This window comes from Prinia subflava, chromosome 1 (assembly GCF_021018805.1).
Source record: "Prinia subflava isolate CZ2003 ecotype Zambia chromosome 1, Cam_Psub_1.2, whole genome shotgun sequence".
Taxonomy (NCBI): Eukaryota; Metazoa; Chordata; class Aves; order Passeriformes; family Cisticolidae; genus Prinia; species Prinia subflava.
The window spans coordinates 91,627,818-91,916,175 of NC_086247.1; the positions used below are offsets into that span (position 1 = coordinate 91,627,818).

The 288,358-nt window shown below is 40.8% G+C and overlaps 3 long non-coding RNA genes across 13 annotated transcripts; 1 reads left to right on the plus strand and 2 right to left on the minus strand.

The window, feature by feature from the left end:
- Positions 1-5,829: 5,829 nt before the first annotated feature.
- On the plus strand, positions 5,830-31,651 carry LOC134553585 (uncharacterized). Its single transcript, XR_010081106.1, has 3 exons — positions 5,830-15,795; positions 19,851-19,918; positions 27,897-31,651. It is a non-coding gene; the product is annotated as an uncharacterized LOC134553585 (long non-coding RNA).
- Positions 31,652-31,775: 124 nt separating this feature from the next.
- LOC134553590 (uncharacterized) lies at positions 31,776-94,499 on the minus strand. 5 transcript variants are annotated; one of them, XR_010081112.1, is made up of 8 exons: positions 93,785-94,499; positions 67,389-67,577; positions 66,467-66,528; positions 66,074-66,165; positions 47,659-47,752; positions 46,419-46,526; positions 46,171-46,273; positions 31,776-38,685 (listed from the first exon to the last, which is right to left on the minus strand). It is a non-coding gene; the product is annotated as an uncharacterized LOC134553590 (long non-coding RNA). The 5 variants fall into 5 exon arrangements; XR_010081113.1 differs by lacking the exon at positions 66,467-66,528; XR_010081110.1 differs by having other exon boundaries at positions 66,074-66,528.
- Positions 94,500-107,599: 13,100 nt separating this feature from the next.
- On the minus strand, positions 107,600-224,757 carry LOC134553602 (uncharacterized). Of its 7 annotated transcripts, none has more exons than XR_010081119.1 (7): positions 224,521-224,757; positions 223,428-223,487; positions 216,290-216,403; positions 138,606-138,811; positions 128,643-128,821; positions 111,719-111,778; positions 107,600-108,393 (listed from the first exon to the last, which is right to left on the minus strand). It is a non-coding gene; the product is annotated as an uncharacterized LOC134553602 (long non-coding RNA). The 7 variants fall into 7 exon arrangements; XR_010081118.1 differs by lacking the exon at positions 224,521-224,757 and adding an exon at positions 224,389-224,431; XR_010081117.1 differs by lacking the exon at positions 216,290-216,403.
- Positions 224,758-288,358: the final 63,601 nt, after the last annotated feature.

Genomic DNA, 288,358 nt, shown 5'->3' on the forward strand with positions numbered 1-288,358 from the left:
AACAAAACCTTAGCCATGAATGTGAGCTTCTCTTTCTTGAGGGAAAAACCCCACCACTTTTTTAGTCTCATAAATCATTTGCATGATTTATGATTACAACATACATACATTTACTGTGTATGTATTATGCTCCAGTGGAAAAGACAGGTCCCACATCAAGACTGAAGGTGAACCTCACTTCTGATTTCATCCTCATGATCTATCAGTCAGCAGCAATTGTCAGGTATGAGAACGAGGCACAGTTTCAAATTTGAAAAATCCACAGGAGCTCTCAGGATGGCTATGCTTTGAGCCTTATAGTTGTGACTGCTCCCTCACATTTTTTTGAACCTTGTGGATGGTTCCTTATTGGTCCTTCCTGAAAGATGCGGGTACTATTTTTTGGTGGCATGCTGTCACAATTTCTGTGACAAGAAATGAATAAATCTGGTTATCTTCCCTTCTCTCCAGGTGAGATCTCTGCTGTTCTTTTTCCTTTGGAAACCTGTTTCTCATCCAGAGAAAAGAGAAGAGAGAGAGTGGGTGAATAGACACAGGGAAGTGCAGAGGCTTCAACAGACATATTTTTTTCTTTTCTCAGCAAGGTATCATCTGTTCCTCAAAGTACTTTTATTTTCTCTTCAGCTTGCTTGGAAACATGGTCCAGACAAGGATCAGATGGTTTCTGTCAGCTCCAGGATGGATTATTGAGTTGTGTCACGTCTGAAGCTGAATGAACATAACATGCAAGTTTTGGCTGTTATAGAAGTTGGCTGTGCACTTGTTAAAGAGTTCAAGCCTGTGCTCACATCTCTCCCTTACTGATTTCCAGAGAGCTTCCAGAAGAACAAAAAGTTCAAGCCTTTGCTACATAGGACACACCACTTTGTTTCAGGAGCTCTCGTTCTCCGGGTCAGCAGATTTCAAAGCCCAAGGTGATATGTGAGAGGCCTGGGAGTCCTTCACTCCTTGCCATTGGGCCCCAGTTGTGTAGCAGGACACCTTCCAGAAAGATTAAGGGGATCATGAGTCTGCCTGGCTGCATGAAGCACTGAAAAAACAGCTTTGAGGAACAGCTTTCTTTTATGCTTGCAGATCAGGAAGTCCTTTTATTCCCATGAATTCTTCAACCCCAAACACAATTTTGACTTTCAAAATGCCAGAGTGCTAGATACCACAAAGACTACTGCTGTTGTGATTTTATGCTGATGGGGGTCTGTTGTTGATGGACAGCAAATGTAAGACTCATCTTAATGTTGAACAGTGATCCAAAGCCTCCTTATGTAATCTTCTTGTGCTTAATTTTGGTCTCCTGTGGAAACAGGCATTGTAGAGGCTCAGAAAAAGGATAGGGAATTGACATGCTTAAGGATGGGAAACCCTTTTACTCCTTGCTTCAAAGCTTAAAGGAAAAACACAGAGAATAAAAGAGAGTCTTCAGAATCTATCTTCTGGCCTAAGGCAATGGAACAACCATATAATAGGCTCCTTTTCTTTTTTCTCAGGCACCCTGGTAACATAAATTACTTCTGTTCTGTCACAAGATCACATTAGGGATGTGTCCTGTAGGATACCACACTCTCAAGGCATGACTCCGAGTGGCAATGGAAAACCACCTAGTGCTTCACAGAGTTATTAATTCAGCTTGTGTCACACCCAGAAATAGCCAGATATAGAATGTGTCCTGACAATTTACAGCCATGAGGAGCTTTGGCAAAAATGCTGCTTTACAACTGAGCTCTCTGTCACAAGAATTTCTCTAAAAGTACCCATCGAAAATGAACAGACTTGCTTTTTTTTCGTATTACTACCAGGAGGATGCCTACGAATCTGACTGGCTGAGTGCTTCTTTATCTTGTGAGTCAGTAGTAGCTGCTGAGGGCTGAAACACATAGCTAACAGAGTCAAACTACTGCGGTTTACTCAGTATTTTACCAGGTGTAACAGAACGTTGCATGACCTGTTTCAATAGTGGTGTGAGCACACCCTTGATTGAGACACACACATAGGAACTGCTTTAGAACCGTCCTTGATGGGACTGTATTGTCATGCTGACAATTTGGGCCACCAGCTCCTCTTCCTGTCATGAACATCATTTGGGATGTCTGCTTCTCCTCCGCTCACTTTTCCTTCACAGATGCATAACGCCCTTGAAACATGCAGTATGTGGACGTTTGTGTGGGAGGGGGTGGGGAAGCATTTGGGATGAGTGGGACACCTTCATGGAGTACTGTATGTTAAATAACAGACTGAGAGAGGGAGTGATGAGTCTCTCAAGGAAGCATAAACACTATGTACTCATTAGAAGACTCATTATAAATAAAGTACAGGGAAGGTGCTCTGAGACAAAGCTTTTTCGTTGGTATTTATTAGGACAAAGAGCTCCTTTAACAGGGCAACTGAAAAGCATTCTGCTGCAGTCATTAATAGGCATTACCACTTTTACTGACTTCTTGGGAACAGTTTTGCCCTTCTCACTTCATCTGCATTAAAGGGACAGGCTCTTTATTCCAGATTTATTCTGAAAAGTACAAACCAGGCCAAGACTATGGGGAAGGAGTGAGAACCCCAAGAACTTTTACATGTCAGCCCAGTGGCAAAGTTTGGCTGATGGAGTGAAACATAGCAGGCTGCTGATAGATTTGGATAGGCTCTTCTGCCTGGATTTCCTCTATTTTGGGAGCTCCAACTGGGTACCTCAACCCACCAGAGGAAAAATATAGCAAAAAGGGGAGTAGGAGAGAAAGAGAGGATCTCACTCTTTCAAGTTTCACTATGTATTTTATCACTTCTGCCAGACTGGAACAGAGTTGTCTGCTTTAACTAAGCACTGTGCTTCTAGGTTTCAAACCTCAAGGATGGTTGTAATTTGGCACCTGAAAATGGTAGCCATTTTCTCTGTCAGGTTAAGATACCCTTCTTGAAGCTGTAGAACCTATCAGCCTGCTGGAATACAGCTGTGGTGAGTGTGATGGTTTGCTGTTTATACCTTTTAGGATTTTTTTTTCTTCTCCACAGTGGAATTTTAAGGTCTGAAACACTTTTTTTCTGAGATTTCCTTCTTGCTTGTTGTTGGATTTTACCAAGCTGTGCTTGATAAATGTGCATGGAAGACTGAGCACTGCAAAGAATTTGCAATTTTTGCATTATGTGATCTTGAGCCAACACATGTGATGAGCATGTGGAAAGGGAGATATTAAAAACAATTGTAAAGAGAAGGAAACTTTGTTATTTTCCTTTAAAAAACATACACACATGACTTTGAATTGGCTGGTTCTCCTATCTGCATAGGCACATGCACGTAGCAGTCCTGCTTTTCAGAAAGAAATGAAACAGTTGACACTTTTTTTTGCTGAAGGCCAGTGCCTGCAATTGCAAATGTTGCATCCCATAGAGGGTGTTGCCCCTGCAGGACTGCACAGTCACCCCAGCAAGGTGCAGTTGAGAACTAGACCAAAGCCAAATTGGATATATTGCTTCTGTGCCAGAGATACTTGCTTCAAGCTATCCCCAAACTTGGAAGGAGTGGATACATGACAGCCTCTGTCCAGAGAGGTCTGTGTCACTGCCTGAACACTGGCAGACAAGCACTGCACAGAATGTGAACCTCTGTGCACCACAGCTTTTTGGTCCTTGCTATTCCCCGACTTCTTTTTCTCCCAAGGCAAAGAACATCAGCTACCAATCAATCCCTTGAGAAGACTTTCTCTGCAGTTCACCCTCTTGATCCTCTGTGTTTCTATTTCCTCTTTGCTTACTTTCTCCTTCTCTCCTCTACCTCTGCTTGTGCAGTTCAACACTGCAAAGCCCTCACAGCCCCAGACGTATGACAGTGCTGGGTGAGATCAACAGTCCATCTTGCTCAGCACCTTGCTTCTGACAAGGGCCAGAACTGAAGAGTTTAAAAATATGAAAAAATGTGGACAGAAATAACATCTTTGCCTTTTCATGTAACGTTACGTTTACTCTGTTAATTTTCTCTACAGAGAAACTTACTTAGAATGATGAAAGTAATCTAGATGAATTGTCTGGTCCATTATTTCTCATTCTTATTGCTCACACACAAAATAAGTATGTCTTTCTAGGTTGTTTGTACTATATATTTACTTAGGCAAAGTATTAACCACTCTGCTTCCCAAATAACTATCCTCAGCTGTCTGTAGTGGAGGTTAATGAGAGAACTGTCAAAATCAGTATTGAGTTGTGAGTTTTGCCTTTGTGAGAAACCTGCAGCCTTTTGGTCAAAGGTTTTTCTTTAAAATTCATGAACTTAAAGAGTGCATAACATTCTTATAGCTTAGTTCATTTGAAATCAGGCTTATATCAGTTTAGATTAGACAGACAAGAATCAATGCAAGGTGTCATCAATAGCCAATGTTAAACTGAACTGAGAATGAACACATTGTGCTTTACACTAGTTTAATCCCTGGTTTAAAAATTTATTTAGATCGAGCTCTTGTGATCACCATGCAAAGAAAGGACTTTGCTTTACTCCTGTGGGGTTTAGCTGAAACAACAGGACCAACAATGATCATTTCTTAGCTTTCTCCTTCTGCGTGGATTTCAAGATCTTTCTGTTTTACGGGGTGGAGCCCCCAGGATGTTTTAAGAAGAGCACACGCAGGTGGTACAACACAGCCCCGTGTAGCAGCACTTGCTTCAAGCAAAGTAGCTCAGGGGCTGTATAACATGTGATGCCTCCTGCAAGGGTATGTCCAACCTAAGGAAGCCAGGTTATACCTGACTTAAAAGGCACAGCTGGGTAGGACTGTGGACTGTGTGGCATCCTGGAGGCACATGGCATGAGGAAATGTGGATGAGCATTTAACCCCATTCTTGCTCAACTCCCATTTTCTTCTGCTGACTGCTAGGGTCTGGGTAGGAGCTGCAGGATATTTGCTGCCATTCCCTGTAGCACAGGCTGAACTCAAGGCCTCCTGGAGCAAGTGGAAAATCTCCTGTTTTGTCAGAACTTCTTCCCTAATTGAGACAGATTTCTAGAGGAGATCTCAATCTCTTCTGGATGCTATAGAGGGGGCTCAGTGTTTGGTTATTTTACAAAATGTCTTTGAATTGTAATTTGAAGAGCAAATCTAAAAAGCAAAATGCAAGAAAGATTTTCCTCTCTCCTCAAAAGGTCTTCAAAAACTTTCAGCCATGGAAGAACTGGGGAAGAATTGATCTGTGTCTAATGCCCCAATTGCCTACAACACTGTTAAAATCAACACCATCCTCTCCCTGAACAAACCAAGCAGAAAAAATCCCCACAAAATCCAAACAACCTTCCTTATAGCAGGCCTGTGTTGGGAATTTAACTCCCTCGGAAATGAATCTGGACAACTTCCCAGATAATGTATCTAACCCTCTAATTCCTATCTCAAGGATGAAGTTGATCGTAGAAGAACTGTGGAGGACTGGTGAGTTATACTCAGTGTTTATCAGGGTAGCACCTGGAGGTGATCTGATCTTCCTGCCTCCTCAAAAAAATAAATCTGTCTTCCCTTGGCTAGCTCACAAATCTGCACTCAAACCCTTCTGTGCCAAACATGTGCAGGTGTACAGTATGTGTGTTACTACTGAGCCATCTGCAGCCTCCCCTGCACGGCAGTTGTTGTACTTTGGAGTTCCTTTCCCAACCAAATGGAAGTCCGCAGAACAGTTTCAATAGCACAAATTAAGAAGCTAATACTTTCTCACAGTGAGATCAGCTTTGCCTGAGCTCACATTGCAGTAACAGATTTTTCTCTCATCCTGCTTGTCTCACTAAAGAAAATATATGACAGGCAAAGGAAGTGATGGTGTAGGATCCACCTTTATCACCCACACAGGGTGTACTTGCTGTACAGGCGCTCCCAGTGCAGGGAGACAAATGCTAAGATTAATTTTTACCTGATGGTGTTTGGTCAGCTGGTCAAAATATCATTACCTAACAGCACTGAGGATGTGTGTGTCCCCAGACCTGGCCTCCTCAGCAGAACCACACCTGATCTCAACATCACACTGACCATCCACCATCAGATGCATGAGGTGTTACTGCTCAGCTCTCCAAAATGCACTGGCTTCTCCCCTATCCTTTAGCCCCCTCAGACCATGACATGCACGGCATTACTGTGAGCAAACAATGCAGCCCCTGTGTTTGTAAAGGAAGGAAGGCTCCAATGTGTCCATGAAACCTGAGACATCATTCTTTCCAGTTCTTGTTCCAGTTGGTGCAACAGAAAACATCAGCGTGCCCTCCTGTTTTCCGCAACCTCAAGGAGCTGCCAGCCAACATGCTGAGCTGGTGAAATTGATGACTGAGTAGATGAACAAAAGTGCACTTTGGGGACCTCCCCATAGCCTGTCATTCACTAATGTTGTCCTCCCCTTGACTTCTCCGGGCTTCCTGGGGAGCCAGCTGTTCCCCACACGTAGGCCGGCAGCTATGTGGTGTTTGTGAGTGCAGGCACAGCTGTGAGTGGTGAACCAGAAACAGGTGAAGAACTTGTCCTAGTGCCAGCAGGAGGTACTATGGATGACATGTAATCTGGAGGCTTTCTGAAGCATCTAGGCACTTCTGCCTTAAGTGGCTTTGGGCCCCCAAAGCTACGCCCAGCAGACCATTCATAATGCATACTTAAAAAAAAACCCCAGAAACAGTGGGGATAAAATTCTAGCCCCACTGAGCCTCACTATTTCAGAAATGTCTTCCCAAGAAAAGGCAAATAGAAACTTTCCTCTGTTACTGGTCCTTTTGTGCCATCACTGTTTAAGACAACCTCACTGCAGAAGCCAAATTTTCCTGTGCACACAGCTGTCCATGCCCAAAAAGAGAGGTGGAAATAATCACTGTAAGAACACATTAGTATCTGACTGCTTCAGAAGAAGTGTTAGCTGAACATAGTGCATTTCTGCTCCTCATAATTTCAAGAGCTTTTTTAAAATTTGCATATTTTCCATGCCCCTGTGTGGTTCTGTATTTTAGAAGGGGAGACAGAAGAATTGATTAGATCATATAACTTGATGACATGACAAAGAAGAAGTTTGGGATGTGGAACATGGTATCAGTGGGAGAAACATGTCAGCTCACATTTTTCTGAAGTACAAAAGTTTACAATTTTAAAGTGAACTGCACAGGAAAGGTGCTTTTCCAAAGAGTCTAAAGCTTACACCCACAAAATTACTGAGATCTTCCTCTGTGTGTGTTGCATAAATAATCTGGAGAGCATAATATTTAATGTAAGGAGTCGAGCTATTTACATAAGTTTGAGTTGCATTGGAGCATGTACTGCACTGGTAGAAATACTGCCTGTGTTCGCTGAAGCAATAGAGGGATTTTCAGCCAATGCCTCTGCTGAGTGTGGAGGAATTAGGCTTTTGCTTCTCCCAGTGCCTACAAAGTACTAAGTGTCTGCATCTCTTATAAAGTCACCAATGTCTCCAATTCTAAGAAAGCCCTTAAAGTCTCTTCGGTTCTAGTTTGTATTCTCTTTAGTTTTTTGTTTTCCTCCCACACTTCCCCTCCCAAGCTTCCTTTTGCATGTTAGTGCCAAAATAGAACAAGAAAAGGGAGAAAAGTGGCTCCAAACTGGCATTTAATTATTTCAGATTTTTTTTTTGTAAATGCGTTTTATAAGTTTTGGTGTGTGTTCCTTCTACTAAAAAGATTTACTAATCCTTCTGGAATGAAAATGATTCAAAAAATGTTGGTTCAAAGTTATTCTGAGGAGTAATTAGCAGCCTTGGCCAGCTCTTAGAAATATCTGTTTAGGCCAAATTATTCTGCATAAAACTTTCTAATGACTTACTGTTTCTGCAGTTCTGACCTTGGATAGATACTCTGTTCACCAGTGGTCTCTACAATCAAACAGCCATTAATCTAGTGCAAACATCAATATTTTGTACAATATTATCTGCCCTCAAAGAAGTTTTATGATTCTGTGATTTACAAAGGCCTAAACTTAGTTAAAATCACCACAAGGTTGTTTATGGCTCAATTACAGAGTTATTTCCCTGCAACAATCAGGTGTTATTCCCACAGAACTTCTTGGTTGTCCTTGGCCCTGCCTCAAAAGAGAACACACCCTCCATGAGGCAGAGATGCAAGAGTAAACATTTGGCAGCGGTACGTTCCTTTTCGACCTGCTCTGTCTGTGCGCAGTCAAGGATTTTATTTTATCAAAGGTATTGTATTCCTTCCAATGAACCTGAACACTCTGCTGTCTCACTGACATCAATCTGACAGTTTCCTTGTGAATGATATCAGTGTCATTCCCACCTAGAGGAACTGTCCGTAAAAGTGATCAGTGGCATCAGTTTCCAAACAGACTGAGGACAAAGGCTTGTCTCACTTATAAGGCATTTTCCAACATGACAGTTGCCAAAGTGCCTATTTTCCACTGTCTATTGTGCGCTTTGTTTTCATTTTTTAAGTGAACTCCAGTCAAAGCATTGATATGCATGCATACTGTATAGAAAACTGCCTATGAAAAGGATCTTTTGCTTTGAGCCTCCCTGGGTTTCACAGAAGCTGATCTCAGTTGCATGTACAGAGGAAACCAGGCTGGGATCAAAAAATTTCATCCTTACCCCAGAAATTTCCACTTTTTAAATGCTGAGGATCAAGATGGACATTCTTCTTATTTTTGTCGTTTTTTTTTTCTTTCCCAGGAGTGCACTGTAGTATTCTGCAAAAGACAGGAATTCAGAGCTTAGCTACATTTGGGAAGCCAAAGCATTACTTTAATGGAAGAAGTGATCAAATTAGCTGAAGAAACCTAACTATGACAGATGCCATCTCGACTGAGCAGTTTACAATTTACTACCACAGAAGGAGCGCAGAGGAAGGTGAATGCTGACAAAAGAGCATTCTTTTCCAAGCTAACTGCTTTTGAGATGAATGTCAGCTCCTTACTTTATAATGAGACATATCTATAAATCCTTTATGCGAGAGGTTAATAGGAGCTGGCAGTCTCTTGACTCGTGCGGCTCATTCAGTGCTACGAGGGAAGAACCATGGTCGGCATGTCGACAGAAATGAGCCTAAGTGCCGGGAGTCAAAACTGGTATCCCCCACAGTGATTAGATGGCACATTTGATATATGCTAGAGCAGGACAACTGACAGATAGCTGTGTGGAGGTGGCGAGCCCTTATATATAGTAACTACTTCAGCTCCTTAGTACTGAGCTATCCCAATAGCTGCATATGTTTTTTAAGAAGCCCTAAAAACCTACAGCCACTGTAATGAATTCAGGGGGTAGTTTAATGGAAATCTCAAGAAGGAATGTAATTAGATGAAGTCAATTAGGCTGCTTGGGGATTTCTAGCTGCTGTTGTTGCTATCTGGGAACCCTAATAGGACGATTAGGATTAACTGAAATCAGCCTGATTGATTAGGGCATATAAACCTACATATGCCAAATTCCAGGGGGACGGTGTGCTTGAGCTTGAATCCATCTGGAGCTATGAGTCAGGAGCATGAGTTTACTTTGCTGGCCTTGGAGAAAGCGACAGATCAAGACTGCATACACACAACAAGCAAAGCCAGACACAAAAAGGCTGCCAGGGAAAGGACTGATTTTATCTGTTATGGCGGTGTATGTGAAGGCCATCCAGTCTATCCTGAGGAATTGAGACTAACATTAAGCAAATCTTTTCCTTTTAAAAAAAATGTATGTATAACAAAATAAATCTATGTATCTTTTGAACAGCTTTTTAGGCTCAAGTCCTTACTCAGTATGGCTGTGAAATTCCCAGGTAGTCAGAATTACGTTATTACTGCAGTTCTGTTAATTTCAGAACTAAATTTGCCAACGTCCATTCAAAAGTGCAAGAAAAAACTGTCAGTGAGTAAATCCTCATGCTTCTGTGTCATGGGTCGAGCACACAAATGCTTATTTGCATACATTTAAAATCCAATCTATGCTGTGCAGGGAAACCCCACCTGCAACCTTCTTAGAGGACAGCTGAGTTATCTTGGTTGTATTTGTTGTAAAAAAAGATCATTATGGCCACTAAAGAGTTTCAGGAATAAAGGCTCGGGGACAGAGGGGAGTTGAGGGGGAAGAGGAGAGAAGAGGAGAGGGGACAGGCCAGATCTCCGTTATTCAAAAAAGCTGCTCTAAAGCAAGACAAAACAGTGCAGGCAGGAGCCTAAGGGATCTGATCCCAGTCATTACCACTCATGCGAGGGAGAGGATATGTCAAGGGTAGGGAACGTCTTGGGGGACCTGCAATATGGTAACTCACTTTCAGCTAAGTGGAGAACAACAGCTTTAGCTGTACAGTTTAATAACAGGCTAGGCCACTTTGTGCACCGGCAGGGCTGTTAATGCACAGTAGTCTGCCTTTCATTGTTAGGAGAGGAACCCCGCAGCTCCCATTTGACAGCCAGGAGTAAAATTATTTTGCCGCTAACATTTCTCTTTGGCATGAGGCAGTGGGGTTGCGCATTGCACTCATCCTGCCTGCAGCTCCCTGCACCTGCAGCTCCCTCCTCACAACACAGGAAGGTTCCCATGGGCTTGGAAGCAAGGGATTTTTGCTTTCCTCCTGTGGCTCTCATGCTATTCAGCTCTATTTGGGTGGCATACCCGCCTGTGTACCATGGCTGCCAGCTGTGGAGTGCTGTGCAGCATCCTGGAGTGCCTCCAATGGTATTTTGAACAATTAGTAACCAGCCCGGCATGATCATATCCTAATGAATTACTGAACTGCTTTCTTCTGGTTGAATACTGGGCTAAATGCTGAAAGAAAGTGGACACCTGCAGATTGTATTGGCCAAGACCTGTCAGTGAGAATTTGCCTGAGTTAGGACCACAGGACTTGCCTCAAACCTTCCCAAATACGTCCCATATTGACCTTAATATTGTTAATTTCTCATACTGTTGCAGGAAGCATGCTTCACACAAGCATCCCACAGCAATTCAAAGAAACAGAGGCCTCTATCATAACACCAAATGCCACAATCGCTGAATGGCACTCTCCTTAGTTACCTGTTGACCCATGAAAACATTTCTCTTCTATTAACGTGCCTTTATTAGGAAATGACAAGGAGAAGAGGATTTTTCCCAGTACCCCCACCTTGCCCATATTATTAATAATCCAGTTCACATGTTCACAAATCCAATGTAAATCTTCCAAGAGAAAAGTCATTAGAAAAAATAGATTACTCATAGAAAAATGTCTAAATTTATCCAATATTTTTTGTATCTCTTGCTCTATTTTTTTCCACCTCTTTATCAATACCTTAATTTGAATGGTTATAAAAATGCTACTGGACACTCTTGAATTAATTTTATTCAAAGTTCTTGCTTCACTGAAAACATTTTACATTTTCAGTAAAAACCTTAACATAAAATTTGGTGAAAATTATGAAATCTCCTTTGAATTCTTCTCAGTAGAACTATTTTGCTATCACCGCCAACAAGTGAGAATTTTTTTTCCCTTTTCATAAATGTTTCATATAGGGGTCTGACTTGGCAATAAGAGCGATCATACAGGTAATTCTTTTTGTGAAACAGATCACCTCTGACAGAAGATACTAGTGTGTTTTGTCTCCTACAGCAAACCAGCTATAACTGACTGGGACATCTGCTAACAGAGATCTTATTTGTGCTCCCTTTTTGGTGTGCTATAATACCTTTCATAATCCCTTTTTTTTTTTTTTTTTTAATTGTACCTGGTTTTCTGGAAGATTTCCTCTGTACCAAAAATGGTTTGACTCTTCATTTTTCGTTCTAGTTTAGAAAACTAAAATCACCATATTTCATGTAGTTAATGTAATTTTTCTTCATAATGAATCCCAGTATATGAAAATCCTGGATTAGGAAGAAAGACTGCAGCCAGCACTTGCTTCTGTCGCTAGACCATTTCACAGCTTCTTTCATATGCTGTAAGTTTTCACAAGATTCGATAGAAAGTCTGTGAGACTTGGGGGGAAAAACACAGGATTGTTTTTAACATGGTGGCATTTGACCAAACAGGAAAGAGGAGGAGGGGGAATGTGAAAGTCAAAAGTGTAATAGAGGCTGGAGATTCTTGAACAGATGTAGCAGGTGTAAACATGTTTCCTTATTTTGGTTCCTGGATTTAACATCCTCCTACAAGACTTCAGTGTGCTCAGAAAAAAGGTTATATGTGCAGATGGTACACTGTTAAAATGCCCAGAAGGTTCAAACTCATCTATGCTTGTGAAGACAGGGAGAATTTCCCATCATCTGACTCACAGGTGTTTAGAGCACTTCGAGTCAGAGGCAGGTTCGGCAGTGCCGAAGCACGGCAGCGCTTTGCTTAAGCAAATGCCTTTGGTTGTGTGCTGGAAATGTGCAGGCTCTTTTTCTTGTGATGTCCAAGTGGCTAAGAACATTAGGAGAGCTCTCTGGAGCAAGGAGGTGGGGAGAGACTTTTTGGCATGTGGTCCACACAGTCATTACAAATTGAGGCTCTGGGCTGTTGTTGTCCCTGGGCTGCTGCTCTCTCTTCCTGACACATTGCGCTGCCTTGGGTCACTGCCTCGCTGCTTGCCTGCCCATTGTAGTTTTGATCATACATTCCCTTTTGGCACAGGATGATTATTTTCTGCATTCTGCTAGGTCCTCTTCCCGTTTGTCCCTATTAGTCTGTGGCCAGCGCAGGAGTGAAAAGAAGCAGGTGTCTTAAACGCTTGGCTGACACGCTAGAATGGGGACGCACCGGGGACAGCTCTGGCTGTGTGAGCAGCGCTCACAGCACGCTCTGACCGGCCGTGCTCAGCACTGACAAGCAGCGAGGAAGCCTCTGAAAGTCTTGCTTGTTATTAATAACAAACATACCTGTCAGGTTGTGTGGAGGGAACGACGATGATACCACCACAGGGTGGGCAAAGAATGGAGGCACTGCCTCTCCAGGTTCGCCCTCAACCCAGCACTGCCCCGCAGACCCTGTTCAGGCCACCCCACCTGTCTCCATCACCGTGTCCAGCTGAGGCCACTCCACCTTCATGTCAGCTGTCCCCATGCCCGTGATGGCTGGCTCCTCGTCTCCAGCCGTAAATTGGTTGTGTCAGCTGAACAGCTGGCCTTGCGCACGACGGACAGCCTGCACCAGCATTCCTCCAAATGTGCTGCAGGGTCAAAAAGAGCCTGCCAGCACCTCCCTGAGGAGCAGCTGGCTCAGTCTGAATCTAGGTGAGATGCAAGCTGTGCTGATGGCAAGAGGAGAAATAGTTGCCCAGTACTTCCTCCTCCAGGACCCCTTTAATTTCACCACGATCTTAAGTAAATATCAAACCCATCTGCCAGACGCATACACTAGAAAGGGGTTGAACAGCAAGGTGGCAAACTTGTGGGTGATAGAATATTATTTTTGGTAGCAAAAACATGGCACATGACAAAAACATCATCTCATGATACTGAGTAATTGGATGATAAAACAGAGGAAAGGCAACATAGATATGAGTAGTGTAATGCCAGTGGGCAAAGCAGACTCTACATACAGAGCTGAGGGTGCTGGACTCACTGTTAGCTCTCAGAAAAGAAATGCTTGAAGAGCTGTGAGATATAGACATATTTATGAAAATGCCAGATCCATTCTCAGCAGCATTCAAAAAAAGTAAATAAAATTTTAGAATTTAGTATGGAAGAAACAAAGCTAAAAACACTGCTGCATCCTGATATAAATACATCTGATGTGCCTATATCCTGAAAATGGTGTTGTTCAAGCCTACTAGCTCCAAAATGGTAACACTAGGGCCAGAGGAAGGTCCAGGCTGTGACATGGCTTCTGTACTGGGATTTCAAAATAGATTAAGAATACGTATCTGAAAAATCAAAATGCGAGGGAGGACATGAGAGAAATCTGTAAAACCATGAATGGCACTGAGAAGGCAAATAGGGAATGATTGTAATTGACTCTCATACCACAAGAACTAGAAGCATCAGATGAAATTATTAGGTGGCCTGTTCAAAACAAACAAAATAAGGGCTCTTCTTTAAACCCTGCTTTGTTGAAGTGTGCCACTAATTGTCACAGGATGCTGCAATGTCAAAAATTGATATGAGTTCAAAAAGCAATTACACAAATTCATGGAAGCAAAAATCCATCAAGGGCTATTAAATTTAAAGATACCACATCTGTCTCAGGGAAGTCCCTGAGCCACAGCTTGCTGGAGTTTGGGACAGCATGCCAGGGAACTATCATTGTGTGCTTACCCCTCTCTTATGCTGTTCCCCAGGCATCAGCTGTTGTTTATGTTTGAGACAGGCTATTGGGCTGGATGGACTTGTCTCAACCAGCATGGCTGTTCTTATGTTTGGATGCCAGGAAATTAATTTTTCCACATCCAGTCTGTTGGAAATGATGCCCTTTCTTTCATACAAGGACTTGGGTAGGGTGATTTGGGAATTTGTTAAATCTAGATTATTTTAATCACCTGTAATGGGGCTTGAAGACTGAGGCAACACAGACATTGCTCTGAGCAGGACTGGTAGCCTATCTCCAAAGCATGAGAAAAAGCAGGGTGTACAGGTTTCACTGCTCTTAGACTCCCCTACATGTTAATTCCAGACCTAGTGCCCACTCTTCAAAGCCTGAGTAGCCAGGGCTTCACTAAGAACAAGAAATTCATCAATCAGAAATCTCTGATATGTTTGGTGGTCCACTTCTGTGGGACTAGAACAAACTGCAGAGGCTTCTGACGCAGCCTAAACCCTCACCATCAGCCTGTGCCAGACAATGGAAGTTTTCCTCCTTATTTATAATGTAGATACATTCTAAGATGAAACCTAGACTTTTTCTAGCTTTTCACCACCCCCCACCTCTTCCCTACGGTCAGCCACTCCAAGGTGCCGTCTAACACACCAAGTAGGGACTGCAGATCCTTCTTTTCCGCGGCGGCACAGTCTCCTTTGCAGGGTGCTGGCCGAGGTGGGCCTGCAGCGGCGGTGGCGGCGCTGCCAGTGCACGGTACACACGCACCAGGAGATCGGCCTTTCCCCTTTCCCGTCCATTATCCTCGGCAGCAGCGTGGCCGCAGAGCCCCGCTCCTGCAATCCTGCACTTCTCAGGCGCGCAGAGCTCACGCAGATCCGATTTTGCCTGCAGGAGTAGGGTATTGATCAGCCTTCGGGGGGAAAAGTCGTGTTGGGAGGCGACGGGCCCCATCTGGCTGGCAGCTACCGCTGTTCCAGAGCCTGCTGACTCTTCCGAGGGCATGTCCATGCAACGATTACTGGTAAATCCCATTAAAAAACATTAATACGAATAATAAAAGCAACAACAACAATAATAAAGGAGTTGTTGTTTTTTTTTTTTTGTCATTATTACTACTCCTCCAGCTGCCGAAACAGGAAGGGCCGCGGCCCGGCCGGGCCATCCCCAGCGCTACCGCCCCGCGCCGCCTCCAGGGGGAGCCCGGCGGCCGCGCCTCCGCCGCCTGACGGGCCTGGGGTGGCGGGGGCCGCGCCGAGGAGGGCGGACAGGATCCCTCCCTTCCTTTAAAACAAAAACAACCCTCCCTCCCAGTCAAAAATAAATTAAAAAAAAAGGTCTTTCCTTTCCTTAAGGCCCGAGGAGAAAGCTCCGCTTCAGCTTCCTTGCCCCCAGCACCCACCCTCGCCCCAGGCACCCCTCACTGCCCGGAACGTGCCTCTTGCACCCAACGCGCCTTCGTTCCCAGCGATTTCAAGTACGCGCCAGAGCGGTTCTCGCTCGGGGTGTTTTTGCGGGAATCTCGACGTATTGAGGAGGTGTTTGTTGACAGGGGGAGGAGGAGTGAGGCTGGGGAATGGGCGGAACGCTTCTCCAGCTCTCTGAGGTGGTGTGGGTTATCCTCCCCCGCACCTCATCACCGAAAAGAGGTAACAGGCTCAGACATTGGATGTATTGTTTTTCTTTTTATTTTTCTTTTTTAAATTTTTTTTTCTCCAATCAGTTTTTGTCACATTGTTGTTGGTAAATATCGTAGGGAGAATAAGTTGTTAAGTATTAGTAGCTGGGAGTGCTGAGAATGGGCTGAGGAAGGACATGCTCCTGTTCAAAGGAGTTGAAAGGGGCGCCATGCAAGATGATCAGAGGGCTGGAGCACTTCTCCTTCGAGGAGAGGCTGAGACAGCTGGGGCTGTTCAGCCTGGGAAAGGGAAGGCTGCAGGGAGACTTTAACAGCGTCTTCCTTTATAATACCTTTACAGCGCCTTTAGTACCTGAAGGGGGCCTGCAAGAAAGCTGGATAGGGACTTTTGACAACAGCATGTAGAGATAGAACAAGAGGAAATAGGAATGGCTTTAAACTGAAGGATGGTGGGCTTAGATAGGCTGTTAGGAAGAAAATGTATCTGTGAGGGTGGTGAGGCACAGGAACAGGTTGCCCAGAGAAGCTCTGGATGCCCCATCCCTTATGGATCCCCATTGTTCAAGGCCAAGTTGGGTTGGGCTCTGAGCAACCTGGGCTAGTGAAAGGTGTCCCTGCCTAATGCAGAGGGGTTGGAACGACCCAACCGAAGCCATTCTATGATTCTATGAAATAAGAAGTAAAACTACATAATGAGTATTATGAGATGATGAGGTTTGCTCAGTGTCTGATATAGGGCATTGGGGCCTGTTTTACCACTGAGGAAGCTGGGGTGGTAACATGACTTCAGTGTTCTTAGTGGTCTTTCCAACCTTTACAATTCTATAATTCTGTGATTTGCTCAAGGTCATGAAGGGAGCCCTGTCAGGTCTTTGCCTGGAGCTAGCAGTTGTCTGATCCCTTTCCTCTGTCTTTGAGGGCTGAGCTTTTCTCATAAATGTGTTGCCTCTGTGGGTAGAACCTGGGTGGACAAAAGACCATCCTGCCAGCAGCTCAGAGGTTATATAGCCAGGACAACCCCAGCACAGAAATGAAAAGTGACTTAAAAGAGAGAGTGTATTTTATTCTTACATGACTGCACAGCAGTGCTTGGCTCTGGGGAGAATGGAATAAGTGGGGCTTCTTAAAAAATAAGGTAATCTGTCAATTTATGTTTTCAAAGAAGTCAACTCTTAGTGCCAAGTCTTGTGTTTGGCACATTCAAGGACAAGGAGGTATTCTGGAAGTGGGGATGGGAGGTGCAGTTGCAGGACAGCTACAAATAAAGGCTCTAGTGCACTGTAGCACAAGTGTTTCAGTGCTCCTGCTTGACTCTGGTGCCTCTGTTTGTAGTCTGTTTTGGGAAAGAGTTTTTTTTCCCATGGATGAAAGACATCCCAAAGAGTCTCAAAAAGGCAAGCATGCATACAGAGCAGCTCTGGAGTGGTATTATGAAAACTAGAGGCAAAGAGTTCCCTCCTCCAGCTATTTCACTTCCCTGCAAGAAACTTTAGCATACAGATGTGACAGCTGTGATGACATTTTGATCTGCCTGTGCTGATTCAGCCTGTCCCTGCGTCTCACTGTTGCTGTCTTGATCTGGAGTGATTCCTCCCTTATCAAGTAGCACATCTCGCTGGCTGGAGGGCTGTTTCCTGGGAGATGCTCAGGCCCTGGCCCGGTGTGCAGCAAGCCGTGTATGCCATCCAGGAAGCTATGCCCCTGCAAGGAGGCATCTTCCACTAAACATGGGAGTGCCTCAAACACATGCAACTACTGATGAAATGGCAAACCAAAACAAGTTGTCTGGGACTGCCACTGGTGGTTTCTTGATTCAGCAGGCTGGATTATGTAACCTGAAGAGCAATATTCAGCTGAGGAGGGGCTGTATCTTCTACCTGAAAGATGATATTTTCTTAAAGGTGCTGACCTGATTAAGCATATACCCTTGCCTTAACCTTGGGGAAAAGCAGTCCCTCCTGCAATTCTGCATTCTTTCTGGCATGCCTTTCTCATCTGTCACACAGCTCCACGTACAGTGACAAGGAAGAGACATGAACATTCCTTACCTTTGGCAAAAGGAGCCAAGGATGATTGCGTTACTGTTCTTTCATAACAAACTCCAATCATTGGCAGACAACTTCCAATCAAGGTTTTCTTTCCATCCTCAGCCTCACTGCTGGTTTGAGTAGTGTATCATTAGGATGATTGGATAACAGATTCATGCACGGTGCTGGAATTAAACTTGACCTGTCTAATCACATTGCAGATAGCAATTGGAGGTTGAGGGGGTTTTCAGCCATCAACCACAGATCTTACCAAAAAATGTGTTGGCATTGGGGAAACGGTTGAACGGTTGTAGGTGATGAGAGAAGAAAATATTAGCAGAAAAGGTGGGCAAAATACCAAGATGCACAAGTGAGTTATTTTGTACCCTGCTGGTGTGCTTACTTAGGAAAACACTGGGGGGGAAAAAAACCTCTGGTGTATTTGGCAGCTGGGAATCTGAAGACGAGTGCTTTGTATCGGACTTCTGCAATTGGTTTTGCATAACTTTGCAAAAGATTAACTGGCCCCGGCTGCCCTTGTCAGTGTTTGTCAGCAGTCACAACACAGCCAAAACAGAATTCCCCCTTCTAAACACAGAATAAGATACAAATGTCTCTTCTCACACCCCTCTTGAGTAGTAAGTATACAAGGTCAAATGACCAAGAAAAAGCATCAAAGTGCAATGATTTAGTAAAGCATCAGAATAAATAAAATAAATAACTTGTACACTGCGTAGAAGTGTAGTAGAAACCAAAACAAGAAACAACTTCTCAGCTTCTTCTAAAACTTACCCAAATTGTCTGGCATGGAGTGTGATAGAACTGAGCTATATTGGTGCTTTGGAAAGTCTTTGTCCAGTTATTTAGGTGTAAAAAAGTGAAAAAACAAGTGAGAGTTCAGCATATTGTGGTGTTTCTAAGGTGATACTTTTAATGTAAGTCATTTAAAAAAGGGAAGGTAGAATGAAATAGATAGGAGACTGCTAAATCTGTCCCAGCTTTATGATGGATGGTATCCCCCAAATACCTGTGAGCTAGCATAAGTACTTAATGCATAATAAAAGCAGAGTTTGACCTGGCACGTAATTCAAAAAGGAAGTATTTAGAATGTAAGCTATTATTTGTGGTACCACCAAGAAAACTTCAAACATAAAATTGTTTGGTAACAAGACCAGCAACATGCTACTGAAAGTCTTTGGTTTTTTTGAAGCTGGGGGAAGTTCAGATTTTTTATTTCACTGGAAATAGTTAAGGTGTTTTTTGCCTTTTTAAAAAGTTTATTTAGGAAAAACCAGAAATTATAGCCATTTTGAAAGTCTAATTCAGAGATGAGAAGGATTTTTTAAATTTCACTATTTTTATTTACATTTTTTAAAAGTGTTCTTTTAAAAATTATTAAGAGTAATTAGTAACAGATAAATTAGTGACAGATGAAGATAATGATATCCATTTAGTATAGCTGTCTTCTTTCTTAGTACAGAGTGCTTCCTGTTTCTGTTGTAATGCTCAGGCTGTCAATATTATTTCATTAAAAAACAAACAGGATATTTATGCAGTTGTTTTTATACCAGAGAGCAGGAGTGCTTAGTGATATGCCAGTAAAATTAAACCATTTTTCAACTGCCCTATTACCACATAAGTAATAATATTGCACACAGCACCAAATACTTATGAATATGTGAAGACATAGTGTGAAAAGATCTCTATAAAAATTAGCCATTACTATAACATTCATATTCATATAACTAGCTTTCAAAATAACATTCAGATTTTTAAAATGTGTCTAGTATTTGCAAGTAGAAATAGGAAATTTTGTGATAAATTAACTATTTCTCCCCTCCCTGTCCTGAACTATATTGCCAGCAATCTTTGATTAAAAGAGATCCCAGTTCATGTCATGCCTGGTTTTGAAAAGGATTGGGTGCTCTCTCTGACTTTTCAGACATCCCCCCTAAGCAGCCCCCAGGTGAAAAGTGGCTGAAAGGGTGCTGTGTCTCATCTGTTGTCAGCAAACAGGCTTCCATTTCCATACTTGCAGGTGCACCTATGGAGAAGGTTGAGGAAAAGACATATGCCTAGCACAGATTTCAGACTTCTGGACATCAGGTAAGTCTCTGCGAGCCCTAGGAAGGAATCAGTGGATTGCTCTGAATTGATTACCTCTTCTGTATGCCCAAGTTCAAACACTGTCATGCAGAAACAGAAAATCAGACCCTGCCTGTGCTTACCATTTTTACTTGATATTTTTGATCTGGACCCTTATTCAGTGCTCTCAATCACTTTCTGTCTTTGGTGATTTGATAGGAAAAACAAAAAGTATTTTAAAGTTTAAAACAATGGCTTTCATAAAGGCAGTGTGTCCAGTCTTTAAATTATACCCTTTTTGGGTTTTGTTTCTTTTTTTTCTTTTTTCTTTAATTGTGATTGAAGAAAATCTTTATTTGTTAATTGTGACTAAAGCAAAGCATATCTTTGCGTGGCCAGTTTACACCCACAGGCTGACATTAGGCTTGCTTGTCTGGTTACTTTTCACTGGCCTCCCTTAGAAGTAATCTATAGAGCAGGAATCTGCCAACCAAAAGTAGTAAAAAAAGCCTCACTGTAATGACACATTACTGGAGACAGAAGATACGCAGGGGTTCACATCTTAGATGAAGAAAAACTACGCTGCTGGCAAGCTACATTTAGCAAAGACTTATTTCATCTGCCAATGATTATTTAGAGTATACACTCACTTTCCATATAGGTACGAACAGATCCAGGCTAAGCAGAGCTTCATTTGCCAGGGCCTTTGAGTAGTGCCACGATGCAAGTGTTAAAGAGTAGCAACAAGGCTCTAATGACAATGGTTTCCCATTTTCTGGGTGCAGATATTCAGACATTCTATTCCCAGTGAACACACTGGGCACCAGACAGAATAAATGATGAGCCTAGATTTGTTAGGTGTGTAATGAAAGAGGGTAACACACTGAAGAGAATGAATTTCAAGTGCGACCAATGAAAACAATCTCCTTATGAAAGTATTTTAAATAGATTTGATGCTAGCAAGATGAGAAATCACAGAAATTAAAAGCTAGCCATTGCAGAATGAAACCTGCTGCAGACAGAGGAATTGTAATTTTATAGGCAACACTGAATTCAGTTCCAGGAAAAATGTACATGAAACATAGCTGTCTTGACAACCCCATTCAACGAACTACTCAAGATGGAAGCTGTGTGAACAAAAAGCCTTCTGAAACCATAAAAGCAGTACTCAGGAGCTAAGGTGAAAAAGCTCTAAAATTATGGGAAGGTGTCACAACCTGTCAATTTATTAGCAGATGCTTCTAAATCAGTATTAGGAACAAAATATCAAACCCTTCAAAAGTGGCATAGTGGAACTGTTCTGAAAGAGGAGAGAAAACATGTGCCACAGGACTAGGGTTTTCCAGTACTTTTGCTAAATGGCCTTTGGAGGATTGTAGACAACAAAGCAGGACACAAGCAGCTGATACCAGTTTTTCAAAACAGTAATAATTTTAAGCATATGGAACTGGAAAAAGACTTCACTTTTAGTCAGAAATAATAGCCGAGCAAAAGAACTAGGGCCTGATTTTGCTCTACCTCACTTTTTGTTTAGAAAATGTGAAATGCTATCATTAAGTCAGAATTTTCTTTTCCCACAGGGATGTGTTAATATTTTACTCCCAAAGACAGGCATTGCTATAGCTAGTGACTACAGACAGTCTGTTCAGTCTAACCTAATGTTCAGGGGTCACAGCCTTTGACTGAGGAGGCTTTTGGTCTGTGGGGTTAAACAAGAGGTGGCTTTAACTAAATGTGGAGAGTACTGCTTTCATCAAAAAGCTGCTTATGATCAGCAGGAGCAAAACTGAGAATATGCCACTGAATAAAAGCCTGGAACTACATCACTCCTGACAAAGCTGAGGGTAGGTTCACTTTTGTGGGATGATGGCAAGTCCCAGATCAGTGTGCTGATAATAACTGCTGCAAACATCAGTTTAGCAGCAAAAGATGTTCCTGATAGAAAGGGAGGAGGATGTAAGGATGAAGGAAGGAATAAATCACCTATCTGACCTATTTAAACATGGTGGAGCTTTAAACTAATCCTGACAGCTTGTTTGTTGGTGGCACAAAGGAGGTCCTGAGTTAATGCATGAATTTTGTCAGTCAAGTGCTACCAGTCAGGTTAGGATAGGGGGAAACTGCCTGCCAAGGTACCTGGCAGCCTTAAGCCAGGTGCCAAAAACAGAGCAAAATAGTTACGGAGTAAGGATGGAGGCAGGGTGCAGGACACAGGCAGGAGGGTGCAGGAGCTGTTTGGAACCTCACTGTGGGGTTGCTGCACTAGCCCAGAGCCACGAGCTCATCGTTTGTACTGGGAAGGACACGGATGCCCATGTAGGATGCACAGCAGGATGCTGGGTAGGAAAGAACAGAATGAGACTGAACCTTCCTCCCTCATGGCCAGTGGTCTGAGGTAGAGCAAGGGGGTGGGAATGTCAATTACCTCAAATGCTCTGCCCTCCTCCAAAAATGCGTAGCTAAGCAGGCCAGTGAGTCCTGTGGGGCTGGAGGTGGCTTGTTGCTCCTGTTGACACTGATCTACTTTACTGAGGTGTCTCAGTCTGTGCTGAAGCCCATGTGTTTTTCCCTCTCCAGCAAGTGCCCTGAACCCTTCACTGAAGAGTTAGTCTCATGCTCTCTGACTCTGTGAAAGCATTGTGAGCAAAGTGTGACACATCCAAAAGGAGAGATTGAGGCAAATGGCCTCATAATGTAATCTCCTTACATTTAGGGCATGCTTCTGAGTTTGTGGCTCAGTGCTGTAAGTCCAGTTCCAGTGCTCCCTCAATGCCATAAACTGTATCTCAGCTAGACTTGTATTGCAGGTGCTGAAACTGGGTTCACACTGGCTCCAAAATTGTTGATGGGTTATCTTCAACAACCAGCTTTATGCTGACTGAGACTGAGCGTTGTCTTGTAGCCGTCAAAAGGTCAGTGTAAGGATACAGGCAGCATAAAGACCAATCATGTGGCAGGTTCAAGAGAAATAAGCTTGAGTGCTCCCCTCTGGCCTGGGTCAGACTGGGACACGTACCAATTTGTACAAATCTAAGATTGATCCACAGGTTCAGGGCTGAGTGACAAGTTCTCAAATCCTTGTTCTGAGAGTATGACGGAATAACTATTGTAGAGTGGATTGTTAAAGATACTTGCTTGAGAGGGGAGATATTTTCCTTAGTCTCTGACCTAATGACTATCACTTTATTGAAAATGTAAGAAATTAATAACCTCTAAACCTGAGAATACTAATGCCTCTTTTAGCAGTCTCTTTGTGACAATCTTTCTAGAAGTTTTCAGATTGTTTCCTTCAAAGTTTTAAAGTGAGAATTAATTACTTCTCCTCCCTGCCCTCCAAATCCATTTTCCTACTGTTCAGAATACCTGTGTTCAGACAACATGACTATTGCAAACTCCATTTTCTGCTGAGAGCTCAGCAGAATCACTCACTTTAGTTTACATACAATATACCCATAACAGGATGCTTCATGCAAAGAGATATTTACTCTTGACAGTGCTCAGAGAAAAGTCATCCCCTTTCTCAAAGGCTAAACCAAATATATACCGTTCACTGTCTATTAATTAAGAAATAATGGTCTTAGCAAAGAGCATTTCCTAGGGATTAAGAACTGGGTGCATGAGTGGATAGCCTGAGATTTTTAATTAAAGGTGCAAGCTCCCTCTGTTCTGGTATATGAAATTCCATTTAAATGAGGTTCTATTGAATTCAGAGGTTTTTCATAGCATGAAGTTCACCAGTGCTGACAGGACTATGCCCACCCCAGTTTAATGGTGGAAACACAGTCTAGAAAGACAACTTTTTACTGTTTCATCAGTGCCAAAGTATTATATTACTGCTGTGAATGTGGCCAAAGACATAATTTGTGGTGCTGGGGCCCTCAGAAAATTATAGCTGGTTAATCTGTGGTAGTGAAGGAGTTGTATCCAAAGTTATAGGTGTATGAGGTCATACCAGAGGATCTTTCTCATTCAGAGTCTACACTAAACCCCACTACAGACCATCACCTACATAAATATAAAGGTAGGAAGTTGGTAGGACATGGGTTTATGGAAGAAATGATAAAAAGAAAGTATATGAAAATTAGAGATGTGTCATGCCTGAGAACAACTAGAAGCAGTTTCCTTATGTGTCAAATGGGCCATGTTAATAGCCCTAGCATAAACATGAGAAATTAAAACCGGTGGTGTCTGTTCCTTAAAAGCAAAAGAAAATGCAACTATTATGAGTTTTTTCTGTTCAAAATCAAAGACCTTTCCCTGTCTGAGTGGAGATTATGCTATATGCAACCTTTGTTCTAACCAAAGAGCCGCAAGGGACAGCAGCAGAGCTACTGGCAGAGGCACGGTCTGAGTATCTCAGTCAGGCCTGGACAGGAGACCTGTTGGTCACAGCAAAGATGGGTCTAACCCAGAGCAGGAATGCTGAAATAAGCTCTGTTGGCCATAAAAATGTTCCAACAGCTCAATCCCACACCTGTCTTTTGTTGCTGAGCTGGGGCATTATTTCTGTCTTTAGTTTGTCTGAAAATATCATGCATTATCTCCCTCTAGTACTCATTAGCAAAAGAAAAGCAGGATCAGGCCCTAAATTTATGGAAATTAGATGCTGTCAAATCTGTTTAACTCCTGTAGGACTTTTTCACAACTTTATTATAGTTGCATCAGAGGCTGTTTTGTTAGGAAATAGTAACATGTTTTCTGCTCCCCCACCTTATAGCACTACTGTAGAGAAACTGTTCTGACAGGGAGCAAAAATACACTGTGTTGGAAATAAATTTGGTGTTATGCTGAAAGTCAGCCATGAAACCTCGCGGAAGATGGTGGGTGAGAAAGCTTCCTTTCCCTAGGAAAAGCGCTGCCTTCTTTTTGGGACATCCTCATTGAGACTCCAGGAGCTGCCCCATAGCATTCCGCACCCTACATACCGCGGCACACATGCCTACAGTGCTGAACTGTGGGGGCTGAGGCACTTCTCCAGGATCCAACTGCAAAGGCTGGGGACAAGGTGGCATATGATGAAATGGAGCAACTCAGAAAGTGACAGCAGAAACATCAGAAAAGCAGACATAGCAAGTAGCAAGGACACGCCAGAGCAAGCAAGGAAAACCCTTGTAGCCTGACCTTGAGAGAAACCTAAGAGAGAGATAACTTGAGCTGTGGCTCAAAAGAAGCTTGAAAGTGTGAAAAGAGAAAACACTGACTATTGTTTTGACTCCCTCTGTGTCCAGAGTAACGGGACATTGTGTACAGTCTTTCTAAACAAACAGGTGCACGTTTAAAAGCTCAATTCACTCCCTCATCCATTTGTTCTCCAAACAGAAACAACCTGTAGGGACCTGAATATTGGTCAACTACCTGGGTCAAAGAGGGTAACAAGAAGTATTTTAATAAAGGGAACTTTCTCCTCAGAACTGGTTTTGCCTTTTGTTGTCTCTAGTAAAAGATTTTAGTCCTTGTCTGTAGTGATATTGTCATTAGCATTGTCATAGCAACTGATAAACAAGGAGAAAGCGATGTGCAACAACTTTTTTTTTTTTAAAGGCAGTCCAAATGTCTTACTAACAAGTAATTTGGTGACAGAATTTAGCAAAGAGGCTGCACAGTAAATGGGTTTATCTTTAAACATAATGCTCTTTTCCATTTTAACTGAGCATAAAATCGTATCTTTAAAGGATTGGCAAAAAGCGGGGCTTTATGCCTCTTGAATAGTTCCATGTGACATATGGTCTTTCCAAGCAATAGTTTTATCGGCTGTGCACAGTAGCAGCAGATTTGAGCTAATGTTCCTGTGAAAACAAGTAAGGGTTTATCCAAAAACTGAAGAAGGGGAGGAGAAAGGCACCTTTGCCCTGCTGTACAGAAAAAACAAATCATGTCTTACGTCAAACTTACGACATCCCTCTATAAATATAGCAGCTACTGGTAGTGACTAACTTCAGCACATGCACTGGGTGGGTTGAAGAGGACTCTGTGACCTGTTTGATTCCCTGCCCACCAGTAATATTCCCAGGAGTGTTTCAGCCCTGTGCCTCCCTGAAGCCTCGGATGGAGCAGAGCGGTTCTGGGGAACAGATGGGGCATCCCTCCCCAGAGGGGCTTAGCTCCAACTTTTCCTGTGTAGCCACATCTCCATTTCCTGTGATAGATGCTTATAATCAGCATCAGGCACTGGCAAACAGCAAGGCTTGCTTGTTGTTAGATGCATCTCATGCGGTGCTGAAGAGCACCCTGTCTCTATGCTCCCCAACATCTGCTTCACTCTGGGATTATGGCTGGGGATTCACTTAGCAGCTGGGCAGCAGTGCAGGGCAGGATGAGCCTCATATACAAGTACACAAGCCCTGCATTTGTTTTAGCACATAACTCTAAATATTGGCCTAAAATTATTTTTTTGAGCTTGCTGCTGCCTCAGTTGAGGGCCACTGCACTAGAAATAGGAGGAAAATGGAGCTTCTGAAAGTGGCTTTCCTTGTCTGCGGTTCTCTTGGGACCATGGCACCATGCAGAGTTGCTAACCCTGGAATAGGAATACTAGACCTTCTATATGGCATGCTTACAAAGGACACTGTGGTACACACACTGCAGACAAACTACTCTGCAACAAAGAAAGGCTTTGTGCTGACTCAACAGAACTAGGTAACAAATGCAGCTTTAAAAATGACTCTTTCTCAATAAAGGGTAATCAGCTCTTCCCTTTTCTCATTGTGTGAGATACTCTATAGACTTTATTCATTAGAGAGTTCTCTGCAAAGTTGAAGTAAGAAATGGGAAAAATAAGGATGGCAATAGAATTGTAAATTCAGCTTGTATGTCAAGGAAATTACAATAAACTGATACACTTTCTGTAAAAAACACTGATGGTGCCATTCCTAGAATAAAAGCAACAAGCATTCAGTATGCTAATACCTTCAAGGTATAGACAAAGATGGAGCTGTCACGGAATCACAGAATGGCTGAGGTGGGAAAGGACCTCTGGAGATCATCTACTCCAACTTCCCTTCTCAAAGCAGTGTAGACTAGAACTCAAGTCCTCTGGGCTGTGTCCGCTGAGGCTTTCAATATCTCCAAGGTGGGAAACTCCACATCCTCTCTAGGCAACTTATTCAACTGTTCAATTACCTTCACAGTAAAAATGTGACTGGCCTCCAGCTGGACACACCAGCCACATCACAGGCCTTTGAGCCCAGTTCTGCCAGTTCTACAGACCACCTGTAAACTGATAGTCCACTGTCCATTTACTTACTATTAGTTCACCAGTTTGTTGAATGTTATGCAAGTGATGTTACAGGATACAATGCTGAGGGTCCTGCCAAAGTTGAAAGAAATCACATCCTTTGTTCTCCCCTAATATGCCAAGCCTGTCACCTCATCATTAAAGTTTATCAGTTTGGCCAAGCATGTGATAACTGCAGTGTAGACCTTGCTGGCTTGATAGGAGAGAGCTGAATAACATCTAAGGAATAATTTATTTAATGATGTCTGACTTCCTGATCACAAAATGTCTCTGAGAAGGCTGTGCAGTTTCCCCTTGGCCCTTTGTGTGTCTCCCCAGTGTATTACACATCCTGAGACTGGAGTCACTTTTGGTTTGCATGTCATTCGCCTGGTTTATTATAATCTTGACCTAATGCTCAAAACTTAGCTAGTCTGACTGGCCATTTATTCATGTAACATGCTTTGGTTCCCTCATTAATTCTTAGAATGAGGTTTCAAGTACATCTTGAAAGTCAAACTTGGCTTTCAGCAAGTATTGATATGCTGTGAAAAATTGTATTTCATGTGCGTCACTACTTTTTACAGGAAAATTTGGGGAAACTTAGACATAGACTGAAGACATTAAATTAAAGTGAGAGTTAATGTTGCCCCCAAAAATGCTGGCATTTTAATGGAGGACAATTAAGAAAAATAGTTGTTTTGCTGTTCTTAGAGTCAAATTTGTCAAGATACCATGTAAATCCTGGGGACACTCTGATAGCCTTTTATGTTTATTCCGTTATAGGGTTCTCAGCTTCTGGGTTCCTGGTAGAAGAAGACCCCTGGAAACAGAAAATTACTAGTGGACCCCAGCCTCATGAGCTGCCTTGCCTTGTGCCACTGTAGTGGGCCTTGCTGGAATGGGCAGAAAAGCTGGACTTAAGGACAGGATTTAAGCTACTGGTGTTCTTGCTTTTACAACCTTTTCTGGAACAGACTATCAAATTCTTTAGGCTGAATTAGACAGGGAGGAGTAGAAACATCTTCTGCACCTCCTTTGATTCTTGATATCTTCGCAGCAGCTGTCAGCTTTAGTTTGTTCATCGATCATTCAGTTGAGCAAGAGCAAGAAGATGAAGGACCATTCACCCCTTGATGCTGTTAACAAGCCTGTCAGGCTTTGACAACTTAAATGAGAGACATTTCATAAAATTATGAGTGAAATTTTAAATGTCTCATTGAGGCATACCACAAAATCCTTTGCTGTCAAATGAGCACTTGCAGTAAGTTGAGTTTTTTCCCTGACTCAGCACTCTGATCACGTCAGACCCATAAGGTTTTTGGAAACATCTCCTTTTTATAGCGGGCATGCTCAGAAACATTAACACAGGCATTAACACTCAATTTACCTGCTAACATTACTGTTGCACATCAGTGCTGTCATTTATGTGCATGCAGCAGAAGGGCAGGATAGTTTAATGAAGACTCTTTAAAATAGACTAAGCTTCTCTGTTTCCCTATCAAGTACCACTGCCTGATTTAAACTGACAGTATTTCACAACCAATTCAATGTGCTTTTTCTCTCCTGCTGTTGCCTGAAAGGTCCACATGGTTTTAAGGTGATGCTTTAGTCCCACAGCAAGAAATATGTGTGATTTTACTGCATCTATGTCCTGACTGCACACATATTGCAAAGAGTATCTATTTGGCCCTTGGCCCAGACAAAAGCCCTGTGCAGTGACTGGGGCCAGCACAGCACTTAAGAATAGCTGTAGTCCAGATTTGTGTCACAATAGCTGCACAAGCCCTAAAATTCCATTCTTGAGGAATCTTCCATTCTTGAGGAAGCCCATCACCCAAAGCACAGGGCCAGAAGTTTGTCTGTCTGCCTTCCACTGGGACACACATCTGGGCAGCCTCTATGACAGCTTCCCAAATTTTACTCTTCAAGGTACAGCAAAGCGGGGTCGTTTCAGCTAAGGAGTGCATAAGCAGCCTTTGCTCAGTTGGCTGCAAACCCCATTTGAACAGAAAATTTTGTTTCACAAAGTCCAATGTGTGTGGTGCTAGAAGAATCTGTTATTTTACATGAATAACAGTTATTGTAAGCTTGCTTCAAACAGAATAAGTATCTGTTTTTGAGCCAGTAGCCAAAACCAGAAGCAACCACGCAATTTATAGCTAACTAGGTAATCCATCAGCACATAGGCTCCAGCTTGGAAAAATATTTTGAGTACTAGCTTAACTTGAAATGCATGGATATATACATTGATTTCAGTAGGGCAAACACGTATGCCTAGACTTATGTGTGACTGGAGCTATATAAGATTGAATGCATCACTGAAAGAGTGTAATTAGAAAAAAACCTAAATTTTAGCTAAATGAATTTGTTCAGAGATAAATATAAGACCAAATCCACCCTGGCTCTGTTTCTTTTTTGGTGTAGTATAACATAAGTGAGATCCTATTACTCTGCAATATTCATGGCATACCTTCACAAATAGGTGATAACACATTCCCAGCATACTATAAAATTTAAAACTGATCTTTTCCACTGCTGGGATGTTCGGATTTTTTTAGCCAGTTTTACTAACCAGAATCTTCTAGAAACAATAACACTGATCCTGTGTGTTCAGACTATATAAGGAAGAGGAACTTACACAATTGCCGAATTTCTTTGTTTTTCTCTGCTGGTCTTCATTGCCTGTAGTTTTTTCCATGCTCAGGAGTGAATATACTTTCTGTCAGAATTTCAGCATATTTTCCTGTCATACATTCTCCTGCTTTGAGCTCTTTTGTTCTAATACTCTTGACATTTAAGCTGGGCACTTTAAAGGTTCTTTCTCTTTACTTTATTCTATGATTTATTGATTACTTCTAGCTTCTGTTTCCCTAAGCCTATTTCCTTTCAAGTTTTCTCACCCTTCTGACTTGTTATTTCATCCCTTGATACAAATAATGCTTCACAGTCCCAGTTTTAAAGCCACAACCGTGGCACAATTTTTTTCTCCCTTTGGCTTGGCATAGCAGCATTTTTTTACACACGGAGGCCCAAAGACATTGTAAATGATTACAGGGGTCATTGTTACTGATTAGTGTGTCATGGCCACACATTTACAAAGGGCCTGCTGAGCTGCACTGTCCTTTGCAAGTGGTTCCTGAAGAAGTCATAGGCACTACTCACAGATCAAGGGACTGCTCCGTGTGGGAAAGGGACACTCTGCAACAGGACAAAGGTCGGCATTGTATGGGGAGAAGCCCCCTTCCCAAAGGCTGGGCAGTGCTGGCTGTGTGAGTCTGACTGAAAACCAGAACAGAGGAGATGCTGGATGAGGAGGCTTGCCAGCAGTTAAGGATTATTGTGCCTGCATATTGTGGTGCACATTCTGTGCTAATTGCTACCTGGTGGGAGGTACGCAGTTGGTGACAGAGTGTGGCTGTGTGCGTGCTCCCATCCGCATTTCTGCAAGGCACAGTTTTGTTCTGGTGTTGCTCCTATAAAAGGAGGCTTCCATTCACCAGAAAGACCAATTCTAGCCTAAGAAACACAGCAGGAGCTGTATTAGGTGTGGGTCTCAGTGTGAGTCCTGGACTGAAGTTACCTAATTTGGCTGCATCCCCAATTCCCTGCCATGACGTTGGTATAATATTTGTGTCCATCTTGGCATCTTCCAGTGACTCAAGCTTTACAAATAGTTTTGGAATCATCAGATGGGAGAGCCTAGAATGAAGCAAGGCCTTACTACCTATGCAAGGCTTTGAACAGCCTTCCTTCTCTGTCTCCTGCTCTGTTAGGGCAAAGGACTGGAAAGGACCCTTGTCGTTCTCACGTCTGTGTTCCCATCTTGTCCTGAGTGATGCACTGAGCCCTTTAATTTCCCCTCAGTGCCCAAAGCAGTGCAATGATTTGCTGCTGTACATATGCAACAGGAAAGCACAGTAATTCACCTGGATCCAACCAGGAATTTGTATATTAGGCATTAGAAGTAGATTGCCCAAGGTGACAGTCGGATTCTGTGCAGTGGAGTGCTATGTTTGGAGGGGCACTTTTGCTCACTTCCAACTCAGATGCAAGGGGGTTGTGAAGCAGACTGTAACCAACACTCGCATATAAAGCATACTCTAGTAAATTAGCTAGTGATTTTTCTGTCAGCCAGGATTCTGTGCAAATGAAGAGATATCAAAGATGCAGAAATTGATTGAACTCAGCTGAACATGTACCTCCTGCTTGGCTTCTAAAGTAAATAACGACCTTTTACAAGAAAAAAAGAAGTGCATTGTTTTTTACATTTTACTGTTTCAATAGAGATGAAAAATGGAATTGCCAATAAAATTTTATGAGAAAGGAAATTCTTGTTAGAAATTTTATCTCAGAGTATTGATTTTGCTACTGTGAAGAAAATTTCCCTCTAAAAGTTAATAAACAAAACCAAACAAAGATATACTTTTAATTGCTTTAATTGAAAATCATCTAACATATGCTGTATTGGTAAGATATTGTAAAATATCTTGTAAAAATCATATTTTTAATAAAGTATGTAACTTGCTGGTTTTCCTACATTTAAATGTCAGTTAGAAAATTTTAAATGGTGAATAGTGGGTCTTAGGTAAGTCTGTGAACACAACTCCTTATTAATCTGTGAATATAGATGACTGGATCCTTGGTCTCTGGTTTGTCTGTCAAAATGCACATGCCAGCAGGATGTTACTCTGGTTCATTTTACATGCAGCACACAAACAATGTATGTTGTCCTAGAGGTTTAAACTGTGTTTTATTTTATATTAAAACATTCAGCCCAAATGATACAGCCAAGACTGAGAGATTAATAAATTGTAATAACAGTGATTTTATTAACACTGCAAAATTGAAAGTTATGCTTCTGGTAAGAAAATGGATTTTGCCAAAACCAACTATTAGAATGAAATACTTATGTTGTGGTTTTGTACTTTTGTATGTATTCATCCACATAAGCACATGTGAAAAGAACAGGGCATATGCCTTTATTAATATTCAGCTCTTTATTAAAGTGATCAGCTCATTATTAAAGTCATCAGCAGGATTGCAGAGTCCGATCGGAGTTTTCCACGCTGCTGCAGCCATCTGAAGGAGCAGGTGCTGTCCCAGTGGATGCTGAGTCCTTGTTCCCATAGACACAGCTGGCAATTCTCTCTGGTCAACCATCAGAAGGCAGAGCAGTGGCAGTCAGCTCTTTGCCCTCAGGGAAAAGTTTCAAGAGTTTCCTATTTTCTGCCTAAGTCAATTCAGCTAGCCAGTTCCCATTGTATCTAAGCTCAGGTTGTGGTGATTCTTCAAACCAGGCCAGGGGGTGCATCTACTTCTTGCTCGGCTAGGGCACTATCTAATTCTCCTCTGACACATCTAGCTTCTTGTCTTGGGGTGCAGTTTCTCCAAAAAAACTCTCCCAGGATTCACAGGGGCAGTTTTATTTGCATATAAAAATGCATATGCATTGGTCTTGGTCGAAGCAGAGGTATCCCGAAGCAGAGGTATCCCTCTGAGGTAGTTACAGCAAACAGTGGCTGGGCCATCAAGGCCGGAGCCGCTCCTTTTCACATTTTAATGAGGTAGAAGAATGCTGCCTTTCCCTTTGGGGCAGCTTCCCTCTGTCTTCAAACTTGCTAGGGTGTGGGGGTTACAACCAGGAGAAACCCCCATTCTTCCAAAAGGCTGGGTGAAGGCACAAATTGGGAGGAGGGGGGCTGCACTCCCAGAGCTCTTTTAACATGCCAATGTGTTCTCCACGCTTTCCCCAGGTGGACTGGGCGACCGTCCTCCACGGGGCCAGGACAGGGGCAGCCCAGCCCCTCCCGTCCAGGAAGCTTGTTCATAACACATGTATATTATACACATGCACTTTCCTTTAGGCAACCATGCAGTGACATTTGCCAAGGAATAAGAAGTTGAATAAGCAACTAAGACAAAGCTGAAGGTTTTTTCTTTTTCAGCAGCAGAAATAATGTTAATCAACTATGGGGCTAGAAATTTTTGGAGGGCCTTCAGCAATTTCCCATTAATTTTCTCATTTAAGAATCTCCACAAAAAACAACAACAAAAAATAGTAAAGATATTTCAAGATAACATACTTTTCTTGTAAAGGAGGAATTTTAGCTTTTTTTGTAGAAACTGTTGGTGTGTTTCTTCTGGATTGCCTGGAGAATTGACTCAAAGCAACCAGAGGTATGTTCCCCTTCCTTAGGGCTTTAATATGATCCATGGGACCCCCAGTGCTCTGTCAGCTCCAGAGGCACAGGACAAGTGAGGGATTCTGGGTTGGAATGTGTGTGTCAGAGTGATGCCCTTACATGGGTTTTGACGAGGTTATCCTCAGATGAAGGAGTAAGGCAAGCTCAGGAGCTGACAAGCACAAATAAATCTCCAAGTGAATGACCTGGTAGTTTGTGTGTCTCCTGATTTCCTATTTAGTTTTGTTTTGGGAGTGGCTACTGTCTTATGCTGTTGTGGCTATGTTTTCTAATCTCACAGATGTCTGCCAGCTGCTGGATACTCAGAAGAAGACAGTCACTTGGTCTCTTTCCCGTAAGCCATGTCCCCGAGTAAGTTCTCACACACAGAAAAGAAATTCAGGGCAACAAAGAGATATCAGTGAAAAGGTTCTTTTAGAGTAAAAATTTGGTGGAGATTAAAATAGGGCAAAAGTTCAAACGAGAATGAGCCACTGCCAAGCAAGCAAGAATCTTGGCAAAAAACAAGGAAAAGAAACATTGGTTTAAAAGGCAAGTAACCATGGCGAGGCAACAGCTCAATGCTAGAATCTGGTTAAGAACTAATATCACACAGAGCTGTGATTGTTTATTCAAGGCTAGCCCATGGGAGAACAGTTGTCTCCAATGAGCGTTCTCACAGCTTGGATCCAAAATTATAACTGCATTTTTTCAAAGCATCCAGCACTTCAACACTACCCATTTACTGTTAGACAAAAGAAAAAGCAAGTACGAAGTTTTTTTCTTCGTGTCCCTTGTGTGTTTAAGGCAGAGCTTTACATATGGAAAGGCATTTCATGTCAGCTGTTGAACCAGTAACATGCTATTCTGCAGCAGTTGCCAATGGAAACTGTTGATACATTTTCAGTACCTCTCCCAAGTTTCAGAAGAAACTGGAAGCAGTGTATGATTTAGAGATGTTTTGTTTGTGTGGGCTTTTGGAGAGTGAGAGAAGAGGTCTTACATCCCTGAGCTGCATTACTGCAGTTGTGACACAAAACAGCTAATGGAGTGTGGGAGCTAACAGCTGTGGAATTAAGTTTAGGCGTGAAATAAAAATAATGGCAGCTTTGATACAAGTAATAATTTACTAAAGATGTTTTGTGGCTATCAGCAAACTCACAACATATGCACACATCCATACACCTGCTTAAGTTGTGCACCTGTTGTCCTACAAATAAATCAAAAGGGAAAAATGGGAGCTTCCAATGTTCTGCTATAAATAAAAGATGATTAATACCATTATAGTGACAAACAGGTATTGGCAGCACACAGAAAGAATGGAAGATTGTCATCTAATTTGTGCTTTTGTTTCAACATCTAGATGAGCTTGGAATACATATACAGTGCTAGAGGGCACAGCTGCAGCCCAGCAGATGAGAAAGAGAGAGCAGGTCAAATTCATCTCTCACTGTAAGTCAAAAGTAGCTCAACCAAAGCACGAATTATCATGGAAATGAGCACCATGTGATTTTCCTACAATCTGGAGGATTTTGTCACTTACACAAATTTATTGCTCAGAGCTTCTCAGCCTGAGCTACGACTCAGTGGTCTGTGCTGGGTCTGCAGCTCTCGACACTTCTGGGAACCTGACTTTGCACCTGTTCTTTGGACACCTGTAGGTCTGCATGGAAGGTCTCTTTTTGGAATTAGTATGCACATCCTTGAAAAGATCTTCAGGCTAAGACCTAAATCCCCACATTGGCACTTTGTGGAATCGTTTACGTGTCTGCAGAGGGTGGCTTTGAATATTGCTGGAGTCTTTGGTTTCTTCAAGTCAACAGGGCACATAGAAATTGCTGTGTAGACAACTTCAAAGCTCCCGTTTACCCACAGACTAATTAAAATTTAGGCAATAGAAGTACAATTTCTTTGAAGTTTTCCACTTCAGAGCTGGCTACACTGGCTGTCAAGGTAATTAAAAATATTTTTTCTTGAAGTAGAGGGTTGGATTTTAGAGGATAGAGTTAAATTCTTCCCCTTGCCTCTGTCCTGTCCTCCTCTACCTCCCCACCCCATGCCCTTGGATGCATGGCATTCCCCTCCACCAAGGCAGCTAACTGCTTGTGGAATTGCCTCTCCTGGATTCAGACTCTCAGGTAGGCTGAGAATGGCAGTTGGGCAAATCACTCTATATGAGAGCCATTCCTTGATTTATGAGGCAAGACAATACAATTTATTTTGGTGTGTTGATGGCGTCTGAATCATGTTTTGCCCATTCTTGAGTAAATGTAGCCTATATTAGGGGCAGAGAGACAGGGAACTCTGTGTGTGATATGGCTGCATTTTCCCTGTGCCTTCACAGTATCGAGGAGCATCTCCCAAGGCTCACAGCTGCCATTGTATCAAGCCAAACTGCTACAGCACATTAGAGAGAAATGCAGTCTTCTATTCATTTTTTTTCTTCACCTGTCATCTAACGAGAAATCATGCAAAGCAGGAGCCCCTCCTCAGGCTTTCTGTATGGAAAAATCATAATCTTGTCCTTCTGTGGTGTTCTGCATCCCACCTGCACTATGCTAACCTCCTAATGTCAGACTCTGTATCCCTGGCACATCAATGGAGCTGCACAGGAAAAGCAGAATTTGGCACCTTGGTTTTATCTGTTTAAGAGCTCAGAGGTCTGCAGGAGCACAGAGGCTTTACATTTATTTTTATTATTATGTATACTTTACTGGGAGTAGAACAGGAATGCCCACATTTGATGCCAGGTTCTTGTGCAGGGTAAAATCTGCTTTTAGATTATTTCTGCACATTTCTGATCTGTGATGAAAATCTCTGAAGCATCATTCATATTCACAGCTTGATCCAAGGGATGCTGGATCCCTCTCTGCACAGATAAATCCCTGCTATAAACAGGCCCTTGCACAGAAATCAAGAGGCAACCCAAAGCATATGTGAAAGTGAACTTGGCCCACTTTTAGTGCATAACTTAAGTCTGCTAAACAGGAATATATGTTCCACTTTTGTGTTATTGTTTTTTCCTTGGTTGACAGTGAGAGCCTTTGGATTCTGCAGTATGGAGTGAGGACACATTGTCATTCTTCCTTGATGATTTTTTCCTTCTTCACCGTTGTCAGGAATTCACAATCCACATGACTCATGTTATGTGAGCAAATATTGCCTTAGTTTGAATTAATTTATTTTTGTTGCAATCACCTTTGAATGTTACTATAGTAATATCTCTGGTTTTTCCCGTCAAGGAACTGTCACAGACAATTTCATAAACCTTCTATGGAGCTACAGGGCAAGAAAACAATGCATGTATTTTACTATTACTGTGCTTGCCTGTAAATAATAAGGATATTTTAAATGCACATAATTGCATCGTAAATAAAGAATACAAAGATACCAGAATAAAACAGGTTTAAAATGAGAAAATATTGATATTAAAGTTCATATGATCTCCCTTGCTCAGCCTTTGCCCAAAACTCTATCTCATCCCATTCATGCCTTTTTCTCTGGGCATTAACAGTTCTAGATATTGTAACTGAAAAAGAAAATTCCCTAGCTTTGTTCTCCTTCGGCAGTAGCACACTATCCTTCATCCACTGTAAGGAAGGGCTAGGTTGTATTGCTGGCTGGAACATGCCAAGTCGCCTGGTAGCAAGACCATTTCATTTGGTCTCTAGGCATGAGAGGATGAAGCATCCTCACTGGAAGGTTCTGAAAGTAGGACTCTTCAGATACTTCAATTGCTAAGCTTCAAGAAGTCTTCTTCAGACACAGACATATGGTGATTTTTATTTTATATATGTATATATATGTATACAATTCGCCACATTTGAGAAAAATGTCCACTAAAATGGCAAACAAGCATATGCACAGTAACATCCTGAAAGCAGATACTCAGTTTCAAGCAGCACAGTGTTAGGGCATCTGAATGAAGGCTGTATGTTTTTTGTTTTTCCAGACAAATAACTTTCCTTGATTTCAATCTCAACTTCATAGAAAACCCAAAAACTTAAAATATTTTGATTGAGTTTCTCCCAAAGCTTTAGCTTTGCATGGACAACAGGGAAAGAAAAATACTCAGTTTAATGATTTAACCATTAAATGTTTAAACAACTTAACCTGGCAATGTTCTGAGAACATAAGAGCAGAGTCTTGCAATGGGAAGATCTTCAGGGAAGAAACTGGAACTTGTGTGTTCCCTAAAGCAGAGGGAAACCTGTGTGTCCAGTGAGGTTTATGTACATCTGTCTCCTGTCACTCACAACATTCCATACTGAACAGTTTGCCTGGCACTCCCATGTGTGTGGCTTGGTGCATCATCTTACGTTGCTTACCCAAGTGTGGCTTTTCCTGAAATTTAAGAGTTGGTTCAAAGCACCTGAGAAGGGGTTGATTTGTGAGCTCTTCTTCCTAGATTGACATGCAGTCAGGAGATGTAGACCCAAAGAGACAATTCAACATTCCTGGAGTGTCTGGCAGGAATTCCTCTTTCTTCTCATCTCTGCCTTCCTTGAACTTCCTGCTGCCAGTTCTCCTCATTGTAAGAGTGGAAGTGCCAATCCTCAAGATGTCAGAGGGTGTAGGAGAAGCTGCTGTCTGCTGCTGTATGAGCAGAACCAGCCAAGTGTCCGAGTTTGTATTTAAGCAATAGGATCAGACCAAAAAAAAAAAAAAGTGAGCACAGGTTTTCAGTGAGCCTGAGATGAACTGGAGAACCATCCACACTCCTGGAAGAGTGGAGCCTAAGCAGAGCCTCAGTAGGCATAATGAAGTCCAGCCCTGCCCTGGGAAAGCGATCTCTTTTTCCAGTGAGCATTTGTCCATTGAAAGAATTTATTGTCTCTTTAAAAGAGGTTGAAAACACAGACCGACTAGGAGAGGACACATGTATTCCCCATGTTGAGGGAGGTTACCATGGCGGAGTCCCACTACTGGAGTCACAATTTTCTGCTGCTGTACCATATGCTTCCCATAGAGACCTGTTATTTAAGTTTCCTTATATATCTCCCAGAAAAGGGTGCTGTTAGGTAACAAAAATCTGTCAATTTCTTTATGGCTAGATCAGTGGTAGACCAAAGACAAGGATTATTGCATGGATGGTTTTTTCAGGGTCGTGAACCAGCCCACACACACTTCTTGTGGTTACCATTTTATCAGTCACTGTAAGCAGGCAACAGGCTCTCACTTCAGCTGCAAAGAATGAAACATTTTAGATGATGAAATGGTGTTGGGAACTTGACATAGCTGTGGGATAAGATCTTTTTAAAAGTATGTGCCTGTACCTTATGCAAACAAACAAATGTCCATAGTTGGCTTGTGGCAAAAGGTGAAGGAAGGGCTGGTATGGAAACACTGCAGGACAACTTCCAGGGGAGTATACAAGTACTAACTGGAGTCTGTAAAGTAGAGGGAGGATAAAACATTGATGGTGTGTGATGGGACATTGCACAAAAGGAGAAGAAATAAGAGGAGGCAATAGTGAAGAAGAGAAGCTGGAAGAACAGAGAACCATTGGAGAAGGGAGAATGGCAGGCAGCAGAAGCATGGAGTTTAGTAAAAAATATAGAGACTCACAAGTACAGGAGAGAAATGTTTTAACACTGCAGGAGGATAAATTTGGAGGCAAGTTCTGTTTATTTCCTTGGCCAAAAGTAAGCCCTCATGCTTTATAGAACAAGCAAAGCTCTCTCTGGTAGCATCTCTTATGTCAGCTCACTGAACTTTTGGCATGCTGCTGGCATGTTGTCCTCCCTGTGGTGCAGGAGGGTGATTGGAAGCATTTTGCCAAAGTCACTTTCAATGAGACAAAATTCCAGCACCTAGGGCCAAGAGCCCAATCTGAAGAACTTTGTACACTTGAACAGTTTAACCTCTACTTCCTTTTTAAACAAAAACGTGTTTGCAAAGAGGAATCCACTGTTCAGTATTTCACTCAGCAGCTCTGAACTGAGACCATATTCAAACTATCTGCAGGGATGTATTTGCAGAGGTTTCATCACTAGCAAACTGTACTTGGTAGGCTCACAATGTAAAATACAGACTTATTATTTCCCATCTATTTTGCCTTTTAGCATTTGTCCATCATGCACTGACACTTCAAGCTGGCTTGCTATGATTAGCTGAATGTGGCAGAGAGATTTCTCACATCATCAGTCAGAGCTCGTGCTCACAGTCCTGGGCTGCAGCTGAAAGTCAAATCCACTGAAAATCCAAGTGAAACCCTTGAACTGTTATAACAACCTGATGGCCACTGGAAAATTCTTTCCCTTTTTCTTTCTTTTTCTATTAGAAAGTTTTCGGTGAATAAGGTCTAGTACCAAGAATGAGGTGTGGGGGTGAGGAAGCAGCTGTAGCAGGGGGAAGAGCAGAAGAGGCAAGTTATTTCATATACACATATACAAATGTGCTGTGCATATGTCATGGCTCACCAGGACATGAATCTGCAGTGGAAATTAGAGAGCTAAGGGAAAAGCAAGAGTAAGTTTTTCATTTGGAGTCACACTGGCTTTTCTTATAAAGTCTTTTTGGTCTTGGCTTCCCACACTGATGGGCCTGGTCAAGGCATTTTAAATTAAGTAATGGTTCCACCAGAAGCTGTTTTGCAATGAGAGGGCTGGCTGGATTATGTGGGCAGTGGTCACTCAGTCAGGCCACCAGCTGAAATGTGCTCAGCCTTCTCCAGCAGCAGTTCTGATCAGATGTTGCTTGCTGTGGGGACTGTGAGATGAGAGATCTTGGCTCAGTTTTTCTGGGCCACGGATCCTTATCACAGAAAGGAAGGAAGGAAGGACAAGCTCTCATTTAAGAATTTCCATGGAAATTTTTGCAGAGACCATGAAAGCATAGACATGAAGGAAAAAATCATTCAAAGTGGACAATGTTCCATTCAGAAGGTGGCAAGCCCACCACAAACCTGTCACAGATAGGAGAGAACTTCCTGTGCAGGATCATTGGGCACCATCTGGTGAACAGGTAGAAAATGCCTGACTTTAATTTTGTATTACTGCTGACTGCCATGGGAGTTCTTTTGAGCTGTAGGAAATCATGATAACAAAGCACAGTGATCATGTCACTTTAATTTGTGCAACCAGCAAGGATGTAGAATTATGAGGAATATATGTAGAAAATCCCCACCCTTCTCCCTCAGGGAAAGTTACACTCAGAGACCTATAGCAAAATGAGATTTCCAGAATGATACCAGCTCACCTTTATAAGAAAAACATAATATTTAGGTGGCTGGTTCCTCCCTCCTCTTCCCCCATCACTAAATACTTTGTATTTAGCATAAAGCTACTTTAATCAAGGAGTAGTCTTGGTTCCACAGGTGAATATTCCCATTCAGTTGATAGATCCAGAATCAAGCCCTGAATTTCCTTGTCCAGATAATTTAGGGATTTATAATTTAGTAGTTTCTACTGAATTAAGAATTGGTGATGTTTTTTCCACTGCAGTAAATGGAAGGTGCTGCTGCCAAAATACCTGCTACTTTGTGAGCATGGAAAACCTGATGGTTCCTTAAGGTGTACTAAGGAGCTACAGACCCTTGAAAGGAAGTTACAAGGAACCACATTAACACATAAGGCACGTTCCATGTGAAAAACAAGGGAAGTGTTATGAGATGGATAAGAAACATATTCTTATCCATCTTATTCTGTTGGACTGCGATGCCTCAATAGGAAATCAAGGTCACTGCAGGCACTCTCATACATCAGATAGGGCTGCCTCTACCCTTATTTTGAGACACAAGTGCCAAACAAAGGCCATATGACTGTCTGTGGCTGCTTGTTTGAGGGCAGAGGGCTGCATGTTAAGTTGTCACGTTAGTGCTTTTCACCATACAGGCCACTGTATACCTAGGTACTCTGTGCCTCAGTTCCCTGTTACAACAGGGAATCAGAGGCTTTATTTATTCACCTTTTATAACATCTCTGAGATCACAGAATCACAGAAAGATGGAGACTGGCAAGGACCTCTGGAGATGATCTTGCTCCGAGAGGGCCACAACTCCGATGCTCAGATGCTGGGTGCTATACAGTAAGATAAATTGGCTCTAGATAATCACTATTTTCAAATAGGAAATAATTTCAGGTTTGAGGCTCATTGTTCTTGAAATGCAGATGAACACATGCCATTCCCTCCCCCTCCCGCCTCCTCTCAGACCCAAAACTGGTATTGAAACTGGCAACTGTCTTTACATATTTTTTCATTCTTCATTCATGAACAACATAGCCAACAGTGAGAGAGAAAAGATATAAAGACAGTAAATATCACATTTCATCAGATGAACTCTCTCTACCTTCATATTTTAAAGTACTCTGGACCAGTTTCATTCGAAGGGGTTAACCCTCCATCCCAGAGACCAAAAGGTTACTCACTCCCCACCCACTCTATTCCCATTTGCTGAGGAGAGGCACTGCAGATGTTAGGGGTGCAGGGTGCCCAGGAGCTCTGTCCCATCCCAAGTGGTGCCCACCTGCCATGGCAGCCAGCTCTCCTGCGCCATGCTCAGCTCCATCTAACAGGGGAGGAAGCTGGCATTGCAGCAGCTTGGGCAGAAGGGCTCATGCTTCACATGGTACCATCCAGAACAACCAAATTCCACAAACCCTGCTTTCCATGGAAGCTCAGTGAGGTGAGGAACCACATCACCTCCTGAAGAAATCTACTCCAGGCCCTGACAGACTCTCTCAACCTATGGGCTGCAAGGTGGAGGCCAGGCTGGTGGAACCATTGTGGCTGGTGGTAGGAGGGCCTAGGCTACGTTGGCTTGTGCACAGGGTCACAGAGCATTTCAGATCACCCACATCCTAAACCATTCAAGGCTGGTTCTCTCCCTTTCACACAGTAACTAGATTGATAGATTGAGATTTAATTAAAAATGATCAGCTACTGCAAGGACAGGCTTTTTTCTTCTTTTTTTTTTTTTTTTTTTTCTTTTTTTTTCTTTCCCCAGGCACTTGGTTTGCATGTTTACTGTGCTAAAAACAGTTACGAGCAATCTGGATAGCCCTCTGTTAGCTGTGATGAAAACATTCTCCAGTATCTGACAGTGCCTGCCACTGAAGAGGCCCAAGAAATACTCCAGCTCAATGGGGAATGATCCTAGCTTTCTACAAACAGCACACTGAAGACCTGATGCTGCCTTTCACCTGGGGCCAGTGCTGTGGCATCATCCCTGGTGGGGATTTGGGTTTGTTCATGGTTCTGACAGCCAGGACACAGGTACTGATGCTTGTGGGCTGCAGTGGGATACACCTTGTGCTCATCTTCCGTCCACCACGCCACATTGCTCACAGAACTGTGGTGGATATGAACGTGGGTGGAAAGGAGCTTGCTGGCAGGGTCTGATGCTCTTGGGGGTGACTGACACATTCAGCAGGGAAAATAACAAAACTTTACAATCTCTGCCCTCTGGTGAGCTCGGGCACCAAAAACCAATATCTTTTATAGCCAAAATCTTTACAGAAATATTAGCCTGACAGAAGATGGGGTAGGAACAGTAGCAGATCAGAATTCTCAAGACAGAAGTACTTTCTGCCTTGGAAATGCCTGACCACTGCATCCCCTCATGGGACGTGGCTGAGGACCACTGCCCATTCAGCAGCAATGTAGTGCTGTGACCATGGCCAGATCCCCTTCGTCTTACTTCAGTCTACTTCGTGGCATCATTTTCCCTTCAGTTGTACAAGCCCTTTCCCTGGCTGCAAGGCTGTTTCCTGCTCCTGCATGCCACTGTCCATTCCCATGGTCATCCTGCAGTTTGCCACTCTCCCTTTTGTACCAGTGTGGGGCCATCCCTATGCTGGGGTATAACATTCTTAACATTCCTGTTAAGAAATCCTCAGTAGGGAGTTGCACTGAGCTCAATGGTCAGGTGGGGCCAGTCCTGCAAGCAGGGCTGGCAAAAAAAGAAAGAAGGTTCATCTCTCCTTTTTAGTGGCAAGGAATCTATTCATTACCAATTCAGTGCTCCCAAAAGTCCTTCTGGTTTGCTTACAGACCTTTACTGATAATACAAAAAATTGTCCTTCTTTTTCACCTCACACACAAACACAAACATTTGGTTAATCTCATGGTTAGGATTATTATTTTTGTTGGTGCTAGTGAGCTGTAGCGAGTCAGAGCATTCCCAAAGCAAAGCTGTTTTGTTACCAATTTTGAAAATGCCTCTGTCCATCATTATCAAATATCCTAAATACCCATGTTCAGCAGCATTCTGCTGGTACTTAGATTATGAGTCACTGGGTAATTTAGCCCTGCAAGTGAGATTGTAAACTGTTCTCCCCCTGCCTTTTCCAAGAGGAGATGCCAGTGGGGGACCTTCATTATTATTCACTGTAACATACATCTGTTAGCCCCCTCAGCCACTGCATGAAAATATATAAGGAGAGGGGGAAGAGCAGAGGGAGAGCTTCAAAATGTTTGTAGCTAAGGCAGGAGGCAGGGATGCACCCTGAGCTGCGTCTGTCAGTCTGACAAGGACAGCGAACGTTTGCCGTCTCTCACAAAGCCATTCTTTGTGGCTTTTACAAGCATTGAGGCATTAGAGGTAAGAAAGGCACTGGCTGTAGCTGAGGAATAACAGCAGAGCTCAGGTTGGTAATGCTGCTCAACAGCCCAGTGTTAGGGCTGGATCTTGGGTGTGGATGTAAGTGACCCACTTAAGGTTTTTTGTTGCTGTTGTTCAAAAAACCTCACCGTCTACCTTCTGTCCCATTGAGACTCAGCTACGACAGAGTCATACTTCATATTCATCTATAGGAACATCTGGCCCATGTCTAACATTTAATTTCCACACCATTAGAGTCAAACAATACGTGTACATCAGTAGATAATGTAATGCATTATCACGCAAGGCAGAGAGCAGCAATTTATTAGCCTAATTTAAAATAGCCTTCAGCAAAAAATAGTGCATCTTAATTCATGGATCTGAAAGGAATGACATATTTTCCTGTAAAATGCAAAGGTATGAACAGAGACATGCTTTTCCACAGTGGCGCATATATTATTTCTTTTTCTTGTAAATCTTTTAAAAGATGAATTATCAGTTCTCTGTCCAAAAAGAAGAAAAAAAGAAAAAAAAAAGAGGGAAAAAAAGGAGAAAAAAGGAAAAGTTCAAAACCAAGGTACAACCATAATAATACAAAAGAAAAGATCTTACCAAGGGGACAAAAGAGAAAAAGGTGCCCCAGAATACAAGCAAAAGTGACCTTTCTTTTACAGTGAAGTTGTGATCTGAATGCGAAGATCACTCAGATTTTCCAAGCTCATATTTCAACAAATCTGAGCACCTCAAGTGCACATCAAGCATTTCCTCCTCTTTTCTTATCTATTTCTTTAATCTGTCTTTTCCAATAAGAGACAATCTCTGGATAGGACCAAAAATATCAAAACAAATTAGAAACCTTTGCCGACCTAGCAAAATGAGTCACTTTTCACAAGCCTTTGATTAAAGACCGTAACTTCCTTCTAGGGGGAAATTAACTTCCCAAATGGCAGAGCAACAGCAGGCTTACGTGGCACCCAAAGTTCACTTCAGTTCTCTGAAGCGGGATAAATTTTCTCACTTTTGGTTAATGAATACATCACAGACTCTGACAATACTGCTCAGCTCCAATCTCTAATGTACCCAAGGTTTACAGCTGTCTGAAGATGAGATTTGTATTTGGCAGCTTTTCGGGCTATCTTTTTTTTTGTTTGACATCAAAATGTCATTGAAAAACTACATAGCCTTGGAGAAAAGTCTGACCCAATAAATCCTGCATTGTTTTTCCCACTGTGGAACAACTGTGCTAGGAGAACTTGGGGGTTGCTGTGCCCCACCTGGGATACAGCCTGGAGGTGGGAGAGTACCCACTCCCTCAACACCACTTTAAAGAAAGCAGATTATGAGGACATGTGTAAGGTGTTTTAAGAGCTTCTTGGAAGGCTTAGACACAATAACCCATAGTTCTGGATCTGATCAGCTTAAGCCCTGCCAAAACTGAAACTGTGCAACAATCAAAGCAGAACTTTTAGATGACTGGGAAACATTTAGGATAAAATAAAATGTTTATCTCAAATATCTGCATCAGTGCCACCTTTGTTTGGCAGCACCTGAATGGGGATTACCAAAATCTCAGACGTGGATTTTCCTCTAGACAACATATAAATGAAAATCCCAAACAAAAGAAGCCTTAAGGTTAGTTATTATTTTGAATTAAAGACAATGATCTCCTTTTCATCCCAATGAAGTGCTCCTTTCAGTGGGCTTGCGCGGAATAGCAGAGGGATGATTGGTCATGGGGAATTGCAAACATAAAAACACAGAGAAGAAAGAAATGGCAGCAACCCCAGGTTCTTGTGGGAGCTCTTCTGGTCAGGCCAGGGCAGGACCTGCTTGCAGACCATCTACAATGTTTCAACTCTACTGGGGCCGAGGGACTGGGCTGGGAGGGAGAGGATGAGGGTGTATGAGCACACTTCATGTGACAAGGGCACTGAGACTGGAGATACAGCCCCATAAAGAAAATCCCACAGCAAAACTGTGACAAGGCATACTTATCAGCAGTGGCAAGGGGAATTCTGGAGCTGAAGCTAAAAAACTGGTATGTTTGACCAAATTAAACAAGTATTCAAGCAGAGAGACAGTTTCCCTGCTTGGAGAAGGACTGGTATTCATGTGTGTAGAAAAATACTCTGCTACTGACTTAAAACATGAACGGAGGCAAGAACAGGGAGGATCCAAATTCCAGCAGGTGACTGAACTCAGTAGTCAAATAGATCACTGATCTTCTGAAAAGAACTATAAAAGAAGGTCTCAGAGATTTAGAAAAAGTCACACCTGACACATGTCCACTTGATACATGTCAACAGAAAGAGAAAACCAGTAAATCTCATACCAAACAAAATTTCTCTCATCCAAAGGGCTGGTGTAGTGGAAGGCTTCATCTGGATGCTTCACTGACTGACTGCAATACAGCACCATGGCTTGGGGTGGGGGGCCTGCCGTGTATGGAAGAAGTGAATGATGACACATTAGCAAAAGATTTTGGCTTTTTCATCTCCGCTGGAAAGGAAGGGGAGAGTCCTCTGTCTACCATACTCCATGATGTATAAAGTGACCTGGAATGAAACTGCTGTATCTTACCTGACCTTCTGTTTACCATCCCCTTATTAAAAGGCACGGGAACATACTCTCCTGGCACAGTTCCTACCCTTGTTAGGATGCAGCTTATGCCGAGGTACCTGCGTCTCTCTAGGAAGGAAATAAGACAAAGAAAAGGTGCTTGCATTAATGCTGCCTCAGGGCACCAGCAAGTTACGGGTTGGTGGGTTTTACAAGACTACTTACTATGCTATTCAATTAAAAAAAAAGAGCCGTTACCATAGCAACACCCACATCTAATGGCTCTTATGCTACCTCTGAGATACAAAGCACCTTCTTACAGAGATACATTGACCAATACAGCATGTCGTGGGAAGTTTTATGCTTCAAGCAATGGTTTAAAGGGGAGAATGTGCGTTCCAATAACCAGACATATTTATATCCCCAGGTTGTAATATTAATTTATAACAAATTGTTTTTCTTCCTTGATATCTCTTTTCTTCTCATTACCATTTCTTTTCTAATAGCACTTGCATTTTTTTCTTTTCCTCACCTGCTCGTATGGATGATATTTGATTAAGTACAGGATGAGATTTGCATATGGGAGCTCTGCGATGTGTCCCACAGTTAGGTGGATCATATCTGACTGTAGATCTCATATCTAGAAAATGCTACAACTTTATCATAGCTGAGCAGTCACGGTGGCCAAAGGAAAGCCAGGGGCGAGTAGGTGTTTGTGGAATGCGTTCTGGCACTGTTGGTGGTAAAAGATTGGTTTGCTGTCCTGAAAAGGGATGGAGGGCAGCCATTTTTATTTCCTTTGCCCAGCAAGATAAAGTGGGAAGGTGAGGTGGTGGTTCATCTTCCCCAGAGGTGTAGAAGGGGGTGCAGAAGTCTCTTTCTTGTCCTTTGTCTCAGGATGATTGAATGGGAGAGAAGTTACACAACCCCTCAAACATGGCGAGAGCAAAGTTAACATCCTCCCAGACATGCTGGAGCTGGAGAGCCACAGTCAGAAACGTGAGGACGAGAGAAGGCACAGCTGGGCCTCAGGATGTCCTCTGCACTCCTTGGCTCTCTCTACAGACATTTTATTTCTCTGCAACAAGTGACAGAGGCAGAACAAGATGCAGCAAGTTTCTGCATCACCCGTCCCCAACTGCTGCTTTAAATATACCCCTACCACGTGGCACATTGCTGGGTCACTTGGGCAGGCAGGACTGGCTTCCCTGGAGACCTTGGAGGGACACAGGACAAATGCAGGAGTCCCAGAGCTGCTTACCTTTCCCTGGGCAAAGCCCAGCTTGGACACTCTGGGTCTCACAGCTTGTATGCCACTTGAGCTCCCGCTGTGCCTCTGAAATGTGGGGTCACTGCTGACAATTAGTTTCCAGAAACAAAAAAGAGAAAATGAATCTTCAATAACCTCTGATTTTGAGTCCCCTAATTATATAGCCAGCTCAGTAGGAGAGGAACAACATGTTTGTCCTTCCTACACCAAATATTCCCTGTAAATCTAAACAAAAAAAAAAAAAAAATCCAGAAAAAAACCCCACTAATGATTTAAAGAAAAAGAGATACCAATTAGTCACAGTAATTATTATTTAGATATAAATTATCTTCAGAAACACAGGACACCGGTATTTTGTTACTGCAGCATCACTGAAAAATGTCTTTCATTCAAATTGCAAGATTGAACATAATTTCCATGTTATTTTTCTGTGAACACAGGGCTCCATGTATTATTTGTGATGTTCCTAATTTTTAATTACCCCAAATTAAAACAATGGAATGATATATGATGAATGAAACCAAGCATATGTTAAAAATGTCTAAACAGTTTTACCTGGCAAAATGAACAGAAATATAAATTGCTTGTAGTGCATATTTAAAAATTCAATAGCAAGCTAAAATTATCATTTGCATTAATGTATTCTGAAATATGAATTATTAAGTGATTCACATTGGTGCAACAAAAGCCAGTTTGGAGAACCTAGCTTTAGCCTGCAGCATTCCTCAGCAGCCTTATCTTCCCAGTCCCCACTAAATAGTGCTAAATATATAAAGGAGATTCTTCTAATTGGAAAAATTTATAGAGAACACCTGTATGAAAAAAAGAAAGCCCTTTACATTTCCAAGCAGCCTTAAAAAAACCTCTCAAACAAAAGAATTTCAAGTATTCAGTGCTATTCAAGTCTCCTATCTCTTTTTCTCTTTCCTTCTTTTAACCCTCTTTGTGCTTTGCACTCCTGTAATTTTTTTCTTTGCTTCTATCCCAGCCATCACGTAGTTTTTTAATTTTATTTTTCTTCTTCTTTTCTTTTTCCTTTTTCTCTTCTTTTGTCCCTCCATTCTTTGCATACAGTTTCATTTTTTGGAGGTCAAGGAAATGACCTGCCAGAGGGAAGCATGGCAGGCACCTCTGCCTGTGATGCTGTGGAGGAGCTGGGGACAGCTGTGGCAGCATCCCGGAGGAGCACTGGGTGGTGGGACAAGGAGGCTTCCCCACCTGTGGGGCAGGAGGGCTGCCTTTCTTCTCTAGACAGCGTCAGGGGGGCACAAAGGATTGTGCAGGATGAGCAGCCAGACTGGAACATTTCTGGTGCTTCAAGCAGTGAAATCTAGGTTCACTGGGTAATACTTCCTCCTCTGCATTGTATAAAAAGGGAGAAACCTGTCAGTGAGGTCTTCTGGGGGCTTGGGCCTCATAATTCAGGATGCCTTTATAGGACATTTTTTCCCCCTGCCTTTTTATTTTTGCCTGAGGAAATGAGATCCTGATCCATACCAAAAAAACAAGTGCTAGTTAAAGAAGGACAGCACAATGATGGAAAAGCAGCCCCAGGGCACTCTCAGACTCCTGTCCTTCTTCTGTTGCACTGAAGGTCAAGCAACAAGTTTGTGAAAGAGACAAAGTTTTCAGCCTGTGTTCCCAGCACTCTTCTTTCACTGTACAAACTCGATTACCCAGATCAATTCCTGAGCTCCAACTGACTTCAGTGAGAGGACAGTTGCAAAATGTCTTTGTCTACACATGACTGAGATGCTGCTGCTTCTCAAAACACTTTATCAGTCGTGAATGCCAGTTCTGTGATGTGTGTTGTACAGCCCAAGTTTAGAGACTTCCTTCTGCACTGAGACACAAAGCTCAGCGCTTTGGAAATTGAATTTCTCTTCATGCCGTGTGATTACAGATATGTTCTGACTCACTATTTCTATTTCTCTTATGTCTTAGTAAAGAGGAAAAAATGGTCGGAAAAAATTAACTCTGTAACATTATTTCTATAAAAATTCGTTTCATATGCAAAGTGTTACTCTGCTCTGGGAAAAGTGACACCGAAGGACTCATGTGTAATTATGTCTATGTGTTGTGCATATACAAACACACACACACACACAGAGCGCCTGATGAGCTGTGCTAATAAAGAAACAAAAAGAGGATGTGACATTTACCCAATACAATAAACATAGGTCAAAAAATAAATTGCCACGGGATCATTAGGAGCAGTTTTGCATGAATAGCTTTACACAGCCAGCAGTCTTGTTGCTCTAGCATCTTGTCATCACACAAGCATCTGTAGGAAGCCTTGCTCCCCATAATATTTTAGTTCTGGTCTCCACTCATTAGGAATGGGTATAAACCTTGAATTTGTAAACCTGCTTTTGTAAAATTTGTTAACCTGGCTGGATATTTCTATTATATCATTAGGTTTCAGGTCCTTGAACAAAAGTATTCTATGTTCTTTGCCCCTGAGATTTCCTGGAGCAGAGAAGTGATTAATTACATGCATGCAGGCAGAAGAAATAATCTGTCTTTCATTAGATTTGAATTTTTCAGTTTTCTACATCTTTGAATTTCCCCGTGTTCTAGGACCAGAGTCCATCATGCTCATTGGGATAGAAGCAGGGAGGGCAGGACCTGTAGAACAAGCTATTGCTCATACAAAGCTCCCATATTCCTGCCTGAGAGATCCCAGTCCAAAGTGCATCTCTGGAGCTTGCCCAGTGAGTCCATGCTCTGTGCATGCCCTGTGTTGGTTAACCCAGGAAGGCTGAGCATCGTTCAGATTTTGTGGAGATGATTGTATGTGGAGACATGCACCACATGAACTTCCAGGTGGCCAGGACATGCTGGCAGGTGAACTGCAAGAGGAGTTCTACTCTGGCCCATAGTTACTTCAGACATCCTGAAGTCTCACACTTTGCTGCTTTTCATGGGATGTGGTCCCTAGTCTGAAACAAACATGGCTAAAGGGACTGGGCTCCACCTACTCCTGAAGATGCATTTCCAGGTAAACCCCAGGCTCCTGCAGGGATGCTTCCAGCCCCTGGTGGTCTAGAGAAGCTAGATCCCTCCCAGTTCTCCACATGGGATGGAACCGAGGCCAACAGTTCCCCCAAGTCATCCCATGCCTCATTGTTACCCAGATCAAACTGCGTCTGGGGAGGGGGTACCTCTCCAGCCTGCTTCACATTCTTTTTTGGCGAGATTTCTGATCTCTTACCGGCCCAGTGAGCGTGGGGTGGGAAGAGTTCTTTTGGGGCATCTCATAGCTGGGTTCCAGGAACTCTCCCCTTGTGTCTATCTGCTGAACCCCATGAACTGGGGCAGCAATTACTGCTCAGGCCCCTTCTTGGAAACAGCTTGCTCCCACCTGCCGAGCTTAGCCGGGCAGTGGTGAGTCAGGGGCCATGCTTGCCCATTTCTCCACATTGCTTCACGTTCAGTTAAAAGCAAAGCTGTCAGTAATTAACAAAACATGAGATATTTGAGAAACCAGATTTGCCAAGCTGCTATTTTAGCAAATCATAACGGTGTCACTGCCAAAATCATCACTTCTCTTTTCCCCTCTGCACCCGCCTCCTCCAGAATCAGTTGTGCACTGTGAAATTGAAAAACTCTGTGTGAAGGAAGAAAGTGAGGTTCAAAGAGAGCTGGGGTTTTTCAGTTTGTTACACTACCAATGCAAAACATGCCATAAACAAAATTAATGGCACTGTCTAAAAAATTCTCACTTCTCTGGATTTTTCTTGCTGTCTGAGTAATAATAAGTGAGCTGGTCCTAATCAAACAAAACAATCACCTACCATAGAGCTTTGTGGAAAAAAAAAATAGCATTCTCTTTCTTTAAACAGAGGGAAATTCAGGCTGGCAGAGTTGTCATAATACATACAATGTGGTTTGTAGGCCAGGAGAGAAGTATGCAGCTCCAAGGGCCCAGTCCAGTACTTTGGCTGCTGAACTGCAGTGGTGTCCCCTCCTCTTGCAGGATGGGCTACCAACATCAGAAGTTTTAACAGGTCCCATTCTGCACCACACTTAGTGTTTTAAGATGGGCATGACATACCTCACAGACTTTAACTGGAACAGAAAGCTCTCACTCTCTCACTAGAATTGCTTAGTATTAACCAAAACCTAATGTATGGCACAATCTACAAACCTTTATTGTTTAAAAGTGTATTTTTTGTAAAGAATCTCAGTATTCGCTATCCTTTAGGCTTTGTTCTGGGTTCAACCATGCTAGCAAACTACCTTGACATTTCTAAGAAATCAGGCACCAATCGGGTACCAGACAGAATGAGATTCCCTAGGATTTTTGTTACAGGAACAAAGCTGTATGAGGTCAGGCATTAAATAGGGTGGAAAAAGCCATATTAAAAGCCTGAGACAAGATGTGCATGAGTCATCAGAAATTTTCTGTCTGACTTCTGTGGACCCTGGATGAGGCTGTGAAAGAACATGATTTCACATGTCAGTCTTCAAATTTCAGGATGTCAAAGTTAGGATATTTACACTGTCCTAGGCATTTGGATTTGGTAGCACTCTTTTTCATATAACCCAGTCTTACAGGAGACAACTCCTTTTAGAAACCATACAATAAATATTAAATAATTTAATACTGGAATGCTAATGTTAAATTCACTGATGTAATTGATTAGCACATCTTTGTTGACTCATGGTGACATTTTCTGAAGTGCTTAAACAGCTGAAGAATACAAACTAATTAAAATGAATTTACGTCTCTTTGAAAAAAAGGAGGCATTTTCAAAGGTGTCCAATTAGGATACCTTTTTTCCACTAGAAATGAAACTTGAGTGCCAACTTTCTAAAACTAGTGTTGAAAATCTCACCTTTAATTCTTTCTCTGAACCATATTTTAGTATTTTTCCATCCCAATACATTTATGCAAGCACTGTCACTCCATCTTGCTCTTCTAACAGGTATTTTCACCAAAGACAGCAATACTGAAATACTCATGTAACCAAGATAACTCCTCCAGTACTGCAGCATCACACTTCTCAACATGTGAGACAATGTCTATCCAGGGATTTGATGGAATTTCCTGGAGTGCTTTAGCGCCTATCTAGTTTCCCACTCTCTTCTTGCTGGTTGCCTCCAATCACAGGCAGTCCCTTAAAGCTAAAATAGTCTGCCACCGGCTGTGCGTGCATATGTAGACATGAAGTTGCCTTATTATCCCTAAGAGTGACCCATCCTGGCTGAGAACTTTGCTGAGGGTTTCTATTCTGTTGTGCTCCTTCATGGGAGCTGCACTCACTCCGTGTACCTGATGTACTGTTAATATGGGCATTAGCTTTTACGATTACCCTGACCTCTTCTTAGAGGCATTTGCATAATTATTTCATGCTAGGTAGAACAGCTTCATGTCTCGAGGAAGTTGCGTTGCACCGTTTCCAACAGTGCACATGGGAGCACTAGGTTCTGGCATTCCTTCAAAACTGGGCCTCTCATATCTGAAGATATTGGGTACACAGTCTCTTCTCCCCTTCCTTTTTCCCAGCACTAGCCCTCAGGTGGAATTTAGGTGTGCTCTGGGAGCCCCTGTTTGGTTGGGCTTTAATACCAGCTATTAAACATAGGGAAAATACAGAGCTTGGGAAACCCACCAAACATCTGATGTGAGGTGGGTTTCTGATGAACAGCTCAACCTGGTTTAAAGGGTTTTGTAGGTCAGCACAGGCAGAAGGGAGGCCAGTGCAGGGCTGTAGCCACCTCCGCAATCAGGAGAAAATCAGGCATTGTAAGAAGAAAGTCCATGGTGTTCCAACACCAAAGTAAGACTGCTCAGGGAATGCTGTTTAGGCTGCTGCTGATCCACTCCAAGACACTGCCTCTTCTAGCCCAGCCCGAGGCATGAATGTTGGGTACCATGCCCGCAGCACCTATAATCTCCAGGATTATAGGTCAACCCAGTGAAGGCAAACTGTGCCTGTTTATTCTTAACACTTTTGATAGTAATTTTTTTTTTTTTTTTTTTTTTTTTTTTTTTTTTTTTTTTTTTTTGTAATTTGATCATTCTGGCCAGGCAGGGAGTGACAATCATACTGGCAGCATATCTGAACTCAAGGGGAGAGGGAGGCATGTGCCTATAAAGAAGATAACTGATGAAAATAGTCTGTGTTTGATAATCTCTTAGTTCATATCAGCTGCAGCCAAAAGAGCTGGTTTGCATCTGATTATAACCTTTGTCTTCTAGAGAGCTCTGAGTCCCTTGGTGGATCTTAGCAGTTTCAAGAAATTATCTGCTATCTGCATATCCTACATTGCTTAGGTATACAAGCAAGATATTCCTTACAGCTCCTCCCTCAGACACTCTGGAGACATGAGACAGATGATTCCAGTCTGGATCCATTCCACTACAATTATCCACTGTTTTTTTGTAACATATTTTTTATTTAAATAAATCAAGAGGTTCCATTTAGCACATTGCGTTTGTCTTGGCATACACTTCACACATGCAGAAACTCTATATTAAGGCTTTCATACAGCCGTTAGCAAAAGAATCAGCCAAATGCATCCCTGGTGTGCAACTGTACTGACTTCAGTGAAGTTTCACCAGGGTATCCCTGTTCTGTTGATTTGTCCCCCTCATTCTCATTCCAAAAGACAAAACAGAGGAAAAACTATGTTTGTATTTAGTTAATGCAACATATTCCCCATATGAGATGCATGTAATCCCCTGCACTTCATTGTCTTCTAGATTGCTTGCTGCTTTATAGGACTGGTTTTCACATTTATCTATCATTTTAGTTTTATGACAGCTGCCATAACAACACAGAGGTTGCAAGAACAAGCAGTAGGAAGTCAGGAAACAGTAAAGTCACCATTTGCTCATGAACATAAGCTAGCAACCTTAAAGTGAGCCCGTTGGCACCAGCAAACACAAGAACCGCAGGAGGCACGTTTGAGTGCCAGTCACCAAGGATCAGTTCTTGGGCTTATTTCAGTCTAAGGGTTCAAGGAGCAACATCAAAAAGTAAGAAGATCCTGGTCTGAGAGGTGAGCAGGACATCACATGGCTTGCAGTGCAGTGATTGCACTGCCTGTGAGCAATCGAGGCTCCAAGCTTGCTTCAACTGGTGTCAAGGTAAGCAGAACTCTGCCTACTGTGAGAGTCAGTTCAGGAAAGGCAAAGCAGAGTGACACTTGTCAAGGAGGTGAGACTTGGGTTGAGCTACTCTAAAAATTAATTTTTGTCACTTTGCTATCAAGCACTTTTATCAATGACATGGATGGAAACATAACTGCCTTACAGACTGTCATAGAATCACAGAATCATTACACTTGGAGAAGAGCTCTATGATGATCAAACGCTACAGGCCTGAGGACAGAGTGGCTGGAAAGCTGCCCAGTGGAAAAGGACCTAGTGGTGCTGGTCAGCAGTGGCTGAACAAGAGCCAGCAGTGCCCAGGTGGCCAAAAGCCAGTGGAATCCTGGCCTGTGTCAGCAGTAGTGTGGCCAGCAGGTCCAGGGCAGTGACTGTCCCCTGTGCTCAGCACTGGTGAGGCCACACCTCCAATCCTGTGTTCAAGTTTGGGTCCCACACCACAGGAAAGCCACTGAGGAGCTGGAGGGTGTCCAGAGAAGGGGAATGGAGCTGGAGCAGGGTCTGAAGCACAAGTCTGATGAGGAGCAGCTGAGGGATCTGGGAGTGTTAGCCTGGAGAAAAGGGGGCTCAGAAGGGAAGTTATCATTCTCTAAAACCACCTGAAAGGAGGGTGTAGCCAGGTGGGAGTCGGTCTCTTCTCACAGGTAAAAAGTGACTGGATGAAATGGCCTTAAGTTGTGCCAGGGGAGGTTCAGTTTAGGTATTAGGAATTTTTTTTTCTGGAAAAAGTTGTCAAATATTGGAACAGGCTGCCCAGGAAGTGGTTGTAGTCACCATCCCTGAAAGTGTAAAAAAAGCAAGCATATAGGGCATTTGAGGACATGGTTTGATGGTGAACGTGGTGTTGATGCTGGTTTAACAGTTGATGATCTTACAGGTCTTTTCTACCATAATGATTCTATGACTCTATGACAGGAAACACTTTTTCCTGCCATTCATTCTTCATGTATCTTCATGTATCTTCCCTGTGTTTTGTAGTGGCATGATGTCTGCAATACTCTGTTTCTGGGTGTTGAAGCACTGATGAGCATTCAGAAAGTATCCATTCAGGATAATCATGGGCTTGGGGCACATAGCTAGGGTACAGACTGAAGGGCACAGTGTGGTTAGCATGTCAAGAAGAAGGCGAAAGACTTATTTAATCACCATTCAAACAGGGTGCAGAAACCTGATAATATGTGGTCTTTTCAATTTAGCAGATATGTAACAACATTCTGTGGCTGGAAGTTGAAACCAGTCAAAATCAGAATAAAACTGACATGCATATTTTTAACATTCAGGATAATGAAAGTGGAATTATTTCCCAAGGGCTACAATAGAGTATACATCACTAGAAAACTTTTCAATCAAAAGAGAATGAGGCTGGATTTTTGTTTCTAAACAGATATGCTCTAATTCAAGGAGGAATTAATTGAGGCCAGTACTGCAGTCTGCACAATAAAACAGATCACATTAAATGTAACCCTTGATGTTTTGAGCATCTTTTACTGGCATAGAGGACCAAAAGCAGGACTGTCCATATACAAAAATAGTCTTATTTATTGCTAACACACACAGCAATGGGCCAGTGCTAACATTATTAGGCTAAGCATTCATATGCTCAGTATCCATGGGGCAGTCACCTTGCGAGTCTCTGCTGGCCAAGGTGCTGTCAATCAAGCAGAGAAGTGTCAACCTTTGTTTCTGCTTAGAACATGCAGATGCTCAGTCCTGTTGATGCACTGCCTGTGTCTTCTCTGCCTCTTCTCATAAGGTTTTTAGATCTTGACAAGTCAGTGATGGTTTTCTGCTTTTTGTCCCCGTGGTGAATCTCTGATGATTTTATTTCTCTGCTTTCAACGAGTACTGTTACTGACCTAATAAACTCACCTCTGTGGTCCCTCTTTGTTTCTGCCTTCTTGCCTATCAAAATCTCTCACCTCCATCTAAAATGGGAGTGACAGCAACAGCTCGTCTCTGTTACAACTGAACCCCGAGTCTCATAAATGGTTCCAGTGGTACTGTTTGTTTTCACAATCAAACACACAAGGGCCCATATCTGCTCCAAGGATTCCCCTCATGGTTTGCATCCCATGTGGGCATATCTCTTAGTGAAAAGTATCTGCTCAGCCTTCTTATGCATGAGGGCTGCAAACACATCCAAAGACACAGAAGCAATGGTTCCCACCTTCCTTACGCCCCACGTAATGTGAGCCATGGCTATGGAAAGCTGGAAAATCAGTAATTAAAAAAGAAATTCTGCTTTTGCATAAATACTGAGGGTTATGTGTGAGGGCACGTGATTAGGATCTCATAGAGATATGTGAAACTATTGGATAAATAGTATTAGGTACAGCTGTGCTCTTGTATTTCACATTTCATATCTCTCTTGATAACTGTACGCAGAAAACCCAAAGTCATGGCTATGGTTGGGGATGATGTATGTGCCAAAGTTCAAAGAGCTACACCAACTCTCTAAGGTGTTAAAACTGCCTAAGAAACAACAGAAAGAGTGCAGTTTCTCCCCTGCCCCATTTTCTAAATTCAAATCTTAATTACAAAACAAAACTCAGCAACTTCACCTTGGGTCCTTCAAGGAATATGTAATAATTTGGACAAAATGCTGACAGAATTATGAACATTCTGTAAATACCCTGTAGAAGTAAAGTATTTTAATTATAGGAATCTCCAGAATGGAAAGCAAAGGATTCTCTTACAGTGTTAACAAGTGGTACCACAATCAGTCCTTAGTATCCTGCTTCATAAGCTTCTGTAGCGTGCCACTGTCCTGTGAGCTGCACAAAACCTGTGCATGCATCCCTCTCAGCATTGCTGTGCAAGTAGAGGGGAAAAAACTTCCTTCATCTTTAGTGCAAAGACTTCCTTGGAGGACAGGCAAGTAATGTTTGTTCTGGCTGTAGTATCTCTTTTAAAGGTTGCATATTGCTGTGCCTGGAAACTCTACTTAATGTCTGTGTGTGTGTGTGTGTGTGTGTGTGTGCATGACACTGTGACAGATGGATTATAGGGACTGATTACACTGAACATTTTTATGTACTTGTAGCCTGAGCAAAAATATTTCATTTTTATATCCATGGATACTTTGAGAAGTAAAATAACAGCACCTCCCTGCCCCCCAACAACCCCCCAAACCCACAACATCCTGGCCCCAACCAACAATAGCAAAACACGAGCAGAGATGCAAAATAATATAAGAGGACAATGACATGATTTATACAAGAACGTACCTCACCTCAAAATGACACTCAAGTGAGTTGCACCACTAAGACCTCTCCAAAACCTCCCCATGTGAACTTCTGCAGGAAGATGTGACATGCTTTCAATCTGTCTCAGAAGGGAGACCCCACCTGATGAATCTGGCTAAAGGTAAAACTCACAAACTGAATGCCACTTGACATCTCTGTGCTTATGAGATGAATACCTCTTTTCTCTCCAGCTTGTGGGAAAGAAATGCAACTCATCTCTTCTTACCCATTTCCTCACCCAAGGAGAATCAGCATAAGCAAGGTTCTCAGAAATTTTTACACATTGTTTTTCTTCCTTTTTCAAAGAGTCAGGAAGATTTCAGGGTAACTGTTCTCCAAGCACTGGGCCACTTGTGCTTCTAACAGAAAAAAACAAAACAAAACAAAACAAAAAACCACAAAAACAACAACAAAAAAAAACCAACCAAAAAACAAACAAAAAACCCAACAAAACAAAAAAAAACCAAACCAAACAAAACCAAAACGAGCAGGTCCCTGCAAAAAATTCTTTGCTTTTGTTTTAAATTGAAGCACTTCCATTCTCAGAGACTGTTTCAATCTGGATGTTGAGGCAATGTTTTTGTTGTTTCTTATTTAAAAGTGCTCATCCATACTCAGTCACAGCAGAGACTGAGCACAGCATTACTTAGGTGTCTGCCTGGGGTGTATATGTGTGTATGGATGTGTCCTATTTTTGAGCTATTTTAACTTATGCTTCATATTCTAGTGCTTTCTGATAAGTAGAGTTTATGTCAGAATAATTGGCCTGAGGATTTTTCTTTCCAGTCCAGTACATTTCTGAGGTACAGCTACATGGGAGATAATGGAAATGCTTCTGGAGTATCTGTCTGACAAGGGAAATAGCAAGAGTAAGGAGTGAACACAAAACAGGGACCTTGTCAAAGAGTGTGCAAGTGAATCAGTCCAATCACTCACTGTGGGTGACGTATCTGAACAAATTGAAGCTGACACAATGGTCAATTTGACTGAGGAAAGTATAATTTTGGATTAGGGTGAACACCTTTAATCTGTCAATTGTGGCAGTCTTAAACCTGTAATTGAAAGAGCACAGCACTGCTTTACTCCAGATGTCAATCAAACCCATTCATCCTCCTCTGATCACTGATCAGTTTGCAGTCTCTTCTGCATTTACTGATTAGGCTCCTAAATATGTCCTCTTTTAGGCAAGATTCTTTGCTCCACCTAAAGAAAATATCAATCTAATGAGAGCAGCCCTTCAGAATAACGCTTTGATTCACCTGATTTTCGAGCAGATGGTATTCAGAGCACAGGAAACAACAAAACAGAGCATCGCCATGTGTTTAATTTCAGCTCTTGCTCCCTGAATTGCCGTTAGAGCTATAAAACACTATCTCACTTTTAGTGTGCTAGTGTGCCTTGCCATTCCTGAACTGAAGTCATGCCTCTCTAGTATGATTCAGAACAGGGTGATTTCCTCCCTGGGAGCACCACTCCCAGAAGATGGTTGAGTTTCCAGCCCACTTTACCTGTCCCATCTGTCCCAGGCTGGGACAGGTAAATGAATTATTTCCATAGGCATCTTACCCTCAAACCTATCTGTGAAGTTACAGACCAAGGATACTGACTCATGAGAAGTAAGGATATATTAACAGCTTCTGGAGAAGAATTACTCCATCCCTGCCCACTTACATGCAGATGGTTCTATGATTTATCAAGAGAAATGGTCCATATGCTGCTCACAGTCTCCTGAGACTTTTAGCCTAACATCACCTCTTCCAATATTTAGATTAAAGCAACATGAAATGGAGAATAAAATTAGCCTGACCTTGCAGTAAGCAAGGAGGTATCAGAATGACTTGCTTCATGAAATGCTCTACACTTCTTTGCAGCCTCTCAGGGAAATTCAAGATCAGAATCAGGAAATTTTCTGAGTTGTAAGAGGCCCACAAGGAACATCAAGTCGGGAGTTTCCTTATCTTAGCTCATGCTGCAGGTGAGCCATACCCCACACTAATATCCTTCTCTGAATACTCAACCTGACATCTGTCAATTCTCCACAGCAGTTTGAATTCTAGCCTCTTTAATTTTATGTTCATCACAGGTACCATTGTTTCAAATGTTTGCCACTGTCGCAGCTCTAGAGGCAAAAGGAGATAGGAACCTCTTGTCATTATTAACAGCAATATTGCCTTTGTGAGGCAGGCCACAGGAAAGTACTGAAGAGAGAGGCAGATTCCCATTCCTTGGCAGGAGAAAATGCAGCAAAATATTAATGTAGCTAAGCAAACTCAATTCTTCAGCATGTGAGGTTGAAATAAACAGGCAAAGAAGCATCCCACCCTCCAGAGCTTCTCAAGAGTAAATCATCCAAACTATTAGTTATCCACGCTCTACTCTGTCGTTATTCTCTGCCTGTCAGCTCCTTGTAAGGGCTGCCTGTTCCACCCCTCTTGTGTTATTATGGTTGCCATGCCCTCCTCTCACCAGCTCCTATCAGTTATAATGACACAGTGAGGGGAAAAAACCCACACTCAGGCTTCCAAATTATCAGGAATTAGGGAACAACAATAAAATTACTTAACAAAACAAAACAAAAAAACCAAAAGCAAAACAAAAAAACCCAAACAACCCAACAACCCCCCCCCCCAAAAAAACCAACCAACCACCAAACAAAGAAACCCAGAATAAAATAACCAAAATGAGAGAGTGAGAGAATTTTGCAATCTGTAGATGATTTCTGCTGCTGGGATTGCATACGTCATTAAGATTTATAGGTCAGTCCAGAGCTTAAAGAGCAGATGTTTTCTCATTATTTATCTTCCTGGCGAAGGCAGAAGATTCCTTTTTAAGGAAATCTGCGTAACACATGCAATGGAAATAGATCAGGTCCTACGATCGGCCTTTTTAACCAGCTCGTAAAGGGTGAGCTGAAACACCCATCAAAGAGAAGTTTCATTTTACCCTTCACAACAGAAAGAAATGTGCTCACTAGTGTCTGATACTGAAAATGCCAAATAACAGAACTGAATTTTACCTCTTATCTGGCTGTCCTCTGACTATAGCTATGAACATTCAAAGAGTATCTTGTGTGAACAGTCAACTGGCTAGCAGGCTTCAGCTTCTGCACTTCATCCCAAGACCTGGATTTTTGAGCTTTAATCAAAAGATTACTTTGGCCAATGTACCATTCTGAATAATGTTGCTGCTGTACATTCTCTGTGAAGCACAGCCTGTTAGTGCTGTGCTGCAGTCCTCCAAACTGATCAGAGTGATGTCACTTTGATAGGCATCTGTCCTCAGCAGAGCCCTTCTGGATTTTTTACTTAAGTAGCCACAGAAATGAAGCGGCTTTCAAGGACCCACTTTTCTAATCTTTGCACCCCTTTGCAGGCCAATCACTGGGCACTTTGGAGGCAATTTGCACAGGTCATCTTCTGCGGTGAAGGTGGAAAGGAAAAATCAAAATACAAAATATTCAAAGAAAATATTCCAAGAACTTGAATTCTGAATTTTCTGCTTACATCCCTTCCATCAGAAATACCTGATTCAGAGCTACAGAATATCCTTTCTATCTTGCAACATTCTTCCAAAATATATGAGTTACACATTTATAACCCCCATAATTTTTTGCATATACACTTTAGTCTTTTTTGTCAGTGTAATTGGTCTGAATGGGAATCTCATATATTACCAACGCTGCTGGGACTGTGTCTGACCTGTGAAGTGTTTCTAACTCTAGGATCACAGAATGGCTTGTATGTGAAGATCCTCTTTCTGACTGCTCTTCCCTTGAAGAGATGCCTCTGCAGTTCTCCTGCTCCAGGCCTTAAAAGCACTGCTGAGACAGCTCATGCCTGAAGAACCACCCAAGGCCACACACCTCCAGGGTGATAGATTCACTTTAGAATCAAAAGTAATTAAGAGAAAAAGGAACATAGGCTTACACAGCGGTCTCACTATCAAATAACACCAGCAAGAAAGCTCTTCAAGAAAATCGTGAAAAGCCTTCATAATCCTCTGCAGAACCAATGCCGTCTTCTTGGGACTCTATGGGATCTCCTTTGCTCTGCAGATGTTAAGGCGTGGAATGAAAGATACCTTGTCCCTTTTCCTGAGGTCCCAATTTGTTATAGAAACCACCTTACTTCTCAGCATCTTCAGGCAATTAAAGCTCAAACCCGATTGCTGATGAACTGGAACAACCAGTTCCCTGGAGTCTGCCTGCCCTCTTTAGCAAATCTTTTGCTCTGAGAAATACCACCACTGAACCCCACAGGAGCTGTGATGGTGAGCTGCTGTGCGAGATTTAACTCTAAGTAGGGATCTGGCCAAGGCCAATTTTATGAGGTTCAACAAGGAGAATGCCACGTCCTGCACTTTGGCAATAACAACCCATCAGGTTAGAAGTAGACAGGACCAAAGAGGAGTGAAAAAAAACCCCAAATCATCTTTCATGGTATGAGAGAGCCATCCAGAAAATAAGCTACTTACAACATAGGTCTGAGGTCCACTAAGGAGAAAGCTCCAGGGTCAGCATTAGAAACAGGCACACCTGTTTGTTTCCTACTGCATTTAGCATTGATGAGGCCTCACCTTCAGCCCTGTGTGCAGTTCTGAGCCCACAGTTTAAGTTAGATGTGAAGGTCCTTGAACGTGCCCAGAGGAGGGAACCAAAGCTGGAGAAGGGGCTGAAAGGAATAAACTGTGAGGAGTGGCTGAGGATTTTGTGCTTATCTAGTTTTGAGAGGAGGACTTTGAGGGGCAACCTCATTGCTCCCTACAGCTTCCTGAGGAGGAGGTGTAGACGGAGGTGCTGAGCTCCTCCCTGAGATCTAGGGACAAGACATGTGGGAATGTTATGAAGTTGCATCAGGGCAGGTTTGGACTTGACATTATGAAGCAGTTATTTACCAAGAGGATGGTCAAACCCTGGAACAGCCTTCCTAGAGAGATGGTTGATGACCTGATCCTGTCAGTGTTTAAGAGGCATTTGGACAATGCCCCTAATAAAATATTTTGACTTTTGGTCAAAAGCCCTGAAGTGGTCAGGCAGCTGGAATCAGTGATCATTATATGTCCCTTCCAATACTACTCTTCCATTTCACTCTGTGTACAACACAGCTTAAACAAAGATGAAGGGCCAGGCCTGAGCTGTGATGGGGCTCTTGGGTCCATGGGAAGAGGTGTGAGTGGAGGCCACAAGTTAGGCTAGTCATTGGGCTAGCAATAAGGACCATTAGTGCCCTCAGGGCTCTGGCATCCATCGTAGAGCATTGATCTGTCTACCCTTAGGTGACGCAGTGAGGTAGCTCAACCAGCCTGACCTCTCAGTATCACCCATTGCAGACATTTGGATTAGCTTTTACAATATAGTGGGAATGTGCTGAGATTAGCTGGGTGGTGTGACTGTCCCACTGCAGATCTCACTACCTGTCTCTCTCTGGGGAAGTGTGATAATGGTTCTGTACATGCAACTCTCATGCTCTGCTGGATTTTCCTCTAGGTAGACTGCACTCTCTCTTTAGTCCCACAAATTCCAAAGTTTTCCTCAGTCATTCTCAGAGCAAATTACCCTCTGATTCTTGTCTTTAACCTTTTTCCTATATATTTGCATAGCGGCTCAATGAGCCATCTGTAGTGCCAGTCTATCCCTGCTCTGTTCTAGTATGTCATGAGGAGGTAAAGAAGATACATTAAAAAGCTGTACTCAGTGCTGTGTGCCAGCTGCTAGTGTCCCTTGGAAAATATTTGCGCTGTTTGTTACTGACATGAAAGTTCTCTTGGTAATTGGTGTGCTGCTTATAGTTCTTCAGGATTCCTTCCCTCTTTGTCTACCCCAGAGAAATGTGCTGTACAGGCCAATATGAGCATTCAGCTGAGCTGATCCAGTCCAGTACTTTTCTGTATTAGGCAAAAATGTTGTTTCCATTACCAATCTTTAACTCTTTAGGAAAAAAAAATCCCTGCAACTGTAACTGTTTCTCATAAAGTCCACATTGCATAAACAGTTGCCCCAGGTCCTGGGAACAACAGCCCGTTCCATGTCCACAAAAGCAATAGCTCACAGTGGTCAGGCCAGGGCAGAACAAGGACGTGCTCTCTGTAAGGGACAGATGGTATCTATTTAGCTAAACACTCTTCCACTAAGGCTGTTTTAACGCCCAGATAATTTTTATCAGCTTCTTATCACATTTGGGAACCCAGCATGCTTCTGATAGAGGCTGTGTAAGTGCTTCCCAGAGAGTGCTGTAGTTTCAGGGTTCAAGGCAGCATATCTGCATGAAGAGGAGGTGTGTGGATGTGGAGGGGTGGAATTAAAACAACCCCATGCCATGTTTGCTGATTTTGAAACGTTCTTGGATGAATTTCCAGGTAGAATATAGATGCAAGAACGTGGGAGGCCTCTTTCATCCATACTCAGTTTTGCTATACATTCAGGGCCAGACTGTGAGCCTTTAACTCATCTGTGTCTGTGTGCTGTTTTGTAGGCTGACATGAAGGAGGTTTGCCAGTGCTCTGAGCAACTCAGAGATGCCTCACTGGCATCTGTAGCATGGTATTAAGCCCAAGCTATCCTGGCTCACATCTGACTGCAAAATTCAGTGTAGACATGCAACTTAGCCTGGCACCCACTCCTAGGAATGCTTCCCCTCTCAGATACTTCTGTTGTGAGGACAAGGTGTTACTCATCCTCACTCTGCATATCACAGGGTGCCTTGCTGTTAGACTGTCAGGCAGAGCTCTCATCTGAAGGCCCCCGAGCAGTGAGGCGGTGCAGCCCTGTGTCAGCCCTCTTGAGCTGTGACAGTGCCACCTGCGACACGAGGAGCGCGACATCTGCACAGCGTAGTGCACGCCGGAGCACCTTGATGCGAGGAACACTTGGGTGTTCAGAGAGAGAGCAGAGAGGAAGGTATGGGACACTTATGAAAGGCAAAGAAAAGTCTGTCTCTCTCTCTCTCCTTTTCTTTCTTCACCAGGGAACTGGCTCACACAGTACTACAATAACAAGAACTGGCAGGCTGCCCAGCATCGCTGTACTTTGGTTGTAAGTGAACTATGAGGCTCAAGCAATCTTCTGGGAAAAGTTCACACCAAATGTATTGTATGTTATGTTTTCCCCTCATTGTATTTTTTTCCAAAACAGTCTATTATATTCCTTCCCTGTTGCACTGTGGATTTCTTTAACATCCCCAGGAGCTGCCCTTTTTAAAACCAAACATTTGGGTAATCAAACAGATCTGTTTTTTGAAGTAACAGAGATAAACTAGTAATCCTCCTCTCAGAGCCAGCCTTCAGAATAAAACCAGAGCACAATTCATTGAATGGTGAGGATTTCTGTTGTTGGAAATTCATTTGCTTGTGGGTTTTTTCTCAGTTAAAGCCAAAAAGTTAAATAAGAGAAAGAAGTGTGCCATTAAAACACTATCATTACCTATATGATGTACATCTTCCATGGAGTGGAAGCCAAAGCAGAGGTGGCTTTACAATAGTGCAGTAAAAGGAAAAATATTCAAAAAACATGTTCTCTGTTTCACTTGAAGCTTTCAAAAAAAAAGTCTGATGTGGTTTTAGATTATAGTCCGACACACCTTAGAGATGATGGCTGTAACTTCCACTGTGAGATGCCTTCATTTATTTTTTCCTGCTTCTCAATATGGTTTTTTGCATAAAAAGACACATTTTTAAGTTCACAGAAACTGGGAACACTCTGAACACAATTTATCTGACAAATCAAACCACAGACAGTCAGTTGGAAACTGGTTAACAAAAGGATGACTAGCCCAAGTACATAGTCTGCACTGCCCTACAAATACAGATCCTGTGAATTTATAATTTACTGTTGTTTCTACTAATTAATTTTACTGTATTATTGCCTAGAGGCCTTTGCATTGCATTATGTGAGGTGTTGCACCTATGCATAGGAAGTTTCTTCCTCAGAAGATTTAGGAGGTTAGCTTAGGGTCGTTTTCCAGATGTGTTGGCACGGTACACAAAATAAATTCACAGCAAACATGAAACAGTTAATTCAGCTTAAATTAGCAGTGGTATCAAGTACCTGTAATTTCAGGAGGCCTTGGTAGGAGTTTGGGTGTTCAGCACTTTTGAAAGCCAGACTGAAGTTCCTTGCCATGCTTCTGACAAAACATCCTTAGAAATTAAAGACAGAAAAGAATTATTAGGTTATCAGTACAAATTCATCCCAGAAGAAAACCCACTGAATTCAATGAAATACCACTGGGGATGGATTTACCAAAGCAAGATTGATCCCCATAGTATATTTAGAAGTGCTTTGTCCTATACCGTTTTAATTAGCTCAACATTAGTCAAGGTACAGTACCATTGTTTTAATCGGCTACCCTATCAGAGAACTGTCTCTAGCTATCCTTGTCCACATTTTCCCTCTCACCCCCATCCCTTGCTACCTCCTTCTCACCCCTCATTATTTTACCTCTAATTTGGCTAATGAATTTCTCAGATGGAGCTTTCTTTCATGTTTGAGAAGCACCTTGTCTGTATTGAGGCGAAAGAAAAAAAAAAATCAAACCATAGCAAAGGAAAAAATAAAAGGACCAGAAAGAAAGATCAAATTCTTCTACTAAGAAAATCAAAGGTGTCTATGAAGCTTTAAGCTGTTCTTTGTCACTCCACCAATCCATATATAGCTAGGTCAGTTTTTCACCCCATATTCTGCATTAAGGTGAGCATGAGTAATTTAAGTCTTGACTTTCCAGTTTCAACACTGATTTGTCAGAGCAAGTGGTTCTTTTTTCAAACCTCTGCTTTACCACAGTTACAACAGCCATAATCATTCACATGTACATGTAAAGAATTTCTCAAGTTGCTTCACGGAAATCAGGAAAGCCTTTTAAGTTCTCTCGTGGAAAAGTACATGTAATACAAGGCAAAGTACTGTTGCCATCAGTAGTACTGTCTCTAGTTTTTTTCACTCATTCTAATGCAAGCATTAATCTTTTCTCTGAGTTTACCAATTTTTTGTTTTTACCTTCTCTAATTAAAGTTCTAACAAGATTATAGGAAATTTTTCGTCTCTGTATGCTTTCAGTCATATAATTACAACTAAAACCACTGTGTCAAGAATAACTGCAGAAACTGTGGGTTCAGTGCTGCCTTCTGCCAAAGAAAAAAATATGTCCACAGTTAAGGAAACAACCTCCAAAACCACATTGGATAAGTTACTAAATCCCATCTACGTAAACACGTGTGTGTTCATTTCTGAGTCACTGTATCATTTGACCATGCAAGAAACAAGACAGTTTGCTTGAAGAATGTCAGGAAGACCAGAATATAATTTTTAAAAATGCCATGTTTTCAGTTTCCTTAATGCTTTTCTAAAACAGGCACACACTCACTTCAAAATTAACCACAGAGCTTAATTAAGCTTCTTCTGATTGTGCTGGGAGGGGTCCATGTTGTCTTCCTGTGGTCATTTCATCAGCCAGGGCTTTTCATGTAAGAATGTGCTGCATCCATGTCACAGCATGGGGTCTCATCACAGACACCTGCTCTCAGCCTGTGAACACAGATTTTAATCCCCTTCCCTGCAAAAATGGTGACAGAAGGACATGTTATTTAATTACTCATGCATGCTCTCCAAGACAGGGTCCACAGCTCCACTTGTTTCATATGGCTTGTGCTATTTTTGGGGGGTGATCAAATAGGATGGTTGTTAAAAAAGGAGAAAGCTTCACAATAGACTTCTCTTTGCTGCTTGATGAGAACAATAAATGAAAAGATTGGCAGGATAAGAACAGAGTGGGAACTGTAGAAAATCTAGGTATGGTAAATATAGCCATAAAATGATATGTGACTTCTTCTGCTCTCACTGTGAAGATATGTAAGCTAAGATGTACTGTGTTAACTTCACTCTCCTCCACTACAAGATCATGGATCCAGCAAAAATTAACTGTGATATCCAGGTCTAACAGACTGAAGACTATGAAACCAACTGAAATTTACTAAAGTCTTTATCTAAGAAAGATCTGCAATGGTGGTTGTATTTCCCTCAGGTGCTAGAAGAGGAAAAAAACAGGAGGAAGATTAAAGAAGTATAAATTTTTAGTTGTTCTTAAACAATGCATTTGCTAAATCACTCCAGTCAAAATCATTCAGCAATCCCTACAAAATCCTATCGTGGACCAAAGCAAAGCACAGCTAAATGAAACGTTATATATTGAATCCGGCAAGCAATCACAGTGCTTGCATTCTCATTGCCCTCAGCAGCACCTGCATTCTTTGATCACAGTCCTTTTATGTGCTGTACTGTATACAAAAGACTGAGCCAGCAATTAGCCATTCTAGCGCTGGGTCCTGAAATCTCTGCAAATGCTTCAGCTCTTTAATGAATTCCTAAATAGAAGGAAGTTGCAAACAAAGTTCAGCTTGTGTATTTTATGCCAGGTTCCCACAGCACTGCAGGTTTTTAGAGCTTAATTAATGACACTTGCATCCTGTATGCCTTCCAGAGTTTTAGTGGAACTTTTACTGGTCACTTCAAACTTTGACATCTTTTGGACAATTGTCCTCAGACTATTGGGCAACCTCCCCAGTCTTTGGAAGGAAAAAACAAGACATTGCTGCCAATCATGACTCATCCGTGTTAACGGGTTGAACAAAAACTGGAGAGACAAAACGTGCATCATTTCAAATAAACTACTCATCAGAAATCCCATGCATTGTATAGGAATCGAAACGGATGATGAAAATTAAAACCACAGCCTAATATACCAGCATTTGGGAACTCTGCCAATGACCCTAATTAAAATTTTGAACTAATCTCTTCAGGGAATCCAAGAAATTCTTTCAGAAAGTAGAACATTCTTCTATGCATATCCAACTACTTATCCTGTAAGAGGGAATATAAAGGAGATTGTATACGATCAGACAGAGGTCAGTCGAGTGGAAAGGACAGTGTGAAGGCTACAGGAAATGAACCATCTATGAATGAAAATATTGGAATTCCCTCTTGAACTCTGACTCACATAATGTAAGATTTTGCTGGTCCTCACCAAAGGATCATTACATCAATGGAAAGTCTTCACTAATTTTAGTGTGATTTTAATCAGTTCCCAAAACAGGAGAATATAAACATAGCTGTTTATAACATCAAGGTATGCCAACATGTCCGTTCTCTTCTTTTCTACCATCGTTAGAGAGCTTGGTGAGAGTGGTTTGGGATAAAGGAGAGGCTGGGCTGGAGAGGGTCTAAGACAGCCCCTGACATTGGCTAACAGACAATAAACAACAGATCCAGTACTGTTAGAGATGCAATTAGACATGAAAGCATGGAAAGGGTTGGTAATTGGCTAGTAAGTGGAGAAGGAAAGGATGTTTATAAGTATTTCTTAGAAGGGAAAGCCCAAATCTTCTTTATTGTTAATAATTTAAAAAAAAAAAAAAAAAAAAAAAAAAAAAAAAAAAGCCAGAGTAAGATTTTAAGAAGAAAAATATGATTATAGGCAAGTGTGAAGAAGAGAGGAAAGAGAGGAAGAAGGTAACTAGAGGAAGTGTACAAGGCTAGCTTAGAATCTCACACATGGAAAAAGAGACAGGAGAGGTAGGAGTTACAAGAAAAAAAGTTACAAGCAGGGAAGCTGCATCATACTAAGTAAGTTTTGTCTTTGGAGAAACCACCAGGGTCCTATAAAGAAAAATATGTGAAGGCAGTAGGAGAAAACTACCATAGATTAATCTAGGCTGGCTCGGCAATGAGTAAATCTGTTTAGGTATGCAACTGAGCCTCATAAATCAAGCAATCCTATCCTGAGTTCAAATTATTCAAATCTATGGCTTTTGTTTGGCCAAGGTGGAACTACAGGGCTTAATTATTGTCTTACACTTCCCCTAGCCCCTGATACTCAGGCACACTGGCTGACTTTGGGGAAATAGAGGCACACGCCTCCTTTTGCATGGCTGTAAATGGCTATGTGCAGAGCAAGGCTGTGAGCACTCAGTTCTCTTGGCAAATTCTCCCAGTTGAATCCAAACACAACTTTAGTCCAATACCCCTGTCATTTGCAGAGCTTTGCCTCTTCTCTCTGGCTTAGAAACAAACAAAACTTCCTCTCTGCTACATTTTTCCAAAGGATCTTTCTGTGACTAAGCCATTTACATGTCTATATTACACGTAATCCTCTGATGCCAGATGAGATAAGAGAGATAATCCTCATAAAAGATTTGTGGCATTATAGATAACAGCTTTCTTTCGTATGTTGTATGCATTGCCTTGAAGAGGCCTTGAGTGATGCTGTAGGATCTCTGTATTGAGATTACAAGGTACTTGAGTTCAGCACTGCCTTATATAGGTTTAGAAATACCAACAACCCAACTAAGTGGCCAGCTGTTCAGATCCTGCTGTTCTCTTAACCCATGCAAAGGTAAAGTGCAATTGTGGCCAGTGGGATCCTTGCCAGGATAACAAGATTGAAACAATTTTCCTTGTATTTATTCAACTGCCACTTCAGTGGTAAAGTAGTAATGGTAAAGTAAATAATAATAAAGTGATTGTTTAGCAGACAGAACAAATCATTCCAGGAATAAGTCATCTGTGCTTCAATTACCGTTTGTCCAGGCCAGAAAGGTATTTATTTACTCTCTTCTTCTTCTTCTTCTTCTTCTTCTTCTTCTTATTATTATTATTATTATTATTATTAATATCCAAACTCCAGTTGACACAACCAGCCAGAATCTTGAAATTGGATTTTACTTATAATTTAAGGGTCTACCTAGGGTTTAAAGACTTTTGTGGATCTACCTGAAGGTGCCTTCACTGGGAATCTCTCAGAAAAAAAGCTAAGTAACAGCTCAACTGCTGCTCTGGAACTCAGTTTCTCCATCAGAATGAGTATGGCATAGTTCTTCCAGGAGGCAATAATCACTAGGAAGGTCTTTAGTTGTGTTTCCTGCTGTGCAATATGCTCTTCGGATGAAGGAACTGAATAATTTTGGGAAACACAGAGGAGCTATGTTCAGCAGCTTCACAAAATGACTGTTCTGATACAAGGCCAACTCTGGTTTCTAAGACTGGAAAACAATATAGCAAATCTCTGTGATACTGGATGGTGTGAACTATTCACACAATGGTGTATCCTGCTTAGCACATGTGAGATATCTTTAGGAGGAACATGGCTGATGATATATTTACATGACATTAACACAAATGTCATTTACAGAGCTCATTTGCCTAATTAATAGTGTATTTATGTTTCTTGAACACTGCAGTGATCATTTTTTAATTTCCTCTCCGGTGAGAGCATTTAGTAGAGTGGAGGAATTTATGTTTGCTCTCCAATGATGGTACATTAATCCCTGTGGCAAAAAAATCTACTTTTTCTGGTCTCACCTACACTGACATTTTGCCTGCTCCTGAATGGATCAGCAGCATTCCACTAACAATAACCATTTTCAGTGTGGAACAGTGATCTACATCTTAAAAGAAGTCTTCACACCTCTTGATTTCTACTCCTCAGAAAGAGAAAGTAAAGTATGTAGCATAATTCTGCTGCATACAACCAGGCAAACATCTGATGGAAATACACCTTTAGCACCTTGTGTCTGCGTGATTTAGGATGTCACAGATCTCAGCTGTTTGCTGCCTTTCTGACTCCCCTGGCTGTGTTGAAATCACCACAGTGACAGCCAAGATGAAGTAGCTGACTGTGTGAGCATTCCTTGTCCTTTCCAATGCACAACAAAGCTACTTAGCTTAAATCACCACTGACGGGAACTAACTTCTTAAACAGGTTTGAACTTGATCCTTGTTGAGCACATCTGACTGTGCCCCAGATTGCCTAGTTCAGCTCCACGCCAGCACATGTACCCTATTATCAGCAGCAGCAGCTCTACATCAGTCAGCAGCTGGCAGACGGGCCCTTGGGGACTTTTCTAGCTGAGGCTAGTGCAGCCCTATGGCTGCTTCAATGTATTCTGTGTGCACAAAAGGGGACATATCTCTGTGCAAATGTTGTTATTGCACAATGGGTGTCATTGATAGCAGGAGAGAGACAATGCTTGGGAGCTGGACATGTTGTTCAAACATCATTCCAGTCTTTTTGTATACTCTGATTAAGGCCCTTTACTTAGAACTGCCATCATGCTGTTGCTGGCTGCTTTGGGTGCACAGAGAATATCTGAAATCCCTTTTCACCCTCTTTTAAAGAATTGACTGAACTGCATTTCAGTGTCTGTATTTCTACAGTTTGTGACTTTCTTTTAATGTAGATTCTGGCTTATCTATGTAAGATACACAAACAGGTACATTCACAGTACCCATCTTTACAAACGCTACAAATATTTTCACTCTTAGCCAATTCCTTTTCTCCACTGCATTTCCAGGTCATAACCCCACTGTTGTCCTCATTACTTAGCCCTTGACACCCTAGCAGTATTTCTTCAGCAGTGGCAGACAGGGCTCTTAGGCAACCAGGAAATCTAAAACAAAGAAAAACTGTTACAAGGAGAATATGGGCCAGACAGAGGAGCAAGTGGAACTAACGGAATAAAGGCCCAAGGGAAAGAAATTATGTTGAGGCTGGGAATAAGGATTTCGGAGGATTTGCTCCCAGGATAGGCAGCAACAGCAACTGCTAATTCTGCCAGGGACAGTGTCAGTCAGATCAGCCAGGAATTCATCTGTTTTCTAAGTACAGCACTAGTACAGGGTAAAGTTATTAACATCCCATGTTCAAAACGATACAAAACTAAGAGCAGAGACAGAACATATGACTAACTAAAGGGATTAATTTTCTAAACCTAGATGTCTCTTTTCAATTCCTAAATCTCTCCCAGGGGACCTGTGATGCATCTACTGTCCCTGTGCCAATGTCTCAAATAGACCATTACGTGTAGCCTACTGAGTACTAACCACTGTGCCCTTTTGAGGCTTAAGAAAATGAGAAAATGAATGGGTACCAACTTCAACTAACTTGAAATAGAACAACTCTGGTGGCCAGGTGGTACCTGCAGTTCCCTGATGATCTAACCCAGAGTAGTGGGCCTGGCTCAACCACTTGGCCACTTCTAAAAGCTTACAGAAAGCCTTGCTTCCTGCCACATGTGCTGAAGGCAAACTGTGTAGCTGAGCACTGTCATTTCCCACAGCACAGCTGCAGAACTCAGAAGAAACAGCGTAATCAAGCTCCAGGCATCCCCCATCACTGCACCTGTGAGAAGTGGTGCCTTTCCACAACAGAGCCTTTTCCCCCTGCCCATCCTGCCTGCTTTTACCCTCTCTTCGTCAGTCACTGCCATTCCTCCCTAAAGCTCCCACGTGGCTGTGACAGGAATGTCTAAGCAGATGAGATAGAAGCACCTACAGCAAGTAAATAAATGAATAAAGCACTAAAAAGACCAAGCTGGAAGACAAGGGGGACATGAGCTGTTCAGGGGCTGGAAGGCCAGCCCATAGAGTCACTCAGTCTAGACTCCAGATGTGAACGCAGAGCCTCAGTGAGTGCAGTACGGGACTGCGTAAATATCTCAGCCAGATGTCTCACGGCCCAAGCTACAAATCCTCACAAACGGTGACAGAGTTGGCTGTTGCTGTTTGTACAGCTCTGCTTCCAAGAGAATCAGTGGTCATTCAGTCAGCAGCAGTTCATTTGTGCTGCCAGATGGGAGGGAAAACCAGGCTCAGAGTTGCAGTTAGTCTCATAGCAAACTCAGCAGTCGGTGGATGGGTCATGGAGCCCTCTGTGGGTACTGAGGTTGGCTCAAAATAGCAGTCTGGGAAAAGAGATGAAAAGATGATAGTAAGCATAAAAGCACATGATACTTAATTCCCAAATAGGCTAAAGTAATAGGCTGCAATGTCAGGCATTTGAATTAAAATTTAGGTCTTTCAGACCCCTCCCATTTGGTCAGCCAAGTTTACAGATGCTTAACATTACGCGATGGAATTACCGTACGTTTCAGTCTTGGAGACGTGGTACACTGGCGCTAAGGAGCTTGATGCTTGTATCTGCATTTTCAAACTAAGCATTCCTCTGCCTCACATTCATGTCTCCTAGGTGGGTGCCTCACAGAAACACCTGAAGGAACTCTCACCACCTTCCTGTCTATTTGTGGTTGGATCTGTCCCTGAGCAGGCTGGAGATTAGTTTCAGCTGCCTCTTCTGTCTGACTTAGACCAGCCAATTGAGCCTGTCTCTCCCAAGAAGTTCTACCACTAGTTTATACTGTATTTCAAACTAAAGCTTTCCCAGCCTCTTGGGTTTCTCTCACACTCCATTAAAAAATTAGGTATTTATTGCAGCAGGGTATAAGACCTGGGGATCTGCAGTAAAAGTCCTTTTATAATCCACCCTGTCACTGACCCAATTTAAGTTATATCAATTTATGACCTAGATTCTCTTCAGCAAGTCACCAAAATTGGAACTGGCTGAATAATTTATGAGAAGATCTGTAAGCAAGAGTCCTGAGTTGGGACACTGATTCACAGGGATAATATTATTTATGATTTCTTGTTCAGGCATAAACATGTTTTAGGATGGCAAATAATTGTCACAAGGTTTGGAAGAGGATGGTTTTCATCCTCCTTTTTTAGAGTACCAATAGAAAAGTGAATCATACAGTATAAAATATGAGCTTTTGAATCAGCTCAGAAAAACTTGACAAAGAGACGTGTGCCAGTCAAACAAATCAAACATCCCAGAAAAACTTGACAAAGAGACGTGTGCTACCATATCAGTGTCCTGTTTCTCTAAATCCAGTTACAGCCCAAAGTTGCAACTCCTAGAGAAATATTTAAAAAGGCCATTGTCCCTGCCTTCAGACCTAGGCTCACAGAGATAACTTGGAGTCGAAAAAGTTTAGGATAAATTGCAATTCTTCAGACTCACTGCAGTCTAAGAATGCACACATGAGCCGTAGCTGGTGCAGGGTGAACTCTTTTATCATCCATGGAAAATGCTTGGGACTGTGGGCCCAAACTCACAGGCAATTTTTTCTCATTCCCAAGGTCCTAGTGGAGGTCATGCCAAAAGATGTTCTGAACAATACCAGGAACCCATAGTGGTACATTTCTCATACAGATTGCAAGGGCTTACTCTGTTTTATACCTCTGTCACTTCTGAATCCTCAGACTATTGCTGGGACTCACTTAGTTCTAATAAAAATGTTTCCTGAGCTGCCATATTCAGCCCAGGGTCTAAACCAGATTTATCTGCACTGACATGTGTATGCTTATGAGGTTTAATTAATTTCCCTCCCTATCCTGAACAACTTAACCCCAAAAAACATAGTATAGAGAGACCTGTGCTGGACATGGACTTCCTTTTCCTTGTTACTCTGCACTTTCTAAAGAGAAAAGGCATTGAGTATAATAACCTTAAATAACAGCTAACTCCATGATCTAAAACAAGTACACTGAACAATTTATTCAAGCACATCATGCTGTTCTTCCACCTCCTTGGTAATGAATGCACAGCATCACCATGGCTGAAAGTTAAAGGGGATATTTCTTCTGGCAGTGCCCTCTGGGTCTGTTAGGCTGGCTTATCCAGCAATTGTGTTGGCAGTTTGGAGTTTTTCCCAGGATCTTCTATGGCCAGGGATGCTACAGGCCACTTTATTAAATGTCAATGCCCATTGAAAATTAATTTTTTTGTTGGGGGGAGGGGGGTGGTTATCAACCCTAGAATGTTTTCCTTCTTCTTCACATCAAAAAACTCATCTATTTAAAAGTCTTTTTAGAGAGGGTCCCTTCTTTTGGAATGAAAGAGTTGTACTTGGAATCCTACTGCGCAGCACTGACTCTTCCATATTGGGAGATAGAAAATTTTCCCCATCTTGCCCTTTAATCTGTAGTTGCAACCCCTCTTCCAACACAGGCTCAGAACATACCTCTGACTCATAAATGCCAATTCCAGCATATTAATAGCAAGTAGACAAAAGCATGAGATAAGTGAAACCTTTCCTGCCACAGCGCAGAGGGAGGTAGAACTCGTATAGACCAGTAAAACAGTAGGTGTTGAAATATAGTGTTGGAGGAGGATGCAAAAATTCCATAATCCTTATCTCTGTCCCTGAAACAATCAGTCTTTTCAACAACAGACCACAGCAAGTTCCTATCTGTGGAAAATCAGATTCATTTTGCCATTCATGCAAGTGCAGTTGCCATCTGAGAGCCTCAAATCTGCATTCCTCAATGCCTGTGGCCATATCAAATTTTTGGGAGGCCATGAAGAACCATTATCAGGAAAATGGTGCTTCATTTACTCTTTGACTCTCAAAGAATGTTTTGTCTTCCTCTCTGTTTTGTGAAGTGCTGTCAACACTTACAGTGAAGTTTATTGTAAATACACAATAATAACAACTGTGCACATTCATCTCCGATTCAATTCCTATGTAAATTTATGTTAATGTGTATGCAGATTAGGTCTGCCCCCCTTGGTCCTGGAAAGTTGTCAGAATGACACATGGGTTCTGAAGAGGTTGTGTACTACTGATCTGCAGTTTTTGTACAGTATTCAATAACTGGCAAGCCAGCAACAAGAGACTCTGTATACTTGTCTTCACTTTTGCTGGATAAATCAATGGAGTCTTCTAGAGTCTGACTAACCTAACAAGGACTTTTCTAGAGTCTAGCTAGAATTAAAAAGAAGTCTCTAAAATCCACCTCTAAAACCGTGACCTGCTATTTTTATTTCTATTTCTCAACAGAACAAATACACATTGGATCTTTTGAAAAATTGGGTAGTACAAGGGAACCTAGTAAGTTTCAAGATTTGATTTGCCATTTATCTATCACAAAAGCATTTTTTTCTCTCTAATATTTAGTAACAACTAAACCAATGCCTGAATTTTATGCGTACTCCTCACTTTTTGTTGACTAAACCAGTACACTTTCAAGAGAGCTTCAATAGGTCATTTATTTTATTCTTTCCTTCTCAACCTCCCCTTACTCTGTTTTAGCATGAAAAAACACCGATCTTCCACCTGTTTGTGCAGCCAGAGCCATTCTGAATACTCAGGTCAGACCAACGGTGAGGCAGCTGCAGTGCTGCTGTTGGCTGTTCTCTGCTTTCCTGACATGTGTGTTTTGCTATGACTCTTTCTAGTCCTTTGCAGTAAATGGAAACTAATCTTTAGCTCATCCCGTGACTGTGTCCCTACAAGGCTCCCAGGCACTTCTTAAATAATCACAACAGGACTTAAATTTGGATTACAAGAGATACATGTGCTCTTTGCACAGTGATGAATTTCTGGTAATCTAAAAGGGGTGGGGGAAATTGCCATCAGAAACAGCAGGCGCCACAATTTTTGGCTAGGAAGACGTACCAGACAACAAAAATCCAATTGCCAGAAAGTATTTATACTCCTGCAGTTCACAGCTGAGCACTTGGTCCTGACCTTTGATGGACAATACAAATTTGTTCTTTGCTTGGAAACTCGGTTGTGTTTGGAGGGTAAGATTGTGCCCAGAGCTGATAAAGGGGGGAGCTGAGTCATCAGTTCAGAATGAGGCAGCAGTCTCATGACCAAAATCACCTCAAATCCCAAAAATACTTCATGGACTGAGGTGGCCAGTGATTTCTGGGGAAAAAAGCCCGAACAAACCAAGAAATAACAAAAAACCAAATTAGAACAGAACTGTACCTCATAGGCTGATGCTAAACTTCAGCCACCATTTATTTCTGGCCTTTCAGCTGATTTAAAGACTGATGCTGAGGAAATATCTTTCTTCTTCAAGTTCTTCTCCCTTGAATGTGGTTCAGAGTGTTATTTCACTCTACTTTTTTAATCTCATTTTATTGAAGGCAATGTTAGCCCCAAGAGCAAAACAAGCAAAATAAAAACAATTAGAGCCTGGAAGGAATCTGTATTTTTCTTTGAAATAAAGCCCCATGTCAGACAGCTTTCCACATACCTCGTTCATCGTGGGTTACATTATGACATCCCATCAGGCCCATTCAAACCAGGTTGCAAAGGTATTGCGGCTGGGATCCAGCACTGCTTTCCCTGCCCATGGTAGCTGTTGGTGGTGATTTCATCTTAATCATTTTCTCTCTTTCCACCTCTCATGCAGCTGCCTTCCTGTCTTGATAGGACCAAAGTGCAGCTCATGGAATCTATATGATAATCACAAAAATAGCTATATCTGTTGAAAAATGGATTTAATTCCCCCTCTAAACCTTTGTGTATTGCCAACTGGGGGTGTGAAACCAGCTGGCAAGAGATGCGTTCATTTCGATTTCATGACTTTCATATACTGCAGCTTCCCGACTTTAAATGGTTCCACCCCTCTCTAATGAGAGTACCAAGGCCTTGATTAACAGCCCTCAGTTTAAACAAAGTTTTGGAGTTTCTTTCCATGGTAACTTCTCCAAGGATGTCTGACAGCCTGATCAATCCAGGGCAGCTGAATGCCTCTTCTTTCACAGCATGAGCATTTGTCAGAGGCACTAGGAGTCAGGCTTGGTGAGGATTTGTATCCCTGAGCAGTCTGCAAGTAACTTGCACAACAGCGTGGGAAGCAAGCTTAAAAGTAGTGCTGGTAAAACTGTGAAAAACTAATTCCATCAATGTTTTCAAAATGTAAAGGCTTGGAATGGACGATGTTTTACTTTTTTTAACTCTTTTATCCCTATTCTTATAAAACACATTTTTATTTACTGAAAAGCTTGTCTTCAGTACATTGTTTGTAATTTTTTTTTTTTTTTGATTAAACAGGATTTTAGAGAGATGACTAGGCAGTGTGAGAGAAAAACTTGATATGTTTTTTACAGTTGATCACAGAGAAAGGAAAGGCAATTTCTTGGGAAAGATTCCTTTAAGACAGATAGAATCATCCAGATCAGAGCCCTGAATCTGGACTTAAAGGGCATAACTGAGCCCTCTTGGATTTTGTTTAACATTTAGGTTAAGTTTTGTTTTGGCTATGCTTGACATTCAGAAAGTTACACTTACTTTCAGCCAAAGCATGAAAGGAAATACTGGAGTCTTGGGGGATGGAGAGAAAATGGAGAGGGGGTAAATCAACCCTAAGTAAAAAGCTCCCATGAAGTTGGTAGCATAACCTGACAAGCAAAGTAAGAAAAAGAGAGTGAAAAATCTCAGTCACAGAAGTCAAAAGCTGCAGCTCTCTTACAGGGAAGGAATACATTGCATCTCATTTCTGCTGTGTCTACTGATACCATCTACTGAAAATCTATCACCAGTTGAAAGAGAGTTACATTCCTTGTCAATGCATTCCACCACATTGGTGTCTTGACTTTTAAGAGTTCGTTAGATGCACAGTCAAGGAATTTTCTTTGAAACAGAAAGACAATACAAGCTCCTTTATTTTGGCCTCATAGAACCATTAATATCTCCATTTCTTTATATATTAATTTCCCTCCATTTATTGTTTCAGCTATCAGCAACACAAAAAATTTACCTTAAAGCAAATTGTGGCATATCTTTATCTCTATATTCACCCCATCTATGTATATATGACCCCCACACAAATATGCATATACATAAACATAAAATAGGACAGTGAATAGCAGAATTTACTGAAAGGCAAGAAAAAACCTAGCATACTCAGAAACAGGAGAAATTTGACACTGAATTAGAAATAATACAGCTTAGGTATAAGAGTTATTTTACACTTTGTTCTTCTGTCATTATTCTGTTTCTATGATCAAGTCCTTTTATTCTTGCATACCTGTCTTTCAGGAAGATAGCCCCTCTGGAACATCCCATTTTACTGGGATACTCACAGAGAAATCTGACTAGTTTGTTTAGAGGGAAATGACAAAACTGGAGTCAAGGGACTGAAAAGAGAATGCTGAGAATACAGCACAGTCAGTGGAGAGTGGTAATAGCTATGGGGCTGTAGCCTTTGTCTTTGAGCAGGAGCTGAAAAGCACAAATAGTTTAAGTTAACAGTGCCAGACTGGCAGCTCAGTGAAGTCATTGTATGTGTCCCCACCAGCTACAAAGAGCTTTGGTCCAACACTAGGATTTGTTCCTGCGCTATACTTTCTTCCCATGCAATATCTGCCTCCATAAATAATTGTTTCTAGTAGCAATATGGATATGAACTTCACTCAAGGGGGACACAGGACTGGGAGAGCAGAGCATGCTTGAAATGTGATTTAACAGGAGTCTATCAGGCTTGGTGTCATCTCTTCTGTCCTTAAGACTTAGAAAAACTAGGTTTCCGAGCATCTTAGAAAACTGTTCTGTCTTTATTAGAATTTAGAAATATCTACATGTTGTAAAAATACAGTCTAATTTTCACCCAGGGAGTTCCAAGCACAGTGAATGAAAAATTAAGGAAGTCATCTGCAAGTGATTGCTGTACCTCATAAGCAGAGCACAGAATCGTTAATCTCATTAAAGGTGATAAAAGGAGGACTCCTCATATGGAGAACTCGTGAAATCACTGCTCGTGAAATATTATTTAGTCCTTATCCTCAGCCAAGAATGATGGGAAGCAAAGCTGCTCTGCTCTACCTCTTCACTGAATTCAGAGCTTTCAGCCATTAATACAACACACAGCCAGAGTCAGCACTGCACCAATGGACTTTGCTGCTGGCAGGAATGGCATGAAAGCCATGTCTGGGTCAATACAGTGTTGTAGGACACTGCTGGTGCACTGTTAGTGGGAATACTATAATCTCAAGTTCCAGACCCAAGGCTGTACATACTTAGCACTTCATGATGTACAAGAGACAACTGTTATATAAACCAGTAAAGATGTACACATCCTAACCCAGACAACAAGGAAGACGTGCAAGTCACATGTGTAATTCAGATTTAAACACTACCCAATGTGGCAGGCATCCCAGTGTCCTAACTTATAAAAGGTGCATTTTCAGACCTTTCATCAGGAAACAAAAAAGAAAAAAGGGAAAATAAATCCTGCCTCAACATCTTGCAAGGAGGCAGTCACCTCTCCAGGGTTTCTTCCTCAGTTAGGCAGGGTTCCTTGCTTTGGTTGGATAACAAATGCACATTCATAACTCCACATATGCTCAGATGTCAGTAACACTACACCATTTATGCCACAGCCAAAAGACATTCTTACTTTCCCTGACAAGTGAGGGGACAGCTCAAGCTGGTGTAATTCACCTTTTGTCCATCAATAGCCAATTCTAGTAGAACAAAGGGGGCAACGTGTAAGTGGTATAAGTGGGAAAGGAGGGAAGTAAGTTTACATTTGTCACTTCTGTAACACTTCAGAGAATCTGAATAAAATAGTGTTTTGTTCATATGTTGGTGCAACTGTCTCCCCAAAAATCAGTGTTTCTTGCATTGAAAATAGGCTTGTTTTTATTGCCCTGTCCAAAGTAGAACACCATTAAAGTGATACCACATAGGATCCTCTTCAGAAACATTACTGTGTGCCAGAGGATCTCTGAGCCTAAACATTTCCTTTCAGACACTTTATTCCCAGAGGAGCCTGGCTTTCTGCAAGAGCCCTTTGTAGTCCCGCTGGATGTCATTACATAATTAAGCCTGTGAGCCAGGAGGTAGTCTTGAGCATGGCAATTTTACAATGTAAGATCAAAATGTTCTTCTTTCTTTCAAAAGACCTGGTGCCATTTGTTGTAGTGCCTTTATGCAAGTGATCAAATATAGTATTGATTATTCATTATTACCTTGAAAGAGGTCAGGAAGCTTCTGGAATTCAGAAGATTTCTGGGGATCTGAAGTGATATAAGGCCTCAGGGCTTGATGACTCTTCCTGACCTGAAGCTTTGAAATATCACCTGCTGTCTGGATTGTTCCTACTTGCTGCCTGGAATTTTAAAGTCTCTCTCTCTCCCTTTTTTCCCCCTCAATGTCTTACAGGCACTGCCAGATCAAGAGAAGCAAAGAATGCAAAAAAAAGTGAAAGTGAGAAGACCAGGATTTGGAAGCCCAGCTGGCATACATCTGCCTTGCTAAGCTTGAATTGAAAATGAGTATCATTATTCTTGTTCTACTGCATCTTACTGTCTTTGGTTATTGCATCACACAGAAGAAGCAATGGGCATATCCTGTGGCCAGCTCCATTGCCTTAAACATGGGTTAACCAACTGTCCAGTATCCCAACACAGGGAGTTTTTAAGCCTTTCTCTGCCAATTTGGTCTTCAGGCACATTCAAATGGAACAGTGTTTAGAGGAGACTGGGAGTGTCATTATGTGGAGACCCTGACAAAATTTAAAGCACTATCTTCATCAGTGAAGAAAAAAAAAATCAACATCATATTAATCTAAACACTATATTAAAAGTTTCCATTTTCAACAACATTGCCTTTATGTTGTAGAATAAACCTCCAAGAGTGCTTTTTGGCAGATGGTTAAATATTTAAGTAGTTGGCCCCAGATTTTTAAAAATTGAGATAATTAGAATACTTGAAGCAGTTAATATTTATTAGTCATGAAGAATTTGACAGATTAGATGTTTTCCTACCCACACATTCTCTGGCAGAAAAAAACCACCAACCAATAAACCAAACCAAACCTCCTTATCTTTCATTCTATGGGTAACAAACTTTGATATGAAGCCGAAATAGAAGGCATGGACTTCCCAGATTACTCAGTATGAGACACTGAGAGTAGTTGCTGTCACTTAATTCAAGAAAAGACTAGAAAAAAAATTATGGGAACAACAAGATCTCTGTGGAAATTCACAGAGTTCACCCTGGAAAGTGCCCAGGATTAAAACCTGAAGACTGAATTGTCTGCACCACTTCAACTTTCACTATAAATTGCAGTGTCCCTAGCAAGATTACAGGGCTACTCTGGTCACTGGGGATCATGAGACCACCCATTTCCCATTAACTTTTTTCCTTCTGTTGGCCTTCCTTGCAGGACAGGAGATGCATGGAACAAAGGCAGGCCAGTTCTGGGGCACTCCAGAACTGCATCACAGAAGACACCAAGACACAGTGGAGTCTTGGCCTCCTGTCCTTAAAATGGGAGACAGGAGGCCAAGAACTGATGGATTACTGAGGCTGCTCTAGGGGCCAGTTTCACCAAGCATGTCCTCTTTTATCTGTCCAGAAATCTGTCTGAAAATAAGGATTGCTGGCTGTCCCATGGACTGTCAATACCTGTAAATGTTCAAACAGTGTCTGGGCATAGCCAAAGCCTGCTTTTGCATGGAATATGTTACTGATGTATAGTAGAGCAACCACATGAACCTCCTAGTCAGCAGTTCATGCAGAACATGAAGGCACCACCAGTGTTAGACTATGTAGCTGGCTGGCTGGGAAGAGACCCACCTCCATTATATTTTACCTCTCCTTTTTTTTAATAGCACCACTGAATGGTCACTCTGTGCCTCTGTGTGAAGTCCCTTGGCTCCTTTACACTCACAGGCAATAAAGCACCTCAGTAATGACATTTGCATGTATCCACATGCAGTGTTAAAAGGAGTGAATGCATAGGATTAACTGTGGCAAGCAGGGGGATGTGTGGAAGGAATCTTCATCCCTGTCTACACAGCAAGGTCAAGGACAGACAGGAGTAGATTATACACCTGCTCTTACCTGGTTCAGACCAGTAGGGCAGGACTGACTGCCCTGCAGGCTGATCATAGCCCTGATCTGGAGTCACTGCCCTCAAGGAAATCAAGAGACATATAGACATTTGGATACCACCTGTGCTGGTGGCAGTTTGCTCTCTTAAGGGGATGGTAGCTGGAGTAGAGCGATCTCTCAGCTACACCCTTCCTTTCCTGTGCTCAGAAGAGATGAACTGCTAAAATCACTGAGGAGATTTTTCCTTACCCTAAAAAAATCTTTAAGGACCATCCCTGTCCTAGACAAAATGATAGGGTATTTTTCTCAACTTTTTAATTTTTATTAAAATGATTTGAGATATTTTTCCAGTGTCATCTTGTCTGACAATAGCAGTTCATGCTTTAATTATCTCATTGGCATAGTGAGACTGTAGGAAAACTGGTAGAATTATGAGCTACAACGAAAGAAAAATGCGGTTTAGATGTGCAAACACTCCGAAGTTTCCAGCTTTCATAGGCTTTCTTTGATTGCTAAAAAAGCATGTTGGAGAAAATATGTTAAAGTTTCAGTATCCTTCCTCTTCAAGGGGAATCCACAATTCTTAACCCTTAAGAGCACCATCAAGACTCATTGCAAACCAGAAGACAAGAATAGAACCCAGCAATAAAAAAAAAAGTCACAAACTTTTAAAAAACAAATATCCCAGGATCACATTACTCCCCATAAAGAAAAAAAACCGGAAATAAACCCACATTGTTTCCTCTTGCAGTACCCAGAAGAAAAATCTACACCTTAAAAAGGTTTGACCTCAATATAGGCCATAATGTAGAAATGTGAGGATCTTGGAAAGTTGTGCTTTTCCTGGACTGAGGCCCAGATTTTGTAATATATCTTGCCTGATACTATTTTTCTTGCTTCTTCCAAAGCACAAAAGGTTCTTTTGAAGAGATGTGTTTTCTAGACACTTTGATACACCAGAATCGGGGTCTGTTTAAATACTTCAAATTTGACATATATACACATGTAGTTATAACGTTATGTAAAAGTGAGCCAACATTGCCTTCTCTGGACCCAGTCCCTCCTATCAATATGTTGTAAGACACGAGGCAGAGCGGTGTCTACCCTAACGTGCAGAGTATGCACTAGGCCAGACAAATAACAGTAAAACACTCAACTTCCTGTGCCTTTTTACCTTCTTCACCACAGTTTTAATGAACAGCACCTGAAAGAATTTATGCCCATGTTGAAATTGGAATTCCAGGACACAGTGGTGGCACATCGCATCTGCTTGGAAAAGGAACCTTTTCTTCCCCTCAGCCTCACTTTACACAAGGAAATCTTAGTTTGATCCAGTGACCATTAATGGTAGTATTCCGTCAGAGGCTGTTTTCCTTCCTTGTGCACAAGGTGCTTTTTCACTTTGACCTGCCACTCAGGTCACAATACTTTCCAGGCTGTGTTGAAACTGTGGCTACAAGACATTAACCCTACCCTAAGATGCTTGTGGCCTCTCTCGTGCATCCTTCGTTTTTTGCTATCTAGAGAGTATGTATGCAAATGCTTTCCTGTGTGTCATCTCAGTTGACTGAGGGCACCAGAGCAACTGAAAGACAAAGTCTGATCAATATTTTTCTTCCAGATACACCTCAAAATCCAGCTAGAAGGGGGCCAGCCATACAATAATTCACAAATTCTAGCCCCACTAAAATTAATTCCTACCATATCTTATCAAACAATCAGCCGTGAGAGAAAGTTTTCCCTACTGGAACATGCATAAGTCACTCCAACTTTTGTGGCTGTGAACTGAAAGCAGCTCTTTCTCCACCTTCCAATGTTTGCTCAGGTGCAGTTTGGTTTCCACGAGGACTGATTGAGGAGAACCTGCCCCGACCAGCGAACTGACAGGAGCCACCAACCAACTCGCGCTGACTGCAAACAAAGTCCTCATCCCAGAAGAGTCTGTTACATAAAAGTGCACAACATAAAAACATCTTTGTGTTTGTGACTTACTGTAAGTCCTTAGGAGGTTTGCCTTTAAGGATGACTACATTTTTAATCAATCAGCAAGGCATGCAGTATGTAAAGTTCATGCTAGCTTGAGCGGCAGCACACTGTGTTTTTCCCCTGGTGAGCAACCCCCTCTCAGCCCCTGAGCTTTAGCTGGTGAGGTTATGCCGCCTTGCCTATTAGGACTGCTCTCAGCCACATGCCTGACTGCACTCTCAAGTCTCAGGGCCAAGAGTAAACTTTGAAGGAACCCTGCCAATTAAATGTAAGCAGAAAACAGAGTCTTTATTTTTCAGCAAAGCTAATGTGGTCAGAAATGCTCTCATGCTGCTGCTACTGATAATTATTATTTTGCATTCAGTAATGGTGGCTTTTTACTCAATCTGAATATTAAATTCTGTCATGAAAATGAAGGTATCCAAAAAATGAGAATTGATCAGATTGTCATTGGTAAATAGACAAAATACATTTTACTACTGGTGAAAAGTGAGCCCTTCTGTGACAAATGTTTTACAGTCTTGTTAGGGAATCTTACAGGGAAAAAAAAAGCTTAGATGGTATGCATTATCTACAACAGGCAAAGACAAAACACTGCAGAAAGGTTAGCTCAGATGAATTCCAGTAAACCCTTAATATCATTTCATAGTCCAAATAGACTACAGCAGGTTGTAGAAAACATATTTGAGGAATGACTACAGAATTTAATAGAATATACTTGGATTAGTTTTTGTACTTTCTCAATGTAAATATAATTGTTTCAGTCCTCAGTTTAGATACAATAATGTTCCAATTTCAATGCTTAACTGTTCTGCTGGATTGTGACCCCGCCTACAATGAATCTAACATCACAGACAGACTCCAAAGAGGTCTTAACTTAAAAATGACATTTTCAATCCCTTTATCTTCTTTTTCTTTTCAATGTTAGAAACAAGTGGTGTACATAGAACTGGAAAACTCCTTTCCAGTGCTTGAAGGGCCTTGATTGTAATCTTGCTACCCTGTGAGACAGCTAAAAGCTGTGGCAAGGGAGATGGTCATCAGATTGTCAGAGCTTGCCCAAAGCTTCTGGGCACCAGGAAAAGCAAGAAGGATATAAAAAAAATCAGAATGTCCCAGACAGATGCTTGGTTGCCCACTGCACTGCATCAATGGATTTCTTGGAAACAGACCTTGTGGGAGTATATTGGATTCATTTCTCTTGGGCCTCCTAACACCCTCATGAAGGTCTCAGGTAGGTGCCAAACAAAAGGGAGAAAAAGAATTCTGCTTTTAAAAGCCCTTCAAAAAAGATCAGATGAACTTCAGCTTAAAAGAGATGTAAGAATATGACCATTCCAAAGGGATGCTTGTAATTTCTACCAAGATTTCCATAATTCAATACCTTACAATTATGCATTTCAAAGTCATCTGAAAGTACCAATAAAGACTGATTGATTACTTTATTTGTCTACATTGCTATGAGACAATATCATTCAATGCTGCCAAAGCGAGTTCCATGCCAGCCCTTGGTCTAAAATTAGAGTAAGGACAAGGAAGTGTTCTTTCCTCTATAATGATCACCTAAATCCAAATGAACCAACAGGGGCTGAGAGATCATAAAGCAGTTGGTACCAAGGGGTGTTTGCTGATGAAAAACTACAGGCCCCTTGGAACTTTCTTGACAACCTATACAAATTTCAGCACCCAGTCAGCAAAGTGGTAAAATATTCACTAGGGATAGGGCTTGAAATTTACCCAGAGAAGGTAACTAGGCAGGGGAGACAGACTGTGCAGCAGCATGAAGGACTCAGAGTGGTTTTGGTTTCTCAAAAAACATCATCAGTCATAACAGAAGTAGAAGGTATTCTGCATTGACTTCTGCTCCATGCAGTTGTTCCTCTGAGAATAACAGAGATCTTACAGTCTCTGTCCCTGCAGCTCTTCCCTGCCTGGGCAGGGCCGAAAATCTCAGCCTTGTGCCTGGGCAGTGCCATTTCACAGATACTGAGGAGAGGGTCAAGGAAATGACTTTTGGCTCTTACTTCTAAAGGCAGGTTTGGCACACCCACCTGGCTGCTCTTCAAGCACTTGGTTAAAGCTGGGAATCTGTTGCTCTCTGGAAGACCATGCCTTCCATATAACCCTGACCCAGCATAGATATAAGGTACTGAACTCTCAATCGGCACCACGGCTGCTCCATCCAGGAGCAGCCTTGTGAGGAGAGTTTACTCAAAGGAATGTCCTCATCTAACTCCAGAAGTGCTCAGCCTGCTTTCACCTTAAGACACAAGATGGGTTTGTATGTGTGTACCTCAAGTTATTTCTGTGCAGCACTTCATGTGTGCATTGGCCCACAACTGTGAGTGTGTATGCATGGAGATAGATAAACAGATAATCTGGAATGCTTTCAAAGCAAGGGAAACACTTTTCTTTCTTTCTTTCTTTCTTTCTTTCTTTCTTTCTTTCTTTCTTTCTTTCTTTCTTTCTTTCTTTCTTTCTTTCTTTCTTTCTTTCTTTCTTTCTTTCTTTCTTTCTTTCTTTCTTTCTTTCTTTCTTTTCTTTCTTTCTTTCTTTCTTTCTTTCTTTCTTTCTTTCTTTCTTTCTTTCTTTCTTTCTTTCTTTCTTTCTTTCTTTCTTTCTTTTCTTTCTTTCTTTCTTTCTTTCTTTCTTCTTCTTTCTTTCTTTCTTTCTTTCTTTCTTTCTTTCTTTCTTTCTTTCTTTCTTTCTTTCTTTCTTTCTTTCTTTCTTTCTTTCTTTCTTTCTTTCTTTCTTTCTTTCTTTCTTTCTTTCTTTCTTTCTTTCTTTCTTTCTTTCTTTCTTTCTTTCTTTCTTTCTTTCTTTCTTTCTTTCTTTCTTTCTTTCTTTCTTTCTTTCTTTCTTCTTCTTTCCTTCTTTCTTTCTTTCCTTCTTTCTTTCTTTCCTTCTTTCTTTCTCGTCGTTTTGCAACAACTTGGCCTTGGGATCTTCCAGGGAGCTGTGTATGTATGAGTGACACACTTGCCTGTTTTCACAGCTCCTGCCTTACATCAATTTAAGCATCTTTCCTACACCTGGAGAGTTCAACAAACATCAGCTCACAGGTGTCACCCTCCATTGGCTGAAGGCTGGCTCCAGTGAGTCTAGCCAATATCTGCTTTGGCTATTAACAGCCTTGGAGAGGCCAAGCTCAGTGTGTGTGGGGAAGCAGGGGGAGGAAAAGGTGGAAGGAAAAGGAAGGGGGGCTACATGTATGTGCATGTGCATTTGCTGCTGCTTTAACTTTCCATCCATTTAAGAGTTTAAATACTAGTCAAGCACTTAAAAAAACATTAGGACACATTCCAGCTTTCTCTGCCAGTCAGAGGGAAAAAATGTTCAAAACCCTGCATCTCAGCACCCCAAGGGCTTTATGATTTGTTAGGTTTAGTAGTTCAGAGGATTAAAAAGACAGAAATATTAGTAGAAAAAGAAGAGGAAAAAGTCAATGTATTCACTGAAGCAAATCTAATGGGTTGCTGGGCCAGAGAAGAAAAGGTTCTACTACCTGAGTGAATCTTATTTATATTTCTTGCTCCACAATAAAAAATAATTTTCCAGACATTCCCCCCCTTTTTTTGCTATGCTAGTCACATTTTCTAAATCCTTTATCAACGACTGCTCTGCATATGAATGGGCTGTAATTGAACTGTCACATTCATGAAGGTCAGTAACCTTTCATTAGGAAGAATGTGTCTTTCTTGATAAATTGGAAAGTCCCTGAGGATTTGAAAGCTTTTTTTTTATTTCATTCTTTCAAATATACCTTAAAAATCTAACATAGATATTTCTCTCTTTTCATAGTACTCTGACAAACCCCTCGTTTTTCTCTTTGTCATAGGCAGTTCCATGCAAAATATTCAATCAAAAGCTTTCACTGTGACCTTCTTAAAAATGAAATGGGAAGCATAAGCCCCCCACCCTCAACCCCTCACTTTGAATTGCAGATACTGCTTAAAAATCCCCAAAAGTCAAAACCTTGAGATTGGAAGCTTTGCCACGTCCTTGCTTCTTCAGATTGATTTGAGTTTTTATTGTAATGTGACTTAAGTCACGCTCTGTTGGTGCCAGTGTATCAGCCCATCTTCTTGGTGTGTCCATTCATGTGCAGAGATGGACAGACAAATGCACCAAGCAGTGACAGGCTGTACGAGAAAAACAAACTGGGGGAGAGAATGGTGCTTAAAAAAACATACTTGGTACTGCAGAGAGTTTCCAATCCCCACCACAGGTTAGCTGCATGCAACTCCTTCTTCCTTCTTCCCTATCTAAGGAAAATAAACTTTTCAGAAGGTTGGTTTTGCACCTTGATCTGCACCCTGACACAGCAGGGTACTTAAAAGGAACTGGTTGGCTGCCAAGTTCATAACTGCTGCCAGAAGTTCAATTCCTCCTCCAAATTCTGATCAGAAAGCGTGCAGCAGGATGCATGGAAATGTGTCGAGCTTCCCACCCTTACCAGTGCAAAGGTGCCTTCAGAAGTGTTAAAGCACTACCAAGGCTGCTGGGGCAGGAGCCATCTGTTCCTGTGCCACGTTCTAGCTAGCTAAGCTGAGTGCCCATCTTCAGCCAGTTCAGTGGCTGAGGACTGACTCTCAGGGGTTCAGAAAAAAGGCAGCGTGGTGAAATGCCAGCCGTGATCAAGAGAGAAACACCACAACACGAAGAAGGTGAGACTTGATAAATGGAAGCAAGCATCTGGCCTTCTGTGTTAGCTATTCAAATGCTTCAAAAAGTAACATGAATTACAGGTTTTTGAGAGCAAGCAGAAGACTGTCCTTTTATTGTCAGCACCCATAAAATTGTGGTGATTTAAGGTTCACCCCATAAGATGGAATATAGAGGAAAGAGGAACAAGGCATAATTGCTAAGCAGTTGAAATACTTTGAAGGTACAGGCCACACTGGAAGCCTTTTAGCTGGAAGGAAAAAGAAGCAAATATTTCTTTTGATTTTTTTCAGGAATGATTGAAGAATGAATACTTTAATTAGGCTTAACTCACTTTTCTCAAGACTTCTCTCAACTAGTGAATTCTATTGAGTTCATAAGCTGGGCAGCTTTGAATGGGAATCATTTACTGCAGTACCACAGAATGGATCTTACACCAGTAACAGAAGTCATAGAAAAGAGACTCTCCCAAAGCAAAAAAAATATAGATTCTGCCTGATGTCCATATTAGCATTGTCCTTCAGCAGCAAGAGTATGTTTGAATTCGCATGGAGAGGGTCTTTATTTAAAAGCTAGATGTCCTCTCATGCTCCAGTTCTGCAATTGTTCTCTAGACACAGAGCTCATGATGAAGGGTAGCCAGGGGTACCCAGAAGTATAAATCAGCCTATACAATTCATCATCTGAATTCTCTCTGCCACTGGTGATGTAAGGTACTTGTGAAAACACTGTGAAGAAAAAGACCAGACTTCATCAGTGGCCAAAGGTATGTGGCAAACACCACGCTAGGACTAAAACAACAGGAAGGCCTTCTCAGACCATCCCTTTCAGTGCCACCACATTCAGGCTGCTCAGTGGTAGTCTAATATAGGAACCCCCACTACAGTGGCATCTAAGGTCAATAGGCAAAGAGTGATTCAGACTTCTAGTCAGCAGAAGCCACGATGCATCAAGCAGGCAGGACTGACTTCTCTACATGCCTGACTTCGGTACCAAGATGACTTTTCTTTCTGCTGACTGCACAGGAAGCCAAGGTCTAGCAATTTGGCAAGGTGTGCAGAATTGCTCACCAGTCTCTTGACCTGGCACACTGTCCTTGCTCCTGTTTCATACTGGGCAACAGGAATACAGCTCCCACTTTCTAGCTCCCAGCACCATTGCTGCTGTGTGGAATATACAAACACATTCTTGTGTGGTGCTTTTTATGTGTACATCAGGAGATGGCTTTGTTGGGACCCCCATTTTAGAGGCAAGATGCTGACTGCCTTACTAGAGAGAGTAAGCAGAGAAGAATAAAAAGGTTATATTTTAATGTAAAGCACACTGAGTGTTAAGTCACTTAGTGTAGTCCAAATTATGGACCAGTTTTCCCAAACGCTGATTTGGAGACCACTGATGATTTAATCTCCTGCAGTGTATCAGGGTGTGCCAGTGATCTGGAGAATGTTTTCATGCAAGTACCTAATCATCCAGACACTTTCAGCTGCCAAAAAACCGGAATTAACTGACAGTCAAATCAATTCAAGTGGAAGACCACAATCTTGGAAAAGAACTTACATCAAAATAAATATTTTTGCAGATATTTTCTAGCATGCCTGGCCTAAAATGCCCCATAGGCAATAATTCCTAAGGTGTATTGTTATTTTTGTTCTCAGATAAAATGTTAATAGCCAAGTGGATATGAAGTTACTACTTACAAATCTCTGGAGAACTGGTGTTTTGATTCATACACTTTGGTCCTCTGTCCAGAGTATACTAATTTATTTTCTCACTTGAAATTGGAGGTAGCTTCCTACATCACAGTATTTGGATTCATACACAGCTAAACCTTTCTGTGTATCAGGGAATTCAGATTCCAAGATTTCAGTAGATAACTGCGTATGGAAAAAGAGCAGTATATCATCTCATTGTATACATGCAGACCAAAACAATGAGACTTCTCAAGCACTCCACACTGTGTATAAAATAAAAGTCATTAAGGAATTTGTTTATAAGTGTGTTAAGCATTTTCTAGGCAGGCGGTGAATAAATCCACTTTACCACTTCATGGCTTTACAAAGAAGCCCATCCATTAACATGGGAACCCTCTTGTTTGCATTTCTTAACAGCTGACATTTGTACCTTTCCAAGGAAAGTGAAGGGCATCTCATTGCCTCATTGTTTAAATCAGTGTGAAAATAATGGGGATGATAGGGAATTGGAGCTAATTTCCTTTGTCTCCTATTCAGCAGATAATGGTGGTATGTGTGGGATGCTAAAGGCCAGGCAGAGGAGGTGACCTGAAGATGACTTTATTCTTATGAGGTTTATCAAAGGCTCCTGTCAGTCAAATGCCTGCTGAGAGATTGGGGACTGGCCATCTGGTCCAAAGTTAATCAAAGAGGAAAAAAGGAAAGTGAGGAGGTGAAAAATCTCCCTGTCAGCTTTGTGGAAGGTGGAGGGAGAGGCAGACAGAAGAGGGAACTCTTGTGCTCCAACAGCCCAGCACCCAGACTTAAAGGGTGCAGAGAAGACACGTAGCAGAGTGGGGTGCAGGAGCAGCAGGGAAAGGGAAAGATACCATTGCTTTGAAATTTCCCTGGGATGATCCCACACCAGCTTTAAGAGGGAAGCCTGAAGGTCACTGCTGCTGTTAGCCATGCAGAGCAGAGGCAGAATTATTTCACTTGTCCTCAGAAAAAAAGGGGGAGTGACTGACTCACAGTAGGAAACCAGTGTAATATAAAGCACAGGGTTTTCTGTCACAGAGCCAGACTTCCTTCCTCTGAGTTTTGCCTGTTGCAGGCAGGAGCAAGAGGTACAGCCATGCCACCTTCACGTCCTGCAGATTCAACCATACCCCACTCCTCACCTTCTACCCCCTCCACCCACTAGGCTCAAAACCAGGTATCCTGCAAGCACTACCCACATCATTGGCATAGTTTGTCCATAATGGCTTTTCTGTCAATACTGACACACATGCATTTTTGCACTGTGCATAAGCTAAGAGGTATAGAGCTGGGATTTACCAACAAACAACTTGGTTTATGCTGGGCATCACACAATGCTTGTACTTGAAAGTGAAGGCACCAATCAGATAACTAAAATACTGTTTAAATGTGTGTGTGTGTTATGCAAAAATACATTTCTTCACCAAAGATGCATTCTGAAGTAAAACACCAGAGTATGACAGCCTGATTTCCATAACTAGCCCTGTTCAGCTGCTCAAATCAGCTAAATAGAGACATATTTTTAAAACTACAAACGTCCAGATTGTGAATCCCTCCTCCATGCTGGCAAGTAGTCATGCTAATGAGTAGTCTCCTTGACTCCAGGGGAAAAACTCTTGCCAGCAAAGGTTTCACAATCTCAGCCCTAAACATTTCTGAAATGATTAATCAATGTGAACTAACTTAAAACAAAACAGAAAAAAAAAAAAAAAAAAAAAAAGAGGAAATAAGGGAAGGGTTTTTTTAAGGGCTGCAGATTAAGGCTGAGCATTAAATGTGTTCATGGAATTAGCAGAGCAAGGGATGAATGTGCTTCCTGTAGTGTACACACACACACACTAACACACACACACACAGAGGGTCCTCCCCCAGGACAGAAACAACCTCAACCAAAGAGAATGAGAACAAAAGAGTTTGGCTGCTTCATATACCTGGGGGTGGGACTTGCTTGTCCATTAAGTTTCCATTTTGCGTCTTCCTCAGGTCGAGGTCCAGTCAGGCTCCCATGGAGAGGAACATATGGAAAACAGTGGCAACAAGTTCTGCTCTGCCTGCAGCTTTGCTGAGCTGAATCTCCTCCAATGCCCTGTTTGGGAGCATCACTTTGCATGGCCAAGTGCTACAAAATAGAGCTGAGAATAGTGAGAGTAGACTCAGACAGGACTTAAAAACTAAATCTTTACAAAGCACCTAACCAAAGGAGCCTCTGCTGAACAGAGGATTTCAATCAAGGATATACAGCTCTGTCTGTACATACACAGTATAAACACAACTATACACTCACTGCTTGCTGCCCTCCTATTTTTATTGAATTTTTAAAATAGTAAGCAACCTGCTGCACACTAGGCAGCCCAAAACAGGCACAGCCAAAAATGAACAAGGGTGGATAGATATCGGGACATCTAGAATTTTCTTGCTACTAATATCTGATGTGACCCTTTTGCACGGCAGTAACAGTCAGCGAACAATCTCGTAGGTATCAAACATGCACTCTGCTCTTACATACCCCAGCCTGCACTTACTCTGTAGTGAACTGCTTTACCTGAGCTGTGATGACTTCAGAAGGAAGGGAGTTGATAGCACTAAGGGTTCTTTTTCATTTTTGTTTTTATCTGCACAGCTCTAGGTCTCAGAGAGATATGACTAAGAAAATTATCTTTCCCAGCTCCTGGAAACAAGATGTAGCCATTTGGATCCCAAGGTAAAAACAAGCATCAGCATGTCTGAAATTCTCTACCGGCTACAATTAAAACTCACAAGCAACTACGACACTGCTTCTGTCTTTATGACATGAAACATGCAGATATTTAGAAATGGGCTGACAGAAAATTCAGCAAGGAAATTTCACCAGAAACCTTCTATCCCCTGGAAAAATTAGGTAATTTGATCAGGCAGCAAGCCATTATCATAATATTTATTATTCCCCTTGCCCAGTTGCCGTTGGATCTCCCAGAAGAAAAAAGCTTTAGGCTTACCTGTGTCTGGCATGGATCCCTAGTCTAACACATTGGTTGAATACACAGGCATGAACATGCTGTCATCAGCATGTCCTCCTCCTTCTTGTGGGCTTGAAATAATTCAATATGCCAAATTAGACAGTGCCCTAAATCAATCAGTAACTCTGTTTCCATCAGTGGCGGAGACTATTTCCAAAAGCAGGTAGGAGATTTAGCTACCTAACCCTAAACTGATGGAAGATAAGGGACCACATCCCCTTGAAGACACTGAGAACATCGAACTGTGCTCTTTCCCCCTCACTTTTCACAACTCCCATATTTCTAGTTAGAAATCACATAATTGCAAATTTCACAATGTTAAGTAATTTCTGAAGGACTTTTTCAACTTCTCTGTTATACTTCATGGTCAACAGCATGCATGCTGAATATATGCTTTAATGATAGCCACAGCAATTATTCACCCAGAAACAGTTTTCTTTCAAACACTTCAGAATAGTAAGGAGTTGGAGGAGGGAAGTTATCAGCACTAATACAATTTATTAGACAAACCCTATGTGGATGCCATGGCAGGTCTGCTATCAAGGCAAAAACCTTCAGGCTTTTTACATCCCATAATCCAAATGAAAGCCTGCTTTTGCAGATACCCTGCAGTTCATGAATCACTGGCTGTAGCATACAAAATCCCCTATTTAAGTAATTACTGTACAATAGACAAATCTGCACAGTGGCTGATGTTATAGAAAATATTCCAAGGCAGTCTCAAAACCACAACATATTAAAAAAAAACCTCAACTGGAAACAAGTGTCTTTCAGTAAGCATATATTGTGAAATAGAGGATGCTGTGATCTAATAATATTAGGCCTGTCCTGGGGACTGGAAAAGGTCTAGCAATAGAAGAACCCAAGCCAGTTATGGACACTGAATGGCTCCTGGCTCTAGACACTCTCTTCTATTTGTTTTAACTCAGACTCCAATACACCCTCAAGTGCCTGATTTTTACATAATTGGATGGTTCTACTGTTGCCAACTGAATTTTCAATCACCAAAGAATACAGAATCATCTCAAATCCATGCATTGCCTGAATAATGGGCCGGGCTTCCTGGCTACCATTTATTCAGCAGTAGGAACAAAAATCCAGTTTTTAGGAAGATACCAAACCTAAATCCTGGTCTTGGCCATGCATTGCCTTGGTAATGGAGCTGGCTTCCACATCTTCATCAGAATGAACTAAAAACCATGGTATATTAGAAAGACAACAAAATTTCACCCCAGTCTTATCTCTGTATTTGGTTCTGATTTATCCCCACACCTCGAAAGTTCAGCTTCCTCATCAGCAACAAGGAAGATAGGTTTTCTTTCACAAGGAGCCCTTATTTGCCTAATTTTGGTTTCATCTGTGGATGAATTACTTCACTAAAGCTTGTACCCTTCAGCTACTCTGTAAATCAGACTTGGAGTGACAAGCAGATGGCATTTTGCCAAGTCACTTCCAGAGCCGACCAGCAATGTTCAGTCATACCCACATAATCAGAAAACAAACAAAAAAGGATAAAGAAGGGCAGAACTGTGTTACAATTTACAGTGCATGATGAATATGTTCAATTTGGATTAATTATAAAACACATTCTATTCACCTACTTACAATTTAAGATCTGGCAAATGGCACAGCAGAAAAACAATCTGAACTGGAAAATACTACTTTAATTGCAAGACTACTGACTTTCCTCTTCCTTTCAAAGGAAGTACACAGTCCTTCTTCAGTGAAAGCCATGGCTTTGAAAATGTTGATCCTAATCAGACTTAGCATTTTCAGAAATCTCCTGTACCTCCCACAATGTCCAAGGTTTATTACATACTTTATTTTCTTGTTCTTGGTGCAAGAAATCTGCAGGACAGTTGGAATTTGGTTTGCAAAAATAAAAATTACAGTGGTCCACGAAACAGAAGGTCAATCAATGTTTTGGAAGTGCTTTATGAACTGGAAATCTCTCTCCAAAGTATTTCACTACAGCCCAATAAAACATTATATGGTGGCAGAATTTTATCCTTTTAAAGTTGGCAATGCTTTCTTCACCAAAAAGTAAGTTTTGTTCAGGTTTAATTTGCTTTCTGTGCTCCTCTCAAAATCAATATAATCACTCCAGTGCACTTTGACCAGTTCCTGAGATAATGTAAATTAAGTGACCCACAGCAACCAAGGCACAAACACCAACTACACAGCAAAAACGTGGAGGGACAGCAATTACCAGCAAAAAAGCAAAATCTGGCAAAGGCTGTCTGTGTTAGGTTAGTGTGGAGCTCCCAGGCAGGCTGTTAAATCAGGCATAAGTTTTTGTTTGAAGGAAGGCAGAGCTCTGATGCAGAAGGCTTTTCTGGATTAGGTCTGCCTTTTTGCTACAAGCATCAATCACAAAGAATGCAAGCGGTTTAAGACAGTGAAGAGTTTGGCAGAAATTTGGACTGCTCTCTATGTGGGATGTTGTGGTTCCTCCAGCTGCAATTCCCTAGGATGCATTTCACCTAGCCAACACCTGACAGGAAATATTTAGGAGGTTATAAGTCTTCTTTAGAAGAAAATTACAGCAGAAAGAAGTCCAATATAACAACGAAAACATGAAAAAAACCCCTTTCTCACAGTTTGTGTTCTGGATGCCTGGCTGAAATCCTGGCTCTATAAAAAGTCTTTCATTGTGCACTTCCAGGATGCCAGGTTTGTCAACGCCTAGCTAGCTTTCATATATATTTGACCTACTACGTTGCCTAACATCATAGTCAAAGAATACTAGATTCAATCTCATCATAGAATACTAGATTCTAGCACAATCAAAGTGTGAGAAGAAACACGGTACACACTGAGATGGTTTACACAGCCCAGTGCACCTCAGGAGGCAGCCATTTTATGTACAAAGGTGTCCCCATCCTTGTCATTTATTGGCTTTATTTGAGAGAGGCAGGGAGGGAGAACTTTGAGAGCATTTTTTGACACAGTTGATGCTGATCTTATTTTTCTGCAAAGAGTTTTAGCAGCTCAATAGATTACCAAGATTTGAGATTCAAGGATCACATTGCTACAGCATGACAACTGTTTTGTTTGCTGTAACAGAGACACAGTTGTACCACGACTGTTCCACAGTATCTAATCAACCCTTTTCATACACATATAGGTTACTTGGAGGCTTTAATTTAAAGAACAGAACGAAATATCCAGCCTTATGAAAAGGGTAGTTGTGGTTGTCATACAGATGTTTTGCTGAAAAACCTGAACTCCCAAAGAAAATCAGAAATGTGGGAACGAATGGGTACAGCCTATTCACTCCTACCATTCCATGTCAGTTTAACAAACCCATTGCTGTCAAAATTGAAGCAGTATCAACAGATAAGACAGTCAGTGTCATCTTCCCATCTTCTTATCATCTAAGCCCAAGAAACAGAAACTAAAGTTTTAAAAGCTGGCATTTTTTTTCCCCAAGGCATGTCCAATGCCTAATATGAGCCCATTTCCTGTGTTCCTGGTCAAACTATCCATGTGAATGAGCACTGGAGTGAGTGTCCATCCTGGCAGGGTAGATGAACTCATAGAACCACGACTGAGATTAGAATATAGCTTCCAGAAAAAAACTGACATTAATCTATATATTTTTTTCTTGTACTTCCTGTTAGTCCTCACCCTTCCAAAGTACAGAGAATGAAAAGATCATCAGAAGAAAGTAACATAAAATAAAAGGAAAAAAGTCACCATGGTTCTGTAATTATTTGGAATATTCTATGTAGCCACCAAAGTCAAGCAGGGATCTTTGATCTATTGTGCTGTATTATGTGACTTGAAGAAAATGAGATGGGAAGGTAAATATACAAAGTAGGATTTAGCAAGATGCTGAGTGAAGAGGGACAAAACCCCTTTTTATGGTTGTCAGGAAAAAGGAGGGTGACATTCTTATGGAGTTAGAAGGAGGTCAATAAATCATCATCCTTATCTTGCAAACAGAGCCTGTGACTTCAAAAATTAGCTCATTTATTCTGCACAATTAAATTTATTGAAGTGTGACAGAAAAAGTTTAGCAGTCGCTGATGCAGAAAGGCAGCAACAACGGAGGCAGGCAACTGACTGAATGACACAATTAGTTGATTTTCATTTTATTTATCAATATAATTATTGAATTGTATTCATCTTATTTCACAGATTTTTACCATTATTAGAGCCCAGGCCCCAAGGGAAAGAATTAGTTCAAATTTTCAGTCTAACTTAATGTGATTATCAAGCTGGTAATAAAAGAAAAGTTCTATAAAGTGCTACACAATCTTGTATTCAATGTCACCCCACCATCCAGCTCTGGAATCCAGAAACCTTTCACATAAAAGCGGTAAATTGAATGTGAATTGTGAATGTCCTACCTTCCCCAGATGGCAACCGAACCTGTGTTTGCAGGATCCCATCTTGAGGTGACCTTAAAGGAGCCAAGATTCTATCTGAGTTTTAAACGCAAGTATATTTTTCTTTCTCAAAAAAACCAAACCAAACCAACCCCAAAAATCCACAAACCCCCCCCCCAAAAAAAAAACCCAAAAAACCCCAACCAAACAAACAAAAAACAAAACAAAACAAAAACAAAACAAAAACCCCCAAACCAACAAACAAACAAAACACAAAACAAAACAAAAAACCAGAAAAAAACCCCAAAACCCAACCAAAAAAACCCCACCACACACACACACACACATACAAAATCCCCAAACAAAACAAAACAAAACCCATAAAAACCTCAAACCCCGCTCCCCACAAGCCAAAAAACCCACCAAACCTCCAAACAAACAAAATCTCCAACTAAACCAAAACCAACCCATCAATGAAAAAATCCCCAAAACTAGAAAAAAAACCATTGCATCATCTTTGGCCCCACCCCTATGACAAGGTTCAGTAAACATATTTGTAAATGCTGTGAAAACAGTGCAGGAATGTTGGTGAAAGTCTGCCATGGCAGAGGAACAGTGCACGAGTATGGTTCATATGCAAAATTACCACACTGGCCATTTTGAGACACACTGAAAAAATATAATTCCAAAACTTCTGACAAGTTTTTTTAAACAAAATACAATAAAAACTATTTATAAATTAGAGAGGTTAACAAAAATAATTTTCGTCTTGTCCAGCCCAGTTTAAAAGCAACTCGACTACTCTAAGTTGCTCTGGCTCACTTCTTGGCATACCTTCCTGTCAATCACCATGTCTGCTTTGGTTTTAAACTTGTAAGAGACAGAATAAGAAAGGCTGGACCTGACTCATGCACATATTCCACCATTGCTTTCTACATACATAAAGAATCAGGCATATGTTCAGCAGTAAGCCATATAATAATTCATATCCTTTCTCACAGGTTCAGGAAATTAGACCACATGCTATTGCAAGTCTCTAACTTTTCCAATGTTTTGAAAGATTATTTCCATTGCAACTAGCTTATTCAGTTTTACCCTCCACTTACCATTCCATAAAAATTAATTTTATTTGCTCTCAGAAAAAGACGTACGGGTCATTTTTTTCTAAATGTTGGTCAAAGTGTCATGGAGCATTGCCTAAAGCATTAAAAAATGGAAAAGGTCCAACATAATTCTATGGCATAATTAATAAGAATGAATATTATTACTTATGATCACTGAGTGATTTTGGGTGTTAGGAGACTTCCAGAATTCCCACTGACTGTGTCATGTCTGTGTAGGTTCAGACTACATTTTGGGAATTTAGTGTACTGACTTCTTCAGAACTGAGCAGGAAGAGAAGTTTGTGTCTGTAAAACATATAAATTATTAGTGCTAATAAACTGGATCTCACTGGGACTATTTGACTAAAATTTGATGTTCGTTATCTAAAGAAAAAGGGATCAAATGAAAGAAAACCGTATGTTTTCCTTTGTAGCTTTCTTTGGGGCAAAGCCTGGAAAGTTGCCTTTCCATTTATGAAGAATTACATGCCCCACTGGGACCTGGAGTTGATGGGAACCATTCCACAGCAGTACCATGCAGTGAGCTGCCCACCTCCAGAGAGGCAGGAACAGCAGATGAGCCTTCTCTTTAGCACTAGAAAAGATAAAACAAAGGGGCAGGTGGGTACAAATAGGGGTCAAAGGACAGAAAATAATTTAAATTGTTTAATTGACTGAAGATATTTCCACTGTGGTCAAGACAAGCAGAATCTTTACTGCTTTTGTTTATACTTGGCTTAAATAGAAGAGAAGAGAATACCCTCAAGCATCATCTTCCTGCCATCTCTGCAGAATTCAGCAAGGCTCTCATCAGCTGGGAGGAGCAGCATATGAGCACAGGAAGCAGGCTTCCAGTGTTCAGTAGGGAGTATTCAGCAGTTCAATAACTACTATGTCAGACTTCTATGGTACTTTTCATTCCAATAACCTCAAATCATCTTGCAATGAAAGACCTTTCTTGTGTTGTGAGATCCCAATTCAGCAGGTAAACGTGCCTTATCCAGAGCCCCTCCAAAGAAAGAATTTTGAACAAAAAATGACTGTATTTTACTGGAATATACGTGAGAAATCCTAATTTCTCACAGAAGTATCAAGGCTGAAAGAGACCTTGAATGTTGTTTAGTCCAGCTGTCAACCCAGCAGCACCATAGTTACCTCCAAACCCAATCCCCACCTGCCACAAGTCCCTCCAACACTTCCAGGGGTGTGCCTTCACCACCTCCCTGGGCAACTTTATTCAAGGCTTAGCCACTCTTTCAATGATTTTTTAATTTCTAATTTCTAGTTGGAGCCCCCCTGGTGCAACTTAGGGCTACCTCCTCTTGTTCTTTCACTTGACACGTGGCAGAAGTGATGATCCCCACCTCACTACAACCTCCTTTCAGGCAGTGGTAGAGAGCAATGAAGTACCCCTGAACCTCCTTTTCTCCAGACTCCCTCAAACAGTCCTCAAAAGACAGGTTTTCTAGACCCTTCACCAACTTCTTTGCCCTACTTTGTACATGCTCCAGACCCTCAATGTCCTTTTTGAAATGAGGTGCCCAGAACTGAACACAGATTTTGGTTCATGGCCTCACCAGTGCTGAGTACAGGGGACAGTCACTGCCCTGGTCCTGCTGGCCAAACTATTGCTGACACAGGCCAGGATGCCACTCATTGGCCTTTTGGCAACCCAGGTACACCCTGGTTCATGTTCAGTGGCTGTCAACCAGCTTCCCCATGTCCCTTTCTGCTCTCTCAGAGTGACAGCTCTCAAGCCACTATGCCCAAATCTTGTAGTGCTGACTTGGATTCTTGTGAGTCAGGTGCAGGAACTGTCACTTTGCCTTATTGAAGGTCACACAGCTGGCCCCAGGCCATTGATCCAGTCCATTGAGACCTCTCTATACAGCCTTCCTGCCCTACAGCAAACCAACAGTCCCACCTAACTCAATGTTGTCTGCGAACTAACCGGGGGTGCTTGGGGAACTTGTCCAAATCATCAATAAAGATGTTAAACAGGACCAGCCCCAATGTTGACTCCTGTGGAACACCACTGGCAATCTGCTGCCAAATGGATTTAGTTCCATTCAGCACCACTCTCTGGGTCAGACCATCCAGCCAGTCTTTCACAAATTGGACTGACTATTGGTCGAACACAATCACCATTAAATGGATGACATAAATCCATTTTCCCCTGCCCACTGCATCCTTGTAGGGATACCTTCTATCCTGGTTTCATTCAACTCAGTCTTTGGACCAGAGCAGTCCATGCATAACCAGTCCTGGTCCTCATGAAGATGCTTCTTCCCATCCCAAAGACACTTAATTATGAATCTACTTCTTGCTTTTATTCATTATGTCCCAGCCTGTTCACTGGAAGCCTCTTTTACTGAGCGGTTGCTCCTTCCTGCCTGCCATACCCTACCTCTTCTATCTCATCATCTCTATCTCATCTCCTATGTCAAGTCGTCTCCTCCTTGACACTTCGTGGATAAAAAGGGTAGAAGGAACCATCCTCATCTTACAAGGGCTGCAGTTGAGTCAACAATATCTTACTAAAAAGAAATCTAAACTCTAAACTGAGAATAAATTAAACACACACTATCAGTTGAACCTTGGCATTATCCTAATTTTTCAGTTGGGAAACAGGAGCAAGGAAAAGGAAACATCTAAGATAATAAAAAATTAGTGTGAGGCCTCTAACTTCCTGGGTGCCTTGACCAATTCTCCAACTTGACTGGTTTATATGGCATGTCATAAAAATTTAGATGAGTCCATTTTAAAGTCTTCCATGTCCTGGCAATGCTCAGAGAACTTACCCACTCACAGAAATGTTAAGGCCAATGCTTTGGCCCTAATTAATCTGATGTACAACATTGCATCTTAAAAATGTCAAAAGCCTAGAGGATGCTTTTGTCCACCCACAGCAATCAACAATGCTTTGTTTCTCTCTATTTCTCAAAATAAAAACTTCACCAGGCCAGTTTTGTTCAGGGATTAATTTGATTTTTGACCGATTTCACAGCCTCCCCAGTTTAACCCTGTGGACTGCTGTATAACCGTCAGCCTTTGAGCTGACTTTTCATTCCAAATCAATGTTTTCTAAATAATTATTTACCCATGAACTGGTCATAGAGGCCCTATGGCAATGTTTTCCTCCCCCTTCCATATGCAGAATCATTACTCAAAAGGGCAATGTGCCTTAGGTTTCCAGACTGCTCACCAATTCATCTTTTCTTTAAGCCACATTATGCACAAGCATTAATGTGCAGCACCAAATCCAGAGAAAGCCTGTCCAACTCACAGAGGAAACAAATTAATTGAATACCATCAATGAGAACAAAGTGCAGAGGCACCCTGAGTGTGTGAAGTTCCTGAGCCTCTCCTAAGCTTTTCAACTAACGGGCTCAGGCAACACTAAACAGCAGTTCTGAAATTGCACATGAAGCAGTACCACGAAATTTCATTTTTCTATGTACAAGTTTTCTTATACAAAAAGTGAAGATTTACCAGCCAGCCTAAAAATCCAGCATTCCAGTGCTACAGGAGGCTGCCAACAGGAATTTTTCCAGACCTGAAACTGGGCAAACAGGAGGAAAGGGAGAAGATCACAGAGGTGAGTCCATGGCATGAAGACATGTAGTCAAAGTATTAGAGTTGCACAGTGTTTTAGGGTGAAGGAACCCACTCTTCCATATGGTTTCTGCTGGATTGAGTAACACCTCCGCTCAGACCTGCCCTGAATTCAAACACCAAACAAAATTCCCTTATAAGAAAGTTCAAGTGCTACAAAAGATGGCTCAGTTCTGTCAACTCCATCATCCCCGCCAGTGTTCTGGCCACCAAATTCTTTGCAGTGTCTCTCAAATTATAAACAGCTCAGCAAGACAGATCTGACCTTCACCTAGGCTGAGTTTAGTTGGTATAAGGGCTGGTTGCTGCTCCTTCAAAGCTGGTAACCTGGCCATGGCAGTGGGCTGTATGTGAAAGGGACAATAATTGGAGCTGACGTATGTTAGAGTGATCAGGTAGCAGGGCCAAAACCCGAGTTCATGACTCTTCTCCTTGGCTCTGATGAGACTGTGCAGAGTAGGACCTGCTCAGGGCTTCTGTCACCACTTACACAAAGTTTCACAAGGAATAAGACACATGATTATGGCTAAAAGTCAGATCCTGAAGGAAATGAGGAATAAACTGTGGCAAATGGAACATTGAAATTCTCTGGGGGAAGGGGTGTTTAGTCCTGTGCCTAACTGCAAACAACATAAATCAACAGAAATCAAAGAAAATATTCCTTCTCCCAGCTCCCAAAACCTTTGAACAGTAGGAGACCCACCAGTCTAAGGTTAAACAAAAAAATGAGAGGAGTGATTAGAGTGAGGGAGTATGTCAGCACATGGACTTTGGAAGAGGCAATGCTGTATCTGACAGCCATTAGTTGCCTTTATACGGTGCAAGATGTCAGAACACTGGGGCTTCCTCTTTGCAGCTCAGTCACCAGAAGTGGGTGGTCAGCAGAGCACCCTGTTGCTGAGCAAAGAGATTACCAACAGGACAAGAGTCAAGCTCTCCACATCTGTGTGTGGTGGGAAGGCACGGCATAAGCAGAAAGCAGTCCAGACTGGTTATATTTATTTTTCCCCTGGGGACAACCAGAGCTGCCCAGAGATTGTGCAGCCTCCTTGGAGGTTTTCAAGGCCCACTTAGACAAAGCTTTGAGTAGCCTGGTCTCATCTTATTGCAGATCCTGTCTAGAGCAGAATGTTGGACTGAAGACCTCCAGAGATGTTTTCCATCCCAATTATCCTGTGATCATACTTCCTCTAATATTGTTTGCGTATGAACTGATTTTGTATCAGAAAAGAAAGCAGCTCTATAATTGGTAGCAAGGACTCTGTCTCAATACTGGAGTATTTGGGTTCTTCTGCCTTTTGTAATGGCCAATTAAGTACCACTACAACTACATTACAATTGAGATTACACTGCAATTGAGATTACACCTAGATGTCTAACACCTCTATTTTAATGTCCAATTTTGACTTCAATGTGTCAACAAGCCAGTACTTTTCAGAACAGAAAGTTTGCATGCTGAACGTACTACATCTAGTATGGTGTTTTGATATAGTGACCCATAATAGGAAAAAATACATGTGCAGGAAATTAATCTTCATCTCCTGGCACAGTTCAAACATCCAAGGTTCCATCAGACTCTTCCAGCTTAGCGCCATCTTCCTTTGCATTTCTAGGGGATGAGAACATAAGGAAATGCCATTCCTTTTACAGCTAAATTGTGCTATTACTCCAGCTACTTCTGAAATATTGGTACTGTTTGTTCTCCTAGCAGCAACTTTGAGATATTCAAACAGTCACATATTGCTCAGAGAAAATACAGAAGAAAAACAAGCCGAAATTTTGGTGGAGACCTTAATTATGAACATATAAGGATAAATACATTTTTCTTCATTAAGTCCAGAATGTCCAGCCTGTACAACACAGCAAGAATTTCTAACCCTTCTCAAGTAATGTCATTGATGCCAGATATTTAGTGCAATGATTTCAGCAGTGAATGTCAAATATCTTTCAAATATTTGCATGCTTCCTAGCTCCTAAACTGACAAGCTTTAATTTAAGTAGATATAAGTGAAATCTGCCACGGCACATGTCGGCTAAGATATTTAAATTATACAGGCCACAATGAGAAAGACACAGAGCACATGCAATCCTCATTAGAATCAGTGTGGCAGGGGCTCTTCTCATTACAGTTATTTAAACAATAAATTAATTAAAAACTCCTCAAAAAGCCCAAGCACTAAACTATTCAAGATGTGTGGGAAAAATGCCACAGTCTTGCAATCTGCTCCTCCTGGAAAAAATGGCTGTCCTCTCTTTTCATCTTCACTTCTCTTTTGCCTACAGATCTCGTGTGGAGTATAAAAGACATAACCAAGCAAATGGGGCAACCGAAAGTGTGAGGACATTAATTCCTGCATTGTACCTTTCTGCAAGCTCAGTAGACCCCAGAAGCCTAGGCAGTGGCAAACTGAACTGGGGGGCTCCTCAAGTTGCTAAAAGAATTATCTGCTCTTTCCAACATGAGTCTGTAGTATGTCATACCTCCCTCAGTCCATTCTCTTGTCTTTAGCCCATCCTTCAGGGATACAGTAAGCTTCATAGGACAGACACTATGCCCTTTTAAGTTTACTTTTCTCTGGAAAGCCATGCATGTATCTTTCTATCTTCTCTCCCCCACCCCAGCCTTTTGAGCCTGTTGGCAATTTCAAGCCAGTTACAAGAGGACTAGAAGATAAAAGATGAAATTCCATAAAATCTTGTGAAAGTAAGAAGGGAGGAAATGTAGTTCTTTTAGCAAAAGAGAGCTCTAAGAACTCTTTCACCATATTTTTAGTCACCAGAGAATCTCCAGAGGAAAGCACTTTGAGGAGTTTCCCGGCTGCAGGCAAACCTTGGAACAGAGCTCATATCTTCTTAGACACAGGTTAATCCAGTCACTAGATCCAAAGCCATGGAAAACCAGGCTTCTTATTTGCCACTCATTAATTCCAGCTATCAGGCCCTAACTCTAGGCCTGCTTTTGGGCCTAGAGTTGTTATGTCCAGCTGTCTGTTCAAGTCCATGGAGGACAAAGGACTGGATTTAAAGCTGCAGTTAGGTGCCCACAGTGCCACTTGGATAAGTGGAGAGGCCTGATAGCAGAGGATCTTCTGTCCCTCCTCTAACCACTCAGTTCTCCTCCAGAGCAGTTACTGAGGCACCTTTAATTCATGTGCTGAGCATGTCCAGAAATATAAATGTTTTGGCTACACTGGGCCAAACATCTTGGAGCCATCCTACCCCAGAAGGCGTTCGGAACTTATGAACTAGGTCCTCTAGTGCTGACATTCACTCAGCACATGGCTGGTGGAGAGGAGAAAGCCCTATTGAATCTGTCCTGCTAGACAGCAGCAGCAGCTCGGTTGCCAGGGTTTAGCAAGAGTGCACAGAGGGAGCTCTCCTTTTGGGATCTGGTCACTTTCTGCCCCAGGTGCCTCCATCCCAGGTAACATTCAAAATTATTCTCTCAGGCTGAAGCCAAGGAAACTGGGAATAACAGATGATGGTGATGACTAACTACAGATGTCCTGTTAATGCCCTGCTGAGATGATCAGCCAACAAATTTCCATCCAAATATAAGTGCCTAAGAAAGTGGAACATGTTAACCTCTCTCTACTGACAGAAGAGGCAATATAAACCATTAAACTTCTCTCTCTTACACAGGTACCTTTACAATCTGTCCTTCAGGCTCCAAAACATACATTTCAATCCTTTGAACTTGTAACAATTTTATTTTAATACAGACAAACTTGTTAGATTCAGCTGGGGTACATTTCAGAGTCTATAAATAGTGTTAATATATTTACGTTATAAATTTAGTGCAGAATTTCAAGTCTTACTTTTTAGACACCAAATGCTTTTAGTAGAAAGCTTTTTAGATAATAGGATCTTTCTTGTATTATGCATTCATAAATTTCTTTCAGTGATAGGGGTGAGTTGAAAGATCAGTTCAACCGCTGATTAGTTTCCTAATTAAGTTATTGTGTTCAAAGAGGGATAAATAAATACTAGTCACGATTTAAAGGGAAGCAAAAGTGGGTCACAGAACTTGAAAAGGCTGCCCAATGGAAAAAAAACAACAAAATGTTGCATTTTTCTCTGTGGAGAAGTGCTTTTGCAAGTAGCTGGTGCAATTTTTCTCCCTCTCAAGAAGTGGACTGTAAATGTTGCTCTGAGCTATCATGAAAAAGGGGTCAATCAGGGGTGTTTTGTAAGGTGGGGAATGAGATTTACAGCAACATAATCAGTTGGCCAGTTCATCATTACACACTACATGTGTCCTAAATTAGGAGAGCATGAGGCGGGTGGATACATTGTGCTGTTTCACGGGAAGCAATTTAAGCGAGTTGTTCTTGTTCCAGTTCTTTGAGACTCAACAACACATCTCCCAGGAATCTGTAAATCATCAGCAGGTGATATTGTTGGCTGTCATAGCACAGACAGGCAGAGCCAGCTACAACTTTTACCAGGCTTTTTTTCTGTTCTCGTTCTTAAAATTCTCCTTTCCAGGAAGCTGCAAAACAAACCACAAAACAGCAAAGTAGGACAGCACAAAACAAAATTCCAGAGATAAGAGGCATGCTGATAATATAGTCTTTGACATCTGTTTGGGAGCATTGCTGAGTTAAATATCAGTCCTTTACCAGATTAACATACGTATGCCTGCTCTCTCTCTGTGTTCACCTATGTGGCCTGTGTCAGTGCACTATCTGAACGCCCTGGGAAACACCAACAAATACACCCTCACAGCACCCTTTTGGGGTATCAAAATGTAGAGATTAACAGACTTCTCTGAGGAAAAATGTAAAATGCACGGCAGAGAAAGGCCCCCAGAATTCTGGTTCCACATAACCACAGCAGAAGCATCTATGTTACAGGGTCCCCCATCTATCTGGTACATAAAAGGTTGTTACGGATTCCTTCTGTGGCCACTGAGGAGGGAACTAGATTTACATCAAGGACAACTGTGTTGGGGAATCTTCTAACTGCAGAGAAATTAGATACTGAGACAGGATATTCACAGCAACACTTTTGAGTTGTCCTTCAAATAGGTTTTTGGAAAAGGGCTGATAAGTAATTCTCAGGGATGGGTCTTTTGAAAGATGGAATTGCTCTGCTGTGTTCTGTGCTGTGGACATGACAGCCTAGGGTATTACCTAGTTTGTTTTTCTGTCTTTAGCTTTGCAGTGCATATCAGGACTTGAGTGGTAGACAAGTAGTGATGACATTTACTATCACCATGGTAAAAGAGAAATGGGTTTAAGTCTACTGTGTCAGAAGATATATAAATTTATATTGCTCATGAAGTTAGAATAAACCAAATAGCTGCAGAGGACTTAGGACAGGCTCTCCCAGCAATGCTGAAGCACAGTCAGTGGGGCATGAGGGAACATCTCCATATAAAGAGACTAGGGCTCTGACATGAACTGTAGCGAGTATGTAAGGTGTGCTGAAAAAATAACTTTCAGGAATTCTTTCAGCAGCTGAGCAGTCAAAAATCTATGAAATGGAAAAGCAAATGAAATGGCCACATCTGCATGGAAGATGACATCTTATGGGTCCAACCCAAACCCTTTTTCTATCAACAGAGAACTTCCATCTGACTTCAGGAGCTTGGACTTGGCTTCCCCTTTACGAAAAGTGACCCAAACTTCATATTTTATAAGGGGCTGAATTCCTAGGGAATGCCAAGAAATTTAGCATCCTCCAGTGGAGTCTCTTGTTACAGCATACTTGTGTGGGATTTCTGAACATCTGGAAGCCTGTCCTGACCCAAAGTCATGGACAAATAGTGACTGCATAGATGCAGTCAGAGGGTTCTCAACTTTCTTTATGTGCACTCAGCAACTCACAGTGCCCAAGCATTAAAACGCAGGTATCACATTTCTGAGCTGGGCTCTCTGGTCAAAAATATATCTGTGCATAACCCCAGCCATCATTTTGCAGTACATCTTCCCCCCCTTCTTGTTTGAATGGGGTTTGCCTCTGCCCTCTTTATAGAGATAAAATTATTGAAACAGCTGACATAAAGCATGTGTTCTGAATTATTTATGTGTTTTTTAGGGGATTAAAAAAAAAAAGAAGAAGAAAAAAAGAAAAAAATGAACAAAAATACCAAGCATACCTGCCTATCTATGCAGCAGAAATGGAGAGGATCTGGGAAAAAATACAGCCTGGCTCAAAACCATGGCTTGTATTCTGTGAGGCAAATACCTGTTACATCATGTATGGGTATGTGAGTTTTCAATGGATTAAGCAAACACAACCATATGCTGCAGGTCAAAAAAAAGATAAAACCCTGTGCATATGTAGAGATACAGATATCTGTCTCCTTCTGCCATTTCTAACAGCATGCAGAGCTAGAGTTCATAGCAGGATCTGGCACTGAGGAACCAACATGTGCATCTGAATGTGGCCCTGCAGAGATAGATACATTTGTTTGTATGCTTATACTCCATCAGGGGTGGAATATGCAGTTAATTTCTTCTCTTTCAGCTAAACTGGGGAAGGCTCAAGTCATGACACCCTGGCAGCATACCACCCATCAGGGCATTCCCAACAAAAGCCTTAAAATGCTCTGAGTAGCCAAGCTGCAGGTATGCATCTGAGAATTTCCACAGCCCAGCTCACCATATTAGAGGATCACAGCTGTGATAACTTGATCTTCACTACACACTAGGGAGAAATCTAAGTCAAAAACTTCTCAGAGCCATAGGCCTCACTTTTCTGTTCATGAGAGAGAGCATTTTTACGTAGCCATGGTCTGTTGCATTTATCTGAAGATTATGTTCAGCTGTTGCCTTTCCAAACCTTTTGATACAGTGCCTGTAGATGCTCACTAGCCTGTCAAGGATAAGATGAATACAGGGGAATCTTGGAAAGACATCAAGCAAAGAGGAACCTAGATCACAATAACATGATATCAAGTGTAGATAAGGATCCAAACTCATCTAGGGCCTGGGGTTTAGTTGGCCCCTTTCTATCCACAACATTGATGCTTACAAAAAACCCTCTAAAATTTTACACATGTAACTTCTGTGACATTGGCCATTGAGGAACTCATGCTGGTTTTGGTAAATGCTGGGAAAACTGACCTTTTTGGCACAGAGCTATTACTTTTGCCTCTGGGAAGCAAAGAAAGTAAAAATAGATCAGTAACTACAGTTTGAGACAGATTTAAATGGCCCATGTAAATAAAAAAATTGGCCAGGCTTCTTTTATTTCCAATTGTTTCATCTTTATAATATCTTTTCAGCTTTACATTAAAGATGGTTCTTATCACAGAAATCAGCCTCAAATCAAAGGCTTGATGTGGAATGTCAAACAAACCCTAGACAAACCCTTTTTAACCCCATGTCTACCTTTTACAGGACTTAAGCTCTGGTTCAGAACCAGACACAATTTCCAAGCTGCCCTCTTTTAACATAAATTTAATCTTTTTCTAGGGTTGCTGGTCATAAAGCATCTCTCAGTTTCAGTATAGCCTGGCTTCCCACATGTGTCCTATGGTCACTTCTAGAGAACTTATTCTGAGCTGGTATACACTGTTCAGGAAACAAAGGCAAATATTAGTGGTCTAGTGTGACATAAACTTATATGCCTCTTGCAAGCCCACCTCCTCACCCTTCTCCCTCTATGGCCAGAAACCTGTTGCTACAGATTTTTGGTTCTCAAGGCTGGAATCAGGCATCAGAGTGATGAGGGGAACACGCAACAACACAACAGCTCTCTGCTCACGTGATGAGTGCTACAGAGGAGCCTGCCAGCATCTCTGTTCCTCCTTCACAAACATTGCTGCCTGGTTATTGAAACCACTTGCAGATCTCCCCTCTACTCACATGATGAGCAAATCCAGACCACTGACTCAAAATCTCTATGCCCTAGAATCCTCTTCCTTCCTGTTAAAAAAAAAAAAAAATTAAAAATCTGGTAGCTTGAAAACGCCCAGAGTTTAGCACAAATTGCTTTAAATCCCAGTGGAAAATAGATTCTTCCATTTGAATAACATAGAGTTTGCTTAGGGAGCTGGCAATTCAGAGGAGACTGAACCACAGCTCCTGCCAAGCCTCGGCTGCACACCACAGCGGCTGGGGCAATGAGTACTTATTTTTTCCCACAGTGGTGGAATTGAAACATCACTCGTGTAAATATGTTTCCCCATGTTTGAAATGATGGCTTCTGAGGAGTGTCTCCCACACTTCAAGAAGCTGAGTGCACACCTTTGTCTAGTCACCTACTCTGGAAAATTTGGATCAGGTCGTGAACCTCCAACAATGTCTTAGATTGTATATTCCTGCCGGCCTTTAAAACACAAAACATTTTCCTAAAGGGGTGGAAAGGAGAACCTCGGTAAAATATTATAGATTGGAGAGCACTTATTCTCCTTCAGTTAGCACCTGGCATCCTCCTCACTAGTTTCAGTCATCCTCACACATAAGCCCACACTTACAACCATCCATTGCTGTCTCAAAGACCTTCTCCACAGCAAGGGGCTTATGCTCAATATTGCTCCAGCCTCAGTCCCATCCAGCAATACCTTTAACACTTTGCTGACCAACAAACTGCATGAAAAGTGAGACTGTTCTTTGTCACCCTCAGCCCAGTAAGCATCATCCTTCTTAGTCATTCAAGTCCAGTGCCATACAGTGTCTCAGGTCTTCCTTACAGGCAGTGGTTGCTGTTGCACGCCTACAGGAACCTGATGGATTCCTTTTCTTCTCAGAGGAAAATGCCAGCACCACGAAGAGCCTGCCTTCCCAAAATACTCGGGAGTCAGCACAGTATTCAGCAAGAGCCAGAAGTTTTCTACACAGCCCGATATCCAGGACTGCCACTAGGACTTAACAGTGTCCAACACAGGCAGATGTGGCCAAAGAAATACAGCTGCTGCCAAATTGGTTGCAGTTGCAACTGTAGCTGAAGCTGACCAGCACTCTGAGGTGGTCTTCTCACAACTTTTCCTTCATGTGAGCAGCCCAAGCATGCCAAAGAGGTTAGGATCTGCACAGATACAAGTTCGGGCAACTGCAAATAGAAAAGAAAACTTGGAGCAGAAAAAAACCCAAAAAAACCAGTCCTTGCCACTCCTTCTCCACCTCATCTTCCCAGCTGTTATACATTCACAGGCTAAGGAGCTCCCAAACCTTCCCTAAGTCCAGCACTTTTCCTCAGCTCAGCTCCAAGTCCTGAACCATCCCTGCTGGCTCCCAGGAGATGCTCTATGAGGGCCAAGTGGGGGTGTCATGGCCCAATGCCATGCCTGGGAGATTCCCAGGAGCTCTGCTCCACTTTGGAGGGATGTGTAGGACAGAATAGGATGCCCCACACTGCCCTCTGTAAAAGATCTCCTCCCCTCCTAGAACCCTTCTGAGAAGGGCTAGTTTTCCCTTCTCTTTAGAACTGAAGCAGGCAGAATAAAACACCTTGCTGATCACCCACAGCTTTCCTAACAAAACAGAACATGCACCAGCAGAAAAACAAAAACCTCCCCTTACAGCAAATTACACTGCTTTTTCTGGCATATTTTTCTACTCTAAAATCCATCCCAAGAATGAAAGCAGTAAGTGGGCACCACTGGGGGCTGGGAACAAGCCTCAGAGCAAGTTCCACTGTAAAGCACTTGTGTAGCCACAGATACACATGCAATGGTGAGGACAAAGAAAAGCTCATGAGGGAATCAACCATATTCTCATCAGAGAAGGACTTGAATGTTGTCCCATCAATAAGGGTAGGGGCACAAAGTGAGAAGTAAGGAGAAAACTAAATATTGAGTTGCTGCTCAGTAATTGAGCACATCCCATGCTGTGCACGAAATAAGGCAGAAATGAAAGGGAAGAAAATAGCAGAAGCATATGTAATTAAATGCTATGACAGAAAAACATTCCCACAGGGACTAACAGAAGATACCAGGGGTAGCTGGAGTTCTGGGACTTGCTGACTTGAAATTGTCAGGCATGTGCTTGTATGAGTGTGTCTGTATGTGTGTATTCTGGCTGTGCACGTGGGGTCGCTCCATGCACAAGTCATCTACAGAAAATCAGTAGCCCAGTCCCTTGAGAGAATGCTAGAGGGATGGGAACTGAAGCTAGAAGGACAAGTGTCAGAGGTCCATCAACAAAAAGCTATGCAGAAGAGCAGAGTGGTTCCTTATACTGTTCATGTACATATATAATTCACACTATTGAGGAATCTGTGAGTAGCGGGACACTTACCCGCAACAGTGAAGTTGCAGGTTACCTACTAGAAAACAGCAGCCTTGCCTTTGCCACTCTGAGGGCATCCTTTAATTAATTTCTTTCTTCATGTACATGCATTCAGCTTTAGCATGAGCAATGGCTAGAGTAGGAGAAATTCATGATACCTCTCTTCTAGTACAGGAGGTAGGAAGCTAGATACCTACCCATCATTTAGACCTCTCTCCAGAATGCTGTTTGCCTGCAGACCACTGATCAAAATGATAGTTTTTGATCATAGATGAAAAAGCAGTTGTTCCAATTCTGAGACAGGCTAGGGAGTGAGGCAAGACCTGGGTGGAGCTGGAAAAACTGACAGCAGGCAGCAGATGGGAAGTGGAGGTAGTCCAGGGAGGAGAGGCAGTGGAAAACTACCTTAGTAGGTAGCAGCTGGGATGAGAGGGGAAGTGGTCAGTTTAAGGGGAGAAGAAAAGACAGAGCTGTAATGCTGTTCACTCTGGCCATTTTACTGCAAAGTACGAAAAGGAGCATAGAAAAGGAAAATCAGAAGGCAGCCTTTGATTTCTCTGGTTTCTGGCAACCTGGGAAGCCTTGTTCTGATCATTAAAATAATGACCAGTCTGCAGTATAGCAAGAGAGGAGGGTGCCAGTCACCTCTGTTCCAAACCTGGCCAAAGCTGCCAGAAATTTTCCCAGTGGTTTGGGCCTAAGGGTGCCACTAAGCCGATTGCTAATCTCTAACACATGCCTTGTCTCAACAGTCGCAGTGGGGCGAGGCACAAGGGTTTTAATTTCTGCTTTACATCCTTCCCGCTAACGCCCAGCATGCCTCTCCCTTCACCACATGGCTTTGCGACCTCTGCTTCTATTTTCCACCTTCTTTTTCCAAAAGTCAGCCTCAGGGCCAGGGAAGGTGTTGAAGCACTGTGAGGGAGCAAAATCCAAACACGGCTACTTAAAGAAAATATTATTTTTCAACTGAAAGACTTTTAATTTTTCCCCCCCAGTTTATTTTTAGAACAATGGTAAAACATACAAATCCTGGAGGCTTCAAGCACTTTCCTACTGTGCTATTGATTTAATTTATTTCTTTAATTTGTTAAAACCTCACAAAAAAAAATGTTATTCTTTGGAGACTTTGCTAGCCCAAGTTTTGCATATATTATTTGCTGCAAAAGATTAATGAGGTAGCAAAGGCGTTTTTTAATGGAGTCCCTTGGTTTTCTCTCACTCTCCATCACTTACTCTTTTTTTTCAACTCACAGGGCAGTGCAGGTCCACGAGCCTGCTAAGAGCTCTCCACAGAGAGGATACAGGGTATGAGAAGCAAGTAAAAAGCCTCTTCCACAGCCCTTGCCCGTCTCTCTCCGCGCTCAGCGATGCCGTGCTGGCCGGGCGCTGCACCAGCCCCGGCGGACGCGCCGCCTCCGCAGCCGCGTCCGTGCGCGGTCCCGGGACTCCCGCGGGGGCCGAGCCCGAGCCCCCCGCGCTTGCAGGAGGGCTGCGCCGGGGACAGCGGCTGATCCTACGCATAGTTCAGAGGTGCCGTCAGCCAGCCCGGCCGTGCACAGAGGCCCTTCTCTTGGCTCGCTGAGGAAGCTGCTGACACTCCCAGGGACTCTCGGGGAGCACTTTGGATCCTGGCCCCAGAAACCTTCCCATCGACCTTCTCCTCTTACGGGAACTGAGCAATGCCCGAAGTGTGGCGGCAGCACGGACTTCCGTGGTGATGGCTAAGAATCGGATCTGTTTCTCCTTCTTCATCCAGAATAACCAGGCTATTTGTCAAGAAGACACACTATGCTTGGAGGTGTCTAAATAATTTCTCTTTTCTCAGCCCACGCTCAGCCTCTATTCCACAGAGCACAGATTTTTGCCTAACAGGAGGTGAAATGGAGAGCGAGAAGAGGAAAACAAGAAGTGAGGGAGGCTGAGATACTGGGGTCAGGGCAGAGAGATATAACAGCTTCTTTGTGATAGCTTTGGAGACAGGGTAGGTCTGTGATGGAGCAAAGGTATGGAAGAGGGAAAAGAAATCACAACACCCAGCTGCAGAAGTGAGAAGAAAGGTGAAAGTCTCTGGAAAAGCAGCCAACAGAGACCTCCTCTCTTTCCTCACATGCAACGCTGATTTTTAACTGGAATGGACCAAAAAGAAATGGCAAACAGCCACTCTTCTAGCTTGTCTCCCTGCCTTTTGGGAAGTCTGCCCATTGTTTTAGGGCTGGAGACTCCTATATGCTGAAGAACTGAAGACAAATGTCCTTCAGCATGACTGCAGCCAGGCTACTCAGCACATCACTGCACTCAAACCACTTAACAACAATTTGGAACTCTGTCCAACGTGACCCATCAGAGAGAGTACATGACAGGAACTGAGTCAGGGATACTAACCATGGTATGACTTCATCCAGGGGGATCATTCAGTGGTCCAAGTGCAATCTATGGGGCAAATCCATGCAGCTCAGTATTTTTTTTTTGCCATAGTCTTAATACTAACACTCTCAGGACCATTGCCAAGCATTGCTGAGTGTGCCACTGATGCAGCTCTGAGCCCGACAATCTGCATTTTGCCTGAACCAGAGTGTGCCAGACATGACCAGCCAGATCTCTACAGGATCTGTTCTGCACACTCAGCTGCCCTGCCTCGGGTGCTGGTGCCACACAGGCACGAACACGAGTGTTCTGTGAGGAATCCTGCTCCTGCAGTGTGCCATTCAGGCAAACACCACCAGCACATTTTTGTCACCCTGTCTTCTTTTTCCATGTAGAAAGAGCAAGGCAGAGCAACAGTGCAGGAATAAGGAAATGACATGAAAGTATCTGTCTGGAACAGCCAGCTCAAAGACAGTGACACACAATAAATAACCCTGAAAACTGAAAAATGGGGCTGCCATTCTCTGTCACACCAGAAATGTCATAAACCACAAAAGAGACATGACAATGATTTGAGGCCTCCCCCCACCAGAAGAATTTTTATAGCACCATACTTCATAACTTCTTTTGCTACCTAGAGGGCCCAATTTCCTAATCTGTATCTGCCTCTGCCTCCCCAGTTCAGTCCCCACTGCTGCAGATGAATTCAAGTCATTGCCTACCCATCCCCAGAGGCACCCAGGGTCCTCCAGTGCACATAAAACACAGCTTCATGCAACATGCTTAATGCTGGGATCCAAAGGAAAGACTGCTGAGGGAGGCAAACCAAAACAATAGCTCAGTTATGATTCAGACTAAGGAATAAGATCAGCTTAGAGGAAGTGTTCCTTGTGTATTCAGCAAGTTTCAGAAGCAAGGCTTCTGTCCACATTGAACCCAGTGCTATCAGACAAGGCAGCTTAGAGCTAATTAGGGCATTTCCAGATGAGTTACAAGCACAGCCCTACATCCTCTTAGGTAACTCTGAAAAAAACATAAACATCCAGTTCAACCAACAGAATTTTAAGTATGCGTATGTAACCCTAACACCTTTGAATATCACTGACTAGATTGATCAATATATCATGCTGATCAAAAACTCGACAGGATTCCCCTTCTGGATTTTCTTTGATTTGGTTTGGTTTTTTGGTGGTGTGGTTTTTTTGTTGGGTTTTGGTTTTTTTGAATGGTATGACACATGGTAAACAATACCACACAGATATGGTAATGGCACCTTAATAATCCCATACATAGCGAAGATTCTTGCATGCATTCATTTAAAGTAGGCCTGAGGCTAGCCAAATATACAAACAATTAGAGCTCTGTAGGCATGCCAAGAAATATTCATGCAGCATATAGGCCCAAGAGAAAATATAGTGCAGATTAAGAATATTATTAACACGTATCTGGAGATAATAGTATTTGATGAATTTCTCTGTGAGTATCTCTGTGATCCTGGAAATTCCCATAAAAAGGACTGGATTGACATTTTCCACATTTACCTACAACAGCCCAATCTATAGCTCTGCAGTAGGGCTCAGTATCTACAATTTAAACAGCTGCTAAGCCATCTTCCTTTGTTTTGTTACACAGTAATTAGATCCACCTCCTTCACTCAGTTCATGACCAATTTTTCTGTTTCACTCACACCCAAGACAATTTCTGTTGCCCTTTTCTTTAATTTTTTTCCACAAAAAGGCTTTTTTTCCCCTCCTGAGACTTGTAAGCTTTTTGTTCCCATTACAATCTTTGGCACGCAAAGCAGGTGGTATCAGAAAGTACAAATGCTTCCATATTCTTTGAATTACTATAAACTGATGTACGGTTATGTTCATCTTAAGTACCCAGTCTTCTGATATCTCAGCCAGTCCATTCCATGCTCACAAGTTAATAAGGCTAGAGGCAGGGAGAGACATGAAGAAGGCCACCCGATTAAAGCGAGAAAATGAAGACCAAAACAGGCCACTGTGCTGTCCTGTGGTCAGGCACTGAACTGTGCCTGGTGCAGTCACTGATTGCAGGCTAGATAACGCTGCATGTGTCACTTGGCTGTGACCTTCACCAGTCACCTGGCTCGAGCCTGGTGAGAGCTGACTAACTTTTAAGTTAAAAAGGCTTAGATTAAAATTATTAGTAGCCCTGAAAATCCAGAAATAGCTTCACTGAAACAAGAGGAATGACTTTGAAATTACAAGCCCTGTGGAAAGGACTCTACATAATTTGGTAATGGACACAGATCATTTTCTTCTCCATTAAACCAGCAGGAACTGAGCAATGAAAGTCCATGCTTCCTAGAGGGATAGGGGACTAACCCATGTAAGCATGAGGTTACCAGTGTCTACGTCAGTCCTTGGGTCTGCTCCATACAGCATGTACTGTTCTCCTGATCATGTATCCAGAAACCACAGAATGAACATTTTTCTAAGAGTGCTAGTGCTCCCCATCAATGCTATGGAGTAAGTGTTCCCAAACTCAGTGTTCCTGTTCCTGAATGCACTGAAAAGGAAGTGAGGGGCAGGAAACTCACTGTTAAGCAGAGACATAAGCCTTCATTAAAACACCATGATGAACATAATCTACTTTTCAGAGAACTCTCACACCTGGAAATTGATAAGAAAAGTAGAACACATCTAATTTTCAAAATAATAATAATAAATACGTCAATGGATTCTTCCTTAGGAGTATTTAAATAAGTTACCTCTTCCTGCAAATGGAGGGAGCTGAGAAGGGTTCACCACACTTTGTACCAAATAAAGCTCTTACTAGAAACAGAACAAATACCACAGGAATTATTTGCTGATGTGTTCTATTGCTTTTGACCAAAATTCTTGTGAGTTCAGCTCCCATCAGAGTAATCAGTGAAAAATAAGAAGAGGGAGTCTAAAAGACTAAAAGTCTGTCAGTGCTACTGGACATTCCAGCTTGCAAAGAAAGCTGACCAGTTTACCTCCCGGTGAACTTGGTATTTTACACAATAACCTGTAAGGAGTCCACCTTAAGTAAAATAACTAGGAAAACCCAAATAACTGGAAGGAGAGTACAGGTATGGTTTTGTTACCTAAGACATAAAATAGTTTCACAACTGGTCTCTCAAAAACAAAGGAAAAAACTCCATAAAAATGCTGAATTTGGCTTCCACAGTGCAAAGAACAGCTGGAGCAATTCTGCATGACTTAGTTTAATGCAGCAAGATTGGAATTTTTAAGTTCCCAAGGAAAAAAAAAGCACAGTTGCTTTTCACTTTCTGCTATCTGTACCAGTTACCACCTGGATCCAAGCATTTGCCTCTTAGGATCCAACTATTCAAAAATCCACATAATTAATTGATATCAAAGCAGAGATCTGTGAAACATCTGTACTCAAGGAGTGACCTTTGGATGAGAGAATACCATTCCTTGACTCTCCAAGTCCTACAGCTCAAACTTGCTGCTTGAAAAACTGTTTTCCAGCTCCAAGTCCCACCAGTCTGGCAGTGAAGAGCAGGTGAGATGTAAACAAACACAGGAGAAAGGAAGAGATTTTTTTAGGCATTATTGTAGGCTCAGCAGGTTTCATTAACTTGCCTGTTCTGGGGAAATTCAGACCCCTTTTCCATTTATTTTCTGATACTTTCCCGAAACCTACATGACACAGCAAGCAGTGCATTAGGCAGCACAGCTTTTGTGCCACCAGAGTCTCAGGGTGGGCACAGATCTCATTCCAGCAGGAACCCATACAGTCATAAGGCAGCAGCTGGGCAATGACTTGGGAGCTGTGCACCACATCAGCTGGAGGTCTCTATGGGGTCAGAAGAGCAAGGGAACTAGAAACTTGCTTGCCCCAAATTTGCCCGCAAATCCCACGTCTCTTCCTATGGAGTCCTCTGGCGCACCCAGACATGGGTATGTGCACAATGTGTGTTCCTGGATGCTATTCTTTCAGACATAAAATCATACTGCTGCTCATGCCAGACACTGGCACTTGCTCTTAATCTTACAGGGCTGTTTCACCTAGTGGCTCCAAACCTGGCTTCCTGAAAGCAGCAGGGGACAGCTGCTGAAACACCATCAATCCAGACAAAGTCAACATGACCTGTGGACGTGGTCCAGCTCTGTCAGGAAGGGCCCAACAGTGAGGGTGGCTGAGGAAATATTATTGCAGCCTGGAGGCTTTCTCATGCAGAATTCTATTTTGGTGCACCATTTTTTGTTGCTTGAGCACTCCCCAGACATTTTGGAAACTCCAGATGCAATAATACTGTGTTCTAGGTCACAATGTTTTTATTGATAAAGGTTTCACCATCCTGATGTGGGTGTGAACGCTTATGAATGCTGCAGGATTACACAGGGAAAAATCACTAGCCATAACCCACAACATATAATATGCCCACCAAAAAGCACAGTAAATTAAATAACAGTGTTTCCTGCCAGTCCAAACAAATGTTTTCCCCTTCCTAGCAGAGCAGAAGAGTACTAACCCACAGAACTGCAGTGTTTTGGAACTTCATGTAATAGTAGCAAGTAAAAAGTCACACTCTATGAAGTGACACAGAAACATCTGTAACACATTTTTGTCATCAACACAGCAGCAGTGGTTATACACAAGGAAATGTTTACTTGATCCATTTGCTAACATATAAATCAGCTTGTTCTAAAACTATTCCTTAATATACGTTCTCAAGCAATGATCCAGTTTGAGGTGAACTATTTGAGTTGAGATATTTGAGGTGATCACTGGATGTTTGGAGGCAAGACAGCCATCTGAGTAACAACCCTATCTTCTTTGTCCACAGACTGCAGAATTTGCACCAGGAAGAGACCTTGCAATGAAAAGAAATCAACCCATTTTACTGGAGCCATGTTAATTGTTTTTGCTTGAATAAAAAGGAATGAAACTGACTTAGTCAATGGAAAATCCTCAAGGACTTGGATAAAGTTGTCATGTGTATCCACTTGCTCTAACCTTTGGCCTTTTGTCTAAGTACAAGGGGCATATCAGTTAAATAAATGATGTCTTCTCTCTGGGAAACTCAGAGAGTTAATAAGTAATTTCAAACTATTATAATTTTGATTCATGGAAAAAAAACAACTTGGCTTTCCTCAGACAGTACAGCTGGGTAAGTACAGAATTTCCCGGCAGTGTTTAAGGCTGGGTGGGGTGGGAAAAAGAAAAAGAAAAAGAGAAACAAATGAAGCTGCTAAAGAAGGGGGGAAGAAAACGTGCAGAAATCTTGCCAGAAGTTCAGGAAATCTTTTCTTCCTTGTTTCGCTTATTGAGATCAAAAAATCCAAATTAAACATGAATCCCCTTGCAAAACGCTGATGACTTTGCTCAAAGTAGGGCAGCTAAGGTGCTGAGAAACCATGGAGCTCAGCTGTAGTCCTTCAAATAATTCATATAAGCAAGTAGCTTAAGTGATAGGTCTCCTGTCTGCAGGATCAGCACAACAGTTCTAATCCTTAAGGAGGAACTGATTCCTGGGTATGCCTGCAGCCCAGACCAGTTCTCTCCAAGTCCTCCAGGCACCAAGTCCACAGTACAAGCAGAAAATAGCAACTGCAGAGGACAGCATATGATCACAGCAAAACCATTGCCATGTTTCAGGGAGATCTCAGCCTGCAACTGAGGAACACGCAGGCAATTGCAGGCATCTTTTCCAGCCTGGTGACAGCAGAGTGAAACGCCATTAGCCATCATGTGAATGGGATGACTCATTTTTCCCAGTGCCAGTGGATGGGACTGTGCTCACAGCTGTGCCTGGCCTTCAGGTGGGAGGACAGGATTCCAGTCTCAAGAAAGGGCCTTCTTATTGCCTATTAACTTGGTCTTTTGTCAGCCTGTAGCCATACTCTCATCTCTACAATTTCATTGCACCAAATCACTTATTTTTCACTTAAGCACCACAAAAACAAACCCTGAAAAGTCTACATGTCATACTACATGTCCTCACTTCAAAAAAGACAAGCAGTTGACAAACTAATTAATTAACAGAGGGTACATGGTGGAAGTCAATCCTACCGTATGAATCCCGTTCATGAAATGATCAGTCTTCTCTCACTTTCCCCATGGCTTCCCTAAGTGACCAGATTTCTCTCTCTAGGGTTTCTAAAAGATAAAAGTGTCCTTTAATATGTGTTGGAACAAATTCAGGACCATGCCTACACAAAATATATGTTTATCTATATTTGATCTACATATTGATCTTACCAATGTTAGTGACTCCCCTGACTGGTTTCCTGTGGCCAAACAAGAGCAAATAAAATTTTAAGAGAAATCTGAAGCTAGGAAATACAATTTGCAGATGTATACAAGCCATATCTCCCTCTCACTCCCAAATTTGGCAAATAGATCTTTCAGAACCAGCTTACAGGATGTGGCTCTGCAAGCAGGAAGGCTTTTTAGAGCAGTGCACAGGCACTGTAATTTTCACGTCAAGAAATTAATGTTAAGTCCATATAAAAAACCTGCTTTCTGCAGTGATTCAGGGACCTGCGAAGTCAGGAGAGACCAGAGACCACTGGAATCCCATCCAATGCAAAACACAGCCCAGGGGGTTTCATCCATTCATTTCTGCAGCTGTCTTGCACATCCCACTTCACTAAGCCCCTTGCTTTTGAATAACCTCAAACCAGCATTCCAGAATTAAAATTAACTTAAAAGTCACTGTCTTCAGGGCTGCATCAACACTGCCTTGTGTAACACAGACCTGGGGGCAGGCCAATAAAATTCGACTGTGCAACTGTAAAGAACCTGCTGCTCAACCTCCTCCGTATCCCATGGAGCCCCCTTGTCATGCAGTAGGAACCTTTCCAGGAAAGAACTTGGCCCACCCACCTGTCAGGGAACATTTCCTCATGTTTGACGGCACAGGCATTGGTGGAGTCAAGTCAGCATGGGTGTATCTCAAGAAATGTCCTATCCTGAACCCAGCCCATCCATAGTGCAAGGAGTGTTCAGTTTGGATGTAAGATGAACTGGAGAATGACCTCAAACTTGGAACAGTGCTCCAAAGACAGCCTAGCCATAGCCTACATGCCAGAAAACCCATGATCACTCCTTTGATCATGCCCCCTTCATCTGAACCACTCTCATCAAAAAGCAAATGCATGAAATCCCTCCTCACAGAGAGCACAATTCTGCAGGTTCAAGAACTGATCTGTATTATGCTGTTTGGGAGGAAGGGGTGCAATTGTGCAGTGCAAGCACTATTGAAATCAGCCATATGAACTGGTTGCTCATCTAATCCATAGCACTGTTTGGCCCACTTGCTCTTTGGAGTTTCTGCCTTGCACTCCCCTCTGCAGCTGCCTTGCACCTCCCACTCCTTCTTCTTTACAGTCTTCATGTAAATCAAAAATCCATCAAACCTCACTTCTTCAGTAATAAATCAATTCTTTGGATTACTCAACTACAAAACCATGACTTTGTGGCTGCAAAGACAGACTATGTTTGAGCACCTGGATGACAGCAAGCAAAAGAGAGAAAGAAGTACTTTAATGATACTGAAGTCTCACAGAGGGCCTTTTCTTCTTGGCACATCTGAGCTCACCAGAAGTGTTGTACTGTACTAAAAAAAAAATCTCATTTCTTGTTTGCCAGCCACACCCCCACTCCCCCCCCTCCCCCCCAAAAAAATAGTAACAAAAAAATCCTATCCTTTTCTGTGCTATTTTCTCTGGTTGTATGCTGTATTCATGGCTTTCTTTCCTGAATACGGGCAAGTACAAATGTCAGAGACAGACTAGAAATGTTGGAGCACACACAATGCATTCTTGTTTTCTTCTAAACATCAGACCATATCACCAATTAAGAAAGAAAGAGGAAAAAAAAAGAGCACTCAGCCTCCATCTACCTGTTTCCAAGCCAAGATAAGGAAATATCACAACCTTTCCACAAACCCTCATATTAGCTCCCATCAAAGCCAGGAAATCCATCCTATTGTTTCCCTAGCTAGTGCTGCATCACTGCATTCCTGCAGAGCTTCTGAATTTGTTCAGAGCTTGTTGATGTTGTTGTTGTTGTTATTGTAAAAGCTGAGTGTTACACAAGACAGAGAGCTTGACAGCTTTCCCACAATCCTCAGCATGTGGGAATAGCGAGTAACAAAGTGTTAACACCTGCCAACTGGTGGTTAGGTGTACATGTCTCTGTTAACAACAAACACTGCTGCTAGCAGTCATCAGAGCAAAGCAGCAAATCTGTTCCCTTCTCCAGCTTGGAAAACACCAAACAATAACAACAACAAAAAAAAAGGCACATAATTGCTTGATTAAGATGTATCAGTGTTGGAAACTGCTGATCTAGAACACAGAATCTCTGACATTTACTTCACTCTTGATTAAACAGAAATGTTTAAAATCAGTTATTGTGCAGGCAGAAGCTCAGAGCACTGTGTACCATCCAGGGAATTGTGGCAGCGAAACTTCTTACAAAGAAACAGAATCAGAGCCACCTCCTCTCTGCGGTTTCATAAAAGCGTCAGATGCTGAGACTCTCTGGCTATTAGGAAACAGGGATGGAAGAGCACTAACAAAGGACTGGGAGTCAGGTAACTTCTTGGAATTTCCAGGGGAACCTTGTGGAAAAGTTCAGCTCCTGCTCTGAAAAATGTTGCTAGACACGGAAGTCAGGATTATTTCTTTATGGTGAGAGGGATTAGATGTGTACTTTTAAAAATCAGGTTTTCATCTGGTGATTTCCTAGGCAGCGCTGTGAGCCAGGTGGCACTGATTTATCGTTACCGATTTGCATGTGACTAATGTCCTAGGCCTGAGGCTAAAAGCCTGCTTGCTCTAGATTTGCCCTCAACAGCCAGCTTGCTTGTTTTGTTGCTCTTTCCCCATGACAAAAAGGTAAGGGAGAAGTGAGTCAACTCACTCATCTCAGGTGAACTAGAGATTGCTAAATCAAAAGGAGGGAAACTTCATTAATGTAACAGAACTCACAAAAGCTCATTGCTGTCCAAATCTCCCTAACTGTGCACACAGAAACTCCAGCTCAGCTGGGGAGGGACATTAATCCTGATTTCCATCAGACTGTATTTCTTCAGTAGTTGCTATCAGGAAAAGAAATTATCCTATTCTTTAGCAGTGGGGCAGGGGGGTGGGGAGGGTGGTGTTGGAATTTCACATTTGTGTCTTTCCCCTAAACATATTATCTGAAATAATTCAGACAACTATGATTGTACCTGATTAATCAGATGATGGCCAGGACAACAGATAATTTTAACCTACATCAGTTCCTGAATCTAAGTCACATGAGAGGAGGAGGGTGAGTGGAAGGCATGAGTAACTTCTTTTGATGGTTCTACCTATTTTTGCCAGCACTAATGTTGCATGAAATAAAGACATCCAGTAGTCAGCACCTAGAAACAGAGGATGCACATTCTTCTTATTTCATGAAACATCAAGTATTTGAAAATCCTACAAGTAGTAGACAGTTAGTGGTAATAAATTGTCTTACAAGGGCTGCCAGAACAATGTTCTGACTCTAAGCAAGATCATTTGCCAAATTGCTATGCTGAAGGCTCAAAAAACCTTCCATATAAAGATCCCTGCAAAAGGTTCTATGGATAAAAATGGACAATTTTTTATTTGGCCAAAAGTGGCTTTCTCCACCAGGAATGGAGGAATAAGGTAATATACTTGCCTGCCAACATGAATATTAACCAATTTACTGAGACAGATATTTCCAAATAGCAGTTGGAAAGCTTTTTGGTATAGGAGTTTAGGATCACCTGCACCAGAATAGTTATTAGAGGAAAATTTCTAAGCTTTGTGTGAATATTCAAACCCTTTAGCAGATGAATTTAGAATCTCAGTCACATGGTTTCTGTGACTCAGCCATTTGTTAGTCATCCCCTGCCCATTATATCTCAGGAAAGTAACAGATACCCATAATTAGAAAGGCAATCCCCCTCCTTCTGTCTCTTTTCTGCCTGTTCTCTAGATATCATGGCCTCTCACTCCCTTACTTACCAGAGGTCCTGTACTATTTATTCCCATTCCCCTCACAGCTAGATTTATTTCCTTACAGTGTCATCCATTTTATGCCCTCCTCACAGTCTCTAGATCCTAACCCATGTTTGGGATGTTCCAAATCAACAGCTGCCCTTGCAGCCCTCTTAAATCCTCCCTTTTCTGAAGCCAGCAGCTCTGCCTGGGTCCTCGTCTCTCTCTCGCACAGCTTTTTATCAAGAGTTGCCTTCTGTGCTCCCACAGGCCTTATTCAATGCAGTGCCATTCTTGGACACTCTGGGAGCATAATGCAAGAGAACTTGGTTGCTGCTGTCTAAACCTCTCCTGGGCTAGTTTCCTCAATTCGTCTGAGTTGTTGATCTGTGGTGCTGGCACTTCTGTTCTTCTTCCAAGTAATATTGCTGACTGATATGTTATTTCTACTCTTGGGTGCTACTCCCTCCATGCATCATGCCACCAGTTCTTGCCACCCTTTGCTGCATCAAACAGCTTTCTTGGGTTTGCCCTGCAACTCACTATCTTCTCTTCTTGCTGCTCAGTCAACTCCCACCATCCCTCTGCCAGGGATAACTGCATTGACCAGAAGCAAGTCTAGTTTTCCCAATACTCCATGAAAAGATTCTTCTGTATTTTCTGTTTGGTAAAGAACAGAAATCTCTGAACTGCCAAAGCCAAAGGGCCAACTGCCATTCAGCCTGAGATGGTGTAGCTGCTGCTCACGAGGAAAAAATACAAAAAGTGCTGTAGTGGATTATCAGTGTCCAATCTGCAGTAGGCAAAGGGGCATGCATTATTTAAATCTCAGATTTATGGCCCAGGTACTGGGAAGCAAGAGAAGACTGGGAAGGACAGGTACATACATGCCCTTATCACACCGAGCACACTCTGAATATGAGGATGAGTCTCTCTCACACAAAACTCTATCCCTTTAATAAAAACTGTGCAATCTTCCCTTCAGAAAAAACACCTTTGTGGAAAATTTCAGACCAGTACTAAACTCTCACACCCTTAATGCCATAAACATCTCACACTGACATCTGCAATGCCTCTGACAGTTTACAAATTCTTCCTGAGTTACTCTTTCTTTGGTGACAGAAGACATTATGTTTATTATTGGTTCATTAATCTGCACTTGTCCCAAACACACAGCACGTGTATTTTACCTGAAGATAACCCTGCCTTCTTCAGGACAAGACACCCCATGACAATCCCTTTTCCAGAAGCACTCCTACCCCTCGGGGTGTTTGCTGGGCATGGCCAGGCGGACAGGTGCAGCACACCAGAGCAGTAAGACTTGCTTAGTTCCTATTGGCCTGAACTTCATCCATTGTGTTTCTTTCTGAAGCAACCATCTTCAAGGCAGGTTGGTTCTTTGTTCAGGCACCTTGTATGTAACACCTGAGACCACAATGCTAAAACACTCCAGCAGCAGAAGAGCTAAATCTAAATGCAGAAACACCCAGCAAAGCCTGATATTTAATGCACAAAGCACATGATGTTGATTGAGCACACAAAATCTGACTCTATCCATGACTCTACCAGGTGGCAAGGGCTCTGGCAAGCTCTGATTTGGCATAGTAAGATCACATGCTTTCCCTACTGACACATGCACATTCCTGTCTTTAGTCTTAACATGAACAGGTTAAAGTATCTTCCTCCTCTGCTATATTGAGATGATGACTGAAAGCTACATCTGCATAGTGTTTTCCCATTAGGTCAATAGCAGCCAACAAAGGAGCATTTGCTTCTGGTTCTTTAGCTGAATAGGAGAAAACAACTGGTGCGATATTAGCCCAAAGAGGGAGGAATATAGAGCACCTGAAATGCACTGCCAACAAAGCAGTTAGCAGGAGGATCAGGGATGGGCACTGACTGCCTGCCCTGTTCATCAACCTCACTGAGGGACTCAGTTCCCGGGCATTTGAAACAACTCGTCAGAACTAACATGCAAAGTTTTTCAAACAACTATCTTGGAAATAAAGTACTCTTCCTGTGTATCAGGAAATAGATCTGCTTCTTGTCCATTCTGTTCCACGCTAATCTTAACACTACAGCCTCCCCTACATTACTTACAACTGGTCTATTTGAGGAGCAGCTGGGAAGGAAATAGTTCTGGTGGTGGTGATGTGAAGGACAAATGGACAAGTTCAAACAATGTAAGGACAAAACAGGCATGTGAAAAACACTTCAACACCTACCTCCCAGTGAATTGCAGGGTGTTGGTCAGTTTAGATGGTTTCTTGGAGGGCTAATCCCTCGGTGCCAGGCAAGTCTTGTTTCTGTTCCTGTAGATCAAGGCTCCAGCATTGCTCTTTTGATATCAAATGACGTGTCCTGCTTCTCTTTCATCCCTCACCAATGATGTCCAGCCTTTTCACTGTCAAAAATCAGATAACCAGAGCCTTAATAAAAGAATATTTTGGTGTGATTCCAAAAATCCTTCAAGTGAAAGACACATAGGCTTACTCTCTGTACTAAATGCAAGATCTCTCCAGCACAGAGCAATCAAAGTAATCTTGCTAGTGTTTGTCAGGGCCTGAGCATTGGAGTTGTCCTGATCATAAGCACTATAATCCCACCAAGAGGCAAATACATAATCATGCATCACCAGTCCTTTGGCTGGCTAAAGGCCCTGTGTCTGTGTGATCAGATCCTTTGGAAGGAAGGGATAGTGTGAAAACAGTAACGTCTTATTTCCAGTTCCTTTTTTGGTTTGTACTTTTCAGCACACAAAAGGATGCCTCTCTTACCCAAGGCTACCTCAGCATTAGACAGGCTGTGTTTCCAGGTTACTTTTCTGCTTTTGTCCCATGTTTTAGTTTTCTGCCTGTAAGAACAAAGCCAAGGGTCTTGGGGCTATTTGCATCTTTGGGGGACTTGGATGCACTGCAGGGTGAGGCTGGGCCTCATTTTAAGAGAAGGTTCCAGCCCACGCCAGTGCCAAGAGGCTGACTAATGCAATTATTTCCTTGCAGAGCAGCATTTTTCAAAGTGCTGATTCTTATTAAGAAAAAGGAACGGATTTGGAGCTCATATTTTGATCTGGTGCCCAGGATTATTTGGAAATTCTTTTTCCTGGAACGAGACTTTTTATTCCAAATTTCTCCATGGTGGGGAGAGAGGGTTTCCTGGGCAGAATTAGGATAATGATTACAGCCTGTATACAATCCGTTCTAACCGCTGTGGAACTCCAAAAATGAATGTTATTGCTCAGTGGCTTCATTGAAAACAGAAGTATTATTTAACCAGAAGGATGGCAACACATGGAAATAGCTCATTATCATATTTTCTCCCTATTTGAAATGTCACATCGAGTATGTATCTTTCACGTCCACTACACTTTGATTAATTTGGACTGTGTTTAAATATATTACACAGCATGCTTTATTACAAAATTCTGACACATTCCCATTGATGAAGCAGGGCTTTCCTTCAAACACATATAAAAGGCAATAGGAGCTACACTGCTAAATACTGTTTTAAACACAATAAGGTTACCACTTCATCTCCGTGTCTGCCTATGTTTTTCTGTGGCATGGAACATACAGAGCAAAAACAACATTACATGGAAAGCTTGCTTGCTGTTTATTAAAGGGACAATGATGTTAACATTATTATTCTAGATCTAAATCTTAACCACTTACCTTATTTACATAATTGCAAGACAAACATATATTTTACTCAATGGCTGGAAAAGATTCCAGCAGCGTGATTGCCTACAAATTAAAAAGTAGAATTGCAGGGTGTATGTGTGAGATGAAAATGGCTTGTTTTAACACAGCTGGTGTATCTTATCTTCTGTGCACTTTCAAACATAGCACTTATAAGGATAGTTGTCCTTCTCCACCCAGGTCTCCAACATAGTAGAGGATTTATTTCATTTGCTAACGTTCCTCTGGAATGCAGTCACTCCTGAAGTTATTCCTGATTTGTACTTGTTTAAGCAACTGGGAAAAGCAAACCAGTTTTTAAAATAATGTAAAAATGAGAGTTTATTCAACTTTTAGTGTTCCGGGGACTGAAATCTTCTATTACTTAGATTTTTATGCTGAATGGGATTAGGGTTTGTAGAAGATGTGACTAATATCTAACTGCTAAGATGTCATCTCTGCACTACTGCTTCTGTTGAGGCACTGATGTATTAGCTACTGAGCTACTGTAAAACCATTTTAGTTTGAACCATCTTGGGTACAGCAAACAGCTGAGGACTTGCCTCCTCAGGGCAGTGCTATTACACTCTATCATCCCACCCACTAGCTGCCACCAAGCACTGATTGTGTTTGTATCAGGAAGGAATCTCTTTCCTCACTAGTCACACCCCATTCAGGAACCACTTGGAGCCAAGGCTGGTGAAGGGGAACCTGATTCATTCCCTGAGAGCCAACTGAGTAGAGTACCTCACACAACAAGCCTCTGCATGACATTATAGTCAGTCCCAACAGCTTGTTCTAAAACATGTTCCAGGGACAGCTCCTTGGACTGTTGCTTCCTCATCCATCCTCCTAAGAGAGCAGTAATCAAAGTTTTATTATCTGAATCATGGATTCATTTTTTTATTATTGTTATTTTCCCTAGCAGATGGACTTTTTCCAAAATAATTTCACAAGCAGAGATTCTTATCATGAGGAAGGTAATACTGTTCTGAAACAAACTCCCAGATGGGACCACGTGGAATAAATGTGCTGTTCCTTAGATAAAGGGAAGGCCTTAGACTGCTGATCATTGTGTGGATGCTGCCATGGAGGAATGCATGGCCCTGCTCTGTGCTATTAAATACTCTACTACTTATTCCTCTGCCCTGAGCTTTCTCTCCTCACCCCACATAACCCTTTCCTCAGAAAACATTTACACGAAGAAGGAAAATGTCTTTCAGCATTTGAACAATAACAAAAAAAGTTGTGTTTAACTACAACACATGTCTATCTTTAAAAATCTGGATTGGTTTTATATTTAATTCATTCACTGAATTGTAATAAATGAATAAACCTAATTTTGAGGATAATAAAAAATATGGACTGTGTTGCTGAAGCCAAAAGCAATAACTACAACTTGGTTTTTCCCAATTCTTTGCTCCTTTGGACCCAAGCATTACTGTTGCAATTTTTTTTCTGTATTTTAAGTGTTTTGTTTATTTGATTTCTGCATTAAAGGAACACTCCAGTGTAATATAAAGGGATACTATAATCACGATGTCTAATTACAAAGAAAAGCTAAGTGTCTAATATAAAAACATGCAATAAAAAAAGAATAACTACCAGATCAAAAGCCACTGACACAACAATCTGATGAAGCAGGCTAGGAAGCACTACTCAGCTCTCCCCCTTACAGAGTGTGGGGCACCAGAAAACTTTGGTATGTGAGAAGATTGAGCAAGGTAATGGATGATCTCATCTAGGCTCCCTGTTCCATGAAAGGCTGGACAAAAGGACCTTCCAAGTCCCCTTTCAGCCTGGACTATCTGTGATTCTCTAAGATTGTAAGATCTCTCTGATGCATGGCTCTTACATTAACTGCAGTTTTTCCTCCTTGGTTTCTGTTTAAGAGCTTGTTCTTACTGTTTTGTTGGGTTTGAGGTTTGTTTGTTTGTTTTGGGTATTTGGATTGTTTGTTTTTCCCCTGATTCCCAAGATTAACAAATGTGAAATGGTATCCTTTTGGCTGCTAGCGGGCAGGATCTTGTGTTCTTCACACATTTAGATTTTCCATCAAAATCATCAGGAATGTATTAAAACAAGCAGGCTAGTTTCCATCTCTTGGCACAAGTCAATGAAGTATTTAGATGTACATAAAACACAAGACTGACTATGCAACTGGCAGCTTCCAAAAAGGAGAAGATCATTTAAATATGTCCCTGAAGGAGCGATGTTTTTTTACCTGGCCACAACAGCCCTACTAAACGAAACAGTAAAATTGCAGATAACTTTTCCATCCACAGCTTCCCTTGAATTAACAAACAATTTAAGTTTGTTTTGTAGACCTTAAAAAGTCTGAAGACCACCTTGTATTAAAGGCAGCTCATTACTCTTGTCCATATGGAAGTGGACAGAAGTCTTATGTGCCAAATTCCAAGCTTGAAAGACTGTTTGACTGTAAATCTCCTCACAAGACAGAGGCATGAGTGACTTGGTTGAAGGGACAAAAGAAAGAAGCAGAGGCATCAGAAGGATTTTTCAGAGATTTTCAACACCATCAATCCAGAGTAATAACCTTGCTGAGTAAGCAGAAATTACCCTACAGAAAAAACCAAAAACAAACAAACAAACAAAAACAAAACAAAACAAAAAACCACAAAAAGAACCAAAAAAACCAACACCCCAGCCAAAAAAAACCCCTCCCAACCAACAAATGCAACCAAAATTAAAAAAAAAAAATCCCTGAACAGTTTTTTGCATCTCATGTGTAGGACTTTGTGTTTCTGTGTAACTTGGCAGTGGAGCAATTTTTAGCAAAGATACCAACAGAAGATTCATCAGCAACCATACTGACATCTGAAGAGACATATGCTCATGAGAAGCATTTTGCCTATCCACTTTAACCTGATATTTAAACCCACAAAATATAGATATACCTTGGATAGTGTCATTTACCTTGTGCACAGGTGTATATTTGTGCTTTTAAGTTATTTCAGAACTGCAAAAACATTTAATAAAATCCAGATAATGATGCTATAATTATGACACCAACAAACAGGAACATTCCAGAGAGCATTGGTTGTTTTCAATATTTCTATTTCATTTTTGAAACAAACTTTAAGTAGGCTGTTTGGCTTTTTTTAGCAGAGGACAACAGGTGTGAGACAAATGATACTTCTTAGAAAAGCATTCTCTATAGATCAGTTCCTGCTAACTCATTCTTCCATTGCAGACCTCATTCATGTTTCCATGTTGATTTTGCTAAAGTGATTAAATAGCTTTAAGAACAATAGAATTACAAGTGTTTTGAGGAAGGGAGAAGCCTTTAGACAGATAAAATATTTTTTTACAGAGGGAAGTTGGTTACAGTCAATTGTCTACAAGATGATGTACACAGTCACATCACCCTGCAATTTCAAAATGTGTTGATTTAAAAAGATTTAAGCAACTTAAGTACATTGTTCAGGATAGATTCGAGTCCAGAAGAATTCTGGTTACATTTGCCAAGCAATGATTCCCTCCATTATTTGCAACAATGTTCATTCCTTTGCTCTAGTGTTCCCGTTCTGCATGCAACTTCCACTGATTTTATCATTGCTGCAATTAATTATCCTAAATCTAAAACAGTACTGGACACAGAATTTAACTTGGTCAAATCACTCTTAATTTGCAAGAGATTCACAGCAATGTAGTCTCCACTGAAATGTTTACAAGTTGTCTGTGGAGGAGTACTAAAAGCCAAAAGGGATTTCAGAAAGAAGATTGTGTAAAGGCCAGTTGTACCTAACTGCATATACCATGCCACACTGCAGTTGTGTTCTTCTCTTTCCAGGGTCCTACCAAGAATTACAACATTTCAGTTCAGTTCTATGCACTACACCTTCCACTCAAAAGACAAAAAAAAAAAAAAAAAAAAAAAAAAAAAAAAAAAAAAAAAAAAAAAAAAGATTAATCTGTTATAAAATGGTAGGTATGCAAAATCTAATTGCTGTCAGCATCCTGATGCAAACCGATGTGTAAGTCTGAAATCTTTATCATTTCTTTCATGAACTTTATCACTAAGATTTTTTTGCACTTCGGGTTTTACCTTCAGTGCCCTCATCCCTGCATGTTTCACCTACGTGTCCGTGAGACAACACAAATCTCCCTATGACTTTCTGTGGCATAACCTAACCCAAAGAGGAAGAAATATAGATTTAGTCTCAATTTAGTCAGTAGGCATGTTCCTCACAGTATAACTTTCAGAAGCAGAAATCCTAGCTGCTACCAAATGAGATGAACAATCCTGCTGTTTCTAGAAACATCAGAAAAAATCCCACATTTTCCTGCCTCCTCTTTGCCAAAAAGGACAAGAAGTGAAAAGTATGTCAGAGACTTTACACATTATTACCTTGACAGAACAAGTTTCTTTTAGGTTCCAAGTAAGAGACTGAGCTATTATAGCTTTTTATTTCTAGATGGCTCTAGAAAATTCATGGCTAAGGGAGTCTGTGATGATGGGCTCTTGTTGCAGAGGGAAGTTACCCATCAGCTTGGGAAACATTCTCAAATTCTTGGATTCAGTAGGCTCACAAAATAGAGACAACACTGCTAGGCATAATGTCCTATCTGATATTAATGAAACTTTTAAAAGCATGAAAATGTGAACATATTCTCTCAGAGAAAGGTATGACTTAAAGCCAGCAGTACACACACACTTACAAACATGAGGTCTTGCTCCCCAAAAACTTGTGCATTTTCTATTATTTTTTTCATTGGTGTTATTGTAGCACTGACACAAAACTTCAGTGTTCTGAGAATTAGGAGAAAATGGACAGATTATTTTTCCCTAGAGTTCATAATCTGTTTATAAATTGAATTGGTTTCTTTCTTAATGGCCTCTGTACCACTGCAAGCAGTGAAACTGCCGAGTAACGCTACTAACAGTTTGTCAGACTGTGTATGAGAAGAGTTTGTACCTCTGTACCTGTTTGTACTGAGAATCAGCCGGATCACTTGCAGGCACAAATGGGTCATTAAATTAAAGATTTGGCATCCTAAAAGCTGTGTCTGGCTTTATGAAATTCTGAGGGTCTGTTCTGGAGAAAACAAAACCAAATTACAAGTCATTTTAAAGAGACTACCAAATATAAACTATGTAGCTATATAATATATATATATATATATATATATAAATTGTAAATTAATATATATGACAGATGTATCCAGAGTTAGAAAGAATGGAAAAGGAGAGGAGGGATAGACTAAGAGGACTGAGAATGTGTCCAAGGTAGGCAGATACTATCTAGGTTACTCTTCACCTTGTGAATTGTAACAATTCTGAGTACAAGAAGATGACAAAAAACCTTAATGAGAGGGAGCACATAAAGGTCAATAAACACATAGGTCTTAGAGACCCGTTTACTGATTTAATCTAGCATCTTGAATGCAGTAAAGCTAGTAAACAGAGGTGCTGGAAGCCATTAAAGAAGAATGCTGTGAAAACCAATGTATGAAGCAATTTGAGATGTTCATTGATGACAGCATGTGAGCAACAGAGACCTCCACCCAAATAGTATGTTCCATTTTTTACATCTTGAGTCTGGATGGCATAAGGAGGTGGTTAAGGACTGAGCAGTGGTATGTAGACAGAAAGATCCAGAATTCTGGAGAATTCTGGGAAATAGTAAAGGAAGTGCTAATTAGATTATGGCATTCTAGAGAACACAATGTGGGAATTTGGAGCTAAGTAATGGGGGACTGGAAGGAGTGAAAAAAGTTAAAGTCTGAATAAGATGACAGAATTTGGTGCCTAAAGATACCAAATTTGTCAGCATCTCAGGAATGCATCAAAGTCGTGAGAAAATCCTGTTAAAATCTTGATCATTGCTTTTGCCACTGAGATGTCCCACATGTCCCAGTAGGGCCTTCTGCTTGAATCAGACTCTAAAGTGGGACATTCTAATTGTGATTGCTGGCCCAGAAGAAAATGGTGAGCCTAATGGGCTGGTTACATTTAACATTGCAGAGAGACAACATGTAGAGCAGGGTGGAACATCAAAATCGAGATGTGATGAAGCAATGATTTACCTAAAATCAAAGAGGAAGGAAGTAGATGGTAGAAGTAGGGCAAACATGCCTTGGAGAAAGAAGGATGACTTCCTACTTTAGATTGCTGTGTTTCTTTACATATATTTCCCCAAATTCGTTGCTGATGTTGTGATCTCAGCTATCTCAATTTAAATTCAAACTGATTTTTTTGTTGTTTTGGTTTAGTTTCCCCATAAGAGCGTGTATCTATCTAGTCTACAATCAAATTTACCTTAATTAACAACAGTGCAAAAATGATGGATTAATGGAACTGCTGATGTGTGAAGGAGCCTCTGGAGATTGCCTAATAAAACATTTGTGTCCAAAGGAGGAACAACTAGAGAAGCTGGTCCAGTCAAGTTTTGAGTAACTCAAAAGAAGGAGTTCCTTCATCTCTCTGGGCAACTTGTTCCAATATTCAACCAGTTTTATACTACAAAATTTGTCTTTAATGTTTACATGGAGTTTCTGTATTTCAGTTCTTACACTGAGCATTATCGAGAAGAATTTGGTTCTGTCTTCTTTACCACTGCCTCATCAAGTATTTTTGCAATTTGAAAAGACCTGCCTCAAGTTCTCTCTTGTCTAAGGTGAATAGTCCCAGCTCTTTCATCCTCTCCCAGTGTCAGATGCTCCAGTACTTTATTCATCTTCGTGACCCTTTGCTGGACACTGGGGAGCCCAGAACTGGATCCAGAACTCCAGGTGGCTGTCACCAGGACTGAGGAGAGGGAAGGGAAGGATCATCTCCTTTAACTCATCTGTTCTGCAGGATAGCAAATAAGACAGAACTGTTGCAGGAGATTAGCAAAGCAAGACTCAACTTATTACAATTGCAGAGAAGACCACGAGAAAAGCAGAGTGACTGCTTTGGTTACACCAAAATATCTCACAGGGTTTCTCCTGTAGAGACCTTTCTGCTTTGTATCTCTCGGACTATGGCAAAGACTCAACACCAAAAAACCAACATCCTAATTAAATTTTAAAAACCCCTTCATATTTTTCAGGATTGTTTGTCAGAGTTGCTCACAACCTGTTACAAGACCTAGATCTGTACAGAAACAGCAGAAGAGCAGCTAGCATTATGTAATGCAACTACAACAAAGAAAAGTTTTTCCACATTAATTATCCCAGCTGATGAGAAGTAAACACACTACTTGTCAGAAGCTAGAAGAAATCACCACCAACATATTAAAATTTATCATAAATTCTAGAAAAATCTTCACAGTTTTCCATGACCAAGCTTAATAGCATGCATAAACTGAGATGAACATTTATAGCCCTCCTTTTCCTCTCTCATTTCAGTGCACACTCTCCTGCCTGTGAACAAAAAAATCTCTGTAAGGTAGGAGTCACAACAGGTGGTAAACACTCCAACATTTAAGGGCTTGTTTAGATGGTAAATGAAACCAATTCAATTAAATCAGTAGTAAATCACACCCTTAACATTTCATCAGTAGTTAGCATGAGACAGAGATTTCAGAGCCATTTCAGTACAGCTAAATGTGATTTCTTTTATCAGCTTAAATTACATCAAAACTAGGGTTTACAAATAGACCTTAACCAAAATATTATTAATTAGAATGCAGTTGTTTCCTTTGGTTCTAGTTACCACATAGATGAATCCTAAGACTTTGTAAACATATGCATACACACACAGAACACTCACTGGTTCAGTGGGGAAGACAGATTACAAATTACTCAGCACTGCCAATTAGTGAACAAGCGGGGCAAAAAAATCTGCAAATAGAGGCAAGCAGCATGTTTCACAAAATGTATGCTGCTTCTTGTATTTGAAAAATGTCATAACTGATACTGTGAAACATCTTACCAAGAGAACCAGGGAATATCCTGTAACACAAGATATTGGAAAATACATGAGAATATATAACACATAAGAAAGAAATTCTCGTTACAGGCCTGGTTTAAATATTTAGCAAATATTCTCAGAAGAGAGGCATGTCAGCTTGATATACATGTCAGCAAATATCAAGGGAAGCTTTTATGCTGATGTATTGACATGATTGTTCAGGAATACTGCAAGTGATTTTCTGTCGGATGCCCTAAACCAAATTAGTGCTACTATATACACAGCCCCCATAAGTGCTTTCCAGCAGCTTTTCTGTGGTCATGTTATACCACTGCAAATGCGCAAGAGCCAGCAAATCTTTAACTCTGCATATTCTGCAGAAAGTTTTCAAATAACTTCCTGTGAGGATTCAACAGAAAATTTTGACCTGCTAAGCTCATTCAGTCAGGGAAGAAAAACTGTGCCACATGACCAATAACAAACAGGCTGTACAGCTTAAATTACCAATATTGAACTCCTCCACAAACCACAGAACACTTTATAGCATGTCAGTCAGCTGCAAAGGCTTCTGAGGAAGTGGCAGCCGACTGGGAGGTGTTGGGTAAAGAGGCAAGATTCAAATAAGCAAATGAGGCAGCTTCAATACTTACATAAGCTAATGCAGCACCTACGTTACTTTCACTCTCTTGTCAGCAGGCAGGATGTTTTCCATGGACCATGTAGATCCTGTGCTCTTACATGGGGCTGCTTTCTGTATCAGGGAATCCCAGGCAATGCTATGCAGGAGGGGTATGGCCAATAAATAAATAGATCTTCACAAAATTAGCATCACGGGCCTCCAGTCGGGATCCAGTCCCTGAAGGACAAAATGCTGCAGTCAGAGTCAGGATCCAGGCAGATGCCATATCCACTACGTGAATTAAACATGAATGTGTGGTTTAAACATGAATGTCGGGGTGAGTTTTTGCCACCCCATAATGAACTTATATTTTCACATGCTGGCTCAGTGTCAAAAGACAGGGAAAGGGATGTGATTACTCTCTGCAAATATACCAAGGAGAAAGTGTATGATAGGAGGAAAGAGGAATGTAAAAACAATGTTGGCACAGCAACAGGGAGAAGTCAGCCAGAAATATGTTTAGATATTAGAAAAAAAGGTCATAAGCTTCAGGGAAAAAAGTGACCCTGGGGCAGATATTGCATAAATATAACAAGGGAAGAAATCCTTTCCTCATTTTTAAGATAGTTGAAACTAAGCATAATACAATGCAGTTACTTGCTGCAGGAGGGGGCAGGCCTGGGAAGGTCCCTCTACTCCTGTCAAAATTTATATACATAGGTGGAGAGATAGACATAGAAAAAGGTTGGTTGTGCTTAGCAAGGTGAGCCTCAAAAGAATATGAACAAAAGCAAATTTATTTCCTCAAGGAAAAAAGAAACCAAAACTCAGCAGAGAGTAGCTAACATAAGCAACCACGTTATAACTTTGGATGTTGTTTTTTCAAAATATTGGCATACTGTTGTCATGCAGCTATTATGAAGAAACCACATTGTGAAGCAAGAAGCCTTCCTGCAAACCAGGATGGGAAGCACAGAATCAGCTGCAGTTTTTTCACTGCAGGGGTTTCTCTAAAGGAAAAAAAATAATAATATGATCGTTGGTTTTGTGCACACACACTAAGAAAAATTCAGTTTGCAAACAATGAACATCCTTTGTGTTCAGCATTGGCAAAGCAATTGATTCTAGTTTGAGATTGGACTTGTGCCACTGCAAAAGCAGTTTGTCTTTTCTGTTCTGAGAAGTACTGTAATGAAGAGCTTTAGCAGACCTCTCTGTTTTATCATTAGACTGGCTATATTTTCTTTCAATTTCTCTCACTTCACCAAAAAAACTATGGAATTCATCATTCCAGCATATTGAGAAATAAAGTAACTATGAAATACTGCAGGAAATGTTAGAACTTACATTATAAACAAACAAACAAACAAAAACCAACAACCCACAAAAACCAAAAACAAACACAACAAAACAAATAAAACAACCCCCACCAATACTAAATTTTCGATATACTGTTATTTTCTTCCTCCACAGGATTTTCTCTGCTTTCTCCCCCATCATCCAGGAACACACAAGGATGTGACTTCCCATAGGTCCAACAGGTCTTAGTATGCATGCTACACATGTGGTGGAGTAACAGAGAAAACTCCACATAACTATCAGGTGAGGAATAGGGTCACATAAATAGAAAAGATTCCTAGAGTGCCAGAGAGCTTTTCTTTTGTACCCTTATGTGTTCAAGAACTCACATTTCCTCTCAAAGCAGATACCTTTGTATATCCAAGCAAGCAGAATGAGTCCACTTGAAAAAAAAAATCTGTCCTTCCAGTGGCACCTTTATGATAAAATAAATATGAGTAATCTGCTATAAAAATTGGGACCTTACTACCAGTTTTTGAGCCCAAAAGCTTCTCTATTTGTCAGTGTGTCTAATAAAAGATTTCACTTCTCCCTGTGAGCACTGTACCTCTCATATCCTCAGACTATCTTGGGTAGAACAACCCTGCTGCATTAAAAAAGACTCACAGCCTTAAAACTTGACAGACGTTTCTTTTTAACACCTTTTATACAAAAGCAATATCAGCAGGTAGTAAACTAACACTGCTGCACAGCATGGTATAGGAAGGAAGTGCTATAAACCCTATCACAATTATTTCAGCAAAAGACAAGGCCATCATTAGTGCCGTATTGATCAACCTCCCCCTCCCATCTCCACTGTTTGAAAATTCATTCAACATTATTATTGCTGCCTCAGACAGTGTTATTATAACAGACCTGCATTATACAATAAGAAGCTTTGGTATAATTGACATCTGAAGCACCAGGGAGCTCGAATGTTTGCTGCTGGTTAGAATGAGGTCTCCAGAGGGACACTTTCTTCCTCGCAAAAGGGGCTATCACGTAGCCATTGCAGTGTGTAAATCAAATCCTCAGTGACTGCTGTTTTTTCATTACTTGTCTGTGACCTGGAACCAGATCCTTACAACACTGTGCTGCTGATTATCCACCTCTGGAACCCACAACAGTACACTGCAGTGATGAACCTATACTTGGAAACTGGGCAAAGCAAATGACCTATCTGGGTTAAAACAACAGAAACTTGTTTATTTTTTAGCCTAGTTAAATAGGAAATTGGATATATAATCACCCTGTTTGTTGCTGTGGAAAATCTCTGGCTCCCATGCATAGCTGGGCACAGGCCAGACACAGGAAGCACAGGTAGATCTAAAACATCCATTCCTCCCACCCCTAACCAAATTAAGCTTTAGCCAGAGGTGGTCATTAAAAGACGCACATGTTGCACATTAAAGGCCATGTGGAAATCAAAGCCAGCAATTTACATAGGGTTTCTGCTAGTGTGAAAGCCCAGGCACGCCTGGGACCTCCATCTGGCAGGAGGCTGAACACAGGAGCTGATGCAGGCAAGCAGACACTGAGTCCTACTGAGCCCTGTCCCCCATCAGCAGCTGCGCCACGAGCAAAGCACTCGAGAAAAATCAGCCCCCAAACAACATATGAGAAAGGCTGATCTTTACTGTCTGACCACAGCCAGCTCCAGCTAGTGGTAATGATTTATAAGGGGGGGTTCCAGTCCACAGAAAGTACTCTACATTTGCCATGGCATGGGGAAATTCTTCAAACCCCAAAGTCAACATAATTCACGGAGTTCAAACCCCATGTCAGCTAGCTTGAGAAGGAATTCCACCTACACACCATTTGGATGGATTCACTAGCCCAAAGGCCTCCAGATCACTCATTTAAATTGTGACTCCCTGGGTAATTGTCAGCTCCCCACTCTGCCCATAGCAGCTATGTGGGGCACGGCCGAAGAACAACACACAGCTTCGTTACCTGTTGCCATCAGGGTTTCAAGGAAATGCTACAAGCTGGCACAGGTCACAGCCACTTATTCTTAAGCCAGGACCTTAGCTCTGCCAATACCAGAACAAAGGAAGAATGGGCAGTGGGAAAGACTGAAAAAACAACTGCAGTTTTCTTAGGGGAGCAAACCCTCAAATCCAATAGGATTGCTCAGGACATATGAAGAACTGTCAGGTCTGCCACCCTCCCCCAAGCCACTTCCAGCAAGGTGACATTCTCCTTCCTCACATGGCAGAAGATCACACTACTGTGTACACAGCCTGCTCCCTTCCCCAAAAAGACTACTTTCACCCTTTCCTTGGTTAGAAGAAATTAAACACTTTTGCAGTATGGACCAGTTCCTGTTCCCCATGCCAATCTGGATTCAAAGCCTGACACCGTGCTAGTGGCTGGTTGCTGCTTGGGTTTGGTTTACTGGGCTGGTGTGGGTGGGGAAGCAGGAGGAGAAACTGCTGATATGATACAGAATGTATCCTTACAGTCTAATGAAATCCTGCTGCTCTGTGAGTAATGAATCAGGCAAAGGCGGGAGGGGGCTGCTTGCTATCCTGTGAAGGATGGATATCTCTGGTTAAACAAGCAGGGAGGCAAGAGGTACTGGAATAGAGACTAAATGCAGGAGAAACAGGATGGGTTTGCTGCTTGCATGGAAGGATAAAAGTTTGCTGCTTGCGCGTGGATCTACTTCTACTCAGAATCCAACAGTGACACCACTGGTTCTGCATTTAAGGAAAAGAGGAAAGGTGGCTAACAGAGTTGCTTAGGAGGAGGTGGGAGACCCAAAGCCCTCTCTGCCACAAGGAGGGCTCTGGGCTCTTTTACCAGTCCCTGCCAATGCCCTTGGCTCCCTCTGGCAACAGCAAGAGGCACAGGAGTCCACTGAACTGAGTACATGATCCAGCAGCCCCCCCACACTAAGGCTACAGTGCCAACATTTGTTTTCAATATTCAGGAAAGCCAAGCAAATAAGTCTTTGCAGTTATACTGAGAGAAAACAACAGAAGTCACAGCCCTGAAACCTCAGTGGTGTTCTCCTGCAATTATTTAAAAAAAAGGGACCCATCCTATTCTCCTGTATTTGTACTCAGCAGGGGGAGGTGAACTTATCTGCTGCCTGTGATGTTGGCTTAAGAGCTCTGCTTAGGACACCATCATAATTCTTGTCTTTCTTTTTTGCTAATGGTTGCATACCTTTGATTAAAACCTGCATGGTGCATTAAAGGCTAAAACAGATGATGAATGCCATGTAGTACTTTGCGTTAGATCAGAGTTGATTAGAATTTTTGATGATCCAGCAGCTAGAAGGGGAAACTGCATGAGCAGTGAAAATATTCAGCTGTTACTGTTGTAGGAGGCAGTGTCTTTTGTTTGACACAAGATACAAAACAGTTACTAAATGGACAATGTACTCTCTTGGTCAATGAATAGCTTTATAGCACAATAGAGCTCTGTAAAGAAAAGCTGGTGAATTAATCAGTCCAAATATTTGTAAGACTTCTTGCTTGTTTTCAAGTGGGTAACCCTCCCCCCACAAAAGTTTTGGAGCCCGATGCTAGTTAGCTGATTTTTCATGACTGAAAATTTAACAGCCAAGTATTTTACAGAAATAAGCTAACAACAAAGCCATGTAGTAAAAGTTAAAGATGCTGACCCAAGTGCATATCACATCAGCATCCAGACAGATATATTCAATAATCTCTGCCAACATACCAGTTAAGCAAAATACTATTGCTGCTCTGGGTGAAAAGATTTAGTTAAACAGGACAGACCAGTTGCAGAGGAGGAAGCTGCCTGATTAAACATAATGCTGGCAGAAACCTGGGAGTATGAGCAAACCCAATGTGCCATGGAGGGAAGCTCACTTTCTATGGTCATCCAAAATATGAAAGAAGAGTGCATAAAGCAAGTGTATTCAACAGGAACAGAAGGAAAGAGCCAGAAATAAGTAAGGAGATCTGGAAGAGAGAAAATAAATTACAAAAAAAGGCCAGTGTTTTTATGGTACTGACTCCAAACAAAGAAAATGTATTTTATGTTCTCTTTGGTGATCTTATTAACTTAACATCAGGGGTTTTTTTTAAATGTAGCCTTTAAAGATCTCTTCCTCCATAAGACAATTTTTAAAGAAAGACACTTATTACAGCATCTTGCAAGACAGAGGAACAACTTATTGGCTCACTATTTGTCAAAATGTTGCTAAACACCGTCAATTACCTTTCCAGTAAAGCTGAGTTTCAGTAACTGTCTGAACTTTTCCAGATCTGTACCCTGATGTTGCAATGGTTTCTTTGTCAGTTAATGCCCCACATATGCACTTCTAAACTAGATCATGGCACTCTGACCTATGGATGGCTGAGGTTACAGAGCAGAAGGGAAGTTAAAACCAAGACCTCTCTCTTCTAAAACTAGAGTTTTAGAGCTGAGTCAGAAGTAGGAACATGTATTTTGAACAAGTATCAATATCATCAGGTTCTCAGGCCATTCTAGTGTTCAATTTAGAGCTGCTTTTCAAATCAGTTACACGTATACACACACACACACGCAAATGTGGAATAAACTGCCAAATCTCCTCTTAGATTTAAGAAGGGACAACTGGCTAGAAGGCATACTTTGAGAAGCCCAGTAGTAAGGGGAAGCCACAAAGCCACAGAAATGAAAACACTTCTATTGGTACCACATACAAAACCACTTCCACAACTGCAAGGAAGCTGCAACTTGCTCCAAGCTTCCCCAGGATGTGGGGTTAAGAGATCTGCATCCTGGATCCTCTAGAAAAATGCTCTGTTCACCATGCAGAGAGATACAAGATCTTTCTCAAGCAAGCTCTTATTTGAATCCCATACATGGGATTCTGACCAGTTTCTTTCTCCTGCATGTTACCCATCCTTGCTTGGATGATTCTTTGAGAAACTTTCCTTGTGCTTTCTGTCCATGAAGATATGAATGCCCAAGGTGGAAGGAAGCCACCACAAGGCCTACTTAACTTAAATATTCATTCAGCAGATTGCAGAATGTCCTGCCCTGTCTAGGCCAGTGTGAGCTTTTGTCCCATCAAAATGCACCATTACTGCTATCCAGACACTTTTTTCTTAAGTAGGCTGCTGTAATCAGAGAAAAAGAAAAAAAGAACAAATCACAACAAATCAGAGCAGCATTTCTAGCTGCAAACATACCTAGTGCCTTTTTTCAATTTTTGCTACCCACAACTCTGCTGCAGCAGATTATGTGTTTAAGATGCACAAATGAAAAAGAATCATCCTAGAAAGAGGATGAAACAAAAGCAAAGTACTGCACAGACAGCTTCAAACAAGAGTAGTATGACAAGCCAAAGAAGTAACTAAATAACCTCTTCTCTTATGGATATAATGGGTTTTGCTTCCCAAAAACTGTATCAAATTTTGTATGTATTTGCACTCTGTTTTGGTGACATGCTCTTTCTCCTCAATGTTTGAAAGGGAACATACTCCAAAGGCACACCAGCTAGATTACACAGGCACATTATAAGTTTCACAACCTTGAGAGCATTCTACTTTGATCTCAGAAGTTGATTGTTGGAATCCCACAGAGCAAAGAGATAGCACAGGAGGGTCTTTTCACTGATATACACAGAAGGAAAAATTTACGAGATTTCTGTGAAATTGCTTTGATTTAGAATTTTCTCAAGTGTTTCATTTCAACTATAAATAGAAAACAGAATCTCATGACAAAGATGTAGTTGACATAGTGTGCAATTTATCATCTGTGAGCACATTTCAGAGTGCTTGTCTCAAAGCTGACATGCTGTGTGGACTTTGCAATATGACTACTTTAATATATTCCATGACAAATGCAAGTAAAAGTAGCTGAGATACAAAATATCCACCAAGAAAATTCTCCATTGCCTCTCCTGATCTGGACTTCTTTCTGATAACAGATAACCTTGGGGAGATAAAAAAGTTCCAGCATAAATGGAAAAAAAAATTGTCTCTCTGGATTACTTCCTACCATGCTTTTGCCATGGGTTGTAAAGACCTGTTCCTGGAAGTACACTTAAATAGATTTGATTTCTTCCTTACCTATACAAATACCACAGACATGCAAATGAACCATAATATATATGTAGACAGACACTGAAGTCAATGAACCAACATAAACAAAAACCACAGTATCTGATTCCTGGACTCTCACTTCCTTTCAGAGCGTTTTTTCTCCTCAGATCCATTTCTAGCAAGAATGAAATAGCAATGTTTTACAGTATAATGCCCTTATTCTCCTACATCTCAGACAGCAGATCCACAGCTGTAAATATAGGTTGACTGTACTGGTAGCAGCACAACTGAAAGAAGCAGATGACCTCATCTGCTAAAATCCAGTGTAAGGTGTCAAGGGCTGTAAGTGATCTAGGGCTGTTGCACCTTGGAGGTGAGGTGCCCAGCCTCAGAATCCAGATGATGACTAGTACAGAGGAGGTTCTAGATTCAGCCCACTTGAATATTGGCTTCAGAAACCATACAGTATTGAATGCGCTTGGGTAATCACTGAGAATTTTCTTCCTTGTGCTCTAAGAGGCTACCTATGTGCTGCAAGGGCAAACTTGTAATTTTGCTATTGTAACAGTCAGCCAGTTTAAAGGTTTCCCTGTATTTTCAAGCCATTTTCTAACCTTTTTTTTTTTTTTTCTCAGGTATAAATCCAGATTGCTGAGTCCAGCTCCAGCAGAAGTCTGGATTTGCACAGGGATAACTGGTAGCAGACTTTAGCCCACTGTTTTTCTTTTACTTTTTTCTTGCAATAAACTAAAGCAACAGCAGGGAATAATTCCTAAAAAATAAGGCCCTGGCTGATACCTGCTGGATTTTTCTTCACTTGCTGTAGCACCTGCTTCCCTTACACCAGCAGCACAGACTCCTGCAACTGGGAGCAGCAATAGCCTCCTGCTCTGGGGTGCACACCACCAGAGGGCAATGAAACACATAGACTGTGTCAGCATCTTGCAGATGAAGATTTTTGGACCCTAGTCTGGCAGGTGAAAGCTCCTGTGACAGCCATAAACACACTTAGCAGCTGCCATGAAGAGATCTGGACCCGTTTAAAAACCGCATCCACTCTGCACTTCTACCCCACATTACACAAGGATCAGGCTGCAGCTTCTCTTCTTGTACTCGTCAGACCTTGAAAGGACAACAACTTCCATAGTTCTAACAGACAAAACTTTACTGGTGACCTTAGTGTCTGAGGCAAGCACTTCCACTGGAGAAACCTTACCTAAAGCTGTCAACATGCCACTGGCCTCATGCTCATTCACACCACTGCACCTCCATGTAACTCAGGAGAGGGGAAATTCCAAGCTCTGAGTAATGGCTCATTCAGATGAATTTGATGTCTCTTGGGCAGAAATTACAATGTTCTTTGACACATGGCAAGCTTCCATTGAGTAGCTTCCACTCTTCTGGGGTGGTTTTCACTTTTTCAGGTCTACTATTTGCAAATGCTGTTTTTGAAGTCCAGAGGCTAAGAATTGGTTATGCATTTTTTAGAGCTAGGTTATGTATAGAAATATATGTAATATACCTCTTGGTAATATATGGTTTCAAGTCATCTTCCAACATTTCATTATTTTCCAGAGCAATACATGGCCATTGATTAAATACAGAATCAAAACTGAATCTTGCATTTGGTAGGTGACTGATTTTCTAATGTCACAATTTAATCAACTTGCTTGGGCACCAGAAACTACTACTTGCTATTTTAAGCACCAGATACAGGATTTGGGTATCCTAGGTAAATTCAAATTGGCCTAATATAGAAGGTGACACCCTTATATGATGAAAGCCCTCTGAATCAGCTGCCTGTTCTGACAATCTGTGTATTCAGAAGGTGCTCGGGTAGAATAGTTGGCTGATACCTTTTCAGCTCTGGATTATTTCTGAACAAATTTAGATATTGATGGGGACTCAAAGCAGGGTCCCTATATCCAGGTATTGGCAAAATCTTCCCTGTTTTCCTTGCCCCTAATCCAGGGTTTGATCAGGGAAGCTGTTGAAGTCCATGGGAGCCAAAGTGGTTTCACATCTTTAGAGAATCAGCATCTTAATCACGTTAAAAATATTCTATTAGTACAAAGCCAAGGAAAGAAGGCAAACACTCATTCCTTGGTTTTGTATTAATTAAAGTAATTAGAGCTTTAAAAAGCAGTTATGCCATCTGCTAGACAGCACCCACCAGAGTAACTTTTGTCTTCCAGGCATGAGTCAGAAGGTTAGATTAACTTTCAACACTATAATACTGGCATCAGTTTTTGATATCTCAAAGATTGATACCGTGGTGAGATTTGCATACTCACCAGTGAAGGAGCTCTACTCCAACAGGTACAAAAATAAGAGTTCAAAAAGTCTAAGAAAATAAAAATTCCAAGAAGTCTGAGACTGATTTGCTCTTAATAGAAAAGCTAGGATAAATCTTCTGTGAAAACAAGGAAGGTAGTCAGTGCATGTAAAAGATGAAGAGATGTAAATGTGGGATGGGAAGGGAAGGAAAGCAGAAACGAGACTGGGATTTGAAACAAGAGTCTGTAAATGTTGCTTTAACTATTAATTGAAGAGTAAACATCCTATTAAATTCTTATGGAATGTGTGCATGAAAAGTGGTAGCAGCAGTCAGATCTGCCCCATGTGGATGTTGTTTATGAAGCAGCCTCCTTGGAAGTGTTCCTTAGACTTTTGACAAATGAACTTTCTGTAGGTTGTACATTTGAACATGGAATGCCTATTGTTTCCATCTGCCTTTTGCTTGTACAGTTCCTTGGGGGCTTAATAGAGAGACAGACATTTAGTAGAAAGAAGGCTTTATGAAGTGGCAAAAGCACATTCTGAGAGAATGCACTAGGAAGAAAAAAGAAAACACAACAAAAACAACTCAAAACCAACCACTGTTTTCTACAGAAATTAAACCATTGCAGAAGAAAAATGCTTTTTAAAAAGCACATACATTTTTCATGGAGTGGGCCTAAAGCACTTATTTATATTTCATCTCTGTATGACACGGTTCTGCTCATCTAATTCTATTTAGAACATTACAATTTTTGTTTCAAATGTCTCTGTGCTGAAACATATTCTCTGAAGTGCCCTGGAGCTGCTGGTATTGTGAATGTTATCTAAATGACTCATTCAAATTTTTGAGGACAACTCAGCTTAGAAATGCAGTATTCTGTTTTTCAGTTACTTTTACTTGAAAGTTTTTAGTTTGGGGTGCAAAGAAGAAAGATGCAGAACAGACAGCACTTGAATAGAGTCACACAATTGCTGCTGTTTTCCACTTTATGGGATGAAACTAGACACAAGCAAGTGGAACAGTTTCTCCTGACATGCACAGAGTAAATCTTGATTACTTATGGTGTTTCTGCAAAGGCCTCTTCACAAAAAAAAACCCCACCTGAAATATCTTTGTTTTGATCATAATGTGATAGACAACTATCAAATATTGCTGCTTATAAGATGTTTCTGTGGTGCTGCTGCATATTTCACAAATCGCAGAACTTAAAATTTCATGCATGCATTGGTTTTGCACACCTGCTTGTACCTGTATGATGAAGTTCTAGCTCCAGTGAAGCAAAAGTTTCCCTAAAATATATATTATACTATAATTCTATGCACATAAACATTTACAAATACTTGCTTGCATGTAGAGAAGGTCAGGTTCTGTTTCACATATATCAGAGAGACCCTGAGGCTGCAAAATCTTTATTTTTAAGGTAGGATTTGTTATTTTGCTGAAGTAGACAGACTTAAGGGCTAAATTGTATGTTTTCTGAAAAAACAATTCAAACTCAGGCATACCTGCAAGACAGGAATCCATTGGCTGTTGAGCTACTTTAACTACCAGAACATCATTTAACGTAAGTTACCTTTACTTTTGCACTGGTAGTTCCCACACAGAGTCAGAAAGATCATTGAAGAGGATATTCCTTCAGGCAGTATATTCTGTTGACATCAGTCTATAGAACTGCATGGTTTTTACACATGGAAATGCACCATTTGAACTCTATATGTCGGCTGTTGTTTGGAATTAAACTAAAGTAAGATGGACTTCTGCCCCATAGAGAGTAAGATTTTCTCAGGCTGTCAGAACAAGATCTCTAAGGGAGTCAGGCCATTTTTCAGAACAGAAGAAAGTGCTTTCCTAAATAACCATCCCAGCCTCAACCAATTAGACAGCATATATAGATATTGTTTCCCAAAAGTTAAGGCCAAAAAGGATACCAGATGCACCTACTGTGTATTCACAGACCATTAATTTCAACCAAAACATCTAGTTGATTCTCAAAGACTTTAGTGACAGAAAAGCGTTTCTCTGCATAGGAAACTATATGCTACAGGCACAGGGTTGGCAAGACCTGAGGAAGACATGCAATGACAAGGAATTAATCACCTGAGATGTACACAAATGATCCTAGCAGATGAACCTCACCTCATGCTATATGAGGTGAAAGATCCACAGAGCCTGCCAACCTGACCCAGGGAAAATTCCCTCCCAAACCAGCTAAGGCAATCCATAATCACTCTCTATGCCACCTACAAAGAGATCTCCTGCTCTGGCCAATCTCTCCTGCTGCAGGGGAAAGCAGTTAATAACAATGAAAGAAGCCGCATACAGAAACCTCCGTTCCTTGCGCAAGGCAGGAGATGAAAAGAAATCTGCCCTGATCCTCCTCAGAGAAACTGGGGTCTATTAATTGTCTTGATCTGGAGTTGCTGTCTATAAGCTTTTGAGTTGAATGCTTTCCCATTTAGGAAAGGGATGAAAAAGGCAAGCTGTCTGGGCCAGGCTTGAGCTCTCATCATCAACAGACCTTGCAGCCAGAAAGCAGCTTCTTATTTCAAGGCTGAGTTAGCTGAACTTCAGCTTCTGTCAGCCAGGTGGAAAAGCCTCTGCTGCCAGGTGTCTTCTTCAGACTGACCTCTTGCCCTGCTCTCAAATTACCTGAATACTCTGAATTCTTGACACCCCTCATCCTGATGTTTGTTTTCCAGTCCTTAACTCACATTTATAGCCCAGGTTAGACAGAACAGGACACATCACCTGATGAAGAAGCCTACAAATAGTACTAAATGTTTCTCTTTTTTGTGGATCACACCATCCCTTTTTTGTCACAACACAGCACGAAAAATTAAACTTAAATAAATTATCTGTGATGCCACCTAAGTCCATCCATAAACCACTGTTTTCCAAAGTGTGATTTACTCTATTCTCCATACCAGGACATACCAGCTCAGCCTTGACTCTATTAAAAAACACTCTTTGGCTGCAACCAAATCTTAAACTATGTGATTGTTCTTCACTTGTCCCTATCACTGATTAAGGTTTGCCTGGTTCATTCCCTCAGTGTATGAAGTAAAACTACTGTAAAATACTTGAACAAGCTGAATGAATTTGGAGGAGAGGATGCTTCCTATAGAGACTGTCACAACTAGAAGCAGAGAAAGATTATTTAATATTTTAGGCAGTGGGTAAGCTATAAAGCTGAAGAATATTTCTTTGCTTGCACAGGAAAAAAAACTGTAGAGGAGAGATTTTGCTCAGGGGATAGCAACTGCATTGCTGATTGAGGTGGAAAATCTGTGAAGGAGCCTCTTGTTAGAACTGTTGGCAGTGTATCATCCAGAGCAGTACATGCTTTCTCTTCACCAGACACGGATTTTTCATTTCATCTATCATTCAGAACTTGTTGTAACGCTTCCAAAAGTCACATTACATTGTCATACACTCCCATTAACACAAAGAGTTTTACTTCATGAAGAAATTGGCTGCTGTGGAAGAAGGGCATAGAGAACAGGTGCCACAGGTGGCCTTTTCACAGGGAGATGCTCCATCAATACAATCAGCCAGAGAAGCTGTGATCCTTCTGAAGATGAATTGTATCTCCCTGGCTTCCTGCACAACACTTTGTACCTCGGTGTTCTGAATATTTCTATCATCCTTCTCCATCACCATGCCAATACTACTACAACAGTCCTAGCCAAGTAAAACATAGGAGCTGCTTCCACCAAGTAACAAAATTTCTGAGACCTAAGGAAAACCCAGTAGTATATCCAAAACTATTGGCTGTGATCCTCTCCCCTAAAGAGAGGAAGGTCAGGCCATATAATATTTTCTTCATAAGAAGGAGATCACTTTACCTCTCAACAAAAACACTACAATAAGCCATGTAAAAGTAGTACTTTCAGAGACTGAGAGTGAAAACACACTGGTGTTTCAAATTACCATTCTAGAGTAGAGAATGAAATAAACATAAGTCAGACCACGATTTCTAAATTTCCATACCTTCAAATCAGTGTGATAATCATCTTTCAATGTCAAAGGATAAAGAAAGTAAAATTTAACATGATCATTATTTTCCTTTAAGCTTTGCAGTTTCCACATGTCTGAGTACATGTCATGTACCATTGTTTTGTATCATTGTCATGGTACAAAAGTATTGCCTTGCTACAGAGGCAGAAGCAATCAAGGAAGCTGCATGGGCGTTGGATATTCTTTCTGATATACAGAGAAGAAAAGGCTGATAGATAAAAGGCCAGTTCAGCAACATAAATTATGTAGCTTGTTAAATACACCACCACCACTATCCACTCAAAAAATGTAGGTATTTAACAAGGTTAGTAATTTGGTACAATGGGATGATATCCATCACTGGATCAACATTTACACATACAGCAAATTAATTCTAAGTATCTCATGTGAAGAGAAATTGTATAACTGCATACATCAGTCAGGATTCTTGTTTATATACGCTCTGCTTAATTTCTTTATTGATAATCTGGATGAGGGGATTGATTATACCATTAGTGAGTTTGCAGGTATCTCCAAGGTGGGTGGGAGAGTTGATCCAAGGTAGGAGGGCTCTGCAGGGGGATCTGGACAGGCTAGATCGATGGGCTGGGACCAAAAGTATGAGGTTCAACAAGACCAAGTTGCAGGTTGTACACTTTGGCCACAATAGCCCCAGCAGCACTCTAGGAGACAAAGTGGCTGGAAAGCTGCCCAGCAGAAAAGGATCTGGGCGTGCTGGTTGAAAGCAGCTGAACACCAGCCAAAGTATGCCCAGGTGGCCAAGAAGGCAAACAGCATCCTGGCCTGTATCAGTAAAGAGTGGTCAGCAGGGCCAGGGAGGTCATTCTTCCCCTGTACTCAGCACTGGTGAGGCCACACCTCAAGTCCTGTGTTCATTTTTGGGCCCCTGACCGCAAAAAGGACATTGAGGGTATCCAGAGAAGGGCAACAGAGCTGGGGCAGGGTCTGGAGCACAAGTCTGATGAGGAGCAGCTGCAGGAGCTGGGGGTGTTCAGTTTGGAGAAAAGGAGGCTCGGGGGGGGTACTTTATCACTCTCTACAACTGCCTGAAAGGTGTAGGCAGGTGGGAGTCAGCCTCTTCTACCAGGCAACCAGGGATAGGACAAGAGGATATAGTCTTAAGGTGTGCCAGGGAAGATTTAGGTGTGACATTAGGAAGAATTTCTTTACAGAAAAGGTTATTAGATTTTGGAATGGGCTGCCCAGGGAGGCAGCAGAGTCACCATCCCTGGAGGTGTTTAAGGAAAAACTTGCTGTGGTACTCAGTGACAGCGTCTAGTTAACATGGTGGTGTTGGGTCATAGGTTGGACTCTATTATCTCAGAGGTCTTTTCCAACCTAACTTATTCTGTAATTCTGTAGCATTTCATTACAACCCACAGGTAAATATTACAGCTTTAAGTAGTAGTATCAAGTGTCACTGTTTGCTAACTGTTTTTGTAACTTCAAGCACAGTCCTTGCAATCCTAAACCCACCTATTGCTATTTACCTCATTAAATACTGTGTTCAAAAATAGCTTTAACAGCAAACTGTAAACACACTGACACACATGTGTCAATGATGCCTAAGGAGCTAAAGGGAAGAGTAAAGTAAAGCAAGTTATGTCACTCAGAGCCTTGGTGGCTTGGCTACAAGACACTCTTGGGTCTTTACCTTAGTTCTAGGTCAGTTGATTGAGTCACTTGACCAAAACTTTCCCTCCTTCTTAAGAGCTGTAAAGGACTATAGTTGTTGTCTGGGCCAACCAAATCATAGCCAGCACTGATAACTGAGTAATACTAAACACTAATTCCTAAAGTAGCCTAATACTAAGATAGTCAAGCCCTTTCTAAAAGGTTTCAAGTCATTTGAATAGGCAAAGACATCTTAATTCTTCTGCTTTACTCTTTTTGCCTTTTAAATTTTTCAAATTTCCTTGAAAGATTATACCACGATTTGTACCTCTACAAACTCATGTATACCTTTGTCTATTTTTCAGGATAAACATCTTCTCTTGATGTTATTAATCACAACTAACAAAAGAAAAAGAAGGGGGAGGACAGAGCATCTAGAGAGCATGTACCATATAGAGAAACTATGGTTTGCATGTGCTTTTGCTCCCAGTTTTAGAAAGACTCCACTATGAAATTGACTTAAATTTGCACGAGCAGTTCAGAAATACTAACTTAATTCAAGACATAACCAACAACTTCTGTTTTATGCACAGCCCCAGTTGCTGTGGCTGTTTTCTTAAGGTATTTTCTATTGGAAATTTGTGCTGTTACCTGCAGCTGAGAGGAGCAGCTATGATTCCAGAAGCAGTGGTAGGATTCAATCCCCCCAAAATTCTTATGTAGTACTGTCCATGCTCTGGATGTTCACAGGTTAAAAGAAAGATCTTAGGGGAAGACAAATAAAAATTAAAATTTTATAAACAGAAAGACAATTTCAGGAGAAAAATGTTAAATCATTAAAAGAAAACCTCCACCTTCACAATGGTCAGATTTTTTAAAAATTCTTTTCAAAAATTCTTGTTCTATATACTCTTTGACAACATACTAAAAATGTCTTAAAGCCACAGACCTATTCAGAAACTTCAAGAGCTGAGGGTTGATGGCATGCTGCACTTGCTGTTTTGATGAGTTTACACTCCATGAAGAGGAAGGAAACATCCCCCTGCACAGCATATGGCAGCACTACAGGAGATAGCAACAAGAAACGACCTTCAAGGGACCATCTGCCAGTTCTGCTCCAGTCACACCTCCTCCTTGCCCACAACATGACCCTTATACCAAGGAGACCAGCAAAGGATGCACATGGGAAACATCCTAAACAGTTAAAGCTCACGCTAGGCTTGCATCATTCACTTCACCTTTGCTAGAGTTTTCCCAATCAAATGCCAAGAGCATTTAACCTTTAACATTGTTGTCCAGAAGCATCTGAATACACCACTGAAAACATGGCCCAGAGGTGGTTATCCATTCCTCACTGCTTCTGCATCTTCAAGTATTCTTTCAAAGAATAACAAAGGGAGAGAACTGCTAAGACAAAACTGTGATCTTTATGGCAGATGGTACCACAGGATAAGTGGCTGTCGGTCTGCTGTAAATAATTCATCACTGTCAAGTGTGGTGCTCCAGTCATGTCAACAGAAGTATGTGATACTAAGAAAAATGTAACATTTGTCACAGAAGTACCACAGACATCATGGGGTTTTCTTTTTAACCCAAGTTAGGCACAAGAATATGATTGACAGAGCCAAGCAGGACTTTGAAGACACAGAGGAGCAACCTTACTTACACACAAACACCCGCCTCTGCAAGCAGTGTGACCCCCACAACCAGAGACAAGTAAGCTGAGTGCCACTGACTTTCCATTCACTTGTGATGAGGTGGTCAGAGAATGAGAGGAATGGGCAGGAGCTTTGTTCTGTTTCTCTGCTAAGCCTCCAGCACGGCAGCCGGTGTGCGTCACATTCCCTGCAGGTTTAGGCCACCAGCAGGAGGATACCATTCAGCCTCACAGGTCTTAGCACAAAGACATGCCGCACCCCTAGACAGCAGGGTTCAACCTCCTGTTTCAGGGGTGACTTGGGAACAGGTGGGCAAACAGGCAGTCACCAAGTGGAAGACCTTTCTGAATACTGCCCTTGCAATGCAGCGTTTCCCTTAGACAGCTCCAGAGAGTCCAGAGCTACAAGAACTATTCCTCCCAAATTATAGGGAAGGCCAGCAAAGCAAGCAACAGCATTAGTTGATTCACAAGAGAAAATTCAAGTAAAGAACTGCAAACCCACAGTTATGCTGATCTCCCCAGTAGCTGCACAGAGGTGATACACTTGACCTCGAAGAGAGGCTTGAGTCACCTATTAATCTCCTTCCAGAAGAGGTCCCCATATCCGTCTTAGGTGCTCAGTAGCAGCATTGAATGCATCCTTAGGGTTCTCCCTCCTCTACACCTCTTATATACAAGGTTGTTACGTGTCCCAGTTTGAGCATACAATCATTTAGCTCAAGGGATTTTTTTTTAATCCCCTGTGTTTCTGGCTGATGCTTGTGCCTTCCAAGCAACAGCGAGAGAGGCTTCCCTAACAGCCATGATGGATGGGGCACAGGACCAGCCCAAAATATCTTCAATGCCTGTCCCTGGGCAGAAACACTTCCCCAAACCGCAGGCAAGGATGGGCTGTTAATGCTTGAAATAGCAGGTAAACCTGAGGTGTAGGATGAATATAGTCTTCATTTAAATAAAATATGTTTGTGCAAAATAGTGTCAACACCTCCCCTCTTTTTTATTCTCCCTTCTTGTCACCTCTCTCTCATTTCTGCTCATTTTACGCACATTACAGCTGTAGCTGTATAAGTGACAGGATGTGGCCTAGCATCATCTGATAGATCATCCTACATCAGCTCTGAAAAATGGAGATGCTGTCAACTGTCTGGTTCCCCTCACATTCACTGTCAGCATCAGTGCATTCAGGCAGCATGTCACAGCCATCTGAACAAGATGAATACAGCACTGTGAACATCAGCTTGGGAACCAAGTCAATCAAACATGTGACCACAACCACACAGAATTATTTGTGCTGGGGAATTGCCACAGAGAAAGGGTTCCTAGTGCCCTCCTACACCAGTACTGCCACTGGTAATTTTTAATTAAAATATCTGCTTGATCTGGTTGAAAAACAAGAGGGATTTTTGTGATGAGGCTTTCCACAGAGTAGATTGTAAAGAAAATCTCAGCAGCCTCTGGGGTGGAAGACAACCCTGGCATGAGCTACAGCTGTCAGGGACCAGTCTGGCTGTTCCTAATCTTAATCTCACTGACAGGCTTCCAGTGTGAAGCAAGGGGATTGATTCTCCTGTGCTACCCAGGTGCCTCTGACAGAGGGTCAGAGGAGATAATGTTGCACCCTTTTGTCTACCTGGTCTGATAGAAGGTGTCACTGCCCACGGCAGGGGGCTTGGAACTGGATGATCTTTAAGATTTCTTCCAACCTAAGCCATTCTGCGACTCTATAACTGTTCAGGACAGCTAATCTGGAAAGGAGATGAAATTAAAGGGCCCAATGAGAAGACTGTTGCCATTTAGTTCTCATTAGTAAAAGCAGAAATAGCAATGAGTCATGCAATGGTTCAGTGCTACTCTGTTCCTAGTACAACATGAGTGTGCACTGCCTCCTTTCCTACACCCCCTCCCCAAGGCTCCTGGGCTCTGTATCCCAGCTGAGTGCACTGAAAGTTGTGCACCCCAAACCAAGGCACCTTGAAACAGAGGCCTTTCCCATACAACAAGAAGCTGCACAGTGAAAAACTGTGGAGGGCATGAAATGGGAAAATGAATGTTAATCCTGTTCCATTGTATTTCATCAGACAACATCCATAGCTTTTCTGTTTTTCTCTCTCTTTTCTCTCTGTCCCCTAGAATGCTTCTCTCATAAATGTGTGCAGGTCTTTATGTGTCTCTCTTATAAAATGTCTGTATTCTGTTGCTTGCTACAGGTTGTTATCACAACCTGGACAAACAATCAATCACTACACAAACAAGCAGGGAAATGTTAACCCATTGTGCTTGTGCTCAAATTGGTTTCAACATCAACAAACTAAAGCAGTGGTCTGGAAAAACACCAGAAACGCCTTTAGCAATTCAGTGATAAAAAGCAGTATTCACTCAGTTAAAGTGGCATTTATGGGCAAATTTTTGAGCACTGTCCCAGAATGAAAAATGGGCAATATGTTAAAATAAGTATCATAAAACACCAGGAAAAATGCCAAAAGAGCAAGAACTTTGCAACAGTCAGAGAATAGTCATATCCAAAGAGAACCTGTTTCAGCTCAGATAAAAGATGACTCTTTCAGCTGTGTTGGGGGGTTCTCCAACCAGAAGATCCATTTGAACTGTCAGTGGAAACCTGGGCTCTTTCTGGCTGCTAACACAAACACTGAATCTCTTTCTGGGGTGGCAGAACCTGTACTGCATGGCTGTATATGAATGCCACAGCTCAGTGGTAGGGGAAGAGGAACTCCATTTCAGCAACAGAAGCACTCCTGGTTTTACCTTCACAACAGAAGGAGATGGGGTAAACTGTGAAGGAAAAGCTGCATAACATGCCACTAACCGTAAAGTGTCCTCCTGATTTCTGGGACTGCATCTCTTGGCCTTGCTTGAATGGCCATCTCATTTGGTACCTGGATGAGAGCACTGTCTCATTCAGTGCTTTATCTGAAAATGAAAATTCAGAGCAATTTACAAATTTAGAAAATTTACAGTCATTCTATGAGGATCCCTCCATGACTCTTGTGCCCCTCATGTGGCTCTTGACTAAAGGAAAGTGTTCCTTCCCTTCTTGATGTAGAATGTACATGCAGCTGAGCTAGGCACTTTATCTGAAATGTGATACCCACTATTAAAAATAGCAAAAATCAAGACAGTTTACTTAAATTAGTAAAAACATTCCCCAAATTCCAAAAGACAACCACTATAGTTCCTGTGGATTGCCTAGTGTCCTTGTCCCAGTCAGCAGGTATAGTCATATGGAGGTGCAACTGTGGATATGAATCAAATGAAGACACTACTTCTGAAATAGATACCAAATTCTAGAAGCTACTTCTGTCCTATGATTTGCCTAAACAAAGAGATGCATTTATTTAAATAGCTCCCTAGACTGAGAAGGACCTTAAAGCAGCTCAGTATCAGCAGATAAGATCTAGAAAGCGAGATTAGCTCCCAGCCAGGGAATCATATAAATTGTGGAAAGTTTCTTCAGTTTTATATTGCAGCCTGTGCTCCTGCCATACACACATGAAAAAATAAGCAGTGAGGCCAAGTTGAGACCATATTTGATTCTGCTAATACTGAGACCTAGTCCATTTGGGAGATAAAAAATTCTATTATAGTTCACAAAAGATAGGACAAAACTGAATTTTTCCTTTCTACCAATGGTATTTTTAAGAGTAACACAGGAAGGCTGCAATAGATTTTATTTTGTGTTTAAAAAAACTCTCTAGAAATTACAGAGCAATCTGTGTTAAGAGAACTAATTCTTCATGACCTAGGAAATTGGACTTTCATTTGCCATGAGGTACAGTTACCTGACACATTGTCAAGTTGATGGATATTTTTAAGTCAGATCTCATTCTAAAAAGCAGGCTGCCTGCTGCCAGCACTTGAGTAATGTGCTGGCTCATTAACAGATCTCTTTGTACGAGAAGAGGTAGAAGATTATCCCCAAGCTCATGTCTTCTAGCCAAACAGACACATTATTCTTGCAGCGCTCAAAGTTCTGAATGGTCATTTACAGTAAAGGCAACAGCTTTCACTGGAAAACAAGTGACTTGCCAAGAAATGATGAATTAAAAAAAAAAAAGAGAGAGAAAGAATAAAGAGAAGCAGATCTATTGCAAATCTCCAAAAGATGAAGGTTTGACAAGGAACAAAGTTGAGAAATGCTGTAACTTGATCATCTATTTCATACCTCAACAGCTCTGCTGTTCCCTTGGATTCTACCAAGAGGAATACAGAAATGTGACAGAAATGTAGGTGTCAGAAGACAATCTAACTAGGGGCAGGGATTGGAGAGGCAAAGAAAGCTATGAAATGTGATATAGGTATAGTGCCAAGTAATGCAGCATTAAGACAAGCTGACATTACTAGAACAGATATAATTCCTGGCCTTACTTGATGGAGCTTATTCACTGTGTTCATCACTTCTTATCCAAGCTGTCAGGAACATTGTAGCACTTATCATACACAGTATTAACAAAAAACACACCTTTGAAAACTGTGTTAAACAAACTGAGATAATTCATGACAGAGTTGCTAAACTCACAGGAAATGGGTTTGTTTTCTGACCACCAAGCCAAAATCTTGAAGACTTTTCATGACAGGCACTTCTCATATAACCATTGCTTACGTTTTTCTCACCAAGAAGCTTTCTAAAATCTCAGTCTTGTGGGGAAACTGCCAAGAAAGTAGACAACTTCAAATTCTTCAACTCTCAAGTGTTAACTGGTGGGTCAAATAGACTCTGATGGGTCATTCGTGTGCCATGTCAGCACTTTAGTTAATGAGAACTAATATTTAACAGACCAAAACCCTTTGGGATATTTGTTCATGTTCTTTTAAATTAACATTGCATGTAAACTAGTCTACATAATTGAGCTCTGGGATAACATTGTGATATTGGGCAGGATTTGAGCCAGTCTCACCTGTCATTACTGCACCAGAGAAGCATAAACACAATATCCAGTATGGAGTGTGGTCACACTTGTTTGTCAGTTGCACACAGAGAACATGCTTCTCATCATTTACATCTCTGGTCAGGGAATTAGACTTCTGTCAGCATCAGTGGAGTCAGTGAGGGAGAAAGAGAATCTGCATTCCAAACTAGTTGGATAAAGTAAGTAGATCTGGTCAAACAGTGAACTAATTCAGAACTAGATCATTAAACAAGTTAGCTCTGGTATTATTCACTGAGTTGCATTATTCATTGTGTACAGATAATTGCCAGGTCATTTGCAAAAAATTTCTGGCTCATGATTATTTCACAAAAAATTCATTTCTTCAAAAAAAGTTTCAGTCACCCAATGAGGAAACAGGGAAAGAATGAATATGAACTGGATAATCTATTATATATCACAAGCATTGTCTTGCTGAAGTGAACCTGTCATGAATAATCCATAGACCAAAAGAGATGCACCTATTGCTTAGAACCAACACAGAGATAACAGGCTTGGTCTGCAAACAATAGAAAGTAGGTTGTTTATTGTATAATTCATTTGCAACAAATAATTCAGGGTGCTGATATCTTTCCCAGGACACATTTACAATAATACCTATTTTGAAAGTAGTAAAACCATATAACGTTAAATAAATTAAATAGATTAATTGATTCTAAGACTTTGAAGAGCCAACAACGAAAAAGAATAAGATGAACAGAAAAACAGTCTACTTGTAGATTATGTAATGCTCCTTCTTCTGGATGGTAGAGTACGGATACTTAGCAGTGTCAGTAAACTCATAAATTTGCTGAGATCACCATTACTGAAAAAAGTATCCCACCACTCTCTATCAGCCTCAAGACATGACTGGGTACTTTGCTATGTGCACAAAACCACCTCACCTCAGTACCACCTTCAGCAAGGTACCTTCAGTAGTCAAGGTCTTATCAAGAGGCAGTGTCAGGGAAAAGTCAGTGGTGAAAAATCTAAATCACTTCATCTAATAATGCTTCACCAATATGAGTAAAATAGGTCTTCACTGTTTTAGGGACATCATTTTGCTGCCTCCAGTTGTAACACTCCCAAATGCCAAAGACTAATAAGAATGAAGTGTTATTTGGCCATGAATGGGAGACTCCTTGTGAGAAGTGAAAGCTTAAAGGACACAGAGAAAACTATCCAGACATTAGACTTTTTTTTTTTTCCATGGAATTCTTATTACTCTTTGAAATTTTCCTCCCGAACTTCCAAATCTGGATATTTTTTTAACAAATCAAATGCCTAGGAAATGGCCACAGTTTGCCTGTTTTCATCTGTTTTATCATTAAGTACTTCCTAAAAAAGCTTTCCAAACTTTTTATAGCATTAGAATTTATAGGATTGCTCCAGATTTGCCATCACAGAGATGCCAAAAAAACCCAAACCAACCAACCAACCAACAAACAAACAAAAAACCCCACAAAAACAAAACAAAAAAACCACCACCAACCAACCAAAACAAAACAAAACAAAAAAATCCAAAAACAAACAAACGAAAAAGAGACCCACTTTAAAACCTATAATGTGGCTTGGGCTTCAGGTTCCACAAAAACACTTTCCCTTAATAAAAGTGTAGAAAAATGTGATGAAAATATATTCTAAATCAGACACTCTAATCTACCTCTTTCTTGTTTTATTAGTATCTCAATTTACAAATTTTGTTGACTTCATGCCTGAAACTCACAGGCAGTTGGAGATAACCACTAAAGGGAGCTGTACAAAACTAAAAACAAAGCAGCTGCAAATGTTAGGAGTGGACTAAAGACTTAGTCCTGCAACATCCTACTCAGGTAAGTGGGTCTAAATAATGTGAGTATTTGAACTTTGTGAAAAATTGGACAAGGAACAGCTTGGAGGCTTTGTGCATATTTTGCAGTAGTCCAGAATATTTTCTGATGAAAACCAGGTTTTCAAGTAGTCTTTTGAGTGTTACCATGGTAGTTGATATATGAAAATAATTTTCAAGGAGAGAAATGTCAACTGCCTGATGCCCAAAAATCATCTTCAAAATACTTGAGGGACGAAGGCAGGGCTATTTACCCTCTGTTGGTACAAGCAGGAAAGAGGGTAATCACTTTTCATAGCTTCCCTCAGGAGGCTGAGGACAAACAGAAACAAATCCGAGGTCACTGCAGACTAACATGGCAATTACCTTACCCTCCTTTTTCCCAAAAGGTATCCCTTGTGCTTTTATGAGTTTAAGAGTACACAGCAGATGCTGCACTTCCAAAACAAACGATTGTATGAGGGGTTTGCTCACATGCCACCCTCACAGTTTAAAGGACAAAGACATTCTAAAGCATTTCCCTGATTCAGGGACTGGATGAATAGACAAATCATCATACTTTTTTCAAGTATCTTACTACTCTGTTCAATTTCACATTATCTGTTCTCAAATACCTCTTTCTACTTTTACCCTAGCTTTTTCAGTTAACTTTTTACAGTTTCAGAAAAATTGTGGAAAATATGCTCATGTTCTATATTTGTTTTTATTTATTTATTTATGACTTATATTGTTCATAATTACCTCTGTTTTATGTCTCCTTTATGTCTCACTATTCATAGCAATTAATTGCCATAAACACAGTGTGATGTAACAACACAAAATACGAAAGCCACACGTTAGAAAACCAGACTGGTGAGCATCCCGCTTGTAGTCCAACACTCTCAATAGTCTCAAATATCTACCTAATTCACATTGGCAGTTTTACAAGGAATATGAATTTTTTGTCTAAATCTCCTTTAAGGCTTCTTGACCTAAGCATAATAGCCTCTTCTCAGATATTGTTTTGGTTTCGGACCCATATAGAGTGCTTTTTATATACAGGGAGAAATAAAACACAAGGGGAGAGAAGAAGAGAACAATTATTATGATTTATTAATACGAAATATGCATTAATCATTAGCCAGCCATTCTACATTCATCACTTACAGGAAAGCCCATCATTCAAATCATTTTTGGTGCCAATGTTAATTGCCTGATCTTGGGGATGATCTTCCTTCCCACTGAAATCAACAAGACAACAACTTTCACTAACTCTTACAGGTACACATTTTGCCCCTTCATGACAGCCAAGGAGTTACCTCCTTGTGCTTTTCCATTTCCAAATAAAATGCCTCCTAGGCCTGTTCTTTTGTCTTACTTTTTTTTCAAGATGACATCTATGCGCTCATCATTTTAGCAACTGTTTTAACCTACAGCGATGGCTTCATCACTGAAGCTGCTCAGAACATCACAAGGCTTTCTCTGTAAATCACTTTACTCTTTGCACTTGTGTTTTGCTTTTACATGTACAGTCACTACAAATATAACACTTGGTCTGAATATTTAATGCTCACCTGCCACTGAAACCATCTCTTTGAATACCACCATGGAGAAAAAAAACCACACACTCTGACCAGGAAGGCTGCTTGGTAGGAGGATGGTACATCACACACCATAAATAAAGTACATCACCTGTCGTAGCAGATGACATCTGCTTTGTCATATCTTTATGTAAGAGAATGTCTTGTTTGGCTTAACCCATCAGACAACTCATTGCAGTGACTGAGAATCTTGTGGTGTTCATCCCTTACTTCTGGAGTAAGTGTCAACCCATTTTTACCTCCTCTAACAACCACCAGCACATACAGGAAAGCTCATGTGGGAAATTGCAAATCTGCAAGGATGTTCTTCCAGGTAAAACCTAGAGGTTCACAAAAGGTTTCAATTCTTTTGATTCTTTTCAATCCAGAGCTTGCACGTGGGCTACTCATTCAGTAGAGTGGCTTAGAAAGGCTTAAAAAATCACTGTACAACAGGTAGCTAGATACATTTTACTAAGCTATATAATAATACCTCCGTAAAAGTATTATGCTACATGCATCAGCAAGCAAAGCAATCACAAAACTCAACTCTGTGTCACAGAGAAGGTTTTCCCTCCCCACACACCCAATATACATTCACATTTTAAATCATCCCCACACCATTTTTGTCACTGAAACAGAATTACTGGAAAATTTTCACTAATTCTTTTTTCATCTTTCACAGGAAATGTTTCCCCATTATTTTATTTTAAATGTTCACATCATTTTGAAGTAATTTTCAAAATCACTGACATTTTTATTTCATGAGAAGCAATTTTTTCTTAGCCTTCACTAAAAAAGAATGTAACCCCCACTGTTTTCTGTGAATTGGCATTTTCAAAAGTTGTTTTCAAAATTATTCATAAATTATTTGGAGTCTAGTTTTTAGTGTAACACAGCATAGAAAAGTTCATTGGAGATAGACTCATTTCAAATGGTATTATATTGTTTAAAAAAAATCGGTACTTTCTGGTTGTCCAGATAATTTTGTATCAAAAGGCATAAATGTGCTAATGGACTCCAATTCCCTTGAATTCAATGGAAGTAACACACTTCAGCATCTCATAAGGAGGTAACTACCACCACATGACCGGATTTTCAAAGGACAGTTTCTCAAACTACCTTTGTCTTGAAAGAATTCAATTTAGTCAGCCCTAACGCCTTTCTCAGTCATACAATACATGTTTACAATCCAGCTATTTCTCCGTTGTCCAGCGCATAACTTTCTAAAACAGCTATTAAATGGCTGCCTCCTTGGTCCCCAATCTCTTTAATTTGCAAAACTGCTCATCTCTTTATTGGAATGTCACCAGAGGACTTGACCATTGTCTGCTAGGGAGTCTATCTAAAGTCATTACAGCAAACAAACAAAAATTTAGGTTTCTGGAGAAAAAGAAAAAAAGAAAAAAAGAAAAAAAAGAAAAAAAAAAAAAAGAAAAAAAAGCTGTTATTAATTGCACAATATAAGAGGTTTGAAGAATTCAAGCCGTTAGAAGGTTCTGGATTTGAAGCAATGACAACAATAATAAAAATCACAGAAACTGAATTGAGTAAATTAATTTTCTTGTAAAAGTGTCACAGTTACAGATGGTAACAATCTGGAAATATCTGCAAAGAGAAAATAATTACAAAGGGAAGAAAATGTATTAATGCTCAACCATACTGGATGTGTGGGAAAGTATACTCTGATGTATTCCGGCTGTCCTTAATTCATCACCCCACTGTACTAAGCGCCCACTTTTACAAACAAAAACATTGTCTCACTTGTTGAAATCCTTTATTTAGTAATCTGTGTAGGCTGAAATGTTGAAAGTGGTTTCTAAATTCCTGGCTTCTGAATCCATCTTCAAAGTTGTCTTTGCCTGTATTATCATACAGCTGCAGGCTTAAATCAAAGGTCATTAGATTTACCAATTTCTGTCAAACATCTTGACATCATTCCTTCAAAGGAAATACCTACTATTTTAGAACTTGCAAGGAAATGCCACTTAATCCAAAATTGTTCCAAAATAAAATCTCACACCAAGGGGGAGAGGCAGGAAGAGAGAAACTTTGGAGCATTCTTCAAAGTTGGCATTAGTATGGCTTGAGAAGCTGCAAAATTGCAGAGAGGATTTAGCCAAAACCCAAAAGTCAACAGACCCTAAGCATACATGATACCCATGCCATTTTTAGCACTCACAAACAAGCACTGCTCCATTAAATGCTGCACCTGTCAAAAATTGTCCAGGTTTTCAGTACCCTCTGCCTCAGGTGCTCACAGTTGCCAACATGGTCTAGAAATTAACCCCAAGCCATTTGAGAAGTCCAGCCCAGCAGGTGAGCTAAAGCATCCTTTGCGGATCAGACACATTGCAAGGGGAGCACTGTGCCTCAGAAGCGTATGCCCTTGCCAGGAAGCAGACAGCAGTTCTTCATGCAAGTACTTATGTAGGCAGCCTCCAGGTAATCCCATGTAATTCTCTCAGACAAGATACTGCATCATATTCCCTCTTTTGAGATGGATCTGCAGTTCTATACAGAATTAAAGGCAGCCTTGCAAAATGTATGACAAATTATGTTTTTCTCTCATTTATGAATCACAAATGGCTGGTAGGATAGAGAGGTGCCCCTAAGTGCAGGGAGGACATGCACAATACCCTCTCTTTTGTAATCACATCCAGGTTGTAGGCTCAAATAAAGTGCCTGATGTTTAGGACATTTGAGAGCTGTCAGTGTAAGCAGAACAGGAGGAAGGGGGACACATGTTGATAGGATGCACCACTTGGCAACAATGATCAACTGCAGCTTCTCAAAAGGTAACACAGCTACTTAATGTCACTTGCTGAGACAATGACTTTCACTTCCAGCAAGACCTGAAGAAAGATAGAAAAAAGGTTTCCAGAAATGGAATCATTGTCATTATATTTAGGCTATTTAATATCTGTTTCAAGAGATGACTGCTAAAGGACCAGACCATAGTGCACAAAGTAACATCCTACTGCCTGGACTGGCAAAAGCAAACAGTACCACTGTATAGATCTGTCTCTCTACCCATGAAAACAAAACATGCACAGGCACTTTATCAGGCTTTTTTTTTTTTTTTTTTTTTTTTTTTATCTACTTCAAACAGTGACCCAAATATACTAAATATTTTATGGACCCATCAAGAACAGCCTGCTCTGTTAAGCTCAGATATGAAACTAGAACCACAGTAGACATGTTCCTTGCCATTCTTAGTGCTGTTTACAGCTCCCAGCGTCATCAAAAAAAAAGAAACAATGGAACAAAAGTGAGTACAACATCCAAGTGGCATGGTCACAGAAAAGCAATTCCACCCTTCATAAGTGGTGAAATTAGAGTTTTGTGAAGAGGTACATTAAGGGATGAAGCTTGAACACACACAGCTGTCCAGGCATCGAAGGACTAAGAGATGTTTATACATGAAGAAGCACAGCTTTCTTTCCAAGCAATGTACATTCAGAAGACCTGCTAAACACTGGATGTCTTTATGCCACTGCCAAGCCATCATAATGAATGAAGCACTCCTCAGTCCCAGCTAAGATCAAAACATAATTGGTGAAGAAAAAGAAAGGTCCTTCTGTATTAAGTAAACCAAAGCTTCTGTACTGCCAAACAGTCCTTTGGGGAATTCAAGTGGAGCTTGAGAGGGACATGATAGAGAACATAATAGTCCCTCTTCTATAGAAGCAAAAGAAGAGTGCTTTTCTTCTTTCCAGGCCTGAAAAAGCAGTGCTACCCTCAGCTCCCATCTTGTCTGGGCTGATGTTGTAAAAGGTTCCATCTGCTCCAGCCACAGAGTCAGTTGTCTATGATGCTTACTCTATGCAGGCACTCACACTATTACTGAAAATTGGTCTTCATTTCTGAAACTCTGTTCAAAGCAAAAAGTAATGAATTTTTTATCCTGGAAAGGATACCAGCAGATATATATCCTCACCCTCACCATTACTTAAGTTTTTCCTCCGTATTATTTTGAGAAGATGAGATCATGCAGATAGACTCTTATCCTGGTAGTCTAACTGAACTGAGATCTAGCTTTCTGAAAATCACCAAACTGGGCTACAAACACAATATTATTTACAACTATGTAATGGCATTGGTAGCATGTTTGTTAATTTTCTGTAGCGTTTATGCTCAAATGTATGCACTACTGTACAGATACACACAACTTTGGTTATACTCAGTTTATCTATAAAAAGATTTGTTTTGTTTGCATTAGACAAAAGAATTTCATTGTCAGAAGAAAGTTTAAGTTACTGTTATTGTTGCTTGGGCAGAACAGTGTGTGGGTTAATGGATCTGCCCACAAAAGCTGAATAGCTTTAGCCACTTCAAACACAAACTGTGAAGAGTTGTTATATCCTAAACTGTAGCCACAAAAGGTCCTTAGCATAGTTGGCCTAAACTAGGAAGCATCTTAGCTATGTAAACTACTTCTGAAGGAGATTAACACATGGATAACAAATCCTTGTCCTGATGAGCTCATAAATGGAGTAGGGTTTTGGTTTTGTTTTGTGGTTGTTTGTTTTTAAAAGGTCATCAGAACATTCGTTTCAGCAGAACTGTAGCCTTGGTTCCTGCTGCTGTTTCCCAATTGACTTCTCAGAACAGTAATCCATCATAACTCTCTTGATATATTTTTACTCTGTTTATATATTTCCATTCCAGTTTGATTAAGAAATAATTGAAAAGTTCACTCTTTTGCTACTAATGAAAAAAAGGGCTTTAAAAAAAACCGTCAGCAATTGACACAATTAACTAGGGATTTAATTGTTAACATAAAATGATCATCAAATTCACCCTCTCTTTAAGGAAAGACTGGACATTTGTGCTAGGCTTTATAATGCTCGTGAAGCATACTCCTGACATCAACAGCAATAAACATGCTAAAGTTCTACAGGTCAAGCCCTGTGGTCTCTTGAGTGGATGAATTGAGTAAGTTCCTTTTCAAGTGACTTCTACCTGCAAAGTTACACGTAAAACATTGCTCACTTCCAGGACTAAAAAATGCAAATGTGAAACTTTCTGGGTTTTTTCCCATCTACACTTCCTCAGTCATTAAAGTTCATAAGAGGCATTACAAACATAGAAGGGTTTTTGAACTGAAGTAAAAAAAATATTTAGAGAAAAATAAATAACAACATAAGATACCACTTTCTCATTTAAGCAGCATGATAGGTGTCTAAAGCTGTGGAACAACAAGGTCACTTCTTTTTAAAAATTGCACTGATACCAAACTGGTGAAGCAATTTCAGTCCCAATGAAAAGTGTACAGTGAAACCAAGCCCAATGAAGAACCTAATCTCTTACATATATGGGCTAATTCACCCGAGCAGGCTTTCCCTGCAGTTGCAGCTGCTCAGAACCAATGCTTGCCTTCCCCACAAGCTGCCTCTCCAGCACAAGGTCTCTTGACCAGCAGAAACACTCACCCTGCCTGTCTTACCTTGTTTTCTCAAACCCTTACTAACACAAACACTTTAACTTTTAACGCAGGCTATACAGCATTCTGCAGAGCATCTCTTTCAAGGTTTAAGTGAAAGAAGTTGCTACCTTTTCCTAAAATCAGAGTACAAAGGAAGGTTACACCACACAACATACACCACTCCATGGGACAAAGCTCAAATGAGATGCTGCTTCATATGCATGCTGCATGTAAATAACACTGTATGTATATACTATGTGAAAATGAAGATTGCCAGTAGTTAGCTGTTGCCCTCAGGGTAAGCAGAGAGCTTTCCTGGCATCTATCTTTTCTTAGTCAGAGCCTGTGCATGAAAGAATGGGAGGTGGCCTGTTCAGAAGATCCTTTTTCCTACAGTAACCCATTTCCCCAGGCCAGCTACTGACAAAAGGTTTGTCCCATGAGTAGTCTTGCTTTTAGTACACTTGGAGAGTCAAATACAGCTAATGACAATACAGAATCCTTGAGCACAACTCAAAATGCTTGCCTAATTTCCAGTGAATTTTACAGAGTTATGACTACTGCTGTTTGGAAGGAGGCTAGCTGGCACAGGATCAAGCAACACACCAACATTTTCAAATATGGAGCTAGGTATTAACTTTTCCAAGAGTTTAGTTGCAACCTCCCAGCAGTAGCTATCTTTTAAGAGATACATTTGAGGAAGAGGAAAATAAAAGTACTTTTGTAAGTAGTGCTACTTTTAACTACTGCTAGTACTTTTAAAGACTTTAAAAGAAGACTTAAAAGTAAAACTAAGCTTATATCTGGGCTTTGGTTTAAACAAATAGAGAAATATAATTTGCATAATAAAGAAATAAAACTAAACCAGCTCTGCCTGCTGAATGGACAAAGACAATTTAACAAGGCAAGATCTAGGAAGTATTCTCTCTCCATAAAAATGTAAATACTGTATTTTTAACAGTTATTAAATTATATGTAGATATTAAAATCCCTGGATTCCAGGTGCTACAAAGTAAATTTTGCTGTCATGCAAGAATTCATGCTCATACCAACAAGTGCTGCCTACTGGGTTATCTTCCACTTGAGAAGAAAAGTATGGCTTGGACTTTCATCATCCTCAAGACCTTTTATTCTTTTTAAAGGTAATTGTCAATCAACATTTGTGCTGAAAAAACCACAACTTTCCTCATGGTTCCTTAATTGCTTACATATTACCTTAAGATAATCTTAAAACATTCATAATCTTCTTTAAAGCAAACCCCTTTGGGTATAGGAACACAGAGAGATTCAGAGCAAGTTTTTCTTCTCGATCTATTTGTACCTGTCTTGCTAAGTACAATGTGTCAACCAAGCCCACATCCTGGATTTAAATTTATAATGCTCAGTTCACCAGAGGGATTTACCTTTGCAGGGAGGAAAGAGGCCTGTTCAGATGCATCTTAATGCCTGAATCATTTTCAGAAAAACTGATTATGCAAATGAACATGAATAGCATTAAAAAACATATCTTGGAGTTCTGAGCTGTAGTAGGAAAAGGTTGGTTTAGTATGCTTCCCTTTAGCTGTGGCTCATCAGTACCAGACACCGTGGGCTGGTCTGCACTGGCCTTCAGCAGAACAGGGCAGTCCCTGCTATAGATGTGAGAGCAATTCTATAGCTTCTTCCTCTTCCCTTCCTCTTATCCAACCTCTAAATCATCTAAGAAAGGTTAGCATTTGTTGGATTTGGATGGATTTGGATATGGATACCCACAGTCTAATGTTTTCATCTTCTGGACCCTAAACACCATTCACAAGAAAACGTGTAATGTCCTCAAGAAGCTGTTTACCAAGCCCAGCCTCATTGAGGCAACATAATTAATGAATATTAATCCAGACAATAACTCAGCAGACAGACAGGAATGCAGTGTCAGCACTCAGCAAGATGAAAATGGGATGCCTTTCTGTGTGCAAAGAAGGCAAACACTTTCATATTAAAGGAATTTCAGGAAATAATAACAGAAGGGACTGGGGAGTTCAGCTGGAGGTAGATTTGCACACTGTCAGGTTTCTATTTCTGGAACAAGTTTTTAGCTTTTTGGTTTTAAAATGAGAAACTATGAGAAGCTCATTGGTGCCCCAGTAAGTCTTAAAAAGTAGTAAAATTCATCTTTCTAGATTTTTTGGTCAGGCAGCAAGAAGTGATTAAACTCCCTCTTGCTCAAATTAGCAGTAGGTAGCTGTGTAATTTCAGTTACAGCACTGGAAGGAATACTGGGAGAACAATCCATATTTTTATATCTCTGTGCTCGCTATGCCAAATCACAGGAGGGGACTAAAGACTGGATTGTTTGCCATACAGCCTCTCCAGTTCTTGCAATCTTATCCCTGGTCTCAGAGTATCTGTTGAGGATTCAAAGACTGCTCTTTGGATCAACTTTTTGGATGGGATGCTTGGTTTTATTTGAGGAGTTGCCGTTGACTCTTCCCAGGGAAAGGAAGAAGCAAGTCCCTGGCTCATAGAAACCTACTGTGAAGGTCCATATGTATCTCTGCTCAATATGGAATTACACTGTGATGATTAAAACCAATCCAGATTTTTTTCATTATACTCCTTTTCCAGAGAAAAAAAAACCCAAAATTATATTTTTCATAAAAATTATCTGTTTGTTTTTTTATTTTAGCTGAACTGAATTTCTTTAGGGTGCAATTAGTCTGGAAACTCATATATATATTGTGTCTTCACATACAAAGCTATATAGCTCTTTTGAGGACAAACACGAGAAACTTCATCAGAAAACATCAGCTAAAGATATAAACATATTTGAAATACAGTGTTAATTTTTCCAGATCTATAGACATAAAAACATTAATTTGCTGAATAGATGGTTAGGGGTCTGTTGACACATTGTCACTAGTAACTCTCAGCAGCCCAAAAGTTCCTTGGGAAGCAAAACTAATGAAACTGGCTGGTTTCCTATCAATCAGGATTCCACAGACACCCTGTCTAATACTGTATATGCTCGAGGCACAGATTTCCTTCTGCTTTCAGGACATTCATAATATCACTCTCCTCTGCTAATCTCTGCTGCCCAGTAACACAGTTATGTTTCTGCCTTTATGTCAATGTGGAGATGAACAATACATCTCCTCTACTTACTTCCATGAGTCATGCAGTTTTGTAGGCTCAGAAGAACTAATTATCTTTGGAACTTCTGTCAAATTTGGTTAAAAACAGTGAAAGTGCTGAGAAGAGTAAAAGTAGATGTGTGCTGATGTGCAGACAAGCATAGAGTGTGATCTCTTAAGCTGTGTTTTCTGAGGAAAAACCAGCTAAAAAAGGAATATGGCAGTAGTTTTTCCAAAGCTCATTCAAATAAGGAAATACGTTGTATATCCTGTTCAGCATGCCTTTTTAAAACTATTGGAATGCAGTTGCATTTATAAACAGCTATAAATACATCCTCTAGAAACAACATATAGCTGCTCTTTCTCCCTGCTCTCAGCCAAACCTCATCTCTCCAAATCTAAGACAAGAGCCTATTTTGGAAACTGAACTTCTGGAATACATGTATTTCTGCTATTTGGAAAAGGACAAGTTTTTTTTTAAAAACAAAACCAACATAAAATTCCCTTGTATCATTAGTTGTACAATTTTCCCTTCTGGGCTAAAAAGAGCAATAATTTTAATCTTCCAGACATTAGGATGCCAAAGCTATCCCCCATATAAAAGACTTGTCAAAAAGGTGCTTTTTTGTCACCCTAAAACAGAGCAAATTCAACATCTCATACCTACCTCATAAATACACCTCACGGACAAATGAAAGCAGGTTGCTTGCATAGCATTTGGGTCTTGGAGAAGTTGATCGATGCCTCTGGCATATCAAAAATACTTTTCTATAACATCAGGGGAGGCTTTGGGAATCAGGGCATGTGACAAGCACAGCACAAACTCATAAGGGTGCTCAACACACATTCTCAAGAGATCATTGATTGAAGAGGACTTTTGTCCCTGAGTGGCAAGCTTTGCCATTGCAAGGGAAGAGGCAGGCTTAGCAACATGACTCCGTGTTTTCTGTACAAGCAGCAACAGCAGTCCAGGATCTACTCCAGTGGCACAACTCATTAGGATAAGGCCTGCAGTATGCAGCAGTGGCTTTTGGCTTTATGCTCACACAGAAGCTCAGAGCACGTGGTGATGCCAAGAACTTGCAAAATCCCTCACTCTTTTCCAGCCCTCCCTGATCTCCAAGTTTGGAAGGCTGATGTTTAATTGAATTAATCAATTTTAGCTACATACATTTGGGGGAGGGACAACAAAACTATCCACAGCTCCTGCAAGCCCTTAGATGTGCCTGCAAGATCATGGGCTAGAACTATCACTGTAAGCAAAATAAGGCACAGGCAATGCCTGCCCAACAGCCTTAGGCAGGGAGAGGAACCTGTCATCACTAGTTGTGAGAAACCCAGCTTAAGAATACAAGTGCTACATCCCTGCTGCAGACCCTCTGACTTCCTGCACTTCCACCACTGGCAAGAGAAGCTGAAAATCCCTCTGAAAAGTGAACAGAGCACAGCTCTTTCCACAAGGACATTCCTATAACTAAAAAGTCTCCATCAGAGCTTCCGACCAAGGTCACTCTTCCATACAGCACAGCATTTGGTTTTAAGGCAATTTCTGCTGGATCAAATCCATAAGCAAAGTGCTGAGCTATGGAAAACTCATTCCACACAAGCACTTTCTAAAAGAAAAGAAAAAAAAATTAAAAACTGAAGGAGCATCTCATTTCTAGCATACTTTATGCTGGATTAGGTATTGTCTTTCCTCCCACAGCTGGCACAATCCCAACATAAATTCCACTCTGTGTTCTGCTTAATTTGATACTTGATCCACATCATATTGTTCTGCTTAGTGACTTGGTATTAATGAATAAGAATCAGATTTAGGAAGATCTTTTCCATCCTAAGGTCAATCAGGGTAATTTTGATAATTTAGTTTTTTATTCCTGCATTACAGAGATAATTTCTGCTGAAACAATGCAGATCTACAAATTTAAAAATGCTTGACAGTCATAGTTCATCATTCTAGTAATCTTCAGAGATTATTGAATTCTACAAATTACAACAACCATAGCATCACTGTGTGTTTTCAAAGCTATTTTCTCCTTAGTTCATCACTTCACCTAATGGGGATACCCAAGCAAACATGACTGAGGAAAAATAGCAGCTCTATTGTCTTGGTTTGAAAGACAGATATCTGCTAGGAAGGGGCAGGACCTCCCTAGAGATGGAGAATTCAAATCCCCTCCCTCCAAATTATTCCAATTAAAAAAATTTAAAGGAGCTTTCAGGAAGAGGTATGGGGTAGGAATAACAGTTCTTTCCTAGTATATATGACAAAACGACAAACAAACAACAACTACAGCATCAATAATAAACAGAACCAAGAACCTTGAGGGCTTTCTTTTACAAAAGCCCAGAGCAGTTTGATCTCGGCGCCCCTGCAGGGCTCCGAGAGGCCGAACTGGAAGGAAGGAAAGTCCCGGGCCGGTGGATGAGATGAGGAGCTCTGCGCTGGCAGCTGGAGCAGCAGGGGTGTCCCGGCAGGGCTGGGCAGTGCAGGGCTACAGAGCAGCAGGAGAGCCTCAAAGCTCCGATGAAGCAGCGGCGGTGGGGGGAGAGGCTGGAGAAAGCGAGCTCAGGATTCCCGGGTACGGGAGCAGATGACTGTAGATTTCCCAGGACGAGGCAGAGGCAGAGGGCAGCCTGACCGTCCTCCGCAGCGCTGAGAGCAAGAGTGTCTCCCCCTCCCCCAGATCTGTCTTTTTGCCTTTCCCAAAGCTCATCATCTCTCCCCTCTGAGGGACACTCCCAGGGACTCAAAAACAATAGGTGTAGCCTCGTGCTGCTATATCCCTCAAGTACTCCTTTTGTTCTGACTAAGTAGTCATTAAGGCTTCTTGGAAACTTATGGGAAGAAATTCTGTGAGAAGAAAAAAAAACCAAATCTAACCCCCAACATCTATAAAAATAATGATTGCAACCAAGTTCAGAGTGCTTATTCATTAATATGCCACTGATAACTTGCAGCAATGCTGTGTGGAAAAGGCTTATGCTCATTTTCCTCTAACAGGGTCTCCTGTCACTGCTACCCTCTCCTCTGGGAGTTGTGCACATGTGCATAGACTGGCAGGTTGCTCTTCCCCAATCAGGGTCGTTCTCAGAAATCCATGCATCCCAAATGAAGGGTAACTTGTTCCAGCTCATTGCCTGCTCTTCAGAGCTATCCTTGACCTAACCCTAAACTTGGTGCTGCCTTCCCCTGCAAAATTTCCTCTGACAACAAATCCCAGACTTGCAAAGCATGAGGAATTATCCTTTTGAGACTCACAAGAGTTCAAGAGTTTCATACATACATACATATCTATTCCTATGCTATAGTTCAATCGAATGGTTTAATCAAAGCAGTTCAATCAAATGCAAATATTTCAAAATTAGGCATTTCTTCTTTAATGTAGCAACAACACCATCACTAGATCTGAATTTCTCACCTTGGCTAAATTAGCACTGACTTCTACTCAATAGAAGCTTGATCTGTCATTAACGCACCAGATTCATATACAGTAACAAACATAGGACTGAGCTACATTTTTATAGTGTTAGATCTCCACTTGTAAGGTGGACTTGCATGTAAGATATTAATCCAGTGATCTGCAAGAGCTAGCAATCATCTGTAACCTTTTCACTATAGCAACTAGAAGATTTATGTAACCAGGAGTAGTACATCAAGCCTGATGGGTTTATGATTGTATTGAGCTATTCATCAAGACAGTTTCCCAGGGATCTAGACTTGTTCTATTTTTGTTTAGAGTTGATTTCAGATATGGTAAGGCAGAAATAAGTAACATTTACAGCTCATCTTCATGGCAGATAAATACTTGAAATATTCATTTCTCGTGTGCCATCTCCGTATCTGTAAAGAAGAATTTTAAAAGCAGCTTACACCAAAGCCAAAAGAGATGAACACAGCATGGATGAGCACACTGTGCTTACTAAACCAATGAGCCACAATGACCACAAACACCTTCCTTGCACACATCTCCAAGATGGACACTGAACTTATTTATTACTGTAAATCCCTACCATTGCAGGTCAGATTTTTGTGATGAGATGTTCTATTAACAAGCCGATATCCAGTGAGTATAGCATGGGGTGGGGTTATTTATTTATTACATTTATTGAGCAGAGATATCAATGATGTACTTAAACGTGTAAGTAAAAAACACAGGTAAAAAGACCCCAAATGCCCCTGTCCTCCTGCCAACTTATTCTATTTGTTTTCTTCCAAAAAGCTTTGGTCACTTTTAGCAATGTTCTCAGCTACAGTGTAGCATTGCCTCCAAACAGGCAGAGTTTTCAGCATAGAACTGGCTGAGTTTTCATGCACCATGCTCTACTGCAAGCATCTGAGGATTATGGCAAGAACTTCAGTTGTGCTCCAACCACTTCAACACAGTTTGAGGAACAAGACTCTTTTTTGACAGGCAGTGCCACAATCAAAATTGAGAATGAAATAATAAAGTTGACTGCAAAGCACCCAGAGCAATCCAGCTAGCTTCCTTGATCCTATATTTCCTAAAGGAAGGTGCATTAGATAGTAAGAGCGAGAGGAATATCTGGACAGTGAGTTTCTCAGCCTTCCTGTGGAACCCAGAATATCAGTGTTCATGGTCTCCACCCCACAATACATGGTAGTGATAGAAGTTGGCAGAAAAACCTTGGGACAATTTTACTCCTTGGGACCAGACTACTTCCAAAGCGAAGTGCTACAACCACCAGAAGGCTGTTCACACATACTGAAAAGCAAGTAAACCTACATGAGGAAGGCTAATTAGGTACTAGTTTACCTAGCGCTTATTATTTCTCTTTAACTCCTATCTTCAGTTTCAACTCCCCACACTGTGGTTAAAAAAACTTTATGTAAAAAAGACACTCCACAGAATATAATTGCCCTCAGTTGGCTGTTTATTTCAGAAATAATGTACCTAAACCATACGTTGAACTGCAGTCCTGTGAGGCAGCAGCAGCCAAAGTTCTGCTGAAGGCTAACATATTACACAAAATATCTAATTAAACCATCACAGAAACTTGTCTGATCTCCAGCCATTACTTATCACTAAACAAAAGTAAATAATACCTTTTATTCAATGCACTATCTTCATTGCAACAAGAAACAATGCCTTTTCATTCTGGGTGCACTGTCTGTATTAAACACTCAAGACATATGTATGTACAAATGGATATATAAGAACAAAAAGATGTAAACATGCCCTCCAAGTACACATGAAGACTGAAGAAATTCCTCACTTGGAAGGCCAGAGCAGCATCTGAGTGTTTCTAACCTCAGTCTCCACACCACACAGTGCTGATATTCACCCCCTGCATCATACTCCTAATTTTAAAGCGTCATACACGGTTATATGTTACTGATCCATTCCAGGTGTTGTCTCAGATAATGCAGCATTGCCTAAGTGCCAGAAGGGATGTTTGTCTTTTGACACCATACCAAAGATGTACATGCAGTGTGGCATGGCTTCACGGTGCTCCTTGCTGGGAGCCATCAGCGACGACAATAATGCTACCAAAAAAAAAAAAAAAAAAAAAAAAAAAAAAAAAAAAAAAAAAAGGCAGCAATATGGGCACATCAGCACAGCCATGCCATCTTCTAAGAGAGAATTGTAGTAATAAGAGTAATAAGTGCCTGGGGTTTTCCTCCAAGAACAATTTTCTTCTAGGTTCCTTCCTCTTCTTCATATTCTTTTCAGGTTTACAGGATGTTATAATAATGTTTAGGAACCACAGGCAAAGAGAAAGAGCCTTGTGTATCAAGCACTGCACAGCCTCAGAACTAAGACTTCCTCAAGCAGTTTATTCACACCAATCTTGCCATCATTTTCAGAAAAAAACCAGAAAAATCCTTCTCTGTAGACCTGGCAGACACAGCCCTCTTCCCTTAACCTTCCAGCTTCATCCTCAACTCCCTCCCTTGTTCCCTCTGTTTGTTCTGATCAAGCAGTCCTATGCTCTGAGCTGGCATCTCTTTGGCAGTTTTGGGCACAGGAGCCAGACTGAAAGAGAGCCACCCATCAGGAAACTGCTATCCAGTTCATGAATATCAGCATAGTGCTGCCTTCAGATTTCCCATGCACAAATAAAGCCCTTTGTGACAGTATTCCTGACTGACTTCAGCTGATGGAGAATTCTCCTAATGCCAACAGAGAATGTCTTCCCAGATTTCCCTGGGAAGCACATTTGCCTTCAAAAACACAAATCTTATTAAGGATTTCAAATCCTGGACAGTGAAAGAGTTCTCATGATATTTAATGAGAGAGTCAAACAGAATAGTAGCCCCTAAAAATACAGATCTCAGAAAATGGACTAGAACCAGGCCTTCAAAGCTGCAACAGAGCAGAAATTCCCAGAAGATTCTTCTGCTGGTAAAAGGATTCTGCACACTTAGAATTATTGTAACACTTCATTAGAATCTCTGTGGAAAAAAAAATCCATTTGGAGGGAATTACAAAAAGGAGGCAGTTATAACAATTATTTATCATCTCTATTTTTGGAAGAGAAATCAGAAGCCCCATTCTTGGAGGCATTCAACAAAAGTAACAAGCAGTCAGGTCCTGATGGCCAGCACAGAGAGACTCTGAAGGGTTTCCACCTGCTCTGATCATGTGCAGTTTTGGTTCAACCTCCACTCAGCCAGCATTATTGATGAATAACCAGCTGAGTTACTCCACAACACAACTGTTATTTCAGGATCTCGACCTATTGCCTCACTCGTGGGCCACTCTTCCTCACCACCATCCCCATGTCACTGGGAAATCGGACTTCTTCCCACACAGCATGCGGCATCTGTGTTGCCTTGTGGCCACAGGACGACGCCACCAGCCTGGCGACAGATGTTCTGACGCTGTGCAAATTTCAGCTGATGCGTCATGGAGCACAGGAGGCTGGCTATCAGTGCGCCAAAACCCTGCTCCGTGTGCGTTGGGAAAATATCCTATAGACAATGCTCTTGGGAGCCATCTACTGGCACTTAGGAATTAACCATTCGCACGTCCACAGAGACATTAAAGAGCCACTTGTGACCCCACCACCTCGGGGTGCCTCCTAAACTCCTGTGTTCATCACTGGAATCTTTTGAGGGACCCCCTGCAAGCTGGTTATTTAACCACAGCTAAGCATTACAGAGCTATTTATTGGCTATTCCTAGCAGCTCACACTCGGTGTGCTACCTAAACATTACCATCTTTCCTAACATGCTTGGACCCAAAAGATGGAAAGCACTGTAGAAGCTATGTTATTTTGATCCTAAATGCAAAGTCCTGGTAGGCAAACTTGGGACAAGTAGGAGGAAAATCCAGGCCACACGGAAAACTCAAATACCATCATTTGTGGACTCAATTCCATGACTGGAAACATGGTAAAGAGGCCAAATAAATTCCCAGGAACTAGGTGGGAAGAGGGTAGCTTCAAGCTGCAGTGGAACATCACCACTGGGACAAGAACATGAGAAGCATGTGGACGAGTACTCAGTGAAGAGCTGGTCTTCCCCTACCACAGCACGACAGTGTGAACACAGCCCCTTGGGCTACTGCAGATACATTGCAGGTGTCAAATTGGGAGAGAGCAGATGCTGATTATGCTATATCTCATGCTTAAATTGCTTCCCTACCAAGTGCAGGTCCAAAGGCAAGGAAAGACTCCCAGCAGTATTGTTGTAAGGGCTGAGAGTAATTAGAGGGGAAAAAAGTACAGTTCAGAAAAAGTGGTTCAGAAAAAAACATGCACTTGGTTTCAGAAAAAACCAAAAAAGTATGTTCAGAAAAAGTGGTTACCTTTCCAGGAGAGAAGAATTTTCTGGCACAGGGATGTGCTCACAACCCACAACAGTTCCCAAGCCTGAGGGCATGACCCAGTTACATTTATGTTATACAGAGGACAGACCTGCCAGCAACCATCGTTCACCCAAAATGCAGGGAGGAGTGTGGCCAGCACACGCAGGTCCCCTGCCCTCAATGCCCAAGATTTCAGATGGAGGTAGAACATGTGCTCCAAATGGGAGCCCTGGCACCTGCCAGCTCATGCACTGTGTGGTTAACCAGCAGATTAAGAAAAGAGTCTGGGGCAGTCTCCCAGGACGCAGAGTACAGCCAGACCAAAACTGATTCAGAAATAAAAATGTCTTCCAGGAAGGTTTCAAAACTAGTGCCTGGGGACTAACAACAAAGTACCAGGAAACCAGCTAAGAGGAAGTGATTCATGTTTATCCTACTAGATTTTGCATGGTAGAAGGTTTCCAGGCCATTCCAAGAGCCTAGCAGACACAACACAGGTGGGTACCAAAGTAGAAAAAGATAACCCCGTATTTATCCTGTGGGGATATTGTGCTGAAAATTCATAAACCAAAGAACAGAGGTGAGAGCCCATGAAGTCATGTCATTGCAACACACATGTGCAATATTTATTAACCAAGAAGACATTAAGTTTGTTTACATGTACACAGATTAAAAGGACCTCACTTATCACACCACCTGCAAGTTACAAAGGAGAAGATGGCAGCTTAAATATATATATCTAATTCCCATTGTGTTTCGTACTTTGGTTTATATTTAAAACTATGTTATTAAAAAATTGAAAGTAGACCCAAAAAAGCCCTGCTCACCTCTATATCACTGCTCAGTTTTCAGCCAGCCATCATTAAAGCACCAATTCTGCATTAAGATCTAAAATGGTGCCAATTTTCTGTGTCCTTTGTCAAGGTCCAGTAAGTTTCTTGGTGCTGTTTTTCAGTCCAGCAGTAGTAATGCTCCACGTATTTGGGTATTTTCCCCCCTCCTCTCTCTTCATGTCGTTTTCTGTGCCAACTTGTTTTAGTGAGGCTGTCTGGCATACTTTCCATTCCTTTTAATGGTTTAAAAGAAAACATTTTTCATCAAATGAGAGCACTTTGAACATAAACTATTATGAAGAAGAGAAAAATATTTTTTTCTCCTTTTGAATGTCAGTTTCGTAGGGCACTAAACTAATTTTTGAGGTGCTTAATATTGCTAAACTTAGAAAGTCAAGTAATAGCAGTCCTACGTGGGCCAAAGGATGATCTAAGAATGAGGAAAGCAATATATCTTTTTAATAATTGAAAGAGTTGGAAATGTTCCCACAGTGAGAACAGACTTAGCAAATTTCTCTGCAAGCAGGACACTCAGATGCATGGAATATTTCAGCTACAGTAGTAATCCTGCAATGTTCTGTGCTGGAAGTGCAGGTCAGCCTTGAGGGAATTATATTAGACATACAGTCAGACAAGGCAGGCACCTTGGGGAATAGCTCCCTGAATAAATATAAACACACAACCTGCATGCATGTCATTGCTTCCATTATGCCATAGCTTCTCTCCTCTTCCTCTTCTCTCCCTCTTCCTCTTCTCTTCCTCTTCTCTTCCTCTCCCTCTTCTCTTCCTCTCCCTCTCCCTCTTCTCTTCCTCTCCCTCTCCTCTCCCTCTCCCTCTCCCTCTCCTCTTCTCGTTCAGAAAACCAGGATTTGACACTATGCTATTTTGAAATATCCACAGCCTTCATTTATGTGCAAATGTCATCCCACATGCAAGTCAACATGAAGCAAACAGGACAACCGTTCTCAAAACAACCCAGAGTGGCACAGCCGGGCTGTTGATGCACAGGTCTGCATTTAAGACTTTGCTGTCTAACCCTGTCACATTGGGAACTCCATGTCGGATATTCTCAAAGAATATAAAATACTTTAGGTTCCCTAGAGAAAGAGGGCATTTCCTTGGACAGGTGTTTTGATGTCAAAGCCTGATTTACTGCTTCTTACTACAACCCATAGAGAAATGCCCCCCAGGTGTGATCATCCACCTTGGATGACTCAAGTTCAACACTCTAAGTCCCTCCCCTACCCAGCAGTAAGTGATTCACCCACAGAGCTCTGAACAGACCAGCTCAGGACTTAGGATGGAAAATTCTCTGTGCAGGGCCCAGCTGTTTTGGTACAAAACCCACAGCTTTTAAAAATCCACAAACACAACCTGTGCAGCTTTTTGGAGAGTCCACCCGAAGCTGTAAGTCCCCACCCTCAAGACACGTGCAAGGCCAGCTGAGCTCCTGAGGGAGAGAAACACCACAGCCAAGTCCAGACTGGAGCATGTTCTGGGTTTTTTTCCATTCACAGCAGAGTGCCAACATGTTTGAAAAAGCAGCTCGAACCAGACCTTGTTCAGGGATCCAAGGAGCACCACACACACATACCTCGTTTTGCTTCCCCTCCCAACACAAGCTCTTATATTATGAAATCTAACCACAATTACTCTTTTATAAAATACTGCAGTGTCAAGATCCTGCTGAGTCCCAAGTCTGAAATTTTTAAAAAAAACATTTACAACTAGTCTTGCCTATTTGGAGCTCAACCACAGAGATCTGATTTACAGCAACCAAGGAGTTGATACAGCCAGAATAATTCCAGACTGATGAAGGACCTCAGCTGCAAATTACTACTGTTTTGTCCACTCTGTCTTAAAAGCGGCTAGTTTCCAAAAATGTAGCTCTTGCAAAGACAGCTTGGGTGAGGGAAACAGGATTTCTTGTTCTTATATACATTCTTAGTGTGATTTAATACACATAAACTGAACTTGGCTTTCAAACCATACCCCAGCAAGTTACCTTTTTTTTTCCCTGGTGACACTGGACTGTGAACACCAGAATTCTAACAACAGCTCGTTGAGTGTATGCTTCCTATACATTTTTGTTGTTGTTGTTTAAATTACAACATGTCGTATCTATTACTACAAAAACAGTGAGTACAATAGCAGAAGTTGGAGCCTGGACACTTGCAGCCTATTCTTGGCTGTGTGCAGACATGCTTGTCTTACCTTGGGTGAGGTAACCTATTGCCCTCAGCTGAGCTACTGTGATAGATGCACAGGTACCTGTTTCAGAAGATGTGGTGAACAAGGTCTCCAAGCACTTTGAGATCCTGCAAAAGGTAGTAGTGTACCAAGTGTAAAGTGTTCAATAACTGGGAACCAGAAACAGAAGGGCAAACCAATTGCAAGGGTTGCACAGATTTTTTGTTTGTTTGTTTGTTTTTGTGTGTGTTTTGGTTTTGGTTGGTGGGGGCGGGGGTTGTGTGTGTGGTTTCTTGGTGTTTGTTTGTTTGTTTTTGAGAGAGAGGACAAGCAGAAAATACAAAAAGAGAGCTTGGACTTAAAAAGCTCAGTGCTGCTTGGTGATCTGTATCTCTGAACATTTAAGCCTGCAGTTTCAGCTCCAGGCTGAGCACCAGTTTGCCTGCAAACTGCAATGAGGTACAGCTGTTCATCAGGCCAAGAAATCCAGAGGAGGATTCTTGCCAGGGATCTCGGGGTTTTATGAGGCACTGACTGGTGACAGCATCTCTGGGCGGTGGAAACACATGGAAACCTGCAGGCACGTGACTGCACTGAACAAAAGAAAGATGGTTTCACTTCTGAACTCCTCAAACCTCCAGACAAAGGCTCTGCAAATGTTCCAGCAAGGTATCCCGGACCAAACACATTCAATTCACTGGAACAGACAGTAACGTTTTAAGTTACTTTCACAGAATGTACCTAATTATGTCATCACAAACTATAAAGGCTGTAAGAACACATGCTAGAGCCAATATCTTGACATCATGCACACATGCTTAATGTCTTACTAAATCTTACAAGAGCGAGAATAACATCTTTGTTTAACAACAAAGAAGCAATGCTGGGTTTACTTGTCTTAATCACCTTATGTATAAGATTATTTTTTCTAGAAATCCCTGCTCTTATGAATGAATGTTTGCTGCAATGTCACAACAACAGTGTTTTTTTCCACTTGCTGTTTAATTTTCCTTCTTCTGGAAGAAGATTCTCAGTGTGCAGCACAGACACTAGATCAGGTATAATTTTTGTTTTCTTTTTTCTAATTTTTCATGTAAAAATAGGACTATGACTAAATGAAACAGTGTAATATACCCAAAATTACTGCAGCAGAAACAACTAGCCAATACTTTCAGCTGCTTCTGTGAGGAGTTAAGGAAACAAGCCATTAAGCAGGAACAATCTAAATGTTAGGAAAAGTTTGTGGAAATCAAATTTGGAACTTAAAATTTTAGATGTCTGCACCCAAATCCTAATTCCATGCAGTGGCTTAATGCAATTAAAGTAACCAACACATTTTTTTTTATCCCATGTCGTCATAACAAGCTGCTTGAGAACAATCTACAGATCATTACAATTTCATTGATGAAAAAGATATTGAAAACCCTACACAGTTCAGAAATCATTTAAACACAGGAAAATTAGGCTCAAAAGCATCAAATATACTACATTTTAAACAACATTTGAAGAAAATACATGTTAAAAATACTAAAAAATTCTATAAAATACTTGAAAAATATGAGCACGAGAAACATAGTCAATATAAACGATGTTCCAATATGCACATTTACCCCCTACGTTAACATCTCTATGTCTCACCAAATCTCTAATTCTTCATTGGAAGCATTCACCCATTTCCATATTTTTACATGCATAGCTTTTAGACAAACTCCAGATATTCAGTCCTCAGCTAAATTATAATATCTGCTGGGTATATAGTTGAAACAGCAAAATAAAAAAAAAAAAATATCAGGGCAAACCCTTAGTATTTAAATCTATCCTTCCTGCAAAGCTCCCCATATTTATCAGCATCATGACTAATGGATGGGTGGTACAAATAGGAGAGACCAGAGGTAAATCCCCCCTTAGATATGTTCCGCGGGAACTGAAAAGTAATAAATAAGGTAGTAATGTGAAGAAATACTTGGATACCAGTGTTTCAGGGCCACATCTGGAAAATGATCCAGAGAAATGAAGAAAAATGTTCAAGAGGAGTATTTATGGCAAATGCAAGCAAGAACCAAAACACAAAGTATCCCTCAGTGTATAGGGCTCCAAAAGAAAGAACAAATTTTCAGCCTCCAACCTGTCTTGGCTCACCAAGCTATCACTTAATATAAGCTATAAAGTGGCGAGTCTCTGTTGCAGACTTCTGTAAGGCAGATAAAGCAAAAAGAGAAAGCCTCCTGTCTGAGGCACAGACCTGCACGAGACAGGCCCCAAGGGCAGCAGCAATACCAAAATTGTCTCTTCTTGAATCTCCAGCTGTCCAGCCTCCAGGCACTCACCTTTACGACCTTTAGGCACACCAACAAATGGAAGGTGACAGCTACACTCTTCCTATTCATTCCCTTCCTCTGACACTGGGAGCAACAGGCAAGAGAGTTGGGCCAAAGCAGCAGTCACTGTGGATGAACACTGCCATTCTCTGGATCTCACAATGCCAGGTTTGCCCTGTCTGTGGCTGTGCACTTCCTGGGATTACTCTCTGCTTCCTAACATGCTCAATTTGCCCCCACTCTTCACTGCCTGTTTTGCCTGGCAGCCAGGTTTCAGGTCTTTTTCTTTTTTTTTTTTTTTGATACCTATTTGACACAGTGCACTGACCCCAGCCCAGCCAACAACTCTGCCTTGGCCAAGAAGCACAGAAGAGAAGTCCTCACAGCAATTATTTTGTCAGCTTTCTCAACCATCTCCAACAATGAGTTCTGATGACATTCTGGCTAAATACATCCCCCCTCCTATTCCTTTTTCACCCTCTAGATTAGAGACCACGGTAACACAAGGATGTTGGAAAGCACATTATGCCCCTAGCAGGTTCTCAAGACAGCTTGACAGCAGCAAGTTCCCAATTTCCCTGGTTATACTTGAATGAATTTGCATATTAATGGAAGAAGAATCAATTACAAATTTCTATTTATCCTCATAAACTTCACAGGACAGATCATGAAAAGAAGGTTTTTGAAAGCCTTCAATTTTTAATTTGAAGTCTTGAACAAAAAAATCTATTCTGAACTGGCTTAAGTATCAGAAGATCTAATATATCACAAACTAAAGAAGTACACATGCATCATTTTTGTTTCAAATAATTAAACATTATTTTGGTTATAATTTCTGCTTCTAATCTTTTAAAGACTTAATTCAGTCTTTATATATTGTAGTCCCAACCTAATTTAACCAAGATACTTTGAACTGGAACACATTACCATCACCACAGGTCCAGCTCTCAGAGCTCCTGTTCTATCCCTAGTGGTATCCCACACAAGTATGTGAGGGAGCTCCCTTCTCCCTCACTTAGCAAGAGTGGTCAAATATGTCATAGCTGTGTATATATTTTCAGAATTTCAGCCCAGAAAAGAAAACATTTGATACTAGTTCTTACACCTTGAAATAACATGCTTGCCAGTTACAGTGTTCTGTTTGAGATACAGTGATATCCAGAGCATTCTGATGCTGTAACACAAGGTTCATGAAACTGGCAGGCAATTTCAGCATCACAAACTACAAGAGAGCATATCTGCTTATGTATTCAATCAAGCAGGATTAGGGGTTTTTTGACTTATTATGTTATCTGAATTGTAGTTGTAAATGCATGAAACTACTCAATGGACTTTATACCATTTTCTGTCACAAAAGAGATGTTGGCCTTTTGGCTACTCTGCACAGGAAAGAGCTGGAAAGAAGATCTTTGTGGATAAATGAGTTCTGAAACTGGAATACTGACAGCCAGGTCTCACTGAAACACACCTGCAGCAGACAGGACAATTCATGCAAGAGAAAGGCCTAAGGAGCTGCTGCTCTGACTTTTAGCTGACTGCATCACCTTACTGGAGGTGCTCTCCTGGACATCGTCACATCAGTGTGACCTGGATCCAGAAAATTAAGCCCTTGGCAGAGTTTTCATAGACACTTCTGGATGAGAGGATGAAAGAGGTTTTCAGAAAGCTACAGCCTGTGAAATCTGAAATGAATGTGAAAGTGGGGATGGCACTGGACAATAGCAACACGGACAAAAGATGACTCATGCATTAGAGTCCAACTGTCCAATTAGGAAACTATTTGTACCCATTTATTGGCTAACATCCCTCCACCAACTGCATGGAAAACCATAAAATGTGCATAAAATGTGCTCTAGCTAGAATCCTCCTAGCCTTGTTTGCATATGAAAGAAAATCAACTCTTGATTTCCTACTTCAGAAGTCGTTCAAGTAGACTGAAGAAACTGCCCACTTGGGAATAATCTTTCAACGACTAATTCCAGAATCCTTTGGCAAGTGGGATACTCCCTTTACTTTCAGCAATGCTGTTAGCTGGGAGGCCTGGATCCATTAATGCATGTGGACAAAAGAAAAATTTCCACTATTTGCCATTTTTACTAGAAGAAGAACCTTCTAGAAAAAAAGGCTGAAATCAAGGCAAAATAGCTTTTCACATGAGGAACAGAACAAAGTCATTAGCTATCCCAGAGGGTGCATTTGTGTGCTGTCCCACAGGGTTTAAAATTCCTGACCTGTAAAAGGAGGGAAGCCTGGATTCCCTTCTCATTCCTGTCATCTTTATCTGCTCTCTCTGCATAAGTAGGTGTGCTCACAAAGAGCCACTTTAAAGGAAATATGCTTAGATCTCAATGGATGTCCCTTTTGGCACTGAAGATATATTTTAATGTATAGTAGCACACACTGTGGCAAAATAAAAGAAAAAAATAAAAGCCTTGCTCAAGTTCCCCAAGCCTTTGCTGTGAGCCAGAATAGATTAAGGAATTTCAATAAAGAGAAGATTTTGCTTTGAAGTTTTTTATCTGAGTGTTGCTTAACTATGTGACTGTTGTGGACACCTAACTACACATCTCAGAGGACCAAAGGAAAAGAAAGGAGCATGACATTTGCAGTTGTAGTGTAGCAGAACAAGCTGCAACCTAAATCATCTTCCTGACCTAGCAGACAGGTAGAACTCTTGCATATACATTTAAACACTGCAACGTCTTTACTTGTTCTTTCACAAGGACAGAAGAGGAAGGAAAAATATGTCTGACTTCAGTCTTTACTGAAGAAGCTGTGTCCAAAGTCTGCCTCTTAGCAAGCATCACAGCATTTCACTAGCTGAGCACTTTCCAACCTCAAAATATTCTTCATTAAATGGAGAAATGCATAACATAGCAGGGAGAATAAAGTTGCAACCTGCACTGATAATGCCTCTGTAATTCATGCTGCTTAAACCATTAGTTATGTGGGATCTGGCAAGTCAACAAGCCTTGCTCAAATTTCAGAGTCTCATTATTTCTGCCTTTTATGAGTCTTTTTCTACTTAGTTTGAGGACATTTGGCCCGTGTTCACAGTTCAGGAGCTAGAGGAACAATCTCCCAAAGAACTAAGTATTTAACTGATTAAAAGCACAAAATCTGTCTGATAAGTCTATGTTTTTGTGATATTTTTAGTATTTCCACAATGAACCGTGGGTCAGAACAAGATCATCAGAAACAAACAAAACATGAAGAAAACAGACTTCGATCTCATGTAGATGTGTGAAATCCTGAAGAACATGGTTTATTTCTTTTAAGGGCAGCAGCTCATGACAAGCACAATCCTACTAGCAACTCCACTTCAAAACTACTCAGAATGTAGTGCTGGTCTCCAGAATTGCCTTTCCCTATGCGTGTTCAGTTTTCCACCTATAAACTGGAAAAGGGAAGATGGAAATTTTTCAGTTGGACCAAAGATATGAGAACCAGACACCACTGACTGAAGCCCATTTGCTTTCAAAAATCCATGCATTCTCTTGTTAAGCTCCTTAGGTCACAGCTACTGACCTTTATTTTATGTACTTCAAGACTATTCCAAGCAAAGCAACAGTTCTGTATGATGCTCTTTTACTAACAGGGCTGGACAGAAAAATGCCTGAGGTAACAACACTAGATGTTATTCAGGCATGGAGAACAAGTGCCTTTCCAGGGTTTCCCTCAAGAATTACCCTCTGGAGCACTCATGCACCTGGCCTTGCCAGGGAGGTGTGGTACTGTGGGTGTTTCTCATGCCTGAAAGATGAGTCATAGCTTCAGCCCACAAAAGCAAACCCAACGAAAGGTGAGATTTTTCTTTTCCTTGCCACCCTTTGACAGATTTCTGTGAAGATGCCCAGTTATTGGAACAAGTACAGTCAGGGAGCATCTGCTCTTGCTGCCCAGCTATCGAGAGGAGCTCATGCCAACATACACTTTACTTGCAGGCACTTCTCCTTAGTAATGCTGGATAATGCTTTGTAAATAAATAAATGTACCAAAAACACTTAGTCTTCATGGTGAATAAGACTAGAGGAAGCCACTGGAGACATAAACACTGGCACATGGAATCTTAATCATGACCCATCTCTTCTAACAGCCTGTCTCTGGCCTGAGCCATGTACTGAGTGTCTTAGAAAAGAAACAAGAAAATCTGTCAAAGGTAAGGTCTCAGATATGCCACTCCTTAGAAGACTTTTTGGTTTGTTTGGTTGGGTTTTTTTGTGGTGATCACTAGATGTTAAACACTAAAGCTTGAGGTAGTGTTTCCACCTGAAAAGTTTGCTAGCATTAACAGCTATAATTCTAGATATTCAGGTTATTTATACAAAACCTGTTCAATCCCTTGCTTAATCCTGCTAAATCCTCTGGCCCTGGCAATGCTCTATGGCAACCACTTCCACAGTGAAATGACATCCATAGCCAGGCACTCCAGAGCTTGCTGCCATGGAGTTGGTTAACACAGCAGCTCTGGGGGCCTAAGGAGGCTCAGCACTAGCTGGGACTCTTTGCCTACAGGACACAATGAAATACCAAGAGCAATGCCATTCCATCAGCCCTGCCGGGAAGCAAGGTGCAAAAACCAAGGCAGAGGTTGGCTTCTGTTGGCAAATTAACTCAGTAATTTTGCTGTCTGCATCAGATGTCTACATCAGTATAGTCCTGTCCCCATTCCTGGCACTTAGAGCAGAACCCAAAGCTCTATGACATCTCTCAACACTCATGGATGATCCAGGACTTCTGGGTTCCAAAATTCTCTTTAGTTAGGATGGTTGGCAAGCAGCCTATACCAGAGAAATAAAGCTACTGCTGAAGCAGTAAGCTTACAGCTTGGGCTCTAAGGCTTGATTTCAAAGTCAAATTAAAATAGACAAAGAGAAAGGTACTTCATTTTTGACTTGCCATATAAAATTTAATCTTTATTTTTTTCCTCTCCCTCTGTTTTAAATGGAGCCAAGGTTTTAACTTCTTTTCAAAATGCAAAGTTTTGTACCTGTGCCAAACATATATTTGGAATTCATGTCATCATTCCTACAGTCACTGCAGGACCACTGCAAGCTGCACTTTGCCCTAAAGAAGTACAACTACAGCCAGCATTTTGTGCATGGACTTTGGGAGGCTTTCTATCAAAATAGGAGGTGAAAATATGAAACTAGGGATCACAGGCATAATGTGACACACACAAAGGTTTATCCTCACTATGATTTGTTTTCGCTACTCTCCATTGTTCAGAAACAATTCAAATCAGCAAGTTGGCTTTGATGTGCCAGTTAAAAACTTGCTGCAGAGAGCCTGATGCAGTGCACAGACACACCTCTGCTGAAAAGAATCAGAATTGCTTTGCATTTGAATCTCCTCTGGTGAACTACTGCAGAACTCCATAACCATATGCCAGTATCATTTATAAAAAGACTCAGCACCTGGGCAGCTTCTGAGAGGTTCTGTATTCTGGCAGTATGCTGGCTGCCCTAGCGTCATTAAAAAAAAAAAAAAAAAAAAAAAAAAAAACCAAGCATAGATCAACATTACGTATAATCGCTTAGGAGCTGTCAGGCCTCTGCTCAATGCCAGAGTCTCACTTGCAATCTCCAGAGGCTGACTATTAAAAATGTCCATGAACAAATTCACGTTGTAGGTGATTCTCTCAATATATTAAAACAAACAAATAACCCCCCACCAAAAAAAAACCCAAAAATAAAATAAAACAAAAACCACCTTGCCCTCATCAAGGAGACATTCTGTTTGAATCGAAGAGAGAAACAAAAGTAATACTTTCAGCAAATATTTTGTGACATGACATATTTAAAAAGTCATCAGTCTTTAATATCTGAGGTGAATCTTCTAGACAGAATTAAGACACCTTAGACTATGACAGCATAAGTATTTCTGGTGGTTTTGCTGCTCTGAAAGGTCTCAGAGAAAGCTAAAAATTGATAAATCTGGATGAAAATAATGAAATTCCAAAAAAAAAGGAAATAAAACCATTTTGGATCATTTTTGAAAGTCTTGTGACATTTAGACCAGTTTCAAGATATCTTGAGAGAACACAGAAGAAAACTCGCAAGCTTTGAATATTCGGATTTGGCTGCCATGAATAATTCCACTGGCTTTCACATCATTACGGGATTCAGATCAAAATCAATCTCCTTGTTGCAAAAATCCTTCACAGGCTTAATCTGGTCAACCTGTGAACTGTGCCCCCTGTATTCAGCAAGTACTGGCTTTCTTTCTGTCCTTTCACTCATTCTTGCCTTTTTCTCCCACAACTCCCTGCATCTGCTTTGTGCCTCACCAATCTACCCACACAAACAAAACTCAGCAGCAGCAACAAAAAGCAAACTGCTATTCCCACAAAGACTTTTTTTGCCACCTTAGTTTCCCCTTGATTTCTCTCACCTTCCACTATTGTTCACCATTTGCTTTGGTACCTCTGCTGATGTCCTGACTGCAAAAGGCTTCTCAGACAAAGAAAGTTGAGGCACCTCACTTCCACATTCCATATGTTACCCGATATAATTACCTCTATACCTATACCAGATGGCACAAACTATCCTATTTATCCCTGGAATTATGGTGGGTACTACATGAGGGCTGCTTTACAAAATAAAATGTATCATCCAGGTTTAATATTAGGATTGGAAAAAAAACCAAAATCCAAAACAAAAACAAAACAAAACAAAACAACTCACAAAAAAACCTCCAAAAACCATGATGCTAAAACAAGAGACTGCTAAGGCGGGAAAAAGTACAGTTATAAAATAGACAGATTTTAGTGCTTTCCAGAAACAGCATGGTAACATCTTCTCCCATTGACAAAACATCACCTACAGCAACATTTCTGTACGGGAATAGTAAACCCATGGTGACTCTGCTTCAGAAAGAACATTAGACTTTAAATCCTCCCTCAGCACATTTATGTTTAGCAGTTTAACTCAGCCCTGGAACAGCACAACAAAGACTAGATGCATATCTACATATATACCTTGCAAATAACTTATAAACTTTATTGATTTTGGAAGACAAGGCCAGGTATTTCACGTTTCCCGATTTAAAACATCCCATGCAAGGGTTTGTTTATGACAGTACTAGGGGAATTATACATATTTATATGTGAGTTGGCAGATTTTGACTCGAAGGAAGACCGGCACCAACATCACCTCTGTAGCCACCTGGAGGATGGAAAAACCACTATACAGGTAAAAAGCTGCAACTTTTCCTTGGGTTGCTTACAGTGGGAAGCCAACAGACTCCAGGTGCATGTTCATCACAGATCAGGTATTTGCATCAGATGGAGAGGGAGAATGTCTCTTCAAAAGATGTAGGACCTAATAGGCAGTGTTAAAAATCCTACCCATATGTACTTAGATCCAGACCCTAAAGGGATTCATCAGAAAAATTGCATTTCATGGAATTATTCTTCTGGTAATGAAGAGAAAGAGGAGTGCCAAAACACAGGTTGCAGCAAAGGACATGGACTTCTTTTATTTGTTCCATGCAGTTTTACCAATTTTCTCTGCCTGCTTGTAAATCCAACAGCTGAAAAATCAGACCTTTCAAGGGCCCATTTTCCCCTCTGACTTCACCTTCTTATGGTAGGCTTTTCTGAACTTCCACTATAAAACCTGCTCCAGTTTGTGCCGTAACTCAGAGGTCTTGTCCTTCAGCCCACACTTCTCAAAATAAATTCTCAGCCTCAAGGAGGTAAAACCTTTGATTTGATCATCTCTGCTATTATATGACTTATATGTACATGCAAACCATTTCAGGGTAAGCATAATAAAATGTAAATATTCAATATATATAACCATAGGAGTTATTTTGTTGCATGGAAGCACATATTGATCAAGTACCGATTATCATAAGCCTGAAAAGGAACTTAAATAGGCCCTTGGCTCTGCCATGAGTTTGGTCTACCCAAAAGATCTTTTCGTCATTCCAAAGCTGTGACACTACTCTGTGCATACACAGTTACTAAAGACAAAGAAGAAACTAAGCATTAGGAAATAGGATTCCCATCAAAAGACCGGCACGTAGTTAAGGAATTAAAAGAGCAGTCAGTCCCCGAGCAAGAAAAGATAGATGGCATTTTGTCCTGCAGAGAAAAGGGAGCTAAGAGAAAAAGAAATAGCACCTGGGAAATGAGACCCTGGGCACAGGAGTACATTCGGGTCCACACTTGACAAAGGAACTCCGTATGAGGCACTTGGCTACTGTGCATGGTCAAGTCACAGCAAACTTCAGGGAGCCTCAAGGAAGCATCTCTGTACTGCTCTAACCTAGGACACAGTGAAAGCCAGGGATCCTTAGAGGACATTTTGTCCTGCATCCTTTCAGGTGTGGTGTTGTCATACATAATCCTGTAATTTTGAAAGTCTAGGAACAGCAAAGTGATTGTTCCTTGCAAAGTGAAGCTTCATCAACAGGCAAAATAGGAGAATGGGGAAGCAGTTCTCTTTCCATTCACTGTATTTCCCCTTCCTGCTTTGTTTTACTCCCTCTCCATTTTCTGCTTGGAGATCATCCCACAGACCAAACCCAACTGGCAATCTAGATTAATGAAAACAGCCCAGAAGTAACTCAGAAATTTCCTTAAACATTTGAGATGAGGCATCAAGAAAAGAAAAATCCCTTTTGTCCTTTGCATCCCTCCAAGAAAAACACATCATCATTAACCACCAAACATGATGCAAGCTTTTAGCCAAAAACAAGTTGATATGTGTTCTCTCATCTTATCTAAGCCTCATGAAACAAACTCCTTGCTTGTTTTTTTCCCTCACTATTGGAATTATTTATATTATTTGCCTTTAAAAAAAAATCTAGTACAAATACAAACAACCCAGATACACTCCCTTAAACCACCAACAAATCATTAACTGAGTGCCAAGTTAATAGCTTAAGAATATAAAGTATAATATATTGTAACAGCAGTGATAGAAAGAAAAAGATTTAAAGGGCATGGAACTATTAAAACTAGTTTTGAGAGAGCTCAATGTGAAATCAACCAGAAAATGATCATTCCACAACTATAAATACAAGTACTAAAAACAAAACAAAGTCTCTAGCTTTGTGAAAAAAATCCATAAATTAAAAAAAACACCACCCCTAAACCATTTTAGGGGAAAGTATTTAATGCAGCTATAAAATAAGGACTCTGTTTTCTTTATATTAAGTGTAGCTTTGATTGAGTTTGTGGAATTAAACACTAATGTTATTGTAAGTAAAACACAAGGAGCTGGAATTTGTGTTTGGCATATAATGAAGTGAGCCACAAAGCCAAAGGATGTGATATGCCTTTATATGGCTTAGTTAGGGTTACTTTTGATGCACTGTAAAATAAAAATATTCTTTACACAAAGATACAAAAATCTTTGCAAATATGCATATAGAACTCACAATCTAATATTCTGTATATATGCACTGTGATCTGTAAGTACATATTAGCATGTATAACACATTTGGGGTTTGGATGGACATGTTCAATGTTCTAAATTACTTTGTACTCGTGCCTTGGGAAGGCTGACCTGAAACAGAGACTGGACAAAGCTATAGAATAAAGTAGGTATTTATTGAAAGACCTCCAGGATCCACCTTGGGCAGGACAAGAGCCTGACCAGAGCTACACCCAGGGTGGACAAAGAATGATCACAAAATGTTGACCGGTCACAAGATCTTACATTTTTATAAGTTTTGGTCCATTTGCATATTGGGGTTTAATTGTCCAATTACAGCTTCAGGTTGTGAGGTCTCATCCTTTTTGTCCCTCCCTTCAGTCCACTGTTGTTTATGCTGTTGGGCTGAAAGTTGTCTTTGGTCCTCAGCAGGAAAGGATTTGTTTTGCCTTCCTACTCTCTGAAGAGAGCTTACCAGCACTTTATATGAGGCTCAGAACTACACCTAAGCAGCACAGAATCTGAAAACATGAAAGTTAAAGCTTAAGGCATCAGTACCAGACTGGAGCACTATGTAATTTTTGGTTTTGGGTTCTTAACAGCATTTTAGGTGACCTACTGCAATTGATCATGCCTATAAAATAAAGTGGCAATCAGAAAGCCAAGTTTTGCCAGCTCTGACAATTTCAATCAAAAGTGTTACAGTCTTTGATGTTCTGGTTAAAGTTCCAGCTCCCAAAAGTTAGCAGTGATGTGAGATCTAAAACTTCTCTATATAAAACTAACAGTTTTGTAAAAACACCCAAACCCCAACAGAACACAATGAAAACACAAACAAACAACACAAAATTCAAAACAACACCATCACTTCAAATCATGACCCAGCTGGCACCTTGAAATTCCGAAATGAGAAAATACTTTAAAAGAAAACATACAGCTTCTTTATCACTTGACAATTTGCTTTGGTGTCCTGCATCTCACAACCTAAGCCCTCTGGAGAGCTGACTTAAGACTGTTTAAATACTTGGGTATTGGTACCAGAACGCAGACCAGACATTAAATGACTCCCCCTAGAGACCTCACCCTGCAACATTTCCATCTCTCCTCTCCCCCTGTCAAAGTCAACAGAGCCCAAGGTCCTTGTAAACTGAGCCACCAGTTTATACAGATATTGCTCATATAATAGGACAGCAATAGCATACAAATTTGAGTTTCTAGAGCCTATGGGATAGGGCTAGATTAAGCTTTGAGCATGTAGTGGCTCTAGGTGCATACTAACAGCTCTGTCATTTGTTCAGCTGTAGTGGTAAACTGAGATACTACAGTTACTCTGAGTTACTCTGTAATCTCAGTCCTCTCAAAACCCTCTGCCTAGACTTCCCTGCTGTATTTCCCATCATGAACCAATAAAGTAGACAGGACGTGTAAGGAATCTATGTGACAGAAAACTAGTTGTAGCAAATTTCAGACTTAATGAAAAAAAAAATTTAAAGGGCAGTAAAGCATATTTACTGATGCCCAACAATCTAGACATGTATATTAGGCAGTGGCAAGTAGACAAAAGTTCTCTGAATGATGAAACAGCCAGTCAGTGTATGAAAGCTACTGCAATGCACCCACATTGCAATTAATGTAGCTAAATGTCTGATTCCAGAGTCACTGTGGGTTGGGTGCTTGAAAAGCCAAACATAAAATGATTGGGGTTAAAATAAGGACAGGATTCACTATCAGCTGCATCAATATGACAGTGATAACAACAAAGATAGAAAAGCCAAGAAGCATTGAGTAACAACAATAAAAGGAGAGCTGCAAGAGTAAAGAAGTGTCTTTGTTTTGTGTGGAAATAAAATGTTTCTTATGGAGACAACTTTGCACTTGACACAAATTAGGGACAAGGTGTGATGGCTCAGAAGAGCCACAGCCAATCCAGCATACAATTTTACTGTAGCTGCTCTATGTACCATTCTAAAATCTCCATTCCTTCTCCTTGCTAGCTATCCAATAGTATTTTACTTTTCTGCAGTGAGAATCTAGTCTGCACCTGTTGTTACTAATTATAATTTCAAATATACATTGAAAAGGACAAGGATATATTGGTAGAAAGCCTACTGCGAAGATTTAATATCTAGTGTAGACACATTTGTGCAAACTGACACACACACGTACTCCACTGTATGTTTGGTCACACTGTATGTGGGCCTTTATGAATCTAAGTGGTCCTGGAATGACTCTGTGAAATCAAATTGGTCACCCACAGGTTCCTAGAGGAGATTATACTTAAGTGGTTTCTCTTTTTGGTTTAAGGATATACAAGTGATGATATTATCAGTGCAAGTAATGATGTAGAGTATTCTGTAGGCAAAGAGTATTCCTACCTAGTTCATCAGCATGCCATGGTGAAAGACTGGAACAGAGGCCATTATCACATAAAGATCCGAACCTCTCACTGGGATACACCCAAATAACCCCATACTGGGAGCTGTAACACTTGGAAAGAGTGATCAGAGAGATCACAGGAGCAGCTTTCTCCTGTGCCTTCACATAAGGACCTGCTTTACAAAAAACCGCTAACGGCACTAATAGAGAATCAAGGACCTGCTGAGTACATTTTAACTGCTCTTCAGGGCTTTGATGCCGAGCACTTCCTGCAGAAAAAAGGAGGAAGTATGCTGATAAGATGAATACATCTCACTACCCTCTGCACATAACCAAGTGGCATTTAAAAAGTAGGGAAAAAAAAGAAAAAAAGTTAAAGTAAAAAAAAAGATAACTAAATTCCCTTTGGCTGAGAGGTCTGGCACATGGGATCTGAACTCAATTGCAACAGCAATTAGTTTCCATGCAGAGGTTGGAAGGGACCTCTGGCTATCATCTTGTCCAAACCCCAACTCAAGCAAGGTCAACTAGAGCCAGCTGCTCAGGCCCACATCCAGATTGCTTCTAAATATCTCCAGGGAAAGAGACCCCCAGGGCAACCTGTGTGACCACTCAATCATCCTCACAGTAAGAAAGTGTTTCCTGGTGCTCAGAGGGAGCCTCCTGTGTTTCAGTTTGTGCCCATTGCCTCTGGTCCTGTCACTGGGCACCACTGAAAATAGCCTGGCTGTATCCTCTCCTCTCCCTCCCTTCAGGTGTGTTTATACTTTGATGTGATCCCCAAGCCCTCCTTTTTCCAATCTAACAGACATCTCAACAATCTTAAAGCCAGGAGTAAGCCAACACATATTTCTGCTACCTACACATATATACATATTTGAAAGTAAACTGAGACCAATTCATTTAATATTTCATCCAACAGATATGATCATGACCCATACTGGGGACTTTGCTAACTTATCTGTGAGATGCTTTGTAATCCAGAATGGGTAGATACTGGATTTTTTGTCTAAGTATCCTTACATGGAACTAATTCATTTGTTAAATTTCTTATGTGCAAATGTGAATGTTGCCATTTCATCTAGTTCCACTTACTAAAATTAGTAGAATATAAATACATGTCTTTCACACAAAGTTATCCTAAAATATCAGTTAGTACATGGTAAGGAAGAGCTGTTGCATAAAGTACATACCAAAGACCTTGGCCCTGGCACCAAAATGTCTATCTAGACACCTATGGAAAGAGAGAGTTTTCCAAGTGAAAATATTTCAGCTAATGGCTGAATCTAATACATTGTTGGTGGAAGACAAAATATATGCATAGAGGCTTTAAGTTGCAAAGATAATTTTCCAAATATTGGTTTCATGAATCATTGCTAATATTGCTGCCTGCTTATGCCCACAGTTGTGCAGGCCTCTGAACCACAGATCTCAATCCCTTGTGTGCTGCATCATGGCATTCTATTAGTGTCTTCCAGAAGGTTTTAAAAATACTCCACAACTCTTCTGAAATATGTTCCAGTTCTTTAAATGAAGTAGACTCAAGCAGAAGCCTGGACAGAGTCTGTATTTAACTCTGGGAAATTTAAACCAATTTAGACAGCAAGACAATTACAAATAAGCGCTAATTCAATTTTGAACAAGGATTTTTTTCAGTGTACTCTACAGCACCTTGAAGCAAATTTGAACTTATACAAAAGTGGCCTTCCCAAACTAAACATCCACTATCTGAATTTCAAATTTAAAGCTGGTTAGAGTTTGGCTAATGTCATAGTCTTGTGGAAGCATGGCTTTCCTTCCACCTCTTAAACTACACATTAGATGAATCCATTCTTCTTCATCTTTGATTCCATAAATTCAGTCAAGTTACTACTTGAATTTACAAAAGCACTTAATGTTAACAGGTGTGGGTTTGTGTGTCTCACTAGGAAAACACTGCCTCTTGAGGCAAAGACAAACAGCATGAAAGATGTCCAGAGAAGTCTAACAATGAATTTCTATGGCAATCTACAGACAAGCTCTCTCTAATCTCCAAGCTCAGCAAAAACCTTGGCTCAATAAATTGGTCAGACTTGGACTCAGTCATTTACACCTCTGGCTTCATCACCATGGATGGAGTTCTGTTTGTTCTCTGAGTATGACCTATTGAACATATGACTTTAAAGTTGGCGTCACCGCACACTTTGAACTATATATGTAGAAAGCACTCGTGTTTTACAGGAAGCCCCAGAGTTCTCACAGGAATGCCAACCCAAATTCTGCATGAGCAGCTCCTGCCTGGGAGGTGAAGGATTAGCTTATACCAGTGCAGCTGATTCCACTCAGGGCTGGTACATCATCCTACTTAACCACAAGAGCAGAAACACAGAACAGACAAGCATTTCAACACTTCTGGCTAGGGGATCTTGCCCTCAACACACATACTGATGCTTGTACATGGTCTCCTGGCTGTCTATACTCCTGTCCATCTGTTGGGATGGCATGACGCCAGCTAACAAGGTAGCACGCCAGCCTCACTAGCACAAATGTGCCAAATAAAGATAGGTTCTTCTGAATGCACTGCTTTCAGGAGACAGCAAGAGCCACATTCCCACTACAGACAAATAGCAAGAAGCTTCCACATATCCCCAGCATTACTAAAGTTTTTAGGTTTGATCTCCCTTTTCTTTTCAATATTCAAGCACCCTCCCAAACATAGAAGTCTTAATGAAGTTGTTAAATTGTTAAATTACCAGGCAAAGCATGCGGTATTTTAACAAACTCACTGGTAAGACCATTGCATGCCTGCAGGAGGTCCTATCCCTGCATCTTACACACCCCACTAAAATCCTTGGGAAAGAGCTTTCCCATCTCAATCTGCACATTTCTTCACCATTTTCTGTCTAATTGACTTTACTCCTTCATATTTTAGGAGCATCTCTTCTCATTGAACAAAACTTTCAAGCACCGATCAGCTTCTTAAAAAGAACCAGAGCTCTTGCTGTTGGTAAATATACGGAAACCCTTCACATCCAGTAGTACTCCTTCAATTTCAGTTTCATTGTATTCATAAAAGTAGAAACTTCCCTATACACACTAATTTAGAGGACTGGAGAAATGAAGACTCCCTCTCTTTGGAAGTTCCCATGTGCTCACGAACCACACAGCCTCAGTTCCCCAAGACCAACAAGTCTGAAGAGCCACAATAGACAGGGTTTAAGAAGCCAGACAGTTTGCCAGCTCTAGCCATTACTGAGCACTCTGGAAATACTCGAAATGCTCTCCTGAAAAGCTTTATGCTTAAGGTGTGTATTGGCCATATAAAAAAAGTTGGCCAAAATTTGAGTTGGGGTGAGGGGAGGGGAAGAAAAGGGATTTAGTTAATCAACATTGTTAAAAAGAAGCAGGGAAATGGAAAAGACAGTAAAGGCCTAAACAAAGCAAACAGAAGCAACATGAACTGATCCCCCCAGGTTAACATGCAACCCATCATAAAGATTTTCCAGCAGCCACAAAAAAATCCAGAAAAGTTTGTTTTCCTTTAAGAAGCAAAGCTCAGAAAAAGCTACCATCTGTACATGTGTACATCTCCAAAGGTCTTTCCTGAGGAGTTATTTCTCTGAGGAGTACATGCTGAGTTTACCTGTGAGTAAAGATTTAATGAGTGTGGGCACCCTTCATGCTCTTAGACAAGTACTGCATCCATGCTCCCCAGCCACCTCACAAATGGCCCCATGAGGGGACAGAATCAGAGGAAGGTGTGTCTCACAAAACATTTGACTGACAAATCAAACTGCCTCTCTGCATCAAGTCCCCAGAAATATAACATGAACAGGATGGTGTTCATTCATCCTTTTCTCAAGTCATTACAGTAGTGGAGCCTTTTCCTCTCAGATCAGTTTAGCCCAGCTATTTAACTGCTTTTGATGCTGGCACACAGCTGAACTGGGCTCAGGTAGAGACTAAGCTATATGCTTCACGACTCCAAAGTGAAAGAACAAGTTCCACCCTACTCTTTCCTTTCCCCTACAGACACTCTGCCTTATGAGCAAAAAATAAAACACCAGGCTCTTAGCCTTTAGTGGAGTTTGTCACTAGCAGCCCTAAAGAGGGATCATACTCAGAAGCATCATTTCTGATGGCAATAGAGTATGTGCTGGTGGGGGGAAACTCAGGGCGTGGAGACAGGAAGATCTGGGAGAGGTGTGCAATAGTAAACACAGCCAGCATGAAGGGAACCATCTGCTGGGAGGCTATTCTGACACATAAAATATTGAGCAAGCATGAATGAAATACAGAAAACCCCACCCGAGCACCAGACGCAATCAAATCTGACCCTCTTGAAATTTTTATTTGTGTTAATGTTACCTTTTAATAACCTTTCACTGCTCTCTGCAAAGATAACAGGTGTCATTAAAACAGCTGTCACCGTGCCAATCTTCCCTGAGACACCTATTTATTTGGATCTTTCAAGAGAAACATAAATGAAATCAGTCATTCTATATTAGAGGGTTCCCAGGGACAGTTAGTTGATTGGCATCTCTTACTAGTGGGCACGTCACCGAAAGACACTTGTGGAAGACAGCGTTTTCCCTGAAGTCTTGATGTTTTAACATCTGACAGGAGTGTGTATATATGTATGGATTGATTTTTTCCTTTTTTTTTTTTTTTTTTTTTTCTTTTTTTTTTTTTTTTTTTTTTTTATGAATGATAGTCTGTGAAATATCAGAGAGAAAAATGTCAGACATACATTGCATAGCAATCCAGGGCTAATGAAGATCCAGGTATTAAATCAATTAAGAAGTATCAAAAGCTACCTAATCATCAAGGAACAAAATTGGCACCACAATATGTAGTGAGTATGGGAAAGCCTAATTTACTAAACATACCCTGCAGTCACATAATTGCATGTAATTTTACCAGCATAATTAACTAATTTAATTACCACTTCTCAAGTGCATCAATTATTGACATTACAGAGTTTTCAGACAGCAGAATTACTGTGTGGTACATTCAGAGAATGCAAAATGCTTTGTACGCCTATTTTCCAGTCACAGTCAACAACTGAGGGAACACAAGCAGCAAAGGAGAAGGAATTACAAGTGCACCACACAGAGCACAGTTTAGCAGTCAGGTTTAAGAGATGAACTAGACAAAACCATGCTTATGTGGGGACTGAAAAGTCAACAGCAAATAACTGGAGAGACCAAGAAGACAAAACCTAAGCATGGTATTAAAGCAGACAACTCTCATTTCTGAACAGCAAGGTCTGGTTTAAATCAAAACTGCCCAGGAGGGAATAAGCTCTTTGAGATCTACCAGCCACCCTTATCTCTCAGCCAAGGGCTTGATCTTACAGTAATATCTGCAAGGATGTACAGGTGCACCAAGCTCCGTTGGCCTCACTAAAAAGCCATAAAGGTGTGAGGTCTGTCTGTACAACTCTCAAAGAAGAATCAGAGCCCAAAGAGACTCAGACTAGGATATGATAAGAAACAGTATATGCTTGAATAAAACCCAAGATGGACCAAGGGGTGTGTGTCTCTGTGTGTGAAAATACAAAGATAAAGTATGGATGCATTCTTATTAATTAAAACGTAGCTTTGCCATGTGGGATCATTACTCAGACTTGAAGAACTATTGATTCCCCCGCTTAATGTTTAGACACTTTATGTAAATCTTTGCATAAAGCCCTTTTGTTTCAGCAATGAGCTTTTCAAAGTCAAGAGAGATGTCAGCATCTGCTCCCTATGGAGTCTTAAGAGTCAGTGTCAGTAAAAAATGGGCAGCGTCAGTGAAAATTATGCCCTGTGTCAGTAAATTTGTTAACAGGGTAGTTGGAAACCCTGGGAGCTGTGGTGTCATTTTCTTCTCCCATTGCCCTCTTGTACTTGACCTTTGCACAGCTGTTTCACAGTATCTGGAGATGGCTGAACTGTGAAATAGTGATTACAGAAAAGGGGGCATTTTAATGAGAAAATACAACCCAGAACAAGAAGAGGGCATCTTTTCAAATGCCAACCCAGATCTTTAAAATCTCTTTTGTCTTTCAGATTCAACTAAGAACAACCACGTCAACCCCCTCTTCTAAAATCTGATGCCAATATTAAGTTACCCTTCTTAAGGTCATGAAATCTTACTGGATTCACTGTGGTGATTATAACAAGCAAGCAGAGACACTTTGTTAACATAAAAGCCCAAAAAGATCGTCAACAGCCAGAAGAACCAAGTGAAGACTGTTCCTCCCTCAAGTAACTCTGCAGAGAATCTGTGCTATAAACTTGTTGCAGTCTGTCCCTGTGAGGGCCTTTTGAGGATCCAGCTCAGGAAAAACCTATGCATGTGTTTTAATTTAAGCAATGCCTTAAGCTGAGCCATTCACTTGAAGTATTGCAGACAAGTACCTCTTTTGCTAGAGAGAATCAAATTGGTCTGGTGCAGGTGGCAGTAAGAAACCCTCCTGCATCCTCCAAAAGCACAAGAGATTCCTTGATTCTTCTTCAAGGGTTTCTCTGCAACAGCAAGACACAACCTAATCCTATCTGGACTCCTTACTTGAATCCACAACGTGAAAAATCAAGACAGTCAGAAAAAGCACACGTGATCACAGGCAGTAGAAGGAAAAGAATGGAGTAGGAAGGGGACCACAAGTTTTTCAGAGACAAGATGAGTTTCTGTAAGCAAACCTGATGAATGATGCTCTTCATGCTGCTCGTTCTGCAGGCTGCTCTCTGTACACCTGCACGTGGCTGCTATCAGTAAAAGCAATTCCAGTAATGACATTGATGTGTGAGGGGCCTGCACTTGTGAGACACTGGGCCTAAAACATTATTCATTGAAGTTGTAAGTGGGTGGTGGAACTTAACCTGTCAACTGAATTAGTGCATATAAATGAGCATAAACAGACAGCAAAAAGAGTGGATGAGTCAGTAGCATCAGGAAGGAAGAAAAGACAAAACACAAAAGTCCTCTTCTACGCTGTCAGCCATAGCAGGGATTGCCACACTACTCCAACCTTCAAACATCCTCTCAAGGGGCTGCAAAAACTGTAAAAGAGTTGTGTTTCATCAAACATCAACAAGAGTTACCCATCTGCATGGGGGTGTTTGCATGCTACTGTATGCACTTAGTAGTCAGAAATACAAATTATTAATAAGGTAAGCTATGCATTGCACAGACATCTGTATTTCAGATTCAAAAGACGTGTATCTAACAAACTACTGAAAACGTCACACCACACACGTGCCATACACCCTGCAAGTGGTGTGGCCTGTCTTATATTATTTGTGTAGTCACTGATCTCAGACTCTGTCAAGATGGGAAAGTTTGGGGTTGGTCACAACTAAGGCTTTAACCTGCTTCCCTCACAGCCTGCAAACAGAGCTGCCTACTTTCCTATTTCACAGAAATTAAGGAGTGAAAATGGAATCAGGCAATAATGCTCATCAGTAACGTAGCATCCCTCTACCTGAACTGGAGAGCAGACAGATTAATTGGAGTGAATAAGATGCTTTCTAAGTTGTTCTTCCCAAGTCTTTACTTGAAACGCTTTTGTTAGCCTCTCTTCTCAAACAAATTATTTTGGATGAACCCTTCTTGCATATTCCATTACCCTTTGACAGAGCCTGGAAGTTTGATGACCTCTCTAGCAGGACCTTACTGCCAGTGGTAATGGAAATCCCTAACTCACCCAGATAATATCACCTCCAAGGTATCACCAAGGTTAAATCATCTTCAGCCTTAATTCTGAGTCTGGTAGTTTGGACAAAACAGTTTTTCTCCTCTGCTGCGCTCCCGTGTTTCCTAGATGGTTCAGCACCTCTTCAACAGGGAATGCAGCACTGCAGATACAGATGGGAACAAGGCAAGAAGGGCAGCACAACACTGTGAAAGGTGCATGACCAAGAATAGCTAACCATCTGGCTCTGCCTACTGGCATTCATAGGATACTGGTTTTCCCTTGCTATTGTATGAGGAGGGAAATAGATGAATCTCCTCTATTACCGCATATTTGTGAACCAGTCTGCAAAAGTTTCCCCAAAGGGTTGCACACCTGGCTAACGTCATAGTGCTCCCCTAATTCTTTATACACAGAAAATCTGTTTTGAGCTGCTCTGGATCTCTTTTACATAGCTGAACTTCAGTGTCATTGCCATCCATTCACCGCACCAGGGTTGCCAAGGAAGCAGCAGCCTGCACACCACATGTGTTACCAACACACAGTAGAAGACAAGGAGGGGCAGAACTGAGCCTGACAGCTCTGACAGAGCCCTTCAACCAATCCAAGCCAACATGGATGTCCCAGCAAGATAAGTATCAATTATTAGCTAATTCTGTCAGTTTCTCATTGGGGTGATGGAAAGGAAAATTATCAAAGTCAATATAATGCAGTAAATGTAAGGAGACGGGGAAGTTCTCTGTGTCCCACAGAGTACCTTCATCCCATACAACGTAATCTTTTGCCAGATGAGAAAGAATAGAAACAGAATTAAGGACTAGTGCTCCTTACGTACAAGGGAGCAGGGCTTCATCACATCTGTTACATTTGCACAGCACATGAAACCATTTACCTTTCCACTTGGTGCTCTTCTAGGGTGAGCTTAAAAAGAGGTGAATGCAATTAGGCCTGAATTCACCCAGCAGGAAAAACCAAAATATGAGGGAAAGATGGCAACGACTGCCAAAGGTTTAAGAATATCTTGTATTAGATACCCCAAAAGCCGCTATGTAATGATTCAAAATAGAACCACACTGGTTACAAAAACACAGCCAGGCTTTCACTGGAAATGAAAGCATCTGCAACTTTTCAAATGCCTGTAACAAATGGAAGAAAGAGAAAGGTGAAAATGGTAAGTAGAAAACATAAGTTAGACATTGTAGAAAATGAAGAAGGGAAACAAAAAGACAATACAATATCCAACAGAGCCAAAAGACTAGAACAAATAATTTGAAGTTCATTAGGAACAGAAGGACCTTTCACAACGACAGTAATCTATTACTGGATGAAGAAAGTTGTCTTGTGAGCAATAACAGCAAAAAGACAGAAATCCTGAAAAAAACCCAGGTGATCTAATACTGCTAAACAAACCAAAACAAAAATTCCCAAATATGCTCTGCATGCCAGAGAAAGATCATGATCCTTCCACTGTCTAGTCAAAATAGAAAAATAAAGCAAAACTTAGCTTGTAGCATTGTAAATGGGAACTAAAATGGAAGACTTCGTGACTAAATTCAACAAAGGCAAAATATGATTGAAAGGCAAATTAAAGTGTGAATGATGCAGAAAATAAACCTCAAACAAAACTAAGATTCGTATTTTGAATTTTGCGAGTATCTAACCCACTGGCTAGTTCACTTTTTAACAAATGCTTCACCATTCACGTTCCTTGCTCTCATGGACTAGCATGACCCAGGGAGAGATTACGGTGCACATGCTGATTTATACTGGCAGGAAATTTGGCCCTCCGGGCTCTGGGAAGAACTGTGTTTTATTCCTATTTTTGTTCCCTTACAAAGATGAAAGAGAAGAAGAATTCAGAACCTGTTCCAAAGGTGCAGGTGCTCTGCGCAGTTCTGCTGTGGGGCGGGCAATATTGGCAGAACCTCCTCACCACTGCTACATCAATACCACACCTTGGCTCATCAACCAGTGAGACCAGCTGCAGGAGAGACAGTTAGGAAGCTTCCTTTTACACTAGTCCAGACATTTCCTTTGCACCACCAATTAACTACCCACAACACAGGAAAGCATATCAGCAACATCAAAGAATGCATTCCTCAGTAACACACACAGTATGGCAGATAACATCTCTGGCTGCATCAGATTTTCTAATTAAGCATGTGGGAGTGGAGAAAAGAGCGGGGAGGGGGGGCTGTGGGGCAGTTTTTTTAAAAAAACTGAAATACAGGTGCCATTAGCAATCTGCTGTCTGCTGATCTGCACCGTTCTGGGGCCTCGATTCCCAGTGTGTCTTTTTTGTCTCTGTCTCAGAGCAGTGCAGAGAAGACACTGTCAGTGTGGCAAGGTGAAGAAATAACACAGGAATTGTAAGTCTGTTTTATATACCTACCATCTCACAGTTTAAAAAAATGAACAGATATAGATTTCATTAAAAGACCATGTTACTTTAAAAAACAAAAGCCAAATGGAAGAAGCAAATAACTAAAATGCAATAGGTTGAATTGCCTATTAAAACAGTTGAACAAATAACTCACTATTAGGATTTATTAGTTTAATTCAGCTCTCCAACCTCCTGTTCTAAAATTCACTTGAAAGTATTCAATTGAGTTGAGAGCAAATCTATTTCAACACTCTGCAAGTGCAAGCACAGACAGTTCAATATTTTCTTTTCAAGGTCCTTCAGAATTAATTAAGACTATTTACACTCTTTTTTGTTTCCTGAATGAAAGAACACACATGCACTTTCAGAACAAGTAATTGTGCATATAGTTTAAAAAATCAGTGTCTATATATATTTGTGCTGGCAAAACTTGACAGCAGGAATATTTGCAGGAAGCAAACACAAAGCCTTCTCTATAGATAAAGCAAATTAATTTTCATATTGAACATTCCCAAAAACATTGTCCAGCCACAGACATTACACTGGAGTATGAACGGTGAAAAATAAATGACAGAAAATATGCAGTGCCTACTTTGCAACCCTCGAATAGGGTAAATCACCTTAGGTCTTGTGGTTGTAGTAGCTGCATTAATTGCTCAAGATCTGGTTCCTAGATAAACTTCTCTGCATGGAAAATAAGTCTTTGTTTCATTATTAAATCCTAATACGAACTGATGGTGCTATACAAAACAATCTTCTTTTGAAATTCCAGCAGCAGCTCAGCTGAGTTAGGTTTGGATCTGGCAACCTGCATTACTCTGGTTTAGATACAGGAACCTGTCACATGCTGCTTTTTGTTGCCTTTAAAAAAGAGTTAATATTTGGCTAATATGTTTATCTTTGCATAGCATTACTGTCTATGTGCAGGAAAGAAAGAAACAGCTGTTGCAAGCCTAACCCTTACTCATTAATCTTTCATCATCTTGGGACTTCCAGCATTGTATTCTGTATTAAACCAGCTTTCTATTCAGCAGTGGTATCTGAGAGTAAATTCCCCACAAAACTGCTATTTTCACTTGCCAGGCCCACTTGTACTGAACCCGGACTCTGAGGGTCCACACACCCTGTCACCCAGCAGAGGCTGGGGCCTGAGGTAGGTGGTATTTCTACCTTACCAAGGCTTGCAGAATCTGTTTGCTGCCAGCTGCTTGTTTCAAGGGCAACAGGAGGCCTCCCAGTGGAATATTTCCTTCTGGTAGCACAAGGAGCAATTTCAGCTCCCTTGCTTTAAACTGATGTTCCGAGTTCTGCTCTGACTTAACAACTTGGCAGAAATTCTGAACATTGAAGTGCCCAGGTTACACCCAGAAACTTTCAGATTCAGCAGCAGAGGACTATCTCCTCCTCCTGTTGCAATGGTCTCATAGTTGGCTGATTTTCTTCCCAGCCTCCTTTTGGATGTATGCCCAAATCCACAGATGTGCACAGGAGGTAGATGGCACTAGAGGTGCCCTTAAGCACCTCAGCTGTTACTTCACACTGCCTCCCAGGTGTTATTAGTAGAAAACACGCATTGTAGAAACCTCAGTAGGATTCTCTTTATACCATCCTTGTTTTAAATCTTTATGAATTTACAGGAAACAGAGCCAATGAGTATTAGGGAGTCAGAGCTCTATGGCTTTCTCCTCCTCCCCCTCATTAGACTGTATTTTTATAATCATGCAGTAAAGCATGTATTGGTCTTAGCAAGCTGTTTGTACTGTGTCAGCTTTGTCTGCTGTAGTAAAGTCACCACTCTGGGCAGCAAACACCGTTTTGCCCAGCTGACCAAGCAGCATCATGCACAGCTTGGCTCTGCCTTCTGCCACCTGTCTTTGGGCACTCAGGCCACGGGCACCAGACAGGAAAGACTGCCCTATCTAGCCACACCTATGCTGCAGGCAAACTCCCTCCAATGCCTCATGGACAGTCTTTAAGCAATTCTGGATGGGTCTGTGCCCTACCCATCACTGTTGCACTGACTTACGTATGAAATAAATACAGTGAGAGCATTTAATTCCTCACATCATGTTCTCATGCTAGGGAAGGACCTGTGGTATTACTGATTAGGTCCCTCACTACCATTACCACATCTGCACACACTAGTACAAGTGTAGGCTGGACCACATTTAAGAGTAGTGCAAGGCAGTCAGAACAAGAATTATTCAGTATTTCTTCTTCTTATTCCAGAAGAAGAAAGCCTGTAGAATTTTTGATCCTTTCAGAGCATGCTTTACAAATTATTTGCACAAGCTTACATGCAGACCATATACACCAGCACTGTGTGTTGTGGAATTGCTAATTTATATAGCACTCATATCAACAGAATTGAAAACAAGACTGAACTCATAAAATGGATACCATGGTCCCATCCAGATGTTAATATCTGTACTAACTTTCATTTGGTTTACTCATATCCTCCATGCCATTTTTCCTTTCGGTCATCATCCTCATGAGAATCAAAGGGCATTCTTAGGTTGCACAGCAAATGCAAACTAATGTTCACACTAAAAAGCAAATAGAAAAAAAAAAGCACCAATAGCTTGCTATTACTTGTACAAGGTGTGTTACTCCTATTTACCTCATGTGCCTTTAATAGGTTGCCTTCATACTCCCTCCACAGAGCTACAAATTCTCATGTCAAACACGGAAGCTCCTGACAGCTCTCTCTTTCCTAGGGCAAGATTGCCCAACTAACAATAACTAAGATACCTTTTGACAAGTGCAGCTAAGAGCCAGCAAAGCTTAGTCAATCTGCATCAGTTTGTCTTGGCACCTTTCTTTCAGTTTCCTATTGAAACACTGGATGCCAAAGTGTCTTGCAATGATTGTAGAAAATTGTAAAAAAGGGAAATTAATGCAAAAGCAGAAATCATATTAATCAGTTGAAGGAAAATACTTTTTCAAGTACAGTTGTGGCTGAAACCCATAAATTAGATGACTGGAGTAATAAGACATGTGAAATGGCTTTTAAGTCCACTACCAGCTCCATGCAATAAATTTCAAATGACATCCAGGCTTTTAGTGGAGTGGATGATTTATTGCAGTCTGCAGGAAGAGAGCTTTCATGGATTATCTCTAAAGTGGCAAAACTCTATTCTGAATTTTTCAAAATTAGTGCAGCTCAGTGAATGTCACTGACAAGCAAATCCAAAAGCACTTTAACAGAAAATTGTAAGAAAAACAGCAAACATACTTTAGAACACCCACAGATTTTTGTAAGGGAACTACATCTTGTCTTTTCCTAGGCCAAAAAATCCCATAAACCTAACAAGAGTGTAGCACTTGCTGCATGTGTAGTTCATCTCGGCTTCCTATAAACAAAGGTATTTCACAAGTGAACTTTCTAAGGCTTTTGATGCTAAAAACCTTCAAAACAATTTGGCAAACAGTGCAAATTTCTTCCGGAACCTACAAACCTAGATATACTCTTTCTTCTTTGTTTAGCCATTAGAGAATGTGAAGTAGTGACCACAGAAATGCTCTCCAAAGGCAGCCCAGAGCCTACAGGGTTCTGCTTGTTTCTAGCATGCAGAAAAAGATTTATCTCCTCTGCTGGTAAATGAATCAGAGAAAATGTGTCTCCACTGGAATCATGGAGTACCGTAACATCAGTGTCCTGGAGCTGTGATGCTCACTGCAGGGCTCCTGAATTGCACCTGACTACCAGGGTGCTGCACAGTGTGATGCCTCTGCTTTCCCTGGGGTGAGGATGGCTGGTGGGATGGCTTCCCTGGGATTTTGTCCCAACTACATCCCCTGGTACACTCTCGTTCAGCACTAAAAGTAATGGTGTCTAAGGAGAGGACGTTACAGGAGACAGACACAATCCTCTTCAAGAGGCAGAGATGTACCTTGGCTAAAAGCTGTTAGACACAGTCCCCTAATTTTGATTGCTTTGCAGGCTAGTGATAGTAAATAATTCTGGTAATTCTTAATGCATGGAACACTGAATTTGCATACCAATGGCAGTTAAAACTAGGGTATGCATGTGTTAAGTAATGGAAACATTACAGACGGAAAACATCCTACACTTTCCTGACACCTTTCACCCAGATTAGTTCTAAAATATTTTATGAACTGAGCATAGATCTAATTTCACTGGCATTTAGAGTAGAAAGTAAAGATCTATGCTTTATTCAATTTGTTTATATAGAAAACGTACAGTGGTGTGATTTAGTCTCTCAGGAGAGAACACAAGACAATACACCAAGACTAACAGCTCTGCTTTTACATGACTGTTAATGATACTTTGGTTTCCATTAGAGTCTTTCCTTCTGAAGACTAGCCATTAGCTTTTTAAAGCATGAATTCAGCACTGACCTGGATTAAGAGTGGTATTTCATGGACTCTGCAGTACTTACAGATGTGACATTTCTCCTGCAAAGCACCTATCCAAAATCCGATATTTAGTGCATGGGCATTTCTGGAAGCAATAAGGGATTCAGGCAAATATTTTTAAAAATGAAGTCCATCCTAACTTGAAATACAACCTACATTATAACACAGCTGGACAAAATTGACTCACAACTTTTCTATCCAACCCATTTTCATACAGTGGTGGCATTTTTGTGGTTTGGATTTTGTTTGGTTTTGTTTGGGGTTTTTGGCTGGTTTGAGGTTTTTTCTGGTGGAAGGTAGAGTATGAGTTGAACAGAGCATCTTTTATGAAGCTAATCCCAGACATTATCTTAGTTTTCTAGGCCGAGGCTGAAGCATAACCCAGTGAAAGCACTGACATAAGAGCTGCTGGCAGGCCAGTGACAAAGCCCAAACCATAACACTGGTTTTCACACAAGCGCTGTAAACAAGCGGACACACTGCAGATAGCACCGGTTATAAAGTATGGGATGTTTTTGAGTTCATTACATAAATTTTAAAACCTCTCCCTACCTGTGTTCAAGCAAAGCTAGACACGTACTCTTCTTCAATCTTAGCTTAGGGTATCCAGACACATACTAAATGTAATTCTTACTCTGCACTCCATGCAGCACAAGCCACAGAAATACACTGAAATCTTTTAGTGATGACAAATACTCTTCAACATCAAGTATAGACAAAACTCAGAAGAAATCTCTTTCACTGCCATCACGTAATAACCATGTAATTTCCTAAATGATCACAGTCAGAATTACGGGACTTAGTGCACCAAAAATCAGCTTCCACCAACCTTTTTGTAGACACAGGATAGAGGATCTTTGCTCTGACTAAGCAAGCATCATTCCGGGATGAGCCCAACTGAACATCCAATACAAAACATCCCTTATAGGTTTTTAAATATTAAGTTGCAAATATTCAGAAGAGGAAAAAAGAACTCCATTATTGATGAACACATAAGCACATTACTACTGTTCACTTCAAATATTTTAAGTAAGTTACAGGCTGGGTGGCCAGCACTTTTCAGATTTTGATCATGTGTATATCCTATATTTTAGGCATCATAGAGAAACCGTGTTTCAAATAGTGGCAAAGTGATGATAAATGACAGAGTACTTAGCAGCACTGTGGTATAAACAAGCTTGTCCTATTTAATGGAAAATAAATGGAGAAAAATAACTGTGATATTCTTTCCCCATGTATTAAAAAAAATCTATAAATTTCAAGAAGTTACACAAAGAAAACAAACTTGCATTAATTATTTATATATTCATGTGGAAATGCATGCAGAAGGCATTCTGACTTGTGTATAAAGCTTCATTTGCAGCTATGTCTTCTGTAGACTTCTCCACCAATTTAATCCTCCAAACCAAAATCCCCTGCCTATAGACTGACTTTATAGATGGGACCATGTCTCGAGAAGTATTACAGTAAGGAGATAACAGAAGGCTCTCGCCTTACATGTCTAACTCCCTTTCTCATTAGTGGGCAATGTGCCTGCACAGACAGGAAAATTTATCTCAAAGTCTGTGAGAAATCAGTCAGATTTGATCTGCTCTATGTAAAATACACAGCCAACACTGATTAAATGAGCAATGGAGTGCTCTTTCGATAGTGCATCAATGCTTTTCAGCACATAGGCTTGGACAGAGAGCTCAGAATTATAAATGAAGGAGAAGCATGACACATGCTTTCAGTCATTGGAAGAATTCACTGTAAAATATGAATAAAGTTATGTGGCTTCCTTTCCCATTCCTTTTCCACATGTCTATTAACATATTTCACTGATCATTCATATTATGTGAAGCAATTTGGGGTGCAAAGAGTTTTATGCACATTGCTGTGTCATTTTGAAACACTCCATAATAGAGCTTGGACAGCAGTTCTGTAGCATAACATATTTTTAACAAAATACTTCTTAAAAACGCTGTTCTAATCCCCAGACATTATCTCTCCCTCCTTCTTCTCCCTCTACCCTTCCTTCCTCACTAAGGAAAGCAAAATTCATCCATAAAGACTGTCCAAATAAGTTTTCTTAAAAGACAAATCACAAAAATCAAGAATGTCCGGTTTGAGCCTACAGTAAGTGAGCGGTCCAAAACAACCCCAATTCATTTATCTCACAACCCAAATATCAGAAGCAGCCCACTGCCTTTTCTCTACAAGCAAATCTACAGAGAACTTTACCTACAAGGTCTCTGGCAGATCTAATTCAGACAACCAATTTTTCCAGCCCTCTTCTAGATTCCTTCTCAACCTGCCAGTCTCCTCACAGCAATAAATGACACATTTGGTATAAGCGAGATCCCATGAGACCTCACCAGCCCAAGACCTCTCAGTTCAGGAAGCCAAGGAAAGTCCTGCAGCCTCAGCTGCAGTTCGAGGCTCTGGGATTCAGGGGACTCTTCTTTCTTCACGTTGTTGAAACTCAAGATCAGAGGGAAAGGAATCAAAGACAGAAAATTTCAAGCAACTTTGGAAAAGGAATTGAAGGGGGAAAACAGCAAGAAAATTTGACAGAAAAATGATGGTTTTGGAATTATTTCTGAAGTTGCACATAGTAGATGAGTTCCCACACATAGCAAAACCATAGGAAAGCCTCACCAGGACAAAGAGGTGCACTTGGCATGTTCAGGAAAATGTATCAGGTCCACTGCCAACACAGAGACTTGCTGTGTACTGGGGTAGGGATGGGCTGAGAGGAGTCATAGATTTCAGAGGCATTGCCCTTGTCATCCTGCTTGACACAGACACTCTGGGTATCACTTTGTCCACAGATGCTTTTCCTTTACTTTCATTTTGTAAGTTTCCAAAATTTGGTCTTGCAGTTCACGTTGCATGAGCACCTGTTCACAGACATCTCAGGTAGAGACACTGCAAGAACAAGCCCTTGCCAGAGTTTCAAGAGCCCCACAACACAGAGAAAGGAATATCTGGCATCTGCCAACTCCTTGGAAACCTGTCTTTAATAAGAGAAACTCTTAATTAAAACAGTGTTTTCTACTAAGATGCATCCTGTACTTTAACTTGTCCTTTGCTGAAGGATGGCCCTACAAAATTTAAGGGTTCTCCTCAGTCAAGTCTCCCAAGATGACTGCAGAAAAGGAACTTAATTCATCAGACTTCTTCCTTTCTTTGAGCTGATTCCCCTTTCACAACAGGACTGCAGTTGAGTGCTTCCAGAGACTCCCTGCATTGAGGGTTCATTCAAGGCACGGACTCCTGTCTTAAGCTCCCAAGATCCTGCCTGTCACAGTGTCAGTATCATAAGAACCTCTTTGAAATCCCACCAGAGGGGTCCCAACCACACCTAACCCTCTGTGGACTGTACTCAGAAAAAATCTCCTCCTAGAAGAGAGAGATTAGTACAATTTACAGACTCACTATGGAAGGTTTTATTCCAGAAATAATCATTATAAAATTCCAAAGGAACAAACTACAGGTGATGCTTGTTACTAGTGCTAAAGACAAGAAAAAGTTGGCAAACCATCCTGAGACACAAGTTTGGGGTGGAATGACTGGATACTATTCCAAGACTACTCAAAACACAGATATTTAGCTCCTCAGCAACAAGGGAAAAATTATAGTAAAGTCAAGACAGTGCAAAAGAAAGGAGAAAAAATAGGTCAGTGTAAGGAAAATGAACCATTTTGCAATGTATGGCTGGAAGAAAAGGTGTGAAATTGAGAGGGAGAAGACTAGAATCAGGCCAAATAAACTAATGTCCTGACACTCAGGTCTATTCATTGTGGAATAATCTCTCTGAGGAACTGAAGCAAAACCTCATTACCTGTAATGCTTTTGCTCAGATACCACTGTAATGAGTTCATTAACATTAGAACATCAAAATCTAAACTGAACCAAATGCTTGATAACGTAATGCAAGAGGAAAACATCACACAGACAGAACAATAGTTCCATTTCTATCACTGTAACAAGCCCTGAATGACTGTTCATGTCCTAGTTTAGATTATAATGTCCTGTGAGGCAGGGAAAGAAAAAAAAGGGGGATGAAAATGGAAAGAAAAAGGTTTAGGCAGAAGAAATCATGTCACAGAAAAAATGAGTAACCTTATTTTCCATTTGTAAATTAAAAACCTTTATTAAACTGAAAATCTTTTAATGCTAGTCATTGATGTGAACACCAAGTACTACTTAGCAAAGGGAGGTTTTCCTTGCATTTGTTAATGATCTGATTTCTTACAGAGAATATCCAGTTTCCACTGAAAACAAAAGGATGTTCATATATTAATTCCAATGGAAATTTGCATAAGGCCCTTGAATAAACTAGGAATAAACTAGTTATTTTGACAATTTTGAGAAATTGGAGGGAAAGATTTAAAAAACCACACAAAAAACCCAGATTGCTTTTATTTCCTTGCCCAACCCTTTGCAGTACAGCAGAAAAGATGTCAAGTTGCACTAAGTTCTGTTCTATTCTCCTTATTCTGCTTAAAGACTCCTTGAACTCCAAACCCTGAACAAAAATGATGCATATCAAAGAAAGAAAATCCTATAGAGTCATGCATGACACTTCACACAATAAAACTCCATGGATACAAACAGCACTACATTAAAGGATAGCAAGCGCCTTTACATTCATATATTACACTTACTGAGTGATATGAGCCAGAAGATCCTATACATTGATTCCTTCCATGAAGAATGCAGAGGCTTAAAGGTAAACCACATTTGACATGTTGAATCAAACGGTGCATCTGAAGAATGGCCTGCCAGACAGAGCTCTCAGTGAAATTCTTGAAAACATTATAGAAAGGTTTGGTGTTAAAGGGACCTTGAAAGTAATCCAGTTTCAACCCCTCTGCCATGCGTAAGGACACCTTCCACTGGACCAGGTTGCTCAAAGCCCCATCCAACCTGACGTTTAACACTTTCAGAGATGGGAGATCCACAGCTTCTCTGGGCAACCTGTTCCAGTGTCTCACCATCCCTATTGTGAAGAGTATCTTGCTAATATTTAATCTAAAATGACCCTCTTTCAGTTTAAAACCATGCTGCTTGATCTGTCACGAGACCTTGGTTAATAACCCCTCTCCAGCTTCCTTCTGGACACTCGTAGAACCAATACTATAAGGCTGCTCTAAGGTCTCCCTGGACATTTTTTCTTCTTTTTTTCTTTTCCAGGCTGAACAATCCCAGCTTCCTCAGTCTGTCCTCACAGGAGAAGTGTTCCAGCCCAGTCTCCAGAGAAGAAACAGCCTAATTCAGAGTAACAGACCTGTTCTACACTTACAGGGCACAGAATTCCCAAGCACACAGCTAACTCAGAAGCAAGACAAAAATTGAATCGACAACAGATAGACACCACAACAGTAGTTTTAGTACCAGAATACAACTCAGTAGATGATCCTGCCTTCTCTTTTATTTCTCCTTGCAACCCTCAGTCACCTGCCATTACCTGCCTGTGGCACATACACAGGCTCTTCCACTGTCAGGCAGCTGCAATCACCCATGGTCATCCCTTAAAGCTGAATGAACACAGGACAAACACCCACACTAAAAAAGACATTAGACATTATTTTAGCTATCATACTGAAAAGGTAATAACTATGTAGAACCAATTGCATGGACTTCCTAAGTCTTTCAGAGTCTCATTTCTCTGAAGTGCTTTGTTCAGCTGGAGTACTTCAGAAACATACAGAGGAAAAGGGAATGGAGTTTGTCCCAAAGAAGTTTGATTTTAAAGGATCAAAACAAACAAAACACAAGTGACACAGAGAAAGAGGAATGTGGAACTATGAGGGAAGAGTTCAGGACACCAGCAAAATAGCAGCTGACAAGTTGGCTAGCTCAGTTCAAATGTTTTTGTTTCTTTGTTTGTTTGGTTTTAATGGGCATAAACAAAAAAGAAAGTACGATGTCATGGATATGTATGTGAAGAACTCTTCCTAAATGGCACAATGTGGAAGGAAACATGGACATTGATTTAATCTTTCATGTGAAGGATGCAGAAGCTGACACCATGGGCCATAAAAAAGGAAAGTTTTACCTTAGTAGCAAAGAAGAGATGGTTAAAAACTGGCAGAAGCACCTTGGGAATGAAGATTAAACTTACATACAATAGGAAAAGGAGAAACAGATGAAAGAGGAAGAGAAAGGAATAACTTGGGCAAAAATTCAGGGTAGCAAAATGATTTTTAAAATCAACATTATGAACTTAAGTGTATTATTTTTTAGATTGTTTTCTTGCATATTATATTTTATTATATGTGTTCTAAATTTGTTATTAACTTATAATTACTGAATCAGAGAGTTTTAATTCAACAACTATTCTGAAAAAAAGAAAGCATATGGTTGCATGTATTTATCTTTCCTATATTATGAAAAATTTTACAACCTAGTTTTTGTAACTGTTTGATTTTCTACACTGAATATTTTCCGTGACTGACAGAGGAATGGGAGCTGAAGAAGCACAGGTGTTTCTGTTTCCAGCATTCCTTCAAAATCTCCACCTATTTGCATATTATAGCAAAAATGTTCCCATCTCAAGAGGAACAAATGTACTTTAAGAATTCCTCTTGGAAATCCATGCCTGAATTTTTCTTTGTTTAAGCAACGTGAGGAATGAGCAGAAGTAGCTCCAGTTTCTTTCATGAATAAGGTCCTTCATTCATGATTTTCATGGAACAATATATGGAACTTTAAAAGTTTCAGTCAATAGCTTGGTCAAGCAACCAAATCTGAACTCTGATATTAACAATTCAACCTTCTGAAACTAATGAGTCATATTATACCTTGCAGAAATGGTGGTTCACTGCCCCTAAAAATGTAATCTGAGGTTTGCTAAGTCATTTGAAATCAAAAAGCAGAAATAAATGTATATGAGTTTTTAGAAAATAGACACTGCACAATGTAACAGGCTTTGCGTATTTTAGATAACTGAGCTGCTCTATGGCTACTGTTGTGCCCTCACACTACACTGTGCCTGTAAACAGAGTTTTGGCACCTAAAGGAAAGAACATGCCGGACAAAAGCACAGAAAAGGTAGACTGAATAATCTGTGGTCAAGTTAGAACTACTGTAACAGGACACTTCATCCAGCATGTTTTGGTGCAAGTTGGAACAATCTTTGTGCTTTTATATTTTACAACTGGGATTCCACACAAGTTGAGTACTATATTTTCATTAAAAACATTCAAATTAGGCAATAACAAGAATTTTTACAAGCTTGTTCAGATTTCAGCAGGATGCTTGGTATTTTAAATTCTAAAAATGTGATAAAAGTGAAAAACAATCAAGTAAGTTATTTTTCATCAGTTTTTGGTCTTACAAACACTTAACATTTGATTTCTTGTCAAATAACTACATGGCTTCAGCCATTTTTTAGTTCAGCTGACAAACATAAAACCTGTTCAATCTAGTTTAAATTCCCTCTCTAAATTTGGTAACAGCCAACAAACAAACAAAATTATTCAAATAGCTGTGTAAGTCCAAAACAGTCTGCATGAACAACAGCCTTCACCAGCGTTGCAGAGATCATCCCATTTGCAGTATTTTTCCTTTGTTTCTGAATCTGATTATCTCCCTATACTTGTATCAGATTTAAAATGGTGTAACAAACACCACAGTCAAAAACAACAGTCTGACTGACTCAGCTGATTCTTTCTCTGGTCTGAGCGGTTTCAATAGGCTTTCTAAAATAAACAAAGAATGAGATAATATTTTTCTTTACACTGCTTACATTGGACACTCTACAAAAGACAAACTGATTTATACCAATGGAAAAAGAGCTCAGATTATATTTTGATTAAAAAAATTAGTGAAATTTACATCTACTGATATATGTTGAAAAAGAGAGGATAGTAATGGTAAGCTGACATCTATCTTGTTCAGTTCTGCCACTGAATAGGCATATTTCTTTTCTACAGCTAGGTTCTGTGTCTTATGTCCTATTGCTTAAGAAGTTTAGCCTTTAGGTGGCCAAATACTGCTGCCTCTAAGAAAGTATTTGGGCCATATATCACCTCGAGTACCATTTTTAGAAGTCAAATGCCCATGCCACAGAAAGTGGCGGCATGATGGCACAGCTACTCTCAGCAGTAGAAAGAGGTTACCAAACTGGGAGTATGCCGTGGATTGTGGCGCACGGGGTTCCTGGCTAGGTTGTTAAATGTAGCCAGTGCCAAGTCAGATTCCTTCTCCATGCACAGGACCGTACACAGGTATAAGTATTAGGTCCTCTCACCGGGTAAACAGGAGTCACAATCCCATGAGTCCTCATTTTCTACTTCAAGCCCCTGAAAATGGCTGTGGACACATCCAATATCCTAATGGCTTCTGATGTCAAACATATGGGAATAAAACAGTCAAATACACATCAAAAACTGAGAGGACCCAGATGTTATGGGGTCTCCAAGGGAGCCTCAAAGTTCAGTAATTTATAAACTTCCCATACCAAGATATTTTTCACAAGAGAAATCTGTTCAGATGAAGATGCCTGAATTATTGTTCGTGGAAGGCCAGAACTATAGCTGCCACACACAGGGATAAGCACACCAACTGCAAATAATAAAAGGGATATATGACCCGGCAAGTGTGGTAACAGCAGATATTTAGGGTCATCAGCACTCAGCAGCACCATTCACACACAAAGCAGCTGACTTATGACATCCAAATCAATATATTCACAACTCATAACAACACGCCATTCATTCTTCTGAACTAGAGAATGATATTCAAAAAAGCTCAGATCCTTCTCCCATACTCAGCTGGAGACCATGAATTATTTAATTTCTTGGTTGCCTTTGTGTGTGTAGCAGGGGGACCTAGTTTTCTTTTGGCTTGACAGTTATATCATGTTGTATTTTTCTCTCCCAAAGCCTTCATGCAGCTTTTGATGTGAAAGCTTAGCTTTCTGTAGACAACTGCTATTTCAAATTAAAAGCTGCATGAGTTGTTGACAATATAAGACTTTATATTTAATTCTCCCTTCATAGTTCACAAAACATCTCTTTCTATCGTTCATTCCATGTTACTTCATAGAGAAGATTACTATTGCAGCATACACCCATCAAAGCCATCTTTCTCATCAACAAAATGTTGTTTGTAGCAGCCACACATCAATGGAATTTCTTCAAGCCTGTGACTGTTGCTTTTCCATAATTATATTTTCTAATCCCCCTTTACACACGAGAGCTCAATTCACTTCCTGGTACAATGCATTAGCATCCTCTTCAAATCCATTAGCAGTACCACAAGAATCACAGCATCTCTCCCTCTTCAAAATAGTAGGTTATTAAGTTACCATACAGCAGGCTGAAGACTATGAATATTTTAAGTCCCCTGTATGTACCAAAGCAGAGAAATCAATCCTAGTCTTTTACCATATTGGCAATATTCTAAGAAACACTTATGGACTTCATTAAACTTGTGTTTCTTGCAGAAAAAAAAATATGGTATATTTAATAAAGAGATTAAATACATAGTATGTTGGCAACAGCATAATCTCTCTGGTCATTTTGAGCCCATAACACTCAACAGTGAGTGACCACAGTCTGATACACAGCTAAGCCAGGTCCAATATTGCAAACACGTTCAGTAAAGCAAAACAAATTAATGAGCTGCTCTTACAAATATTAGCTGTAAATGATATTATGAAAACAACTAGTAGGATGTTTCAAAATGTTTCATAGAGTCTATAAGTGAGTTGATATATTACAAACCCTTTGGGGTTTGTTTTGTTCCATTCCCATAAAAATAACATTTGTTTTGAAGCATTTGAGGCATTTTCCAGAATCAATTCTCACATGTTCATACTAAAACTCATTCAGCCTTTTTGAGTTAATGGTAAAGTCTACAGTTCCAATGAATGGGGCAAAACCCATGGATTACCCTGATTTGCACCCTCAGCAAGCACAGATCCAAAACAAGGCTAAAAACCTCAAGTCTAGCACAAGGGCAGCAGATGCAGTTAATTAATTCCCAGCTCTCACAGGCTCCACCAGCAAGAAATTCCAGAACTTTTTCAAAGGCATCAGCAAAAAAGAACCCTCTTCTAGAGATTTTCCATGCCAGACACCCAGGTGGGTTTACATATGGGTTTTGAAATTTCTTGGGCGGCATATGGAGCCTCTATGTTTCAATCTAAGAGCTCTGATTCAACAAAAACCCCCATGCAACAGCAGCCAGCTCTCAATGCTATTCTAATGCATACCTCTGTGATGATTTTGAGGCATTTTGCTTACGAGTAAGCAATCTCCCAGTGCAAAGAGTGCTGGTGAAGCCAGAATAGGGTATGTTGCCAGAAAGCAACACAGGAAGTCATGCCACAGCATAGATTTGACCTTTCATTTTGTCCACTCCAAACCCAAGGCTTCTTTCATTTCACCAGCTTTTCCAGCATGAGCTAGCCTTTATTTTTATTCATTCTTCTACTACTTTCACTATTTCACATGCCACATTTTTTCATCTCCCTGCTGCACCCAGGAAATGCTTCTAAAAAGCTTAAACCAGTGAAAAAAATCCCCAGCCAGTAAGTAGTTCTATACAAAAGGTTTAAGCAAGGTAACTTCCACTCTCAGACACAGATACATTTTTTCAGAGTGGTGGTCTTTTCTTCTCGGTTTTACAGCTGACATACTTGAAGCAAATTAAGGGTGAGCAATTTGCCATCATTAGACCCTTTTTCTCTGACTGAATTTGAACCCTTCAGATTTCCAGCAGTTTGCAATACCCACTGAGCTACAGTTACGGGTCTGGCATGCCTTAGCTTCCTACAAAACAGCAGTGCTTCTGATGCAGAAGATGACTGTTATCGAACCAGGTGCTGATGCACTAAAATCAACAGGAATTCCTCAACCAAGAATAGTCAAATTCTCTCTCATAGGAAATCTGCCTTTCTTGAGAAGTCTGTGTGCTTCTTTGGACTGCAGCCATGTGGAGAGCCCAAAAAAACAAATAGGATCAGTTATTTATTCACTCATTTTATTTAGATACTAAAGTCAGCTACATCATATGTCAAATTACATCAGTAGTTGCATCTGATAGAAAAGTAAGGACTTTTGTAAGCACTGTGCAAAGGTTCTGTCCGATCATCAGCAAATTTGCAGACTACCATCAGGAAAATTAGCCACGGGATAAAGACATAAACCACTGAACAAATAACTAGAATAGAAATATGATGTTAGGATTTAGGGGATTGAGTCATTCCTTCATTACATTTCAATTAATTTCCCCATATTCTGAGAGTACTGGATAGAAAGGGATATCTATTTATCACCTCTAATTTACTATTACAAATTGCACATGATTCAGTGGTGTCTGCTGAGAAAAAGAGAGCATGCGAGCAAGTAATCAGCAGTGCAGTTCCCAATAATCAGCCAGATCAGCCCCCATCAGCAGTGCAGTTCCCAATAATCAACCAGATCAGGCCCAATCAGCAGTGCAGTTCCCAATAATCAGCCAGATCAGCCCCCATCAGAGTACAGAAAGTAGAGCTCCTCATCAAATTCCATGCTTTCCTCCCATTTCTCTTCTGCAGGGCCTGAGTGAGACAGCAGCCACAGCATGAGACAGTAATCTCAGCAGTTAGCACTAACAATAATAAATATGCAAAAAACCCTCTTTCCACTCTTCTCAATATAAGGCATACAGTATTCAAAGCTGTTCCTGTTATTAGAGCCATAGCATATTATAAAAGAATGAATCAGGGAAAGAGTTGGAAGCAGCATGGAGCAATCCAGTGGTGACTCGCAGTGCAAGTTATCAAAGCTGCTTAGTAGGTGAAATAGTTACCTGAATCAGGTAGCTGAGTTTGGTCAGAAAAAACCCTCTTTGTCTCAGGGTTGCCAAGTGCTGCAAGGAGATTCATAAATAATTTGGTAAAGCACAAGCACCCAGTGGTGTACACGCCGCCTTTGCAGCCTTTGTGTGTTTACTCAGCAGGCATATTTGCTTTCACATGTAGGTATGTTTTGATCTCAGAAGTGCAGTTGCTACTTTTGAAGCTTTAAAATATTTTGTGACTCATACTGACAAACACAATGTTGTGTTGCATGAAAAAAGATTCACTTAATGGGTTTGATAAGCTACAGACCATCTCTGTTATAATTCATAACTTGCAGGACACTCACCCTAGAACTGAGTTTGGTCTGTAGAATTTCATGACAGTCTGTCTTTCACAATGTTGCAGTATCATGAATACTGGAGTCCTTTCCTCTGAGAACACAACCCTCTCTATTAACACTGGCTAACGAAGCATTTCTTCATTGCAATAAGACTGAGAAATAGGTCACCATTATACAAAGAGGGAAAAGTGAGGCCTGAAAGGGTCTGTCAGCATTTTAGGCATAAAAGAACAAATACTTTGGAGAGAAGGTCAATAGAGTGACTCTCATTTACTAGGTTTACTGAACCACCCCATTATCCCTAGACAGATTTTTCACACCTAGCTGACCAGATGACTCTGACAGAGTACCACCATGCATTCACTTTTCATCTGCACAGTACCTGAATACCAAACCTCACCAGCGGACCAACTGTTCATGTGCCAAAAAAATCTGACACATTCAGGATGTATCACATGCACTGTGTGTGTCTGTGCAACTTCAGATCTAGATGCATCACTGGCACACCAGGCAGCACAATTTTTTAAGTGTTCAGCATGATAGCTTTGGAATTTTCAATCTCATATGTAGAGCAGCAGAGATGTTCAAAGTGCAGAGAAAGTTCTGCCCCGGTTTAATTGTTCACTCACTGTTTGGCCACTTTCATGTCTTTTCCTCTCGCTCCTCTTCTGGCCTTTTGTTTTTCTGCCATGAGCTCCGTGAAGCAGGAACCGCCTGTTTGTTTGGGTTCCTGGCATGAAGGCCAAGGAGCTATGGCTCACCTGAGCATTTGCTGAGCTGCCTTCTGATGCAAATCGACAGAAGGAATGAAGTACAAAGCCGACAGAAATCACTTTGCCTTGTGATCGCCTAACAGGACTCAGGTGCCCGCCTTGTTCTCGTCACAGGTTACTCAAGGTGCTCAGCTGCCTGCGTGCAGGTGTCACGGGCTGTGTCAGATGTCAAGCAAAGTGATGTTTGTAGGCGGCACACGCTGTCCTACCTGCCTCTTCCAGACAGCATGCCCATCCCACACACCAGTGCAGTATCTCACAGAGCCATGCAGGTGGCTCAGATACCCTTGGACACCACCATCCATGGTTTGGCAATAGAGACTGCTGGAATTTTGCCATTCAGCTACATCAGAAAAACATCGGAGACACCCTTCAGAACATTTTCTAGTAGTGTGCTAATAACTTGTTTTCTCTTGTTTTCCTTATTTGGAATGCAAGTGAAAGAGCATTAAATTAACACTATATTGCAAATCATTATTGAAAGATTACTTGTGAAGTCCTTTGAAGGAGAAACAAATCAGGTAAACTTTAGTGTCACTGTTTCCTCCAGGTCTTATTTTCAGTGGACCATGGCTTGGTAAACAAGAACTTTTGTACCTACTCTGACTCTTTCAAAACACAAAGGCAGACACTGAGGTACAGATCTTTTGAAAGTATTTAGACATCCAACCACTCTGTGTTTCACACTCTGGAAGTCTCAGGCCCCCTTGAAGTTGTGGTTATTGATCACCCATTGTGCTGACAAATGATTTGTAGACATGTGCTGCAAGTCAGATCAGGGTTAAAAATAAACACTCCCTTTCAGAGGACAACTTAAACCAGCTCACTGAAAAGATTAACAGTCCATGGCCTGACAAATGGTTGTATCAGCACAACTGACTGCAGGAGGCTGTGGTTTGGGGGTGTGTCTGAGCAACTGCAGCTGGTATGCCTCAAGTTTGAATCTCCTCTTCAAGGTACATAAGCTTTGAGCATACCTGGAAGAGTCTGGCTCCTGGTTCTTTACAAAAATATGCAGTTTTTTCCAAGTGAATTAGCAAATTAGGAAACCAAAGAAAACTTCTCAGAGCATGATTGCAGCAAATAGTATGAATGCATTAATGTGGTATTTCCAATTAAAAGGAACACTGTGATTAACAGTGCATGAGTTATATGAGTCTGGTAACAGGGAAATTAATAAAACTAAGTCTTGTGTTCTTTTCCCTCTCTCCTTCTTATTTCTTTATAATTCTCTCACATAAAATATAAAACCAAGTAGGTAGGAAATATCGAAATTGGGAAAGGTTAATCTCACCAAATAGGTGAACTTTCTGGAAGTTTATCATCCTTTTGCACATGCAAACTTTCAAGGAAATACAAACTGCCTTCCTGTGCCCTTTGAACTTAATTGAACTTAAATGAGTGTAAACTATGAAGATACAATATAGGAGGATTAGTTTTCCACAGGTTCATTTATTAGCAGCATGCTGCAATTATCAACAAGGTGAATCAATAAGCATGAAGTACACTGGGCTGCCTGTGTCTGACTAATACAGAACAAGTTCTCTTGCACTGGGAGCCAAGGAATGCCATGCTGTTGTGCAGGTCTTCAACTCAATGTCCTAACACTGGTGCCAAAAACATCCACTCCTTGCAAAATGGATGACTTATTCAAAACCAGTTTGTTAACAGGCAAATTCCAGAGTTAGAGGGGGGAGTTTTCAAAGCAGAGCTAAGGATTCCACACCTTTGCCAACAAACACTGTAGCAAGTGGGAATTTATCTCATTAATTTCAGTGGCTTTGTTTCAAGTCCTTAACAATGAGTGGACTTATTCTATCTTCAGTTAAGATACACGTCACTTTAGTCATCATGATCTGGCTAAATGGTATAAGCAATAATGCATTAGTAGTAGCTCACCCACTCTTTTCACACCAGCAACAAGAGACATTTTTACCTATCCAGGAAGCCACCACAAAATAGTCTCTGGAAACTGCCACATGTGTGTGATTTGATTTTAGAAGTGGTCCTAAAGGAACAACGACAGCGACATTCAATAATTACTTCAGTTACACACTCTGATAATGCTTCAAATGAGCTAAGTCTAGCCCAGTACCCATTTCAACATCTGTACAACTGTATACAGCATCCTAATTTTCCCTTAGTCCTGTTCAAGCGCAGTAGTAAGGGATTCATTCTTGCAGTGCTTTCATTTATAGGTCTTGCACAGCCTGGAAGGCCACACCAAGACACAAACATCACCCACAGCTCATGTGGGGGTTTCCTTGCAGTCCAGCTACAGTGAGGGAAGAAGTGATAGGCGTAGTCCTTCAGGCTCTAGGGAGAAAGGCTAAGCAGAAGCACAGCAGTTTTTCTCTAGAGACCACCAACAGGTTGTGAGGAACTGGAGTGAAGCAGCACCAAGAGAAGTTTGGATTAGCATTAACAGAAGGAGGAGAAGGTTTCTTACTGTGAGGTAGCTGGTCACTGAAACAGGACCCTCAGCAAATGGGTCATGTCATCAAACCTGCCAGAATTCAAAGAACATCTGGATGATTCTCTTAGACATAGGATTAGTTCTAAGAGGAGCAGGGTGTTGAACACAAGGATCCTAATGGGTTCCTTCCAATTTGATATATCCTATGATTCAATGATTAACTCAGGTGTCCTGATGTAACCTGTAAGTTCATTCACTGCAGAAGACGACAAGCTTCTCTAGGCTAAGGTTAAGCACCGACAAGAGACTTAAGGTATCTGATTTTCTCATTAGCCTTTGGCATATATTAAAATAAAGGAAATAATTACTTAGTCAAAAAATATTGCAAAAGGAGGCTAAGTGTGTCATATAATTAATGCTTTGTTGGTTGCAGCTCCTCCATCCTACTGTGGAAATATGTACCCCAGCTGCTACATGACACAAGCCTAAATATACTCTCGGTCCTAAATGTGTTCATTGCAATCACAAATCATAGCAAGCTACAAACACTCCCAAGCTGTAAGAGACCTTTCTAAATAATGTTAGCTTCCTTCTTCCAAAGAGCAAGTCACATTCTGTTGTCTTCGCTATGAGTTCATAGGCAGTGGTAGCCACACACAACCAAAAGTTGACATCACATCCTTGAAGAGCTTTAGTACCGAATTTGGAAGTCAGTCAGTCTGCCTCTCTCTCTCAGCTTTTATGTTGTGATGTCCGTACCTACATTTGCTGAGGCAAAATTCTCACACATGAAGGGATATATACATATTCTTGAAGCAAACTAAATCAACAGCGTGCCCAGTTTACTAATCTGCTAACTAAAACTAAATCTCTGAGATTGCTTATTCCTCCTCAGTTTTTAAAATTGTATCAGTAAGTGTATTAGATGTTTCGGGAAGTGTTTGGGGCATTTTATGAAAGAGATAAATCACTGAATTTGTACCAAATGTTATTTTACAGCAGATTTCCACAGAAGCCTTGCAAATGTTAAGTTTAACACCAGCCACTTATCGTATGTGAGTTGCCCTGCTCCCAGAGGATACACTAGAAGAGGCATTGAGGCTAATTAAATATTCACTTGTTTGCAGCATTTTGTCTTTTAAGTTCAAAAGCAGAAAGAGTTTTTTGGTTACATATTGGCAGTGGACCATGTTAGAGAACTGAATGGATTTTAAACTGCTGTTCCAATGCCTTTGCACTGTAGTTGCCTTAAAATAATCAATACAGAGTTTGGTAAGTCTAAATCATATTAGTTATACTGCAAACTGGCTCTGAAGCACTTTTTTTTTTTTTTAATTATCTTAGAACATTCCAGCAAATGGCACTTGGACCACAAAAAGATGGGATAAAAAAAACAACCAAACATAAAAAAAGCACCCACAATTATCTTAACCAGGACATCTGTATCAGGACTTCAGAGGAGAATATTTGGGATACTTACACAAAGCCCATTCAAGATGTTTGATCATTTTGGTGTCTGATTTACTCTTCTGAGGCAGTCTTATCTCATTGTAGCTTATCCTTTATTATTATTTATTGTTGTATTGCGTAACTTTCCAATTTGCTCTGAAAAAAACCAAATAAACTCCATACATTTTCAGTATGTATATTTTCAGAATTATAACTTTGACCTTTATTACACATCTAGCAAGTGTGACACAAAAATAAACCTGTGGTAAGAGAATGTAATAATTAACAAATGGTCCTGATTTCAGTACAAATAGAAATCAAAGAAAAAAAAAAAAAGTATAAAGTAGAAAGAAAAATCCCAATAATCAAAAAGGGTTTTTTTTGTTTTTCCCATTTTAACTCTCAACCTCTGCTGAGATAATGTTTCTATAAGTAAAGCTTGAGCTGTATGGTATGAAAATGTCATTGTGAGACATTTTGACAGTTCAAATCCTTCCCCTCACACTGAAAATTTTTCATTTTGAAAAGGCTATCCAATAAGCCTGCTCACACAGCAATGCATAATTTGTGAGAACAGCCATTTATGTATGATAAAAATTAATTTTCTTAACCAATGTGGGGGCAAAAGATCATATGTGTTAGACTGTCAAACAGAAGGGCATATAAAATGCCCTTCACTTATAGATGAAGACAGCTGCATAATATCTCACCAAATCTAGCAGGTATCAATATCTTAAATAAATGTAATCTGGGATGGAGTGTCTATTACCAACTGCCTGGAAATAAAGGCTTCTCACTCAGGCCCCTGTTATCCCCCATGCAATATTTGTTCTCGAATTTCTGGCAATGTAAAGCTTTTTAAATACCCACAGCATCACATATTCTAGAGGCAGACCTATCCAGTTTCACTCCTTACAGATGAGGCTCCTATTGTGCCCACCACACACCTGACTGCTTTATCTCCCCCAGCTCCAGGGCTGGCAGCACAATGCCGTGCTCTGGAATCAGGTGGATGCAGCTGTGTCTGGCACAGGGCTCCCAGGGAGAGCCAGACCCTGTACCAGGGAGCACCAGCCCCCCAACAGCACTCCGCACATGCAGGCAGCCCTGATGAAAAGCAGACTCTTCCTGGCTGCAGCCCATTTGTGTCACACAATCCTGTGCTGGAGAACAGGGAAGAAAAGGATGGGACAGGGCAAGATCACTTATGGTCATATAAGCTGGCACACAGAGCTTTCTGTGCCAGGCCAGGAAAACCCCGAGAGGTCTCTGCACGGCTCCATCAGCCACGCATAAATGTGCAGGGTAGGTGAGGAATGCTGCACCTCCCCGCTGCAGATACCTGAGCAGCCAGTGTGAAACACTCCCACAGCGTTCCACACGTTCCACTTTTCCTCTTCTTAGTGTATCCATGCCCACTGGCTTTTAAATGGTGCTTATTTGCCATTTTCTCAATAACAATACACAGATTCTGACTGCAAAACTTACAAGTTTGGGGTTGTTTTTTTAAAAAGGTGTGAATTTCTATGGAGAAGCTACTCCTTTGACTTATTGTCATGGTTCAGGCTACTTCACAGACCTAACAAGAAAGTAGAGGCACTTTTTTAATGGATGCATTGAAATTCTATCACTGCAATGAGCTCATAAATTGTTTCAAAGCCATATACAGAAGAGGGCAGAACCTTTCAGAAAATCATTATCTCCTTAATGGATATATGAAAATACAGCAAATGCAAGCAGCCACAAAGTGAAGTGTACGCTCCTCTTACAGTTTTGTTTATACATCCAACTTGCAAAAAGTTGACATCTAGATGCAAATATAAGGTTATTGCCAAAGTAGGCTTTACATAGTCTTGCTTTAATCTGGTGGAGGAGTTTGCACCTATCTCCATCTACATAAACTAGGTGCATACAGCATCCATATATAACTTAGAGTGTCCCAGACTTGCAACTATTACAAAATTCCAGCAAGTAACACTGTAAGATATAGCGCAACATGATCAGAAAGCAACGTGAAAGGATGAATTAAGGAATGAGATTATTTCTGCTCCACCTGTTTAAATGTTAATAAAGGTTTGGAGTAATGACTCTTTCCTGTGTATTGTGATCATGCTTTAAAGAAATTGGAAGAAATTCTGGTGTACCAAACCTCATCAACAGCATTGATTCCAAAAATGGAGGATAATGCAGTCTCTTCCATGCAGTCAATGTTAAAACTCATAAGTATTTTAAAAGGTCTGATAAACAGTATACAGCTCATACATGTTCAGACAGTAGGCTGGTTAATATTTTATGGTTTATCTGATAAAGTTAACAAAAGAATTTAAGTTGGAGTGGAGGCATACACTGAATATTTCATCACCTTCTTAATTGCAGAATACAGACAAGACTTTTTTTCCCCCTTTGGGACAAATAAATGTTATTACTGATGGGAATCAGTTTGGCAATTAGGTTAAATCCAACTGAAACCAACCAGAATTTGAGTGCTGAAAACATCACAGTTAAAACATATTCAGCCAACTCTATTAATTTACATGATGAAGCAGAAATGTTGATAGCAAAGCTTGTGTAACTCAGCAAGCCGAGGTTACATTAACACACAAGAAAACACTGCTTTGTGCTTTTTTCTTGTACTTAATTTGCAGTTTTCAGGAGCTGCTATTCTTTTGCACAGCAGACAATATGATATACCTAAGGCTTTTCATTCCAACTTCTGATTTAAAGGTCTTCAGCTTGTGCTGCAGACCTTAGCCTTGAAGCCAAGTGCAAATTAGCTTTAAATCAATGAAGCTGATTAAAGCTTCATTGTGACTGAGCCCTTTAATAGGAGAAGTGGGGGATGGTAAAGATCCACTTGAACATGGCAAAAGAGCTGCCTCTCAACTTGGAACATATGTAATGCTTTTCAGTTCCACTTTACCCTGACAAAACCATGAAGGGCTTAAGGCCATTTACCTGCTGACAGGGTAAAACCAAAGTCCCAATTCAGTGGGAAAGGCCAAGAATCAGATGTTGCTAGGCAAGCTGAAAGTAAAAGGTTGCTTTCAAAAATAGTGGAGGGGGGAGAAAAGAGGGCAAAGCCAGGAGCTAGACATCAAAATATCTCTCAACAATGGAACCAAGGAATACATTTCCCACCTTCCCTTCTGCTGTAGCAGACTTTTTGGGTTTGTTTTTGTGTGGTTTTTTAATTTGTGTTTAATTTTTAATATACAAGTCACTATTTAGAGAAGTGAGTTGTAGGTAAGATGTACTGCTATGAAAGGAATTAGTTCTTTCATGGAGTTCCACGCTCAAAACAAGCCACTTGTCTCCAGGGGCTTGCTCTCTCTCAGAATGCAGACAACCTGCCAGATTCACCTTCAAAAAACAATAACAGTACCAAATGAGAGCAGAGGAAGATCCTTATGCTGCTTTGTATACCACCGTGGGAATCCACATTACACAAATGCTGGGGTTGCTTTACTTTCTTTCCTCGTACTTTAGTACAGCACAAAAATATGTAACTTTATCAAAAAGGTTTCTTTCTACATACATATTTGAGAATCTTCACAAAAGATTAAAATATAGAAATAATATCATATTCCAAGATACTGAAATTCACTTCTTCAACAAGAGTAGATAATGCTCAGTGTATTGCTAAATTACACACAGAGCACCAAGATAAATCTCATCACACTATCCTGTTTGAAGTCTTAGCCTTGAAGATGAATTTCTTCTCTGATGGCAACTCAGCCATCCCAAGTCCCTCAAGTTCTTGACTTTCACCTCCAGACATACAATAAGAGACAATACTGAAATTCCTGAGACTACAGGGTGCTGCAAAGGGGAAATAAAGTTGCAATGCTTTGACAAGTTAAAAGTTTTAATAAGGGTAGCAACAATCATGCTTAAAATAAAAAAGCTTTAATATTAGAGAAGAGGATTAACAATACAGCCCAGTGCTTGACAAATGGTTATCGGAGAAAATGAAGAAGTCATGCAAGGAAAGTGATCCTGGGTAGCTTGCTTGGTATGCAGAGTTAACCTTTTAGGTTAGCTCTACTTCACTTACTCTTCCCTGATCTATTATACAATCACTCTGAGCAGATGCCAATTTAGCTCTAGCACCACACTCTACAAACTTTAAGTCAGTCATAGTAAACAATAGTGTGTGATGATAAAATATTAAAAACCTGTTACAAAGGTTCACTTGCCCAGAGCTCATTTTTTGGAAGATAAAACAAATCTCAGGTTAATTCAGGATTAAAAGCTGAAATTCTCTCAGAGCAGACTTCAACACATGGACTAGTCTACCAACTGCAGTGTCCAATTCCCTGATGTTATCACCTGTATTTTGTGTACAGAAGTCCTTAAACCAGATTATTGTCCAGTTTCCTGAGTTATGAAAAATATTTAGGAACACACAAACTTTTCATTTGGCTATCACAACTCACTCATGAACTAGCTCTGTTGATTACTCTGGAGTATAAGCATTCAGCCACATTGATGGGAGGCCATTTGCTGGGCTCAATTCTCACACTGCTTCGCTTCGGCAAATACACAAAGCCAGTCCTCAGACTCTCACAACTTCTGTCAAAGCAGCAGATTGCTCTGGGTCTCCACAGGTATATTGGCAAGCTGACCATGTTTATCCTTGTTAAAAGCAAGGATTTAAATCTGTACAAAGCCACGCCACAGTAGATTCTCTTCTTAGAATAACAGAATGGCTTGGTTTGGAAGGGGACCTTAAGGATCCTGTATTTATGACCTCCCTGCTGGGGACAGGGACACCTTCCACCAGATAAGGTTGTTCAAAGCTCCATCCACCCTGGCCTTGAACAATTCCAATGGATTCCAATTCCAATGGATTCCAATTCCAATGCCCAGCTTCTCTGGGCAACCTGTTCCTGTGCCTTACTCACAATGAAGAATTTCTGCCTAATGTCTGATCTAGACCTACTCTCTTCCAGTTTGAATCCATTCCCCCTTGTCCTGCCACTGCATGCTCTAGTATAAAAATCCCTCTCATCTTTCTTGTAGGCTCCCCCCAGGTACTAGAAAGCCACAATTTGGTCACCCCGAAGCCTGCTCTTCTCCCAGCTGAAGAAACCAAATTCTCTCAGCCTTTCCTCACAGATGAAGTGTTTCATTCCTCTAATTGTCTTGGTGGCCTCCTCTGAACTCACACCAAAAGGTCAGTGACACTCCCGTGCTGGGAAGCCCAGAGCTGGATGCAGCACTACAGGTGGGGTCTCACCAGAACAGAGGGACAGAATCCCCTTGCCCTCTCCCTGTTGGCCAGGTTGCTTTGGATACAGCCCAGGACACATTTGGCTTTCTGGTCATGTCTGGTCTATCATCCACCAGCACTCCCAATTACCCTCCTAATCCTTCCTTCCTGGATTTTAGTTATAAGAGATCTACACTGAATATGAAGAAAGAAGTATTTGCTCTTCTCTACACAGTATTTTTCTTTGGCCAATCTACACCTTCTCATCCAGAATGAGAAACAACTTTTCATCATTAATTGGCCAAAATAAAACATACTTTGAATGACAGCAATGCACCTCTGACTAAATTAACAAACAGAGTTACAGATGACGGTAGTCACCCACCTCATACCTGAAAGTTCAACAAGAGTGGACCAAATGCAGAAGCACTCACACTACATTTACAATTTTAATTTCTAGTCAGCAAGCTGGCAGTTCCCTTTCAAAAAATGCTTCAGCATTTTTGGTTTGGTTTGGGTGATTTTATTATCTACTATAAAACATGAAGCTCTGAAGCAAGCAGTGTATCTGCTGCAGCAATATTAGTCCTTGTCATCTCATTTCCATATTTTATTAGTAGACATGTCAAATATTGCAGGTTCCATGTTACCACAGATTTGACCAGATCAGCAATAAAATCCTACCACAAGTGAAGAGAAATCCTCTTCAGTGGTAGATATTTCCCCTTTGACACATTCTATGTTTTGGGGTTTTTTTCTTCTTCTAACACACCAATATCAGCTGGTATCTGTGAGCTAACATTTACTATATCCTTTAAAAACTTTTAACGTACAATTTGTCATCCAAATCTTTCCTAATTGGAATTCACTTTACTACTCACAGAATATGTTTTGGTATTTGAACAAGTTGAATATCAGCACTAGGATCTGGAGGAAATGGGCAACTGTTCTGTGTGTGGGAAAAGGTGGGAGCTGATGAGAGATTCATATTTTATGTAGCATTAACTAACTGGTAGAATATAAAGGTTTTTTGTGTAGGTACTATTCACAACTCTCTGAAAACACGTTAGTTTGGAAACGCACAAAGAAACAAGAGTTTACCACAGAACAACACTGATTTTTACCTACCAAAACTGCAACAGACATCTCTCAAAGCCTTCAAGACTACTGAGCGAAAGCAACTGTTCTACTTATTGTTGATATCCATATGTTAGCACCATAAATAGACAATTTGCCTTCAGTGCTTCCTGTAATAGGAAACAGACAAATTTATGGGCGTCCGTTTTCTGATCCGTCTGTAGCTGCTCTTGGCATAGGACTGGGAGACCTCATTTCACTTCTAGCTGCATCCACACAAGCTTCAAAAGTCAGTGCCTTTATTTCTCTACTTACAATTTTGGAACAGCCCCTGCCACAAGGCAGTAGAGCAGACAGAAGGACTGGTACAACCACAGAGCTCCAGACATAATTTGTTGAGCTATCTCTAAGACCTATCTAAGACAAACCTGTTGTGCCACTCAGAGGCTCAGATCCAGTAACTTCTGATCCCTTTGTCCCCAGAAATGTGGAATACTGCAGAACATGGCTTTTAATGACTGCATCTGAGCTGCTACACGGGAGACTTGTAGACCACCGGTTCAAGACATTTTAGCATTAGGTGTCCTAAATTAAAATAAATAACAAGTGCCCATAATTAAAGACTCCCAGATAATTCAAGAAATACATTTAAGTCCAAGAAAGATCAAACAATACTAGATGTGGCCTCACACTTCACAGCACAGGCAGATGTTGTGAATGGAGTTTCAGAGAGCCTTCAACACAGACAGCTATGCACTCCTAAAGAGAACTTACCTGCTACCAAGACAGGCACTGCCTATCATTATATCCCAACAGTATTTGCTGATATCACAGGAAATGTGATCCAAAGACTGCATTGTGGATGAGAGGTCTATATGGTTTTCATCCATAAATTGGGGAGTACACAGCCATTTCCCACTATTTTGACATTAGAAAAAAATAAAACAAAAAGTTGACTTTAATTTCTATCATCACAAATCAAACCCCATTTTTCTATTACTCCAGACAGGATTTGTCTCCAACAGCAGTTACTTTGTGAAATGTTTCACTGCATTAGGAGAACATCTTAAAGGTCAAATTGATAAAACCCACCTATCACAAGACAGGTAGGACACTGAAAGCTCCTCTTTCCCCTCCCAGTTTACGGTTTATCTTAAGTGCATTAAAATAATTTTGCTTTGCACAAACTTGCTCTAAAACCAGAATCACCACTTATAACCTTAAACATACATTACCTGGCTTTCAAAATATAACCAGCTCACCTCTTTGGCAAATTCAAAAATCTGACATGAAATTTCTAGATGGAGCCAAAATATGGGCCTGAGCTTGCTGTTCCTTTTTTCCCCTCTTTTGTCCGGCCACTTAGTAATAAGTATGAAGAGAGAAGAAGAGAAGGATCTGAACAGGCCAAGCACATTTACCTTTGTTTGATTTTACTTAATAAACCAGGATGAGAGTAGAAGTTGTCTCATAATCTGATCTCGGGCAAATGTTACAGTATACAAGTTCACATTACTATTATTTAGACAATCCTAGAAAATTCAGCCCAAGCAATAAAATCAATACTAGAAACTGAAGGTAGTTGATATGTCAAAACCAAGGAAATGGATATAAATCTAGCCTGAACAGAAGTGGATTTGCATACAATGCACACAGCGTAAGTTATTTCTCAGGTAGCTTGGAAATATGGCAACAGCTTCATTCTGCTTTGAAAAGCACAAAATATCAATTTTAAAATTAACCAAGTCAATTGGGGACATCGTATTTGCAGACAATAAAGGAAACAAAAGGAAGGTGATATTTCAGTTGATAATAAAACTCACCTTCCTTCCTGCAAGATGTAAAAAGAAGGAAAAACTCTGAAGACTTCAGAGCAGCTATTGCTACTGAGACACCTGAGGGCTGGTAGATAATATGAATTGCAAGAAACATGCAATAGGCCTTCTATTCGAAATTTGTTTTTCACACAGTTAATACAATAACAACTTCTCCTGCAAGAGAGGTCAATCTACCCACACATTAACCCCCAAACAAGCAGCACTCTGAAAATCAAAATGTGATTGCAAATTTCTTGCATGCCAAGATGAAGGAGTTTTTCATTTCCATCTATTACTAACCAGCATTTTACATTCATTATGGTCAGGGGGTGAAGTGAGAACTAGGTACTTGCTGGTTCTGAATGCCAGCTCTTTCTTGATTACATTACCAGAGAATTAACATACAGAATCTGTATTAAAGCAGTAGAAATGGGCTTACTTATAGCAACTTCCATAGCTGAGGATTATATAGGAATTTCACATTCCAACTCAGAAATTTAAAAGGTTAAAAAATAGCTGTATAACATATACATTGCTGCAAAGAAAGGTCTAAAAGATCCAGGCTTTTAGCATTACAATGACCGGAAGGCTATCTGTTTTTGTAAGCATTTCTTTAAATCTCACTCAGTGGGCTAGCAACCCCTGGCTTTGAGGGAGTGAGGGGTTTTGTTTTGTTTCTGTGACGCAGTCACTGACAAGCTCAAAATAAAACTTAGAAAACTTAACATAACCTCCAAATCTATGTCCTAACTCTTCACACTAGAAATTGCCAAAATGACAAGTTACAATGACTCCTATAAGGTCATTACAATCTGCAAACCTTGGAGAAGATCCACTGAACTAATTTTAAAAGGAAAGAGGATCTTGCCTAAAGCAACAAGTAGGATAAGCAGTCTTAAGAAAGTTTAAGACCATAATACACTTCTTGCAGAACTTCTTTGCCATTTACAACATAAATGTACCCCAAGCACCCCAACCAGGAACCTAAGTAGTGAATAGTTCCATAGTGGATTTATGCATTAACCCACCTGTATTAGGAACTTGGATTTACAATAAATGCAATAAAAGAAACAGAAAGCAAGGGAAAAGACAGTGACTCTTTTATAAATGAGTCATGTATCGTATTAGCTGTTGTTAGTTGCATGACAGATTGTTTTGTTAATCAAATCATTCTCTGAGTGCAAGTTATAAGCAGTGTATTACATGGCATTCATATAAAATAATTTGAGTCACATATCTTTTCTAAAAATAGTTTATCTATTTCTTTCCAGTGAACTTTAATCACTTCAAAGAAAATCCTTTAGAAAAAAGCTTCAGCATGGCACTGCTTTAACAAAGATGTATTATTTCCAAATGCTAGTTCACTTGCATATGGCCAGTTCACACCGTGGGCCGAGTGAACTTCAGGGGCCTTCCAGGTGCCAGAAACAAGGAATACCTGTCAGAGCTATAAACTTTGGAGCCAGTAGCTGAGTTGGTTCCATTCTTTGCTCTACACGATCAACCAAAACAATTTACTCACTATAACATGGCCAACAGCATCCTACTCAATGTTGCACATGTGCCTTGTTGTGAGCAACCAAATGGATATCACACACCACTTCTGCTGCTAAAACAACAGGGATATAGCTGGGTTACCTGTAGAGCTAGATTTTTACTGCTCTAGAGTCAAGGCACTCCTTGACACATACTAATAGGGCATTTCTATTTCCTACAGAAAGCAGACAAGTTGGGTGATCATTTAGGAGCCAGATCCAACAGCTGTAAAACATTCCATGGCTTCAGACAATGGGTTAGACAAGCATCTATCAGGAAAGCCATTGCTACAGGTGATCTTGCCAGAGAATAGGGAGATGGACTAGAGAGATACTGAGGGCCTCCCCAGCTATGCTTTCTAAGATTCTCTGTTTTCTACTCTCTTGAAAGTATAGAGGGAGTAAACCAACAAGGGTTTGCTTCTCAGTATATAGCTCATGGCAGTAAGAACAGCACTGCAGGATTTTGTGGCATTTGTACAAAGGTTCTTTGAGAGAAAGCAGCCACCTTTTTCACAAAACAGCTGCATTCAACCCACCTAGCTGACAGAGAAAAAGCCAGATGATGTAATCAGTAAAGTTTTTGATACTATCTCTCACGGAACACCTCTGGACAAAGCGTCCAGCACGCATCTCAGCAACTAGGTTAGGTGATGGGTGAACAACTGGCCCATAGGCTGGGCACAGAGGGTGATAGGGAATGGAGTAACGTCAGGCTGGCATCTGGTCATTAGTGGAGTTTTGCAGAGCTCTATCCTTGGCCCAGCTCTCTTCAACCCCTTCACTAATCACCTGGACACAGGACTCAAAGGAATACTCAGTAAGTTTGCCAACATCACATTAGGAGTAAGCTGTCAACTCCCTTGAGGGCAGAGAGACCTTAAGAAATCAGAGGACTGGACAATCACCAACCATATGGAGTTTAACAAGGGCAAGTGCCAGATTCTGCATCTGGGATGGGACAGCCCTGGCTGTGTGTATAGACCAGGGAATAAGAGGATGGAGAGCAGTGCTGTGGAAAGTGGGTCCTGGTCTAGGTCAAGGTGAATCTGAGTCAGCAGTGTCCTGGCAGCCAGGAGGGCCAACCCTGTCCTGGGGGCATCAGGGGCAGCATCACCAGCCAGGCAAGGGAGGGGATTGTCCCCTCTGCTCTGCACTGGGGCAGTGTTGGGTGCTTCAATACAATAAAGATATAAAGCCACCAGGCAGCATCCAAAGGAGGGCACAAGGATGGTGAGAGGCTTCACACTGCTGCCATGCCAGCCTTATAAAGAAGAAATTCAGCAAATACTGGAGGATTTACAGATACTCTGATGCTACTGAAAGTCAGCATGAACAGTGACAAAAGAGGTTTTTTAGGAGGAAGGTTCTAATCAATGAAAGAAATGGAAGCATCCAGTTGTCAAGTAGAGTTCTACAGCATTAATATTTCTTTCAGGGTTTTGGCATAATAAAAGCATAGCAATGGAGAAAGATAAATCTACTCACAATAGAAGTGTCTTGTAGCATCCATGGAATCACTCTATCCCAGGAGCTGTCACTCCAGAGCATTTTATGAACTAACAGTTTGCTACAAAGAACTTATCGTCATACAGTAGAAACAAGGAGAACAAATTAAACAGAAGCCAGGATAGAAAAATACATATTTAAGAGTCATTCTGACCACCTAAAATTCGCTCCTGAGCATCAGTATGTTTTTGGACAAACACACACCTGGGTATTTCTGAAACTGATTCCTGAGATGCTGTATGTCCCTTCTTCTGAGGTCACTAACATCCAAGACATCTAGGGGCTCATTAAACAGCAAGATGCAAAAGGTTGGGGGAGGGGGAAATCAGTAGTTTATTTCAGTAACAGTCACTTAAAAAAAAACCAAAAAAAAACCAACAACCAAAAAATCCCACCATCGTTTATAATGTAGAACTCCCTCCAAAATTAGCTTACACACTGATATAAATTGGTTTTCTTTGTGGTCTAAAATTGACTTGCAGTTCACTACTTAGTCAGAAAATAGCTACTGAAAAGCCCTGGCCTCAGAGCTTTTGGACTGTGGACTCCTTTCATCGTGTAAACAAATGCTTCAGATTTAAAGCTTTCCCATAATTGTTATGCTAACCTTGGAGCGAAACCTCTCCATTTGCATTTGAAGGAGCTAAATATTAGGCAGGAAAGAAAGTGGTCTTTTTAAAAGCATGAGAAAATGTTCCTTCTTTTTGGTCCTCAACCATCTGGGCAGGCCCTGCTCCTCTCTCTCTCCCTGGCAAAGGCAGAGGGAAGGAAAAGGGGCACGGATGGTGGTAATCTTGCTGAAAGAGAATTAAGGAATTCCTTCAAAACATGAATGAATGAGACTTCCTATAGGGGAGGGGAGTCTGTCTTCCAAAGAGATGTGAGAGGTTGTAGGCAGGGGGGAGGGAACAGGGACACAAATACATCAGTGAGCTAGTGAGTGATGCAAGAAGCACCTATGTTTTATTATGGTTTTTTCTCAACACGTTCTGGAACCCAGAGCCAGATTTCTTTATAGACCCCCGCGTGTGAACCCTGCAGCCAATGGGATGTTAATGTTTCCTCTGTCACCAGTCAGAAGCTAAGAGGAGTCTTTGACTGCATGTGCATGCATACTGCTATGTGCATATGTATTCAGGTGAGAGAATTACTATGGTGGGGGGAAGGGTGGGAGCAGCCACAGGTTTTAGTCACAGTTTTTTGATATGGGAATCCATTAAGTATTTCAGTTAGGGCAAAAAGGATAACACTTGAATGAAAACCCCACAGTTCAGAGATTTCTAGTTATACAGTTTAAATAAAAGAATCTCGCAAGAGGAATCATTCTCCCTTTCAAATAGCTCTGTGTGAAGAGTCATCTCTGTCACTGCACAGGTCAAGAGATTACTCCACTAACTGTTTAGAGTTAAAGCTGTAATCAGTAGAATAAATATTTGGTGTTACCACAGTAAGCATGTAAGAGCAAAAAACAAGACTGACAACCTTCTTAAAAATAATCTAGGCCAAATTATCTGCTGGCACAACTCTGCTCTTGAAGTCATGCCAGCAGGGAGTTTGCTGTTACATTTTGAGCTGCTAAAGGAAGTTATCACAACAGATTTTCTCATGATAAAAACAAAAATAATTAATTGTACTGGAAGGAAATTGAGCGAAGATTAGTAGATTATCACATGCCAGAATGACCGAGGTTCTGCTAGCTGTGTTACTGGTTTCTGTCTATTTTCCATCCATTTCCTTGCAGAGCAATGGATCCACATTCATTGAATTTTCTGTTAGCATCAGAAGCAAATCAATGGTTGAACCAGCAAGTGAGATTTCCTGCATCTCATATATAACATGAGGAATAGAATTCCCTTGATATTTTCCATTACACTGACACTCAAGATTGAATTTCAGTAAAGATTCCAGTTTCTAAAGGGAGGACAATCATTAAATACTATTTGCACATTTTACTCTTCAAATAACATAATTGTTTGTTTCATTCCAGAGCCATACAGTGCCAAGCAAGAGCCACAGCCACCAGGAGGATTCTCCTGGTGAGAATTTTCCTGAAACTACCAGGAACCCTTGCAAATATAATTATGAACCTGGGTTAGGCCCAGGAGGAAGTCAAGAGTCACCAAAACAGTAGCCCAGAATTCATAAGCATCATCTCTGTGCTTGTGTACACAAAGTGTATGGGAAATTCATCCCATAAAGGCCAAGGTATATAGTGGGATTTAAACCCACTGCAATTCTAACCAGAAAGGTCAAACAAGAGATGAAAAGCAGGCAAGATCAAGCCTTGCCTTCACCCACACAAACACAGGCTGTGTACTTCAAGTCTCCCAAAATTTCTCTCAGCAAGAAAGTGGACAGATATGAGGAAAACTGTGTACCATATATCATAAACAGAAATGCAAAATGCAGACACAATTGTCACCAGACCCTGGGACAAATTCCCCTTTTCATTAACTAAAAAGTAAATTATGTCTTGCCTGACTCCCAATGAAAAGAACAACAAAATGGAAAAAAAGTGATATTGGATTAGATTTAATTGCCATCTATGTTTTCCCTACCAACACATTGGAAGAGCATCGTACAAGCTCCAGACTCTTCTTTACTGTGGGTTGGAGTATAACACTTTTTTCTGAACACATTAGACTCCAGCAGCAAATGTCACAATTTATGAGAAAAAAACCCAAACATCCAAACCCTGATTTTTGTGCTTATTTTTTTCTGAGATTAATAGCAGAACTAAAAGCCATAGTTTACATCTATGTAGATTGTTTGTTGCCTGTACTAAGCAATATAAATACACTCAAGCTATCACTTTTTCAGTTGTGCTGTCAGCTGCAGAGGTTCCATTTTCTTGGATATGGCAGGGATGTAAAGTCAGCTCTGTCTCATTCATGTTTCACCAACTTATTTTCAGGGGAAGCAGGGGCAGGAGGAAATAAATGCCTACTGCAACTGTTGGGATTTACTACACACCAATACCTAACTCTGATGCACCCGAGCTTCAGAGTTTACAAGGATGATGCAAGTTTCCCTTTCCATGCAAAGGGCCCCTTTTCTCTCAGACTGACATAAGTCCTATCAACGCCTCCAAAAAGGTAAACATTCTATAAAAAGCTAGCAAGTGTCACCCATTTTTCAGATTGGCTTAGAAACCACTTGAAATTAATTCAATATATATCAGCTGAATGATTAATGTTTTGGTTCCCAAATTGTTAACTATCAAAAACCTAAGAAAGAAGAAGCTAATAACTCAGTTGTCATTTCTTCTTAGTTTCCATTTCTTCCCAACTCTGTTTCTGATGCCTCTTGCCAATTCTAGACCAAGCTGCTGACAGTTCATCACCCACGTGGTCATTAATAAAGCCTTTGCTGTATCTGTGGATGTACAGTTCCAGGTAAAATGGAAATTCTTTATCTCTTGCACCAACACAGCAGTACTCTTCCACTAGATGTGCTGTTACGAACCCATGGCTACATACATACAGAAACCATGGTCACTGGCCCAAAAGCGGACCACTGGCTCCTAAAACATGTTTCTGCAATAACTTTGGTGGTCAGCATCACAGCCACACCTCACTGTGTCCTCTTTAGCCCACCAGGTTTCTTACCAGACCCACCATAGAACAGCTTTAGGCACAGACCAGCCTCCCAGTGGCAGTGAGCTGATCCTCAGACAATTAACTATTCTGTCCTCCACCTCCCTTCACATCCATGGATAGTTTTTCCCAGATGCATTAGCCAGCTGCTCACAGACATAACAGATGCTCAGTTTGACTGGTTTTAACCCAAAAGATATAATTAGTGGCAGTTTAACATAAAGACCAAAGAATAAAAATTTTAACAAGATAGTTGAACACGACTACACTTAGATAAACATTGGTGCTGAACACACGGGGCTATGTATGGTTGAAACCAGAATTTGTAACAGACTTAATGTTGATTTTTTTCCCCAAACTGTTTCACCCTCTTTCTTTCACCAGCAAGAGAAGGATCATCTCTCTCAGAGAAAAAAAAATACTGTCCTCATCAGGAAAGAAAGATTCTCAGTATAGTTCTTCCACAAAGATAGTTGATTTTTACTGCATTATTATACCCTTCGTAGGGTACCTAGCTGCTAACAAAGAGTCAAAGAACATTACTCCATTTCTGGGACTGATTTATTTCCAAAGCTTCAGTGATGCAGCCAACACATGCATCTGTTTGGACAAATTCTGAACTGTACCATCATGTGCTTTCCCATTCAGCTATTTCCTGTCTCAGTATGGTGTATAGAGGCAACCTGACATCCTACAGAATTTCATTAGTGTACAGAGTTTACTTAGAGTTAGGTAGTTCTATGAAACATATGATTAAAGAAGGAAACTCCAGTCAAAGCTGTCAAACATTGCTGTTCCAAGATAGGCTCCGACAACTAAAGCAGGCATTCCCTTCCCCAGAGAGTGACCCTACCATACACTTCTTTTACAGCTCCAGCTTCAAGCAACCAGAGTATGCTAGTTCTGCATGGATTCTAATTAAGAATGAATTTAACAACAGACTTTGGAATGTATTTAGAGTTCTCACATGAATTTTTTAGACATGCTTGATGCCAAATGCTCATTGTGGCATAACACACCCAGTAGGACTTATACCTTTTAACTCATGCATTTTTGAAAACAACATGAGTGTGTTTTTGAATTTAAGCCTGGCATCGATCATCTTTTACAGAAGAGGTTCCTACAGGGTTTTTAATATACAGAGCAAATGGCAGAAAACAATCAAAATCCCTGTTGCTATTATAGGTGACGGACTCTTGTTGTCTAGCACTTGGCAGCTATCACAGAAGGAAAGGGACATAATTATACATACTTGAGCCTTCATTTCCTTCACAAGCACTCTTCATTAGTACTCTGGTAAATATACTTGCACATCTTCAGGAAGACAAACATTGCTTTTTGCAGGATGCCTCATCAATGCACTAATTTGTGATAGCAAAACACATAGCAAATCCTTTATCAGCTTTTCCGTGTTTTTTCCATGCACTGGAGAAGCCATGAGCCAGCTATTACCACATTATGTGTTGATAGCAAGGGCCAATATGGTTCTGTACAGCCTGGGTTTTTCTGTTAAACATAAAGACCCAAACTCTGCTACCGAGTTTCCTTTTTCCTAGGGCAACATTTTCCATCCCCTTCTCCTCACATCTATTTTGTATGTTCTTTGTAGCAGGAATGTTTCTGTATGGCACTTCCCAAAAGGGGTTTTGTTGTAAATGTCTCAGGGAGTCAGCTCTGAACTTCTGACACAATTTCCTTTCCTGTCTGCTGCAGACTTCATATGTAACAATATGCAGTTCAATCAAGCCATCCACACCTCATTTAGACTCTGTGTCTAAAAGGGACAGAGGGAAACATGATGTGTACTGTCTCATCAGATGTAATTCACAAAGATAACGTACTTTCTGAGGTTTCTTGGAGACTGAGAACAACTCAGGTCTAAAATCCCATTCTTATTAACACTTCACTCAGACGTTCCTCACTGGCCCTCCCTACAGTTTTAAAACAGATTTTTATGATGGTACTAACTTATAGATTTTTATTTTATTGACTGTTTTGCCAAGCTGTAACAAAGTAAGATTTCAGGGAGATGTCCTACCATCCCATGCATCTCTGATTTTCCAAAGTGTAGATACCTCTCAAAAATCCTGCTTACATGTAAAATGTAGGTACTACCTCTCTCCCTCTCACACAGAGACCATTGACATTTTCAGACAGTAATATTATTTCCTCTCTTTACCATTTCATTTTCCTGCTGTAGCCTCTGTAAAATTCTGGGACATCACCAGGCTTAAAGAAGCAGCCGTTCTCTCCCCTCTCTGCTCCTGTTCTCTGTTCATTCATAAATTCAGAAGTACCCTGCGCAACACAAAATCCTTTTGTGGGTAATGTGATGTACATATCATTGCATTAGCCATATTTACTAAGCTATAAGCAAATTATGTTTTGCATCATAGCCGTGAAGACAAATATAGTAATAGAATCAGGTACCTTTCCAACCAGATGGAAACTTGCTAATGCAATAGGAAGTTGCTTATTAAATACAATGAACTTCTGGTGTCAGGAAATACAAACTGCAAGCATCATCAGGTGAGGGGAAAATGGCTACTTTAACGATCCTACACACAGATACATAAATTTATCCTGATTAGAAAAAACCCAGTCAATACTTAGACTCTCCTAAATGGGGTTGTTAGTTTGTAATTTTTTTTTAAGTACACATCACAATAAACTGCAAAAGGAAAGACTGTTGTCATCTATTCACAAGTAGAAAAAGAAGCTATTACATAAGTCCTGACTTTAGACCAATACTGGAATGAAGAACAAATCCTTTAAAGCACTCTGACATTAGCATTCTGGCAGATATTCTAGACCTTCTGTCTTGGTTTGGAAAGACAGATATCTGTCAGGGAAAACTGGAGTTTCCCTTGGAATGAAGAATGTAAAAACCCCTCTCTCCAAATTATTATAATTTTGCAATTAGGAGCTTTCAGGCAAAAATATGGGAACAGGAATAACAGTTCTTTACTAGGAATATTAAAAATGCAACTGCAGTAATACAAAAAAAAAAAAAAACCAAGCAAGCGAACAAAAGTCCTAGAGAACCCTGACAGTCAGGAATACGACCGGACACCCCGTTGGCCAGGGTGTTGGAAGCAGTCCAAATAAGTCCTCCTGGAGTGACAGAGGTGGTTCTGTTGGAGTAGAGATGATCCTGTAGACAGGTTCAGTGGTGGTGAGATGAGTCCAGTCTTCCTCTGAGAATCCAGTGAAAAACAGGACGTCTGGGGTCCCTGTGTCCCCATTTTTATCTGGGTAGGGAATGGTTGGCTCCTCCCCACTGGGTGGTGCCTCTCACAATGGGATGGTGTAATGTGTCATGCCATTGGTGAGCCTTAATGGCCCATTAACACAAGATATCCCCCAGTTGGGGAGACAAAGTTGATGAAAGAAATAAGAAACACTGCCCCACCTGGTTTTAACAGCTGGTCTATTGTCAGAAGGCATCCGCCCTCCTCCCCCCTGGAGTTACAAGAGATAAAGAAAAAAGAAACCATCCCCCAACTGGTTTCAACAGATGAAATAGAATGCACAATTTTTTTTGGTTACATAACCCATGACACCTTTCAAGCAGTGATCTGACCCAAGGCAGGCTGTTCCAATATTTTTAATAACACAAAACAAACAAGGAATGGTGTTTTTACACAATTGTGAGAAACGGCATCAAGAACATGCGAGCTGCAAACAAGCAGAGCAAGACAATTAGCAATGTATTTATTGATATCAAGAGAAAAGTTCTTTCAATAGGAATAATCAAATCCAGGATGGCAATTAAACAACAGCCTATCTTATTGATTACTCTGTGCAAACTGGTCACTGAGCAGTTACTGAGTAGTTCCAGTTCACCATGCCTTGCAAGGACAGGTAAGGACACAACCTCAAAAACCTAAAATTTCACCTTCCCCTGTAAGGCACATCATCCTCAAAAAGGACTCATCACAACAAGGCTGCATAAATGGATACATTCCAAACACAGAACCATGCTGAAGCTTCAGAAGAGCAAGTTACTTTCATCAAGGTGCACAAAACTGATTCACTGCAAAATGCCTGGATGAGAGCATCTGGGCTTGAACCACCTGAAGAAGTATTCTGTCAAGAGAGGCTTCAAAAAGGGTTAAATAATTCCTGTTAGAATCGTCCTCCTGGCTGCCTGGATAAAGGCGACAGTGAGATACAAACTAGGACAGTGGTGCCCCATTATTAAGGCTCCACCGGTATTTCTTCTTAATGGGTATTTAGCAATTTTCTAGTTCTCTTCTTGAATATTTTGTTTCAGCAGTACCCCAAACAGCAAATATTTGCAGTGTGGATTTTCTAAGGGTTGTTCTGGCTTTCAGAGGTTCAACTAAGCAAGAATTTTTTTGTTCTTGGTTGCAAACAGCAGCATACAGTCCATTCAGCGTTTCTGCACAATAACCCACCTACTTTTTTCATAAAACAAATTAACATCACAAATCAATATTCAGAGGGGGTTTTGTTTTGTGCTGGTTTTAAGTGACAGAACTGCTTGCTTTTCCTGTCAGAAGAATTCTACCAGAAGCGTGCATTTTCAGTCCAAGAAGCTGTCACATCAGCATATTTCGGGGAGACGATAGATGTTAGCTCTTACGCCTTCTCATCCTTCTCTGAGAACTCAACACAACAGCCTGCCACCCACCACAGTAACCCAAGAGATAAAACACAGAGCAGCACTAACAGAATGAGAGGGCTTTGGAAGCAAAGCCAAATTAAAAAGACACACACAATAAGACTACAGCTGAGCATCAAAGTGCAACATCATAGCAGGTAATAATGCAGAAAACAACATCCTGGTAACACAACCATCCTGCTTCTAAGGCCAGCTTAACCTAACCTATGCAGCACAGTACTTTTCAGGCTTGCTCTAGGAGCCTCAGGCCAAAAGATCCACTTCCTTAAATCAAAGTTATCATTAGTAAGTACACAACATTTTCCAATTTAACTGCCTAGGAACTGCAGCCTAAAGAATGCATAAGCATGAGGGTACAAAACCACCATACACTGTATTCTCATGGGAAGTAAGAGGTGTCTGTTGCATTTGCTCATTGTGGTGGACTAACTGGGATTCACTGAGGATTAAAAGGATCAAATAGCTGTGAACCTCAATATTATGCAATCCAAAGCCATGTGGTTCAGAGCTAATGCCATTCTTGAAACTACAAGTTTATTATTAGAAAAGGACAAGGACGAGAAGTTGGGAAAGCCAGGTGATCACTGGATGAAAATGGGCATACAAAAGGCAACATACATAGGGCAACAATAAGGAAATTAAATCCTATGTGGTTTTAATGAAAGAATATTGGTGAGATCTCTCTCAAACACCAGTCTCTGATTTCACCTGTTCAAGAAAGGATCATTAAAACACCTATGGTAAGGTGTTCTAAAAATTCCAGTGCAGAATGGACTGCCAGAGGGTAAGAATACTTTGAAGAGGCCAGAATGCAGTGGTAACCACTGCAACAACCTTGAAGAGACACATCCAGATGAAGTCCAGCTGTGAGACCACCAGTAAACTCTCCTGCACTGCGTGGACAAGCCTAGCCCTTTAAAGGCTTCACTTTCAAGAAGTACCATCACAGACACATGGTCACTAGAACCAGCACTCTTCACATTCACATTAGTAGCAGATTGACTACTCCCATCACTGGGTTGGTGTACAAGACATTTTCCTTCTAGGCACAAGATTCAGGCATTGCAAACATGCAGGCATAGTCTCCAAAACATTGCAGCATGCCTCCATTTTCTCTGGGCAATTCTTTTCCTAAAGCAGGCACAATATATTTCTTTCTGTTAGCTTATGCCCACCTTTACCAGTGGAGGTATGTTTGTGCAGAGAAAAGACTTCATAGCAGCTTCTGTGGAAAAGAAACTTAGCTTTTCCTTATTAAACAAGTCCATTAAATTTCTCCCAAAGGTGAACATTCGGTGCTACTACTGAAAGATTGTTGCACCAGGATTTCAAATCTAGTGTTATCATTATGAAAAGAAATTCCAGGCAGCTAGCAAAAACACAACTTAACCAAGCAGGGTTTCTTTTACTCATGGCTGCAAAAGCAATAATGGAGAAAATGAAAATAACCCCAAAGTCAGTCTTCTGTATATCATGCTATTTTTTTTTTTCAAAGCTAGTAAAAGATTCAATAAATTCAATAATGAAAAAAAAAATGGAGTTTCTTATAATTACTACAGTATTAAAAATATATATTTCACTTTGTATGGCTTGAAATTTTGACATCATTCTTGGCTTTAGTATCATACCCAATTAGAAACCCCTGGAAGAGCAAGAACGACAAGAGCCATTAAACGTGTCACAACACGGGGTGAAGGGAAGAAGTGCTGGAAGTGGAGGCTTTTCAAAGTAAGCATAGGAAATTGTGCTGCACAATGAGTGCAGAATATGTTTTTTTTCTCTTCATCCCCCCCCAGCCTCCACTTCCTGCCCCGCTCCTCACGACATACACACACATTTTATGGCCTAAGAGCCAACGAAAAAGGGTGTGTTCTTTCAGGTTTATAGCCTTGACTAATGGAATTGCTCTAAATAACATTTTGATCTTGTAAGGTCATGCAGAGTGCTATACCTTTCCTTTAATGATTCAGGTCTGGACGAAGCATTTCCCAGAATTGAGATGGTAATGAAGTCATTAGTTTCTTCCTACTTGAAGCTCTGGCTAGGAAAGAGAATTCTATGGGTAAAGTCTGAGAGGGTCTTTTTCATAAAGCTCATACCCAGCTGAGCTGTAACACCTGTTACATTTTCCCAGGAGCCTGAGCTGCAGAGCATTTCCAATCTATTTGCTCTTCTTCTCCTACAGCACATTGACAAAAGCTGGGGGAATGGGTTTTCTAAGGGAGTGTTAATTGAAAAAAAAAAAATCTATGCCTGGTGCAAATGTTAACTCACATCCTAGCTAAGATAATGATGATTATTTCCTTGTCTTTGAAAAGACAAGCCATTCCAGACTGCATTTAAATTAAAAATACACATTTGAAATAGGTTCTTTATTAATTCCTCACCTTTTATGTATGATATAAAGGATGAAGAATTACTCAAAAAAAACCCCCAAAAAACCACACTATTGAAAATAGGCCCTTATGCTAAGTTTTTGATACTAAAATACAGCCACTGCTCAGCAGAGAAACACAGCACTATGCACATGCCAATAAATATAGAGCTAAAAATTATATATACTCTTCTGAATAATAGTTCTTGGAGAAATAGTTTTAAAATATGGTTTCTCAAGTAAAGGGAACAATAAGCCTGGATATTAAAGTTCCACCATTGAGTATCTGTGGGGAGAGGTGTGCTGCTTTTTCACTTGGAGCAGCAATATGCTTGATTTAAGGAAATTCCAAATCACTCAAGAACAATACATCCACGAGTTAGACTCAGAATTGATATATGCTTAGCAACCAGCAAATGTATCTTGTACCAGTTTTGCCACTGGTACCCTCTTAGAACCTCCCTCCAAAGTAAGCCCATATATAAATTATGTTTTATAGAGCAGGCCCAGGTATTCCAACGCATTTTGGTCTTGTCAGATAATTAGCACACATGCATACAAACAGAGTAATAGAGCATTAGAAAGGAAGTAAGAGACATTCTTTGACTAAGGAATCTATTCCCTCTACCAGATTGAAATAACACAGCCTTATTGAGCACCTGGACATGCCACAAAAAATCAGCTGTTCCCAGCTGTGAAGGGATGGTCTGGTGGTGAGACACACTTCTCTTTTTGCTGCAGACCCATGTGGCTGTTGCTGTGAGCATTAAGGTTTTATAGTCAGAGACAGAACGAAATTCTGAAGAAATGTCTGAGAGTATCCCAGCATAATAAACCTAACACTGAGGCTTCAGTACACCTGTTGTTGGAGATAGAACATTCTGTTGCATTGCAATTTTTTTCCTCACTTTTACCTTTGAAAAGCAGTTCTGAAAAGCCTCTGAAAATGACTGAGGTTTTTCACTTGGGTCTTTTTATTTGTTTGGGGTTTTTTGGTCAGGTGGCAGGGTTTTTGTTGTGTTTTGGTTTGGTTTTTTCTTTGTGTTTTTTTTTTGTTCTACAACATACTGCACAAATGCATAAACAAATGGAATGTGGAATGGAAATTCTTGAGCATCTTCCCAACATTTACGAAGTCCACATCCAAGAAGAGGCATACCACTAAAGAATAAACTTAATCTTGCGTTTTTAATAAAACAGAGGGTGTAAGTTCAGAAAGAGTACTACCCATCCTCATTCTTATGACTGATATGCTAAAATATCACGCTAGAAACAAGTAAAGGTTTTTTTATTAAAAGGTAAAGTAGGGATTTTCTTCTACTTTTCTCCCAGAAACATCAAGCCAAGTTATTACTGTTTTTTAGTGTTAAAAGCCTTAATGAGCTATCTGGAAAGCAGGGAATTATTATAGACTAACTTCTTCCCTGGCAGAAAACAACATGCTTACCTTTCTGATTTGCTGAGTCTATTCCACACAACCAAAAGCAGTAACTTTGCTGCTAGGTTTTATCACAAGGCCTTATTATTTTTCCAGTACTTAATGTTGATGTTTCTATGCCCAAAATCATAGGATATAATGACACTATATATCCTACTTTTACTTTCTTTTGCGTCTGCTATTGGTCAGTCCCAGCCAGGCAGTGGATCGTGCCATGTCAGAGTGTCATAGAATCTTTAAGGCTGGAAAAACCTCCAAGATGATCAATCCAATCTTAACCCCACACTGCCATGTTCACCACTAAACCATGGCCTCATGTGCCATATTTGCAGATTTTTCAAACTCTTCCAGGGATGGTGATTACACCAATTCCCTGGGCAGTCTGTTCCAACACTTGAATACCCTTTCATTGAACATATTTTTCTTAACATCCAATCAAAACCATCACCCCAGTGAAGGAAGGGTCTGTAGGCAAGCAGGAGACAGCATCTCACACTCAGTCCCAATTCTGAGCACATCAAAGCTGTAGCTTAAAATTTTTCTTGTAAACTTAGCCTTAGTTTTTCACTGTAATGTGAAAGTTTCCTATTTGATGCACCTGAAACACACCTACTCCCCTTTTTTAGCCCTTTCCCAGCAGCTACATCCCTCTTGTCCACTGCTTTCATAGATATTTTTTCACTTCCATCCAACTGCCCCTTTATTCAGCAAGTGGTATCCTTCCCATACACAGCTGTTCCTCTCCTTTAGCCTGTTCAACCGAGCGAGCTGCACAAAGTCCAGTTCAGACCTTTCTAAGATTTACAATTGTCTTTATGGTTACATCCTTGTATTAGTACCCACTTTTGAAAACAAGGAACAGGATCTACCATTACTCCATGCAAGGCAAAGTATCCCAGCTGGATGAGCACATTCTCTATCCAGTGCTAAGCCTTCCCAGAATGGGGTGATTCCTGAATCACCCACAATCAAAATCTGCTGATGGTTAGTTTACAGAGCTCCTATCACCTTTCCTTTTGGAGAACAAAGGCAGACCTCGGCAAACAACTGTCTGAAAATGACTGTGCCCTACAGAGTCCCGAATCTTTGGGCTTCTAGTTGCAACTTTCTCCATATTTGCAGATGGGCTGGCCATGGCCTGTCAAAAGAGCAAGCCTGGAAACCTGGAAATCAGGTACCTTATCTGTACCCAGGAATTTGGAGAGAAGTAGAAAACTGATTCATTTTAGCTTCACACTTGGCACAAATTGCTTTCTCCACTGTGTCAAACTGTTAAGCAAGAGTGACTGGTTGTAAAAAAAAAAAATCTCCTTGAGCATCTCTTCTGTGCCTACAGAGAGTGAGCAGTAGCAGTCCTGCAAAGGCTGCTGTCCCACGTGCTGTGGGGTACTGGATTTCAGGCAGGAGCATGAAATGAAAGGTGTGGTTCAATGGGGCTGGGGCTGCCTGTGGCATAAACAGGCTGTAAATCTGACCATATGTTTGAATATGTCAAGAACTATCATAATAAAAAACTATGTATAATCAAGGACATGAAATGCAAGTTAAATAACTGGGTTTGAGAAAAAAGATCCCAAACATTTTACAATCTTGTTTAATTACTCTGTTTTCTTATAGAGCAATTCAGTCTATAGCCTCTCTTCTCCCAAATAATAATTCTGTCTTTGAACTAACCTAACAAACTGCTAAAATTATCAAGTTATCATAAACACCTCAATGCTTTAACAAATTTACTGACATCTGCTAATCCAAAGCTGTATTTCAGATGAAGGCAGCACTGGTCACTTGCTGTATACATCCAGAATGCAAAATACACCCTCAGACACCAAAATCCATGGAAACTAATGTAAAGAACTTCAAAGTTTTTAAATTAGTAATATATTTTAATTATTGCAAGTTTTCCTACATTTAAAGATTTAACTTTAATACCTAAAATTTTCTAATTTTTATTGTTGTTTTTTTGGTTTTTTGGTTTTTGGTTTTTGGGTTTTTTTTTGCTTAAACACAAAAACTTGGGCTCTGTCACCCAAGTGTTGACACTTCAAGAGCAAGGGAAAGAGAGGAAAGGTACCAGCTGTTCTCATATTCATCACAAAGATCAAAATAAAAGGACAACCGCAGATCATGGCAGATTTAAAGCTGAAATTAAATATCCTTTGTACATTCCAAAATAAATTGGTTTTGAGTAAGTTAACAACCTTTGAAATATTAAATACAGAGCTGCACATTTTCATCATTTCTCCACCCTCTCTCTGCCATTCAAAGTGCACAGCTAAGGAAGAAGAGAAGAATGGAAAGGAACTCAAGCCTGACTGCTGTTCACACTTTAAGTTGTATGTTATGTACACATCGTTTTACTGTGAACTGACTTGGAACAGAGCTTGTGTGAAATTTTCTTTCTAAACTCACATTTTTCATCCAACAAAACACAGTCACTCAAAAGATATCACATGTCCAGGTGCCGTTCCTCACTGGTGATCTTTCTGCTCACCCCAATCTTATTAAAGCCTAATAATTAGGAAATTCAGTCAGGGTACATACCCAGATCCAAGCCCCCAGCCTAGCTGGCTGTTTCACAGCAACAAGACCATCTAACCAGCAAGAATCTCCCCTTTCGCGTGTTCTTGTTGGAGCTATTATAGCTTGTACTAGTAACAGGCAATATACCACCCAAAAGGGGGGAAAAAACAAAACAAGTGGTCATCTTGGTCACTTCTCTGGGGTTTTGGAAGGCAATAAGTACAAGTCACGTATCTTTAGCCAATATCCTGGCCACAGACTCCTCTGCAGAGTTGTGCTCCCTCCATCCTACCCCGGGTGAAAGGATTTGATACAAAGGTTCAGCACGTTCAGGGCAGAGAGGTGGAGGACCACAGATGCTGGTTTTACAAGACAGAGTATGAAGTCAAAGGGAATTCAACAATTCATCCACTTCAGTGTCTTTGAAAAATCCCCAGAAGTACTGATTCTTGTGTATCTTTCTACACTTGAGAACTGTGCCTGAGTGCCTCATATAGGTTCTATAAACAAGAGAGTGAGAAGCACCTCACAGGCAAAGTGGAGAAGACAGCAAGCAGATTCTCCAAGACAACCTGTACAGTGTTTACTGACAGTAAAGCATCGCCACATGGCACTTTCTCTAAGTGGTAGGTGTCTCAGATTCTGGGAACGACATTCCTGGGAATTCTTCCCATGTCTGCTTCTTTGAGCAGCATTATAAAACTCCATACATAAGTTTCCATGTTAAAGGAATTATATGTCACACTTACTGCTCAAATTTTATGTCACGATCACACGATTATTCTGCCTCTTACAGAAGTGTTTACTACGTAGTGTTTACTACAAAAAAATAGTTAAAAGTGGGATGAGATGATATTTACACCCTAAAGAAAATCTACCTCATTCAAAAGCCTCCTCAAGTTTATTACTGATGCACTAGTAAAAAAAAATCAAAACCAACAAAATCAAAACAAACCACAAATGTAGAAGCTGAAACTTAAGTTACCAGACCCAATAGCATATGCCCCTCCCTTTTGTAGCAGATGCATGATCTTTAGCTGTGATTGCACATTACTATTACACCAATGACAGATCTGATTAAAGTCTTTATACCATTTACTTTTGAGGTTTGTACTCCTACTGTGGGCCAGTACCCTTCAATTGTGCTGACTCAAATGTTTACCCAACTACATTCTTGATAGGATTCTCTCAGTATTACTAATACTAATAATAAGTAATTTCAAAACCACACAAATTTGCAGAGTATTAAAAAACCCAAAAATCCTACAGGTGATTTTAACAGATCTTCTTTAAAGCATTACAGTGCAAATATCTGAATTGTGTAACAGAGAGAAAGAACATTCTGGAAGTGAATAAAGCTGAGCAGTACCATGTTGTGCAATATCTACATTGTATCTGCTCCTCAAGAGCCATGATCACAGAATCATAGCCTTGATATTATAAGTGCCTTGCTTTCTCCCCCCATCTGTGATCACCATGCACTCTTTCCTGCCATATTTGTCCTTACAGGAACTGTGGATCCCTCTCCTAGCTTTAGCATTTTTGTTTGAGCATGCCAGTTCTCACAGAACCCCTTATCACACCACTTTTCAAACATGAATTCATATACGGTCTTACACTATCTCAGCATAAAATAACTGAAGTAGTAAATACCTTTTGGGGGCGTGGGGTGTGAATTTGATACATTTTGGGAAGTTCGGGCTGGATATTAGGAAAAAAATCTCCACTGAAAGAGTGGTTCAACAGTGGAACAGGCTGCTGAGGGAGGTGGAGTAGTCACTATCCCTAGAAACGTTCAAAAACCAAGTCTGCATGGCATTTCATGATATGGTATTGAGGGCATGGTGACACTTGGTTGAAGGTTGGACTTGATGATCTTGGAGGTCTTTTCCAACCTTAATAATTCTATGTTCTGCAAGATCAGTTTGAACAATCTGCCTAAACAGGATCGTACCTCCCCCAAATGCCTTGTTGACTATAAATCTCTGTTGAGTAGGCACTATCTACACACACCACTCACACATTTTGTAAATTGCTAGAAACACTTATTTTTCACTGGTCTGGAAGGCTGGGGTTTTGTTTGTTTGTTTTAAAGTGTACTGTTAAGTGTGACTTGCAGTGTGACCTCCAACACCACAAGGTAAGCCAGGGTGAGGTGCTGCTCAGTTGTTTGCAGAAATCACGATGCAAAGAGTGACTCTGGTTATGGTGAAAAGAGTGCTTCACCTGATGAACATACATGGAATGACACTGAAGATATAGAGAGAAGACACAAACAACATCTTTGAAACTGATAATGATACCAAGGAAGAGCTGGAGCAGATACTAAAAGTAGATAATAGAGATGGATCATGTTATCATGGAATTACAAAACCAGTATTCTTGTCCGCTGGGCCATTGCTTCTCAGTGTTTTGGTAATGGCTGACTACTTCTTCAGCAATTTTTGGGTAAGAAGAGAACCTGATCATTGCTTACCAGTCCACCCAGACTGCTGAATAAACAAAAGAGAAATAGTGATCAGAGGCAGCTGGGTCCACCTCAAAAATATCTAAAAGGGAAATAGGGGTGAACAGAACAACATTCCAGTGGGAAAGCTTATTACCACTTTGAATTGAGACAATACCAATCAAAAAGATGCTGCACACCATCACTCTCTTCAATAAACAATATAATAAGAGGGGAAAATGAAGAAGACTGGTGTGTCATAAGGTAAGAGGCTTCTGGAACAGGGAAGACAGGTCAGTGTCACATCCAAAATTACACAAACGCTTTTGGTGAAAGATAAGTGACTATATTCTGATAGCAAATACACGTGCCATCAGACACACTGTGTGGCTTACTTCTTGCCATCAGGCATCAACTGTGTCTAACCCCAGCAGTGACAAAGGACAAGACAAGACTTGAAATGGGTACCCTAAACTGGAAAGACACCACAGGTAAATAAATAAGTTTCCCAATGGATGAATCTCCTGGAAATCACTGAATTGAAATTGGATATTTCTGAAAGATACTCAGTCTACAACTACAGGCTCTGAACTGTAATTGCCAGGAGTAATTCAAAATCCTTTGCTGAAGAGGTAGTTGGCTGAAGTGTTGTCAAAAGAGTCCATTCTTGCCTTAAGAAGGCAAGGTCCTCCCAGTCCTCCTTACCTCTGGCCGCATGAGCAGTATCAGAGGGAAAAGACATCTCACATTGTAGAAATGAGCATAAATTCACCCTAGCTATCGTGAGGCCCAGTACAAAAGCACAGAATTGGGAAGTACATGTAATGTGTCTGAGGAACTAGGAAGGATTCAGCACTATCTCAACATTCAGAGGAGGTAAAAGATGGAGAAAGTGGGGGAGGGGAAGAATCCCTCCTGTGATATGGTAAACCCTCAGATTACAAGACATGGGGGCAGGGAAGAGTTTAGGCAGCAAGCTGACAGAACAGCCCTTCCACCCCCTCACTAGACTAATTCTCCATGAGGATACTCAGCTTCAGTTTACATTTGTTATCAGGTCAGCTTTCTATGCTACCTAAACAATAAAATACATGCAGGAGAGGTGGGCAAACTGAATGCATTCTAATTTATCACATAAAGCAGGGACAGCCTAATTCATGTACTATTCCTACCCTCATTTACACAGGTAAGAAAGAGCAAAAGGGAGGAAAAACTCGGGGAGGGTGGGGGGGGAGTGGGAAAAGCCTTTTTATTTTGCTAAAGGACCCCAGGGAAGGGCCCCTGAAGCAGAGGCCCTGCTTTTACAAATGCTTCCCTTTCCTTACACGGTTCCTTTAATACAAGTAAAAATTTCAAATTCCTCATTTGTTTAGCCTGAAATCCCTTGCACATTTCCCACAAACTACTTCCTTTTCTCTCTTTTTAGCTGGACTCCCTCTCTTTTTAATGAAGACAAGTTCAGAGAGTTTTTCCCATGAATAGATGGCAGGCACCTGGGAGTTATGAATTTTAAAGTGATCATTTTCTTTCAGCCCCGCTGGACAATGGAGATCTCCTTTTGACTCACTTTCACAGCTTTGAGAGGCTCTCAGATCAGCCACATTCCAATCAGACTGGAGTCAGATCAGAGCCAGGCTGGACTGCATCAAGGTCTCTCGCACAGAAAGACAAGGAGCAGATGGCCAACACTGAGCTCTCCTCCCCTTTTCAGAGTGCAGTGGAAGGCAATGTGGGAAAGCGTTCCCCCAGCATTGCCTATTGATTTCTGAATAGGACCACCACATGCCACCAGCCTGTAGGTATGAACCTCTGTTAACAGATGGTGAGATCATTATGAGCAATTAATTCCTTTAATGTATCAGTGGGAACATGTTGGAAAGGGTGATGCAAGCGCAGAGTGAATAGTGAACTTCTCATTCCTCAGGGAGAGCTGCGGCTACATCACTGAGGGATGGGAACAGTCTTTCAAGACCCTGTGCATACTGAGAACCAGAGTTAGCCATTTGGTCCACAGACACAAGGCATGGTTTTTATTAACTAATCATCCCTCCCTCGTTGATATGTGATTAACAACAGATTTCTTTCTAGGTCATTTTTGGAGAGACAAACAAATCAAAACAATGGGGGGAAAAAACAATCCTGAACTATCAACAGGGCAGGAAAACAGGGAATTTGGTTATAAAGACGAGGAGGGAATATCATTAACAAGCTTTTTGTTACATAAAATTTGATTTAGACTGGCTATAAACTAAAAAGGAGACAGACTATTTTGAACACAACTATGTGTATATAAATAAGTGGGAAGAATAGGTCTTAGCACTGAAAATAGAAGCATACAAAATAAGCCCTTAGCAGGCTTGTCAGAAAGTAAGTATGAAAGGAGCTTACGAGTAAGTTATAGATTATACAATTTGAATATAGATATCACATTGAAATGCAGAGAAATCCACATAAAATGCTGCATATTTACTGCTATTCATTGTATCTCAGTAAATTAAAATTCACTGTGCTAATAACAACTCTAAGAGTAGGACATTCCCGCATCATCTGCTTTACATGCATTTATATGACAGGCTTTGTTGTGGTGGTTCTATTTTTTTTTCCCCTTCATTTTAGAGACAGAAGGAAAAACTGAAAGCACAATATAGATGGCTAGTTAGCTCTTGGTCTTAAAGATGACAGCAGAACGTGAACAGGAAATACAGGCAACTATTCACTTATTCATATTTAAATGACACTTTTTGCTTGTAATTAAGACACTCAAGTCGTGTCTCTGTTCATGAAATTTACATAACTGTACAATAGCTTGCCTAAGTGAACAGCAAATGGTAGTTAACCTTGAAGTGTATTATCTTAATTGAATAAATCTGGCTAAAGTTCAATAAATTTAAACAGAAATATACCTTTAAAATACAAAAAAAAATTTTAAAATGCATTTGCTTTTACATCTTATGATGGCTTGCTGCTTTTCTTCTAGATTTTTATTTCTGCTGTAACATTGGTCCTTAAAAAAAAAAAATAAACCATTGCAGAACAACAAAGACATTGATACATGTTTCCTGTTTTCTCCTTATTGTTCGCGGTTTGAGTCGGTGTCACATTCTGGAAAGCCTTGATAAGAATATCAGAATATTGAATCAAAATGTATAACTTGCCTGTTTGAGATAGTCCCTTACCTACTTTCCCTGTCCCTATTGGACTTGTGTTCTTCCCCTCCCCCCCACGTACCAGCTGAGTATCCCATCACACAGTGAGAAACCTAGATGGGAGAATATAGATTTTTGCATAGGTTAAATAGGAAAGCCACATTCCACCACTCTCCCATTTAAATCAGATTTACATGGGGTGTAAATCCCCTCAGAATAGAGCCATTCACAAAGAGTTCAGAATGATCCCCTCACAACACTGATTGCATTAAATCAGCAGCAATCATGTTTCCTGGATTATGTAGTTACAGCAAGAGAAACTGTGCCACATATTTATATTTGTGTGAAATAAGTTAATGAGAAGCCACCTGTGCCTTGTATCAGTTTACAAGAAAAAGCAGAGGAACACAGGTGTTTCAGCAATATTGTTGTGTATTTTTACATGAATTTGCAAACACTAAAAATGAACATATTGTTGCTATATTCAGTGGCATACACATTTTGAGGGACAATATTTTGGCTTTTGTTTGGGCTGTCTTTGTCTTAAAGAATTACAAAAGGCTGGCATCTCGGCCATCAGTGAGAGCTATAACTTGGGTTTTTCTCGCTCCCACAATGTTCCCCATTGTACCTTACGCAACACTGACTGTACATGCTCAGTTCTTACCCACGTTGCTGGTGAGAGGCATTCACGCAGTGAATTACCATTTTTCCCAGCATCTAGCGCTACTCAAAAGACAGCACAATAATACACTAGAAATGCTTTTGTCTGTTAAAACATTGTTCTTCATCACTTGATGAAAAGCAAATTGTCTTTGTGTAGAGGAAGAGTGGCACACAGTAGCTTTGGGAGCCAGAGGAAGGAATTTGTATCAGGAGCTGACCACTTCATAGATACACAAGCCAGATTCTTCCTCAGTAAGCAGACACATTGATGTTTTGAATAAAGTTTTGGCTGCACCTTTTTATGTCATTAGTTGTGCTAGAATGGCTCCAAGAGGATCATTTGGTTTTGTCCTTGAGAAGAACATCCAAGGTTTTGGGTTTTTTTGCTTGAGGTTTGCAGGGGAAGAGAATGCATTAACAAGTGCTTAATCTCTTGATGCACCACATCTAAAATGAAAGCAAATCAGAAAACCTCATCCTTTCATCGGGATCAATTCAGGAAGACAACAATCAAATAATTAGTCATAAAAGTTCATACCAGCATTCATTTTTGTAACACAGTTGAACAACTGTTCTCAAAATAGATGTGTTCTAACAAGGTTTTTGCAAGTTTGTCTTGAAATTAGGCAAGTAACGGGACAAATATCCTTCAAAGGCTATTCTCAATTTCCCTATATTTTCTTTTGCCTTCAAATGGAAAAGTAAAAATCAGTATGCACAAAAGGATTTTGTTACAAAAGTCTTACAGCAAATACTGAAAGGACTAGAAAGGGATGCAATGTATTACAATAGTTCCAGATGTTGATGGATTGCAAGAGGAAAAAGAAACCTGGCCAACAATTCAAAAATTACCCATTCTAGGACAGGAATCTGACTTCCTTTCTCTCCAAAAATGCAGGTAATAAAATCTGCACATTTTGCTCCTGACAAAGATTATAATTGTGGTTTGCAACCAAGACAGCTGAAATCATTAGTCCTCCCCTAGTGAAGTGAAGTGGCTCAGACTGTCTTGGCACAGTCACATGTATTTAGTCTAGATAAATCATACTTTAGAGGCTTATGAAATCCAGCTATTTGAGAACACTCCTAGCAATTCTACACACTCACTGGACTGGTTTGCCAGCACAAGGAAAACTGTGCTTCATAACCTTTGAGCAGAAGCTGAGTAGAACTCCACTGGGCATCTGCCCAGAGAACCTGCTTTTCTCTGCCTTCAAAGAGAGATTTGTATCTGACTTCTCAGGTTTGAGAGGTTTTTTCCAAATTCTGGTGGCTTACTGTTCAGTACTTATCTATATGGACAGCTTTCCAAAATTAACATTTTGTCTAGGAGCTCCCCATAAAGTCACAACACCACCTGCTGAACTTCAAGGTGCTTCTTAGGTTGTTGCCCATGCATTTCTCATACTAACAATATATGAATATTTTATTAATTTTTAGGGAAGCAAAAATTATATCCTGGATCATTTAAAAATAAATGTTTAATTTATATTAAAAATTTTCAAAGTGTTTTAATTACCTTCCTTAATAAACAGTTTCTCTTCTCTCTTTACTAATATGTACATTCTTTTTAATTATCATATCTGTAACAGCACTTTTCCATTACCTGGGCACAGACATGACATAAAATTAGAAACATGAATTACTTTCAATTAAGGAAAGTGAATCAGTTTGAATCTGAAAGCAGAGAACATTCTGGCAGAGGGAGTTGTGCAGATGGGGAGGCACTTCGGTAAGCTCTGGGATGTCTGAGCGCTTTATTCTGGAGACAAACCACTTCTATTGCCAAGAGCTAACCCTGGTCAAGGCACAGTGTGGTGTCCACAGAACCAAAAAACTGACACAGGACAACTTACCAATATGCCTCCTCACAATGTCACTCCTTTTAGAAGAGCTGGACACTTTTTGGCACAACAAAGAAGATGTAAATTGAGTTTTGTGCAAGCACACCAGTCCTAGTCTGCTGTTTGATTAGAGTAATTGACTTCAGTCAGATTACACACAGGTCCTTCCAGGAGAACACTGCATTACCACTCTCACCAACAACTTCAAATGTAAAATAAGTAGGACAATGAAGTCATGCTTCAAATTCATATTACTTGCATTTTTTTTTTAATAAGCTTGCAAGATTGGATAGCTACTTCAACTTAAACAGTCACATATAAATCAAGTCGCAGCAGCATTCAGCACCAAACCTTTGGCAACAGAATTATGTGTTGCTTGCATACCACACACATTAAGTACTTGCAAGAGGCTCTACATTTTTGTTCATTTTTAACAGCATATAAAAACCTTGTCTATAGCCACTATCATCAGCCAGTTCTCAGCAGTTCAATTTGATTGGAACCAGTCTGTAGAAGATGAGGAGGAAAAGAAATAATAAGTATGAGCAAAAATCAAATTCCTCAAGCTCTGAATGCAATAAAGCTGTTTGCAGCATAATCTCTTCTCCAGAACCATTTGAAACACACCAATCATAAACTGTGGGAAAGATGAAACTACCATCTGAAACATCTATTGTTCAGGAGTATTTGCACAGGTATACATGTAAGAGCAAAAACTTCAAATGCCTAAGTTCTCCAAAAAAACACAAGCAGAAGCCAGATGATACAGATCTCAGTGAGATTAAGTGGGGCTTCTGGGGAGAAAGGAAGGTTGGTAGGTTGGTTTGTGGGTTTGGGGGGGGGGGGGGTGTTTTTAATTCTGAACGTTTTCTTCGTCAGGACACCGACAAACCTGATCTCTAAAAATTATCTTCTATTACCAATACTAATATTTATGTACACAGACCTGGTTGAGTTGCCTACTTAAAAGTGCAGAATGCTTCCATACTAGAATGCGGGTGATTTGGAAGCTTCCCTATGTCTCACTATGTTCCAAGCCTATGAAACATTATGTTTCCTGAATTCAGAATGTCTTTGTCCCATAGGACAAGTCCCAAGGTAACAGGGCTTCAGGACTTCATCACTGACCTGTTTTATCTGAGAGGTAAACTTCCAGCCTTTCTATCAGTAAGGTGGATTCACAGCCTGGTTAGCAACTCACTTTAAAAAACCAGTTTAGTCACTTCCTTCAGTCATGTATGTGACCTGTAAGCATATTTTTAGGTCAAGGGTGCTGATAGCTATCCTCAATCCCAGCATTTTTTTAACTATACCCTAGTCATTTATCTGCCTATTTCCAACTCACAGAAAACATCCCTGCAAAGCACCTGGAGTTTTCTCATGCCACTGGAATAGCTCCTTCAACAGAGAAATAACAGCTTCCAGGTAGAGAGGAAGAAAAGGAAACCAAAAGCCAAATCATAGCATGCTGCAACCTGCCCCCATGGTCTCATCAAATAGAGCAGCATTAACAATTCCAGAGCTTTTCTCCTTTCCAAGCCTGGATGGCAAATAGCATGCAAACTTTGTCTTTCCTTTCTCACAGAAGCAGCACACCTGAGCATGCTTTATTCACTACTCACTTTCAGAATACCTAAAGATGTTAATTTCATTTTTATCATGGGACGCAGTGCATATATTTATATACTGTGGGGCTATTACTCTCCAGTCCCTTTAATACTGCTTCTATGTGCATTTGTGTTTGAAGATACCAGATCTTTGGGAAAAAAAAAAAAAAAAGGTGTTGGAAGGCTACCCTGTTGACTAGAATTCAAAAATATACAAGCCCTTTTCTCAAAGAGACCCATTATGGCTCCTGTTAGGCCCAACAAGAGCATTAGTGCATCAGAAAATGCACTTGAAGTTTAAGCTGACTTCAGGGACCTAAAAAAAACCCCAACATAGGAAAGCACGCTTCTGCATGTCTTTGTAATCCACCATTGCCATTCTGATACTGCGTCACGTTAGAAACACAGATAGCTACAAAACCAGCTACGCGATGCTGGCAAAGTGCCCCGTGAGCTCAGCGCCCAGGTTTCATCAGAGCATTATCTGTCATCCTCTGAAAGGCAATAAAAGTTTAGAGATGCTTAGTAGCATCTTCCTGACTTGCATGAGAAGATGCCAAGCAAATACTGATGATAAAAGGTATACTCTTACAGAAATTAAATCATAGCAGAAACTTAAAATAGGGCTCTAATTACCTGAGCCTATTGCAACTTTTGTTGTTTGGTAAGTCATGGAGAAATGATAGCATCACTTAAGCCAGTAGACATTTTAATAGCAACTTCAGAGTTCAAAATTCCCTTAAGGTATAGCTGGTTTAATTTTAAAGAAAGCTACAGAATATGATTCCCCAAAACTGTAGGGCATTTAGAGTCACAGATGCACAAAAGTTCTTGCGACAGGCACTTATGGACTGTAGTTTCATGCATCAAACCCAATACAGGTGCAGTACAAAAGGTATAAACCATGTTATTGTGTGAGGATTAACCCAATAGCTTTGATATTAATAGGAGTTTAACCCTCCTGGACAACAATAGGTTTGGTGAAAGCAGCCTTCATCGGAGCTCTTCAATAACATGTTCATCTGACAACTGTTCTTCAGAACAGTCAGTTTCATCCAATTCCACTTCAGGAAAGGCATGGATGGTTAAAATATAAATTAAAAAAAATAAAAAGGAGATTTTCTCTGCCCTCTTCAGATTGTCAGCACCCATGCAACCTTGTTTCAAGTTAAAGCAAAGAAAAACATTGCAGAGGAACATCTCTCTGCACAAGCACATTACAAATTACCATAGTTTCAGCCCAGCCTGCCCTGAACCAGCCTGCCAAGAACCCCACAAGACACTTTTGCTTTGTCACATGGATAAGGTTCAAAGTCAGGAAGAAAGAGAGCTCACTCCTGACTAAGTTGAGAGGCATGTGAATGTGAGCTGCTGACACAACAAGCAGCAGAGAGCAAGAATTTCACCTTGTGGATGAGGATTCAAGGCTGTTGTCTTTCTTTTCTTCCCACCCCCTCCTGTAGTATCCAAACACCCACCCCCTTCTGCAGGAATATTGGTTGTCCTTCCAAAATCTGAATTCAGTGCAGTCAAAAGAAAGACGTGTCACATAGTCTGTAAGGGTCAAAAAATTCTCTAGCTCTGAAATAAAATTTTCCAACTGTAAGTGTCAGATAGCAAAGGATTCTTTATCTTCACTGACCACACAAGTACTTTTGCACATCTGAATTTGTCTAGTGTCAGCTGGTAGCTACTTGCTTGTTATGTTTCACACCTTTATTCCATAATCCATTTAATCTGTCATAGCTCAGTGCTGCTGATTAAAGAGGCCAATCCCATATTTCTCCTCCATATTTTGGCCATTCATTCCCACTATCTCCATTGCATCAGTATTATCCAAATAACTGAGTAAGCTGAAAGCCAAATAATTGTTTGGTTTATGCAGGTTGGGAAACTCATCTGGCAACGAACTACCTCAGTTTCACCTAGGAAGCACAAAAACCAGAGCTGGCACAAGGGAGAGGCAGAAACAAGTAAATAGATGACAGTAGGAATGCCCTTTTCAGCAGACACATTGAATTATGCCAGACAAAACAGATCAAGGAACTACAGTACTAATTTGGGAAATTAATCAGTGTAACACCTCAGTTTGGGAAGGATGTAGAGAATTCTCTGTTAATAGAACACTAAATGAGGATTGGTTGTCCTAAACCTAAGTGTGCTTAGCTTCTTCAAAAGACACTGAGAAAACAGCTGGATAAAATACTCCCGTTTGTTACAATGCAGTGATAGCATTCTAATGATTTCTTTTGGCTTCTAAACCTATGCAACTTACATGAGAACAATATTACCCTTTTTCAAATACACTGGTATATTAGAAATTTATTAACCCCCTAACAAATTATTTACATTTCTTAAGAAAGAGTTTGCACTTCTTATCCAATAGTTTAATCCATGCTATGAATACCTTAAGAACAGTTACCCACCTTCTGCATTAATTGGCAGACAATCGTCTTCCTTCCTCACTAAGAGGCAGGGGGGAGGGAGAAAAGAGAGTATTTACAATGCTTCACTCTTTAATTTCGCAGCACATACAAAATCCTAACTGAGGCCACAACTCCACTTTATCCCAACTTTAGCACAGGATGAACTTTTCATTGAGCCGAAAGGTTCTCAATACATGATGTATGGGGTCTGCATAAATATAGATAAGGCTTTCACGATTCTGCACCCAGTTTGATGGTAAAAGTAGGTGTGAGGGCTGCTTTATATAAAAAAAACACAGATCTCCAGTCAAAAATGGTACTTAAAAGTCTTCAGAATCCAAGCAGTTTTTATATGGAACTTCACACTTCTTTCTCTACTGAGTTTTACTAAGATTCTTAAATATATTATAATGAAAAGCTGCATAAAATGACAGGATTTACTGACATCTTGTCACTGAAGAGGGAAAAAAAAAAAGGAATAAAAAAAATCAAGACTAAAGAAGAATGTTCTACAGGTTTTCACTGCCTCCTGCTGGCCTCAAGGCCAATGTTTCCACAGGCATATGGTGCCAGGGTACTTGCCATTATTTTGCTCAGGTTGCCACCATGATTCTCTCAATCAAGCCCAGAGAGAAAGGATCATGCAGTGGGCTCCCAGGCTCAGCATTGAGCAATAGGCACCAAGGTGCAGCGCTCTTAGTCTCACCTCCCAAGCACATGGCTGGGTGATCAAACAGGCCTTTGATCCAGCTGCTTTTGGCACGTCAAGTTTGAAAGCAGGATAAAGGCTGAAGAGCTACTCCCACGGCTCAACACCCGTTACCTAGTGGGGTTTCAGAAATCCTGCTTTGCTCTGATGCAGCCTCACAGTCTGACATCCCTTGCAGCAGCCTGTTCTGGGCTGGTCCAGTTAGCCCAAGTACAGCATGGTATTGATGCTTCCAAAGCACAAACCGTCTCTGCTGAATTCAGCTCAGAAATCCAACATACTGCAAAAATTTGGGGAAAGAAAGTTTTTATCTCTCTCCCTTACACACACACCCTTTAACAGGTATCCCACAGGCACTGTTGCTGTACAAGAAGATTAAGGTTCCTAAATTCCAAAGAATTCACAGCCAGTGTTTAGCACACTTCATCACAAATGTTGGCTCTTAATGCTTCATTTTGAAGATCTTAGATGTTAAATTCTGCTATAAATCATCCCCTCTGGCAAACTTCAAACATCAATAGACTCTTCAAAAAGCATCTGGTTAGGTTGTGGGTAGACCATAAATTTTTATTCAAACCACAAAAGCCTATAGGAAAAGGAGAAATGAAAATAAATAAATAAAATCCAACCAATCAAAACCTTGAAATAATTGGCTTTGCCACCTGCATGTAAATCCTAAGGCGTTCAGCAGGAATACCCAGTACTTCTTCACAAAACACATTCAGGATTGTAGTTCCAGTTTGAAAGTTCATGATGCCAAGGCCAATTGACAGCTGTGCTTGAGTTATTCAGCTCATTTATTTTAAACCATACAGTTAGTTTGATGCTCAAGACACCCCCCAAAACTCTCAAAAAATCTGATCGCAAGAAGATATCTCCTGGTCTATTACACATCCTAAGAAACGTGGGGTGCCTCATGAGGAAATCTGAAAAAAATGGTTGCTTTCTCACTGTGCAGCTTCCCACTTGAATTTGGCCCTCCAGACAACAATTTTCTCTTTCACACTTCCAAACACCTTCTTGGTTCTCCAAGAAATGCCATGTTCAATCTTTGAATTTCTGAAAAGTCATTAAGATCAGGGCAGACATGGTATTTCCTTTCTTGATTCTGTGAAATAAAATACAGAACCTTGAGGATTTTAATATTTCTAACAAAAAGTGAAACACCTGCCTTCCACAACAATAGCCACAGAGTTGTACCACCCCTCTCTCCATGATGGCCAACCAGGACTTTTGTGAACAGTATCACAGCCAGAAGACCATTGGATCATTTCTCTTATTTTCTTTTTCACATCCTGCTTTCTCAAGTTGTAATACCACCAAGTACCACCCTATTTCTGCCGTGGGACTTGTGGTTTTTGTTTTGTGGGGATAAAATGAAGGAGCAAGGCCTAGAGGAATGCCAGCAGTTTTGCTAAAGCAGTTGTTACTTTAAGTACAATTTGCAGTACATTGACTTCATTCTATGATCACTCATGAATTAGAGTGAAATATGAAACAAAATGTTACATTCTCACCTGAGGCTAGTGGGGTGTAAATATTTTATATTTAAGGATATATATGCATGATTTAATATGTAAGTCTGTGTATAACACAATTAGGTCTAGGGGTCCAAGTCTTGTGTTAGGAAAGTGTAAGGTATCATTTAACAGGCATCCCTGACACCACAGTCATGAATTACTCCAAAGCACTGAATACAGCACATTGCTTTGGACCAGGACAGTAGACTGAAGACACACAAAACAAACACTCCAAAATACACTTAAGTCGTGCAGTGGTCACACATGATTATATACACACAGAAAAAGGAGCTTCAAAAGCTGCTCTTGGCAAAAACAGCTTTGTTGCCTGCATTAGTAGGGCTTCTCATATTTGTTGATGTTGGATTATTGTGCATTTTATTCCTAAGCTCCAATATCCTAAATAGATTGTTTTGAAACCACGGAGATGAGTTAAATTCTGCTCTACTTATGCTCTCTCCATCTTCCCTACACCTGAGAAAAATCAATGCAGGCCTTTAATTTTTTTTATCATTTCTGATTCATCATAAGCTAAATGTTACTATTTACAAAAGATCTAGCAGAACTCAAGAGTTATGTTTGAGACTATAGCAAGTGCTTATTCTTTCCAAGAGCATCCCAGCAAACAGGGCTTATGAGGTATTTCTGCTAGTTATAAGTGTACAGGGGCTTCTTCTAAAGATTAATATCTCACTTTTTCTTAAACATTTAGGAAAAAAAAATCTTTAAGTATTAGGCAAAATGCAGAAACTTCACCTCAAAAGATAATTCAATCAGGCTTGCTACTATGCAATCTATTTGCAGAATCTCTGTAACTATGCAGCTGCAAGCATATAAGCCCTTACCAACACAAAGGCAAAGACTGGGAAACTAAAAATGGAAGTCTGCTCTGAAATAAAGGGTTATATATACAGGATTTTTTTCCATCTTGATTCTGAGTTTTATCCAAAAGAGAAAGATCAGTCCCTTATTTCTTATTTATCACAATCCTGCAGGAACAACATCCCCTGTGGCATGTGCATATATTCTCCAAGCACAAAGAGGAAACAGTCCAGAGAATTTCATTCATCTTAGCATCTTTAGCTTCCCAAAAGTCAGCATCTAATCTAAACTAGACATCTAGGCTGCCTCAAAAGAGACAGACAATGATTCGTCTCATCATAAAACTGTTTCAACTGGGGTGGGGGGAACAACCTGCAGAGGTACCTGAAGAACACGATCACTCTTCCCTGACCAGAAAGGGGCCATCCTGATGAGCATTCCCAAACACAGAGCATCACAGAATCACCACTTGTCCACATGGTTCTGTGTCACAACACAAGGTTTTTAGATCTGAGCAAGATCAAAACGAGGTAGCTGCGGGGCTGACATCACCCCCATTACAACAAAACACCGCACATGGGCACTACAAGGCCACCCTAAGAGCTCCTGCTGTCGAACCACATGGGAGTCTAGCTGTAGGTGGATTGTTGCTTCTTTGTAAAATAGCTTAGGACTGTTTGCCTGGACCACAGCCATCACAGCAATTTCTGACACAGAGGTTACAAAACCTTGTTCACAGCACCTTGTGAAGCAGCAGAGTTGTCTGGTTGCTCGGTTATTGGCTTTCCAGCTGCAGGAGAGCATGAACACCATGGATTGCTGTTGGCTAATAAACAAGCTCTCACCAGTCTTTAGAGCCCTTCAGAACTTGTAGCTGCCAGAACAGCTCTCTTCATTGTCCTCCAGCCATCCAGCTGCAAAGAGGTCTCCTGTTTAAGGTGCTCTCTTTTGGCAGGTTCCCTTCCCACACCACATTCAGTAACCTGTGGCCTGAACTGATAGTTTTTCCTCCAATGAGCTCGTTCCATCTACAGATCAGGATTTCTATTTCCTATCACAAAGAGCAATCAAGCAAAGAATTTGACATTCTGATCCATTTAGCAAAAGATACATTATCCTCAAATATCTCTTTCCCATCCTGAAGCTTTATTACTGAAACTGCTGCTATGATCTGCAACTAGCAAATGTTTTTATCTGCTGATGAACCGTTTATACAAACTGTCCCAAACACAGAAAGCAAACAGAAGGAATGCTCTTAAGGACATTCAAATAAAACCATGATTATTGGGTAAACTTGGCCTCTCAAAAGGAAAGCAATAAAATATAAACTACAGGTCACATTTCAAAACTGGCATAGCTCAATAACACCTGGAAGACACTGCCAAACTGAAGCTTTCATTTTCACCTACAGAAGCATGCAGATTTCACAGCATGGAATTAGTCTTTTACAACAGCATTTGACAGTTGCTTGATAGTCCAGCCTCCTAAATGCCAAGAATCTCCACCATCCAGGAGGAATTGCAACAAGGATTCTGACATCCACATGAGATTGGGTTTCAGATGCACATGAGGTGAAAAATGGGACTTCCAGCAGGTTGTGATGTTGCTATCGCTAAAAATTTTGTCTTTCAGCAATATGCAGGTGACACATTCCACAAGCACAGTTCTGAAATTAAACAAAAATACTGAAAAAGAAACTAAACTCCAATTTTTTAAACATTTACATCATGTTTCCAAGGGGTCCTTGAAGATCAAAGGCAGAAGTCAGATGCACCATTTGAACAGCAAGCTCAGTACTGGCTTCAAAGCTCAAAAAGCCAGAAGTTGCCCAACTGGAAGTTAAATTTGATTTATTCAGCAGCATTGGACTGGGAGGGGCACAGCAGCTTCTCTGTATTTCACAATGGAAACCCTTCTTTATTCATTCTGCCTAATTATATACTGACACTGGAAAATTACATTACGAGGGCAGTAACTTCTCTAAATAATTGTCACTCAAAGACATTCTGTAATGCTTTGTGATGTCTCCCAAAGCAGGCTGTTTGAAGACTGGAGACAGTTTTATACCAGAACAATTGGTTCATATATGATTGAGGCATTTGTTTTCTACAGCTTTGCATTATAAAAGCAGCTGCAACACCTGTTGGCCTAAGACATCTCATGTGTGTTTCATTTATCTATTGGATCAGCCACTGGAAACCTGGCCCAAACACTAAAATTGAGATTATGAAAATTGGCCAGACTTAAGAGCATTTGTCTTTGGTTTGATTGGATTTCACAGAATGTTTGTCCAAGAAACCAGACAAAAGTTGCATTTTAAATCTCAAGAGCTTGGGTTTTATCTTGCAGTTTAACCATTGAACAGAACTAATATAGAGTGCTTGGAACACTGGGGACTGGCCTTCAAGAGCTGGCCACATGATGTTCATGACTACCATTCAGATAGGAGAAAAGCAGGAGTTTGGGCGGGTTCATCTGAGAAAACAAGGGTTTGAGGAATGGACACAGCCTGCCACTGAGGTCTCAAAGGCTATTACTAATACAGCAATTGAATGAATTAACAAAGATATTTCAAGATTTGCATGCTAGAGAAACTCTGACCTAGTCAAATTTTCAAGGTTATCCATTACTGGATATTCTGATCTCTATTCTGAATGGAGGAATGAATGCAGAGGAAAGACCCTGAAATATCACCTGTGTGTTTGAATACTCGGATGCTTCAAGATCAGCCCTCAATGCGGGAAAGCATCAGGCAAGAATTTAAAGAGTAGAAGAGTTAATCACCTCAATCTTTCAAATCAACAAGAGACTTTCCATAGAATTACATCTAATAAGCCTTAGGATGCCCAGCTGTAGTCAGCCACTGACTTTAATGTTTCTGTGGTAGCGTGCAGTAGATTTTCTGACATGCACTATTACATATAGCAACTACTCTGTCAAGACTGCCTTGAAATGTGTTTTCAAAGGAAAGGAGAAGTAAAAATTCTGCACTTACTCTTGCTTGTAATACTATCCTTCTGAGATGCTGCTATTCCAGATTTGAAGGTGAAAAAAAAGCATCTGAAAGGTATTGTGGCAAAACAAAAGTACAGCCATTTCCAAAGCAAATAAAGATGCAGTCACCTGTTTTAACTAGTGTTCATTATTCAGATTTAGACTCCTCCAAAAAATACTATATAGGTGAACACTGCTAGTCTCACTCACAGAAACAAGAGGATTTGTTTGTCTATGCATACATGAAGTTTGTGTATAGGCACACACATACACTCTTTTAGTAAGCCTCAATTTCTTTTAAAGTAAGATTCCCAAAGCCTAATTATCATCTCAAATATCTTTTTTAGATGGTTCATATGATGTTCTTGCCCAAGTTGATATTCTTATCTTTCCCTCGTGAAATTATCCTTTAAATAAAACCTTTTTATCCCATGCTTCACATCACAATTCTCCTTGGTCCCAGTGACACACAATAATGCTCCAGCAATACTCAGGGCATGATGTGATAAAATATTGGCACGGGCCTTTGAAAGAATAAACAAAGCAGAGTAAGCATACTTTCTGTTTACTTGCAGGGGAAGATTAGCTCTGTACTAGATCTTCTGGCTGTGGTAACTAATTGTGGTTTGCTCATCTGTGCAGATTTGCTAAGGAAGTTCCTGGTAGGCACTATACATTGGAACTGCTTAACACCAGACAGGAACTGAGATTATTCCAGTGTGCTGTTTGATCCCACATGATCCCATGCAGACCAAACTCCCAGTGACTTCAAATGAAAGTTTACCTCAATTGCACGTTTCTGGCCAGTGCTTGTCCTCAAGCACAATTTTAAAACATGGTAAAAGTGAAGCTGCTAAAGATGAAGCCAATTCGATCAACCTTTGTTTGGGAATGCTTTTTTTTTTTTTTTTTTTTTTTTTTTTTTTCCCCTCAGATAATAAAAGCATTTCTACACATATGAGACAGAAAGAATAATCAAATCTGCAGACTAAATTAGACATGCCCACACCTTTTTGCAGATAACTTACTGTAACTTACTGATACTCATTTCAGCCATTGCTCTCTTTGTGTAATATTCCCTGGTTTAATTACTGACAATAGAAAACTTCTGATTACCCTGCATTAGGAGAATCACAGCAAAATGCAGCTGCTTTATGGTCAGTTTTCCATTTCTATCCTCTCTCTGAGCATCTGTGCACAATGTTAGTGATTATGAGTTGTACCATTCATTCCCCAGCAGAAGAAACAGTGCCAGAAATTCTGCTGTGTGTTTTGCTTGGCAAAAAATAGAAATCCCTCTGGAAAAAGAAAGGGAATTAAAGCAGGAAAAAAAAGCAGGTACCCGAGTCTGTTGCACATTTTTTTCAGTTTTGTTCAGAACAAGTTTCCAAGTGCAAGCAGGTGAAAACGAGTCCTGCACAATTCCAACATTATGACAGAACAATAGGAGGATTTATGTGTGGCCATACACTGTGATATGGCCTGACTCTCACAAGCTGATAGACATTTCTGGTTAATTTTACTCTTTCCCTCAATCTTCAAAATAATCGAACATTGGAGTAGAAATCAAAGAATGTAAGTTTTTCCATCAGACTTACAGTTTTGAAAAGATCTGAGGATTCATTTTGAATTTATGTCAGAGAACTTCAAAAAAGAAATATTTTTGGACCATACTGCCTAGCAATGAAACTACCTAGCGACCGATAATGGAAAAAATATCTTCTTTTTTTTTTAAATCAGAGTAAGGCAGTTATCATGTAACAGTTACTTATGCTGCCTTTTATAACAATTGGAAAGATATTTTTGTAAAAACAGCAGATTTTTTTTCCTGTTTTAGCAGATTTTAAGAAGATTTTGGGGAAAAAAAATGTTCAGAGACATTATCTGATCATTTATGAATTTACAGGTATCCTCCAATGCCTCCCTAAATCCAATGACCCTTCTTTAATTTCAAATTGTAGTAAGACCCCTATGGTGACAGGTGTAGCATACAGCAACAGACCCAAGTCTTCCTTTTTACATATAAAAGAATTTTCAACAGAAGTTAAAGCTCCCTGTGTAGAGCACTCTGATTAAATACCTCACCAGTGAACATTCTTCTTCCAGGCAGCAGCAATTTTAGATTTCCTTGTAGCATATTATCTTTCCTAAAGGTTCCGGTATGCTCGTCTTTACGCTTCCGTTCAAACACATGGCAGCAACAGGACAGCAGGCTTTAAACCTGCACACCCTGACATCCTATCAGTCTGCCCTCACAGGATCAGTGCAGTAAAAATAAATAAGAAAAAATTCGAACTGTTAAAAATTCTGCTCAATGGACTCCACCTCTGGTGCCGCAGAAGGACAAAGTCACCAGGGAGTGCCAGGTCAGCATGGGCAGGCAGCAAACCCCGTGGGTATGAGGGTGCATAGAGAACCATGGTGCCCTGATTTGTACCTGGATTTAAAGCACTCACACAGGTTCAGAAGAGGGCAACTGAAATGACAGCATAAAGACACAATTGACTTCTGGCCTCCCCACAGGAAAAGCCTGGCCAGCCTCAAGGATAAGAGGACTCAGTGTTTAGTCTTTTTAATTAGCTGTTTTTCCTCAGTACCCTTTTAATTATTTTTACATGGTTCCCGCTAGGGAGGCTGCATGGAATTCATTTTCCTTAAGGGAAGAGAGATCTTGGGGCCCCTGGCAGCATCGCTCTAGTTTGCTTTCTCTGAGACTGGTCTCTTTACCAGTAGAATCAGCAGGACCATGGGAGTTAATAAGCAGCTGGCCAGATGGTGCCTGTCCAAAGGTGTTGGCTTTGTAGACAACTGGAACTTCTCTTTGGGAATAAAATCAGTGATACAGGAAAGCCAGCCTGCATTTCAATCAAGTACAAGCAGGCAGACTATTAGTGGAGATAATTACCTTGCCTTTTTTCCCTCCTCCTTTCGCCTCCCCCTCCCTTTCCCAAAGCCCGTAGATAAAAACCTGGAGAGTGAGAAATAAAGGATTCCCAGAGTTAAAAAGAACATTCTTCCAAACACCATAAGCAGAAAGCCAAGTGTTATTTATTCAAATGCAGAATTCAACAATTACACCCCCACTGCTGAGTTAATACCTATGAAATAATGAAATGGCATGAAACAATAAAAGCTTTTGATACCAATAACTTAAAAACAAATACATACTCTATTGGTTTTTGTTAATCAGGCCATTCTTGTGGCCTTGTGACTATTACCACAAGATACTTCATGTGCTGATGATGCAGCCCTGACCATGCCACCAGCTATGCTATTGCTGTCTCAACTAACATCATGTTCACATTCCAATATGGAAAATGTTTCAGTGCAGCTCAGGCCTGAAGGAAGAATCTACCGACATATCAAAACACACAAAGTCACTGAGTTTAATTGCACATCAGAAAAACATCTACACGGTCACAAAAGAACTTTTCTGCCAGAGTATTCAGTAAATAGCATGAGACTTGATTTTTCTCTTCCGAGAAATATGAGAGTTAAGACAGTAAACAGGAGTCTGAGTTTGATTTCCTTTTTTACCACATACAGCACTACCACAAACGAGTCACTTCTTCTGTAGACCCCGCTCTACCTCTGTGACAGGCAGAACACAGGTTACCTTAGTGTGGTGCCTTTGGATACAGACCCTAAGGATTCTCAAAAACTGGTGTTACCAAGAAACTCAGCACTGGTGTTCTGATATAGAATCAAATTAAGGGCTTGCATGAACTCTCTTCGCTCCTTCCTGGAAACAAGGTGGAACTAATTTGCTGTTCCAGAAATTTCCCCCTGCCTGTAAAGACATGCTTTCTTCCAGAAAGCTTCTTCTTTAGGCAACATTAGGATCTCTTCCAGCTATCCCACTGACACCACTCCATAAAAGGTGTGTGAATTTGGAGAGATGACAGGTGAGTACCCTCAGAGCTGCAGCCATCAAATCCTACAGTAGATAAGCCCCTTCTTTCCATCCCATAGCATAGCCATGTAAGCTTGTTATATTTGCGCTGTTGTTAAGAAAATAGGTCAATAAAGTAGTGGGAATGTCTGTTCGTCTCAAGTACTGGGAAGCAACTAACTGCTCTTTACTACCTGAAAGACCTTCTGGAGTTGGAAGCTTCTGGGCAAGAGCAAGTTCTCTGAAAACAGACTGTTCTGACAATACTGAGGCCAACAGACGAATGCAACTCATTCCAAATTCACATTGTTTCCTGCTCTATCATGTATTTAAGTTCCCACATGCCGAGCCTGACTGCAGTACATGGACATTTCTAGGAGGAAAAGAAAAAGATGAACAATAAAAAGGCTCTCTCCTCAAGTATTTTGTGAATAAATCCCTTGCACAGGAATCCAGATTATTCACAAATCCTAATTTTAAAGGATTAATTTTTCTGCACATTACTAGGCCAATATGAATAGTCTTTTCAGAATCCTCACTGACAAGTGCAAAGTGAAAGCTACTTTGTAGTCTCCATGTTTCTCATGCAAGATTCATACTAGGTAAACAATCAAATTATCATCATTTCATTATGCCCAAAACTGCCACCAGCTAGAATAGACTTACAGAGAATGTTCCTACAATGAATGCAGAAAATATTTTCTGCAGTGTCAAGTAAATCCTCCATTCACATGACCTATGAATAGGAGCATTTGTGAAAAGCACAGAACCAGAAAAACCACTAGCACACTTTTCTATGCTTTCATACCCTGACACCTCTCTCACCATATTATCCTCCTTTCCCATCTGTGTAATGCCAATCACAGTATAAAAATTCAACTGTAGATAGATCCTCAGAGTCCACATAACAGAAGTTTTGCATGACTGCATTCATTCCTAAGTTACAAATCTGTGATTTGTCTTCCTCCTTCCCAACTCTCACAAATGGACATCATATGTTCACTAATGCTATTATCTCCATTTAAAAATCCCATACAGATTTATCTGCTGTCTTTCTGCTTGCAACTATATCCCTAAGATAATGGGTCATGGCTTTTAAATAACAAAATTAAAGCACCAGGAAAAAAATCGCACGGAGAAAAGTATTAGATAAAAAGGCCCCGTAGTAAAATGTATCCATCAGCTCCTCATCAGCTGCAGCTCTCTTTTCCTAACCCTTGAGTTACTCCCCTACTTAAACAGCAATATGAATGCAGACCAACAGGGTTCTACATTCATGGAACTAAGGAAATGTCTCTCCTTTGCTGATGCACTCTGCCATAACATACAAACAGCACAACAGGATTAATCTGCCACCTCTGACACCTTGTCCAGTACAGAATCATTGACTCAGACTCATTCAGATGAGAAGGGTCTCAAGAAGCCTGTTATCCAACCAATCTCCCCCAAAGGTCAGCTAGAATTAAACCAGCTTACTCGGGGTTTTATTCAGTTGAGTCTTGAATGGTTCCAGCAAGGAGAGCCCCCAAGCAATTGATTCCATTCCTGACTGTTCTCATAGGGAAGGTGATTTTCCTCCTAGGCAGTCCATGACAATGGATCTCACACACTTCTTACATCTTATGCAGAGATTTGCTCCAAGAGGACTCCGTCCATGCTTTTCCCACAGAGTGAAGGTCAGTGGAGGAGCCTGCAGTTCACTGTATTGCATTTTTAACCTTTCCTGGAGGTAGGTAAACATTTGGCTTTGTCCAGGAACTGGAGCTCTTCCCCAGTCTCCATAACTGTTCAAAGACCACACATTTGTACAGACACAAACCAGCCTCTCTCAGCAGTCTTGAATGCAGCCTGTTTTGTCCCATTGACTTGCATGGGTCTAGCTCTCCCAAGTACTCCCTGGCATGGTCCTTGTCCCTTGATGGGGCTCAGTGTCCTTCTTGGAGTCTTTCATTAGGAACAGAGGCATGTGAAACCTCACTGGTGAGGACTGAGGCACAAGAGACACAAGTACCTCAGGCTTACCTGTGCCCTGTGCCACTAATTCACACATCCCATTCTGAACAAGCCCCATCCTCGCCCCAGAATCCTGTGGCTATTCATGCACACTCCATCCTTGACCCAAACCTTGGGCTAATCTTGGTACACTCTGCACACTCTGGCAGTACTGCTGGTGCTCAAATGGATATGCAGCAGGAGGTGACAGTAAAAACAATGGACAAGCTTCAGCAGACTCTCCACACCACCCCAAGTCTGAGCACCTGGTAAGCAGCAAACCCACAAAGGCTTCAGGTCAATGTGGTAGATAGGTGCCTCCATCCCACACATGAGAGATCATCCAGCAACTATCACCCTCCTCTTTTCCTTTGTGCAGAAACACAGACAAATTAAACTGTGTCTGACACCTCCCCTGAAGGCTGTATTTTCAGGGCACAGCACCTGTTCTGTAACTACAGCATAACTGCTGCAGGTGCAGAATTTCAGGGCTTTGGGAGAGCATTCCAGAACTGTACAGAAGATAAACAACCAATTAAATGAAAGAACTATTTGTTTTAATACAACTGTTGTTTAAAAAGAACCCAAAACAACAACTTCCTATATGTGTACAAAAAGCTCAAAGGATAGAAGTATTTGCTCAATTAAAAGACAAAAACATTTGTACAGTTCTTTCCCGATGAGTGACTCTACAAGAACAGCAACATAAGATTCCCCCATCTGAACAAGTTTCAGCAATCTCTCTTCATGTTCCAAACTTTGTACACCCGTTTAGGAAAAGCATTCCCCTCCCTCTTTAACAAGTCATAAACAATCAGTTGGTTACATCTCAACAGCCCCCTTCAAAGTAACACTGGTATAACCATTTTGTTTGTAATGAACTCTCACAGGTAAAACAGACTGGAACAAAGCAAATGCTCTGCAGACAGAAATAGGGATTCAACCCCACAGCTCAGTCCACCATGGTTACATTTGGTTTTGAAGTTTTTGCCAGAACAGCAGTGATACTTCACATTACCACTTACCACCATTAACCATGATCAAAACTACATAGAAACAAATGATTAAAAACATGTCATTTTATACCAGGCCACAGGCATTGGAATTTTACACCAGATCTAGTTGTATTATAGACCAGAACTAGTTCCCAGAAATCTATGAATGAAACTTCACAGAACTATATTTTTACAGCCTTTACCTCATATAATAACAACCGCTGCATTATCTCCCAATGATATTGCAGCATTCCTTATGCTTTCTAACTAGCCACAACGACCAGTGAAAACCAGATTTCATTGCAAGTTCTTCCATTAAACTGTGGACTTGTTACATGCTCATCTAGACAAGCAGTGGCATTTTAGCTAGCTTAGTTATCCAAGGTAAAGGCGACATTTTAAGGGCAAAATAATTACATGCAATTGAGCCCTTTTCCCTATGCCTATTCATAGGATCATTTAGTAGGCAGAGTGTATTGGGTCTGGCTGAGATGGAGTTAATTCTCCCCAAAGCAGCCCTCAGAGAGCTGTTCTTTGCGTTGGTAGCTGGAAAGATGCTGCTAATACTCCTGTGTTTTGGCTCTGCTGAGCAGGGCTGGCACAGCATCAGTGCTGTCTCCCCAAAATTTGCCAGTAGGGTAGATGGAGGTGGGAGATACCTGTGAAAGGAACACAGCCAGGACAGTTGACTCAAACTGACCAAAGGGATATTCTACACCGTATGAGGTCAGCTCAGGTATAAAAGCTAAATTAAAAGGGGTGGAAATGGCAGGGGAGTATTTGTTATTTACAGCACTTTCCTTCTGAGCAACTGCTTCCTGGGAAGGGACAGGACATCACTTGCTGATGGGAAATAGAGAATAAAATATTTGGGTTTGAGCTTGTTTGGGTTTTTTTCCCTTTATTGCACATGCACAATCTTCACTTTTTCTTTATTAAACTGCCTTTAACTTGACCTATGAGGGTTCATCCTATTTTCCCCACTCTGTTCTGCTGCGAAGGGGAGCGAGAGAGCAGCTTGGCAGGTACCTGGTGTCAAGCCAAGGTCAACCCACTGCACAACATTAACTTAGACAGCACCACTTCAGTACTTCTGTGGTCTACTTATGCAGCTAAAATTACATAGGCCCAAGGCATCTGAAATGGTCAGAGCAAACCAGCAGGATGGTCCAAAAGGTCAAAGGTCTGGTCTGAAACTGGAGGCCATGTAAGACAACCATTGGTTTGGCATTTTCAGCTAAAGCACAGACTAGAAGGATTCTGTTTATCTGTTTGTATATCAGTTTCAACCTGTACAGGAATATCAATTACTTTTCAAGGATAGCCCTCACCTTGTTATTTCAAAAGTGAGGAGTGATAACGGCATATGTTGATTTTCTTATCTTTCTCACAAAAAGTCACAATTTAAAATAAGCACTAACCTTGCACCACACAGAGAAAAGGACATTTATTCACAAGAATTTTTAAAGGTGTGAAATTCAATTTAATAATAACAACGGGTATATTAAATAACAAAGCTTTAGAAAATATATGTAATTAGGTGAGAACATGGTCATTTAGGCATATATTCCTATTGAATCTTTGCTAGACTCCATGCTTGTCACCAAATTAGATGTTGTCCCATGGTATGCATTATAAATGAGGCAATTCATTTCATGAGGTTTATAACCAGTGACTGGAATTATAATCAACAATATATATTAGTGCCTTGTAATATCTACAATATTTTGGAGCTTATTATGGGTTCACGCTAGTTGCATGTGACAGTAACTCCCCTGTCTTTGTACAGACTCCTGATTTATGCTGGGGTACACAAGAATAAAGTCTTCAAATTTATATGAAATATTTGGGGGCTTAAATATGTTTTTAAGGTACACAGTATTGCCAGACCATTTGCATACTACAAGGCATTTGCCAAAAACAGAAAAGTGGGATTATTTTGTTTTTAAATGGCTATAATCATTTACAAACTGCAATCCTTCTATTTGCATAAAGCTGAAGGTCATTTACTCCCTTAGCCCCTAGAAACAGCAAAGGAATGAGACTATTCTTTTTTCCTTTTTGAAGCTACATGCTGCAATACATGCAGCAAGCCTGGCTCTCTTCTGCAAGTTTGATTTAAAAAAAATAATAAAATACATCTTTTCCTATACCTATCACTGAATCATACCAAGAAGTTTTTCCATCTCTTTCACCAAGAAATGCTCCCACCTCCAACAGCTATAATCATTTAAAGTGCATCACAGTAATCTTATCCCACAGGTATCTACTGAAATTTTCTACCATACATCAGATGCATTCTCTATTCATTTGTCAAAGAAATAGTAAAATTATACATAAAGTGCCACAAAAGCAACAAGAAAGAATTTCTGCAAAGTCAGCATTCCTTCAGAAACTTGGTGGGGGTGGGAATTTTTGTACATGCGGCACATTTGGACATTGGGTGGCACCTAAAGTTACAGAAAAGCAGGCTCTCTTATTGACAGGAAATGCCAGACTCCAGGACAAGTGAGACTAAAATATGGAAATATTAGCCTCTTTACAAAAGAGGGACTCAGTCATATTGCCCCAGGAAGACTTCCTGCACTCCAGAATCTCAATGAAATAAGGCCTTGCTAATTTTTCTTCTCCTTAAATATCTGCTACTACATAAGCGATACCCTCAGTTTTGTTGATCAGGTACATAGGCTCCCTGTATCTACAGCTTTCAACCAGCCCCATTAGGCATACTGTCCTCACCCTGGAAACTCCACCCAGGTCTGCCATTCCTTAAATCCTGCCTCTGAGATCTCCAAGGTCCCTTTTATAGAGACAAGGCCAAACCCATGTGAAACCCAATCTCACCTGGTTCTTGGCATGGAAGCATAAAGCACGGAAATTCTAGTTGAGCTATCCAATTCAATAGCTCTGCAAAAATTGCCATTCCCAAGAGAGCCTGCTTAGCAGGTCTGCTGCACAGCGACACCATCTGGAATCCTGACAAGCAGGGTGCCACAAGACTGATGATGCAAGGCTTTCAAGACACTCAGCTCAAAGGAAGAACTAAGAAGTGGACAATTCTGACCTTAACACCACAAGAGTTCACGTCAATCCTATCTCAGATCCTGCCGAACGGAAATCCCACTGCTCTAAAAACGTTGCAAAGAAAACACTCCAGGCTTAAGAAGGTGACATTCTTCTGAACACATCCAGTTTCTCCTGTTTATCTCTAAATATTTGTCCACACTCAGTGGCATCTTGGCTCAGCGTGTCATTTTCTGCCCACTGATCCACTAGGCTGATTAGAAGAGAGACGGAAATAGACTTCTGCTAACAGGAAAGCATTTTCCAACAAATAACCAGGAACTGAGCTGAGCTTCAAGTGCTCTGCTCAACTAAGTTCCAGCCAAAGTTTTCAGGTATAAGACTGGTTCTTTCACACAGTTGTGAAACAAGGAAGAACAAGAACAACATTCAACGGTTACTTGGGGATTATAAGAAATCCAGCACATTTCAACCATTAATCATATTCTTACTAAGATTCTCAATACAACATCTTATTGTGAAAGCTGGAAGCATAGGGAATCATCCCAATCTCCGAAGAATATTTTGACTTGATAGGATATAAAAATAGTTTTACAACTATGTAAAGTATAGCAGAACCACATACACTCAAAGAGAGCTGATTTTGACTGTTGCAAGTAAATATATTGTCTAGGCCACTGAAATATCATGTTGAAATACTTAGCTAGAAAAAAAACATTGATTGGATTTCTTGTTACAATAAGCATAAATCTAGAGTATTGGCACTGAAGCCAGAGTTCCTGCATAGCAGTGCCAAAGCAGCACAAGTGTATCACAATCCTACCAAAATTCTTTAATTTCTCCTGTCTTGAAAGCTACAGTTGATAAATAAAAATAAACCCCTTCATAATCACACAGTAGAAATCCATAACGATGTCAATACTTTATACTGATAATCTGAAAGGCAAGATTTACTCAGCATGAAGACAAAGGCAGAAAATTCTGTACTATACAGGAAGAGATACACAAGACAGAAGAATCAGCACATCCATTTCATACTTGGAGGCCGAGGTGTAGAAAGGATAAACACTTCTGGTTTTTTAAAAAAACCTTGCAGTAAGTCCATGATCAGTCTGAAACAGGACGAATATAAAAACACTGAAACTCATACTTAAAATAAACGTGCAAGGTCAGTTGATCAGGAAAACACAGAAGTGTTAAGCCATGAGCCAACAAAAACACTCTCTCTTTCAAGCCAGAGATTTATGAGGAAAGGGAGAAAAAAATATGAATTGGTGAGTAGCAATTGTATAAAGTGAACAGCAATACAAAAACATTAACATCTTGGCCTTAAAGAGATTTTACAGCACAGTCACTGGCATTCAGCAAAAGGAAAAAAAACCAAACATATCACTGTAGACTTATAAATAAATTGCTGAGACATCAACAGAGGTGCAGGTCTTTTTGAAGAATAAAAAAAAAGGCCATATAGACTTGTCACATCAAACCAGAGAAGGTTAGTTTCCTAGAACACAAGCTAACAAATGATAAGTGAAGAAAATGCATGAGGTAGTCTTTCACATGACTTTCTGACTTGGATGGGGATGCCATAGGACACAGAGAAAAGGGGTTTAATTCTTTGTAGACCACTATGTTTGGGTAACTCTGATGTCTCTTTGTTTGCTTCCTCCTTGAAACCTTCCACCCCTGACTTGTATTATTTACCCTTACCCACACTGACATCTGTCAGCTGGGTTCTCAGAGCAATTTAACTGGTATGTCCTCAACTGGCCACTCATGCTCAAAAGGACACTACTGTTCCCCAGGTTCCCCAGCTATTCCCTATGCACAAACACAGCTATTCACTTACCACATTCATATGTGGCTTCTGCTGCACTGTGCTTGATTCTCCAGTCCAGATTTCCAGGAAGCCATCTCACAGCTGAGCAATCATGACTCCCAGCGCAATAAAGTGCCCCACTTGGCTCCCTTCAACAGACAGAGCCTTCTCTACAGCATCTAGAGAACAAGCAAGGATGTTCTTTTTATGAAACATCCATGGAGGAATGGACCACCAATGCACACCCTAGAACCTATATTTTTAAAGTTTTATTCTTTGTCCCTTAAAACAGAAACAAGCTAGAAAGCATTTGACAGAAACATGAAAAGCAGCAGATTTTATACGGTGTGCAGAAGTCACAGAAATGCAGATATTTTGCCTTATACAGCAAACCAGTTTGTGGTTAAAGAGCTACAGAGTAAGTTAGCCTCAAAATGTACACTTAAAGCAGGTTTGCTGGTTTCAGTACTCGCAGACCCCATAAATGAGATTCTATTCTTGATACCTGGAATTGAAAATACAAGCCACTCTAAGACTTACAACTATAAGAATACAGTATAGGAGAAGAGACTGGTGTTCTGGCAGAGGTATCTGATACAAAACTTCAAAATTAGTAAGGAAGTCCAAATCATCCCATACAGTAAAAGAGCATTCAGAAGCCTCCATAAGCAAAACTGTCCACAGTGAGCTATTTTTGACTGTACAAGATAAGAGCTTCTCTTTAAACTTCTTTTACAAAACATCTTTATCTTCTGAAATTCATTTCAAAATACTCTTGGACTGATTAAGAATCCTCCTCAAATCCCAGATGCAAAGAGTTAATGCAGAATACTTTCTCTTCAGCTCTCATGCAGAATATAAGGACCCAATTAAGGTTTTCAACCTTTCCATGGAACAGGAGCCTCTATCAGTCTATATCTATTTCAGGAGGATGATTCTGCAAATAAGCCTGTGAATGCCTAACTTCACTCAGATGAATAGTGACTGTGAAATCCTGCAACACATGAAGGTATGTCTTCCTAAACCAGGAAGGGGAAACAGGCTTACTGCAGTCACCATACGTATTTGCCTTAAGTTTTTTGAATAAAAGACAAGGCTGTATTGAGACATACCTTCCATAACTACATTCAAAGAACTGCTGCTTTGATCCTGTCTGTCCTGCACAGTTCCCACTCCTTGCATATCCAAGTTCCTGGTGATACATGCAAACAGCACAGATCCCTCTCCCTGTTTTTTGGAACCCAGCAGCACTCTTCATCCATGTCCCTTTCTTTGTAAAGGGAAACTTGTTTTCTTTTCTACAGCAGCAGAAAAGGATATAACACAAACTACTTCTCCAGCTGGAGGGCCCTGTGCTCTCCCCCTTTCAAGAATTCAGGTAACTTACCTCTCAGGTATTTGTGTAGACCCACAAGAAGAGGGCTTCTGATTTCGTAAGCCCATGGACAGGGTGCAGAGTTCAGCAGCAGCTGTAAGACAAAATCATACACTTTTAAATCAAGGCCAAACACTAATTCTGCTCTCTAATTTTTACACTATGGTGTAAAAAAAAAATTATTGATTTCACAATGTTGTTGCCAAATTATACCCTTTCATTCTGTTATCTGCCTCCTGTCCCCAAAAGTCTATCAATCACATTTGATAGTATCTCCAAAAAATTTTAAGGGCTGCGGAGACTTTTCTAGTGATTTTCTGATAGACATCTGCAATGAACACAATCATCTCCCCCTGAGTTAGGCCAACTGAGCTTTCCAATATTACCCAGGTTATTGCTACCATGAGAAGAAGAGTTAAGGCCTGTAAAAGAGACTTCAAGATTTTATTGGTTTCCAAAAATACTCTCAGAAATCTTGTCATAGCTACATATTTTATTACCACCATTATTTATTACCATTTTATTATAATATCAATATGGAATAACTAAGAGCAACAGCATAACTACAAAATCACTATATTCTAAATACCATGCTAACAATTGGCATCCCTTAAAAGAAGATTAACTTTCTAGAAATATCCAGCATAACACTAAATTACACACATTTCAAAACCTAAGGAAACCCCAAATCCATCACAAAAGACACCTATTCAAATGCCTAACCTCTAATATGAAATGTATTTGCAATACTTGGCTTTTTTCAGAATTAGGAGGTGGTTTATGTATCAAGTACTACCAAACAAGCAGAATTCTTAAAACACAGTAAAATAAAGTTTAACAGCTTTAAAACTAGAAGAACCATACACCTTTCCTTTAAAAGTTCCTGTTGTTGTAACAAAAAAGGTTGTACTACATTATTAAAAAACAAATTTGGATTTTACAAACCAGTCTTTTGTGAAATGTATTATTTGCTTTCTTTTCCATCTAATTAAATGCTAGAGTTTCTAAAGCAGCCCTTATTCTGCTGCTGTAGTAGTGAGGACTCCCACTTGCACATAAAGGTCTGAACACCACAGTTTTCACACAGCTACTGGTGAGACAATCCCACAGCTGACTAGAACTTCTGCTGCAGTAAGAAAAGCACCATCTACCCCAGGAAGTAACAGAAGTTAAATCAGAACTAATTTAAGGACACAACAGAGAGGGGAATCACAAAGGTGCTTAAAACATTGGTTTGCCCTTCACCGTGTTTGGTGAACTGCGTTGTAGAGGTTTTTAATGAGGATTGATGACCAGCTGGGGTTAATGGCCCTCGGCTGCACCCCAGGCCATTAACTCCTCCCTCTCAGTTATTAATCCCCAGGAAATACCCTGTACCTCTCTCCTTATTGCTTAATCATAAGTAGCAAGAGATGATCAACCAGTCAAGATCCTGGTGTGGTGTGAATACTCCTGTTCCTGCCTCTTCACACAGTGTGTTTTGTGCTTTAGAAGAGACTATTTAGATACTACCACACTGAGGTCACAAAAGGATGAAGAAACACGTGACAGTGACAAAATAAACATTTTATCTGCTGACTGCATTTCACATTTCTTCTTTAGAATAAACATAATATTTATAGCTTGTGTGCTTTGTGAAATTACACAAATCTGTTTGCAATCCCACTGCTATTAGGCTACTGGGGGCTCTTCTCTTTGCAGCTCTAGAGCATACAATGGGGCCAGTGCTCTTATTACTGCTGATTTTAAAGCAAGAAAATATCAAGCAGATGTTATTAAATTATAGCCTGAGAAGTAAAAGCCTCATGGTCATACCAAGACACTGCACCAAAGAGGCCTATGGAAGTACAGAATCACAGGGCTGGAACACTGTGCTCTCCTTTGGGAAATGCACAGCTCAAAGGAGAGTCAGTCCTTCCCTACCCCTGCTTTTCCCCACCCCTTGAAACAGTGGTTTGGCCCAGTCTCAAACCCATGTGTTAGCAGAGGATGATCGGAGAGTTTATGCTTGGAGCTAATATAAAAGTAAGAACACAAGCTTTATGTTTTAATTCTGCTGCAGAGAAAAACTGTAGTGGAAATGGATTGGGTTGAAAAAGGGAAGTGGAATTTGTATCATATGACATCCCATGGACAAAAATTATTTAGTCTTTCTTTACTGTTTGCACTCCATACTTGAAATTCTTGAGAATGTGGCTATGAATCAGGACATATATAAGTAACATCCTTTAATTCATACCTGATGAGTTCCCCCACTCCCCCACTGAAAAACAACACCCAAATACACTAATGAGTGATCTGAAGATCATCTATCTTGACTGCACCTTCAGTGAGAAACCCTTCATGCTCTCGCACTGTCATTTTGTATCAGTCTCACAGAAATAGCAAAAAAAGTTTACTTTTCCATGTCATTCTTTCCCTTTCCAGTTTGTTTGGACTGCCCATGTTAGGAGGCTTTTGGGGCACTGACATTTTTTAAATGGATCAACAAATTACATTCTCATGTCTGAGAAAAGTCTTACAGGCAAAAAGAAATTGTGACTTTCATCCTGAAGACCGAGAACATCATTGTCAATAAATGCTTAAAACATTTAGGGAACAGACAGTACCTCAAGCCCCAAAGGCTACAAGCTGTTGATTGCTATTATGCTCTTTAAAGTGAATAAGATCACACTGAGCTTCAGATCAAAATATAGATCTTTCCAGGTTACATTTACCAATGATCCATGGTGACATATATGAATTATAAATTTTATTTGTATACAAATAATAAATTAAATGGATGTTCTGCCACCCTACTTAAATGTAATTATCTACAAATATATACAACACTTCTTGTGCTCCTTCTGGCAGTCTCATATTCTTCATAGTTAAGGGCAGGACACATTTCAAACATTCAGTAGAGTAACACCAATTTAGAGAGTTAGATCTAAAAATCAACATTTGTTCAATAAAAGT